The sequence below is a fragment of the Peromyscus eremicus genome, chromosome 7, assembly GCF_949786415.1.
Source record: "Peromyscus eremicus chromosome 7, PerEre_H2_v1, whole genome shotgun sequence".
Lineage (NCBI taxonomy): Eukaryota > Metazoa > Chordata > Mammalia > Rodentia > Cricetidae > Peromyscus > Peromyscus eremicus.
The window spans coordinates 32105416-32370603 of NC_081422.1; the positions used below are offsets into that span (position 1 = coordinate 32105416).

Here is a 265188-nt window from a genome sequence, read left to right on the forward strand (position 1 = left end):
ACAACAGCACAGCGTGAGTTTGCTGGGGGATATTGGAGCTGGTAATTGCTATTCTAAAACTGGCCTTGTAAGCTTGAAGAAATGTTTTGAGGGGGGAAAAGAGCCAATTTAAGAGCTTTATAAAGCCATAAATGGCTTCTGAACAAACCAAATGTAATCTATCTAGAGAGACAGGCCATCCCTCAAACCCAATGGCAGACCCCACAATGCTGCACGGCAGAGTGGAGATGCCCTAAAGGTTCCACCTCAGCCAGGGGTTTGTTCACCTGCATGGAGGCAGGAAGCTGGCCCACAGGCCTTGGGACTGTCATCAGGTGACCTGAGGCAATCTGCCCGTCACAGCCCTTGGTCCAATGACAGTTCACAGTGAGTTCTCTGCCAGTACCTGCTCTTCTTTCCCCCAAGCAAGTGAGACCACACCCCGTCAAGCTGGCTGGCTTTGGCCTCCTCTGGCCTTCCCAGTTACCCTTCTCTCCCCATGACCCTTGGAGACAGAGAGGCTGAAGCCTCAGTGAACAAGGCAGGGAGTCCCTCTGTTGGCCTCTGTCCCCCATCTAGAAAATGGGCCAGCATTTGCCTTCCCAGGCTGCGGTAAGTCTCGAGGGAGAAAACACATGCGAAGCACCTGCCACTCAGAACTCAGTAAAGGGAGCTTGTATTCTTTTATTGTTGTTAGTACTTCAAGGAACAAAGAGCCCTAAGCTCACTCTGGTGAGCCTCCACCTTCCCCAGACCTGACTCCTACCAGGATCCCCAGCCCAGCATCAGAGTCAAACATCATTTATGTTCTCCCAAGCCTCCCACCCTCCAACAGCTCACAAGATGGACGCAAGCCCAGCTTTTCCTGGGAAATGATCCCAGCGCCTGTTTCCTGACTGAACTGGTCCTTATCTCCCCAAGGTACCATCAGACACATATTTCAGCCACTGTACCCGCAACTGAGCACACAGCTCTGCCTCCCCGGCACCACTGTGCCAGGACCTGAGTCCTCAGCCAACCCCATTCTCACCGAGGGCCTCTTCATGTCAGTGAGATGTGTGAATTTCTCCAGGTTCCTGATAGAAAAATCCCGAATAAGACAGACTGGTCGGCCACCATCTGCCTTCATCCACCCACACCTTAGGCTCCCCCCTGAGTCTCCTCACAGTGCCCTCCAGTGCCACAGTAATCCCGCTCTCTTTTCCGATGTCGATATTTCATAACAGAAAACAAAAGCCATATAATGCGCAATTACCCACTCTCCATTGTGTTTTAACAGCTCTATTGACAGCGCAGAGCACCACACAGGAGCAGTAGAAAGGGATTCCAGATCAAGCTTCCAGTGAAATGTGGTTTTGGTTAGATGTATTTTTGTAGTTTCTGCAACACCTTATTAAAGTTGAAAGCTATATATAACAGCGTTACCGGTGACGCTTTTCAATACCATGGGGTTGGGTTTCGGTGCAGCCCAAAGCACATGTGATCAGCTGCCTGAAAATAGGCATTCCCACGCCCTCTCCTGGACCTCCTGAGTGGCCCACCAGCATCCCACTCCCCCCGAAATACACCCATCCCACCACAACTTCAGAACCAGAGAGTCAGAGATGGGTCTTGCCTCTCAGGTGCTGGCAGGAGGCACCTCTAGTACCCGAAACCCAAATCCTGGCATTCTCTTCCTTGGCCTGTCCCTCCCCCTACACCTCTCTCACCTTTTTAATTTTTAAATTGCTTGCTTTGTTTTCATTTTGAAACTAGCATACAAAATACTGAGTTTCATTATGGTCTCTTCACACAAGTATATCATGTGCCTAGCTCATATCCACCTCCATTGCCTTCTTTAGTGTACCTTAGGCCCCCCCACTAATTCCCTTCCTCCTCTAAAATAACCCCCCATCTATCTTCTTGTCCCACACATACAGGATGTGTGTGTGTGTGTATGTGCGTGTTTAAACTCTAGACAATAGGAATTATCTTGTATTCATTGCTCCTGTCCCCCAACTTCTACCAAACAACTTTCTAGCATTAGGATTCTGTTGATGCCTGCCTCACCCCTGGTTTGTTCACCTTTCTTTTCCTCTACTTTCTAAATTCCTACTCATCCTTAAATTCTAAAAACAAAATGAACACAGAGCCTGGTGACCAGAAAGTACCCTGGTCTGCTCAAAAATCTGCATTCGAAGCCTGGCACTCCCGTTTGAATTCGCTAGACCTCTGAGTAATTCTCTTGAGTTTCTTTTCCTTTCTCCATTCTTCCTTTGCTCATCTACAAAATCGAGTCTAAACTATGGGATGAGAAGGGCCTTTCCCAGATGAGACTCCTGAATGAATATGTTTTTATTGTTTCTTTTACACTTAGTAGGCACTTGATGTTGCCATGGGAACAAAAGGATGGAGAGGAGGCAGGTCCTGTCCTCAAGGAACCTGCAATTTTACGGAGGACAACAGCAATGTAAACTCACAGCAAAGCCTTCGAGCCCTGGTTCAAGACAGCAATCTGTGAAAAGCCATGAGGCAGTACGTGATTAGATGCCAAATGGATTGTGCAGGCAATAATTGCTCCAGGTCAAGGGATTCAGAGGAGGAGAGTCCTGAGGGATAGGCTAGTCAAAAGCACGGCACTCGGGGCTAAAGAGATGGATGGTTCAGCGGTCAAGAGCACTGACTGCTCTTCCAGAGGACCCTGGTTCAATTCCCAGCATCCACATGGCAGCTCACAATGGTCTGTAACTCCAGTTCCTGGAGACTCAACACCCATGGCAAAACACCAAAGTACATGAAATAAAAATAAATACATTTTAAAAAAAAGCACGGCACTCACAAGGTTGCAATTGATGCTGGCCTTAAAGCATGAAGCCCCTGGTTCGAGTCTGTGGGGATGGCCCAGGCAAGGGGACCTTAGTGAACAAGTATTCCCAGGTGACTCTCTCACCAGGCAGGAGCAGGGCGCTGAACAGTGACTGAGATCCCATCCTGAGAAGAGAGAAAAAGCAACACGCCCACCAGAGCAGAAGCCAGGCTGTAAGCAAGGGTTCTCTCAGTGCCAGGCTACCATGTTTGAACAGTCTCTTATAAGCAGCAAGGATCCAGTGAACTGCGAAAGCGCTGTATTTTGAGAGAATTAATCAGGCAGTGATTTGCAGAGAGGATTAGAAGAGCAACGCACGCACAAATAAGGACACCAGAGAGAGAGCAGCTGAAGTAGTCTGGCAAGAGGTGAGAGTGTGGGAACCAGGGTGGTGGCCGTGGGAATGCAGTGACATGCCAGACACGGACAGAGGGCAGCCTCGGCCTCCAGTAGGTTAAAGTCTGGCTGACCATTTAATTTACTGTCTGAACTTGGACACTTCTCAGAGTGGAAAGAGAGCTATTAACAACCGCACTGGGACAAGAGACTTAAACCAGGACCCTCCTGGGCAAATGAGAGGGACTGTGACCGTCCTAAGAGAAAGAGGGACAGAGAGCGAAGAGTCTCTAGGATCCCAAGCCTGGAGGGCAGAAGAAAATACACAGTTTGGCAAGGATGTTCAGGTAGAGGGTTGAGGAGAGAAGTGGAGCCGAGCACAGAAGGGGAGAGGCTGAGGGGAGCTTGCTCCCCTGAGTTCCAAACAGATTCTGGTTTCCTGGAAGAGAGCTGGGTCTCATCGAAATTACTGCACAGATATTTGTTAAGCTGAATCGAGACGACAAAGACCTGCTGAGTATAATCTAAATAGACTGTTGGGAGAGTTGCCTACCCCCAGTCCCGCCCCCTTTTGTTTGTTCACAGGTGTCTGCTTGGAATTTCAATGACCGCCCCTCTTCCTAGAACTGACAGGTGGCCCTCTGCAGCCTAGGGAACCTTTGCAAGGACTTGACCAGTCTAAGGCAAAAACAAGAACAAAACAAGGACATGGCAGCACACACTTTTAATCCCAGCATTCAGGAGGCAGAAGCAGGCAGATCTCCGAGTTCAAGGCCAGCCTGGACTACAGAGTTCCAGGATGTCCAGGGCTGCACAGAGAAACCCTGTCTAAAAACAAACAAACAAACAAAAAACAAACAAACAAACAAAAACAATTGTTTAAATAATAAAGAACTAAAAACTAAAAAGAACATGGCACCAAAATGGTCAATGAGACCAAACAGCTCAGCAAAGCCTGCTCTGAGCAGGGGCAGGGATTCAATGCACCTGCCTCCCTTCATAAGACTACAGTGCAGAGGAGGAGGAGGTGGCCGAAGTAAGGAAAGTCAACCTTTACAAGGAAGTCACACACGCAGAAACACTGCCTTCCCCTGCCCAGATCCAAACTTTTATGTACAGACATCTTCCAACCAGACCACCCACAGTAACATCTGCTGAGGGTGAGCATCCAGCCCCAGGACTCAGAAGACTTCAGGACAGTTGTACAGGCTGCCAACCCTGGGGACTCCAACCGGGACTCTGTCCCAGGTTTGAGCTCACACTTCAAAAAAAACAAAAACCCAGAAAGGACATACAGTCCACTGGTCAACTGTGGTGACACTGTCAGAATAGGATCTTACACAGCTGTCTTGACCCAGAAATTTGAGGCAGAAACGAGCCGTTGGCTATGAATTATCCAGGCACCTGCAGCTGCAGTTACTTGATAAAGCTGATTCCACGGGGAGTGTAGATTACCCCTGAGTTAACGGTACAGGGGCTTGGGGTGAGGACAAAGTTGCCAGGCCCAGCAGCTTCTCCTTACACTGAAAAGCATTCCTTTCCCATCCCCCACAGGAACTCCCTGGAACCTTTCTGAGAGCATCCACTCCCCAAGACTCCAGCTCAGCTGGCCTCAGCAACAGCGAGGAATAAAAATGAGCTGTGGTTGACAATGATTGTCACCCTTTACGCCATTGCAGACCCAGGCCACAGGGAGCTCTTGTCAGTCATGGCTCACAGTGATGATTCTCTTATGGTGTGTGTGTGCGGGGGGTGGGGGTGGGTGGGTGGGGTGGGGGGGGATGGATCCAGACATGATCGGGTCTACCAGAATGGGCTGAGGAATAGCAGGGTATTTGAGAATGCCTCTCCAGTCCTGCAACCCCGGGGACATTCTGATGCATCCCACAAAGTAAAGCTGTCCAAAGTAAAGAATTAGTGAACAAAGACCATATCAACCTAGAAATCAGGAGAGTTGGCAATTACATTGGCCTGAGGAACACTCACTAACTGTGCATGTCACCTCATTTCTTAGCATGCATTTCCTCGTCTCTCAAGTGGGGGGGGGGCAATAATGAGTCTGTTTCCAAGGACTATTTGTTGGAGCCAACGAGGTAATAAAAGTGCCCGCAATATAGTAGGAGCTTAACAAATGTTTAGGTTTCAGTTCAGCTGACATTTTAATAATGTGGTTAGTGCCACCATGAAAGGGATATTTTCTAATTAACAAGCATTTTCTCTGAGCAGGACTCCAAATATGATCCTCTGTCAGAAGAAACCTATGTGTTGAGTAACAAAAGCATAGAGCACACCCAGCCCCAGGAGTGGCAATCCTCGGCTACAGACAGCAAACAGCAGCCTCAATGATGAGAGACTGAAAGTGTTCCCCCCAAAACAAGGAATCAAACAAGATGGCCACTGTCACCTCTGGTAGTCAACACTGGCTTCGAGTTCTGGCCAGAGCAATTAGGCAAGAAAAAGAAATAAAAAGAATCAAAAATAGATAGAAAAAAAGGGGGAGATATTTCTATTTTTAGATGCTATGGTTCCATATAGAGAAAATCCCAAAGAATTCACAAGAAAGCTACTAGAATTAATAAAGAGAGTCAGCAAGGTCACATGGCCTAAGATCATACACAGGAATTATTAAGACACCAAGGAAAGACTCTAGAAGACTGCCTATGTTCATGGATCAGTAGAATTAATAGTGTGAGAGGGGGCATATTACCCAAAGGAATTACAGATTCAGTTCAGCCTCCATCCAAATCCCAATACATTTTCTCCATAAATAGAAGAAGCAACCCTAAAATGCACACAAAAACACAAAAGACTCCGAACAGTCAAAGCAATGCTGAGCAAAATGGGCAACGCTGGAGGCTTCACAGCCTTGACTTGAAATTAGGCTGGGTAACCATAATGGCACAAACAGTGTGGTAGTGGCATAAAAGCAGACACACAGAGCAATGGAGTAGGACAGAGGGCCAACAAATGAAATCACACACTTCCAGCTAACTGATTACTGACAAAGGTGCAAACTGAAAATAAAAATAGTGAAAAGCAAACATATGCTAGAGAAAAGGCAGCCTCTTCAACAAACGGTTCTGGGAAAACTGGATATCCCCGTGGAGAAGATTGAAACTAGATCCCTATCTCTCACCCTTTACAAAAATCAATTCAAAAATAGATCAGAAACTTCAAGGACAGAGCTGAAGCTTTAGATCTATTAGGGAAAGCATTTCAGGATATAGGTATAGACAGCAGTTTCTGAAGAGGGCTCCAGCAGATCTGCAATGGCAAGAACTGACAAATGGTATTCTGTGAAATTAAAAGGTGTTTGCACAATAACAACAAAACCATTACCAGGGTGAAGAGAGAGCCTACACAGTGAGAGAAAATCTTTTCCAACTAGTCCTCTAACAGGGATTAATACCCACCATCTACAAAGAACTCATAAATTAACAAATTATTCAATTAATAAATGGGTATATAAATTGGACAATTTTCAAAAGAAGACTGTGTGAAAAAATGCAAAAGCCTTATCTGTCAAGGAAATGCAAATCAAAATAATATTGAAAGTCCATCTCACCTCAGCGGGAATGACTGTTGTCCAGAACAAAGGTGGCTAGTGAAGATGGGAGAGGGGGGCGTGGAGAAGGCAGGATGCTTAAACACAATGGCTGAGAATTTACGTTAGTCCAGCCACATAGGGATTAAGAGTAGAAGATCCTCAAAACACTACAGAGTGACTATGATCCAGACACACAGGCCTGGATACATGCCTGAAGAAATCAGTGTCAGAATGCAATAGAGACACTTGCATATCCATGCTATTGGGGCACTATTCACAACAGCTAAGTTGCAAAATCAGCCTCTGTGCCTATCAACAGGTAAACAGATGAAGACAAGGTGGTATATATACTTAGCAAAATTTAATTCAGCCATGAAGAAAAATGAAATCCTGTCATTTGCAAGCAAATGGATGGAACTGAAGATCTTCGTATTAAGTCACAGCTTCAGAAAGACAAATGTTGCATGTTTTCTCTCATATGCAGAATCTAGATCTTTTTTAAAAGACACAAAACTAGAAGGACTGTCTTGGAAAGGGAGGGGAAACAATGGGAGGTGAGGGGCTGGTGAGTGGAGGATGGGTTTGGTCAAAGTGTGTTACACACATGTATGAAAACGTCATGACATGCTTGGCGTATGCTTTGAATCCCAGCACTCAGGAGGCAGAAACAGGTGGATCTTTGTGAGTTGAATGCCAGCCTGGTCTACAGAGCAAGTTTCAGGACATCCAGGACTACACAGAGAAACTCTGTCTCAAAAAATAAAATAAAAAAAGAAAGAAAAAGAAAAGAGAAAATGTCATAACACTTATTTTTGTACAGGCAATATATACTAATAAAAAAGTTTCTAATATCACATACAAATTGGTTGTGTTTTTTATGTGCTAGCAGTGAACAACCTAAAAAGAAAATTAAGAAAGCAATTTCATTTAAAATAGAACCTAAAAGAAGGAACTACCTAGAAGTAAATTTGAAGAAGGAAGTGAAAGACTTGTATACTAAATGCTATAAACCACTGCTGAAATACAAAAGATGTAAATACATGGGAAGATATCCCACATTCATGGATATGAAGCCTTAATGTTGTTAAGATGCCAATGCCACCCTAAGGTGAATCTACAAATGGAAATCCCTGTCCAAATTTCAATAGTAGGGGTTGGAGGGATGTCTTGATGGTAACAAACATGAGGACCTGACTTTGGATTCCCAGCACTGACATAAGCTAGGCATAGTGGTACATACCTGTAAACCCAGCACTGTGGAAGACTGAGACAGTAGATCCCTGCAGTTCACTAGTCAGCCAGTCTAGCCAACTGGAAAGTGCCAGTTCAGTGAGAGATCCTGCCTCAAGTTTTAGAGGAAGATACTCTATGTCAACTCTGGACTCCACATGCACACATGTATGCACATTACACAACACACACACACACACACACACACACACACACACACACACCCCTTTTTGTTGTTGTTTACAAAAAAACAAAAAAACTTCAACAGCAATTGCTTCTCAGCCTTTTGGCAAAGATCAAGTGTAAACTTCCAACAGGCTTTTTCTCAGAAATGCAAAGCCCATTCCTCAAATTCAAATGAAATTGCAAAAGGCCCCTAAGAGCCAAAACAGTCCAAAAAAGGAAGAACAAATTTGGAAATCTTCTACTTCCAAACTTCAGATTTTACCGCTAATCTACAGTAGTCCAAACAGTATGCTGTTGACATATGGATGGACACGCAGGCTAGCGGAGCAGAAGCCAGGCTTCAAAAAGAATCCCAGAATCCATGGCCAATTGGTGTTTTGCAGCAGCGCCAAGCCCATTCGACAGAGTAGTCTCTTCAGTACACAGAGCCGAAGCAGTTGGATGTCCATGGCCAAAGAATGAAGTTGGATCCTACTTCATACCACCCTCCACACACACACAAATTAACTCAAAATGCACCAATAACCTAAATTTAAGAGTTAAAGCCATAAAACTTTTAGGACTTAGATTTGGCAACAATTCTCAGATCAAATCTAAAAGTAACTAAAATCAAAAGGAAAATATATAAATCAGTCCTCATCAAATTTAAATTTTTCTGCGTATCAAATGATATTATCAAGAAAATGAAAAGACAGCCTACCGAATGGGAGGAAAGAGTCACAAACCATATATCTGGTAAGGACTTAATATCCACTATATATAAAGAATGCCTGCAGATTGACCACAAAATGCCAAACTACCCAAGTCTGAAATGGGCGAAGACTTGAACAGACATTTCTCCAAGAATATAATCAAATGGCCAATAAGCACCCAGAAAAGCACTCAGCATTCACCGGGGGCGGGAAGGGGGGGAGGGGGCAGGGCGCATGACTCAATCAGCCACAGTGAGACACTACTATACCTACTGGAGGAACTTACAGTCACAGGTATTGGCAAGGATGTGGAAAGATGAGAACCCTCACGCAGTGCAAGCGGGCACCTCAAGCGGTGCAGCTACTGTGGGGAATGTTTTGCTGTTTTGTTTCCTAAAAAGTTAAACCCAGAAATGCCTTAAATATGGCCCAGCAACCTCACTCCTAAATATAGACCTGAAAGAAGTGAAAACGGAGACTTAAACAGAAACATGTACCCCAGTGTCCATTACAGCCTTATTCACAAAAGGTAAAAGCAACCCGAGTGTCTACAAACAGACAAATGGATAAAGGAAAGATGGTTTATACACACAATGGAATATAAGTCATCCATAAAAAAGCACTGAAGTCAGGACACACAACACAGCACAGATGAACAAAAACATCATGCCGAGTGAAATGCTAGACGCAAAAGGAAAAACACATTGTGATTCCACTTATGTGAAGCTGTCTAGAGCAGTCAAATTCATAGAGACAGGAATCAGATTAGAAGTTACCAGAAGTTAGGGGCAGACATGGAACTCAGTAGATAGAAGTCACACAAACGGAGTGACCAGGGGCTGAGGAAGGGCAGGATGTGAAGTCACTGTTGTAATGCATACAGAGTATCTGGCATTGTAAATATAGTTAATGTCACTGTATTGCACTATTAAAATTATTAAAGTGGAAATGTTTATGTTATAAATTGCCATTTTATATATATATTTAAAGTATATATTTTACCACAAGAAAGGAAATATGGAAAAGGCTAATAATTTAATTTCCCACGAGACAAACTGAACCCAGAAAATCAAGTCAAATAACAGAACTCTTTCCAGTTCAAACTGGTAGGTAAAGGGGTGTGGCCTTTGCAACACTACGGCAGTGGTCCTCAACCTTCCTAACACTGTGACCTTTGAATGCAGTTCCTCATGTTGTGCTCACCCCCAACCATAAAATTATTTCATTGTTATTTCATCACTGTAATTTCGCTACTGTTATGAATGGTAACGCAAATATCTATGTTTTCCAATGGTTTTAGGCGACCCCTGTGAAAGGCGACCCACAGGTTGTGAACCACTGCAGACATTGTTCTAAATGCAGAGGCCAGAGAAATGAACTAACCCCTCCAAAAGAAAGCCCAGAGATGGCTGCAGCGTGGTGGCATGTGCCTTTAATCGTGGCACTCAGCAGGCATAGGCAGGCAGCTTTCTATGAGTTCCAAGCCATCCCGAGATACCCTTTCTAAACAAAAACAAAAACAAAAACAAAAAACAAGAATTGGTGTGGAGGAGAGACCAGGAGGGAGGGAAGAAGCCGGAACCAATGTCCCTTGAGCACAGCTCACCTTCTACTGGGGAGAGGTGACCCACAAATAGGCCAGTATGGCAGAGGTGGCAGGCTGTGGATTTAACATAGATCACCAGTGACATCTGAGAGTCTTCTGTCAAGAAACTGCTTGGTGGCACACACAGCCACCATGAGCGGCATTCCTTGGAATCTGAAGGACCTCCCCAGACCGTGAGCCTAGTAGCTAGGAGGTCCTGAGTGATGGCTGCCATTGAAGCCTTAGCTGAGCTGGGTCCTCCCCAGGCCTCAAGTCCTCACCCCGGAAACCTAGCTGAGATTAAAGGGCCCCTCCCTCACTGCCCCCACCTATCTCAGTGGATTCCAAACAGCAAGGAATCTTTCTGTCTTCCAGAAAGCCAAAGGGAAAAACCTCACTTAAGGCCTCAGGAGTCCCTCTGGCAGGGGCAATAACACCTACTTTGATCTCTCCCTCCCTCCACAAGAATTCTAAGTGTTCTTCCCTAGCTACTCCCCTTCGGTCAGGCCAGGTCACAGCCAGGAAGCAGGACAAAGGCCTCTAAAGAAGCTAGAGGCTGCATCCTCACTCTAACCCCTGACAATGAGGGTGTCACTTCTGCCTGCCTCGCCGCCGCCACATTGTGAATCAAAGCAACATTCCAGTGGTTCACACTGTAACATTTACCAGGTACCAGGCACTCACCTCGGACTTGTGTAGTCCTAAACAGCACCATGGTACAGTTATCCCAGCCCCCATTCGTACAGTGAGGACCCGAAGACATGAGTTAAGGCACTTGGCCAAAGTCAAGCTGACCACATACCTAGGCAGGGACTCTGATCTATTTTCTTCCACTGACTTCGGCGGTCACCAGGAGGGTGAAATCTGAGAAGGGGGCAATGGACCCCGAGTGCCATGACATCACTCCATCCTGACTGACTTATCAGGTGACCAACCAGCTTTGGCCAAGGATGCACAAGGCAGACGGTGTCATCATTCCCTGGGAACTGATGGGAGCCACTGACGGTTCATTCATTTTACTTCCTGGTACTGGGGAGCTAAGCATGTCTGCGTGTTTGGCAACAGCAGCCTTTCCCGACATTACCAAAGATGGCTTCCAAATGTCTCACGGGAAATACAAGCAGCGGCACCAGAGCCCTTGGAATGAAGCAACAGCCAGTCAGGCAGTGAGACAAAGTGACTGAGGAGTAGAAATCAAGGAAGCCAGCCCGGCAGAGCAGACCCTCATTCCCAGGGAGCTGTATCACAGCAAAGGCAAAGCATTATGAGGAGAGTCCTGCAGCAAATTCTGGGAGCCTTGTACTTGTGAGTTCTGTGCTGTGTGGCCTCTCACAAGCTCTTTGTCCTCTCTGGACCTCACTTTGCTCAGCTGTTAAATGGGAGAGTTGCTCAAAACTAGATAGAGACTTAGTGCCTTCCAGTTCAGATAGTTCATGAGTTCATTCCAGAGTGTGAGTTTGAGAAAACAAAAATAAAAACCTTTGGACCCTAGCACAACAACCAGCTCCATTCATTCATTCATCTACTCACTCACTCATTCACAAGCATTGCTTGAAATTTTACTATAGCTATATACTCTATGAACTCTTCTGGATTCCAGCAGAGGAGAAAAAGAGAGAGAGAAAGAGAGAGAGAGAGAGAGAGAGAGAGAGAGAGAGAGAGAGAGAGAGAGAGAGAGCTGCTAAGTGCTGTGAAGAAAAACAAAGCTGTAGGGCTGAGGTGCAGCCCAGAGGCTAGAGTCACAGCATTGCACGGATATGGCCCTGGGTTTGTTCCCTAGCGTTACAGAAACTAGGCATGGTGATATTGTTCCTGAACTCCAGCTCTGTGGAGATGCATAGAGATCAGAAGTGGGTTCAAGCTCATTCTCAACTAGATACTGGGTTGGGGGGTTAGGGGAATGCCAGGGATGGAAGAAAGAGATTCCTGTTTGGCTAGAGCCTTTTGGAAGGATCGCACTACAGGATGGCATGTGGGTGTAAGCCAAGCAAAAGCATAGTGTCGACCATACAGGTATATAGGGGAAGGGTGTTCAAGCTGCTGGAACAGCATGCACCAAGGCCCTGAGGCAGGAGCATGTGTGACTTGATTCAGTTACTACAGAGAGACCTGGGAGGTTAGAGTAGATGAGATAGAGGCAGAGGCAGTGACACGGATGTGCTGGAGGGAGGGGAGACCAGGGCATGACACAGAAGTAAAGTCTTTGCCTTTCATTCAGTTACGAACTCGAACCCTCTAAGTTTTAACATAAATGACACTGCTTGTATGTGTGAAGGCCAAATACTCGGCGCACCTGTTCACTGTGAACCCCCTCTTTCCATTGTGGACGAACAAGCCAACTGTAGATTTCACTGTCTGGATTCCATTTGGAAAGACAAGACCAGGTAGTAGATACCACCTTCCCCACCCAGGCTGGTGCCAGGGCTGAACCTGGTCACTACATCCAACTATCAGACTGGACTCTGCCACCTCTCCTGAAGCTGCAGTGGCCAGACTAGGTTTCTGCCCAAGGTCTCTGCCCCCCACCCCGCACCCCACTTCACCCCTGCCCCTTTGGTCCTCCTGACTTGTCTCTCTCCCCAGCCCCCAGCTGCTGCCCAGCCCATCCTCCTCCCCAGGGCCTTTACCATCCATCTTTACCACCATATCCCACCTCCCTGTGGGTCTCCATGCCTTATAGTGTCTTCCTGGTCACTGATCCCATCCTTCAGGGGCTCCAAAAACTCTAGCTATACTTAGAGTCTTGTGTCTGCGCGGGGGGTGGTGGTGGGGTGGTGGTGTTTGTTTTGTCTGGTTGGATGGTTTTGGCTTTTTGTTGTTTTAAGACAATGGCTCCTGTAACCCAGGCTGACCTTGAACTCCTGAGTCTTCATCTCCCAAGCACTGAGATTACAGGACTGAGCTGCCAATCCCCAGTTCGTTCTCTCTCTCTCTCTCTCTCTCTCTCTCTCTCTCTCTCTCTCTCTCTCTCTGTGTGTGTGTGTGTGTGTGTGTGTGTGTGTGTTTCTATGTGGTAGTGCCCATGTGTGTGTATGCACATGTGGAAGCCAGAGGTCTTCCTTTGTCACTTCTCCATCTTCTGTTCTGAGCCAGGGTCTCTCACTGTTTAGCTGGTCTGGTTGGCCGGTAAGCCCCAAAGAGCTGCCTGTCTCTGCTCCCGCAGTGATGAAGTTACAGACGTGCCACCACATCTGGCGTGATGGTTTGAATTAGCATGGCCCCCATAGGCTCATATATTTGAATACTTTACTTGGTAGTTGGTGGAACTGTTGGGGAAGGATTAGGAGGTGTGTCACTGGGAGCAGACTTTGAGGTTTCAAAAGACTCACACTGTTCCAAGTGGCTCTCTCTGCCTCCAACTTGTGTCTCAAGATGTGAGCTCTCAGTCACTGCTCTATTTGACACTATTCCTGCCTGTCTATTGCCATGTTCCCTGCCATGCTGGTCGTGGATTCTAACCCTCTGGAACCTCAACCCCAAATTAAACCTTCTTTTCTATAAGTTGCCATGGTCGTGGCGTCTTATCACAGCAATAGAAAAGTCACTAAAACACCTGGCGTTTTAACATCAGGACACAGGCTAATCTCTTGATGCTCACCTCTCTAGCCCAGGCACTAAAAGACCCCTGGGGAGACACTCTAGCCACCCCAAAATATCCGGAGAGTAATTATATGAAAGCATGAAAGAATGAAGGTATGCCCAGGGACAGTGGGAACAGAAGAGGGACAAAATTGGGGTGCTATGGGTATGACAAAAACTGAGAGGGATGCAGGGATGGGCTAGCGAACCCCTGCCTTGTGCCATTTCATGATCATGGATGCCACCTGAGTTGAGAATTACTGTCACATCTCACTGGCCAGAGATCTGAGACTCCGGGGGGTGAGCAGGGCTCCCCAGCTGCATGGCCTGTGTCTGCGGTCAGACCTGCTCTCCCTGGTTCCAAGTTCTGCAGGCAGCCGAAAGAGCCAGCACAGCCCCTCAGTGGCTGGTGTGGAGAGGGGTGGGCTGGGTCACTGTTGCCGCCTCACGGCGGCTGTCCACGAAATCAGACTGGATCTAAGCGTGACCACTCTGGGTACCCAGTGTGCTCAGGATCCAACTGAGACAGCAACAAGGTGGGGGAGGGGTGGTGCCTGCGTTGTGCAAAGGCAGCTCCTGAAAGCTGCTTCCTGGAGGGGCTGATGCCTCAGGGAGTCAGGCATCGGCGGGAGCAGAGGCCTCAGCACACTTCTGGCACAGGCTGGCTACCTCTCACTTTGTATTTGTCTTCCTCTGGGAGGGCAAAAGAGCCACAGCAAGAGCCGGGCGGTGGTGGCTCAGCACGCCTTTAATCCCAGCACTCGGGCTAGCCTGGTCTACAGAGCGAGCTCCAGGACAGGCACCAAAACTACACAGAGAAACCCTGTCTCGAAAAACTAAAAAAGAAAAGAAAAGAAAAGAAAAGAAAAGAAAAAGAAAAGAAGAGAAAAGAAAAAAAGAGCCACAGGAGGAAGGCCCAGTGAGAGAGACCTCAGCAGAGAGATGAACTAACCTAGGCCGGGACCAGAGAATCTAGGAATCTGTCCCGCAGCCTCCCCTAGCTCTCTGCAGCTCCTCCCTCATGCCTAGGCTCTACCCTGGAAGGCCCTCAGAGTAGGCTGAGCTTTGCCTGTGTTCCCTCAGCTTCCTGGACTTCTGTGACTCTCTTCATGGTTTCGATTTTTCCTACAGAGCCTAAATGTCTTCCTCTCCACAAAGCCTTGTGAACGGGAAGCTCTAGTTCATGGCTATGTCCCCCATACCTGAACAAGGTGCTCAGTAAAATTCTACCGAATAAACGATGCGGGCCGGGAAGAAACTGAAGCCCGCTTCGGGCTGACGGACCTGGCGGACTACATGGAACGTGCTAAAGGAGAGTGTGTAGGCACATAGTAGGCATGCAGTTCTGCCCGGGTGACTCTAAGCTGAAGTCTGAAAAACTGCCAGGCAGTCGAGAATCCCGGAGGGGACCATTCATGCCCCAGTAGTGGGGCAGCCGTGAAAAGCCATCCTGCCAGCTTTCAATCACGTTAACACGGTTGTCATCACTTTTCAAGCCAGCACGAGGGGGAGAGTGTACTTACGTGTGTGTGTGTGTGCGCGCTCTGTTTTACACTAATAAGAAACATACAGTCCGTGCCAACCGGTTTTTCCCTCTCCCCATATTATATGGGAGGCACTGTGTAGGCGCTGTTACTTATGTTTATACAGCATGTATAACACATCCACATACGTTAACTTTCGTGATCTTCCCCGCAGCCTGGTGGGAAAGTATCATCAACCACTAGTTGACTGACAAGGAAAACGAAGCCCGCTTTCACGGTCACACAGTGAGCACATGGCTGGGCCAACAGCCTCAGCCTGGCTTGTTGGCTCCTTCACCATCTGCGTCCATCACCTTCCTGTCGCCCTTAGCCTATCACAGCCAGAGCTCTAGAACTCACTCGGCATTGTGCATGAGGATCCTGTGAGCATGCCATCCTGGGTACTCTAGACCTCACTGTTGGGTATGCAAGTGAGCGTACTGCCCCTAGGTGCCCTCTGCCTCACCCTACGTGTGTGTGAGGACCCTGGGAGCATGCCATCCTGGGTGGGAAAGGACATAGAGGAACCCAGCTACTTCCCCACCACTCCTTGCCACAAGCAGCAAAACTGACTGGGCCCAGACACCAGACACGAATCATGTACAATCTGCTGAGTCTTGGAAAAATTCTCCAGTCCTCTCTAAGTTTCACATTCCTTCTTGGGTCTCTAATGATAGCTCGGTGAAAGGGAAGAGTACTCCCAGGCAGGGGCTGGGCAATCACAACACTGGGAGCAAACTCCACTGATCTGAGGAAGCTGTCCTCTCCCAACACTGAGAGGGGCAAAGCCAGAAGTATCCCTTCACACTGCTTGGGACCACGGGGACAGAAGCCTCCAGCTCCCACATCACCTAGCTCTCATACCTGGCTTTGGTACCTAGGTCTTCCCCAAGGCTGGAGAGCACAGCATGACCTTCCACAGGTGCTCTCCCAACCCCCCATATCCAAATAAGTGTATGCCTTCCCATCTTCTACCTAACTGAAAGTAGCCAGACCCACAAACTGAATGTCCCTGGGCAGCTCTCAATCATCAACAAAAAACGTGGTACTTGGTGGGCCAGTGTACACACGGCAGCCTGGGTAATTAACAGCATCCTCATCCTCATTTCATAGCAGACCCAGAAAAACCTGGAAGGACATCCATTTAACTTCCTTTTCTACAAAATGATCGTGCTTCCACTCAGTGAGTCTAAGAGACTGTGAATTCATCCTTGCTCCCAGTTAGTGTGTCCATCTGGTTAAGGAAGTGAGGCCCACACAGCTCACTGCTGTGTATCCATGTGGATAGTGGGCCCAGGCCACATCTGCTGACTGACCAGTGGCACTTCAGGGAGGACACAGGAGTGAGAATAAGCCATTATCATGCATCCTTAAGCCCACAGCATGATGCTCCGGCTTTGTCTCTCTCTACTCTTGGGCTTGGAGCTACAATCAGAATGTGGAGGAAGCAGGAGCAGCTTCCGGAGGGGAGGAAGCCTGCGGACCTCAGACCTGGGCAGAAAGAGCCATGCTCAGCAGCACCAGAGAAAGCTTGGGGACAGCTCTCTGTCCTGTGTTATACAGACTGGACCAGCGTGGAAAGGAGAGAGCCTACGCCTAGTAAGGAATTAGACCCCAGTAAGAGTGGGCTAGCTGCCTTTGACTTCTCTCAGGACTGATGTCTGTCAGGCAGGTCACCTGAGGATCTGGTACTGAGGCCCCAAGGGCTTCTTCTACACACGTGTGCACATACACACGCGCGCGCGCGCGCACACACACACACACACACACACACACACACACGCACGCACGCACACACGCCAGCCAGCTTCACACAATCAACCTCTCATTGCCTCGTCCATCCCTCTCTACCCCTATATTTACCACTACCTATTTTTGCTGGTTAGCCTAACCCTGCCTGGCCTGGGGGCTTATGGGAGTTTTTTAAAAAAATTATATCTTCTAGGTTTGGGCTTCCATGACAGCCAGTAGTTCTCCTCAGTATTTGTCAGACAAAAGGCTGGTGATGGGGGAGGTGAATTGAGCTGGTTTTCTGTTTAAAAAAAAATTCTCAGGAGAGACACAGGTAAAGCCTGGCAAAGCAAAGCAGCTGCAGGAACTCGCTCAGCAAGGGGCTGAGTCTCCACAAAGGGAAAGGACAGTGGCAGTCAGAGAGACCTGGGCCATCTTAAAGGATGTGCCCGTCACAGACAGGCTACTCTGACTCAGTTTCTCCTGTTTATAAAATGACTTCATGATATCCTTTTGGCCCGCTTCAGATTGATTAGAGAATCAAATGAGAATGTGTATATTCTCTCTCTCTCTCTCTCTCTCTCTCTCTCTCTCTCTCTCTCTCTCTCTCTCTCTCTCTCCCTCTCCCCCTCTCTCCTTATTTTATGTGCATTCATGTTTTGCCTGCATGTATGTCTATGTGAGGGTATCAGATCTTGGAGTTACAGTCGGGATCTACCACGTGGGTGCTGGGAATTGAACCCGGGTCCTCTAGAAGACCAGTCAATGCTCTCGACCTCTGAACCACCTGTCCGGCCCAGGGGATGTATTTCCTTAAGAGGCAAAACTGCCAGTGGCAGCGAGCTATGTGTGTGCCACGGCTGCACATCTTTCCTAGAGTTTTCTCAGTCCTCCAATGCCTGGCAGTCCTGTTATCATCTTTACCCTATGCTAAGAACACCGAGGCTCAGAGGAGTTAAAGGATGTGCCCAAGGACACACAGCTTAGGGGCAGGAGAGTCAGGGTCCCACTCCAGAGGCAGACATCAAAGTCAGCGGCTCCTCCCAGCATCCTACTGTTGTCTGGGCAGAAGAAGGAAATTTGGCTTTTAATGATGGTGCTTCACATTGAAAATGCTACTCCCATGGGTCCCAGGAAGGCCATTGGGAGCATCAGATCTAACCCTCTGTGCACACGGCCCTTAGTTCCCCAGGGGCTGTGCTTCTGTGGTTGTTGTGTATCCTTAGGACTCTTCGCTTGCATTTGTGCTGTGGTTGGTCGCTGTTTCAGTGATTTCCCGTTCATGAAGTGATCCACTTGGGAGGAAACATAGAGCCAAGGAGCTCGCTCGGAGCTGAAGGAGACGTCTAGGAGCAAGCCAAGGCTCCTGACAGCACTACCATTCAGAGAGGGAAAGCTACCTGTCAAATGTCACACAGCTAGTCAGTGGCCAAGTCTGAAGTGGAGCACACTGTCTGTGGCCCCTGGACCCGCTCTCTGTTCTCTCAGCCACCATCCCAACACATTGACTGCTCTGCTTCATGGTCCAAAGCATGGAAAGGGCCAGGGTTGGACCAGAGTCTCTACTTTTTCTGCTTGGGTTGTAAGGAGGGTGTGGACTTTATGCACTAACTCATTAAGCTTCACTGCACCCGCTGAGATGCCAGCACCAAAAAGTCTCTCAGAATCCACCGTGTACAGAAGGGAACAGACACTTTTGGCCACCTGGGACAGACAGAGGGACTGAGTAATTCTTTCTAATCCAGGCTGTCCCCACCCCACCCCACCCCCAGTCACCCTGACAGTCTAGTTGAGAGCCCAGAGCACAGTGACCTGGGGAGTGTCAGGTTTCGCCCCTCCCCCTCCAGCCCTCCCCACTCAGCTCCTTCGCAGAGAAAGCCTCCTCAGGGAAGGAGCTGGTTGAGGCCACTCTTCCAGGCCCACTCTTCTCCTGCCTCCTCTGGTTAACCACTGTTAGGCACCTATCCTCTCCCATGTCTGTGTATTCTCTCCCTCCTGGGCTTGTGTCCCCCAGAATCCCAGCTACCCTGGGGCTTACACATCTATTTCCCCGCCCCAGCCTCCCACCAACCTGCTGAGTGCTCCGTGCTGGTCCATGGGCCAGTAACCTGCAAAGGGGCCCATGCTTTGTCTCAGAGAAGCAAAGAAAGAAAGGAAAAAAGAAAGAAAAAAGGAGGAAGCTGGAAGAGCCACCTATTGATTCTTATTCCAAAAATAAAAAATAAATAAATCGGGAGCGGAGAGAGAGCCAGAATTGAACCACTCTTCTGTGCCTGGCATAGTCCTAGGCAATACACACACTCTCTCCTCCACCTCCCCAGTTATACTCCATTATCCCCCAGGTTAGAGATGAGGAAACAGAATCAAAGATCTTAAGCAAGTGTCTAAAACCACACAAGTAAATACAGAAGCTCTAAAGCTTTTGTCTGTGCTGAGGCCCCATGTCCTTGCCTATGCAAGCCCCTCAGGCCAGGCTCCAGTGGTTTGGTTTGTCTTCAATGCCTAGGACTATGCCAGAAACACCAACGGCGCTATAAGTTCTCTCCAGGAAGGTGGGCCAAGGGTTCGTGACCCCTGATATCTGGACTCTACAGGAATCTCAGACAGCGATCTGTTCTCTCTGTCTACCCAAATCAGACCAAGCACATGAAGGTTCCTCCAAAGGCCAAGTTGAGAGTAGTTGGATTTCCAGTCCTGAGAGCGGGAGCATGTACTGAACACAATAACTAGTTCTTAATGAAGTGGGGGGTTGAAAGGCTGGCTGGGTGCTCTGTGACTTATACCTCCTGTGGCCCCTTCCTGGCCCATCTGCATCTGCCCCTCTCCCAGCCCAGCACAACCTCCCCCTTTGTTCCCCTAAAATGAGCTGCACAGAAACTGGCCACAGTCCTCCTAGGCAGAGAACAGTTACACCACCCCCTCATACACCTCCTGCAACACTGTCTGAAGCCCCGGAGTCTGCCCTGGGCCCCAGGGCCAGCTGTTTTTCTCCACATTCCAGCCAAAAATAATACGAGAACCAGGCTGTTTGGTGGACACTTAATCTAATCTTCATTGCTTCAGTTTTAAAATATCCTGCCTGGTTTAGGGTTTCTTCTTACACATGGGGATGTGTTTTTAGTGAGATAGGTCTTAACAGCAACAGTCCTTCTTGTAATTAGAGACCCAGGCAGTCAAGGAAGACCTAGGGATAGGTGTCCAAGCCAAACATATCCCCCATTTGCATCAAGCTCTTTTCCAGTTCCATGGAGCACGATGAACTGCGCTGTTCCAGGGCTTGGTGTTCCCTCATGCCTGGGGGTTCCACAGGAGTTCTGGGAGAAGGACTCAGCTCTCCGACTATCCCAGCTTCTGCCTCTGTCTTCAGTCTCACCCCCTCCCACTCCCAATCAAAATGGAGACCAAAATGTGACCTGCAACCTGCCCAGCTGAAAGGGGTATGGGGAGGAAAGACTTTACCCCTAAGGACTCCCCAGCAGAAAAATATTAAAGAGAAATATCCATTCTACTGGAGCCACGTCTGCAGTATCAGTGCTTGCTCGATTTTAAACTCATGCATTGGAACTGAGGAGTCTACAGCAAGCCCAAGCTTTTGAAAAAGTGGCGGTGTCTTACTTCTTGGGCTTTCTCACCTAGAGTCTGCTTTGATCTGCCAGAATGGAGACTGTTAAGTGAAGCTGTGGCTCATTCCAGATCAGCACCCATCCCTTCCTCACACCCCAGCAGGACCAGATGTCACAAACCACTCAGGACTGGGCCCCTATTCCCCTGTAGCATAAACAAGCAGAGACTATATTTCTGATAAATCAGATTCTCTGTTCATTGGAGACATAAAGGGTATTCCAGGGGGGAGCATTGGAGGAGTGCCAGGCCGATTTCCCCAGCCCAGCCATGACAATCCCTCTTGGCAACGTGGATGGTATATGAAATCACAGCAGGATTATCTGATTCTAAGATGTAAAGCAAGGCAGAAGTTGTGCCCTTTCCCAAAAGTCCAGAAACTCCTTCACAAAAGTCAAGGCACACTGTGAGGACAGGCTCTGGAGCCAGGCAAGTGATCGCAGAAGAACATGGCCTTGCTGTCAGGAAGCCTCAGTCCCTGTTTTCTCTGTTCTTTACTCTGAGCCCACTTTACATTCTCTATTCTTTACTTGCCTCGTGCCCACCCGTCACTTCTTGCAGCCTAATAAGGGATAGCATGTGCTACATTCCACTCAACAGATGAAGAAACCAAAGCCTGGCAGCTGGGGGACCCGCTGGAGCCACAGAGCCAGGCCCTCAAATTCCAGCCCGAATAGGAGCTCAGCATGCTGACCTGCCAGCCTTGATATCATCCACAGCTTCCTTCGCTTCTTCTTCCCTCCCCACCAGGTATTAGATTTAATTAAATTATCAGGGCCCCATCGCAACCATCCTGGCCATGCTGCCCGGATAGAACCCAGTGATGGCAGCTCCTCCCTCTAAATTCTGCTTCTCAATATAATTTAATTTTCAATGTCATGGGTTCCCTATGAAGTGTCTCATGCAAGGCGTGGTGTATTGGTTAGATTCAAGGTTCATGGAGGCTCATGATGGTTTCATCTTCCCTACCACTTCTGCCTTCCCTTGGTGGCCCCCTTTTCACCTTCTCCATCCTGGGATCTACAGTTTATTTGATCCAGACACTTGCCTCACATGCCGTCACCTCCAGTAATTTCATCACACATTTATATGTGTGTGTGTGTGTGTGTGTGTGTGTGTGTGTGTTTACAGTGTGGCAGTTCCAGCACTACACAGCAGAGGATGAAGGAAAACTCATAACAGCACCACTTACTCGCTTCCAATTAATTTTTAAAATGTGCTCCATATTAAGTAAATCAGGAACAAAAGTCCAAAATTGGAGGTTGCGTTTCTGAAAAGGTGGGGTGGGGATGTAAATAAACACCAGGGAATTTTTGCAACATGTTGGAAGCCTATAAATTTTATTGGTTGTTTCTTTAATAAAAAACAATTTCAATTGCTAACAACACGGTATTATTAAGCTTCTAACATTTAAAAATCTAATTTGTCCCTGCTCTGTGGCAGTTTATATTGCCTGATGAGTTCAGGAAGGGCAAGGTAATCAGGTTGATCGCTCGCTCTGGTTCAGTTCCTAAATGGAGCTAATAGAGACCCTTTTAAAATCCAGCCTTCTGCTTTCTAGGCATGCCTTGGTCTCTAATGAGTTACAGCCCAGGGCTGAGGATGGACATGGCACAGAGAAATTTAACACACACTCCTGTGCACCTATAAACTTGAAGGCCAAGAGAGGGGAAGTATGTTTCCAGTTAAGTTAGAACTCCGTGAATTCGGGATTCTCCACTCACAAGACAGTAATTCTCCTCATTTCATCACTAACTTACTTCAAATGTGTTTATGCAATTTATTGCTACTGAACTTCCAGGCAACTGGTGTAGAGTTAATGAAACCCAGCTTGGAGACGCTATGAGCTTCTAACAACTAACCACAGTTTAAATGGTTATGACATGCGGTCAAAGCCACAGGCAGGCTCCACTGCAGTTTCTGTGTTAGTCAAAATCCTTGTCATCTCACCTTTTGTGCCAAATAGAATGAAAGGAAGCAAAAAAAAAAAAAAAAAAACAACCCGCTGAAAAACAGCCTCTCTTGTTCTTCCTCCGGCTCCCAGCCCTTTAAACCCATCTATCTTACTGAATGCAAGGCAAGGCCCCTCCCCCAGGGCCCGAGTAAATGTTTTAGTAACAGTCTGAACTGGTAACCGTGTTGAAATCCTGAATCCCAGTTTGGGTCGAATGGAGCAGGGTCAGGCTTTACATAAGGCACTGAGGGAGGGGGCGACCAGGGAGGCAGCGAACAACCTTTAAGGGTAGCCTCTGTAGGATGGCCGACCGAGAAGTTAACTCATCTTTCTGGATTACATGGACACTGACTTTTATTAATCCTCGTTGTCACATGGTGTCCTCCCCCGAGCTCCGTTCATGTGGGAACCCCAGCAAGCTCCCTCTTCCTAATGGGCCCGTTTTGGAAGAGTAAAGGGGAGGTACTAGATTTGTTGCTGCCGCACAATAAAAAGGCCCTTTTGAAAGCAGCACTTTCATTAACTTAAAGTAATCTATGGACTTGAAAGCACAGAGCAGTAAACTCCTAGAAAGGATCATAAAACAGCCAGTCTTGAGTTGGGTACACTTCGCTGCGATTTGCACGAGGCATTTTACTGTGGTCGTTGCTAGGCCCATCTCCAGTAACCCCCTGGCCCTCATTCCCTGAAGCTCCTCTTTCTCTAGGCTTTCATGCCTTTCGCTCTCACAAAAGGGAGGCGGTGACCGGGGAGTCTCTGTGGGGTCAGGGCTCCCTCCCCCCGCTCAGCTCTCGGCTGGAGAAGAGCGCGCAGGAATTCCAAGTCTGGAAAACAACAGCTCGGCGGTGGTAGCAGTCGCCGCGCCCCGGGCCGCGGTGGCCATTCATGGGTCCTGCGGCTTCAGGGCCCCAAAAGGCTGGCTGGCTTTTTCAATTCAGGGTGCAAGCGTGCACGGAGGAAATCAGCCCCCCGACACACACACACACACACACACACACACACACACACACACACACCCTCTGTCCCTCAACGCACTCTTTTATCTAAATGACCAGAGTGTAACCCCTACAATCCTCCCCCCCATCAGCTCTTTCCCTCTTCAGAACCTCTCCACACTCCACTCACTGTTGAGCTAGGCCGAGCCTTGAGGACGCAGTTTGAGTGTGAGATATGATCCCGCAAACGAGAAACACCCCGACACACACACACACACACACACACACACACACACACACACATTTGCACTAAGGTCCTGGGGCCTCGGGAAGGTCAGAAGGCAGAGTGAGAGGGCAAAGGGGCTGGAGCTTGGGATAACACTGTGTTTCTTTTGAACACCATCATTTCTCAGATTTGGGTGTGTGTGTGTTGGGAGGGGGGGTTGTCGTTTAAATCTGCTTAAGCTTGTTAACTTGGATTTTTACCAGGTGAAGAGCATTTGAATTCCAAAAAGCCAACATCCTGGAGAAGTCCCAAGAAAACATGTGTGAGGGTAAGGAACCCCGAACTTCTTCCTCCCTCTAGGGCAGAACCTCGCTCGCACTGAAGGGCCGGCCTGTGCGCTCTCCGACATTGCGGGGGATGAAGCAAGCACCGCTTGCGGACGAACAGGCGGCAGATCCGACCAGGGCTCCCGAGTTCGGAAGTGTCTTTCCCTTGGCGTCAGCCACGACTCCACAAGCCCCAGCGGCACCTCGCTACTAGCCGCCCCCTGGCCCACGTCGCCGGCCGCTGTCCCGGCGGGCCACCAGCAACCACCTCGCCACGCTGAGGCCGCAGAACCCAAGTGGCTCCCGGAGCCTGCTGAGTCTGCAGGGTCAGGTCCTCAGATCCACTCCGAGTCGGGTGAGGCTACCTGGTCACACCGCACGGAATTTCCCTAGATTTGTCGGCTTTCCAGAATCCTTCTCCTAGGGCTCAGCCCTGTGCACCCCAAATCCTCTCCTCCTCAAGACTGGCTTTGGGAGGAGAAGCAGCAGACATTCGGGGCTCGCTCACCACGGCTGGGATCAACTACTTTCCTTGCCTACGTTTAAGCTTTTCCTCCCGCACGCTGTCAGGACCCGTACGCATAATTCTCCCCAGATTCCAATAGCCTGAACCCCAATAACGAGTTGTGATCCTGTGTCTCGGTCCTAAAAAACGTCACCCACTCGGGAATCAAGCCTCGGATGTAACCGGGACCCCGGCGCCTACCTCCAGCCCTCTCTCTCTCTCTCTCTCTCTCTCTCTCTCTCTCTCTCTCTCTCTCTCTCTCTCTCTCTCTCTCTCTCTCTCTCTCTCGCCGGCGTGTAAACTACATAGCGGCCCTTCCGTCCCAATTCTGAAAACAGCCTGGATCCTACAACCCAAACTCTAGCCTGCTCCAAAGCCCAGCCCTCCCTCCTTTCGGGCCTGATCCGCATCCCCCTCCCACTCCCAACCCGGGTCTCCCGCCCGCGCGGGAACCCTGGCTGCCCTGTGAAGGACTCTCCAGAAAGCTCGGCCCACTGCGCCGGTTTCTTCTTCGGCTTGGGAGCCCAGGAGATCCCCCTCGCCTAACCGGAAAGAAACAGAAACTTCATGCGGCACATTCAGGACCCTGCCCCATCCCCTTCGGCTTTCTGCTCTAGGGCGATTTCCGCGCCCACCCCCCTTTTACGAATTCATCTCCTAGTTCTTCGCAAGGGCCCCTAATCCTCCCCTCCCCGCCCCAAAGACCCAACAATACGCAGAAAGCCGGTGACCCTACAAATTCTCCCCCTACTCCCGGTTAGAGTCCCTGAGCGTCGCCCCTCGGGTCTTGGTTTCTCTGAACCCCCACGCATGTCCCCCGGTCCCCCACACTGATCCTCCTGTAAACCTCCACTCTCCCTGCCTCCCCGGGCCCCGCAGGACGCGGCCGCCGCTGCTTGACTCCAGCCACCCGGCCCCAGGCTAGGGCTGCTCCTGCTTTCCAGCCACTCGAAGGCAGCTCCGGGCTGGTGACACCGAGTAAGCGCCAGCCACAGGACTCCTAGAGCCCGGGAAAGGAGAACCCGAAACCCGCCCGCAGTTTCCCAGCCTCGCCCCGCCGAGCGCCCAGCCAGGAGCCGCCCGCGCCGGGGACTCGGGCCGACGCGCTCGTCCCTGGGCTCGAGTCCCGGGAAGCTCCGGGCGCACGGCTCCCAGCCCGCCCGTTACGGGCTCTCGGGCCACTGCGCTCGAGTCCGCTGCCCGGCTGCTCGCAACCGCAGACAATGCGCGCCCGGCCCCGGGCCCGAGCGGAGCGGGGCGAGGCGGCGGCCGCCGAGCTGCGCACCGGCCGGGTCCGGGAGCGGGTGGGCCCCGCGCTGCTCGCCGCCTGCTCGCCCGGCCTCGCCTCCCCTCGCGCGGCTTCGCTCCGCGCTCTCCCGGCGCTTCCCCAGCTTCTCTCTGCACGCTCCCGCCGTCCCTCTCTGCTCTCTGCCTCCCTCCTCCCTGCTGCCTCCCTCTCTCTCCTCCCTGCTGCCTCCCTCTCTCCCTCTCTCCTCCTTGCCCTGTCGCAATGAATAATACTCTGGCTTGGGGACTGGAATAAAACACACGCGCTCTGAGGCAGCCGCCCGCAGCAGCAGCCGCCGCCGCTGCGCCGCCGCCGCCGCCGCCGCCTGCAAAAGCGTCTCTGACATGGAAATGAATGACAGCTTACCTGATGCCAATCTTCATCAGACTGACACCGGCGTGACAACACAGCCTATACTTCCCAGCACTGCTCGGGACGTCAGCGGCACAGGGACCCGCCCCCCGGACTCCCCCCCCCTCGTCCCCGCGCGCGCACACCTCCCCTCTCCCCACTCCCCCTTTCTCCCCACCCCCCCATCGCCCCCACCCACTCCCGGCACCGGCCGTTTCCCAGGCGAGGAGCTGCTAGAGTGTCTCCCTCTACTGGAGGCTCGGCTCAGACAGCGGATGCGGGCCTGCTTGCTGCTGGCGGGAGGCGGCACTCACTGAGGAAGAAGCCTCCAGATCGGAGGTTGCCTGGCGGAAGCCGCGCAGTGGACCCCCAGAAATTCAGGCGCAACCCTACCCCATGTCCTCCTTAGAGACCCAACTGGTTCAGAGTTCCAAGACAGCAGGGCTCTGAAGAGATTGAGATGAGGTGAAATTTTCTTTGGACCTCGAAGAGAACCCCTAGGAATCTTCAAACTGGCGAGAAATGTTCCCTCCATCACACCCCCACCCCATTCCTGCCTGGCTGGCCTCATTTTTATGATTGCATTTGAATAATTCTCATTACCCTGGCCCCAGCAAAGGTGCTCAGATGGTTAGTTATCCCTGGTCTCAAGAGCTTTTTCTTTTTTCTGCTATGGGGCGCTTGGTTCATCCAGGGGGTGACAGTATGATGGGGTGGTGCAGGGGGAGCGATAACAAGGGGAGAGGCTTTATCAGAAGCTTATCCCTGGGCAAATGTCAGGCAAGCGCTTGGAAACCACTGCTGTTTCATTCTTAAAAGTGCTTAGCCAGCCAGTGTACCCTGGGGGCTGGGGCACTGTAAGGTTAGGGGCCGCTCTGTCTCAGCTTGGGTCTGCTGGGGTGGCCTAATCTGTTCACCTAAGTCACTTCTACAATGGAGGACCAAAGCAAGCTGGTTACAGCCATGCATGTCTCCATTCAGTCAACAAAGACGGGTGCCCTACTAAGTGCCAAGTGTAGGCTCAGCCACCCAGGATACAGACTGGCTCAGCTCCCACAGAGGGGACAAGAGCATCCCTTCTGCCCCTATAGAAGAGCTGTTTCAGCCACAGGCAATTGTCCTGTGACCCTCACACCAGGCAGGAAGCCTGGATGAAGCCAAGACAAAGTCACTAAAGGGGAAACCTGACAGTCAGGAAGCTGAAAGAGAAACCTGACAGTCGGGTTTTCAGAAAAGATCTAACCCAAGAAGTTGGAGCCTGCCCTTTGCTCCATTTCAAGCCTCTGGGTCACTCCTCCCCTGCCTCAGACACTGGCAAGACTAAGAGCTGTGAGAGCCTAGGCTCAAAGGAGACTGCATCACATCCTGATGTGCTCTTTATCAGGGTCCTGCCAGCGACTCCACCTTCACCTTTAATGTTCCTGTGGGGGGGGGGAGGAAAAAAAAGTTCACCTGTAGATCCACAGCTACAGATGCGATCCAATCCTCTCATCTTCCGTAGATGCCCCAAAGACTTTCACTAGGTGGATTTATGACACCCCAGCCTCTGATCTGTGGCCCAAAACTATGGCTGCTGACAGCATAATCGCTAGTATATATTACACATTGTATAATAAAATAATAATAATGAATCCACTTGCCCTTTTTATGTAGTACAGAAACGCCAGACTCGCTAACCCAGACACTGGAGGTCAGCCTGCCATAAAGTCTCAGAGGGAAACCTGCCCTGTAGGCGGGGAGAGGAGTTATCCCCTTGGCCCTGCCCAAGACTTCTGGGAGAAGGGGTTGCTTTCTTTTGGAGGAGGGTTGCTGGTGAGTTGTGAGAACCAGTAGAGTCAGAGGGAGAACCAGGCTGTAGGTAAATACTTAGTCAATGAGCACACTGTAGACAAAAGCCACATGCCATCCAGTCACACTTATCAAAATCCTCATTTTCTAAAACCCAGTTCTGGTGCCCAGCTCATTCCTAAGACAGCAGACCCATAGGCATCAACTACTGACTTGCAAAGTCTTTTCAGATAATACGATTGCCACTAATGCCCTTTTCATACCTTAACATGCACACTGCAACTTTTCGTCACTACAGCTTGCTTTGACAGTTCTTGTAGCTTGCAAAGGCTTAAAAAAAAATCTAACATGTAGCCATTCTCTCTATAATTGTTGAAAAATGTTTGGCCTATGCCCACTAGTGGTAAGGGTAGCTTCAAGGCAGAGGCCCACATTACAGCTCCCTTCCTCAAGCCACTTTTACTCTTGTAGAAGGAGATAAACTTAATATATAAGGTAGTAAAAATGCCATCCAAGATTCCAGCTAGTAAATAATTAATGAATATTTATCAGTATGTCAAATTTCTAGGTTCTGCATCTAAATCCTGGATCTGTCCATGAAGAAATAGAATGGAAATTAAGTTTGTAGAATTTGTTCCAGATTTACAATGTATAAGTTACAATTTCTTCCCCATCATCCATACATGAACTGTCATATAATTCAATGGCGCATTGGCATAAGGAAGCAGGTTTCTACAGATCCCATCCGTCACACACACCTACAAGCTGGGGTCCTTAAGATCATCCAGGTCATCTTTTCCTTCCACCTGTTTTCATTTGTCCTTCAGATGAGTCATCCACACCAGGTAGTTCCTCTACGCTCCAGATGTGTTCAGACAATGGCCCAGCTGAATCCTGCCTGTATCATCCTATGAATTAAAATTGAGGGCCTGGGGGGCTGGAGAGATGGCTCAGAGGTTAAGAGCATTGACTGCTCTTCCAGAGGTCCTGAGTTCAATTCCCAGCAACCACATGGTGGCTCACAACCATCTGTAATGAGATCTGGTGCCCTCTTCTGGCCTGCAGGGACACATGCTGTATACCTAATAAATAAATAAATCTTTCATTTAAAAAAAAAAAAAATTGAGGGCCTGTCTGTATTCATCTGCCTAGGCTGCCATAACAAAATACCACAAGCTAGATGGTTCCAACAATAGACACTTATTTCCTCACAGTTTGGGAAGCTGAAAGTCCAAATTCAAGAGTTCTTTGCTTTCTGGGGAGGCTTTTCTTTCTGGCTCTCAGATGCCACCTCCTCTCTGTGTCCTCATATGGCCTTTCCCCTGGGCATACAACAGAAAGAGACAACTCCAGTGCCTCCTTCCTTCTAAGAGGCCCCATTCCAATTGGATTCCAGCCCCAACTTTATGACTTCATTTAACCTTAATTACCTTATTAAAGGACCCGTCTCCAAACACAGTCATATTGTGAGTTAGGGCTTCAACGTATAAGTGGGTCAAAGGGGTAGACAAGTCAGTCCATAACACTGCCCATCTACCAACCCTTTCCCTTCTTAGCTTAATTGTTTTTAATGAACCTTGATAGAATGTGATGGGAGACAATATCTTACATTGTCTTAGCATCCCTAAAGCCTGGCACTGTGCCCAGTCTAGAAAACATATTAAAGAAATGCTTATTGAACGGAATGGAATGGAATGGAATGGAACTTATTTCTCCGTCATGGCTCCAGTTGTAGGTGGACTTCTCCCAGTCACCTGGGGTATTTTTTTTCCCCTAAATGGTCTAAAGACCTCCAGTTCTTACCCCTACAGTCAGAATATTCTTCCTAAAACAAAAGTTGCATCAAGGGGCTGGAGAGATGGCTCAGAGGTTAAGAGCACTGAGTGCTCTTCCAGAGGCCCTGGGTTCAATTCCCAGGAACCACATGCTGGCTCACAAACATCTGTAATGGGATCTGATGCCCTCTTCTGGCATGTAGGCATACATGCAGACAAAGCATTCATACCTAAATAAATAAATAAATAAATAATTTTTTTTTGTTGTTTTTTGTTTTTTGTTTTTGTTTTTGTTTTTCGAGACAGGGTTTCTCTGTGTAGCTTTGCGCCTTTCCTGGAACTCACTTGGTAGTCCAGGCTGGCCTCGAACTCACAGAGATCCGCCTGGCTCTGCCTCCCGAGTGCTGGGATTAAAGGCGTGCGCCACCACCGCCCGGCCAAATAAATAAATTTTTAAAAGGTTGGATCACATTTTGGTTTCTCCCCAAGGTCAAGTGGTTTTTCCATTACCTAAGTGACTCAGCCTAAAGGTTGGTTGAACTTTTCAATAAAAAAATAAAAAATATTTGCATATATACATATACACAATGGAATATTATTCAACCACAAAAAATGAAATGCTATCAGTCATGGTATTATGGATAGAACTGAAGGACATCACATTAAGTAAAATAAGCCAGCTGTAGAAAAACACATGCTAGTGTTCTTATTTATATGTGGAAGCTAAAAAAGTTGGTGTCAAATAGGTCCTGAGTGATTATGTGGTACACACTGGTAATATTGAAATATCACACCATGATTCATGAATACATACAGTCACTATATGTCAATTATACATAGGAAGTTTTTTTTTTTTTTTTTTTTTGCAAGTTGAGCTAAGGGCTAAGGATATAACTTGGTTGGTAAAGTACTTGCTGAGCATGCAGGAGGCCCTGTATTTGATTCTTGGTACCGCATAAGCCAGGCACTATAAAGCAAGTTTAAGACCAGCACAGGGTATAGGAGACTCTGTTTCAAAACTAATGAAACAATAACAAATCCCCCACAAAGCTTGTTGGACTATGTAATAAAAAGGAGGGCCCTTGCCGCTGTGTTACCAAGAGTGGATTTCAAATTCCTCCTCCTCGTCCTCCTCCTCCTCTCTTCTTGTACTTCCTTTTCCTCTTCCTCCACTTCTTTCTTCCCCTCTTCCTTTCTTCCTCCTCTCTGATCTCCCTCATAATCTTCTACTTATTTTCTCTCCCTTCCCATTCCACCATCCACTGGATCACAGTGTGGATTGCCTGCATCAGAACCTCTGGATGTCTGGATTCAGGGTTACAGGTCCAATTCTAGAGAAAACAGTTCTGGAAAGGGCTCTGGAATCTATATTTTAGGAACCACTGTGATGGGGAAATTTGGGGACAGCCATTTCTGATGCTGCTAGGCACTCACTCAGGTCCCCAAACAAACCCTGCAGCCTTGCCCTCCTGCACTGGCTCTAGCTATTTCTCCAGCCAAGTCCTCAGTGTCATTTCATTACCAAATTCTGTCCCTAACACTTAGCCAAAACATCACCTCTTTTTTTCTTTTGGTTTTTTAAGACAGAGTTGTTTTCTCTGTGAAACAACCCTGGCTGTCCTGGAACTCACTCTGTAGACCAGGCTGGCCTCAAACTCACAGAGATCCATCTGCCTCTGCCTCCCGAGTGCCGGGATTAAAGGCGTGCACCACTATTGCCCAGCTAACATCGCCTCTTTTTAACATGATCTTGGGTCTCACACCAACTTTGGGGTCACCAGGACCTGGCTCAGATCTCCAGACTGTCACAAAGTAACCGGCCATCTGGGATGCGGCTGGTGCTCTCCCGGTCTTTGTTTCTGCATTTATGGGAGGAAGGTGGCAATAGAAGCCAACTCATGGGACCATGGGGACTAAGTGGAATCGTCAATGTAAAGAGCTTAGCACAGTCCCTGGCACATGAGAGCCTCTTCAATAAGTGGCAGCCATTAGGTTTAATAGCTCTTTACTCGGGGCTGCCACAGCACTTTGCCTGGGCCTTTATTAGAGTGCTTATTTAATTGGCCTGAGGAAGAGAGACACTATATACTAAGAATGCTGTGACAGGCCCTCAGGGCCATAACACAGATAGCAGAGGTAAAAGAAGGGGGATCTTGGCTGCCAAGGCCTCCTTCCAGACCCCGGCCCCAAGTGGGGCTGCGGTGCTTGAGGGACCAGGGCCAAGTGAGAAAGTTTCGCTCCTTTCCTGAGAAAGCATGACAGGACTCAGTGTAAAAATCCAGGTCATAGTAAGTCTCCTGAAAGGTGGGGCCACTGAATTCTAACTGGAATCCCAGTCCCCAGCCCCAGCTTGGATTCCTCACTCTTCCCTTCTCTCCCCTCCCTTTATTTCCTCTCATCTTCTTCCTTCTGACCCTGGGAAAGCATCTTGCTGATCCTACCTCTACCTCTGAAGCAAGAGGACAAAAATCTGGCCTCTGGGTACATAATAGGCAATATAATCCACAAGCAGTGATGGCCTACACTTTGTGTCTACTTCTCTGTACCTCTCCCTCTCCAACTACACATACAGGTGCATGTACATGCCTCTCTCTCTCTCTCCTCTCTCTCTCTCTCTCTCTCTCTCTCTCTCTCTCTCTCTCCTCCCTCCCTTCCTCTCAAGTGTGCTTGCTTGCCCAACCCTCAGCTCCAGATGAGAGGCAATGGTTCTTAACCTTCCTAATGCTGTAACTCTTTAACAAGTTCCTCATGCTGTAGTGATTCCCAACCAAAAATTATATCATTATATCATTGCTACTTCATAACTGTAATTTTGCTACTGTTACGAATTGTAATGTAAAGGAATCTCGATCCACAGGTTGAGAACCACTGCTCTAAGGGTTTTGAGTGATTTTTCAGGGTCTAATGAAATGACGGAACTAGCCCTGTCGATTTGAAAGAATTGAGAAAGAGTGAGGTTGGGACAAAATATTTCAGCTCTAGGAAGAAAAAAAAGAATATGTCATGATGATTTTAAAACTGAACCATTTTGGGGAAACGGTACCCCGAGAGTGTGGCCACAGAAACTTGAGGAAGGATAACATGGACTTGTGCTGTCCAATAAAGAAGGCCCAGCCTCTTGCAGCACCTGAGACTTCAAACCTTGGCGGTTGAAACTGAGGGGGGCTGCAGCTGAGCACACAGGGTAGTTTTAGCAGACCCAGGATGCAGAGTGTAAAATGTTTTGTTAAGAATTACTTTAGGGGGCCTGGAGAGGTGGCTCAGAGGTTAAGAGCACTGGCTGCTCTTCCAGAGGTCCTGAGATCAATTCCCAGCAACCACATGGTGGCTCACAACCACCTGTAATGAGATCTGGTGCCCTCTTCTGGCCTGCAGGCAGAACACTGTATCTTTAAAAAATGAATGCTTTTAGAGTCAGGCACGGTGGTGAGGGAGGAAGACTATGACTCCACAGCAGGCCCAGGGCTACACAGCAAGACCTTATCCTTTGTCTCAAAAACCAGACTCGGTGGCCATAGCTCCATAAGAGAGTGCTTTCCTCGCATGGGGAGACCTTAGGCCTGATCTCCAGGAAAACACACCACACACACACACACACACACACACACACACACACACACACACACCCCACGAATTATTCTAGGGCTGGTGGGTAGTTCCATAGTAGAAGGCTTGCCTGGTATGAGTGGGGCCCTGAGTCCAATCCCAGGTAGTGTAATACTTTAAATACACAGAGCTTAGAAAAAAAACATTTCATCTGTTCCTTTTACTTTTTAAACGTGGCTACTAGAGATTTTAAATTACCACGTGGCTGCCATTCGATGTTTATTGAAAACTCTTATTGGAGTTCTTGTTTTGCCTAGTGTCAGCTGTCTTTCTATGCTGACGCCTTTGTCATTTATCACTGTGACATGTCACCCTGGCTTCAACAGCTTTCCAATCTCTTTTGCTTCCCCAAACCCTGCCTGATGGCAGCAGGGGATGAGGAACACCACTGAGATGTCCATTGCCTTCCTCAAACTCAAGAGGGAAAAATTCCATCTCTCCCCAAACATAGACTCCTCTAGTCTGTCCTGAAGGACCCACCACCCTCGTCATCATCCCCAGTGTCGGCCTGCTGTCACCATGTCTCCTTAGCCCTGCCTGTCTCCATCCTTACCACCCTCGGCATCCTCATCCTCAGAGGACCGACCACCCTGCTCCCTTCGGCTCCTCTCTGCCCCTAGGGATAAACTGTCCGCCACAGCTGTTGCCTCTGATGATGCTTCCCACCGTAAACCCTTCCGAGCTGAGCATCGTGCATGGCTGGCTTTGACCTTGTTCTGACAGCCAGAACCTACGGCTACCAGACTGGTGAGAAGCTCCCAACAGCTCTGGGAAGGGTGCAAGTCACATTTCCCCCAGGACCTGGGTCTGCCTTTTGTGCTGGAAAGGAAAGTCTACAAGGAGTGACCAAATGAAGGAGCATGGTCGTCACAGCTCACCTAGCACTGGGAACAGGGTTCGCTTAGCAAGGAAGAACAAAGCAGTGTGGCAACAGTAATGACAGTTAGTGCCCATTGGCTATTTCCCAGCTCCCAGACCCTAATTGCTCATCACCTCTCCACAGTGCTCCAGTGAGCCGCTACTTGCCACCACATATGAACTCAGAAGCCACCTTAGACGATCACCATTCTATATTGCCTGTACTTTTCTCCTTATCAGCCCACTCTTTGACTGACTCCCTCATTCAGCTCACACATGTGGATAGCCCCTATGCAATTTAGCAACACTTCGGTTTCCACTCAGCATCCAGGCTGACCAAGCAGGGAGTAGACTCTGGGACGAGGGAAAGGCCAAACTTTGTCTTCGGATCACATTTATATGTCCCAGCAGAGAGACTAAGGCCCAGTGAGAAAGACAAAAGGAAGAATTTCAAGTCAGCTGAGATTCCTAACCCAAGTCAGGATTTATTCTTGCGGCCTACCTATCCAGGAGACTTTGCAAATATTCTGTGGCATGCTTGCCTGGATGGTACCTACCTCAGATCAGCTTCTTCTGCTCCATCACTATTGGTTACTGTCACTATGGCAATGGCAATGCTCATACCCAAACCAACACTCATCCCTTCTAAGAGCTCTACCTAGTTGCCAATACCCGGATCCAAGGTTCTTCTGAGTTCAAGTTCTCACCAGAACACGATGCTCCTGCAGCTTGCTTTGTTCCTGTTCCACAAGTTCAAGTATATATATGCCTTGGCTCCCAACCCAAATACATCTAGAACTTCATAAAGAAAGGGACTAAACATTTCTTTCCTATCTTCCCTACTCTTTCCCATTTTTCAGCATTTGGCAAAAATCTCAGCCTATGTAAACCGATGAGTAAATGCTAATGGCTTGACCTGTTGTGAGTGTGTACACCTATCTGTCTACCTAGGTAGTGTCGTGCCCTAGTATTTATGGCAAGAGTGTTTCTGTGTACAAGGTCCAGAGCAAGCATGTGGACATGGCTGTGTGGCTGCATTCTCCAGCTAGTATGGTCATGGAAGCTTAGCCGCACATCAGCACAGTCTGTCAATTTCCAGACATAGCTCATAATAATTTTCTGCCAAATCTTTGGAGTTGCAACGAAGAAAGTAGATAATTTGAAACATTTTCCTCTGCATGTTGGAATGGATTATAATCCTAATTTGATAAAGGCTCTTTTTTTTTTTTTAAAGATTTATTTATTTATTATGTCTATAGTGTTCTGTCTGCACATATCCCTGCAAGCCAGAAGAGGGCACCAGATCTCATTACAGATGGTTGTGAGCCACCATGTGGTTGCTGGAAATTGAACTCAGGACCTCTGGAAGAACAGCCAGTGCTCTTAACCTCTGAGCCATCTCCCCAGCCCTTGATAAAGGCTCTTAATGACTCATTAGTCGCCCTTGGCTTCACCTTGGGTCAACCAGCTTCCCAGAGCTGCAGAACTTACGGCTGGCAGCAAGAAGGTGATGCTCCAGTCATCACATGCTCCCACGTCAGCAGCCCTAAAACAAAAGACACAACGAAGCCTCAAATGTGCAGCAGCCCTGGAGTTCTCTCTTCCTCAGCTCCTGACTTTGAATAAAGCCTCTTATTTCCTGATAACCAAAATGTCCAGTCAGGGTCTCTGGACTCTATGAGAAGATACAAGTCTCCCCTGCTCAGGTAACAGAGTAGTGGTTCTGTCACCACTGCAACTGTTTCCTAGGGCCTGCCACCCCTTCCCAAATCCAAAGTGTGGCTTCCTGGCAGGTGTGGCAGTTTCATGTTACTTGCTCACAAAAGCCACATACTAGACCCCACTCTGTTTCAGACCACCAGGGCTCCAAAAGCACAGAAGGAGGTTGGAGGTACCCATTCCCTAGTCTCTTGGGAAAGCAGTACTTCCTACAGTCCTGGACTTCGATGATAAGATGGTCACAGAAGCCAAAGCCACAATTTCCCTCAGGTCACCTACTAGAGACTATAAGACTTGCCCCTTGAGGGCTGGAGAGATGACTCAGAGGTTAAGAGTATTACCTGCTCTTCCAGAGGTCCTAAGTTTAATTCCCAGCAACCACATGGTGGCTCACAACCATCTGTAACAAGATCTGGTGCCCTTTTCTGGCCTGCAAGGAGAAGTGCAGACAGAACACAGTATGCACAATAAACAAATAAAAATTGAAAAAAAAAAAAAAAAAGAATTGCCCCCCTGCAGAAGAGGGGGAGGAAGGACTGTAGGAGTCAGAGGGGTCAAGGACATCAGGAGAACACAGAATCAACTAAGCAGGGCTCACTGGGGCTCACAGAGACTGAAGTAGCAATCATGGGGCCTGCATGGGTCTGTAATAGATTCTCTGCATATATGCTGTGGTTGTTTAGCTTAGGATGTTTGTGGGACTCCTAACAGTGGGAGAGGGGGTATCTCTGACTCTTTTGCCTGTTCTTAGGTTCCTTTTCTTCTGACTAGATTGCCTCATACAGCTTGATATGGGGGTTTGTGCCTAGTCTTATTGCATTTTGTGCTGTGTCCCGCTGATATCCCTGGGAGATCTGCTCTTTTCTGAAGGGAAACAGAGGAGCAGCGAGTCTGGGGGAGAGGGGAGGTGGTACTGGGGACTGGGAGGAGGAGAGGGATGTATTGTATGAGAGAGGAATAAATTTTTTAAAAAATGAAAAAGAACTCTGCCATTCGTTTATTTATTTATTTATTTATTTATTTATTTATTTATTTGTTTGTTTGTTTATTTATTATACAGAAGAGGGCGCCAGATCTTATTACAGGTGGTTGTGAGCCACCATGTGGTTGCTGGAAATTGAACTCAGGACCTCTGGAAGAGCAGCTGGCTCTCTTAACCTCTGAGCCATCTCTCCAGCCCAGAACTCTGCCATTCTTGAAGCCCTGAAATGTTATATGGATTCATATGGCATGTGGGAAGTTTCAAACCATATAGGATATACTCCTCATAGCTGGCCATGGAGAATACATAGACATGGTAACAAATACATAGTCAGTCACACCAATACATGGACATGCAAAGCTTCACATAAACACACAGAGTCTCAGAGACACACCGACATACTCATTGTCATGATGATGCACAAAACACAGGCAAACACACACAGATAGTACACAGACACATGGTTACATTGTAATGACATGTAGAAAATACATGCAAACAGATATATACAGTCACATACACATAGATAGATCAACCACAGAATCCTAAATATACCTGGTCAGACACACGCAATCCCACTGTCACATAGTCTAATAAACACAACCACACAGACTGCCAAAGATTTGCAATCACAAAGCCACACCGTGATGATCCCATGGGTACATGAACACATAATCACGTGGACACACAGCTCCACAGTCACGTGGCCACAAGGACACAGCCATGAGATCATACGAAGATATACATAGATAAAGATCACATAGATAAACAGACACATTGCCACAGATGTAGGTAGGGTGATGGAACCTGTTAGGGCCTCTCTGACCAGGTTGGAACTTGATGTCAGGGGGGCGAGGAAGGAGGAAGGGAGCTCATGAGTGGGTGAGAAAACAGCTGTCTTTGCTACATGTCTGCTATGTGGTGGTTTGGTTCTGGGTGCTCTGGTATCATGATGCAAAACCAGGATGGGTGAGTTGGTGGTGACTCTCTATAGCTGGACCAGTGTTACGGAATTCTGCATCGAAGCAGTCTAGTGGAGGGTGGTGCACCTTCCTGAGTCAGAACCAAACTCTTTACTGAAATCCCATTCCTGCCCTACCCTGCCCTAGGCTCAGTATCTCATGTCACAAGGCAAGCTTGGGCGGGATGAAAATCCTCCCCCATGTTAATGCCTATCCTATATATTTGATTAATGTGACAGATGCAGGACCCCTGAGGCTGTCTTCTCTGCCACCACCTTTTGCTTCTGGTGAGTCCAGGAATACCTGGATAGGAGAGCGATGGACAGTCCTGAAAGCCAACAGAGGCAGAGAGAGCTTTCTAAGTCAGGGCCAATGAGGGTCCCACTCTTCACAAATCCACAAGAGAAATGGAAGGTAAGAAGCCATAAAGGTGGCCATAGACCACACTGCTTCATTTTGGGTAGGAGCCAGAGAGACAAAAAATGTTTGGTTCTGGGGAGACAGACTCTTTTAAATAGGGCTGTTACAAGGAGTAAATGATAAGCTACAAAGAAAAAAAACATTTCAAAAACATTTTATTTAAAAAAAACCCTGTAATCATAAGCCACAAATAAGTTACAATGGAAAATGAAATTTTTAATTCCAGAAAGCCTCTAGGGGCCCAGGTTCAATCATCAGTGCTAAAACTAAAGATAAATTTTAAAAATTGAAATTAATAATATAGCTAAATTTATTTTTCAAAAATAAACATGGGGCCGGCAAGAGGACTCAACTAGTAAAATTGCACCACACCTGTGTCCTCACTCATATACAAAATAAATAAATGTAAAGGTTTTCTTTAAAATTAAATATAAATTTTTGAAAATAAAGTTGAGGAAATCTTCCAAAGGATGAAATAAAAAGAAAAAGAGATGGATAAATGGATACTAGGGGATAAAATACTCTGATTACCTCAGCAAAAAGAATGAAGAAACACAACAATGCTCACAACCATTATCATTTTTAAAACATGAGATAAAAAAAGTTTCTAAAACTTTCTAAAAAGAAAAAAAAACAACAGGTTAAAGAAACAAACATAAGAAGAACATCAAAGTTTTAAAAAAAGCAACATCAGAAGTTAAAAGACAGCCCTGGAATATCATCTCAGTTCTGAAAGAAAATGTTTTAATCTAAAATTCTGTATTTCAATAAGTTATCAGCCGCATTTCAAGGGGGTGTAGAGAGATTTGTAAATATTCAATGGCTCTAGAAACTCACCTCCTAGGAAGTGAGTTTTCTCACTTCTTCTTAGGAAGTTATTGGAGGGGGGACCATAGAGTTAGGTGATAGCCCCATGTGGAAGTTATTGGGAGGAGGACCATAGAGTTAGGTGATAGCCCCGGGTGGAAGTTATTGGAGGGAAACAGAGTTAGGTGATAGCCCCGGGTGGAAGTTATTGGAGGGAAACAGAGTTAGGTGATAGCCCCGGGTGGAAGTTATTGGGGGGAGAAACAGAGTTAGGTGATAGCCCCATGTGGAAGTTATTGGGAGGAGGAACATAGAGTTAGGTGATAGCCCCATGTGGAAGTTATTGGAAGGAGACATAGAGTTAGGTGATAGCTCCAGGTGGAAGTTATTCGAGGGAGGAACATAGAGTTAGGTGATAGCCCCGTGTGCAATGCATGGTATTAGGACAATAAGGTATGTGACACAAGAAGACAGAAAAGGAAGCATCCAAAAGGCAGTAAACTGAAACCTCCAGCTCACAGTCTTAGAGTCCTAGAGTGGCCCAGCCATGGGTATGCAGAAGGCAGGAAGTTCTTACAAGGGTAGCTATAGAACATAGGGTGGAAGTGAAACCAGTGAGCTTGAGTGCATGGGAAATAGTTATTGGCAGGTAAGCAGCAGGACCATTTATATATTTTAAAGACTATGTACTTAAAAGTATGTTTAGATGGGGCTGGAGAGATGGCTCAGAGCTTAAGAGCACTAACTGCTCTTCCAGAGAACCTGGGTTCAATTCACAGTGCCCACATGGCAGCTCACAACCGCCTATAACTCCAGTTGCTATGGATTTGCCACCCTCACACAGACATACATGCAGGCAAAACACCAATGCACATAAAATAATAAATAAATCATTAAAAAGTACATAAAAAGAAATGTGTATAATATATGTACATAAGTATATACATATGAATGGCAGAAATGAGCTGTGTTGATGTGACGGCCTTTGGTAACTTTAAAGGGTCAAGGAAGACAACGACTAATTTCCAAACTCTGTATTTATAGTCTCTGATTTATATCAAACTTCTTTTCAAAGTCAATCTGCCTCATATATGATCCACCTAGCTCCTGAAGATACAGAATCAGATGATGATTTAAGATCAAACCTTAACCGTAATAATGTACATTTATTTGACCTCCTGGGGGACCTGACTCAGACTGGGCCATGGAGATGGCTCAGTGAATAAAGGTGCTTGCCACACAATCCTGACAACCTCCACAAAGGTGGATTTGTGGTGGTTTGAATGTAATTAGTCCTTGTAGCTCATGGGAGTGACACTATTAGGTGTGGCCTTGTTGGAGTAGGTGTGGCTTTGTTGGAGAAAGTGTGTCTCAGTTCACTTCCTGCTGTCTGTAGATCAAGATGGAGAACTCTCAGCTCCTCTCCAGCACCATGTCTGCCTGTGTGTGGCCATGCTTTCTCTCCATGACAGTAATGGACTAAACCTCTGAAACTGTAAGCCAGCCCCAATTAAATGTTTTCCTTTATAAGAGCTGTGGTGGTCATGGTGTCTCTTCACAGCAATAAAACCCTAAGTAAGACAAAATAGAAATCTGGATCCACAAAGTTCTCCTTTGACCTCCACATGCATACACAAATACATCATCATCATCATCATCATCATCATCATCATCATCATCATTATCACAGTAGTAATAAACAAAACCAAAGGAAAAAGTTTTAAAGATTAAGAAGCCTGATTTTAAATCAGGCTTGGTGGCTCACACTTGTAATTCCAGCACTTGGGAGACTGAGATAGGAGGGTAATGAGCTCAAAGCCAGCCTGGGCTCTACAACAAGACCCTGTCTTAAAAAGATGTGAAGGAAGAGTGTATTGGGTGTGTGACTCAGTGGTCAAATACTTGCACAGGGCCTTAGGTTTGATTCCCAGAAGTAAAGAGGAAAACACAGTGGAGGAGGAGGAAGAGGAAAAGCAGGAGGAGGAAGCTGTAGCTGCTGCCACTACCATGTGATTTCGTGCCCAGTGTGGGCATACCAAGCAATTCTCAAACCATTCAAAAATTATGATGTTAAGATGGTTGGTTTTAATGTCAACTTGCCACATATTAGGACCACCTGAGAAAGACCTTCAGCTGATGAACTACCTTAACTGATGTGGAGAGACCCAACTCAAGTGTGGATGGCATCGTCTGATAGCAGCCCAGACAGAAGGGGCATGGCAGAAGGAGGATGGTGCCCCTTTTGATGACGTGGCTTCCCTTTTGCTGCTGAGTTGATTGACCCTCGCTGCTGCTGCTGCTGCTGCTGCTGCTGCTGCTGCTGCTGCTGCTGCTACAGCTTCCCTCACTGCTACAGCTTCCCTCACTGCTAGCAGAGCCAGGGTTTCCATCCTTCACTGAGGACCAGCGGCTCTCCAAGAACCCACCAGATTTACAGAGCCAGCTTAGGACTACTGAGGCACCTAGATTCATGGACTGAGCAACTCCTGGGTTCTCAGCTTCTCTGGTATGAGACAACTTGTTACTATTTTAATACAGCTGATTTAATAAATTATATGTGTGTATATTCATGAATATAGATAGATAGATAGATAGATAGATAGATAGATAGATAGATAGATAGATAGATAGATAGATATTCATGAATGCATTTGCCTCAGTAAATAAACATCCCAATCTGCCTACTTGGTGAACTTCTATCCAACCTCTAATGCTCAGCCATTGCCTCCTCTTTAAAGCCTTCCCAGATGCCTCCTCCCCAAAGTTCTTGCTCCCAATTTGGTCTGATCTTGTCCTGCACCCATGTTTCAGCTGTCGGTGAATGGTCTCTCCAACTGCTTTTTGACCCTTCATGAAAGTTATGCTACAGGCTAAAAAGCCACAAAGTTTCAGTGGCTTGCTGCACAGCTGCTTAGCTCCTTTTCTGCTTTCTGCTACCATGCTTTCCCGTTGTGGGAACTTGCTGGAAAGCTGGTCCTGCTCTGGATATGCCCCCCTCTCCTGAGAAAGAAAAGAGAAAATGGAGGCAGAACCATGAAATGTCCCCGGCGGCGGCATCTAGTCAGAAGTGACACAGCATTGCTCCTGCAATTTCATTGGCCAAAGCAAGTCCACAAAATGCTGGATATTTATATTTACACCCACAGATTAGCGTGGTGGGCAGTGGTAGGTGCTCAGCCCTAAATGGGATATCTATATCAACCCCACCCCCAAGACCGAGGGAACTTTGTAGGTGGGAGGATGGGGCGGTGTACTATGAAGTGGTTATTGTACTCATAAGCTCACTGCAGCTCTGGTTACCTGCACATGATCAAGCCAACAAGATCGGTCAATATTCTAGCAGGCACCACTAATTGGACTCAGTGGGTTATTAAAAAAAAATGGAGAGGACATGAAGCTGGGAGGGGGTGTGTTGGGAAACTGGAAGGGGAACATGATCAATGTATACACGTACGAAATTATCAAAGAATAATTAAAAGCCGAAAATATCCAACATGGATGGAGGAGGCTCATGAGACGCACCCGCAGCTGAGGAGCTGTTGGCTATTGACGGCTGCTGAGGAGGGGGAGTCGTTTTCTTTGGTGTGTGACTACTGGTAGGTGGCTCACGCTCCAGTGGATGCCCCACACCCATACACATCTGACAGCAGGAATTGGGCCCCGTGGATTCTAAAGAAACAAGGAAGAGAGAAGCTGGAAGAAGAACATGTTGGGGGTGGTCTAGTTGAAGAGGGTTTGGATTGGATATGATCAAAATACATTGTATACGTGAGTGAAATTCTCAAAGAATGAATAAAATTATTATTGTATAATACACAGAGGGAGGGGAGAGAGAGAGAATAAAGGCTAAGGAACAGTGAGATATCTCAGTGAGTAAAAGCACTTGCCACCAAGCCTAATGACCCAAGGTTGAACCCTGGGACGCACGCAGTCAGCAGAGAGAACTGAGGGACACAAATTGTTCCATGTCCTCCACAGCCATGCACAGCTTCCCTACCAAGTGAACTAATAAGTAAATAAACAAACGTAACTTAAAAATAAGGTGGAGAAGGAGTGAGGAAGACGCCTGACACAGACCTTTGGCCTCCACGTGTGCATGAGCACGGGCATGCACAGATGCACAGACTCAAAGGACCAAGTACATACATACCACACAAGCACACAAAGAAGTTCAAGGCCATTGCAGCTACATGACAGGGCCAGTGTGGGCTAATGAGATCCTGTCTCAAAGAGAGAGAGAGAGAGAGAGAGAGAGAGAGAGAGAGAGAGAGAGAGAGAGAGATTTAGGAAGGGATAGGACCTACTTCAGAGTGCATCAGCACTCAGCTCACAGCATGAGGAAAATCACCAAGTACCAATGAGGACACCAGAGTGCAGGGAGCCAGGTGAGCCCCTGAAGTCATCCCCTCTCTCTGAGTACAACCCAACTGAGTGTGAAAACACACTTGCAAGGAGTACATTCTGTTATCCTACAGCACTCTAAGGGTGTGTGTGTACATGCAGGTGAGTGCCCTCAGAGGCTAGAAGCCGGTGTTAGATCCACTGGAGCTGGAATTATAGACAGTTGTGAGCCATCTAATGTGAGTGCTGGGAATGGAACTCAGGTCCTCTGTAAGGTCAGTGTTTACTCTTAATCACTGAGCCGTCTCTCCATCCCCAAGCGCATATATTTTTGAATGGCTTAAAAGAGAGGAATTCAAAGGCTCCAAGCATAAAACAACAGTAAGAAGGAAATGTAAATTAGCCAGATTTGATCAGTGCATATTGTATACACATACTGAGATGTCATACTGTACCTCATAAATATGTACAATTATTATGTGTTAATCAAAAAATTAAAAATCTTTAAGGAGATGGAAATGTTTGTTAGACTGATTTGATCATCCCACACTGTATACATGTATTAAATTATCACACTGCACTCCATAAATTTGTATTACAATTAAAATAATAATTAGTGTGTGTGTGTGTGTGTGTGTGTGTGTTACTCACTTGTTTATGTGGGTGTGGAGACCAGAAGTCAAGATCCAATTTCCTCCTCAATTACTCTCCATCTTTTTATTTTATTTTTTTGTTTTTTTAAAGGCGGGTCTCGGCCCCAGTGGCCTGAACTGACCAGCTCAGCTACCACCCAAGCCCACAGCCGGGCCTTGGCTTGTCCCACCCTAACATCTACCCCATCTAGGACCTGCTGGAGCTTGTGAAGGGACTGATCCTGTGGAGTGATACCTGCAAGATCTGCAAGACTGGGGGTGGCTGCGGGATATCCCAGAGGAGTTCCGGTGAGGATCCCATGTCCCAGAAACCAGAGGCCTTGAACCAGACCAGTGACTCACTGCAACGAACATTTCCTAGTAAAGCTGATTGGACAAAAGGGTGTACCGTGTGACACACCGAAGCTCCCAGTGCCTCCAGGACGAATGAAGAAGTGTTGGAGAGGCGGGAAAGACGGAGAAGCAAAGAGGGGTTTGTTTTGTTTTTGTTTTGAGTTTGTTTGTTAGCTTGCTTGCTTTGTTTTATTTCACCTTGACTTTTTTAAATTTTCTTTTGTTGGGGGTCACTGCAGGGGTGAGGGGAGGATATGGGGGGCAGGAGGTGAATAGGGTTGGGGTGCATGATGTGAAACTCCCAAAGAATCGATAAAGAAGTTAAACTTTTAAACAATAAATAAATAAACAAAGGCAGGGTCTCTCACTGAACCCAGCTCACTGACTGAGCGAGGCCTGAGGCTTGATGCTGTGCTTCAGGCATCTTCCTGTGTGACTCCGCCCTCAGCCCAGCTGTGCGGTTATAGACACATCTGCATCTGCCTTTTAATACCGGTGCTGGGGATCCAGACTCAGGTTCTCACATTTGCATGGCAGACTTCACTGACTAAGCTGTCTCCCCAGCCAACGATAACTTTTGTTTATTTATTATTGTTATTTTTTATTTTATTTTATTTTATTTATTTATTTTATGGTTTTTCGAGACAGGGTTTCTCTGTGTAGTTTTGTGCCTTTCCTGGAACTCACTCTATAGACCAGGCTGGCCTCAAACTCACAGAGATCCGCCTGCCTCTGGCTCCCGAGTGCTGGGATTAAAGGCGTGCGCCACCACCGCCCGGCTATTGTTATTATTTTTATACAAGGTCTTACTATGCAGCCCCAGCTGGCCTGGAACTTGGTATGCAGACCAAGCTGGCCTTTAACTCATAGAAGTCCTCCTGCCTCTTCCTCCCAAGTGCTGAGATTAAAGGTATGTGTCACCATAACCAGCCACGAGTTACTTTTTAAAACCCAGGGTATGAACTCCCTGATCTCTCGGGTTCCTTCCAGCTGTAACCTCTGAGGAGTTATTATGGGACCCCCTAGCCTGCAGTCATTAGTACTTACTTGCCTGTCTGCCAGCTTCTCTTAGGCAGAGCATCCAGGTCTACAATACAACTTGGGAGAAAAATCAGTTTCTGTAGTCATGTCACGTGCTAAATGAATATCTAGAGGGTAAAAATCCACCCATGTCAGTAAAATAAAGGGAAACTATTTCAAACACGACTAAGTTCTCAACAAAAATGTTAAATGGCAAATGCATTTTCAAATGAGCCATTTCTGTTTTAAACACATTATTCCAGTCCCAGGGAATCTGCAGTTGCACAAAAGCTCCTTGTCACGTGACATCCAGAGGGGTGATGGCAGGTCTGAATGTATTAACCCCGAGTTCGGGTTCACAGCCTTCTTGAGAGCTTCTGCACCCCCCCCACTACCATTGTTCAGAGGGGGGCGTTTGTTTTAGGAAGGTCTCTTGTTTGCTCTTTTGGGGATTGAAAGTATCACTTCCGATCAACGTGCATTTACCTGTCCCCACCCTTCCACATCTGTACCTGGGCTTTAGTTTTTAAAGCTTGGGCCGGGGCGGCTAAACTAAAAGGGGTTGAGAAATCACGTGGCTGATGGACCAATGTACTCAGAGAATGCTGGGTGCGGAGCCCCATGCTCTCATGGCTAGAGGACAAGTGCTGAGGCAATCCCATGTGCTCTTAAGTTCCACCCATGAACCATGGACACCAGCTGCGGTGTCCACTCTATCGCGTGACAACACTGTTTCTATGCCATAGTCTTTATATAAGCTACCCTGTAACTACCATAGCAACTCTAGAAATCAGTGTTTCTACCATCTCCACTTTAGTGATGAGACAAGCAATTACAGGTGGCTAATTGACCTGCCCAAGGTCACATATCAAGTAGCAGGAGCTGGCTTTGAACCCAGGCAGTCTGGTTCCAGAATCTATCCTAACCGTCCCCTGTACATTATGCTGTCTGAGAAGTAGCATGCTACCTGGTGACTTGGGTTTGTTCCTGAATACCCACCACTCACTTGTGGTTAAAGACCTTTCTCATCCTGCACCCACACCAGCCTGGGAGATGATGGTGTCCACCCTCTAACTGTGGGTACCACAAACAAGATAAATGGGGCTTTGACACCAGGAAGGCTGAATTCCACTGTCTATCTCCATCCAGGTTCTGACTGGATGCCATCCTGCCTGGTGAGGCAGGGGAGGGGGTGTAGGGACAATGGGGTCCTGCTTCTCATGGTCACTCCATCCCTAAGCAAGGCTCTTTCCCGTAACGACCAATCAATACTGCCCCCATCCCACATCCCCACCCTTTCCTGCATCTCTGTCTATAACTGCTATCGATTACAGCTGAGCAGGGAAGCAAATGCCAAAATACATCCATCAGTCACCAAGGTGGCGAAGAGACTTATTAAGGCCACTGCACCTCCTTCTGCTTTCCTGCTTGCCCTAGCTTCCTCCACCCAGGGGCCATTTCTTTTGGAAGGCCTCCAAGAACTTTGCAGACATGATCTGACGGCTGGTGGAATTTCCTCTATTTGGGGAAAATTTAAACCCAGAGAAGGAGCAAGAACAAGTCCCGCAGTGAGAAGATGAAAACCAGGTGTGTGAAAATGTGAAAATGTGCTGTGTCTGTGTGCTCTGTGTGTGTGTATGTGTGTGTGTGTGTAAATGTGCAAGGACCTGTTTGTTTAAAGAAAAACCCTAGGACTTAGTCACATCCCAGAAACATTTGGTAATTATCGCTGAAATTTTTACAAATCAATTCCTTCTGGTCGCTTAATGTCCTTCACTAAGTGGCTTAATTGTAAAATTTCACTTTATAATTGGGTTCATTTTAATGCAGAAAGAGGTGGATTTGCATACGCAAATGACAAACAGTTAACAAAACCCATTAACAGAGAAACAAGATTCCGAGGAGGAGCCGCACACCTGGGTTGTCGGCATGGACTCAAAACCTGTGCAGAGTCCCAGCCCAAGCTATCCCCACATCCCTGACCCTGACTAAGGCGAGGAGTTAAAAGATTGCTGGGCCGGGAGGTATTCCAACAAGGTAAAGTGAGCAAAACAAGGAAGGATTTTGGCTTGCTAATGAAAACCCGGAGATGTTTTCTTTGCAAGGAAACTTAGACTGGCTTCAGCATGCTCACTACGTCGTTAACCCTAACCATCAAGGACCGCCATGCCTCAGTTTCCTCCGCTATAAAGTGAGGCAGCTAAACTAGATCACATCTGAATAGCTGTTTCAAAACTCTTACTGTATTTTTCATTCACTCACCTACAAACTGTCCCTTTTATTGAGCCCTGGCTATGAGCAGTTGTTACAGAAATGACGGAATCAAATGGGGTCAGGGTGAGGTGTAAGTTCTGGGACACACACACATAAGCAATGACAGAGCTCTTCCCTTAGGGAACCTGTTTTCTGCTGGGGTGCTATGGTCTGAAGTGCACCTTGACCCTTGACCTTTAAGTTGTCTGTAGGTGGAGACAGGACCTTAAAGGAGGTTATAAGGGTGGAGCTCTGATCCAATAAGACTTGTGTATTTAAAAAAGATGAATTGGGCGGTCATAGTGATGAATGATTAATCCCAGCACCCAGGAAGCAGAGGCAGGCAGATCTGAGTTCAAGGCCAGCCTTGCCTATATAGTGAGTTCCAGGGTAGTCAGAGCTACATAGTGAGACCCTGTCTTGGAGGAAAACACACACACACACACACACACACACACACACACACACACACACACAGAGAGAGAAAAGATGGCTGTTTCTTCCCTGCTCTTGTAAAAACAGCCAAAGAAAGGAGTCATCTACAGGCCAGAAAATGGGCCTCAGCAGAAACTAACCTAGCTGGCACTTTAATTTTGAACTTCCAGCCCCCAGAACCATTCAAATATTAATTCCTGTTGTTGGGGTTTTGTTGGGTGGCATACGCTAACATGGGAGGGAGACAGGAAGGGCACTGTGTTATGGGAACACAGGTTAGGGGCACTGCCCAGGCCTTAGTGGAGAAAGTGTCCCACAGGTCCTGCTGTCTGAAGGACCAGGATTCACAGATGAGGAGGGGAGAACACTGGACTGGACGCCTACGTAGCGAAGATGCCGAGGTGGGAGCTTTGGGTGCATTGGGAAGCACGGAGAGCAGATTCTCTGAGAGCAGCCAGAGGGTCAGAGGAAGAGGTGCCGGCATGAAAGCGAGGGGGCGGGGCTACAAGCAAACGTGCCCCGGAAGATCTCCAGCAAGCGGCTAGCACTTTCGATGCTTGAGATTCATCCCATGATGCTTCTGATTCTGCTGAACAAATGCCAAGGTGGGTTCCGCAGGTGGAGAGAGACGGACAGCCGCGCTCGCCCCCTGGTTGGCATGTCCCTCATGGGCAGGCTCTGCTCGTTCATACAAAGACTTCCTTCTTACCTTTCAGCACATCTTCTAGGACAGCCTGTCCTTCAGGTACACACCTTCCATTTGACAAAAATCCCCTTGTTTTTATTAATAACCTCTAGCGTTTATTGCGTTAGTTAATGCCAACCAAGCGTGAGGCGTTGTTTTAGGGGCTTTATGTGAATTAGATCTTTTAATCCGCACATCAACACTATGAAGTAGATTCTATTAACTCCAGTTTATGGATGAGGGACTTGGAGCACCAGAGATTAAGTCACCTGCTCAGAGCTACTCAACTGACAAGAGAAGCCAGGATTAAAACCCTGGGCAGTCTGGCAGCCTGACTTGGTGTCTATATGCTCTGTAGTAAGAAAAGAGAGGGAAGGAGGCAAGATGGCAGGGAGGGAGAGAAGGAGAGAGAAAGGGAGGGAGAGAGGAAGGGAGGGAAGGAGACAGAGAGAGACAGAGACAGACAGACAGACAGACAGACAGAGAAAAACCGAGGCTGAGACTGGACCTTGACTCGGCTCCCTCAGCTAGTCTGAGTGCTGTAGCCAGGATGAGAACTGTGCTCCTTCTGATTCCAGACTCTGGGCTCCTACCCACAGGAAGTGCTGCCTCCTGAGGGACTGGTGAAGAGGCAGATGGCTTTGCTGGCTCCTCGGGAAGTAGATTAGCTAGGCCTGTCCTGAGGTGGCTGAAGAGTCGAGGAAATCAAGGAGGGCAGCCAAGTAGACTGTGCAGCCAAGTCTTCGTCACCTTGCACCACGTGCCCCCTTACACACTCATTCTTCCCTCATCCATCAAAAGTCTGTTCTGCGCCTGCTGTGTCTCGGGCGTGGGCTTGAGAAAAGCGAGCAGAGGGAAAGTAGTAAATGCTGAGAATGACCAGGACATTCACCAGCCTTCTAGATGGTAGGCTTGATAAATAAATAAACAGAACAAATTATTGCAATGTGATTACATCTGTAGATCGATACGTATCTCTTCATCTACCGGTAAGATTTTATAAGGGAGGTAGCCTAGCCCTGCCTGCAGAAATCACCGGAACCATCACTCCAAAGATGATGCTGATTGAGCCAGGCGGAAAGGATGGCAGGAGGGAGCATCCTGGGAGAGTAGGTGAGGTCCTCAGAGCTTCCCAGAAAGTACGCAATGGGTGCCTGCACTCCTGGACCACAGAGCCACAGCATGAGAGCTGTTAGCCCTGGAAGAAGACCTACAACAGATGAGGAAACTGAGCAGGCCCGGGCACAGGCTGCTCCAGGAAGTATCACATCTCAAGGCCACAAACATGCTGAGCTGTTGCAACCTCAGCTCGCTGTCTATGGCATGGCTCACCCCAGGTTTACACAGGCAGCAGCTGGCTGATACTCTGCAGCCAATAGAGCAAGAATCAGTACAGCCTCCACACCAGCCTCCTGGCCTTTGTGAATATGGCTGTGGAATACAATGCAGAAGGAACAGGAAAGAGGAATAAGAGGAGCCATGGAGTTTGTCATGGAGTTTGTCATGGTCTCTGGCTGGTACACCTGGAAAAGATAATTCTAAATCTCCGTGATTACCTCCCTTCAACCCACTTCCTAGCCACAAGGCTTATGTTTAGAAATACATACTGCTTCCCACAGCACCCCTCTGTATTCTTTGTTGCCTAATTTGCCAACTCCACACCTTTTCAACATCTATTTCACATTTTTTTTTTTTTTTTTTTTTTTTTTTGGTTTTTCGAGACAGGGTTTCTCTGTGTAGCTTTGCGCCTTTCCTGGAACTCACTTGGTAGCCCAGGCTGGCCTCGAACTCACAGAGATCCGCCTGGCTCTGCCTCCCGAGTGCTGGGATTAAAGGCGTGCGCCACCACCGCCCGGCTTCAACATCTATTTCATCTGCAGATTCTTTTTTCAGCCGGTTTGGGATAAGCCCTGCAAAGTCCACCTCCAAGATCAAAGGGTTGCAGTTCTACTACCAGCCAGCAGGGGGCAGTCATGCTTCGACTCTCTGTCCTGCCCAGCCAGCCCCAGCCCCAGTCCCAGCCCCCCAGCCCAGTCACAACTCCTTAGAGATGCAAATTGAGAGGCAGCCTTCCTAACCAGAGAGGGCTGCTAATTCTCTGACGAGTATGCAGATTTCCATCTTGCCTTTGCCTGGGTTTATTTGTTTTACTTTGCAATAAATTTAATACAGACTCCCTGAAGCAGAGAGGCAGATGGACTATAAACTCTGCATTTTGAGCAGCCTTTCTTACTAGGTTAGTGTGGGTTTTGATCCCTGCTTAAATTATATCTATGAAATTTGACATGGATTTGGGTCTGGGGTTTGCTGGCTTGTTGGGACTCTGGAGCTGTTCTTAGGGAATTTACAAGGGCGGATTTGATTATTGGGGCTTTAATTTCTCACAGAGGCTAACAGGGAGTCCGAGGAGACGGGCTGGTGTACAACAGGAAGATGGAAAAGCGAGAGAGTTGGGTTTCTGTGGACCCACAGTGATGACGTTATCAGTATTGTTTTCACACGCCTCTTGCAAGGTCTGAAGCCAGACGTCATGGACCTGTGTGGGACCCTTCGGCCTTCCTCGAGGGAGGAACTCCTAGGGAACTCAGAGCCTAAGGGAAGAAAACTCAGATATACATAAGAGGCAGATATCACTAAATACCAAGGAGAACAGTGCAAATTAACATTTCATGTAAGTGTAAGACACGCAACAACCCTCTCGGGTGAGCACTCTTGCCCCACGCCAGGGTGTGCACCTCCTCCTGTCTGCATCCTCCCACAGGTCACTGAAGAAAGACAGTGGCAGGAACCAGGAACAGTACAACCTGAATTCTTGGCTCAGCTTCACCAATTCCTTCTTTGTCCAAATATTTGGGCAACGTGTATTTAAGCTCTCCCAGCTTTGGTTTCTCTGTCCGAACAACTGAAATCACCTGACTACCACGAGGAGCAGGGAAGATAACTTTGATAGGGATGGACAGGACAGGACTGTTGAAAGTGTGTCGTGGACAGCCGCCGCCGTACTGTGCAGTCACCACAATGAGCGCAGGAAGGCCTCAGCCAGAGGAGCATTGTGAGTGGAATTCCAGGCCCTGTCGGGGAAATGGACATTCCCCAGGGGAGTTGGCTTCCATGGTCAAGCAAGGTGTGGCAGGCGGCCAGCTGTCTTTCTAGGCTCACCTGTTTGCAAAACCTGCCTGACAGCCAGAGGGAGAGGGTGGTCATCTGGGAAGCTTCTAGAAACGTCAGATTCCAGGGATTGCTCCACAGAACTCTAAGGAGAGCTTGGATCGATGTGGCTGAAGGAAACAGTCCTGTAGGCTTGGACACCTCCCCACGCCCCAACCACAGAGCCCAGGCAGAGCCACACTGAGGGGAAGGGGGAGAGGGAAGGACCCCTGGCTTCTGCCCCTATCCTCTGCACCTGTATCTCTTTCAGGCCGTAGGCAACAGGGAAAGAAGAGCCCCGGAGGAGGAACGCATTTGAAGAGTGAAAAAGCAAAGAGAAGCAAAGGTCTGGGAGCAGCCTGAGAAAGGAGGCACAGAGGAGAGGGTGGATAGGGGACACGGGGAAGGGACAGTGACATGCTGACACTTGTTAAACTTTGGAGAGAATCAGCCACTGGAAGGGACGGGAGAGAAAGGAAACAGGAACGCTTCACATAAAGGAGGGGGTGGGCACCCGGGCGGGGGAGGCTGGGATAAATGGAAATGAGAGGCTTGGTCACCATGGAGAGAGGAGCCCGGAGCTTTGGCAGCAGGGTCTGTTAGCAGGCAAGGCGGGGATCAAAGAAGCTGCAGTGTGGCTGTGCACACAACCAACCGGCTTGGAAAAGGACTAGCTGAATCCAGCCCAGAGCCGGGGGCTGGGGGAGGGGGACGACTAACTGGTTGAATTCCTACTGAAACAATTGTTTGCTCTCTCCATCCCCCCCCCCCCCCCCCCCGCCCACCGCACCCCACTCCAGGCTGCGGCCCCAATAAAGGCACGAAACTAAAACTGTTCATTCTGAAGATTTTGTTCAATTACATTTGGTGGCTTTTACCCCACCCACAGCAGAATTGTCTTGGGTTTGGGGAACCCAGGTCCTGCAGCAGGGAGATGAAGGAGATGGCAGCTGAGGCTGAGGAGAGAGAAGAGTCGAATGCCATGGCAAGGATAACATAACCAGTGTCTTGGTTTTCACAGGCCCTGTTGAGGAGGGGAAGATGGCCACCAAGTAGAGGCTTCAGGGCCAAGGGAATTACCGCACGTGTTTTCTAGAATTGTGGCAGGGCCATAGCACCCCTGCTTGCCTCCATCAGGCCTCCCCCTAGTCCTCTTTCGGGAAGGGGAGAATTAAAACAGGGTTTCTGCTGTAGAGCCCAGGCTGGCCTTGAACCTGTGATTGTCCTGTCTCTGGCTTTCACATTGCTGGGATTTCAGGCAAGTGTCACCACACCTGACTCTAGATCTTTAAAGAGCCCACATTAGCTCTCTTTCAGAGCACTTCTCCCTTAGAGGCAAGGGACACTGAGAGAGCCCTGCTCTCTCTTCTACACCAGGCTCCAGGTACCCAGGCTGGTAAGGGATGGCTATTTAGTTAAGAGTGGACTCAAGGAGTCACGCCCCAGCAGGGGTTACAGACAGATCTAGGACCGAGGGCCACAAGGTTCCTTGGAAGGCAAAACCATGCTTCAGACAGGAATTAGAACGGAGGGTTCTAAGCTAGGGCCTCCACTGGTACCCTTGCACTGGCCTGCATGTGGAACCCCCGAGGGGACAGTCCAACTCAGGGCAGTGAGCAGTGGAGAGGAACAGGCTTACAGTTTACCTTCAGCACTATTAGGAACACAGTAGTTTAAAAACTCATTCGCTGTTCACAGATTCACATCTGGTTGCCTAGCCTCCATTCCCGGGCACCTCCATCCCTAGGCTTAAGATCTAAGAGGACTAAAACATCCTGAGAAGCCTTAACTGCATTAGGACCAGACTGATCATGTCCAGCTATAGACGGGGCTTGTAAAAATGATGTGATTTTTAAAGGTTCTGGGCCACGTGGGGAGTGTGACCATGGCCATCTCTGCCAGTGGCTGTGAGAGGGGGCCAGAATCTCCAGAGGATCAGAACAACTTCTCCAGGGGGAAAACATTCCTTACCAGCAGCCACGCAAGCCACTGAAACTCCAGGGACAAAGGTCTAAACTGATGAGAAAGAATTTCTCTTTCCTGGGAGGCCATCTTGCTTCAGTCCTTCATGATGATGGAAGCGGGGAGGCGGAAAGGAGAGAGAGAGGGAGAGTAACACTTGATTTTCTGAAGTACGGTGGAATCCCTTATCCAAGAAAAAAGTTCCAAGACACCGCCCCCATCTCCTTCATGTCACTCTTGTCCCTTGGGGCCAATTTATATATAATAAGGGCTACTTGAAGAGGAATGCTGAGGTGCACAGCAGTCTGACAGGTGCTGGGCGATAGATAACAAGGGGGCAGCTGGGCAGCCAGGATGTACTGGACGCAGGGACGGAGGAGGACATGAGATCTCACCACACTGGTCAGAGCGCTGTGCTGTCCAAAACTCACGAGTCCGTCACCTCAGAATTCTGCCTTTGGTGTTTTCAGACTACCACTTAGGTAACCAAAACCATGAAAAGCAAGAGTGTGGACGGGAGACCTGCATGTTTCACAGGCAACTGCCGTTCCTCCCTCACCTAAAACTCCTGGACTGCTGCTGAGGCTCTTCAAATTGCTTTCAGGATCCAGCTTCTAAAATGCTGCATTCCGGGAAGAAAGTAAATACACACATACATACATACATACATACATAAGTCAGTAATCATCCTACATTAATTCTAACTCAGTTATAAGCACGGAAGCGGGAAAATAAAAAGCAGTGATTGCCAAATGAAAACAGTCAGAAAGGAGGACTTTTTAATCCAGAAAACTTTTACAGTGTTATGACAAACAATAGAGAATAAAATAAAATTAAAACAATAAAAAAAAGAAAGAATACCCAGCAGTGTCCTGTTAAATAATTGGATGAGATTCATCAGGGTAGCAACTGGCGCTGAGCGTTTTTTAATTTTCTCCCTGCTGGATATTCTCTTCTCACAGTATCAACAAATAGATTAACTGCCTTGTCAGAGACGAGGCTCTCGCAGAGCAAAATTGAATTCTTTAGTATTTATTTTCCCTTTATGTCCTCTCCTCAAAGAGGAACATCTGATTTTTTTCCCCCTTCTTTTGACAGGACCTCATGCTGTCACTTTGTAGCCCAAACTAGCTCAGAACTCACTGCATAGCCCAGGCTGGCCTCAGATTCATGGCAATCCTCCTGCCTCAGCCTCCTGCGTGATAGGATGCCCGACATGAATCATCATGCCTGGCTGAGTACTTTTTTAAAAAAACCCCAATCTAGAAATGATTCATTCTGCTCTCAAGGACTGCTTAATTGCATCGTGCAAACAGCTCATTCCACGATAGCTCAGTCCCTAACTGTCTTTCCCGTTGAAGGCAATGAACTTCCAAAAGGCAAGAGGCAGAGGCAGACCTGGTGCTTGCATTGAGTGTTTGTGGCAAATAAAGACGAACAATGCCATGGTGCTTTGAACAAACACGAATATTGCAGAAGTTCAAATTCTAGGAATGGTCGCGGCAGCAGGAGCACGGCGCGCCATGTAACGATGCCGAACCACGACGGACCGTGTGTTGTCCACAGTCGTGACAGTTTTAGGAGACCATGATAATTCAAATGTCACCCTTAAGTTTTTTAATCATTTATTTTTTGAGACAAGGTCTTATGTATACTAGGCTGGCTTCAATCTACTTCTTGGGTGTTGGGAATACAAGCATGTACCACCATGCCGGATTTATATGGTACTGGGGCTTGAACCCAGGGCTTTGTACATGAGAAGCCTGAACTCAAGAAACTTGGCTATATTCCCAGCCCCATGTCCCTTTTTTTTTTTTTTTTTAAGAATTTTGTCGAGCGTTTATTTATTTTAAAAAAGCTATAATCATTTGGGAAGTTATACAGTTTCTTTGAGCTTTTAAGTTATATAGTGATGTAAATGCTATAGGTCAATATTAGATATCTAGGAGAATGTTTGTCCTCATTATAAAAAGGGCTGTAGCTGGGTGCATAGTTCAATGGTGAAGTACTTACGTAATGTGCTTAAAGCCCCTGATTCAGACTCTAGGGACCCTGAACATTAATTGGCTGTGAAAAAAAAATGATAGAATGGAAGCATTTGAACTAGGAAATCAGAGCGTTTGGAGGTCTAACCCTGACTGGCAACCTGTGCCAGCCAGCGGCTCAGCCTGAAGCCCAAGGAGAAGGCATGGGTGTGCCTCTTGTTCTCTTTCAGAAGGGCTCAGGACCCAACGTGATGAGGAGCTAATTTTAATAATGAATATGGGACAAGTGTGCAAAACATTGAGTGTTTCCATAGCTTTTTGTTGTTGTTGTTTGAGACAGGGTTTGGATTTCACTCTGTAGACCAGGCTGGCCTCAAACACAGATAGATCCACCTGCCTCTGCCTCCCAAGTGCCAGGATAAAAGGAATGTGCTGCTACCACTGCCTGGCTGAACGTTTTTTATTTGTTTGTTTGTTTATGGTTTTTTGAGACAGGGCTTCTCTATATAATAACCAGCTGTCCTGGAACTTGCTGGGTAGACCAGGCTACCTCAAACTCACAGAAATCCACTTGCCTCTGCCTCTCGAGTGCTGGGATTAAAGGTTGTGGCACCACACTCAACTAAGCACTAATCACTTCATGAGAGGCAGGTTGTTCTTGTCTTTGCATGCTCAGAGTCACTGAGATTGAAGAACTGCCGCCTTCATTCTGGAAAAATATGGAGACTTGGTCGTGGCACACAAGGAAAGACTATAGTAAGAAGTGGATACAGCCTGCTGACCTGACTCAGCTGTCTGTCCCCCCACACTCCACTGAGGGCGATGCACCCTGCAGCTCTGCCCAGGCCCAGTTCTGCATTCTTTATTCTTTAGCTCCCAAGATCCCCTTCTCATTAAGTCTGGGAAGTGAGACAGAAACAGCATCACTTAATGGTGTCTGGGAAAGACAGTTGTCAGTTTTTCTGTCCTGGCCCTGGCCCAACTTTCCAATCAACAGAATTGCACTCAAGGTTGGACCCACCTAAGGGAAGCAAGGGGCAGATCCAGTTCAATCAGCCATTTCAGGGGCTGAGTTCTCAGAGTGGAGGGAAACAAGAGACAGGATGTAGACTGGTGCTGAGTAAGTGGTTTTTGAAAATAATACCAAATATAAATCGGTGAAGGTCTTTTTCCCATGCTGAGGTTCAAACTCAGGACCTTGCACATCAGCTAGGAAAGTACTCTACCACTGAGCTACATCACCAGTCCTGAATTTATGACATTTTAGTAGATACCTTTAGTCTTCCCAGGTCACAGCAGCAACTTCAGAGCAGTTATTTGGGACCAAAAGGCAGGGGGCTGCTCAGCTACTGAGTTCCTTTAGTGCTTCACCCCCGTCATATTTGATATGAATCTAACTCACCAAAAGAAAATAAGATACAAACCCTTCTTAAAAGTAAAAGACAGGTTTTAAAGCCAATGTAAAAATAGGATCTCATTTACAATAGCAAAAAAATAAAACAAACTGTAAGACCCTGGGGAATTAAGAACTTGTATGCAAGACTTTTTGTAGAAAAAGTTTCTAACCCCTGTTAAAGGACATCTGAGAGAACCTGGATAAAGGGGTGATCCTCTCATACTTGTGAAAGGGATGACTTCCCTAGACTAACTGTAAATTTCATTTATTGCAGTCAAAATCCCAGTAGACTTGGATGTGGGGGTGAGGGCCCAGAGGCCCAGAGAGACCCTACAATTCGGGAGGAAGAATAAAGATCCACTAACGGGCTGGAGAGATGGCTCAGAGGTTAAGAGCACTGACTGCTCTTCCAGAGGTCCTGAGTTCAATTCCCAGCAACCACATGGTGGCTCACAACCATCTGTAATGAGATCTGGTGCCCTCTTCTGGCCTGCAGGGATACATGCTGTATACATAATAAATAAATAAATCTTTAAAAAAAAAAAAAAAAAAAAAGATCCACTAACACTGAAATGGGTTAAAAATGGAAGAGCCCAATCCAGGAAGACATGACATCAGACGCTGAGAGACGTCACAAAGACCCAACTCCTAACCCAGTATAGCACTGACACAGGACAGAAAAGCATGCTGAGGACACTGGGGCATGGGTCCAGAAGCACATGAAATGGTACATGAAACCCTGGCACATGATACATCTGGCATCCTAAGTCAAACAGTATAAAATATGAACTATTTCATAAATGCTGAATAAGTTCAGATCTCCGTCTCATTTCTGAATGGGAAAATAAACTCTGCAGAGATTTCAGTCCTAAACACTAAAGGTAAAACTACAAATTAATTAATAGACAATCCATGATGACATATTGTGACCTTAAGATAGGGAAAGAATTTTTAAAACAAGATTCGAAAGCAAAACCAGAAAGAGGAGGATGGGTGGATTTTCACATCCAAATTAAAGATTTCTGTCCAATGAAGCAGTCCATCAGCAGAGTCAGCAGATGGGTAATGCCTAGAAAAGACATTAGCAACCAACAATTGCTCGGGGAATCCCAACAGATTAGTTAGAAAGACAGGATCAATAGAAAAATGGGCGAATTATGAATAGGTAGTTCATAGAAAGTGAAACCTTGGCTAACAAGTGTTTGAAGTAACGCCTAATTCCAGGAATGAAAAAAAAAAAACAAAAAACAAAAAACAAACAAAGATCCTACTTTCTATGTAATAAATTAATATGATTCAAAGCTTGATAATGTCAAGAACTGGCTAAGAACGTGGGAAACAAGGAACAGCTAATAAGTATAGAAACTGAACAGCCATGTGAGGGACAATTTGTTAGCACCGATAAAAGGAAGACTGCATATGGCCTGTGCCCCAGCCTTGCCGCTCTGGAGATAACTGCACCCTGGAGAAATCGGCACACAAGAGTATCCATCACCTGCTAACGACAGTAGCAAAGAACTGGTGGCAGCCTGAGAGTCTGCTCGTGGGGATACAAGGGGACCTGTGGAAAATGCAGGTAATAAAAACAGTGGGGTGGCCCGCCCGCGGTATGCCACAGTTCTACTCACAGCACTTTGGTGGGTAACTTATGAGATGCGGATTAGCAGGACATACATTACAGCAGATACGATGGTGTGGGACTGTCACTCCTTTTCTGGTCCCATCCACCCAACTCTCCAGCTGCGGGGCATATTTGTGACAAGGCTCAAGCTGTCTCTCAGGAGACTTGCCCTGACGAGTGACAGGGGATTTCCTCACCGAAGGTTATGCCCCTCCGAGGGGAAGGCCGGCAGCCACTGATCGATGGGTTGATGTTCTGACACTTCTGCTTCAGTTTGGGAAATTTGGAGTGTCCAGAGCGTGTGTGAGCTGTGCTCAGTTAGTAGCTGCCTCACCTTCCCTCCATCCAAACTCCCTCCCTTCCTTCCCGTGTGTCACCTTGTGGACAAACCTGTCTGCTACACTCATCTCAGAATCTGTTTCTGGGAAGCTCTGCCCAAGAAACACATCAAATAATCACGAGTGAGAGATGTCTGTGAGGGAAACAAAGATGAAAGCAAGAATTTAGGAAATCATCAACAATGAAGACAGCACGCCCTCAAAAAGGAGTAGGATTGCCTCAGCCACGCCACCCAAAGACTAAGGAACATGTGAAACATGTAGCATCTCTAGGTGGCGATGTGCAAACCTGTCCCTCCTGTTCACTGTAATGCAGCACCATTTAATCTTCTGCCTAGAGAACAGTGATGAGCAAGGAACCAACTCCCCCCAAAAAGTGGGGTGAGATCAGCGAGCAGGGACTCCTGTTTTTGTCTCCTCAAGAAACATCCTCAAGAACCATATTGTAGACTAGTGGTCACCCAAGTCTGTCCTGTCTGCTGCAAACAGCTGAGAGAGATGGCAACATCCTGTCCAGCATGTGTGTGTGTGTGTGTGTGTGTGTGTGTGTGTGTGTGTGTGTGAGAGAGAGAGAGAGAGAGAGAGAGAGAGAACATGGAACCACCTCAGGCAGTGAACAAACCAAAATCCAGCAAGTGACAGATTTTGCACCACAGAAACAAGAGACCTTTATGGCACTTGAGGGAGCTAGTCCTTACACTCAGGAGCAGCCTTGCCAACCTCCGAGCTGGATTCTGCGTAAAGCTGAATGTCTCGCCCTCCCTGTCCCCCCTCCCCCCTCCCCCCGCATCCATCTCTTCCCAACATTCACCATCTTGTGAAATTCTTCAGCAATACAAAGGGGTTTACTTCCACACCCCATGACCCAGCCTGTCACCTCTCTATCCCCCCACCTCATCTCCAGAGCCCGCTGTCCTCCTTGAAGTCTCCGTAGGTGTCTGGGTTGGTACCACACACCTGGACACTGAAATGGAGGAGGCGAAGGAGAGAGAGAAGCAGTGACCCCACAGTCTACAAGCCCTGTAGCCAGAGGTGGCAGCTCCTAGTGCCCTCCTTCCCTGTGGACAGAGGACTGTGCTCAAATGCACACACGTAAAGGGTAATATGTCTTTCCCTCCTCATCTTCTCGGTAAGAATTGTATTGTTTTCCTACTCTCCAGATCCTAACAAGTAGGAAACAGCCCTTGGTCCTTAGGAAATTACAGTTGCCGGGAAGGGAAGTCTTGAAGACAAAAAGTGATGATATAAATTATAAGAAAGTTACTGGGTACTCTGTATGTTCAGAGTAAGAAAGCTCACGTCACAGGGAAGAACCACGGGGTTCGCATGACCACCTAGCTTTTGAGAAGCATTGCCATTGATAGAACTTGTTGTTATGTCCAAAATTAATTTTAATGTATTTGAAAAGTAAATTGAATCATATAAAAATAGAGGATCACTAACAGCTCTTTGGCTTTAAAAACGGTAGTAGCCTGGCAGTGGTGGCGCACGCCTTTAATCCCAGCACTTAGGAGGCAGAGGCAGGCAGATCTCTGTGAGTTCGAGGCCAGCCTGGTCTACAAAGTGAGTTCCAGGACAGCCAGGGCTACACAGAGAAACCCTGTCCAAAAAAAAAACAAAAACAAAAACAACCCCCCCCACAAACAAACAAAAGACAACAACAAAAAACCCTGAATAGTAAAAAGCAAGGCACATTCCCTTTTAACCATTTTATTCTATCCCTCACAAGTAAATTTAAGAGTTGGTGTGTTCAGAGGAAATGATTCCTTTTTCATCATTTGGGGGTGAGTGAGATGGGGTCTTGCTGTGCAGCCAATGTGTCTTCCATCTCACACCCCTCCTGCCTTGGTCTCCAGAGTGCTCTGTGAAGTCTATTCTAATGCTAGCTTTATATAGTAAAATGGAAATGGAAGGATTTCTAACCGAAGAGTTATGTCATCATAGCAATGTTTCAGAAAAAGAAATCTGGCAGACATGTATAGCTTGGATCAAAGTGGGGAAAAAAAGAAAAAGAAAAAACAGCTTGAGAAGAGATGAGCATGAGGAGGATGGGATGGCTCGATTCCAAGCAATGATGACACCTGTCAGGCATGGTAGACTAGATATCATAATCAAAGAGCGCATCTGTGCTCCCTGATAAGAACCTGCTGAAATAACCTAAGTGGAAGAAAGGGCCGTGAACTCTCAACGGCAGAGCTGCGGCACAGTTTTAAGCCAAAGTAGATGGGATCTTCAAACTCTCTCTTGTGGCTGCCCCAGGTGTCTGCCAAGGCCAGACAACCACCCCTCCTGTGCCCAATCCCCAGAAGACTGCAGGACATCCGGGAAGGACTGACTGACAGAGAGGCTAGCCACAGCTGAACGTGGAGGCAAGGCATCACTCAGAAACCAGGAGACCAAATGGATCCCCAAGTTCCCTTTCTGACTAGGTTTTGGCAGCCAGGCCTGTGTTTGCCTCCGCAGAGGATACGAGAATTCCTTTATTGGAAATTTACCAGCTCTAGAACAATGGTTAACTAACACAGAACTTTCAGCCCTCCAGCCTGGAGACCAGATCCTTGTTCAATCCTTTTAAGGCCATCTAGTCACCCAGACCAAGCTCTAAACACACACACACACACACACACACACACACACACACACACACACACACAGAGCTCCCTAGGACATCATTTTAAAATACTGATAAGTAATAATTAATAAAAACTGAGAGAAATTTCTAACATGAAAGACGAACATTAAACTGATAGAACTTTGAGTAAGCAGACAATTCAGAAAATAAACAGCAACTTCAAAAATAGAATAACTTCAGTATGAATTCCCCCCCCCCCACCCCTGACACCCCCACCCCCCGCTGCTGCCGCCACAAAGAAGAGGATGATATGTAAAGGAACAGAGAAGAAGAAAGAACTTTTTCATATGAAAATAAAATATTAAAGAGGAGAGTCAGTTGGAAACAACTTGAGACATTCTCCTAGGAAACAGAACAGCAAAAGAAAATCAATGAAAAAAAAATAGAAGAAAAGGGAATAACATTTGAGAATGAATCTACCCAGCAGTCCTCAGTCCAACTGGGAGGGATTTCAGAAAGAGGAGAGAGAATTGTTAGGGAAGGGGAGCAAAGATACAGCATGTATACTAACACTTCCTTAGCAAAAGGCCACAGTAGACCTGGAGAGATAGCTCGGTGGTTGTGCTGATTTGAATGAGATTTGAATGCTCAGTCACCTGGGAGTGGAACTGTTTGGGAAGGGTTAGGAGGTGTGGCCTTGTTGGAGTAAGTGTGCCACTGGGGGGGCTTTGAGGTTTCAGAAACCCATGCCAGGCCCAGTGTCTTTCTCTCTATTTCTGCCTGCGGATCAGTTTGTAAAGCTCTCAGCAACTGCTCCAGTGCCATGCTTGTCTGCTTCCTGACATAAATATCAGGGACTAACCCTGTAAAGCTGTAAACGAGTCCCCAGGTAAATGTTTTCTTGTATAAAAGTTGCCTTTGTCATGGTGTCTTGTCAGAGTCATAGAACAATGACTAAAACAAGTGGATGAAGAGATTGTTGTACAAACATGAGGAACCGAATTCAGATCCTCAGAACCCATGTAAAAAGCCTGGCAGTCTTGGTTGCTACCTGTAATCCATGGAATCCCAGCACTTGGGAGGCAAAACAGAGGGTCCCTAGGACAAGCTGGCAAGCTAGGCAAGGTAGGACATCCCAGCTCTCAGATGTGGAGCAAACATCAAAACAAAAGTGGAAAGGGATCAGCTTTGGCCTCCATACACATGTTCACATCCACCCACCTATACGCATGTGCCCACATGCACTAAATCATGCATACATGCATACACGCACACTCCATTTGCACACTATAAAAAGAAAAGAGGGCATAATGCCCCAACACTGAGCATCTATCTGGTGCCAGCACAAATAAATGAAAGTGACACTAAGGAATGTCACTGCACGTTTTCAGGCAGCCAGGGATAAAAAGAAAATTCTAAGCATGGGTGCATTATTCATAATAGTCAACATGTGGAAACAAGCCAGATGTCCATCAACTTATTAATGGCTAAGCAAACATGGTCTCTTTGTATAATGGAACGTTATTCAGCCTTAACAAGGAGCGTGCAATGACATCAGTGAATCTTGAAATGTTATACTGAGTGAAAGAAGCCACTCACAAAAGACCACATGTATACAGTCTTGTTTACCTGAAACTTCCAGTGTAGACTGATCCACATGAGCAGGGTGGAGATTTGTGTTGTTTGGTGCTGAGAAGAGGTTGATGTTGAGGGGAAACGGAGATCGATTGTTTGGTATGAGGTGAATCTCTTTACAGGACGGTGAGGTGCTCTAAGATTGGTTATGGTAATTGTACAACTTAGCAAATATACTAAAACTCACTTGGATATTTTATATGGGCAACAGGTGAGGTCTCTGGATTATATCTCAGTAAGGTAGATGTGTTAAAGAAAAAGAAAGTGGCAGGAATGAGAAGGGAGGAAATGTCTTAAAAACTTCCGAAGAGGAAAATGTTCCATGCAAAGGAATAAGAAACCTAAAGTCAAGCCAGATATGGTGGCACACACCTTTAATCCCAGCAGAGGCATGTAGCTGGAGTTTTCCTGCCTTGCCCACAGTCAGGACAAATCTCTCTCACCCGCCAGTCCCACAGCCGCTCAGACCCAACCAAGTAAACACAGAGACTTACATTGGTTACAAACTGTATGGCCATGGCAGGCTTCTTGCTAACTGTTCTTATATCTTAAACTAATCCATTTCTATAAACCTGTACCTTGCCACTTGGCTCTTGGCTTACCGGCGTCTTCACATGCTGCTTGTCATGGCGGTAGCTGTCAGTCTCTCCCTTTCCCTTCCTATTCCCTTAATTCTCCTCTCTGTTAGTCCCGCCTATACTTCCTGCCTGGCCACTGGCCAATCAGTGTTTTATTTATTGACCAATCAGAGCAACAGATTTGACATACAGACCATCCCACAGCAGAGGCAGGCAAATCTGTGAGTTTGAGGCCAGCCTCGTCTAAAAAGCAAGTTCCAGGACAGCCAGAGCTACACAGAGAAATCCTGCCTTGAATACACACACACACACACACACACACACACACACACACACACACAGAGTAAAAAGAAAAAAGAGTATGTCCAGGCTAGGGACTGCAACTCAAGGGCAGAGTATGCACTTAGCATGCACCTAGGCCCTGGGTTCACCCCTCAATACTGAAGAAAAAAAAAATCACAAAGGCATTAGATTTCTTGAAATATAGGTCAAGATACAAAAATAATGATGGAACAAGATTTTTTAAAATATGAGGCAAAATGACCTTTAAGTAATATTTCTATATCTTGACAAATTATGAGTCAAGTTATAAAGTTCAACACAGTCATTTTCAAAAGTGCAAGTACTAAAAAATATTTATCTCTCATAAATCATAGATTTGCTTCTCAAAGTCACACACACACACACACACACACACACACACACACACACACACACGGTAGGGGGAGCAAGAGAAGGGGGAGAAGGAGAGGGAGGGAGAGGTAGACAGGGAAGGGAAGGAGGAGAAGCAGGATGGGAGATTGAGAGCCCAGGAATCAGAGGCTCCATTAAGAGAGGCACGGAAGGAATTCCCCCATACTGCACTCAGATGACTAGTTTCACTGTAGCAGAAGAAGACAGCAGCAGAGCCCCACGCTGAACTAAACTGATGGGGAACTGATAAAGTCCCCAGTGACCATGGCCAAATGGAGGCACTTTACAGTTCTTTTAGATGTTTTGGAGCACACAGGGATGGGTATATATAAAGCTAAGGACAATTTAAAAGTACTGTGGTGTTATTTGTGTGTGTGTGTGTGTGTGTGTGTGTGTGTGTGTGTGTGTGTGTGTGCGCTCTAACAAATAAAGCTTGCCTGGAGATCAGAGTGCAGAGCTAGTCACTAGAGGCCAGGCAGTGGTGGCACACACCTTTAATCCCAGCTCTTGGGATCTCATGCCTTTAATCCTAGTACTTGGGAGGCATAGGTCTTTAATCCCAGCACTTGGGAGGCACAGGCCTTTAATCCCAGCACTTGGGAGGCACAGGCCTTTAATCCCAGCACTTGGGAGGAGGAAACAGGAAGTGAAAAAGCTGGGCAGAGAGAGGAAATGATCAGGCAGGGTGGAGACAGGAGCTCTGCCCTTTCAGCCTGAGGATTCCTAGAAGTAAGAAGTCTTTCTAGTGGCTGCTGCTCTGCTTCTCTGATCTTTCAGTTTTCATCCTGATAGCTGACTCTGGGTTTTTATCATCAAGACCAATTAGAATTCCTGCTACAAAGCACAATGTTAACTTTTTAAAAAAGCAGTATATACTATACACATCTGCGTGTGATGAGTATTAGATTTTTTTATTCCCCAGAGGAGGAAAGCTATGATACTGTCAAAGACTGGGCAGGGGAGGTTTCAAGCGCTGGAACTCTAATGTTGCTAAGAAAACAGCTGAATTTAAATTAACTTTAAAAACTAATGAGAGTCAGGTATGGGAGTGCACACCTTTAATTCCAGCACTCTGGAGGCAGAGGGAGGCAAATCTGAGTTCATGGCCAGTCTGGCCTACACAACAAGTTCCAGGCCAATCAGGACTACACAGTGAGACCTTGTCTCAAAAAAAAAAAAAAAAAAAAAGTTAAGGAGGAGGCCTGAGTTAGAACAGTGGCTGTAGGGAGGAAAATAAGAACTATTTGTAAGATGCTGTGTGAAAGCCAGGTTTGGGATCTATGTAGACAGTAGAAGAATTGGAAGCAGAAAGCACACCAAACAGCCGACAGACGGAATCAGTCCGGCTTCACATACGAGTGTGCATAGTGAAGGTGCTTAGGAAAGGCATTGTAGATAAAAGCTGAGTTCGTGTAACCAACGCGGCTGCTGTGAGTGGGGTTAGGGGTGGGGGTGCAGGTTCCTGCCACCCATTCCTGTCTCCCTGTCAGTTCTGAAGGTTCTCTATTCTGACAGCAGCTGGCTGAGAGGATTTGAAATGGGAGAGGTTCCAGCACCGAAGGAGGCCTTAGAAATCACTCCCATCAGTCCTTCCAACTCATTGAAGCTGAAATTTAAGGAAGGAGACAGTTTCAATATTAGAGACAGATTAACTGCATCTAGAGCTGGGAACGGCAAAGGACTGGGGGAGGCACAGTGGGCCTAGCGTGCAGGAAAATATGGATCCATTCCCAGTACCACATAAACCTTGAGCTGGTGGCATCCTCCATGTTCAAAGCCAGCCTGGGATACATGAGGCCTGTGCAAAAAAAAAAAAAAAAAAAAGAACAGAAGTCCAAAAAGGACCACTGGTTTGAGAAAAGTAAATACAATGGAGATGTGGGGTGGGGAGGGGCAGGGCAGGGGAGCCGGAATGCACAGTGTCAAATACTGAGTGAAGAATGGATCTATCTGACTCTGCCTTGCACACAGTAAATGCTCACAAGGATCACTGGGTATGGATATTTATTTTTCCTAGAAACACAATGGTGAAAAAACAAATTTTAGAAAAGGCTAGTAGCTTTGTGGGAGTAACTCAAGTACTAATCAGTGTTAAGAAACGAAACAGCGGACCCTGTGTGTAGACAGCAGTAAAGGCCTTGGCAAAGAGAGATAAGAGACAGCAGCAGTGTGGCAGTGAGGAGCAGGGTGGTACAGCTGGGCTTTAACCAAGGGTACCGCAGTGACTAGTCCAGGAGGCGAGTCCAGACTAAAGGGGGAGAGCGAGGGCCCATGCCCAACTGAGCCCTCCTCTTTTCCTCCCTACCCCATCTTTCTTTCTTTCTTTCTGAGACAAGGTCTTATTATGTAGCACAGGTTGGCCTCAAACTTGTAGTCCTCCTGCCTCAGTTTCCAGAGTGCTAGGATGACAGGTATGCTCCAACACATCTGGCTTTCAGGATGAATTTCTTTTGAGATTTTATTTATGTTTATTTTCTGTGTCTAGATACTGTGCCTGCATGGATGTCTGTGTACCACATGTGTACGGTGCCAAAGGGGGCCAGAAGAATCTAGCACTGGATTCCATGGGACTAGAGTTACAGGCAGTTGTGAGCTGCCATGTGGGTGCTGGGAACTGAACCAAAATCCTCTCGAAGAGCAGCATCTTAGTTACTGTTCTATTGCTGTGGACAATCCACCAGGACAAAGGTAACTTATGTTTTTGTTGTTGTTGTTGTTGTTTGTTTTTTCCGAGACAGGGTTTTTCTGTGTAGTTTTGGTGCCTGTCCTGGCTCTCCCTCTGCAGACCAGGCTGGCCTTGAACTCACAGAGATCCTCCTGGCTCTGCCTCCTGAGTGCTAGGATTAAAGGTGTGTGCCACCACTGCCCGGCCAAAGGCAACTTATGAAAGAAAGCATTTAATTTGGGGCCCGCAGTTCCAGAAGGTAGTAGAGTCCATGAGCACCATGGCTGGGAGCATGGCAGCAGGCAGGCAGGCATGGTGCTGGAGAGTAGCTGAGAGCTCATATATCGAGACTGTAAACATGCAGCAGTGGGAGGGGGAACTAACTGGGAATGGCTTGGGCTTTTTAAACCTCAAAGCCTGCTCCCAGTGACACGCCTTCTTCAACAAGGCCACACCTCCTAATCCTTCCCAAAGAGTTCCAGTTAGAGAACAAACATTCAAATAAGGCTCATGAGAGCTATTCTATTTCAAACAACAAGAATTAGTCTGTGCTCTTACCTGCTGAGCCATCTCCCCAGACCCTCAAGATGAATTTTGATTAACAAGAAGGAAGTCTTTAAAAAAAAGTTTTGGGGGTCTTGTGAAGCCCAAAGTGGCCTCTGATGTGACTTGTAGTGGAAGGTGACCTTAAACGGCTGATCTTCTGCCTACATCTCCCCAGTGATGAGATTGCTCCAATTGCCACCACCAGTTTCAGATTCTCTCTTCCTCAAGAACACAGGATAAGCAGTTGCCTACAGGAAGTTTCTATCCAAACTTCAGGTAGCTGGACAAGTTTAGAATGGTGAATTTTGCCCTCTACATACAGGAAATAATTATGGTTATCACAGTCACTACAGATTTCTACTGATAGGTACCAAAATTTCTGCTAAACAACCCACTACATAGAGGGCGGCCCCCACAAAAAAAGAAGTATCCTGCTTAAAATGTTAATAGCGGCAAGATTGAGAAGTCCTGCTTTGGGGTGACTGCTAGGGGAATTCCCCTAAGTAAGTAACCAGAAGTGGTGAAGAGGATGGCCCACAGGTCCATCCAAGCCCAACTCTTAGCTACAGTGACTTTTTTCCCCTAAGTTTTACAATAAGCAGAGGGAGTCCATGTTATTAAAATGTCCCCCTTTGAAAGGTTTTTGCGGGAGCTGGAGAGATGGCTCAGAGGTTAAGAGCACTGACTGCTCTTCCAGAAGTCCTGAGTTCAATTCCCAGCAACCACACGGTGGCTCACAACCATCTGTAACAAGATCTGGTGCCCTCTTCTGGCCTGTAGGCATACATGCTGTATATATAATAAATAAATAAATCTAAAAAAAAAAAAGAAAGAAAGGTTTTTGCAAATGTTTGTCATGGGTCAGTCACTTTCTAGGGTTTCTGTCTTTCTTTCCTTTTCTTTTCTTTTCTTTTTTTTTTTTTTAACAAACAGAGCTTTGGGTAGTTACCATTTTCCTAGTTTTCCAGATGAGGAAACCAAGACACAGAAACTAGGAAACACGCCCAAAGTTGTATAGTCAGGAAGGGGGAGAAGCAGGATTAGACCTATCAGTTCACATGAGTGCCTGTCCGCTTACCTTAAGGGTAAGGGACACTGCACTCCCCTTAAGAAAAGCTCTTTCTACTTTTCACTTTGGCACTCTGCAAATGACCCTCCCATTCTGAAATGCGAGGGTCCCAATAGGAGCCTTCTGGACTGTCCTTGACTCTACAGTCACCGCCCCTTAGTACACAGGTGGAGTGGTGATTGCAGTCATCCATCCCGGCGATGCTGGACATGGTTAAGGTTTCTGGAGAAAAAGTAAACTCGGTCCCTACCTCTGGGATAAGGATTCTAAGAAGCAAGTTAACCCTTTCACAGATGGCTCACCAGATTTATGAATCATCACGTTCCCTACATCTTCTTCTGACAGTGCAAAGGGGTTGAATGCCTCTCAATGTTATTCCTTTTGCTTGTGAAGGGTGTTTGGACTGTGGACCCCTGGTCATGTGCTCCACTCAGCCTAGGTTTGGAATTAGCCACCTCTTAAGGTCCGGTCATCAGGACTTGACAGAGGTGCTGCTAAGATGTACCTAATATGTACATCACTGGAAGGAGAACCCCGGGGGACCTAAGCATGGCCTGTGGTTAACGCTATTAGGAGAAGTGCTCCAGAAAAAAATGGGAGTTAAACTCTTTGAGTCAACCTTGCTCCATGCTCAGAAGTCGCTTGCCTTCCCACACAATCTGGTGCCTGTCAGCAGAGCCCTGTAGGCCTGAGACCTCTTGCTGGTGGGCACAAGGCTTCTGAAGGGGGAAGCAGAGAAATGAAGAGCTGAGCTAGAGGACACTGAGAGAAGCAGCCGGGAGGGTGTAGATGGGCCAGGATCCCCAGCTCAGGTCCTGTAGATGTCTTCCAGTTCCATCATGCCTGCTCCAGTGCTGCCAGCTCTGCCTCTTGGTTCAGAGGCTCACAGAGGCCCCAAAGTTTCCATCTGCCAGCTCCCTCCTTTCTCTCTGGTCCTTCTGTCCCTCTGGCTCCGTGTGTTTCCGACTTCCTTCCGGGTGGCCACATGCTGCCCTCCCCTTTACATATTCTCAACATCTTTCAACCCACTTCTTCTTGTCCCCTGCCCTCCTTCAGTGTGTGTTCCAGAAAGGTGACTAACATGTAGGGAAGACAAGACCAGAGTTGAAGAAACATTTTTTTATTTCTTTTCTTTCTTTTTAAAGATTTATTTATTTATTTTATGTATGAGTATTTTATCTGCATGCATGCCTTTATGCCAGAAGAGAGCATCAGATCCACGATGGATGGTTGTAAGCCACCGTGGTGTGGTTGCTGGGAATTGAACTCAGGACCTCTGGAAAAACAGCCAGTGCTCTGAGCCATCTCTCCAACCCGAAATTTTACATTTCTGTTTTCCTTCTCTCCTTATTTATTTACTTACATTGAACCAGGGTCTTATGTAGCCCAAGCCGGCCTCCATCTCTCTGTGTGGTGAGAGGGAGCTTTAACTCCTCACCCTCACGCCGCCACCTCTCAAGTGCTGAATTACAGGTGTACGTCACCAAACCTGGATTTATTTCGAGTTTTAATTACTAAAATCATTTGGTTTGACTTTTTTCCTCATCGTGATTCTAGTTCTTGCTTACGTACTTAATGGATACAGCTTATTCATCAAATGCTATTTTGTATTTCTTTTTTTTCTTCTTTTCTTTCTTTCTTTCTTTCTTTCTTTTTTTTTTTTTTTTTTGAGACAGGCTTTCTCTGTGTAGCCCTGGCTGTCCTGGAACTCAATTTGTAGACCAGGCTGCCCTCGAACTCACAGAGATCTGCCTGCCTCTGCCTCCTCAGTTCTTGGGATTAAAGGCGTGCGCCACCACCACCCGGCTCCAATTTGTATTTCTTAAACAGTTCACACATCATGATCCCCATTATCCTACCTACAAGAAAATTGTCAAGGTTTTAAGGGCTGGGACTTAAGCAGACCCTCACTGAGATTTTGAGAGTTGGACAGGCTTGGGGATTTTATATTATCCAGGGTAAATGGCCCCTGGACTTGTCTTATAAATGCAAGGTGCCGCAGTGCTCCGTGTACCTGGAGAAAGACGACTGTACCACGGCTACCTCTGGTGAGTCCCACTGCCCTTGGAGGCTGCCATCACTTCATGTCTTGTGTGTTGTAAGCAGCACGGGTGGACAATCAAGTTCACCAGTTCTGACGGACGAAGACGCTGATGTCAGTGCAGGAGGAAGGGCTACATTTGAGTCACGGACCTTAGAGAAAGGGCCGTGAGTAGAGGCTGTATGCTCCACTTCCCAGCCACATGTCCTCTTTTGCTTCTCCCAGCCCTGAGCCTCCTTGCTGGTCTTTGGGCTACGGCCAAGTGTCATTCAGTTTCTCCAATCCCCTCCACCAGAACCTCCATCCACCACATTAGTGCTGCCGGCTGTTTCTCTCTCTGATTCTAATTCCCTGCTATCAACCCTGACTGGATCCCTCTCTCAACCAAGAAGAAACCTGTTTCAATTCCAAACCTCGTGAGGAGGAGGCGGTAGCTCATAGCTGAAGCTGCCATATAGTCTGTGAGGATGACTGGGCCCCTCTGGGACGGAAGAGTCTCCAGAATCCACCACACTCTCCCTTTAGATAATTAGCCCAGGGAAGGCCTGTAGATGCCCTTTGTTCCTTTGTAAGCTCACGAAGGAGAAAGACCATGTGAGTCAATGTAACACCTTCCAGCAATATAGGGTAGAGCTGCCACCTTCCTGGCCCAACTATCACACTGAGCTTGGGACACCCGGACTCAAAAGAGGATGTAGAACAATGGTTGCTCATGGTAGATGTCCAGTAAATATTGTTAAATGAATTTAAAAAAAAGCTGTTTTAGTATTCTGAAATATCTGCAGGGTTTAGAAAGCTCTCATGAAAAGAAATAGGTACCGAAGCTACATGAGTTTGGCACTGAGACAGAGTGAAGTGTGTCTAAACATGAAATGGAAGCCATGGCTTCTCAGAGCACCTGGTCTCTCCATGTGCAGTGACATTCGAGCTAATGTTGGCAGAGGGAAGAGCATGGTTACTTCTTTCCAAGACCCTCAGATCAGTGGCACAGCTCTGTCTCCATGAATCAAGGGACATCTAGGCCTACTTCTGATCAAAGGAAATAGGAATTCCTGCTCCAGAAACTCAGATTTTTGCAGAGCTGAGGAGCTTACTGTCTCACAGCTTTAAGCTAAACAACTCTAGCTTGATTATCAAATATTAGAATTGGAAGAAACAGGCACTGATGCAAGTAAAAGAATATTCTGCTGCTGATTTAAAGACAAGTGAATCGCTAAATATTTTTATTAGCAGCAAATTTGCTGCTTGCTGGAACTAATTTCACGCCCTGTAGATATGGTGCTTAAGTTGGAAATGGCGTTAAATTGCTCTCTCCTTGAGGCGGGTAAGGCTTCTGGTGGTAACCACTAGATGGCACAGACAAGGTAGTCCTTGTAAGACAGGCAGCTTTGGAGCCAATGATAGGCAACTCCACAGGAAGTTCCACTTTCACTCCCCTTTCTCATTTCAAGGAAGTGTCTGTGGCCCCCTATATGCAAATCTTGCTTTAAAAAAAAAAAAAAAAAGTATTTGCCCAGAAAGAGACATTCCTCCTAACACTCTTGAGTTTCCCATTTAATCCTGTCTCCAAACTCAGAACACTTAGCACATTCAAGTGACCGATCAACTGTAAATAATATAGTAGTATATAATGAGTTAGTGCTCTCTCTTCAACTACACTCCAGAAAGGAGAGATTGAAAATGATTACCAGAATTGGAGTTAAAGTGAACAGCCAGATTCAGAAGGTCCCAGAGCCAGAACAAAAGAACTGAGGCGAAGAATGTAGTACAAGGAGTAAGGAGGTCATGTGAGATTCCTGGCAAGGCAGAAAAGCCAGAGAGGTCACGGCAGCACTGGGCATCTGAAGTCAGATGAGACATTCAAAGCGGAGGCAAGTCCACAGCTGAGGTTCAGGGGACGGCTGTTGTTCGTTACCAGAGTTGGAGGACACACTAAATAGTGAAGGTCAGAGTGAGCTGCAGCACAGTTATTGATTCCAGTGGGAGGAAACACCAAACATCGTGTCTTGATTTTAGGAGAAGAGTTCATAAATCTTCAAGGATTTCAACACACTATTTAATAAATCTTCAATATTATAAATAATGCTGTAAAATGGGTCATTAGGTAATATTGAAGCTGCCTGAACAGTCACCAGGACTGGAGAGGATCTCCAGTGCAACCGAGTTCTAGGCCATATTTTTAGGAACTTGGATTAAAACATTCAGATAACATTTATCAAAGGTGAAAGGAGACCCACTAAATCTCAGAGGAAAGAGAATCAAGACTTTCCAAATGAGTCTATCAGGCTGGAAAGCTAAGCTCAAACCAGCAAGATACAATTCAAATAAGCATTAATTTCTACATTGAGATTTCAAAAGTAAATTGCACAGCCCAAGGATGGTGGGGATTCATGGCAATCAAGGGGCTGAAAGGACCATCCCACTTCAGTTAGTCAGAAGGTCAAGTGATGAAATGTGAGGTATCAAGCTTAGGACCCCGGAATCACTGTTGAGCGAGCGTATGGTTTCCAGCTCAAAGGCAGCTGTAAGAGCATCAACACGGTCTACGCCTGTTAGAGCTTTTGAGACCAGACTCCAAAAGACATACTGACAGGCCCATCTCTCCAGATCTCTGAGACTGGAGTCAAGAAACAATGAAATACACTCAGAGTGCAGGAGCTCTGTGCGAAGTTGGAAAAGGAAAACTAAGAGAAAGATTGACAGGTACCTTCATGTATTTTTAAAATGGCCTTCTGTGTGTTGCTACAAATGGCAAAATGAGACACAAATGAGCAGGAATCTTGAGGAGGCAGAATTTGGCTCAGTGTAAGAGACAGCTTTCTAAGATAGGCAGCTTTGGGGGACTGAGAGTGTCCCAACCCTGAATACGTTCAGGCTGAAGTCAGATGGTCTAATAAGAGACTTGTGGAAAACATGTTCAGATTAAATACCTGCCCTTGTAATACCTTATCTTTCAGCCAGAGGCTCACTGGCATCTGTGAGATAATGTCCACATTCTTCATGCCACACAAACTGCCCTCAGACTCGCAGGGAGACCCCTATGCCTGCTCTCCCACCTCCCTCAATTTCAGCCCCAGAAAACTCTATGCTACAAACATGCCTAGCTTCTGTCCGTCAACTGCTTTGCCGTGTTCAGTCACATCACCACGTGTGGACAAGTGTTCCTGCAGGCTGTCTAATCTGCAACCGTCCAGAAGGGCCATGCCCCTGCTCCTCCAGTTTCCTCCTTTGTACCCCCAAACACCCTAGATTTGCCATGGAGGTAGATTTGTTTTGTGGTTGGTGTTGCTTTCCTGTACAGTAGAATGTGAACGATGTGGAAATGTGCCGGAGCTCCAACTCCCCAATTTCTACCACAGTGCCATAAAGCTGCTCGGCGTGTGAAGGGCATTTCACCATGCCTGTGTTCCTTAGGTCCAAACACAGCCACGGAGTCAGGCAGTATGTGAAGCTTGCTAACAGAGGGTCCTGGAAGTCTTGACTCACTCAGAGAATAGCCCTCCCTCTCAGCCCTCCCTGTATCACCTAGGATTTCACACTGTACTTCTTTGTCTTCGGGGAACACGACTTCAGTCTCTTCAATGCCCCTGTTCCCTGCCCTCCATCATTCACCAATGTTCTCTGGGTTTACTATTACACAGTCACTGACTCCTTCTTTAACTGTTTTAGCCAGGCACATGTTTAGCAATCAGTGGTTCTGTTTATCATCATTTATTGATTAGATTAAATTTACATCCCATCTACTGCCTTCAGGCCTCTGAGTTTGTGTAGCAAACTCGTGGTAACACTTTCTATGGAGACCACTTTGGTGTGATGTCCCAACGGGGTAGCTCAGATGGAAGTCATCAAGGCTTCTTCTCCTCACAGTTGCTCTCCCTGTTCAAAGTAAATGAACAAAAGTGCAGTATTTGTGAGACTACTCTCTGGCTTAAGCCATCCTTGCTCATGGGAGGCTAAGAGAATTGCTTTCTTCTGAACCAGTGAGAAGGCTCAGGGGGTAAAGGGGCTTGCTGCCAAGGTGGGCAGTCTGAGTTCAGTCCCTCGGACTGACGTGTGGAAAGAGAGACCTGACACATGAACGCTGTCCTCAGATATCTACGAGTGTGCCCCACCCCAACAAATAAATAGTTGTAAGAAAAAAAATTTTTGAGACAGCGTCTCACTAAACAGCCCTGGCTGGTCTTGAACTCATTATGTAGATTCTGCCTCTCAAATTCTAGGATTAAAGGCATGTGCCACTATCCCCGACTCAAATAATTTTTTTAAAGATTTATTTATTTATTTATTTGTTTATTATGTATACAGTGCTCTGCCTGCATGTATGCTTACAGGCCAGAGGAGGGCACCAGATCTCATTACAAATGGTTGTGAGCCACCATGTGGTTGCTGGGAATTGAATTTAGGACCTCTGGAAGAGCAGCCACTGCTCTTAACCTCTGAGCCATCTCTCCAGCCCGACTCAAGTAATTTTTAAAGAGAACCACGTTGTTTTGTTTTTGCCGCGGGGTATCAATCTGAAGCCTATTCTGGCCTTGAACTTGTGGCCAATCCTCTTGCTTTCGTCTCCCACATCCTGGGGTTCCAGGCATGAGATACCCAAACCTGGTCAGAATTACATCCTTGACCCTCGTTTAGCTTTGGATCTCCAGTCTAAGTGTTTGTCCTTTCAACCCTGGGACACACGGCCGATCCGTGAAGTCTTTCCATTTGACTGCCGCAAGCCCCAGTAAACTCTCTCCCTGCATTTGAAGGACCTCAAGAAAGATGGAGCCATCACTGGAGCTTCAGTGTGAACCTTTCTGAAGGTCCCTGATAGAACAGACAGCATGTGGTCACTGATGTGACACCAGCTGGACCAGATAATTTTCAGCTGCTTCTCAAGTCTGTGAGGAACAGTGGGGCCCAGACCGGTCATGGGCCAGAACCATGTCAAGACATCTGGGGGTCTGGAATCTCCATGGTTCTTCCAGTACTCTTACTCTTTCCCATAAAGCTTTTTGAATTGCCTTCCCCACACCCACCAAATGTTCCTCTGCGGTCTCGGACTGGGTTTTCTGCACGTCCTTTGATTCTGTGTCTTTCCTTCAGCCCTCCACACGTGTGCCTCCCAGGAGTTAAGGATATCAGAACTCACGGAGTCCTCCTCTGGCCAGCCAGTTAATGTCTGTTCCTCAGACAGGATACCTGGACGGCAAACCCAGCTGTGGAGAGGGCTGGGGCTGGCAGAGTCATATTCTTTCGCTTGCTGTCTGCTTTTTTAAAAAGAGTTTTATTTTTTAATTTGTGGGGATGTGTATGAGCCTGTGTCTCTGTGTGCGTGCCAGTGGAGGCCAGAAGACAGAACCAATCGCTTGGAGTCAGTCACAGGCGTGAGCCTCCCCAGACAGTCAATATGTGTACTGGGATCAGAACTCCAGAGGAGCAGCAAGAGCAGAGTCATCTTTCCAGGTCCACCTGTGGATTTATGTTCTCTTGCTAATTTTTAGAGCAAAGAGATATTAACCTCCACTTAATCATAACCCCACAAAGAAACTCCGCCTGCCTCACAGATGAGATGTGAGATGAGACTTCTCACTCAATCCAGGAGGAACCACCAAAGCCTAGCTCGTGGCTTGGTGTTCTAGGAAGCAGCCCTTCCTAGCAGGGTCTGCAGTAAGCCCGAGTCGTACTGGATGTTGTGTGTGACTGCCAGATCGTGTCATCTGCCTGCTCAAAACTGCTCCAGTCTCCCATTCCATTCAGAAAAATGTTTAGGCTTCCTGGTGGCTGTAAGTCCCACAATGAGGAGCCCCCATCACCTCCCCGCTACGGGCCTCTCATGCTTGCTTGCTTAGAGGTTATTACTCCATCAGAGGAGTCTTCCTTGGCCGCCATCTATACAACAGCGTTTCCCGTCCACCATGAGCCTTCGTCAGTCATCGTCCCTTGCCTCTGTGTAACTTCATGTCCCTTAAAGTCGTCAGCTGTGTGTTTATTTGTTGACCACCCAGCTCTGCCTACTAAAATTAGAGTTCTGTGACTTTGTTCACTCTTGGCTCTCACTTTCCAAACAGTCCAAAGTACGCAGTAACAATAAGTGAACGCCACAGGGATGAACGATTGTGCTTAGGCAGCCAACTGACGCACGCGCTATGACTTGCCCTGAGAGGCACGTAGGCAGGACCTGCCAAGAAACGTAGCCACAGCTCTCTGTTGGGTTGTCTAGAAGGCAGAGGCTAAAAGCTGCACCTAAGATTCCTGTCCATGCACTACGCCCCTCTTCATCAGAATGCCGGTTTCTCAAACGGAGACGAACATCGTCAGAGTTCAACTTCCTTTCCTGACCACTGCCTTTTCTACTCTTTGGTGTTAAGAAGTAAACCTTGGAGCTCCCTCCAAGTATGAAAGGCCTTCCCAGATATCAGATAAGACACGTGAACTAGATATGAGAGCTTTGTGTCCTAAAATATTTAATTTGGTGCTTCCTCATGTTAAGGCTGGCCAAGCTCTCTTTTGTCTGGGTAAAAACAACCCTTTCAGAGAAGAGACAAAGTATCTGCTACCCAGTTGTTGAGCCAACAGGTTGAATTTTCTCTGAAAGCCATCCCAATGTGTAAGGACTAGCAAATAATTCCTAAATCAAAAGCATGTCACTTGTCTCATCCATTTCTGAGCTCTGGAAAGAGAGAATCCTCCTCCTTCTCCAACACTGGTGGGTGAGTGAGGCAGGGGCCAAGGCTTTTCACAAAACACAATGCTGAAATAACACTGAAGGAAGGGATCCAGGTCTGCTTTCTGTTCTATTGTCTTATTCTGTCAGCTCCCACATCTCCCCAAACCCAAGCTTAATAATTTACAGCGGAAAGACATTTAATAAATACGTGGCGGGACTGGAGCTGTCGGCTCCACACAATGGGGCTGTTTGCATTTTCCTGCCTGGTGTTAGCACCAGCTCTCTCGGCTCGCTTCAACGGAAACAATCCCATTTGCTATTTTCATAAAATTAGTTCCTCTGCAGTTTCTATTAATCAGGACATTCTTTGGAGAGAATTATACTGGGATTTTATCACCATCTGAGTTCAACCATTCTGCGAGTCTGATGAATTTTTATCACCTCTGAGTGGCAGAGAGGGTAAAACCTGAGTGGGCTGATGTGAGCAGGCATGGAGCCCTCACTTGAAGCCAGCAAGGCCTGACAGATTGGGGGATCTGGGTCGGTCTCCCCCCACAAGCATCTAGAATTTTAAATATTCTTCGGGTCATGGATTTCCTTTCAAATTGTATAAAAGCTACAGCTATTCCACATCTGCATCACCAAGCCACACAATTCTAGTGTGTTTGTGGACGCCTGTTCTGTCTTCCATACCCACAGCCATCTATGGACTCCAGAGTTAAAACTGTGTGTTCCGAGCTCTCCCAGTCATCCTTACCTCCCTTAACAATCTTTAGGGGGACTAGTCCTGAACCTCTAAATTCCTTGGTTAAAAGAGGAAGGAACTGGGATGTTTTTAGAAGGGAAAATGTGAGGATAAAATTTCTCATGATGGCTGCTATGGTTTAGACAATTGTCCCTTAAAGGCCCATATGGTCCTCAACCCATGGTGCTGTTGGGAGGATGTAGAACCTTTAGGGCACAGGGCTGAGGAGAGGGAAGTTAGGTCACTGTGGGGTGTGGGGGTATGCCCTTGAAGAGGCTACGGGGCCCAGCTCCTTCTTCTTTCCCTGTTTCCTGGCAACAGCCCAGTAAGCAGTTTTGCTCTCATACGATTCCCACCAGGATGTGTTGCCACAGGCTGCCAAACCACGGGACCAACCAAAGATAGACCCACCTTGGAAGCTGTGAGCCAAAAGACCTTTCGTCATTTGAAGTTATCTCGCTCTTTTATCTCAGTCTTAGAAAGGTGATTAACCACACGATTTTTGAAAAGTGAGGGGGAAATGGAAAAGAGAGGGCAGCTCAAAAGTGCTGAAATAAAGTGTAAAGGTCTGACATATTGATAGTCACTGCACGGTATTAATGTGAGTGAGAGAGAACTGGGATAAAAATTATGAAAGTTTTGATGAACCTCTTCTATGCTGCCAGCTTACAGAACACCAGCCTCATCCTAAGTAAACTCTGCCTGAGAAAGGAAATGATACAGATGGGAGAAATGCTGTACTGATGGGACAGATTTCTAGAACTTTCTCTGTCCACTGAACGTGTGGTTTTAGGAGAGAAGTAACTTAATCTCTACCAATCTGAGATAAAACAATAATGCGTGACTTTTAAAGTCTGTTCAGTTCTAATAACCAGTTGGACCTGATTTATTATCAGCATCATTTTTATATTGTTTTATTGAGGTAGAGTCTCAAATAAGGTCCTGGCTGGTCTCACACTTGCCATGCAACTCAGGCTGCTCTCAAACTTGAGATTCTTCTGCCTCAGCTCCCTTAGTATTTATATGATAGGCATCTCAGGTGGCCTTTCTGGAGACGTCTAAGGTAGAAGAATCAGCTTTTCCCTCCAGTTCCCAGAAGGAAGTATTTTAAGCTATGAACTCCGTCATCTGTGATTACGGCCCAGCTCTTGTTATTCCAGGGAAACGAGGCACCATCAACATAAAAACAAACAAATGAGCACACGGTGTGGCAATCACACTTCACTTACGGGCACAGAAGCTTGAATTCCATGTGACAAAGTACTTTTCTTTTGAGAAAATGTGTACAAAAAGTTCATGGATTTTTTTTTTTTTTTGGTATCAAAAGGAAAAGGGTTTGTTTTGGTTTGTTTGATGTTGTTGTTTTCTGTTTGTTTTGAGACAGGATTTCTTCTCTGTGCAGCACTGGCTGTCCTTGGCCTCCATCAACAGCAGAACAAATGATTCACACTTGAGAGTGAGTTTGTTCCAGGACAGCTAGAGCTACGTAGAGAGACTGCAGGGGCGGGGAGGGTGTGGGTGGGTGACTGAATACTCTACATCCGATTCAGACCGAATAGTTTGCTTCCCAGTGTCTCCATATTTTGTCTAAGGACACAGGTTCAAGGACCGCAGTTTGCAAATCATGTATTGCTTTTGGTTGTTGTTTGTTTTCCCTTCCTGCTTCCACAGTGGAGGATGCAGACTTCGCCCTGTTTCCTTTCACTGGCCTGGTCTTTTGATCAAAGGCTATAGGCTGGGCACAAAATCTTTACAAATTCTGGGTAGCAGTTAGGGAAGACACTCCTCTGTAAGTGTGGGCCAGCTTCCTGGATAGCGTGGCAGTGATGAAAAAGGCCTATTTGACCTCGGGCCTCTTCCCCAGTCTGTCTCTTGGTTTCACTGATCCTTGCTTTGGTACATGTCAAAAGCTAAGGGAAGAATAATGACCAATAAAATAAGGCTGGGTAAGGATGATAGAACGTGGTGTTATTTCAACTAGTGATCTGGACTCAGTTCAGGAGGAATGTTAGGGACTCTGAACGGTAGAACCGATGTGACTTGCCCCCACAGGCCTGGGCCCCTCCCGCGGATTGGGGACTGAGTGGTCATCAGATGGCCGGACAGAAGCTGGTGTCTAGACCGCGGAACAGCTCTCCGCACCTGCAGGAGGATTGGCCCGGCCGCTCCGCCGCGGGGCTGCGCAATCTCAACCCTGACAGCCAGAAGGGATTAAACGGTCCTGTGGTTGTTGTCCGAGGGTTTGGTGGCTAAGGAGATGTGATTGACAAGCACGGCCATCCAATCGAAACTGAGGAGAGTACATGTCCGACCAATCGGAGGGCGTAAAGGAGACCGACGTGCTCACCACCCACCACGCTTTGCGTTGCCCGGAGCCACAGCAAACGTAAGATACCGAGGAGGAAGCCAAGTGCTGAAAGAGCAACTTTGATTCGTCCATCATAAATCTCCTAAATGAAACCCTACTTGTGATTCGTCCAAAGTAGACCAAAGCCCCGGTGAGCTGGATGGAGTGCGAGGTGTGAGTCCGGGTAAGGAACCTGAGAGCCAGGTGAGGACCCGAGGCTCGGACGCGGAGGCGGGGAAGGCCAGGGCGGGAGGCGCGCGGACCCCCGCAGGCCACCCTGACGGCAGGCCTGGGATTGCTGCTCAGATCCCAGGGCTCCCAGCTGCGCTGCTGGGAGCCGCTGTGTGGTGCAGCCAGCCGACTGAAGCGTTGCCTGCCCTGGCAAAGGGCAGGACCAGGGACAGTGGAGCACTCTCGCTCTGTCGTCAGGTGTCACCTTGGTGGTCTTTAGGCGGCCTGGCAGTTGGTTTTCCCCAGCCTTTGCATGTGACTTGACCAACATGGTGGAGGCACGAGCCTAATGCTTTAAAACCCAAAGGAGGTCGAAGTTTTTAAAGTAGAAAAGAAGTGTCAGCAATCCGTCCTTCAATTTGTTTGTTTGTTTTTTTTGTGGTTTTTTTGTTTTGGTTTTTTGGTTTTGTTTTGTTTGTTTGTTTGTTTGTTTTTTGGTTTTTTGGTTTGGTTTGGTTTTGAGATGGGTCTTGGTGTATATCCCAGGCTGGCCTCAAACTCATGATCCTCCTGTCCCAGCCTTTTGAATGCTAGGATGACAGGTGTGTACCACTTCACCTGGCCATTCGAACTACTTTTGAAGGTTTGGAGTAAGTAATCAAGAAAATTTAAAAAGGAGCCGGGTGTAGTGGTGCACACCTTTAGTCTCAGTGCTCTGGAGTCAGGGGCAGGCGGGTCTCTGTGAATTCAAGGTCAGCCAGGTCTACAAATCGAGTTCCAGAACAGCCAGGGCTGTCACAAAAAGAAACCCTATCTCAAAACATCAACAACAACAAAACGTAACCTATCATTTTCTATTGTTTTCAAGGACTTGGTTCTGAACATTGGGGTGTGGATGTCTCCCACCAGCAGCCTTAAGCCACACTACCGTCTCTGGATTCTCCATCTGCCCTGGACAGGAAGTTGGCCTGTGATAGATCTTAGTTTTCTCCCTTAAGATCTTCAGCCTGATAGTGAGCACTGTAGATTTTATCCAATGAGCCCTGGATGCAGGACTTTCAGTTTTTCCTGGGAACTGGGTAAAAGGGCATGTAGAACCAACCTTAGATGAAGGAAGACTGCAGGACACACACACACACACACACACACACACACATATATGCAGGGTCTGGAGAAACTTAACAATGAAAAACCTCACACTTCCATCACAGGGGGAAAAAAACAACAAAACACTTGACCTTGACTTGTTTAAATGTACTGTTTTTCCTACTCTAAGTTACCCGGTTCAAACGAATTTACTCCTAAGATTGTGTTGGCTAAGCCATCAGCTCTCAACGAGTATTTGAATAGTATTCTGAATCTTGAGTAAATAAACACTTTTCATTTTAATAAAATCTCACTAACAAATAATTTGGCCATTCCAGAGGCTTGGGGATGTAGCTCAGAAGGTACAGTCTCACCTAGCAGATACGAGGCCCTGGGTTCTGTTCTCAGCATCTCATGAGCAGAGTGATCCACACACCTGTGGTCTCAGCACTGGGGAGATGGATGCAGGAGGATCAGAAGGTCACTGGGGAGATGGATGCAGGAGGGTCAGAAGGTCACTGGGGAGATGGATGTAGGAGGGTCAGAAGGTCACGGGGGAGATGGATGCAGGAGGGTCAGAAGGTCACGGGGGAGATGGATGCAGGAGGGTCAGAAGGTCACTGGGGCTGAAGAGATGATTCAGCTTCTAAGAGCACTTACTGCTCTTCTGGAGAGCAGAGTCCAATTCCCAGGCTTAAAACCACCTGTAACTCCAGTTTCAGGGCATCTGATGCCCTCTTCAGCCCCCATAGACGCCTGTACAAACATCTCTCTGTCTCTCTGTCTGTCTCTCTCTGTCTCTGTCTCTGTCTCTCTCTGTCTCTGTCTCTCTCTCTCTCTCTCTCTCTCACACACACACACACACACACAAGCATGCATGAGACCCTGGGTTCACACCTGCACAAATATCACACACAAACACAAACACATCAATAAAAAAAACATCTAAACAAACCCCAAGAGAACTATAATTTGGTTATGAACTAATGACCCTCATTTTAGAAGGGCTTGAAGCTGTCTATCCCATCACTTAAAAGTCAATACCATAAGTTAACTCGATGTCACCTGAGCTTGTCAGCGTTTGTGGGGAGAGAAGGTCAGTGTTTCCGATGTTACCCGCTTCCAACTGTCATTTATCCTGCCTTCTAGGTGATGAGTTTGTTCACGTCTCCCAGGTTATCGTATGGTGTCCAGAACATCACAGCTAATCCTGAATACACGTTTCCTTCAAGGCAGTCCCATTAGCTCAGTCAGTCACACTAGTCATTTCTGATATCCCTTTTGACCCCTTTCCATTTCCACAGCTAAGACAAGTGTTCTTTTGTTTTGTTTTGTTTTGTCTTTTCAAGACAGAGTTTCTCTGTGTAGCCCTGGCTGTCCTGGAACTCACTCTGTAGACCAGGCTGGCCTCGAACTCACAGAGATCCGCCTGGCTCTGCCTCCCGAGTGCTGGGGTTAAAGGCGTGCGTGTTCTCATCTGGACATGTCCACCCTGATATGGTGGAGATTGGTCCTAAGAGCTCTGCCGCTGGGTAATTCTCTAACCCCTCCTCCTTCTTCTTTTCTTTTCTTTTCCCCCCTTTTTGGGTAACTTTGTTTTCAAACAGTCCTACAAGTTGCCCAGGTGGGCCTTGAACTGGAAATTCTTATGCCTCAGCCACTCAGGTAGCTGGGATTATAGGCCTGAAGCCACTAGACCAAGCTACCGGTTACCTTTTACAAATTAAGAAGTCTTTTCTTAATTTCTTAGGGCTGGACAGATGGCTCAGTGGTTGTGTGCACTGACTGCTCTTCCAGAGGACCCGGGTTCAATTCCTAGCACGCACATGGCAGCTCACAACTGTCTGTAACTCCAGTTCCAGGGGATCCGAATTTTCACACAGACATATATTTAGGCAAAACACCAACGCACATAAAATAATAAAATAAACATTAAAAAGTAAAAAAAAAAAAGGACTCTCCCAAATATTTAAAAATTAGGGACTCTTGAAATCTCTGGTTTGGGTAACATAATAAAAAAAGTTGTGCCTACCAGCCGGATTAGTAAATATTAGCACTCTGGCATTCTGCTTATGGTTTTTATTGTAAAGAAACGAAGCATCACAAACAGTTAAAAATCCCTTCTATTCTCTTTGCTGGTCCTTCTGCTTCCCTCCTCCCTCCCAGAGACACCAGAATTGCTGTGTCTAATTTGTACTCACTTTTGTTTGTGGTTGTTTTTTACCATGTGTGTTTGGGGCTGGTGCACTTGCATGTGTGCCCCTGTGGGAGCTGGAGAATAACCTCAGGAACTGTCCTCAAGAACGCTGTCATTGCAGGGCGGTAGTGGTGCACGCCTTTAATCCCAGCACTCGAGAGGCAGAGCCAGGTGGATCTCTGTGAGTTCGAGGCCAGCCTGGTCTACAGAGCAAGATCCAGAACAGGCACCAAAACTACACAGAGAAACCCTGTCTCGAAAAACCAAAAAAGAAAAAAAAAAGAACTCTGTCATTTGAGACCATGTCTCTTATTGGCCTAGAGTTTAACTAGGCTAGCCTGGCTGGCCAGCAGACTCTGCCGTCTCTGCCTTCCCAGCGCTGGAATCACAAGCGTTTTTCACATGGTTCAGTGATCTAACTCAACTCCTCCAGCTTCCCGGGCAAGCACTTTACTGACTGAACCATCTCCCCAGCCCAGTACCCACACTGCTATACTTTTAATATCTATGCCTCTGCCTCACAAGTGCTGGGATTAAAGGCATGCACTACCACGCCCGGCTGAAGATTATTCTTTTATGTTTAAAATATAAACTGTATGCTTTGGATTTCAGTTTACAGCTTACGTTTATTTATTTACTTTTTTCCCTGAGAGCTTCGGACTCTGTGTTTATGCCTTCAACACTTTTACAACCATTTTCTGCTCCTCAGTAAGGAAGCACACTTGATCTTGTCAGGGACACGCTTGGCACACCTGGAACCGCCATAGACCCAGCTGACATGCTTCCTTGTTTTAGACGATCTCGTATGGGCTTGAGCTCTCACAGCAGGAACCCCCTCACACCACATTCGGAGGTAGTGCTTTCCCAACCTTCTCCGTGTAAAGGTGAACAATCCTGTTGCCAGGGGTTCGAAACAGCCTAGTTTTGTTAGAGGCTGTATCGTGGGAAAGCCTATGGTGGTATGTCAAATGCTGGACCATTCTGAGCACTGTTCCCGGGAGAGGAAAAAGAAAGAACTTACTTATGTATTTGCATGTGTGCATTTGTGTCTGGGTTTGTTGTAGATAGGGCCTCACTGGCCTGGATCCTTCTGCCTCAGTTCCCCCAAGTGCTGGTATCACAGACACAGGCCACTATTCCTGGGTTGTAACTTGCTTTTTGTCGCTCGGCACTGCTTTTGAGATACATTCATGTCAGTGTATATAGATCAAGTACTTTCATTTGAAGTGTTCATTGTGAGAATATAATAAACCCATCTGACAGGGGTGTGGCTTTTCCCCTCCTATTTTGCTATTGAAATTACATGGAATGTCCTCATATGTGTCTCCTTATATGAGAGTTTCTAAAATTTTGTTTGAACTTTTCAAGGGAGGTGCATGTCTCTGAAGAACATTTGAGAATTTGTGAGGCCATATTTAGTTATTATTATGGTTGGAATAGACCAGAAAGCTGAGAATGTTGGGTGTGCAGTGTTGGGACAGTCCTCAGATAAAGAATTGTCCTGCATCTTGTGCAACTTTCCAGTGTTCTCATTTAATAATTATCTGGGTCTAGAACCTAACTATATTTTTTTTGTGTTCACATACATTTCTGGCACAGTTTAATGAAGTGTAATTTCCAGGAATGTAAATCAAGGGAAACTTACACTGATCTGGGGTTTGGAACTTGAACAAGCCAGGGTCCTCCGTCTAGAAAACTCATGTAACTGAAGGGCAGCACAGCTCGTGGTATTTGAGTTGCCAGCACAGCACACCTGCATAGTCTGCATGTGGCGCTTCCGCACGCACGCACGCACACACGCCAATGCTAAGTTTAGGTGCAAGCATCTGGCTACTGTACTTCATTATGTATTCTCGTGTAGTCAGCCTGCACACTCATATATTTAAACATATGCTCTTTCATGATGAATTACTTCCACTAAAAATCGACTTCTGTACGTGCTACAGAGTAGAGGTCGAGTTTTATTGTTGTCTGGTTAGATAATCGTTTGTGTCACCACCACTGGGGAGCCCTTGACGCACTGGGCCACGAAGCCATCTTCTTCCTAGGGAGGATGAGGTCCTCACAAATGCACAGATCTGTATCTGGGCTTCCAGTTTCATGCTAGTGGTCCATGTGTCTTTGTCTCGCTGTTTTAACTACCTTGGTTTCATAATGCGTCTGTGGCAGTTGGTGACAAGAAGGGCGTGTTGCCATCCCTAGTTCTCAGAGTGCTGGTGGCTATTCTTGGCTCTTTACTCTCCTGTGTGAATTCAGGATTCATTTTCCAGTTCCTTAAAAAAGAAGTATTTTTGGATTTTGGTTAGAATTGCACTGAATTTTTACATTAAGAAAAATAGAGATTTTTTTAAAATTAAGCCAACTCATCTAAAGGCATAAGTTACTTCTCCATACAGCCTGCTCTATCCCACTGTCCAGGTACTTTTAAAGGGCCTTTTCATGAAGTTGCATAATTTTAGCAACAAAGATCTTAACAAATATTTGTTGCATTTAATTATACTTACACACATGTGCATATGCATACATGTTTTTACTGTGCAAGTTTGAACTCCATTCAGATCTTTAGAAAACTGTGAAGCTAACATCTACTCATCTGTCACCCAGCTTCAAGAGCTAGCTCATGACCAGTCTGTTTCACATCAGCTCCTCATCCCCACCCCCACTCCCCAAATACCATGAAATGCCCAGGTACAATGTTCACTGTCTGTAATGTGTTGTGTGTGTCTATGTAGATTCGTGTGTCGTAAAGAATCTATACCTTTTTTTTTTTTTTTTTTTTTTTTTTTTTACTTTAAAGGGAATCTACACCTTTAAAAAAGTATTTTACGCCAGGCGGTGATGGCGCATGCCTTTAATCCCAGCACGCGGGAGGCAGAGCCAGGCGGATCTCTGTGAGTTCCAGGAAAGGCGCAAAGCTACACAGAGAAACCCTGTCTTGAAAAACCAAAAAAAAAAAAAAAAAGTATTTTACATAAAAAATTAAAAAGGTAACACTCTTGATTTCATTAACTATCCAATGACTGTTGAGTCATTTCACAAAAGGCTTGTGTAGTTAAGTGTAACACAATAGAAAATAGCAGAAACCTCAAGTATCTGTAGCTAGATACTGATTACCAAAGTCACAAAGCCAGGTAACCAACACCCAGATCAAAAACCAATTTTATTATCCATGCCCCATCCAATCAGTCAGGGTACTCTGGAGCAGTTGGACCTGTTTTTGAACATCATATAATTGGAATCTACAATGAACTTTTTACTCTGTCCTTCACTTAATGCTTATGAAACTCACCTATGTTGTTGGATGTGATTGTAATTTATTCATTTGTATTGCTTTATGTTATCATTTGTATGATCGATTGTGTGCATGTGCTTTATGTCTTTATAGACTGCCATTGACCTTTTGACTGTCTGGTAGATATACAGAGATACTTCATTTGATTTTTATCTGCATTTTTCCAGTGGCTAGTGAGGTAAGGACCTTTACATTTATTAACCATTCAGCTATCCTCTGTATGAAGTTTATTCTCATTTTTTCTCTAATTTATTTCTGAAATAATAGTAAAATCCATTAATTTGGGTTTGCCATTTGTTATGACGCTTTTGTCTATTTTGACTGTACGTTTTGAGGCTTTGTGTTAGGTTCATATTTCCTTCAGGTTACATCTTTTGGCTAAGTTATTCTTTTCAAAACTGTTCTTACTGATGTTTTCATATATTTTACATATATTTTCTTGTTGCTAACTTGCATTTTATTACATTACTTATTGCTCCACTAACTTCTATTTTATTTTGTTTTACCCACTTGTGGCAAGCCACACAAGATGAAGTTGCCCATCCTAACCATTTGAAGCGTGCAGTTCGGTAGTGCTCAGTGTTTACATTACTGTGAGGCAGATCTCCAGAACTTTCATCCTGCAAGGCTAGAACTCTGTGTTTATTGTCATTGCCCCCATTTCCTCCTTTTCCCGTATCTGCTTTGCTAGTTTCTGCCTCATATGCCTTTTTCAAAGTTAAGTTTTCATCTTCTCATTTGCGTTTTCTGTCATTTTTGTACAGAGCTGCTTTTATTTTTTTTAAATCCAGAATGAGAATATTTCAACAGTCAAGTCTGGGGTGCTTACATTTACTGTGAGTCCGTGATTATTGCTGCATAATAAATAAAAATGTTATATTCCGTGTGGTACAGAGGGCTGCACCCAGGGCCTCGTTTGTGATAGGTGTGTGCTCTACCATTGATCTGCATCCCCCAGCCTATTTCATATTCATTTCTTCTTTCAAAGCTTTGTGTGCTGTTTGGGTGTATGTTTGTGTGGGTGTGTGCAGGTCTATATGCAAGTGTGTGGTAGAAGCCAGAGGTCAATGCCATGCATCTTCTTTGATTGCTTCCCCACCTTACTTTTCAGACAGGATTTCCCACTGAACCTGGAGTCCACCAACTGGCTAGATTGGCTAGCCAGTGAGCTCCAAGGCCCTCCTTTCCCCACATCCTAGTGCTGGGATCACATGTGGACACCCCTGCCTTTATGTGAGTGCTGGAGATCGGAACTTGGGGCCTCATGCTTGTTCAGCAGGCCCCTTGCCAACTTAACCATTTCCCCAGCTCCCTCACAGTTACTCTCGAAGGAGCCTTGCATGCGTGCTGAGTGGTGTCCCCAACAGCGACTTTAGTCTGTTGGGGATCCTGTAGGTTTCTCAGTTTATTGTAGTTATTTATTTTTTGTAGTTGTTTGTTGTAGCTATTTATTTAGTTCTTGTATTATTGTATTTTCTTTGGGTTGCCAGCTAACAAAAAACGACATGGAGGCATATACTAATTATGAAGGCTCGGGCTTAGCTTAGGCTTGTTTCTAACTAACTCTTATAACTTAACCCATTAATTTACTTTCTGTCTCATGGCTTTATTACCTCATCTCCGTACTGCCTGTCCTGCTTGCTCTTTGTCTCCTGGCATCTTCGCCTTCTTCCCAGCATCCTCGCTGTCCAGAAATCCTGCCTAGCTATTGGCCATTCAGCTTTTTATTCAACCAGTCAGAGTGACACATCTTCACAGTGTACAAAAAGGTGATTCCACAACAGTTCATTGTAGTTAATCTTTCTATTAGGAATCCCATACAGCCTGATAGTGGGACCCTAACTCTGTGCTTGTAGGTAATGCAGGCTTAGGATTCAGATTTCTCTCCAGTTGGCCTTTTTTTTCTTATTTTTTTTGCCATAGCCTGAGTCATTGGCCTGCTTTTTTCACCTTAGTTCTTAGTAGATTTTTCAGAGTCTATTCAAACACTGCTGGGCCCTCAAAGGGCCCAACGTTATACCCTGTCCTCTCCTTGGTTCTAATTCTATGTACCATAGGCTGGAGTCTCACTGGAGGAGCCCTCCTAGGCCTCCATCTCCAGTCAGGGCCACTGTGGACTTTGAGCCCAGTTCCTCCTTACCCATCAGGCTTTGGGTGTACATTAGATTCAGAGCCCTTTAGAATGTTACATATTTACGTTTTAAAATTTCCATTTCGCTAATCGGTTCCCCTGTTCTGTGAGGCGCTCCTCTTGTTAGCGGTCTGCAGAGTATTAACCAGCAGTCTCCATCATCTTTCTACACCTTGCTGTGACCTTATCACCCCTTCACTTGCATTTTGCGGACTGGCCAGCCTGGCTTCACTTATTCATCAGCAAATATTTGTTGCACACAATCTTCATGCTGAGAACTGGGGATAGCAGGGTGGGGAAAACAGTTTCTGTCCTCGGGGGGTTATTATCTTAATAAGAGAGACAAAGTGAACTTGTAAACAAAAGAATACAAGTGTTAACCATGGAGGCCGAGGCGATAGCTTAGTAGAACAGCATTTGCCTGGCCTGCAGGAGCCTGGGTCTTTACCTACCGTTAGGGAAGAGTGCTCCGAAGAATGCTCCGAAAGAACTAGCCGGAGAGAGACTAACTCTTTTGGAGAGTTACTGTAGCTTTTGCTAGGATATGTATCTTTTTTCCTTTGTCATCCTGACTAGGAGCACAGTGTTTTCCATGTGGGTGCAGCACAGTGTTGATTGAATAAACTTTTTTTCTTTTTTTTTTCCACTTCATGCTTAGAGTCTCTTTTCCAGTAAGCTTACAATGGAACACCTCAATCTATTTCCATTGTATTTAAATCATAAGGTAAAGAAGTCCAGAAACCTAAGGCCGAATCTGTTTTCTGAAGATGGGTCTCTGATACTGAAAGGGAAACTTGGGGAGGTGCTCCAGAACGGTGTTACCTCATTAGTGGAGTGAATAGTGTCCGCCAAAAGATGTCCACACCTAACTTCCAGCATCCATAAATGTGATTTTATTTGGGCAGAAGGATTTTTGCATGTGTGATTGAGGGCCTTGTCTAGTGATAATAGGCAGACAGAAGACAGAGGGGACGTGTCATGTGGAGTTGATGGCAGTTACAGGAACCTTGTAGCCAGGGAAATCCTGGAGCCACCAGAAACTGGAAGACCCAAGAAAGCATCTTGTTTTAGATCCTGAGTGTTGCCCCATGGACACCTCTGTTATAGACTTATGGTCTCAAGAACTGAGAACGAATTCCTCTTGTTGTGAGCCTCAGTTAGGAAACCGACACTAACTTGCCTCTTGTGTAACTCAGATGTAATAGTACGTTTCTGATTGCCGTGACTAAACATGCCAGGTCTAGTAAAGCACTTAGCATATTGTAAGTGCCCCAAAGGGTGGCATCTTCGTTTAGGGACTGGGAGTTTTCTTCCTTCTGTGAACAAGAACTTGACGACAGAGTGGAAATTTCTGCCTTGTGATGGCCTGCTGAGATCAAGTTCATACCTCAGATGTAACTAAAGTTTCGGCTTCTGCGTTGGCTCTGCAGTCATCTGAGAGCCCTTGGTTAGGATGTGTGGACAGAGAGAGCTCAGATTTCTAATGTGAGCTCAGGTGGAAGTCAAAGCAGAGCCGAAGACCAAATTGAAACGACAACGTGAGACCAGAAAGCAGCTTCATCCCAGCCTCCAGCCCCCCCACCCCTATTCCTACACAAAGCAAACTCTGGGTTCAACATCCTCAGTTTTCATTAAGGGACTCTGGGGCTGGACATTCCTGAAAATTAAAGACCCATCATGAGTGAGCCTCCAGACATACTGGTCATCAGGATTGCTCATATTGAGTTCAGGCTTTCTATGCTGTCTGAATACTAGGCGCACACGACGGCGGGGGAGGGGTGGTCCAGCCAGAGGTTAATGCTGCTCTCTGTCCCCTAGGATGGCTGGCATGGTGCTGGGAGTGGGTGCTGGCGTGTTCCTCCTCGCTCTGATCTGGGTGTTGGTGCTGCTGCTGTGTGTGCTGTTATCCCGAGCCTCTGGGATAGCTAGGTAAGGCGTGCTTTCCAGCCTGGAGTCCCAGGTAAAAGCAATTAGAGGCAAAAATCGCTGATGCTCATTAAACATTTAGAATTCAGAAGATCATTTTTGTAATTACTGGCAGTTTGAATGAGTTGCATTTTAACCTCTTATCATAAGCACTAACTGTGTTATTTATGCTCAGGCAGAGGTGGGAAGAGAGCGGAAGTGCGTCTCAGCTCTCACTGTGGAGGGATGAGGGAGACCAGAGATGACAAGCAAATCTGCTTTGGCTGCTGTTGTGTTCCTTGGGAGTTGTAGGTGGAAGTTTTGTCTAATTGTTCAGATTTATGACACGTGCTTGGTCCGGTCCCTAAGGCTCTATCTAGCCCAGGCCCACAGACACTGAAGTTATAGTGAGTTAGCCTGGCCCTCTGTATCAGGCTATAACCTAGCCCCAGAGACACACTCTCTGGGAGGGCTGTGTCAGTAATACATGGAGAGCTACAGTATTTACTGAAGTGTTCTGGTCTGAAAAGAGCGAAAGTATGTGGGGATGGGGGAGGGGTGTGTGTGTGTGTGTGTGTGTGTGTGTGTTCTCATAAACACACTTTGTGCAGAAAACTCTGAATTCCCATTGTTAGGAATTGGGAATTACCTGGAATAAATAGGAATGTACTCAGCTGGTACCTGTCTTAGGAAGCAAAGCTTTGGGGTGGAGGACTTTGTGGACCTCAACGTAAATGCTGACCCCAGGGAGGAGCCCGCCCAGGCCCCGCTGATTAGAAGTAGATGGTCAGCAGTGCCTTTGATACTCAGTCTCTTTGCTTCCAGGTTCTCCATTGTCTTTGTCTTCCTTGGTGCTCTGATAATCACTACAATTCTACTGCTTTTCCCTCGAGCCAGTGAATTCCCAGCCCCAGAGATGGAAACGAAGGTAAACCTACTGGGTTTCATTCTTGGCCCAATATCAGCTTCCTCCATCCTGCCCTGTGACCTGTCCAATCAATATGGTGCTCCAGGAGAGTTGCAAGGCCTGTGTCCCTTTCCCCTGGGGAAGGGTCTGTGAATCCCACCTGCAGCAGCACCAGGCAGTCATTTACCTGGTGTGCTATCATCTGCTGCCTGCGTCAAGTTGAATGGCAGTGTGGAAAACCACTCCTCACTGTGGAGACAGAAAGACAAAAGAGTCAGGAACTAGGAACCGGCATAGGCCTTAAGTGTGGTGTTCCCCATTCCTGGTAGCCTTGGTTCAGAATCTCAGGCCCTGGGTCAGAATTGATGTAGTGTTCTCAGGGTGCTGAGTGACATGATTTTCCATCCTCTGAGGTTGACTTTTTCCACTTGTGGTGTCAAAAGAATCATTTCTGTCAACAAGAGTAGTGGGTAAGAGGAGCCTTTCCAGGAGAAGCCGAAGGGGACGTTGCGGAGAGTTCTGTACCAATGACTCTGTTATCCTTACTCCTTAGACCACACCAGCCAGCCCTACTTCTGTAAGTCGGTGTGTGTCCCCTCTCTCATTGTCCCATTTCAGCAGACCTCACCTCTTCCGGTTCATTCCTGATGTGGGGCTCAGGTTCTGTCATGTGTGGCTGGTCTCAAACCCCTAGGCTCTCGATAAGGGTGCTGACCTCTTCTGTCCCATTACATCTTCTTGTGGTGTTCTGTTTCCTCTCACTAGCTACTTTAATTTTGAAGGCAAAACAATGATGTGGCTAACATTTCTTAGAAGACTACTGTATACCAAGTCCTGTGCTCGACACCTTGTTTACATTGTCTCATTGAAACCACACAACACTGCGTGTCGTGTGAAGTAGGCCCTGTTGTTTTTCTAGGTAAGAGGTTCAGGTGACCTGCTTGAGTTGACACTGTCCAGGAAGAAGCAGAGCAAGGATTTAAGCTGAGCTCTGTCCTCAAAGTCTTCAAACTTGTCGGAACTTAACAGAATATCTCAACAGAACTCAACAGAATATTCTCCAGATCTGACAGATTGTCAATTTGATATGGCCCACAAAATTACATAATTTTTGACATAAAATGAGCACATATTTCTAGCGCTACTTAGGGCTAATGATGGTAAGAGGAAGAAAAACAGTTCTGGAAACTCTAAGGGAAATTGTGCTTACCACACAGATTCCAGGCGTTATTCCCTTGTGACAGGCTCTCTCTATATCTGGCCCACCCCAGTGTCTTTGTTTTTGGGAGAAACGAGTGATGTGTGCTGCCATATTTTTAATTACTGCAAATGTGACTGCTACAAAGGCACAGAACAAGCACCACTCCTAAATCAATCCTTCTAGTCTGTCATAGAAGTTTCGGACTCGGGAGACAACAGGGATTGAGCAAAATATGTTTGTCAGCATGGCCAGCAGAATCAGAGTTCTCATTTTCAGGTTCTGAGAGCTGGCCCCTGCAGCAGCCTGGCTCAATACTGTATCAATAATACATGGCCTGGGCCTTCTGCACCCAAGGCCTGCTAATTGGCTAATTAAAAAGTGAAACAGTCGAGCGAGCAAACATGTAGTCCGCAAGAGACTTGTTCGGTACCAGAGCCAAGGTCAACGTTACGTTAAAGCTGTTTTATCAAACTGACCTTGATTGTAAGTTGACTGTTGGGGTAGTCTCGGGAGCAGCTGGGGTGGCTGCAGCCTTCTTCTTGGTGTCTTTGGATCTCACTCATACCAGTGCTTAGATTGTTCAGGAACTTTGTGCATCAACATTGTATTAGCTTTCTGTTGCTGCTGTAACAAATTCCTGCCATACATTTATTATCTACAGTTGCGTGGGTTAGAAGTCCATCATCAATCTCCCTGAGTTAAAATCAAGGGTGAGCAGGGCCATGCATCTTTCCAGTGGTTCTGAAGGAATGCCCATTTCCTGACCTCTTCTAGCTCTAGAGGATGCTCCTAGTGCCTGGCCCACGGCCTCCGTCTATGGCCATCCTCAGAGCCGGCAGTGGGTTACATCCCTGACTGCATCCATCTCACATTGCTTTTCCCAAACCTGTTTTCTGCCTCTTCTTTCATTTTGTTTTGTTTCTTGAGACAAGATCTCACTATGTAGCCTTGGCTGGTCTGGAACTCATTGGAGATATGCCCACCTCTGCCTCCAAAGTGTCTTTAGTTTGTAAGGACTCTGTTTACGTTGGGCCTGCCTGGATTGGATAATCCAAGCTAATCTCCCTTCTTTCAGGTCACAACCTTAACTCCATTCTGTCATGAGTCAGTGTGTTTCTAGGGACCAGAAATCTCTGGGCCATTATTTAGGCCGTGACAGTTACTGTCAGCTATTTGGGAACCTCTCCCGGAAATGAGTTCTCAGGGCTTCTGTGAAGTTAGGCACTCATTTGGATTATGATACCTGCTTTCCCCACCCACTTAAGTACCACTGCTTCACTCTGGGGTAAAGAATAGGGCTCTGTTCTTGGAAATGGACAGCAGGCAGCTGGGGAGAGGCAGTACCAGATACAGGTTTTTGTCATCAAAGACCAGTAGAGTTAGAGCTTCACGTAAGACTGGTTACCAAGCAACCATCTGTATGCTGGGGCAAGTTATGTACCTTTTAGTGTTTTAATATCGTAGATAAGTGGCCACTTTCCTCACTCCCTTGCAATTAGGGCTCAGAACTCTTCTGATGAGAGCTGGTCTCCTCATTCTGAAAGCCACCCTTTCTTCTAAATTGAGCCATTTGTTTCCTGTGCCTTAGTATTATTATTATTAGTTGTTGTTGTTGCCCCCTCCCCACCCCCTTCTTCAAAAACCCTGTATCTTCTACTCGGGTGCTGAAAGTTTTCTTACTCGTCTGCAGAGGGAACCCAGGGCAGGATGCTGCTGGGAGTTACCAAGAAGCCTTGGGCACTGCCATCAGATCTCAGAGGACCACAGGTAGGGTGCTGGAGTGGCGGTGATTCCACTTTGGTATTTTCTCTCTCCAGATTGTGGATGCCTTTTTCATCGGCCGCTATGTCCTGCTGGCTTTCCTCAGTGCAGTCTTTCTTGGAGGCCTCTTCTTGCTTCTTACTCATCATGTGCTGGAACCAATCTATGCCAAACCACTGCGGTCCTGCTGAGGATGGTAACGGAAACATGGGACATTTTGATGCCATGGATGAGCACAAAGGCACTCTCTGGAGCCTTGATGACGGCCTTCATGTCTTCAGACCAGAGGCATGACTGCTTATCACTAAGACAAACCTCTTGAGCCCTGGCTTTCAGAACTCAGCAGCAAAACCGACTCTGGGTGTAGATTGTCACCACCTGAAGACGGATCTGACTGTCTTCTCGGTACCCATACTCCAGGACTTCTGTCTGTTTTGAATGGGAAGTAGTGACAGTGATCTGCTTGGGGCAGATGTTCAGTCAAGCCATCAGTAGTGGATTTGGGGAGAAGGCGGCTCTGTAGACCAACAGAAGAACCTGGTCCTTTTGTTTGGAAGAGAAAGGCATTCAGACACGAAAGGCTGCTTTATTGTGATAGCTTAGAGGTTGTATTCGGCAGCAGTTAGTGACCACGCCTTATGTAATTCCACAGAGCTCTAGAAAGTGAGTGGCACTTGCCTGCGTTCTAATAAAGCAATAAACAGCTACCAAAGGGCTTTCTCTTCAAACTCCTGCCTACAGCTTTTATAAATTTACGTTTTAGGTTTGCTTAGAGATTAGAAGAGAGGTATGGAAATGTTAGATGTCTTCCTACCGTGTATCTTGGGTCTTCTCCCAGGGTTTGGTGGCCTCTGGATGCCTTATTTAAGTATTTAGTGTCATGTAGGAGTCCTCTTTGGGCTTTGGCCCTTTTTCGTTTTACTTTGGTAGTATTGGGGATTGAACCTAGGGCTTCACACATGATAGGTAAGTATTCTACCATCCTATCCCTCTATTTTTTTTGTTTTTTTGTTTTTCAAGACAAGGTTTCTCTGTGTAACATTCCTGGCTATCCTGGAACTCACTCTGTATACCAGGCTGTCCTCAAACTCACTTGAGATCCATCTGCTTCTGCCTCCTGAGTGCTGGGATTAAAGATGTGCACCACCACTGCCCGGCTTCTCTGTTTACTTTTTTTTTTTTTTTTTTTTCCTCTGGTTTTTCGAGACAGGGTTTCTCTTTGTAGCTTTGCGCCTTTCCTGGAACTCACTTGGTAGCCCAGGCTGGCCTCGAACTCACAGAGATCCGCCTGGCTCTGCCTCCCAAGTGCTGGGATTAAAGGCGTGCGCCACCACCGCCCGGCTCTCTGTTTACTTTTTATCTTGAAGAAAATTGCACTAAGTTACCCAGGCTGGCCTTGAACTTCCTCTGTATCCCAGACAGGCTTTGAACTTGCCATCCTGCCCTAGTTTCCCAAGTAGCTCGGATTTTAGACCTGAACCATCAGGCCTGACTCTTTTTATACTTTGTCAATTGTTTAGTTGGCTAATTCATTTAAGACAGGGTCTCACTAGGGATCATGGGCTGGCTTGAACTCTTGATCTTTTTGACTCAGTCATCTTGAGTACTAGGATTACTAGTACCCCGACATGCCTGCCTGTCTGTTTTCATCGTGGAAATTCTTTCTCCAAAGTTAGTAAGGCATGCATATTCTCAGCATTATTATAACTTTACATTTGTCTAATTTCCCAGATCAATAAAATTTGTCACAAATGGGGTGGAGGGTCTGATCTAGTTCTGCTTTGGAAGTGCCATCCTGCCTGTCTAGAGCAGAGTGGAGAGGAGTCTTCTATTCTGAGAGCCAGAGAACAAGCTGGAAAGGCGAGTCAGTGCCCGCTAGGTGCCTGGGCTGTAGCCATTCCTTTGGGACTTCAGATTTACAACAGTCTATTTATTATGACCGCTCTTATTTTTAAATAGAAAAGTCCTGAGGTTTAAGGTGATGAACTCACTTAGGCTTTACACAGCAGCCAGTTGGCAATCCTAGATGTGGCAGAATCCAGTCTCTCTCACAATAGAAGAAAACCCTCTTTGGATGAGAACTTGAGAGAGGAGGGCCACTTCTTTTTCCTATCTCTCCTTGGTACTGTTTGTTGTCAGGCTATAGGAAAACCCGGTCCTACGGCCTCATGGGAGCTCAGCCTCAAATGACCAGAGGCCAGAACCAGTGACTGTTGGGAGTCAGGGTTGGTGAGGACCAGGTACAATACCTCTACTTGAACTGACTCCTTTGGGGAAACTTCCCAGATGAGGTTTTATTCAGAAACCTTCAAATGAAACTGATTCTTAGTCTGACTTCGGGCCCATGAGGAAGAGATGGAAGACATTGCTCTGGGAATGGAGGGGAGAGGGGGACATGTGGGAACTGTGAAGGCGGTAGACAGTCTGGAGCTCAGGATCCTTCACAGTGCACAGAAGCTTCCAGGTGCCTGTGAGCCTCCCTGTAGGGTGCCTTAACCGACCCAGGTGGAGCACCAACCTTGACTATCACAGACTGCCTCGTGCCTCCTCCTGAGCAGCTTGCTGCCAAGGCGACTCTGGAAGGAAGGGCCTAGAAAGGTTCCTGAAAATGGAGCTTTTTATTCTTCTGCGAAGGTGTTCAACTAGAAGCCAAAGATATCAGAAGTGTTTGGGGGTTCTGATCCCTGATCTAGTTCATAAATGATTTAGGGTTACGGCTTCAGAGGGAGCAGTGTTAGAGAAGCAACCAAGGCCCATGGAGGGTAAACTTCTGGTCAAGAGGGTGAAATCTCTGGCCTGAGTAGAGACCTAACAGCCCAGCTGGGCTGGGTCAGTCACCTGGCCAAGGGATCAGCCTGAGGACAGCAGGTTCACTTTACCCATACTAAAGAGATAGCTGGGATAATGATCCTTTCAGCGAGATACTATGCTTAGTTAGGTCCCCTTACTTTTCTAAGTACTAACTCAGAAAGAGGCAACTTTTTCTTCTTCCTCTTCCTTTCAGATGTTGGTCAGAACCTAAGTCCACTTTTTCTGATAGTTTGGGCTTCTCTACTCTTTCTATTCAGCTGTTGCCCTCCCCGCCACGTGGTGCCAGCTGCCTGTCCTGCACCAATGCTGGTATCGCCGAGATTTTGTCTTCCGCATGTTCCTCCTCCAGGCAGCTGCTGAGATCAACAGCTTACCTAGCCTGGGGTTTTGTCTTTTAAATTCTAATAAAATTGTCCTCGAGCTCAAAAATAAAAATCTATAAAACTGGGGCTGGAGACATGGCTCGGTGGTTAAGAGTACTGGCTGCTCTTCCAGAGGTCCTGGGTTCAATTCCCAGCAACCACATGGTGGCTCACAACCATCTGTAATGAGATCTGGCGCCCTCTTCTGGTGTGCATGAAGACAGAGCATCCATGTACATAAAATACATGAATAATTAAATCTTTAAAAAACCCTACAAAAACAAAACAACAATAATAAAAGGTATCTATAAAGCCAGTAGATAATAGCTATGAGATTTTAGTTATCTACATAGGAACTTGGTAAAGGTGAAAAAAACCTAAATTCCTTCCCAAATATCATTGCCGTACATTTTTTTTAATTGGTGTAGATGAGAGGCTTATATATTAAGAGCTGGCTTTATACAATGTAGACACAAAAACGTGTGCACACATACACCATATAAAGCATTTAAACTCAGCTTGCTTTCTACAGTTCTTATCTGTAATAACTAGTATGGTGAGATCAAATGATTACTTTCATTTCAAGGTAATTCTGTCCAACCTTAAAAAACAAGTAACAACAAAAACCCAGAAGTGGGAGGCTGAATGAAACAATGAATTTCAGAGATGTCAACATGGGACACCCCTACAGTGACGTCTGCTGCATCTCTCCTCATGTCGGGGCCTGCCTGGAGACAGACAGGCTTGCGTAGGGTTATCCCCCAAATACCAATCCAAATCATCCCAGTGTCCGTTAGCCATTCTCTCTAGAGGGCATGTCGTGGTCGTGCTGTTGGTTCGCTGTCCAGAAAGACTGGTGATTCCCCACTGTTTGGAAAGTGAAAAGGAGAGGAAGTCTAGGAGAGAACAAACCATTCCATAGCCTTCCAGGATGGTATCCTGACGAGCTAAAGTAGCAGGACCTCCCAGCTCCATTACAGCGGAATGTTTGTCCAGTCAGTTAAGCGATACTGTGTAATAGTTTAGAAATGTCTCAAACCAGCAAAGCATACTGAGTAATGTTTTGAGAAGCAACTTAAATTTCTCACTAGTAAAAGGGAAGAAAAACTAGACTCCTTTCTGATCCAGGGTTTCAGACAGTGAATGTAAAAATCCATTAGAGGAATTGTATCAGTGCTCAGGCACTGGGCACACAGCGTTTCTTCGTCCATAGAACACACTCTGCACTTCAACACTGATGAGTGCTGATGGAGTGAGGCAATGGAAGGAGCAGGATGGAGGAGTCCAAGGTACTTCAAATGCTTTTACTCTAATACATTAATCAATTTCCTGTTCTGCTCTTCAAGACCTCAACTTTTCTATCAACTCAACTTCATTGCTGCTGAAGCTAAGTATTTCTATCTGACCCTGATGTGTAAAGAAATGTGCTGTTATTTCTCAAATGAGAAACAGGCAGAGATGAGGACAGGTTTGAAAGTTCTCAGCTGGTAGTAGTGACCCTCAAGGCACTGGCACCAACTCCCCATGCATCCCTTGCATTTCATATCTCTGTTTCAAGATCAACTTTGGCTTTCAGGTAACTCCTGAGTTTTACACTGGTTAGCTGTTTGCACCCACCTTCCCTAACTTGTATCTATGAGGGTAAAGTTCCTTTGAAGTACTAACATTGATAAAAACAAATGACAACCATGTCAGTGCAGCCTGTGGCTTAGCCAGGTGTGACAATCAGATACAGAATAATCTGGAAATGTGCTGATTATCCTGAATGGGATGTGACAATTTAGGACTGGAGAGGACATTTTATAGTTGATAGAGTGGAACCTTTTAATCTGTAGGTGCACCCCGATCTCAAACTTGGGAATAAGTGCATGTCATTCGTGCAGACATGACAGTTTTTATTCCGTGTAGCGAAGACACCAAGTATTTTTCAAGGTGCACTGTACGCATTTATACTGTCATGTTTCAGATCTATAAAATAGGTCGTTAGTGCCCCTACTCCACATAACAGGCACAGACTTGGGGGAGTCACTCAGCAAAGGGTGGGCAGGAGTCAAGATTCAAGTGAAGCAGGTTGACTCAGTGTTTAAGCCCCTGACACCTTTATATTAGCCTACGTGTCCATAACGTACAAACAGGATAAAAGGGACCAGATTCAGACAACACAGATCCACTTGAAACACACAGAAGCAGCAGCTAATTGTGGCGAGGAAATCCAAAGTCTGGAATTGGGCAGGAGTGTGGGGCAAGTAGTTAAAATGTACTTAAAGATGTCATGGATGAGCTCTGACTGGGCAGGTCTGTGCTGTTTGCTTGGGGACACTAAACGGTAAAGCAGCCAGTAGAGGGAGCAGTGTTTGCTAAAAGGATGGCTGCTGCTGTACTAGATACTATGTGGCCATCCCCTGTAGCTGTGTTAACCTGGGGATTTTACACACTTACACACACACACACACACACACACACACACACACACGTGTGGTGCATATGTTTGCATGTGAAGGCCAGAAGTTAACCTCAGGAGTCGTTCCTCAGGTGCCACCCACTTTGGTTTTTGCTTGTTGGAGATAAATTCTCACCAGCCTGGAGCTTGCTACGTAAGCTCTGCTGGTCGGCTAACAAGCCCCGAGGATCTGCCTGTCTCTGCCTCTCAAGTGCTGGCTTATAACTTGTCACCATACGTGGCTTTGTTGCATAGGTTCTGGGGATCAAACACGGGTCCTCATGCTTGCACGGCCAACACTTTACCCACCGAGCCACGTCCCAGCACTGGGGATTTCTTGTGCTGTCCGATGCGTCTGTCTGCAAGTTGGTCATGCCCCGTTTTACACCAGTGATGCGTATTAGTTTCCTACTGCTGCTGTAACACATACACACTTCAAGTGGCATAGAGCAATGCACACGTATTACCTTACCATCCCTCAGGGCTGAGGGCGATACTTTAGAGAGATTCTGGAGGAGGATCTATTTGCTTTTTCCAGCTTCTAGAAGTCACCCACATTCCAGGGCTGGGTTCTTTCTGTCTTCAAAGCCAGCGGTGTAACATCTTCCATTCTCTTCGTCCCTGCTTCACTGACATTCACAGGGAGCCACTTGACAAACCAGGCCAAGGTCCCTTATCTACAGTCTTGGGTTCTAAGAGTTAGGGTGTAGACATTCTGGGTGGGAGGCATTATACCTACTACAGAATATAGGGCCTCATTTCATGGCTGTAAGGATGGCCTCCTTCCACAGCCACAACCTCCCTTACTCCCACTGCCTCATGGACAAGGTCCGTTGCTTTATCTCAGGGCTCCCTGCATCGACCCTCCCCACCCTCAGTCTGGTTTAGTTCCCTCCTCACACCTTCAGTGGGGCCTCCAAGTGCTCATCTCTACAAGAGGCCCTTTCCCCCCACACCCCTCCTCTCACACACTAGCCCAGCCTCCCAATGGATCTCTAAAGGAGAAACACAAAGAGTTATTGCCTTTTAATTACACGTGCTATTGTAGCATCTATAAGGAAGAACATTTTAAGCTTAATTGAGACCAAATGTGAAGTTAAATTAAATGAATAACTAATTAGCGTAATGTTCCTGCATTAGCCCCATGTGAGTGCAGAGGCCTGAGAGAAGACAGGTACTGGGCCTCTGGTGAACAGACTGTGCCCAGAACTGGGGGGGTAAAGGGGGGTGCAGACAACCTGGCCTGGTGAGTACAAAAGGGTACATTTGCAATTTCCCCCAACCTTCTTCATACACCTGCAGCCTAAGCCCTCACTTCTGAAGCCCTGCTCTGGGCTCCCACAAATCTTTTGAAGCTTTCTAATGTCTCTCTTGCCTGCCTGGAGTGCATGTTTGTTCATGCTCTGGTCCTTATGCCTCACACAGGAAGGCTTGACGAGATTCCTATTAGCTCCTCCTGTCTTCCCTGTCTCCCTGCCTTGTCATACAAAGCCTGTGAACTCTGCCTTCAGAAGCTGTCCCATCTGAAGCCACCAGGGTCACCCCTACCGGCCCTGTCCCATCAGGTCTGGACTTGATGGACAGTGTAGCCCTCAACTGAGGTCACTACTTATCCCCATTCCCTCTTTGACTTGTATTCTTTGTAGTCTCATGTTACGTTTCATCTGCTAAGGAGACATGGGCAGCGAGTGTGATCTGCACTTATCTCCCTCACATCAATGCCATGGTACAAGGAACAATATTCTCGTTCTAGATGAGGAAACAGGAAGAACATAGTCAGTAATGAGGCTGGGAGGGAGAAGACTTCCAAGAATCACTCCTTCAACACTGACCTTCAAGGGATGGTGGGGAGGAGTCTGCAAGTCAGGAAAGCGCGCAGGTTTCCTTCTCTAAAACAGAATGGCAACACCTGCCCACCCTGGACTCTATCACGGGATGGTATCACCATCTAGTGGTCTTCAAAAGTAACACAGCTTCGCCTTAAGTTTGCCCCTTCCATATAACACTAGTTAAAAATCCTTTCTGGTCTAGAAAGTTTATGAACACTGAGCAAAATACGTCTAGAAAGTTTATGAACACTGAGCAAAATACCATGTGTCAGACCCTGTCTCCTACCAAGTCCTGAATATAAGAGGCGACTGACTGACTGCTTCCTGCAGAATCAAAGTGAGGATCAGGCATACGAGCTTTATATTTTACTGCTGAGGCCAATGTGTCTAGCGAACACACTGACCAACACAGCATCCTAGCACATGCAATGATTGTATCTTATATGGGGGTCTAGGCTTCTGCTGTATTGCATGTGTTATCAATGTCATGAGTATGTCCTCTGGGAATGCAGCTGTCACAGCTCCAGAACACTAATCTCTTTGGTCCAGTGACACTTCTTCACTGCCCTCATGAGCCCCACAGCTGCTGCTATGCCAGGCCCCACCAAGGATAAGCACAGGCCACCGTTGGCAAAACAAATCTGTATTGGTGCTGATGGGCAGCTTAAAAGTCAGGCGGAAATGCCAGGAGTCAGCCTGGCATGTCATGGTCTAGGACTCAGAGTGGAAGGAGCATGTGCATCAGAACACCAGGTAAGAGGGGGACTGCAAGACGGCTCCAAGCAACTGCCGTGGAGCAGTTACTTGGATGAATCAAGTGGTACACTCGCTTCTTGCTGAACTTGACATCTATGCTCAGTGTGAAGTCATTTCGGATCCATTTCCTGCTCATTCCTGCAGGAGGGCTGCCACGCAGGGAGCACCCAGTGCTTAACACACCGGCATTTTCAGTTGTGCCCGACACCCCTAGTCTTCACAGCACCGACCGCAGTGTCTTCATCCCCTGAGGCAGCTTCAGGGTAAGGTGAGGGGGTGCTGGACTCTGAGGATGGGGATGCTCAGGAGCCAAGAGTGAGTCCCCTCCATCCAGCACTCACGGCAGCTCCCTTGCTCCACTTTAGCCTCGGCTCTGCAAGAGCAGTGCTAATGCTTCAAAGTGGCTGAGTTCTAACAGGATCAATGGAGGGCACGTACGAGGGTCCTACTTGGGGAAATACATAAAGACCAGTTCATGGGCAAAGGGACAGAGAGAGGCCCAGCACCTTTGAAGCAAGGTGAGATGCCCCCATAGGTACAGGCCACATACAGCGATTATCTATAATTTAACGTGGGAAGGAGATAGGCACCTTTTCCAGGCCTTGGTCCTTGCTTGGAATCCAAATAAGCAAGAGTCTGAACATATCTTCCCTTCTGGTTTCAGCCCCATCCCTTCTGATTGCGGCTCCCCAAGCTCCAGGCCTTGAAATCTTCCATTTTCCCAGGCCTGGTGCTAGGCAGTCCCTTCCCATGGTCTTCTGTGCCCTTAGTGGCAGGGTGGGTTTGGGCTGAACTGGTTGGATCAGGAGGCTTTGCCTCACCTTGTGATGGAAGTTTCCAGTCTCTTGCTCATAGGAGAGCACTTTGGGTACCCAGCAGAGACCCTCGGTGCTGCTCTTCCAATTGAGGCCTCATATTTGTTTGTATCTGCATGAACAGGAGAGAAGAGATGAAAGAGAAAGTAAGCCACAACTTAATAAGCTTCTGCCTTTCATGTATGCGGTCCATCATTAGGGTTCCTTTTACTTCTTGGGCAGGCACTAACAAGCCAGAACAATATGGAAAACAAAGTGTTTCTGCCACATGTGGCCACTTTACAAAGCATCAAACCACGTAAGCCACCTTCTCAGAGAACCTCAGACCAACCCTACCAGGTGTTTGAGGGAAACATCCCCATTATGTTCAATAATGCAGAGACCTTGAGGAGTTTGCCAAGGTATTAGAGGTCAGTGTGCAGAGAAACCAAGAATGTCCAGGGACTTGAGGTTCTCAGCCTAGAGCACTCCCTGTTCCAGGAAATCACTGTCCATTTCTTAATGGGCCTTCCAGAAAAGTAGCCTGGGAGAGCTGCAGCGCCCAAAAAGGCCAGCTATCCCCACAAACCTGGGTTCAGTCTTCAGTCCTGTCAGGCCCGGCTCCTCACTTCAGATGAGAACACCTGCCTCAAGGTGGCTGAGAGACGCCACAGTGACCAAGGCCGGCCTCCACTCCAGCTCACTGCATACTTTTTCCCTCCCTTTCTGCTTTTCTTCCTCTTCCAGGCTCCCCTCAAGCCTAGCCCAAAGAATGTGGGTGAAAGGAGATCAGTCACACTGTCCAGCCCTGTTCCCCTCCTCCAGGGCAGGACACAGGACAGACCCTGTGAACGTCTCCACTTCCTGTACTGCTTCCTGCTTTCAACTTTGCTCCTTGTATGAGGCCTTCTTAAAGTGGAAATACTTCCCCAGATACTGTATAGGTTCTCAGATCCCCAGAGGGGGGTTCTTCACTTTACCATCCAGCCCAGGTCCAGGCTTGGCCAGCTCCTTCTTAGTAAAATAATTCTGCTAGAAGGACCACCAGAAAGGCCCCAGGGACAGTCAACCAATCACCAGCACCTCAGCCTCTGGCCAGCGCCGACTCAGTCACTGACCTATGCACTTTCCATACCCACCACCACTGGACACCAGGCAGAAACCACACCGGACTAGCCACTTTGATTGCAATTTGTTCCAGAGGCTTTGATTTCATAGTTGCCTTTTTCCACACACCCCAGGCAGAGGGGGCAGGTGGCTTTGATTTCTGATGTTTAGGAGGCACCTGCAGCTCAGCCTCGGTTCAGAGAAGAAAGGATTCTGTATCTCTGCCCCCTTTGCCCTACGGGTGTGTCCAAAGCCCTCTGTAGCATCTCAGGTCCCCTGAGAAACACTTCCCAAGCACCATGTTCTGACTAGCTTGAATCTCCAGGTATGGCTCCCAAGGAAACAGAAAAAGCTGGTTGGGGTTGGGGGGAAATCATACACAGGAGTGGAGAGGATTCACATGCAGCCCACATTCTGATGGCGTATTAGTCAGACTTGAAGAAAATACTCACAAACTCACGGGACTTGAGGAAAATACTATCGCGGGTGGGTTAGGGCCAGACTAGAGCTATGGAGACACACGGGGACAAGAGGGGAAAGGTTAGCAGGTCTGGGGTGGGATGGGGGTCCAATGGTACATCAAGGACCAGGAGCTGCTTCGGTGTTTCTGAGGCCCAGGATGGACCAGCACAGACAGAGGACAGAGTAACTGAGCATTGGGTAGAGTCCCAGAAGTGATGTTAGGGGCAGGGCTTCCTCTGTTCCTGAGGCCCAGGATGGACCAGCACAGACAGAGGACAGAGTAACTGAGCATTGGGTAGAGTCCCAGAAGTGATGTTAGGTGCAGGGCTTCCACTGCTAGGGAACTCACCCGCTGCTTCTGCTCCGGGACATCTTCCAGGCCAGGATCTCTTTGTACACCAACCTGCAGAGGAGCTGTGGGGAGTTCAAGGCAGAGAGGTAAGGGAAGACACTGTGATCTTCCAGGCTCAGCTGATCCATGGGCCAGATGGCTGAGAAAAACAGCATTCCCCACAGGAAGACATTCTGAGCAAAAGGCAGCTACCCTTGACTCACCATCCCAGAAGCCCTAATATTTTATGCCAGAGTTCCAGTCTGGAGACATTCACCAATAGCCATCCATGTACCCCAAGAACTCTTACCAAGCAAGCCAGGACATCGGCAGAGATGAGCATGTAGAAGACGTTATTCCAGCCTGTGGGGGAAATCAGCCCAGCCAGCAGGGGCCCCAGAGCCGCACCTGTACACAACAGTTTCATGAAAGCAGGATACATACCTTCCCTGACCACCTTGGGCAGTGCACCTAGGGGTCCACCCAAGACAAGGCTGGGGTTCAGCTGCCAGGAGCCCAAACCAGTAACAAACCTATGGAGCCAGTGCCGTCGATGATGGCCGTGACAGTGGAAAGGGCCTTGGCGTTACCCTTCAGGCTCTCATGTGTGCCCTGGGGAGAGAGAGTAGGGTGGGACAGCCCAAGCTGAGCAAAACCACTGGGTAAAAGCAGCGTTGGGAGAAAGCTAACTTGAGGAGGGTGGTGATGGGGTCCTGGGGTTGAAAGGAAAGAGCCCATGGAGGGTCTACAGGACAACAGAGCCCCTGACCAAGTCCTCAGACTGGCCTGATACCCAGGAGTGGCCCACTCACCAGGTCAGCAGAGACCGCCGTAGTGATCAGTGCATATGGGCCATTGACCAGGATCCCACAGATAATTAACATCACTGGGAAGACAGCAGAGACGGTATTCTTAGAGATGAGGGGCTGGGTGCAGCCCCACGACCAGAGCCTTGACCTCACACCCACTTCATGGAGCTCCCCAGGCAGAGCCTCTCTAGTGATTCACACCACTCCTCACCTATGGAGCTGGCTATTCCATTCTGGCCAACGTAGTTGTACAGGAACATCTGAGAGAGGAAGGAGACAGTCGAAGCTGGTTTCCTCTTGCTGGGCTAGACCAGAGTCTGGAATAGCCACCTGCTCTGGAATGCCACACATCACTTCCCTCCTTGTACATCCAGACTTCTCAAGTCTTTGTCCCAGAAATGGATGGTCGAACCATGTAATCTCTACTTTCCCTTTTTTGTTGTTGTTGGGTTGTTTTTTTTTTTTTTTTTTTTTTGTTGTTGTTGTTGTTTTGAGATGAGTGTCATGCAACATAGTCTGTCCTGAAACTCACTCTGTCACAGGCTGTCCTGAAACTCACTCTGTAGCTGAGGAAGGCCTTGAACTCCTGATTCTCCCTGCCTCTACCTCCCAAACATTGGGATTACAGGCATGTACCATCAGGTATGGCTCTATAATTTCCCCTTCCCCAAAAAAGTCTTCTCTTGTGTCTATCCTCAACCTCTTTATTATTCCTTGGTCAAAACATGGAGCAGCTGGTGTCCCTTTTTTCACAGGGCCTGGTCCTCTGCTGACTCTCACTTCTCTTTCTCCACATGTGCCCAGGAATACATGTGCACATATGTACAGAGAGACAGCTATGTATGCACATGTAGAGATGGATGCACAGGTATGAGGTGCAGACACCTGATCACAGCGTATGCACTCTGAGATTATAACGTACCATGGGAGCAGCCAGAATCAGCATGATGCAGCAAGTGGTCGCCCTGCCGTTGGTGTAGTCACTGATGAGCCCTGCCATGATGCCACCTGGAACACACGTTCACTCACACGCTGTTCCTGACACAACCATCCTGTTCCTCATCTACTGCCCAGTTCTGTCCCATCGGCCTGCCCAGTGCTGGCCTGGCCTTAGGAAAGACCATCTCTCTGTAGCCTTCCCCTGCACCCATCACTCCAGGAAACCGAAGCACAAAGATCACCTTTCTTTATTAGGCCCACCCAGCCTTGCAGGAGCACAAGTGAGAACATGCCAAGAGCCTTTCTTCTCTGGGGCCACTGCCCAGATCATGGCCTGCTGTCCCTTCTTTCTACACCTCTGCAAAGAAGCGAGCAGGAAAGACAGCCTGCCAGGACAAAAGGACAGGGGCTCACCTATGATGCCACCAACATCGAAGAGTGTGGATAGGTCCCCAGCCTCCTTGGCACTGAAGTGAGCTATGGAAAACACACACACACACACAAAAACATGATCAGACACATAGGGAGGCTGGGGCAAAGGTTCTGAATGCCACAGCTGGAAGGGTCCCCATGGGACATTGGTCCAGACCAAGGAAGAAGCTGAGGGCCCATGGCCAAGTGATTGGCCAGGGCCACAGGGTGCGTTTGCAGTAGCTTGGGATATACTCCTTCAGGCTCCAACTCCTAAAATTCCCTCTTTCCCTGAAGGATGGCCTAGACCTTTCAGAGCAAGGTCTCTCCTACAATCCCGGTGCGCCTCTAGCTCTTTCTCCTGGAGTGTAAAGTTCTGACTGAGCTTCGGCCCAACCACCCATTTCTGATCTAGAAGCAACCTCTACAAGGGCTCTTCCTAGGCAGGCCACCTTAGGTCTGTGCTAATGCCCACAGCCACAGGAGACCTGCAGGAAGACAGGGACCCTGGGTTTAGAAAAGGGGAAGACCCAGAAGCTTGACTTGTAACTCCACCCTCAAGGCTGATTCATACCCTGAAGTCAGCATCAAAGCCACAAAACAAAAGGTCACAACGCCTACGAAAGTGCCCTAGTACTCCACCAGTATCAGAGAGAGGGGCCCCTCATTTAGAGCTATGGGGCAAGCTACAGTTTGAGATCTGGTGACTAATCCCCATAGTTTCCTGGTCTCCCATTCAGAGTTAATGTGGGGTGTGGGGCAGGAGAGCCATTGTTCCTTTCCAGAGTTGAGAAAGAGTGAAACAGCCCTGGGTGAAAGGTCCTGAATAAGGGATGGGGCTCTCGGAATCCTGGGGGTCAGGAAAGCAGAACATGGTGCTTTTTTGGTGTGTTACCCATCAATGGCAAAACAGAGACTCTGAGCAGGTAGAACTCAAACAGTGAGTTCTTTCATCTTTACATCCTTGGGTAGGGGCAGTGGAGAGCAGCCATTGCATGAGGCTGTATCCCAGAAGACCCTAGTACAAAGACATCACTCTCATGATGGTGCTTGAAAGAAGAGCCTCGGAGTCTGGAGTAAGAAAGCTCACACAGCCTGTTCCTTGAGTTGGAGGTGTTCAAGGCAGACTTCTGCCCACCTTTGGGCCAAGCAGCCCACACACAGACTGGATTGCAGGACACAGCTTTATGCTCCTAAGGCCCAACTCAGCTCCAAGGGGGCAAGTGGCTGTAGACAGTGCATGGGGCTCAGCATCCTACTTAATGAAGTAACCAAGCAAATCTCCCAACCTGCCGGGCAGTGGCTCACGCCTTTATTACCAGCACCCGGGAGGCAGAGCCAGGTAGATCTCTGTGAGTTCGAGGCCAGCCTGGTCTGCAGGGCGAGATCCAGGACAGGCACCAAAACTACACAGAGAAACCCTGTCTTGAACCCCCAACCCCCCCAAAAAAAGATCCCAACCTGAGAGAGGCTCAGCCTTTCTTAGTTTGTGTACCAGAATCAAACCCAGGTCTGGTGTCCTCCCTGCAGCAGCAGAGACCCTTTTTCTCTGCTCTTCTTCCCCTTGGACTGACTCACCCACATTGGAGATATACAAAGGCAGCCAGTAGAGGAAGGTGTAGCTGACCAGCTTGGCAAAGAGCAGACATAACGAGAACTCGATCACACCCTGGGCAGTACAAGAGAGGGCACAATGGAAAGGTGCTCAAGAGACCCCCGATCCAGTGGGGGTCCCACAGATAGGATAGCTCTCCCCCATGACTATGATCACGTCCATACAAAGCGACCTCAAATAGACAGCCAATCCTAATGGCAGCAATGTGCCTAACGCTTCATGTCATGTCAAGACAGTCCTCCTGTACTGCTCTTCCCAAGCAGCCATCCTACAATCTGGACAGAAATTCTTGGAACCACCTGCCACCCACATCCCATCCTCTAATGTCTGATGGAGAACTCGAGAGAGATTCTCTTCCCTTCGTTCCACAAATGTCTCACCGGAATTTTGAGTGCCCCCAGAAAACTGATTGCTTCAGGCTCAGAGCCCTGCTCCTTGGAGGAGCTGACTGCAATGTCCGCATTGGACTCCCTGTGGGAATAGGGACCATTCGCAGGATCCTCGGGGTTGTCTCGTTCCTTCTCCAGGTCATCCTGAGCAAAAGAGAAGATCCCTCTTTGTGGGCAGGGCCACTTACCAACCTTCTCTAATGGGAAGGGTGGCCCAGGTAAGAGGTAGGGGCACCCATCCTGGAGGTGGTGGTGTATGTTGCTCTCTTTGGGCTGGCAGGCCCATCTGGTTGTGGGGCAGTTAACCCAAGAGCCCAATACGGTCTGTGAAGTCACTAGTTGGTCCCTCCTTCAACACTTGCCCTCCCGTGGCCAATTCGTGCGAGGCAGTCAGGGCCAGGGCTGGGATGATATACTCACATGGTGCTGAGGAGGGGTGCAATCCACATCTTCTGGATCTGGGGGAAAACAAATTCCTTTCTGAGAAGCTTGCCAATAGGTCAGCCCCTCACTTTACAGTGGGTCTCAGGGTCCAAACTAGTGCAGAGTTAACCCTACACGTCCCGTGTGGCCCCCAGCATTAAGGGAGCAGGCTTCCTAGAGCAGCCTGCCTCTTCTTGGAACTAGGTCATGACTGCTCTTGGATGAGCAGCGATTCACCTGGCCTTGCCAACTCAGGGCTGTCAGAGAATGGGGAAAAAACAGTATCCGTCGGAATGTAAGAGGCACAGCCCTTCAGCAGAGCACCCACTGTAGACACAATATTTAAACTACATCGTCCCTCTTACACCTTCAGAAGTCCTTGGGAACAAGTACTACTGTCATTTTATAGATGAAACAGTTTCAGGGTCACAGAGCTAGTCGTTCAATATCCTGAACAGCAATGCTCACCGAATATTTTCTAGCTGCTTCCTCCCATAAGCATCCCTTAGAGCACGCGGGTGGGAAGGGACCACTCACATTCAATAAGAAAGAGGAAGGTGACGATGCCCATGATAGCGGTGATAATGCCAGGCACGATAAACGACAGGCCCCACTGCTGGTTCACCCAGACTCCAGCAATCAGGGAGCCCAGAATGTTGCCCACAGAAGTGTGGGAATTCCAGACGCCCATGATGAATCCCCGCCTGAAGAAAAGGGAAGGGAAAGGGATACAATAGAAAAAAATCCCCCACCCAGCCAAGCTCAAAAGGCTGGCTACCTCTAGCCTCCGGCTGTGCACACAACTGAGATTTTCAGAGACCCCAAAGACAGTGCAGAAAAAGCCTTGGGCTGCTGGTAAGCAGCAGGGCACAGCACTGCTTGGAGGTCCCCCTGGGCAAGCACAGATGGGAACTCGGACCACGGGGAAACCATGAACCTTCCATTCTTCTCTTCTGACCCCCATCAATATCACTCTAAAACAGTAGTCTTCAACTGGGCATGATTCTGCCCCTGAGGGGACATCTGGAAACATCTGGAGATTTTCAGTGGCCATGACTTGAGTTTTGTTACTGGCATCTAGTGGGGAGATGCCATGCACACTGTAAAAACGGCGTGTGGGGCAGCCCCCGTAACAAAGAGCTGAACAGTCAGACCAACAGTGCTGAAGTGAGAAACTGAGGCAACCTCATACAAAAGCCAGTCCAAGAAAAGAGCATTGTGGAACCTTTTACCTTCAATCAAAAATTATAATACACCTGTTATGGGAAGCATGTCTGCTCTATGGGTTCAATCCTAAAGATGAGAAAAACGGCACTCCCCGTTAGCCCCAGAGATGTTTCTTCTCAGTGGGTGAGACCCAGCAAGAAGACACATTTTCCAACCTGATCTCCTGAAAGTACTCTGGACACCACCCCCTCCCCTCGCTGGGTCCTTCCCACCTCCTTATCACACTCACTTTCCCTTTCCAAACCAGTTGCCAACGCAGGTCACCACAGATGGCCAGCCTGTAGTCTGAACAAGTCCGTTGCAGATCTGTAGGAGAGGGTGGGAAGGTGAGAGTGAGTTCCCCCACCCTGGGTAGAAGAGGTTCAGTGTCACGGCTGAGGAGCCCTCCACACCCTACATTTCCCTCCTTTGCACATCCACACACAATGTCATGAACTGGCTTCTAGCTCAAGATCATGTGAGCAGAGCCCAGCCTTCTCGTGCATCTGAAGCAGCTTCAGTGCACTATCCGAGGCAGGCTTACTGAGCCAGTCAGGCGTGACTTTTCCCTGAGTGGAGTGACAGAAGGAGTCTGGGACTGGAGCAAGGAGACCAAGTTCCTGTCTACTCTGACCTGGGGGTGGCCAGGGACCTCTCTTTGAGGGGAACAAAGACCCAAGTGCAAGACAGACTCATACCTGGATAAGCACAAAGTACCAGAGCATGTGGATATTCCAGAAGTACCCCAGGCCAAAGAGGGAGGTGAACAGGCCACTGAGCACCAGTCCAGCTGAAAGGTAGTAACGGAGGGGCAGCCGCTCCCCAAAGATTCCACTGGAGAAAAGGACAGGAGTGAACTCCAGGTTAATGCCATGTCCACTCTACCACCTCCCTCTCCCATCCCATGTTGCTGAAGCCACTGTGGCTATGGTTACCAGTGATGACCTATGTCCTTCTGCATTCCAAGACTGACTCCAGTCCTCACTTCCAAGGCTCCTCTGCTTTATCTGACACTATTCTGACATTCTGCTGCCTATGTCCATCCCTGCTGGCTGACCATTCTCACTTTTTTTCCTTTCAGCACATCCCTATGTGTCCCTTTATGCTCCAGGGTCATATTCAGACTGCCTTTTGGGTACCATTACTTGGCTGTCCCTAAAGCAAGGGAAACTCAACACTATAAATTCTAAATTCTCCCTCCTCCTTTCATCACGGAAGCCTCTGAAACGCCAGCTGTCCCCAAGTTCAGCAGCTTAGGCAGCTGTCACCCTGGCTTATAACCTTGCTATAACCTGTCTTGTCCACTTCAAGCCTACCTCAGCTTCTCCCTCACACCTAGCTAAACTCCTCCCATGGTTCTCCCTTCCACAGCCTGGAGCAGGCCCTCTGCAAATGACCTTATCCTTCAGCCCTGTCTCCTGCTGTCACTTCCCTCAAAGCTCCCCCCTGGTAACCCTGTGAAGGTTCACCGGCACTCCAAGCTGTTCCCTACTTGCCTGTGTTCACTGGCGCCCCCCACCTGGGTGTCCTTCCCCACTGCCATGCCCATGGTTCTTCACATTTCAGGGCTCATCTGGAATGCCTTCCTTAACTCCTTGTCTTCAATCCCAGCTTGCACTGCATGATCACCCAACATGTCAATAATTTTCAGTGAGCTGCTAAGATAAGGAAGGGTCTTTCTCCTAGGTTGTGAGCTCCTGGAAGGTCACACCCTGCCTTGTCCATCTGTGATTCCTGGCAGCAAGCTCGGTGCTGGCTAGGTGAGACCCACACTGGCTGTATAATTTAGACAGCACTGTGTAGGCTCTCCTTTGGAATCTACATGTCCGGGGCTTAGAGGACCCTGGTCTATACCCACCAATGCTTCCTGTCTACCAGGCAGAGGAACAGGGTGGTGACCACAGTGAAGAAAGGAGGCTGGCCATGGGCTAGTGACCTGGGTGGGGCCTCGGCCTCACACCCACACCTAGGTACTATCAGCTTTCTTGCCTTAGCCTGCAGCCCCAGGTCAATCAGGAGAAGCAGCAGTTATGAAGCATCTACCCCACCCCCACCCCCAATGGGCATAGGCTCTGCCTTTCTCTTACCTAATAAACATGCCAATGGCATAAGCCACTAGGAAGGCATTGTCCACAGCTCCCAGTAACTCCTTGTAGTCATCTTTGTCTGAAAGCAGATGGGAAAGACAAAAAAAGTTGGCTGGGTGACTATCCCCACAGGGAGGGGGAGTAGAGAAGAGTGATGCACCCTGTTCTTACCAAATGGACTCCAGCTGCACCAGGTGGTATCATTGGGATCGTGGGTGTCATTGCCGGGTCTGACCAGCTCTGAGCAGTTCTGGTGCAGGCGGCTCTGGAAGGCAAAGGAACACATGGGCCAAGGGTCATATCATCCCCTGGAGCCCACTCAGCCCAGAGAGAAGCAAGCAACCTGCTACTCAATCACAAGCACCACTGCTTCCCACCACAATCCATGCTCCCTCCTGCCAGCACTCCCTCCAACAGGGGTAGGTGGCCATAAGACGTTCAGGAATGGAATCCACAGAGCCTGAAGCCTCTGCCTTCCTAGCTCACCCGAACCAAACAACAGTGCTGTCTGGAAGGTAAACTTAAAGAGCACATGTAGGAAAACATTGCAGAAGGGTTGCAGGAAAGAGTCACCAACAATGGGTATCTGCCAGGTGGAAGGAGCAGTTCCGGTGACCAGGGTAAAGGAATTTGGAAGGCGATTGTCCAACATGTCCTGCAGTCTCCCTTTCCAACCAGCCTCACCTTTACAATGCTGATGGGCTTTCTGGACATGTGATAACAGGCATAAACGAGGAAGGTGAGCAGCAGGATGAAGCCACGGAACCTGGAGGAGAGAGGAGCAGCCAAGTCTCCTGAGGCCCAGCCATAGTATCCTCCAGACCTCAGCACCAACGTTTTCCCTCCAGGCTCTCTTCTAGACTCAAGTTCCCAGGGCACAGGTCAAGAGTGTCTAGGAGCTAAGGATCTCTGTTGGAAGCACCTCCCCTGTTCCCGCCACCTTCTTTCCAACCCTTAGCCCTTCTGGGGTCTTACTGAGGCAAGGCTGTCTCTGTGTCTGGATATGTGGAACAGCTATGGCCACAGAGAGTTGGAATCATTTTCTAAATGTCAGAAATGATGGGCATGGGATGGAATTAAAGGAGAGGGTCTGTCTGTAGAGTGAGGTCCAGATTCCCCTTGTGCTTAGAGGTCTGGACTATAGGAAGAGATGACTGAGCTGGGACAGCTGATGACAAAACCTGAGTCCTCTCCCTCATGGTCCCTGGTTCGTCAGTTCCCCTACACAGAAAGATTATTTCCTCTGTGGCTCACATGTCCCATGTGCCCTCCTCTGCCCTACTTCTTAATAGATGTGCTGGCCAGATGGAAAGAACCGTCTAATCAGAAGTCTCCCCAAGTTTCCACTGTACCATACCCACTTCACCTCACCTAAGGGTCTAGGGAGGATCCTGCAGTGCCCTCCTGAGTCACCGTTTCCCCAGCAAGGCATCAGCTGAGCTGAATCAGCAACCAGGAACCAGGAGGTATATGGAAATAGATCTCAGAATGGGGCTGAGTGTACAGCTCAGCAGTAGGACACATGATTAGTATGCTTGAGGCCCTGAGTTTCAACCCACCAACCAACCAACCAACCTGGAAGAAAATGTCAGACATTGGAAGAGGACTCAGTGTCTCGGCTCATTAAAGAGAAGGGTGGGGGAAAAGAGTGAGCAGGCCCTGGATCCCTCATCTCTCTTGGCTCCAGGAACCTAAGGCAGATACTGGATGCTCACCCTGCCCTATCTGGTAATCTATCTACCTCCAAACTCTAAACTCACTTCCCCCAAGCATGTAATTAAGCAACGCAGGCCACCTCTTGTGAAACAAAAGGTGTTTCTGCAAAGCCTTAATTGAACTGAGCTACCAAATCCTGTCTCACTTTGCCCTGAATTTTAGTTTCCTACCTGGACATCAGTTTCTATTCTCTCCACGGCCCTGTATTTTTTCTTCTAAACCTTGGATGGTGGTGCATACCTGTTGTCCCAGCACTCAGGAGGCTGAGGCAGGAGGATTGGGAATCTGAGGCCAGCCTGGGCTACATAATGAGACCCAATCTCAAAGCGTCTCCTTGGCTACTTGTTCCCAAGGCACCTGTGTCAATTGCACAGGTCTTCTAGGGACTTCAAGGGAGCCAAGGCTACCCCCAGGTGCCTGCCTGTCCCAGTGATTGACATCAAAAAGCTTGACACCAAAGTTTTCCAGGTCTACCCATTGACATATGGCTGATTCCTAGTTCAGGATTTCTAGAATTCTGTTAGAGGACCCAGCTAGCCCAGGCAAAGAGCAATGGATGGGGAGGAACTGCAACCGTGTAGTTAACTGGGCTGTTGCCTCATCCAGGGAAAAGCAGAAGTTTTGAGGGACACCTTCCACTCACTCACCAGGTAAGCCTCCTGCCTCTGGCTTCTTCAATTGTACGTGGATGATAGCATCAGCCCTACCTATGTCACTCTCGTCCTGGTCCCCGGGTACCTGTGGTATCACCTTTAAGTGCCACACAGCTCAGTTTCTGTGACCACTATCTTGGCTGACCACGTAGAGGGGCCAGGGTCCTTGGCAGGATGTGTGGCCACAGTCACAACCTATCAGACCCTACCTGGTTCTGAAAGCTCTTTAGGAGCTCAGGTCCCACTGTGTCCCCTGAGAGCCCAGCCGTGCTGAGTGGTCAATAACAGACCCTAGTGTCACCTGGGAAGTCAGGCTGCACCTCAGCAGACACTCCAGATGCCTCCAGGAACCGACAGAACCAGCTGTCCATTCCCTTCCTCTCAACTCCCAAACTTCCACACTACTCTATTCCCACACACCAGGAGCTTCCAGAGAGGAAAGTCCAGCCATCTTTCCCTGGCTTTCTCCCATCTGAGTTCCCAGATGTTCATCCTTATCTGCTCCATGCCCCTTTCATCCAGAGTTCCATCCCTCCCAACCATGGGCAGGAAAAGCCATTGTAGAGAACAGGCATATTCGTGTCCAAATCTAACACCCTGATATTCTTGGAAAAAACAAGACTGCTTTTGCATCCACGCATGTGCCTACCATGTCACAGGCACCATACTAGGGATGTCACAATCGCAAGAGAAATGGGAAGGAAGATTTGGAGCTCACAGGTCAGTGGGGGTAACAAATATGGAGAATTGGGCGACTGTGCCATAAAAGCAGGAAGCCCCGTGCGACAAGGAAGCACAGGGGGGACACCAAACCCAGTGGGATGTAAGCGGTGTCCGAAACGGGAGATGTCGTTTCAAAATCAAGCAGGAGATGGCTAAGTCAACCAGGGCTGGGGGTGGGGGATGTGCCAGGCGACAAGCATGAGCGAAGGCAGAGAGGCGTGAAATAACAGTGCCAGTTTGGGAAAACTGCTTGCCCTAGGATATCTGGAAGGGGAGACTGAGCCAAGCACAGGAGGAAAAGTGGCTGGATGAGGTAGGGCCCTGTGTGCCAAGAAGTAGAGTTTGGACTATCTCCTGAGGAGGACTAGAAGCTGTCAGAAGGGCTGGGCTTTCCCAGGTGAGGGTGCTGTGGATAAGAGCCAGGTGAAACCAGGGAGAAGCCCCATGTGGGCTTCCTCACCACAAGGTAGTGCCAGTCCCTGTGCCTTTCCATTCTGTCAGCCACTTCGGGGTGCATGGCAGCCTCACAGGATGCCCTAGGTTTCAAGTTCATGTCTATAAGGGCAAAGAGTAAGGACTTAGAATTAGGCAAAACATGGTTTTATTCCCCAAACCTGTTTACTCCTCTGAGAAGTACTTTTTCCAGCTTGTTTACAGAACTCCTGACAGACGTTTGTTACAGATCTTACAGCATTCCTAACACCCAGGACACTTACAAAGGGCTGGTTCTGTTTCAGATTAGCACATGAAGAAGATCCGGAAGGACTAGAGGCAGCTCTTGCTGCTAATACAAGGAGGAGTTTGGGCCTTTATTCACCTGGCAGAACTTAGGAGGCCATCAGCCCCTCCTCCTTACCTCTCCAGGATGCTTGAGTCTCCTAGGACACAAAGTCCTGGGGTTGTTTAGGATGGGTGGGAGGGAATCTGGAACCATACAGCAAAGTAATTTTGGGTAGCTGAGGTCTTCCTGGGGCAGACAGGAGGATTAGCCAGTCCATACTGGCATTCCAACCTGTGGTTTTTTTTTTTTGTTTTTTTGTTTTTTTTTTTCTTTCAGACCTGCAGGGGCCTGCCCAACCTAGATTCCAACCTCCAACAAAAAACCTGACCCCTAAGTCAGCAGGAAGGACAGGACCTTTGAGAGCCAGGGTTCCTTGGCTGTGCTGCCTGGTGTTTGCCTGACACTCGGCTCCTCTGGGGCTTCCTGCCTGGCCTCTAAAGGGTGGAAGGTTAAGCTCCAAGTCACAGCTCCAGCTGGGCCCCAGCCTCCTTGGAGCCAGGCCTCCTACTAGCCAGGCTCTTTTCAGGTGTTCATGGAAAGGGCCCCAGGTGCTGTCATTCAAAGGGGCCCAGGAACAGGGGGGTAGGTTAAGGGTGGGGCTAGACTGAGGCCGCAGATCTGAAGCTCACTCACAGGCCTGACAGCTGAGGACTCTGGGCAGGGCAGGACCTGTAGGTTTCACTTCTCATAAGCCCTTCCCTCAGGACCCAGAAGCAGGGAGAAGACTTGCAGAGGCATGAGGCTAGAGATGGCCGTCCTGGTGCAGAGCTGGGCAGGGCAAGCAGTCCAGGGCCAAGGAACATGTGGGGGAAGGCCCTCAGAACACTCCACGTGGGGCTAGCTGCCCCATGACCCTCTGAAGCTTTTTAAGCAAGGGGTGGCACTTCTTAGAGTCCCACCTCCTCCACTAGATGGTGGTTACTGAATAACCAAGTCAGATAGAGGGGGACCAGCTATCTCTTAACAACTATTAGCTGACAACCCAGCTCATTCTTTCCCAGCACCTAGATAATAGCTTTATCAACTTCATTAAGACTTTGCACTAAGAATGATTCTGGGCTAGGAACAGGGAGCAATCTGTCACAAATTAGCAGTAGATAATGAACAAACACCACCCTTAAGTACCCTGCTCACCACCACCACCACCACCACCACCACCACCACCACCACCAGCAGCAGCAGCTAACAGGACCCCAAGAGCAGCCTTTGATCTCTGGAGGGGTGGAAACAGACCCCTCCTCAGTCACCCCTGCTCCCTGCCTCCTCCTCCTTTGCTCTACAGACAGGCTTTTCTCTGACAGCCCTGACCATGACGTAGAGATGATGGGGTTTAAATTCGGTCATTAATCGCCGCCCCTGCTTCAACCTGGGACAGCCTCGAAGACCAACTTCAGGATGTGGCTGCAGGTGACCTTGGCACTTCCCCCGAGGAAATGAACCTGGTGATCTGTTCTTGGGTGTGCCTGTTCTGGGGTCAGCAGTTCTGAAAAGGATAGAGGGCTGGGTACAGTAACAACCAGACCAGGGTCAATGCGGACTTGCCACCACCCTCACCCTCTACCAAGCCCTCCACCAACACTGGGAGATAGCCTAATGGGGAAGGGCCAGCCAAGAACAGACACCCAAGGGCAGAGTCCTGGGTCATGCCTGCAGTGTACAAGAGTGAGCAGGGCCAGGCCAGGCTGGGAAGGCCTCTGAGGAGAAAGCTTTCTTGGGGCAGGGATCAGGCCCATGGAACCCCATACCTCTTGTCCTCCTCCTCTAGCTGGTACTGCTCTGAGAGACGGAGATGATGTAGGGCTCAGCACGCTAACAGGTGAAAGCTCCACTCTTCTGAACAAAGGCTGCATGTGCAGCAGGGATGGGGGTGTGCTGATGGCCACAGAGCTGTTGTCCTGCCCAGGGAAATAGGATGATGGCCTTCCCTCCAGGGCCCTCAGGAGGCCTGGCCCCAGCCTCACCCTCACTGTCTCCTGAGCATGCAGAACTCAAGGCCCAAAGCCTAAGCTAGAGGTTATGGAAGCGGTGATATCGCCCCCCCCCACCGCTTACTGACAATCAGATGGGGGTGGGGGTGGGGGTGGGGGGTGGGGTGTGTCTGGCTTCAGGACTCTACTGGCCAGCTCTTCTAAAGCCTACACACTTGCTCCCTTCACAACTATCCTGTTTGCCTAAGTGACTCCTTGTGCTGCAGCTTACGGTCCTGTCCATTCACTCTAAGTACTCAGGGCTTCCCTAGTTGGCTTTCTTCTCAAATATATATTCCTTTTTCCTGAAAAAAGATCATCACCTTAACCATACATTTCATCTAGAATGTTCTGAGTTCCCGTGGCTACTAGACAGTGGTTTCTTCTCTGGGAAGGATCTTGGGGCCCAGCCTTATGTCCACTGGATCCCCCTGATCCAACACTCAATCCCAGCCTGAATGGGACGGACGAGAAGCACGGGGTTCATGGGCCTGTTCGCTGACCTAAGGTAGCTTTGGTGCTTTGTGCTGGTGTTTCTTTGGGACTGCCTGACTCTGACCTCAGTGAGCACTGGGTACAGCGTGACTGAGAAAGGTCTCCACCAAACTACACAGACAACTCCAAGCCATTTGCTGCCTCCTAGACCAGTCGGCACAGCTTGGGCAGACAGCACCACTCAATTCGGTGGGGGCTGGGGGTGTCACGCAGGTCTGTCCTTTAAGGAGGGAAAGAGGAAACATCAGGGAGAAAAGGGGAAGCCCAGAAAGCAGCTGCTGTGAGCTGTAATAATCAAGACGTGGGGGATGGGCCTCAGGGTCACATGCTGGGTGACAGGAAGATGGGTTAGACTCCTGCATCCCTGGAATCACTCCTTTTCAGGGCAAGACAGCCCTGGCCTTCCCAGCTCTCCCTGAGCAGTTCTTTCTGCTGCCCCCATCGAGCGAGCACCTCTGCAGGAACCAGGAAAATAAGATGAGAGACAGGAACCAACTGAGACTCAGATCTGATTCCGGCCCTCTGGCTGCAGAATAGGGAAAAAGGACATCAGGACTTCAGCCAAAAGAAGCTGAGTCTTCATTTCCGGTTCTGCTAACTAACTGTCACTGAGCAACTTGTTTAACCTCCCAAGTCTCAGGTTTATTTTTAAAATAAAGGAGTAAACACCACACAAGATTGTCACAAGGACTAAAAAGTACAATGGGTGCACAAGTATCTGACATGGGCAGCATCTCTGGGTGTGTGTTTGGATATTTTTCTGCTCGCTCTTCCTCACCACCTCCACAGCACAGAACCATCTGTCAGCCCTTTCGTTGTCCAGCATCCATGGGAAGATTAAGGTATGGGGAAAACACAAACAGTGTGGGAGTCCTCAGCTCCTGCTCCTCCTGTGAAAGCTATCTCCCTCCACACCCATTCCTGCTCAGCCAGCTGCAGCGTCACCCTGCTCCCTCCTCCAGGTCCTGAGTTTCTCCTCCTTACAAGGCCCCAGGAGATTCACCCAGCTCTGTAAGCAGCAGCCACAGTCATCTCTCTGGAAAGATGCCCATGTTGTCCACTGCCCCCAGGCATGCCCATGCAGATATGGACACAGAAGGCAAGGAACCAGGCAGGCCCAGGGCTAAGGACCCCCTGGGTGTTCGGTGGCTCAGAAATGCCATGGACAGGCTGTCTACTCAGTCCTGACAGGGGCTAGAGTAACTAACACCTACTGGGTGGAAACTCCACAGACTCTGATGACCTCCACAGACCTGGTGCCACCTGCTCACAGTCCTTGCATGATGCTTCCACTGGCTGGAGTACCCTATAACCAGTCCACAGACAAAGACTGCCAGAGTCACTGAGCCAAAGGTGATCTCCTCCCAAGGGGTGAATCCCATCTACAACAGAAATTCCAGCTGCCTAGCAAATCCCAACTATACTAGCCCAAGTGCTTTCAAAAGCTTTCTATTTACACACCTATCACAAAGATAAAGAGGCTATCAACTTGAGAGTGGGGGGCATAGGAGGGGCTGGAGGGAAGGTAGCTGGGAAAGTGATACTTATTTCAATTACATTTTCTGGTTTTGTTTTGTTTTTCGAGACAGGGTTTATCTGTGTAACAGCCCCGGCTGTCCTGGAACTTGATTTGTGGACCAGGCTGTCCTGGAACTCACAGAGATCCATCTGCCTCTGCTGGGATCAAAGATGTGCACCATCATGCCCGGCCAAAAAAAAAAAAAAAAAAAGTTTTTAAAAAAGAACTAAGTAAGTGTAAAAATCAAGTCTCTCATTTAATATCAATACCCTGAGATATAAGTATTGCCATTTTCCTTGTCTAGTTAAGGAAATGTAACCTCACAGAGATTAAGTGATTTATCTAAAGCCAAATGACAGTGTGATTTTTATTTTCCACTCACATGATCATCAGGAGTACAAGGGGAAGACCAAGGGCTAGGAGTCAGCCCGGATCCAACTCCAGGGCAGCCTTTGCCAGCAATACAGTGCTGGACAAGCTACATCCTTTGCTGTATCTTATTTTACCAGTGTGTCCCATGGAGGAACTAAACTAAACTAAACTTTCGTTAAAAAACAAAACAAAACAAAAAAACCAGACAAACCTGGTACAACGGAGTATGGAAAGCTTACAGAATGACAGTTAGTAGTGAAGCTGCTTCTGGGCTGAAGGCAAGCCTGGCACCCTTCCGAAGACTCCATTTAAACCTTGCAGCAATCTGATGAGTAGGGATTGCTGTCATCCTTAGTTCACAGGTGAAGAGTTCAAGACTACCTGTTATCTTCAGTCTATTTTGATGCTCTCCTCAGGCCCGTGTGAAAGCAACGTGTGACAAGAGTTCATTTCCATTTTCTTTCACACTATACGGCCTTACTGTGCTGTCTCCACCTCAGCTTATATTCTGTTTAGCACAGGAAGTGTGCATAGGGTTAACATCGTCTGTAATGATCACCAGTGACAATGACAGAGCTACCATTACTGCATGCTGCTTTTTTTTTTTTTCCAAGACAGGGTTTCTCTGTGTAGCTTTGTGCCTTTTCTGGATCTCACTCTGTAGACCAGGCTGGTCTCAAACTCACAAAGATCCATCTGCCTCTGCCTCCCGAGTGCTGGGATTAAAGGCGTGCACCACCACCACTTGGCACATGCTGGTTTTTTTTTTTTTAGACAGGGTTTCTTGGTGTAGTTTTGGTGCCTGTCCTGGATCTCGCTCTGTAGACCAGGCTGGCCTTGAACTCACAGAGATCTGCCTGGAGTGCTGTGATTAAAGGCGTGCGCCACCATTGCCTGGCTTAAGAATGTATTTTTATTTTACGTGTGTGAGTGTTTGCCTGCATGTATGTCTGTGCACCACATGCGTGCCTGTTTCCCATGGAGGCCAGAAGGTATCAGATCCCCTGGAAGTGGAGTGAGAGATGGTTGTGAGCTGCCATGTGGGTGCTGGGAATAGATCCTGGGTCCTCTGGAAGAATAACCAGTGCTCTTAATGGATGAGGCATCTCTCTAGCCCATCTCAGAATTTTTGTATGTGGTATTTCTCAATGTTTTTCCTCTCTAAAAAAATGTGTTTGTTCATTTTTATAAGTTGACCACTTACTCTTCTGGGAGTCTCATTTGGACAACTTTATACAGTAGAGGACGGTTAGAAGACTTCTGTCTAGAGAAGCTGAGTTCCAGGGATTGCTAAACCGAGATGTGGAGGACCAGCATTAATCAATCGCACAGGAGTAAGTAAACTGCCAGTGACAGTCACTTATGCTTGAAATGTTATTATAGCACTCCATTTTCAGGATGCCTGTATAAGGAAGACCTTTTTCTTTCCTCTTAAGTGATCCATAACCCATAGCAATTTCAAAGGCATTGTATTTTTTGTAAGCCAAAATGCAGAAACTCTGAGTCTTCTTGTTTTACAGGGTGATGTGGTTATTTGTGAAGCTTCTATAAGAATCTCTTCTTTCTTTTTAACAAGAACAGATTTAGAAGAGCCGGTTGTGTAACCAAGGCCTTAGTTGGATATTGTACTTGACAAGGATAGCTATTTAGTAATAACTATATCAGCCCCTTAGAAGGAACTAGGGCTCACTGTATGGCATCAATACTAAAGAGCACTCCCAAGGAAAGTGGTTTTCTGAGTTCCTTGTCTTACAGGTAGAAGAAAGTCACTCAGTTTTTTGGGTCTGAAAGTCTTAGGATATTTAGGGGACCTAATGAAAGAGGGATCTGCCCAAATCTACAGATACAGCAGGTAAAATCTGGTAAAGACAGTTTCTCAACATCTTATCTCAAGGCAATAAATAGTAAAATGACTATAAAAAAGCAACAAAGCAAGACTACCTATGAAATACTGGAGCAGTGGCTCAGCCAGCAAAGCGCTCACTGCAAAGCTGAGCATCATCCTCAGCACCCACATGAAGGGCCTGGCACAGTGGCGGCGGCGCCGGCGGCGGCAGCGGCGGCGGCATCTGCGCTCCCAGGGCCGGGAAGGCAGAGACAGGCTAGAGCTACCAAAGCTGCTCCGTGGAGCTGAGTGGTAAGTTCTGGGTCTCAGCAAGAAACCCTGTCTCAAAAAATAAGGTGGGATGGCTCCTGAAGGACACCTGAGGTTGACCTCTGGCCTCCACAGGGACACACATGCATCACCCACCAAAGGAAAAAAACTATACATACCTACACACACACACACACACCTTAAACACAAATTTTGCATGACCTACTTGGTTAATTAATGCTTTTGCTGTACATAGGCAATGAGATTAAATCTAAGGAGACCCACTTTATTGTGTGATCAAAAGTTTTTCTTAGATATTAAAAAAGTCGAAATGGAGTCTATAGAGAAAACAACGATGTATTGAAGAAAGGACACTCTCCAGGTTATCTGAATCTGGTTTGTCGTGTATCCTGACTTTAGTTTTTCTTGACATTGAGCTATTTTATTCTCTGAAGTGGTAGCTAACAGGTAAGTCTTGTAAAATATGTCCGTCAGTGAGATAGCTTCAAGAGTCTTAATGTATAAATGAGTTTATTTGTGTTATGCTTTTAAAAATTGTGGTAAATATACATAGCATTAAAAAGTCATTTCAATCACCTTTAAATATAAAGTCAGGAGCAGCAAGCATATTCCCATTGTGCAGCTATGGCTGGCAGCCATGTACAGTAAACAGTAACTCCCCACTCCCCTCTCTGAATTCTCTTTCCCCCCAATTATCACATCTTCTAGCTCCTTCATTATGAGGGAGATATACTCTCTAACACATGCTCGTGTTAATGTCCTTATCAGAGTCATTTTATATCTTTCTGAAAACACAAAACTGTTTAATAGTTCCAAAATTTAAAAGGACCAGATAAACCATCTAAAGGATATTGTATGTGATGACTAGCCTGATTGAGAGGGCTGGAAACCAAACACTTTAAAAACAGGCCAAATGGATCACACTCTAAGTTAATCTGCCCAATCTAAAGGTGACCCTTAGTTTAATTTGAGAATTTAGGTTTGGCAATGCTATGTCATCTGTTTTTCAAAAGAAGCCAGAAACTGACTATTTCGTTAAGTTTTATAGTTTATAAATGATGGCAACTAACAAAGTATTTTTAACTCCCAGGTCTCCCCCCAATCCCATCCCCCAACCCACCCCGCACCCCATCCATCAGAGCAAATCAAACACTTTGCTCTGATGGAGAGTGGCTGAAACCTTTCCTCCCAGCAGATGGGTGACTTTGTGGTCATGAGGACAGCTGCTGTGAAAGCCAGCTCACGATTTTAAGGGTGACCACCCAGTCTTGGGAGAGCTCTGCTCCCAGAGACCTACCCTAGCTAGGTATCCCTGAGACTGGAACGGTGCCCCCAGGCAGGCTCCCAGAACCAGTGATTTCTGGCTTCTGTTACCTAATCCGATCAATAAAATAAACTAAAACGGGGCCTAAGCTCCCTGGCCACCTTTATATTGTACCACTCCCTAGCTTCGGTTTCCCACGGGCAAGTTTAGATCCCCTAAGTGCTCCAGTAAGAGTTGGAGGTGCCTGTGTTTGCAGACACGGGTGATAAACCGGAAAGGATGAAGACTCACCAGGGCCATACATTAGTCTGGGCTAATGTGGAATTAATAGATCTGTGCTATTAACCTTCCACGCCTGCGCCACTGAAGGAGCCGGTGCCAGAAAGAGCTAGAACCCCTTCCCCCACCCCAGGGACAAGCAGAGACATCAGCCATCCCAGTGCGAGTGCGTCTCTGAGCGTCCCAGCAGCCTCCCTCCCCAGCCCTGCTTACCAGCTGTCCCTAGAGAAGGCACGGAGGAACCAGACACCCGGAGCCAGGGAAGACCGCATCTTGCGTGGCTGGTACCTGGAGCTGGGACGACGGAGGGTACGGAGCCCGCACGAGTCCCCGACACTGGCGACTGTGGTTTAAATGCCCCGCCGGCTGGCCCGCCCCGGCCAGGCCCATGGCCAGAGCCCCCGCCCCTTGCACCTGACCTCCCTGCCCTCTGGGTCACAGTGAGCGCAAACCCCGGCCATCTCTCTGCATTCGCTAGCAGTTGTTTGCTGTGTACTACCACTTGTTTTCTCAAACTTTCTCTCCGCGTCAGAGACCGATAGTCCGAGTTTCCTGGGGCTCCTCTTTCTGGTCTGTGCTTTTCCGTTTTACTACTCACGGAGGATGGGGAACTGAAAACAGCAGCAATCTTACAAGTCATCAACTCTGTGTGACATCCTGTCTCTGCAGTGCTACCTGTCTTGAGTGGTGCTGTGCCCTGACACTATGCGAATCAGGCGCTCTGTGCGAGCTGGCGCAGTGGGACCTGTGATCTGAGTATGGCGCTCTTCTGGAGCCCTGGAAGTGTCTCAGGGAGGAAAGTATTTAGCCCCAAACCCATCTCTCAGGTTCTGGTCCTGCCTGCTCAGATTCCAAACTGCTTACTAAGGCAGAGGGAGCCTTCCCGAATCTCCACTAGACACCCAGTCCTGCCGGCAGTAACGACGTAGCCAGCACTCCACTCTCCCCTTTAGAGGCAAGCAGCCAGGTGGCAGTGAAGAGCTACAAGGAAGGGTCTTCGGTGCTCATAAACATGACTGCCTCTAGCCTGAAGATACCAGGGTGTATTTCCACCTATAAAAAGAAGCTATGGTAAGATTCTTGTATAGGAAACCAAGGGCGAAATACCGAGAAGGGAAGGAGGGTGGAAAGGGAAGTATTCGCCTGAAAAGTAAACTTGTTAATAGAACATAAAATAGGAATGCGTCTGTGCAAATGGGTTTCAGCCCTAACCCCACCCACCCCTAACTCCTAGGAGTGCCCAGTCCTCAGAGCAAGGTCAGGGAGGTGCAGCAACAGCTCCACCAAACAGGGGAGGACTCGGGATAATGGGCTTGGCTAGGCAGCCCTGGTATCGAGCAAAAAGAGGGTAAGCAGAGCTGTAAAGCCCTCAGATACTACCAGCAGTTGGGAGTGTGGGTCTAGTGCCAGAAAGGAAGGCAACAAGTCAAGGTCAGGGGTAAAGGGCTAGAGAAAGAAGAGAGGCAATAGACAGGAGGCACAAATCCCAGGTCCTGTAAAATGCTGGAACACCTAGAGTATCTATCACATGGAGTGACTCAGTCAAATCCTTAAGTACACACCACACAGGGTCTAGGGAGATGGCTCAGAAGTGCACCAGCTCTGCAAACCTGAGGACCTGAGTTTGAATCTCCATCACCCACATAAAACGCCAGGCATGGCTTCCGGTGCCTATAACCTCAGCACTAGGGTATGAAGACAGGCAGATCCTGAGAGCCTCACTGGCCAGCCAGTCAGCCTACCCAAAACCAAGTATTTGTAATGGAGAACAATAGAGGAAGACACTCATGGTCCTACTCTGGCCACCGTATGTGCATGCAGAGGCAAATGCACAACACATTTCAACACACACACACTGCAATAAATAAATAATAAACACATAAGTCATCCCTTTCTTACCATTCAGTGAGGTGGTAATTATCAAAATGGGTAGCATGATTTAAAGCTCTCATTTGCCTGGGGCACTTCAATCCCAGGTGGTTAGCACCCCTATTTAAACAGAAGATACACCAGAGGAGTGATATGTCCTCCTCAGAATGATAGCTACTGGTTCCTAGGGGACTAAAGGAAGGATCACGTTAGAATACAAAAGAACCAAGGAAGCTGCTGGTTGGTCATCTGGGGTCACTCAGGAAGTGGATTTCAGTGAAGGAATGGAAGATACAATTTCCAGAGCTTCTGTGTGCTATCCAGAGTTCTGCAGGGCAGGACAGCTGTCTTTCCATCTCCAAGAGGAGTCAAGGGAGGAGGCTCACTGCTGTGTGTTCTGCGTGCTCTTTAGAGGTGTGCCGGTGTCTTTCCAGCCATATTTGCTGGGTGCTGGAACTCTTGGAAGCTGGGTGACTATGGCCCCACTGTGTGCCAACAAGTACCTGGGAGCAGAGCCAGTCCTCCAACAGTCTTTGCCTTGTCTAACCACTGCCTATGGATTCGGGCCATGTATCCCTGTCCAGGGGCCAGGATGGCAACTGGGACAGGCCTGCCATCACTGGAACCCATTCACACTTGCTCCTGTAGGTGACCTAGATGCTCTCTGCTGCCTGCTGCTTAAGAGTGACCGAGGGATATTACAACTCGGGTGTCCCTGTTCTCACTAACAGCACCTCTCCACTTCTGCCTCTCCTTCCTGTTGTTGTCTGGCACCCCCACACAGCACCTTCTCAAACCCTGTGGGACATGACTGGTGTTTGAAGAAAAGAGGAAGGGACAAGCCACTCAGTCAGCCACTGAAGGAAAAGATCCTAGTTCCTGATTGGCAGCCCTCTAATTACTATGGCTCAGCATCAGGCACTTGTGAGGAAGAAGCTCAATGTTAATGGCCTTTTTACCCATCAAGCATCAGTTCCAACTGCTACTGAGTTTCATTGATCACCCATGACTTTCTGGACAGCTAATGAACTGTTTAGACCCTTTAAGATATAGTAATGAGTGCTTCCTTGATTTTATCAAAGGGATTTATAAAAGGCCTTGAATGCTCCTGAGTATTAGAGACCAAATACCAAATTACTAGGCAAAAGAATGCAAGTGTCAGTACATACACAAACATTTAAAAATGCATTTCCCTCCTCCCATTTCTATCTTATAAAACAGACAATAGAACCATGTCTCAGAGATGTGACTGAATGGATAGGATGTCAAGATATTGGGAGAAATGTAATACTAGGATTTTTCATTGAGAGACAGATTGGTATACTAAAAAATTAAAACACTGCTTGGAGTCAGGGACAATTCTGGCCATATACAACTCAACTTCAGTTACCATGTCTACAAAGCATGGATAATAACACCTATACTACAAGGTGGCTGTAATAACTAGAAATTACTTATATAAAAAATATAATAGTTCCTGACATGTTCAGTAGGTCTTGTAAGTGGAGAGATTATGATAAGACATTGAGTCAGATTTCTTACAAAGAGGTGATGTGTATGGTGGCACAGGCTTGTCTTGCAAAAACTCCTTAGCAGTGTGTTTGTATATACGTTCAGCTTAGCTCACTGATTATAGTAAGCACTGTGATAGCTCATGTTGAATAACTTGGGTGCTGACAAGGATGTATGTGGGGTTAAATAAAATATAGAAAAGTGAAAATGCTATTATCTTAAATGTCAGATACTGAACTCTCACCACAAAATTACTGTTACAATCCTCACAGTCAAAGACAAGATGATCATATTGAAGAGGATTACATTTCTCTGTAAAAGCTGCAGTTCTGAAATGCCTGTCAAAGAAAACCTCCACCTTGATAAAACTAGTTCCAAACAGGCTTCATCTTCCTGAGAACTGGACTCAGGGTTAGTAACGGTCTCAAGAACTGGCTTTAGAAACCGTATCTGCTGGCTCTCCTATAGTCAGCCTCCACAGGACACTAGTGGAGAAGCAGATAAGGAACAACACAACCTGAAAGGTATTACAGAAGGGAGAACAGAAATGCTAATTATTATATTTTTTTCAAAGCTGCTGTTCTTAAGGGAAAACTGAGAAGAAATAAATGGCAATGGTAAAAATGAGTTTGTCTCAGTAGCCTAGTCTTACAAGTTGCAGACAGTCTCTGGGTGAAGTAATGATTCATTCATTTACTGATTTAATAAACATTTGTTCAGTGTCAGTTCTGTACTGGGCTAAGGGACAGACTGATGAATAAAAGAGACATATTGCCTTACATAAAAGAATTAACAGTTAAATAGGTCAGAGATGTATAGCAAAATCCCACTGCAAGGGTAAGGTGGAAAATCAATGCAAACAAGAAACAGGCTACAGAGCATGTTCCTACTGCTAGGGGAGCCCTGAGATGGGATCAAATGCCTCTGAATCTTAGAAGAAGGCTTCACTATAACGTATAGACATACCACGGGTATGTCTAGATTTGAGGAATGGCTAGCTGCATACCAAGTAGAAAAGATGAGAAGGTGGGACCCACAGAGTACATTTGCAAAACAACACGCCATAAAAAAGCATGCTATTGAAGAAATGGTAACAGGAAATTCTGTAGAGCTGGCAAGCACATGTGCATGGTGGAAACTTCAGAAGAGATGACTGTTAATTGTAGTGAGGCACTGAAGAGCAGCGAGTGGCCATGGTAACAGCTCAGACTTTATCCTTTGGACAGCAGGTTGTTATGATAACAGGGTTCCATGTTTGAAGCCCCAGCACTTGGGGGACAGAGGCAGGGGCATGAATTCTAGGTTAGCCTGGGCTATATAGACAGTGCCAGAAGAGAGGGAGGGAAGCACTCAGAAAAGTTAACCCTGTTCAGTCAAAGGACTGAGCAAAGAACAGCCCTGCTAATAACTAGCCCACTCCAACCAAGCACCAGACAGAACACTGCAGCCCTCCACTTGTTAGCCAGGACATGGGGAACCCAGACTTCTGCTTACACATGTCTATGACAGATCCTCTTGCCCTGAGGTGCCATCTGAGAACTTCAAATCCGAATCGACTTTTACCTCCTTCCAATGGTAATAATGAGCATTCCACCCCAGCCACCAAAGTACCATTGCATCCTGAGGGGAACAGTTAGAGGGTCCATTCTCCCTCCCATGTGACTGCCAACAGAAGCCTAGTCAGAATTCTCACCCATCCTAACAGTAATGAGGTACTACTGTCCTACAAGGGTGACAGTGAGGACCAAGTAGGAAACCTACACTTTTACCCCTTAGCACCTAGCAAAGTAAGTAAAAAACAAAACACCCAGAACATACTGTCACTTTCCTAGAAAATGTAAGCTTTGAGTTGTTCAAATGGCTTAGCAGATAAGATGCTCGCTGCCAATCGTGACTACTGGAGTCAGTCCCTGGAACCCACATGATGGAAAGAAAAACCTGACTTCGAAAAGTTTTCTTCTGACCTCCACATGTGCATCATGGCACATGAATGCATGCACGTAGACAGTCATTTTTTTTTTTAAGTTTAAAATACACTTACAATATACTTAAGTTTCATTCTTGGGCATGTATACTGATTAAGCGAACATTTCTATCCACACAAAAAACAGTATGTAAATGTCCACAGCAGCTCATCTAAATAGCAAAAAATTACAAATGTCCCTCAATACGTAAATGGTTACAAGGTAGGCAGTAGTGGTGCACACCTTTAATCCCAGCATTCGGGAAACAGAGGTAGGCGAATCTCTGAGTTCGGGACTAGCCTCGTCCAGGGCGGTCAGGGCTACACAGATAAATTCTGTCTTGAAAAAACAAAATAAATGGTTATATCAAAAAGCCACACAGTACATGATTTCATTTATATATTCTGTAGTGAGAAAATAAATTATGAAGAGGAAAAAGATAGTAAAGATGACCTTGTGTTAGGGATGGTGGTGGTGGTGAAGGATGAGTTTACTTTTATAGGGTAACACAAGGGAACTTTGTTACAAGGGAGTCATTTCTTATCTAGATCATGTGGTGCTTATATGGATCAAAACATGATATATTGACACAGAGAACTATGCATACACATTGGCCAAACTTGGTGTAAATTACATAACGGGAAGGCTGCAAGGCTTGGGGATTAAGTGTGGGATTGACTAAATTCCCTGGTTTGAGACCTACATTGTCACAAGTTCTTATTCTCAGGCCCTAATCATTTTTCTAAGCACTTTGACTAAATCTTTCCCCCTAAATCCTAGTAATGAATTGGAATAAGTTCTTCCCAGTTTATAACAACTGGGCTCAAACTATAGAGAGATGGATAGGCATCATCAGAAAAACCAGAAATATGATAGGGCTTCCAAGTTCTTACCAAATCCTTATGTTACACAGAATGAGGGTTTTACAGCAATGTCCTCTGCCACTGACTGTAAAGGGCAAGGGAGCTCCTTTTGCAATGGCTACTGATGACTGCAGACTCACAGCTGAGAATGTCAGACATAGAAGGCTTCTGTGACAATCCCTCTTCTCCCTCCCCCGCAAAAAGAACAGTCTAGACAGGAAGCCATTGAAGAGAACTCTTAAAAATTGTGATAGGGCTGGAGAGATGGCTCAGAGGTTAAGAGCACTGGCTGTTCTTCCAGAGGTCCTGAGTTCAATTCCCAGCAACCACATGGTGGCTCACAACCATCTAGTATGAGATCTGGCTCCCTCTTCTGGCCTGCAGGGATAACATGCAGGCAGAACATTGTATACCTAGTAAATAAATAAATAAATCTTTAAAAAAAAAAAAAAAAAAAATTGTGATAAGGGTCCTAAAGTGCAGCTCATCACAACTGAGGGCTTTTGGCAGGGGTGGGGGTGGGAAGGACTCAGTTACCTTTAAGGGACTGGCCACTGGGAGTTTGACCATGCTCCAATGAGTATATGGGCAACACAAATTGGACTTGGTATTTTTTCTTTCTTCTCTTTTTCTTTTCTTTGAGGGAGGTCACAGGGACAGGGAGGTGGACCTGGGAAGACTGGGAAGTGAGTGTGATCAGGGTGCATTATGTGAAACTTCCAAATAATCAATAAAAGTATTATGTTGGAAAAAAATTAAAACAAAAACATTCAATCCTGGAGCTGGAGAGATGGCTCAATGCTTAAGAGTATACTGCTTTTTTAGAGAATCCAGGTTTGGTTCCCAGTACCCAAATGGGCTCACAATCATCTGTACCTCCAGTTTCAGGCAATCCAACGCCCTCTTCTGGCTTGTGGGAGTACCATGCATGAAAGTGGTATAGACATACATAAAGGCAAAACACTTATCCAAATAAAATAAAAACAAATAAATCTTAAAAACCATTTATAAACAATTATCAAGTAGGGTAGAATGTCCATGTGCTAAGTAGTTAGAATTAGCTGTACTGTGTTGGGAACTTTCTAACTACAAGAGATCAGGTAAGTTTTCACAGAGCACTTTGCCTCAAAGGAAGTAAGTGTTTAAGGCTGAAAAATTCAAAGGGCATTTCACTCAAACAGAGGCCAGTTAATCCTAAGGAACACTCCTGCCAACTGACAAATGCTATTAGAGCGCTCCCAGCTCCCTAACGTCCCAAGGAGAGGCTATCAACCCCATGAGATTTACAAAGGGGCAATACCCAACTTAAACTCATCTTAGTAAGATTTCTAGTCCTATCTACAAAGATAAGGGCTCCTGGCAAACACAGACACATAAAGGAACCTCACAGTTCATTTCCTGCATGTCAAATAAACAGAACTATACCATCTATTATACAATAGCCTGAAAATATTCCCTACCCCTGCTGCCTCAGTGGGCCAGTCTACAGAAATGAAGGGCCCACTGTACTATGCTTCTGGAGCCAAACTAATTCATGAACTATATATAGATGAGCTATTCATCTCTATGTCTCCATTTTGCCAGTGGTCAAGAGGAGGAGGTAGTAGATAAGGGTTTAGAAAATGGGAAACAGAAAATACAGATTTACTGAGCACCAGCTGTCTCCAGCTATCAGCATTAGTCTGTGTCAGAGCACATTCCTTAAACAATGGATTTTCCAGCCCGAGCCATGATGTCAATCTACAAAGGTAATAATAAACACCGTCAGGAACTCCTAACCAGCTCAACTGCTCCTTCCTGTTGTGTTAGCTCTGCTCCGTCATCGTCGTCCCACTCTCCTGACTCCCTTTGCTCTCTGCTGTCAGTCCCTCAGTTCTGCTCCTTGATTGTCTATGTAATCCTCTCCCTGTCTCCGCTGTCTGGTCCCAATGCATCTACGATTCCTGACCCCAGCAGATGGGTGAGAACAACCAGTTATAGCTGCATGGAAAGACTACCTGGCCTCACTCCCTAAAAGACAAGAGCTGTATCAGTCTTTTTTCTTTTACTTTAAAACTTTTTAGGTTTATGTGAATAAATGTTTTGCTGGCATGTATGCATGTGCATGATGTGCGTTCCTGGTGCCTGCAGCAGTCAAGAGAACATTGGAGCCTGGAACAGGAGTTAGAGATGGTTGAGCCACCATGGGCAGCCAGTGCTCTAAACCACTGAGCCATCTCCCCAGCGCCCCCTCTTCCTTTTAAAAGCTGCCTTTTCTTCCAGCCAAAGTCAATTCTTTTAATGTATACAAGGTCCCACTGTATGACAGAAAAAGATGTTCTCATACCTTTATGGCAAAATGTTTTTAATTCCTTAGATAAAACACTGTGCCCACCTGGGAACACAGGGTAGGCTTGGCCACCTTAGGCTGAACCACAACTCAATCTCAGCAATTCAATAAGGTGGGTGGATCTCAGTAGATGAGGGTACCTACAGTGCTGAACCAGGAAGGATTTACAAACAGGCGTCAACTCACCCTCTGATTGAGCAAGAAAGGGCAGGCTGATTTGCAATTTAATTGACACACCCACTAATTTGGCAAACTCTCTTCCCTTAATCTTCCACCTTCAAAAAACTTGGTTTTTGTGCTAAGTAGATTCAGTATAGGATGGAGCAATGAATGAAATTATCAAATGCTTTATCATCATAACCTAGGGACATACAAAATGTCTTCACTTAGGCAGCAATATAAAGGCCATACTGGATGTACTTGTATTCCTATGCTCCATTAGCTCAGTTCCAGTTAAGATATTCAGAAACAGCAAGGGATCAACGTGCTTGCAATGTAGGGAAGAAGGCCTTACCTCTTGAACTGTTAAGGAACAATACCTCCAATGGTTGTGTATGAATATTCACAGATGTATGACAGAGGGTATACGATGGTATTGAGAATGATACTGGAGATAGTAATTCTGCTGTTGGTATAAAATATTTATTTACTGTACTTATCGTGTGCTAGGCACCAAGCTAGCCACTGTACATACGTTATCGTGTTGAAGTCTCAGAATTCTATGAAGTTCTGTTTTTCTCACCTAAAGCTCAGATAGCTTCAATACGTGACTTAAGGTCACTTGGTGGACATATGGTAGGACCAAGATTTGAGACAGGATCACAATCTTAACCACTCCACAAACTATCCCACAGGAGCAGAAACTCTGAAGACAAAGCAAGGAGCTTTAATATCAAAAGACAATTCTGACATGGAGGGAGAAAGGCCTTGAGTATCAATCTACAGTAAACAGAAACAAATCATACCAGAAGGAGGCAGAAAACTCAAACCTGGGTCATTTTATGGGAATACTGGTCCCATTTCTAAAGCAAGCTAGTGGCTTACATTTTAAAAATGAGGAGGTGTTTCTAGATTAAAACATTTAGAGATTTACATGCCCTTTGACACCAAAGGACAGATTTTCATTTTCTAGCGATTCTATTCAGATTGAAGATAGTAAATAATTTTTAACATCTTTGAATTGAATGGCATGAACATTTTATCCCCACTTAACCCAAAGATTTCAAAGCTGCTTTTACTTTAACTACCATTTTGTCCTTTCTATCATTTCTACCCTAATGTTCTCTATGGTTTTTCATCCTTGATTTCTCAATTTTTATAGGGCTGGGAATACAGATATAGTTCATAAACCAGGCGACAAGGTGCCTCTCTGATTACTCATTGTGTGAGCTATTTTAGGAAGCCTTCATACTGACCCAGTCACTAGCCTGAACCTAATTTCTATTTAGTCTGTGACCTCTGGGTTCTAGTAACCATTTCAAAATGCCTGTGTCAGAAGTTCCAAAACTGTGGGATAGCACTTTCTCCCTCAAGTCTCTATAGATGAGAGAAGGGGTAAAGAGAAACTTATATTAACCATTTCAGGCTTAAGACTTCAAAAAAAACCTCAAACACAAAATAAAGTGGAGAGCAATGTTTCTCACAAACCTGCCACCAGGACCCAATATTATCAAGCTTTGTTAACACTTACTGAATCATTGTTTTTATCCTATTTTGTTGAATTAGGATGAATCTCAAGACATAATTTCATTTCACTTGTATCGACCTCAGTATCCATGTCCATATAGATCTTTTCTTTTGGGGTTTGTGGTACTGAGGACTGAACCCAGGGCCTTGGGCATGCTTAGGCAGTTACTCAGGACCTATCACCACCTCTCACAAAATGAGTAACTAAGACTCTACAAGTTCTTAAATGCTTCCAACTTACCTTTTTCAGAGTTTCTCCCCTCAGTATCCAAACAAAGTTCCCATGTTCTATTTGGTGGTCATCTTTATAAATCTTTAAATCCAGGATGTAAGGCATTAGCTTGCTTTTCCTAGAGAATGACCTAGGTTCTTGGTATCTACTTCTTCGTGGTGCAGCTTGTTCCTATTTACTTGAGTACTCAAGGCTTTTCTTTTTACACAATATTAGCATCCAGATCAGAAAATGACAAGTGACCATATCTCACACATAAGTAAGTACTGTTCTGAAGTAAAAGTCTATTATATACACAGCATCTGTTGTGTGCAATAAATTAACTTTTTTGAGACAAGGTCTCACTCTGTAGACCAGGCTTGTCTTGAACTCAGGGATCTGTCTGCCTGTGCCTTCTGTGCTGTGATTAAAGGTGTAATGTAGCTTTTCCTCATCTAGAATGAGTCTTAGTTAGATGCCATCCTTGAGTTTTCCGCCAGAACCTGGATTTTAAAAAAAGACTTAAAGACTGATACAACCTTTTCCTTTTTTTTTTTGTTTTTTTGTTTTTGTTTTTTTGTTTTTTTGTTTTTTCCAAGACAGGGTTTCTCTGTGTAACAGCTCTGGCTGTCCCAGAACTCGCTTTGTAGACCAGGCTGGTCTCAAACTCACAGAGATCCGCCTGCCTCTGCCTCCCAAGTGCTGGGATTACAGGCATGCACCACCACCACCCAGCTTTCCTTTTTCTTTTTGCAAAAATATTTTATGGAAGGCATTGTTCTGTTTCAGTTTGCTTCTCATTTTGTGATGCTAGAAGGGTTAGAGGATTCAGAAAATGGATGACCTTGTCCAATAGGTTGGTCCACAAGTGAGTGTTACAGATATTGGAGCCTGCAGGGAGACATATGGCCAAAATTTCAGGGCCATGAAGTGATAACTCCTATTGCAACACCAAGTGCCTTAATTTTTAGAATCAATTTGGTGTGTTTGATGTAGTATATCCCTTTAAGAGCAATACTTAAGAGCAAGATAAGATGGATCATTCATTTCTAAAGCAACAAATTTAAATTTTTCACCCAAAAGAAAGAACCAGATACATTTTTTTTTTTTTTTTTTTTTTTTTGGTTTTTTTGAGACAGGGTTTCTCTGTGTAGCTTTGTGCCTTTCCTGGAACTCACTTGGTAGCTTAGGCTGGCCTCGAACTCACAGAGATCCGCCTGGCTCTGCCTCCCAAGTGCTAGGATTAAAGGCGTGCGCCACCACCGCCCGGCTTATATTCCCAAATCTCTTAACCTCTCAAGTATTTGTCTGAGAAACCTGAAAATACCTAAAATTAGACACAAAGTGATCACTGCATGTGAACGATAAACTAGAAGAAATAGTTTGCTTCTAAAAATGGAATATAAATAAGCAAATACAGAAAAGTAACACCTGCTGTCTCCTTTTTGCTAACTTGAGTGGTTAAAAGACAGAAGCAGTTTCTAGTCTCTGCTTGCAGTGGGTGGTCAATAAAGTTGTTCACAATCCTATTCCTGCTCACCATAAAAGGTCTAAAAAGGTAAGGGTGAGGCCTGGATAATTAAGTAATAACTGCAGCAATACAAGGGAAAGAACATAGACATTTCCTAAACCGAAGCATCTGGAACAAGCTCACTCAGGTTGGACTGGCTAGGAAAATGTGTCACACATACTTTTGACGGTTGTTATCACAAGCAAACAGGTACAGACATCCCCTGTTAGCACACAATCCTAAACTTGCCTCTACCAGAGTTCCAGCTCTTGGCATGGTTGCTGGCAGATAATGAAGGCCATCTCTGGGTCCGAGCTGAAGCTAAGCTCTCACAGCTTGTGCCCCTCTGGCTGAATTCATGCCTTTACCCTAAGAGCTTCTATTCTGCCTTCCTGATCCACTCGGATACAATCAGTGGGCAGCACAGAGACCTTGTTGCACCCTTATCTTTGACAAGTCAGACCTACCAGTAGTCTACACTCAGTAAGAAGAGCAAATGAACTACAAAATGTAAGAGTTCGGTCAAAAGTAAAAACATAACACATGCATACTGTATTAGAGCTACGCTGGAATCATGTTGTATACTCCTCTTATTTTGTTGAGAATAACTGTCCAGAAAGATTAATTTATTTACCCTAAATTACAGCAGTAACAAGGGAATGTGAAGCAAGGCACAATGAGTCCTAATGACTTTTCTGAGGAAATAGTACATTAGGTAAAACTATTAATCATGAAGAATTATCTTTAATAAATTCCAACTGTCTTTGTTCTGGTCAGACTATGTCTACAGAGAGAGGACAGGGAAAGCCATAGAAAAGGCCTCACTATGATCACATTCAACTATGGAAACCCCAATGTACTGACTACTGGGCAAGGGGATTATATTATCCTTAAGGGTCCAGAGGTAGGCAGCTCTGCTATGCAGACCCAGAGTCCAGATGCTTGTAGGACCTGAGCTGTGTTTAAATCGTTACTTAAAACACTTATACTTAAGTATTAGCTCCATTTATGCACAGCTGAACGTTTGCAATTATTCTGTGTTGAGCATTCTACTGAAAACAATGAAACTGAACAAAGAAACAAAAGGGACAAGTTGTTCAGTTATTTAATAAATATTGACAGAACTCCCATTAAGTATCAGGCACAGCTATAACATTGGAGATATATAATAGAGCTTAACAAATACAAACAGCTGGGTGGTGGTGGTGCATGCCTTTAACCCTAGCACTCAGGAGGCAGAGGTAGGCGGATCTGTGAGGCCAGCCTGGTCTACAAAGTGAGTTCCAGGACAGCTAGGACTGTTATACAGAAAAACCCTGTCTCAAAACACCAAAAAACAAACAACAAAAACAAAACAAACAAGACCCTCACTAACAACAAAACAAAAAACAAACAAAAGTTCCTTTAAGAAGTATATAATCTGATGGAAAGATAAAAATAAATAGTATGTCACACAGCTCTAAGTACCATGAAAGAAACATTTAAAAAAAGAATATGGAGCACTTGTGCAATGGGTGGGTGAGAGGGAGGGCACTTTAAACAGCTCATTAGGGAGGCTTTGTGATAAACTACATTTCAACAAAGATGAAGGTGGAAAGCCGAATATTATCAAATGAAGAAGGTCCGGGGCAGCAGATCAAAAGGCCTTGAAGCAAAAGTATCCTTGGAATGCCCAAGAAAGAACAAAGTCAGTGTGGCTGAGCAGAGAGAGTGAAAGCAGGGAGAAAAGAGGCAGAAGTCTCAGATATAACTGGGATCACATTCTGTAGGTCTTGCATGACACTGTAAGGACTCCAAGTCTTTTCTGAGTAAAATCAGTAGACAAAGGAGTGGCATGAGTAACCTTGCTAATTTTGAATGGCCTGCTCTGTCTATTGGGTTAGGAACACTGTATGAGCTGCATACATACAGAAGCAAGAAAACCAAGGAGGAGGAGACTGTAGTAACTCAGGTGAAACACAATGATGACTTGGACCAGCATTACTATAATGGGACAAGCACTGCAAAACAGTTGTACTCTGAGTATATTTTAAGGGTAAAACCAATAAAGACCATATATAGCTTACATAAGAAAGAGTGGACAGTGTCTCCATAATTTTTGATGAAAATAAATTAGACAGAGATGGCATTTACTGAGATGGGTAAGAGTGCAGTAAGGAACATTTATTGTTAATTTGCTTAAAATGGATTGGTGTGTGCGTGTGTGTGTGTGTGTGTGTGTGTGTGTGTGTGTGTGTGTGTCTTTTAGGAGGTGGAGGGAAAGAATGGCTTTAGATGTGCTACATTTAGAGCTAAGTGTAGTAGTGCACACCTGTAATGCTAGCACTTGAGAGGTGGAGGCAGGAAGATCAGAAATTCAAGGTCATTCTTGGCTAGAGAGTTTAAGGCCAGCATATATTACAAAATACCTGTCTCCAAGAAAACAAAATAGGGAGCACACTTAGAAAAGTAACAACTAATCCACAAGAAAGAAAGTTTGGAACACATCAAGCAGTGGAAATAAGGAGAACTACAGATAAATTCTGAAGGTATCAGAGTTTGGCATCATTTATTAATGGAGGGATAAAGGATGAGAGAAAGGAGAGAGGAGTCAACTATTTTTACAAGGTTTGGGGCAGAACTGTCACTAACTGATAGTGGGTAGAGTATAAAAAGAACAAATCTTTGGGAAACCAGCCATATAGAAATGTCACTGTGCAGCCAAATTTATAAATCTGGAGTTTAGAAATGAGGTCAGGAGCCAGGGAAATAAACTTCAAGTTCTCCATATGTAGATGACATTTAAAGTCACAGGACTAGAAGAAAGCTCAAAGGAGCAAGAGGAAGCAAAGATAAGAAAGAAGGCAAGGACTGAATCCTGGGATGCCCCAATATAAACACGGGAGGAGATGGATGTAAAAATGAAAGACACTAAGACCCAACAGCCAGTTGAAAAGGCGCTTAAAAAAAAAGATGGATCAATTCTATTAAATTCAGTTGATACTTAGGATGAAGTTTGAAAATGACCATTGGATTTAGCAATGTAGAAGCCACTGGTGACTTTGAAAAGAATTTCTTTTTGGAGACAGCCTTGCTAGGTAGCCCAGGCTGGCCTGGAACACACGGTCCACCTGCCAGAGCCTCCCTAGTGCTTGGATAACAAGCATGCACCACCACACCCATTTGAAGAAAATTTTCACTAGAGTGGTAAAGGCAAATTACTAACGTGTAAGCAAGCCAGAGCATGAGAAGGAGAGTAGGCACAGGGAACTCAGCATTTGTTTGAAATGGAAGCAAACAAGTTCAGTAGTAACTGAAGGAGTATGTCAGGTAAGCCAAGTTGTCTTTTAGGTGGCTGGTTGTTTTGTTTTTTTAAGACAGGGTTTATTAAAAGTGTGTGCTACTGCCAGCCAGCAAATTGAATGGTTTTTAATATGGAACAAATTATAGCAGGTTTGTGTACCAATATTTTAATGGTTAGAAAAATTTCTTTGTTTTGTTTTTTGAGACAGGGTTTCTCTGTGTAGCCCTGGCTGTCCTGGAACTCATTCTGTAGACCAGGCTGGCCTCAAACTCTTGAGATCCACCTGCCTCTGCCTCTCGAGTACTGGGATTAATGGTGGATGCCACCTCAAGAGAAGTACTAAGGCAACCTGTCTTTGAGGAGACAGGAGGGGACACACTTTAGCCATAGAATGTGACAGGAGAAGATGGGAAGACAGACAGTCCCTCCACAGTAGCAGGATTAAATAGGTACAAGCAGGTGTGCAGATATGATGGGAGCTTGTCAAGTTTCCCTTTGGTCTATCTTTTCAGGATACAGAAAGCCTTGTCATCAAATAATAGTGATGACGAAATACCTACCCAAGCAGTACTCATTCTCTTACTTAAAAAAAAAAATCATTTTTATTTTTATGTACATGGGTGTTTCATCTGCGTTTATGTTTGTGCAGCATGTGCATGTAGTGCCTGGGCCTGAAAAGGGCATGAGATCACTGGTCCTGGAGACAGATGATTATGAGCTGCCATGTGGGTGCTAGGAATTTAACCCAGCCCCTTTGGAAAACCAGCCAGTGTTCTTAATCACTGAGCCATCTCTTCAGTTCCCAGTGTTCATTCTTAGTCCTTTTTTCCAATTTAAATACTTGCCATCTACCCTACTTATATCCATTTACTTACTCACTCATTCTGTACTGTGATTAAACTCCCAGTCTTAAATACGCTAAGCAAACCTCTGAGGTACATTACCCAGCCACACCCTAACTTTAAATTCTGGGCCCAAATTTAGTTTGGTTTTCCTCACCCTAAAGCCCTATTCCTGCTCCACAAACCAAAATCCATCTCTTTATGATCATTTTTAAACTTTCAGCCTCTTCTTCTTTAAAGATCTCTGCTATCTAGAAAGGTAATTAAAATTTGCCCTGTAAATTCCGATTTAACAATTGTCTTGATGGGCAGTGGTGGTGCACGCCTTTAATCCCAGCACTCGGGAGGCAGAGGCAGGCGGATCTTTGTGAGTTCGAGGCCAGCCTGGTCTACAGAGTGAGATCCAGGAAAGGCGCAAAGCTACACAGAGAAACCCTGCCTCAAAAAAAAAAAAAAAGTGATACAGGAGGACACTTCATACCCTGTTCTAGCCTCTGCACACACACAGGTACACACATGTGCATATACACTCTTACACACACATACAAATAGATAATAAATGAATCCTTCAAAAAATACTTATTTCTAAAAAAAAAAAAATTGTTTTAGTTAGGGTTTCTATTGCAGTGATGAAACACCATGACCAAAAGCAAGGAAGGAAAGGGTTTATTTGGATTACACTTCCACATCACAGTTTATCATCAAAGGAAGTGAGGACAGGAACTCAGGCAGTGCATGAACCTGGAGGCAGGAGCTGATGCAGAGGCCATGGATGAGTAGTGTTTACTGGGTTGCTCCTCATGGCTTGCTCAGTCTGCTTTCTTTTTTTTTTTTTTTTTTTTTTGGTTTTTCGAGACAGGGTTTCTCTGTGTAGCTTTGCGCCTTTCCTGGAACTCGCTTTGGAGACCAGGCTGGCCTCGAACTCACAGAGATCCGCCTGGCTCTGCCTCCCGAGTGCTGGGATTAAAGGCGTGCGCCACCACCGCCCGGCTTCAGTCTGCTTTCTTATAGAATTCAGGACCACCAGTACAGGGATGGCCCTATCCACAATGGGCTGGGCCCTCCTCTATCAATCACTAATTAAGAAAATGTCCCACAGGTTTGCCTACAGCCAGATCTTATGAAGACATTTTCTCGACTGAAGCTCCCTGCTCTTTGGCAACTCCAGCTTGTATCAAGTTGACACAAAACTAGCCAGAACAACAGTCCTGCAAAATTTGGAACAAAACAAGAACCTTAGATTCCATATTTTCCCCCAAAGCACATTTATCACTTCAAATAGAATTCACCACACTGTCACCATGTGTGACAGGTTAGAGACTCGGGCTTCTTTGATACATTCTACTTCTCTCAGAGTTCTGTAACTCCACAAAGATAAAGCCATTGGCCACTTTTAACATATGACCAAATTGCAATGCAAGAACATTCACATTAATGGCAGTTTGAATGAGAATGGCCCCCATAGGCTCATAGAGTTGAATGCTTGGTCACCAGGGAGTGGCACTATTAGGAGGTATGGCCTTGTTGGAAATAAGTGTGGCCTTATTGGAAGAAGTGTGCCACTGGGGTTGGGCTTTCAAATACTAAAGCCAGGCCCAGTGGCTCTCTCTTCCTGCTGCCTGAGAATCCAGATGTAGAACTCTCAGCTACCACTCCAGCATCATGTCTGCCTGTGTGCCACCATGTTCCGCACCGAGACAATAACGGACTAAATCTCTGAAGCTATAAGCCAGCCCCAATTAAATGTTTTCCTTTATAAGAGCTGCTGTAGTCATGGTGTCTTCACAGCAATAGAACACTGACTAAGACATCAATCTTGAAACTATAATGATCTCCAATGCCCAATTTTATCATCATTCTACTAACTTGAGGTCAGACAAACCAAGTCACCTGTTTCAGAAAACTAAACTTAAACAAAAATTTTGTGTGAGGACCAAAGAAACAGAAGTCAATACAACTTCTCATAGGAAAACAAAGTTGTGTTAACACAAGAAAATCAATTAAAAAAAATTTTAAGGCAAGAGCATAAGTTTGAAGCCAATGTAGGCCACATGGCAAGGCCTTGGCCCAAAATACCAAAAAGAAGAAGAGAAACAAAAAACAAAAAACAAACAACATATAATAATCACAGATGCAGAAAAAGCAGCAGGGAAAACCCAACAATTCCAGGCTAACAACACTCAATAAGCTAGTAATAAAAGAGAACTTCATCAAACCTGATAAACATCATAAAGACTAAAAACTCTTTGTTCTTAAAGTAAGAAACAAGACAAGGATGTCTACTTTGCCATTTCTGCACAATTTTGTGCAGGATGTTCTAACCATTTCAATTAGACAAGAAAAAGAAACAAATGGCTGAATTGGAAAGAAGTAAGATTCTATTTCACCATGCCAAGATCCAACATATAAAACATTCTGGGCTAGGACTGGAGAGATAGCTTAGATTATAAAAGTGCTTGGAGAACTAGCCTAACAATCTGAGTTATATCCTTGGATCGTCACTCTCTCTCTTAAACACACTCCACAAACTGGGCTGGGGATGTAGCACAGTTGCTAGTGCTTGCTCAGCACTTGAACAGCCCTGGGTTCGATCCCCAGCACTTCACAACCTGGGTGTGGCGGTACATGCCTACATTTTCAGCACCTGGAATAGAGATAGGAGAGGACCACAGGAGTTCAAGGTCATTTCTGATTACACACCAGGTTTGAGACCAGCCTGAGTTCCACAAGACCCTGTCTCAAAGGGGGGAAAGGAAAGACAAGGCAATTTCATTTACAATAACATCAAATTTAAATCTATGTACAGTAAATGTAAATGTAAAGCACAGCCAAGCAAACAAACATAGAAAGACACACATATGAGATCTCATCCCATATTCTGCGGGTCAGATGGCAATAGTTCTCAAATTAACCAACAATCTAGTATGTTCCCTATCAGAATTCAGCTGCTCTTTTGTGTTTCCTGTTTTGTTTTTTGGTAGGAAAGTGACCTTAAAAACTCATATGAAAGTTCGTGGACTCAGAAGAGTAAATTATCTCTAAAAAGAACAAAGATGAAAGACTCACACTTGACAACTTCAAAGCTTATCACAAAGTTACAGTATCCCAGAAACATTGTATGTAAGGACAGACACATAGATGAATGGAACAGAGCTGAGATTTCACAAGTAAAATGACATTTCCAGTCAATTCTACACATCAAATGGTAGTCTTTAACGAGTGGTAGTCGGTGACTAGTATCCACATGTAAAAGAATGAAGTTTGACACACATCAGCTCAAACTGGATAGTAACTCTAAATAAAAAACCAACATTTTAAGACTCATAACATATAAGATAAATACTTGTGGCCTTCGATTAGATAATGGCTTTTCAGACTATAGCAAAAGCACAAACCACAAAAGTATATAAATATTAGATTTCACCAAATTTAAGTCTATGCTTCAAGCTTCAGAAATTGTTAAGAAAGTGAAAAGAAGCAAGGCATGGTGGTACATGCCTTTAATCCCAGCACTTGGGAGGCAGAGGCAGGCAGATTGAATTCAAGGCCACTCTGGACTACAGAGTTGAGTTCCAGAACAGTCAGGGCTACATAGTAACAACTGTCTCAAAAATCTCTCTCTCTTCTCTCTCTCTCTCTCTCTCTCTCTCTCTCTCTCTCTCTCTCTCTCTCTCTCTCTCTCTCTCTCTCTCACACACACACACACACACACACACACACACACACACAAAGAGAAAAGATAATTCCCAGAATGGGAAAAAATACAAATGATACAGCTGATAAAGCACCCACCATGTAGGATACATTAGAAGCTCTTCTAATTCTGTAATAAAAAGACAACTCAATTATGAAGCTGGCAAAATATCCTACAAACATCTTCATAAGACAGACCCAAATGGCTAACAGGCACATGAAAAGAATGACCAATATCAACTGCTATGAGGAAATTAAAACCACAGGGAAATACCACATCGCAGCCACCCATTGAAGAGACAGTGTTGGTGAAGAACACTGAACCTTTACACATTTTGGGGACGAAAATTAGTACAGCTACTTTGGAAAACAATTTGTAGTTTCTCAAAAGGTTAAGCACAAAGCTACCATGTGACTAAGGAATTTTACTCCTAGGTATACACCAAAAGAAATGAAAACATATACCTACAGAATCCTAAGAACAATTGCTCATAGCAGAAAAAAAGTCTATCAGTTGATGAATGAATAAATATGGTTTTATTATTACTATTACTATCAATACTATTCAACAATAAAAAGTAGCAAAGTGTTAATGAAGCTAACAACTCAGGTGAGTCTTGCCATCAAGCTAGCTGAAAAGGTTCAGTCATGAAAGAGTTCATATTATATATTCCATTTATAAGAGAAGTGACAGGCTAATTTACAGATAGAATAGATTAATGGTTACCTAGGTTGGAAAGGGATTTTTGGAGTGGGAAGACTCGAGAGTGACTGCCATTATGCATCCCTTGTATTTTACTGTTAACATTTTTAATTAGTAACCATCATGTAGAGTTGGCTGTCATAGAAGCAGTTAGTGCGAGACCAGGAAGCCTTGAATTATGCTCTGTCCTTCCTAGAGAGCAATATATCAGGATGGCTAAAGGTGACCCCAAGAGACCAAAGGACTTATGTCTGCTTATGCCCTCTTTGTGTAGACAGGCAGAGAAGACCACAGAAGAAAAGCCAGATGTCCTTCTCAGTATTGCAAGATTTCCTAAGTACTCTGAGAAATGGAGACAATGCTGGGCAGGGAAATTTAAAACTGATAAAATGGCAAAGTTGGACAAAACATGCTACATTTGGGAAATGAAGGACTGTGGGCCAGCTTGCAGGAGGCCTGAAGAAAAGGGCACTACTGCTGTCCACAGACCACTGTCTGCATTCTTCTTGTTTTGTTCAGAATTCTGACCCAAGATCAAATCTAAAAATCCTGGAATCTCCATTGTAGATGTTGTTAAGAAACAAAACAAAGTAACAGTTGAGTGAGATGTTGAACAGCTTAAGTAGCAGAGAAAAGCTGCCGAGCATCAGTAAGGTGGTGAAGCAGAGGGACAAATATGAGAAGGATGTCATAAGCACAAGTCAAAGGGAAGGAAAGTCTCATGGTAAAAAGGGTCTCACTGAATTTTTTCACAAAAAGGTGGAAGAAGATGAGGAGCAGCAGCAGAAGGAAGGAGGAAAAACTACTTTATTTGGCTTTTTTTGAGACAGTTTCATGTAGCCCAGTTGGCCTCAAACTCCTGATCCCCCTGCATCAGCCTCCCAACAGTACTGGGATTACAGGCATGTACCACCATTCTCAGCTAAAAGTGTTTATGTGTCTCCTTACAAATACCATGGAGAGGGGAGTGCTATGATCCACACATCGTATCTGAGCTGTATCTACTCTCCTCATCGGGTTTAATTTACATCTGACCACAGTCACCCCACAGCTTCTCAAAGCCTCTGGTTTACTTGAAGTGGACACATGTATCTGGAGCTCCTGTAACTGTACAAAATTGTACATGTTTCCAAACATTTTAAAATGAAAAGGTACTCTTGTGTTCTCCTTACTCTGCAATTTGCTTTTGGTATGATAGGGCATTTGAAGATGTTTCTGACATTTTGTTTTCAGTTTGTGAGGTGATATTAGCATGGTTATTGGCTGAAAACCCTGAGTTGAAAACTGTACATATCTGTAATCTGTAAAGTAAATAAAAACAAACTCTTGATGCTCCTTGCTTGGCATGGGGAAGATGCCTTTTGGAAGGGCTGTAGTTCAACGTATGCACTGTGAGGCTAGGACATTGTGATGGCTCCCAACAGCTTCAGGTCGTCTTGTGGTTTTCTATGTGCCATAGCATTCTGTTGACATTCTTTAGCTGTAAACGAGAGAAGCTAGCATGAGAAGTGTTTGGGTTTTTAAGTTATGTGCAATAGATATACATTAGTTTTTAGACAAACTACAGAATTCTTCATTGTCAGCAAAAAACCCCACCAAATTAATGCAAGTGCAAGAGCCCTCTGTACCCAAGCACAATGTTTGTATGTTTAGAACACTGCAGTGTTTTTGAAGCTAAAAAAAAATTACATATTAAAAACGTCAAATCAACTAGGGGCTGGAGAAATGGCTCAGTGGTTGAGAACATACTGTTCTTGCAGAGCACCTGAGTTCAATTACCAGTACCCACAACAGACAGCTCACAACTGCCTGTAACTCCAGCTCCAAGTGATTTGATACCCCTCTGACCTACCTCCTGACAAGTAATAATTATAATAAAAAAATAATAAAATGGTTTTAAAAAGATTTTTAAGAACTCACATAAACTTTAGCATTGTAAATATTTTAAGCATATAGTTCAGCAGTTAAGTATATTCAGACTTTGTGAAAGAGATTTCTAGGGCATTTTCATCCAGCAAAACTAAAACTCTGTACCATTAAATGACAATGCCTCATGTCCTCTCAACTCCAGCTTCCAGAAGGTACTATTTTACTCTTTCTGAAAATCTGACTACTTTCTGGAGCACACATGAACAGCATTGTAATACTTGTCTTTGGTGACTGCTTTACTTTATTTAGAATAGTGTCACCACATGTGACAGGAATCCTTTTTGAAGCCTGAAAGCCCTCTGCTACAAGTGTACATACACTTTTAATTGCTTCATTCATCCATGGACACACAGGCTGTTCTGAGTAATGTTGTTACAGATAAAGTGTGCAAGCCTCCGTTTCAGATCTTCCTTCTAATTCTTTCACATATAAACCCAGAAGCAGAACTGCTAGATCATGGAGTCTTGTTTAGTAAGGGTTGTGAATGTACTAAAAGCCGCTGAATGTGTATTTTAAACACAGGCAAATCATATCTAAATAGAACTGTTAAAATATACTTCTTTAAGACTAAATAAAATATATACTTACTTCAAGGACTCTGACTGAGCTGGATAATTAACCAATGTAGTTAAATAACTTGTCAATCTTCTCATTCATGTACTTGGATTCTTTTTCAACAGCCTGGCTAGAAGTGTAGGCCTTTATTTTGTTTTGTGACATAGCCTAAGTGCTGGGTTTTTTTTTAAATTAATTTATTTATTTTTAATTCATGTGCATTGGTGTTTTGCTGCATGTAGGTCTGTGTGAAAGTGTTAGATTCCCTGGAATATGAGTTACAGACAGTTGTGAGCTGCCATGTGGGTGCTGGGAATTGAACCTGGGTCCTCTGGAAGGGCAGCCAATGTTTTTAACCACTGAGCCATCTCTCCAGCCTACTAAGGGCTGTTTTTAATCATTTAAAATTTTTCATCAAGAAACAATGTGAAGAAAATAACAAATTCATAATAACTATGGCAATATTTATTTCATTTGTTCCAGGTATGTCATTCAGCAGATTTTTTTTTTTTTTTAAAGATAGAAAAATGAAGCAGAACTTTATTCCTTTGACCTCATATATACCTTTTGAAATTTATTCATCAGCACTCAGGGGGCAGAGGCAGAAGGATCTCTGAGTTCAAGAACAGCCTGGTCTACAGAGGGAGTTCCAGGATAGCAAGGGCTCTCTATACAAAGAAACCTTGTCTCAAAAAAGAAAAAAAAAAAAAAAAAAAAAAAAAGAAAGAAAGAAAGAAAAAAGAAAAGAAAGAAAGAAAAAGAAAACAGAATTTAATCATAAATATTTCACATAAAAGATATTGAAAAGTTACAGTTTGACTTTTTGGCATTTGTAAATATTATAGAATAATAATAGTCAAGGCTAGAGAGATGGCTCAGCAGGTACAAACATGAGCTGTTCTTCCACAGGACCCAAGTCCAATATTCCCTGCACCCACATGGTACTCACAGCCATCTCTAACTCCAGTCTCTGGGGGATCTGATGCTTTTTCTGGTCTCCAAGGGCAATGTACACACACGGTGCACAGACATACATTCAGGCAAACGCTCATATTCATAAAATAAAAAAAAAAACTCAAAACAATTTAGAATAAAAATAAAATTAAAAAATCCTATCTCCAATGTCACTGACCAAGAAAAGAGGCAATAATTTAAAAAGTAAAAGAAACAGGAGGAAAAGGAAATGTTAAGGACACCAAATGAAAATTCTTCTCATCTCTAATTATTACACAAAACTAGAAGAGCCGATGGCAATCCAGATGATGGCCATTAGTGCTCAGCAGCCCATTCCTTTTCTGCTTCATCCAGACACTTTGAATACTGTCAAGATTCAAAAGCATGATTTTAGGATGATAGTAAGATAACCTAAAGAGTTCCTCTAATTAGACAAAGAAAGAGAAAGCTAAAAGGACACGTTTTTAAAAGCCAGAAGGAATTGAAGAAACTTTACTTTTCTAACCACTTTTAAAATAACAGGTTCCACGTGGTACATACTAAACAAGAGACAAGTTTGGTATTCAACTTTCTGTGTTGGTCCCAAGGCAGCTATCTAGTTAAAGACAGTTATTATGTGGGACTGTTTTCCTTTCAGATAATTCACCTTACATACTTTAACAGCTTTCCTAAATCATTTTTTTGTGGTTGATTTTAAAGGAAGATGGAAATACTACCAGTCATTGGCACTGATTTCAGACTCTCATTGGAGACTTTTTTTTGAAGTCCGTCTATGTACAGAAGCAAAATTACGAATGGCGTTTCGAAGAGTTGCATTGCCCTCGGAGATATCAGAAGAGTTGATGACTGAATGTAACGCCCGGTTATATGCTGCAAATGAAGGTTTGCACAATCATGAACAAAGTCAGATCTATACAACTTCCCCACTTCTTTTTCCTATCAGTACTGCTTCTTTACCCAAAGTGCCACAGGTATTCAGTTTAGCCACTGAATGAATATTTACTGAGTACTTATAATAGAGCAAGAACTCTGGAAGGAAATTAAAGAGAATACAGAAAATGGTAGCAAAGGTAAAGGTGCAGTGAAGTACTTCCACACCACAGGTATATACAAATTGTCACTATAATATAAAGAAGGATATGAGTGAACAGCTAAGGAACACTGGAAAGATTTGAAAAGCTGTACCATTTAAAGTGGGCTTTGGGGACTGATAGGAGGAAAGAAAAAAAGGCACTACAGGTAGAGAAATAAGTGTATGAGATGCAAACGTGTAAGAGGAAGTGTGGTGAGGCTGCAGTGTGGCCTGAGACCAGAGAGAAGTATATAAAATATATCATGCACTTCATACTGTTTTTGAGGAGAAGTTTTAGAGTAAAGGAATGATAAGATTCATAGGACAGGTAAATTCATATCAGAGATGAAGCCCATCAAAAACATAAATACTGGTAACATTTTCAGTGTTTATGTGAGGCTGATGGAGTCCCTATGTTCTATAAGTCAATATTTAGTGATGGACAAGAAACATTAGCAACCTTAGGAAGGATTCCATTCTCTCTACTTGGGACTTTTTTGTTTTGTTTTCAAGACAGGGTTTATCTGTGTTAACAGTCCTGGAACTAATTTTGTAGACCCGACTGGCCTCGAACTTACAGAGATCTGCATGCCTCTGCCTCCCAAGTGTTAGGATTAAAGGTGTGCATCACCACTGCCTGGCTACTTGGGACTCTTGATAGAGCTCCTCATCTTTCTTGGGGTCACCAGTAGAATAGACAGTCTAATATGGATATATGCTTGCAAGTCTGTATTAGACACCATTAAAGTATGTGGATAACAGACTCCTAATTTAGCCATAAAGAACAAACTCTTAATAGTATTCAATTAAGGGAAGAGCTGGAACCCAAGTCCTCTTATATATAATATAATGAGCTGGAAATGCTTCTCCACCATAAAGAGGACTAACAGAAATCAAACTATAACAATTTTCATTGCCTTACATAGCTGTTTTATAAAGGTATATATAAAATTCTCTTATATATATATAGTAAGTTCTCAAATTCTACAGAACCACAATCACTACGATATGTGTGTGTGTGTGTGTGTGTGTGTGTGTGTGTGTGTGTGTGTGTATGAATGCTATTAGAACTCAACTATTCCTTAAGAAACTTACCTCTGTAGTTTTTATAGAAAATGCAATTGTTGGCACAGGTATCAGGATGAGCATCCCAGAAATCAGGACCACAACAGCATAATGGAGGTAAAGTGATATTATAAAGCTTCATTTTCTCCTGGACCTGGGCTCGTAAAGCTTCTACATATCTATAAAAGTACAGTGTGGTCAGATAAATCAACTACTAGGAGAAAAAACATAAATCCTGATTTTTATACCCAGCTTCCACTGCTCTGTCCCTTGAGTCTTCCTATGCAGTGGGAAATAGCACTAGGAAAATGTAGTGCTGGTCCCAAGAGGTACTAGCCAACCAGAACAGGAGTGGAGTATGCACCCTAGATGAGGAAAAGTACGAGAAGACAGACCAAGTCTCTCTCTTTGGTTTTTCAAGACAGGGTTTCTCTGCGTAGCCCTGGCTGTCCTGGAGCTCGCTCTGTTGATCAGGCTGGCCTCAAACTCAGAGATCTGCCTGCTTCTGCCTTCCAAGTGTTGAGATTAAAGGTGTGGGCCACTACCGCCCAGCTAAACCAAGACTCTTAAGGAATATGACCCAGAACTTCATGCAGGATATTTAAAATCAGTCACCTTACATATTCTTTTTCTCTCCGGTGCTGTTTTTCTCTGGCTCCTTTTATTTCTTCAAGTTGTAACTGGGCTAAAACATCACTTATCTTCTCTTCTGAATAAGGTTCTTCACGACAGTGCATTCTTAGGAGTCTCTGCTCTTCAGCATAGCGCTGCTGTTCTTTCCTTTTCTTAATTCTGAAAATAAAACAAAACTTACTTAGGAATTTTCTAAAATGGTTATTTAAAATTAGCTTCCTGATCCAAATAACTCAAGAAATTCCCTCAAAAAAGGGAATCAGAAAATCAGCAATCCAAGAGCTTTTTTGTTTGTTTGTTTGTTTGTTTGTTTTTTGAGACCGAGTTTCTCTGTGTAGCTCTGGCTGTCCTGGAACTCAAGAGATCTGCCTGCCTCTGCCTCCCAAGTGCTGGGATTAAAGGTGTGGCCAACTCCCCTCTCCCTCCCAAGAACATTTAAAAAAGTGTTTGTGTTGGCTGACCTGAGTTTATCTTCTTCTTTTTTTTTTTTAAATGTACATTGAGGTTTTGCCTGCACGTTGGTCTGTGTGAAAATGCCACATCCCCTGGAACTGGAGTTACAGACAGTTGTGAACTGCCATGTGGGTGCTGGGAACTGAACCCGGATCCTTTGGAAGAGTGGCCATAGTGGTCAGTGCACTTAACCACTGAGCCATCTCTCCAGCCCCTGAGTTTGTCTTCTAATCTATATAAATCGACTCTCAAAGGGAAATGACAAATGGCCAGTAAAATATTTTCTGTAAGAATTCCAGCACAAGAACAGGCTCAGGTTAAAGCTACCCGTAGGGAGGACATTTGCTACTATCAAAATGGTATAACAGAGACCAGATTTGTCCTCACACCAAAGAAACTTAAAAAGCAAATATGATAAAATACAAGAAGTAACACCAAAAACTATGCAGAGAAACCCTGTCTTGAAAAACCAAAGAGAGAGAGACTTGATTTGTCTTCTCGTACTTTTCCTCATCTAGAGTGCATACTCCACTCCTGTTCTGGTTGGCTACTACCTCTTGGGACCAGCACTACATTTTCCTAGTGCTATTTCCCACTGCATAGGAAGACTCAAGGGACAGAGCAGTGGAAGCTGGCCTGGAACTCACAATATAGACCAGACTGGCCTTGAATTTATACAGTTCCACCTGCCTCTGTTTCCCAAGTACTAGGATTAAAGCTGTTGGTATTATACTCCACACTTGGTCTATATCCCAAACATTTTAAAACCTCAAAGTAGACATTAAAATGTATGTAGGATTTAGGATATAGCTCAGTGGTAGAGGGTTTGCTTAGCATACATGAGACCTTGGGGTAAATCCACAGTACCACACACAAAAAATTATTTTTGGGTTCGGAGAAGTGGCTCAGCAGTTAAGAGCACTGGCTGCTTTCTAGAGGACCCAAATTTAATTCCCAGCACCCTCACATTTGTTCACAAACATCTTTAACTCCAGTTCCAGGGGATCTAACACTATCTTCTGACCTCCTCGGTCACCAAACATGTGGTACATATATGCAGGCAGAACACTTATACATATAAAATATTTTTAAATTATATCTTTATTTTGTATATATTTTATATATCAAAAATATGTATGAATATGCACACATATATAAAGTAATAACTGACAGAAATATAAGGAAATATTAAAAAACTGAAATATATGTAAAAATTTCAATGTCCCTTTCTCAATTACTGACAGTAAGTAGACAGAATAATGGAAATGATACAGTTAAGCTCTAGGAACCAACCTGACCTAGTTGACATTGATAGAATAAGATTTTAAGAATAATATATATTTTCCTACTACAAAGCTCTTGAACTTAAAAATTTTGCAAAGACAGACAACATGCTAGACCAGTGGTTCTCAACCTGTGGGTCATGACCCCTTTGGGGACTGAAAGACCCTTTTACAGGAGTCACCTAAGACCATTGGAAAACACAGATATTTACATTACGATTCATAGCAGTACCAAATTTACAGTTATGAAGTAGCAATGAAAATAACTTTATGGTTGGGGTGACCACAACATGAGGTCACAGCATTAGGAAGGTTGAGAACCACTGCCCTAGACTATAAAACCAATGTTAATAAATTCAAAAGGATTAAGTAATGCACAGCATATAATCTCTGACCATAATACAATTAAATTAGAAATTAATAACAAACTCTTAGAAAACCCAATATATTTGAGAACTATATGCTATACCTCTAAATAATTTATTATATAAAAAGAAATGGAAATTAGAAGGAATTATTTTTGTTTTTTTTGAGACAGAGTTTCTCCGTGTAGCTTTGGAGCCTGTCCTGGAACTCACTCTGTAGAGCAGGCTGGCCTCGAACTCACAAAAATCTGCCTGCCTCTGGCTCCTGAGTGCTAAGATCAAAGGTATGCGCCACCACTGCCCAAAAAGAATTTTTAGCTGAGTAACATGATTTACTAGATACAGCTAAAGAATATTTAGTAAGGCTGGAGCGATGGCTCAGGGGATAAGAGCACTGGCTACTCTTCCAGAGGACCCATTTGGGTTTCCAGCACCACATGGCAGCTCACAACTGTTTGTAACTCCAGTTCCAAGGGATCTGATGCCCCTTTCTGGCCTCGGCAGAAACCAGGAACATACATGGTACATAGACATACATGCAGCAAAATATCCATACACATAAAATACACTTAAAAAAGAAAGCATGTAGTAGACAATTTCTAGCATTAAGTGCCTATATTAGAAAAATAAAATAAAAAGGGCCTTAGATCAAAGGCCTTAGCTTCTACTTTAAGAAATTAAAAAGAGGAAAATCAAGCTCAAGATAAGTACAAGAAAAGAAATAATAAAGGAAATAATAGAGAGCTGAAACAAATTGGCAAAAAGAAAAATAATAAATACTGAAATGAAAAGTTAGCTCTTTGATAACTGTTAAGTCAGTCTGTGAGGGCAAAAGATACAAATTACTAATATAAAAGTAAAATGCTATCATTACAGATTCTACTGTAATATAGAAGGCTCAAGATAATTTTATGCCAATAAATTTTCCAACTTGGATGAAGTTACAATGTGAAAGAAACATGTTACTTACTGTCCTATTATTAGCAACAATGAAACTGCAGTTAGAGATTTTTCACAATGAGAAGTACAGAACCACATGGGATTACAGGTAAATTCTACCAAATGCTTAAGGAAGAAATAAAGCCAGCTGTCACTCATCCAACAAGACTGAAGAGGAAAAACTGCCTCCCAACTATTCTCTAACACTAGCATTACCCTTAAGCCCAAAGAAATAAAACTACCAAATCAGAAAAAACAAAAGCACAAGTTAGTATCTCTCATCATACATATAACAAAGTAATAATTTTGTCTATTTCTTTTCTGGAGTTGAGGGCTGAACCCAGGGCTCTGTGCTTACTAGGTAAACACTCTACTACTGAACTAAATCCCCAATCCCTATCCTGTCTATTTTTGGTCTATTATGATATTGTATTGAAATTTCCATTTATGGTTGTTGACAGCATACAGGAATGCACATTTATTTTAGCTTTAGACATCAATAATGTGCCCTGCAACCTTACTAAACTTGCTTTCAACTTCCAGTGGAGTTTTACAAAGTGATGTCATTTTCAAATAAAGGCAGCTTTACTTCTTTGTTAAATTGTCTTATTTCTTTTTCTTGTCAGATTGTACTGACTAGAACTTGCAGTATGACTTGAGAATGGGAAGCTTCAGATTTGGAAAGAAAGCATTTAGTCTTTCATATGAAGTACACTAGTTGTAAGTTTTTCAACAGATGTTTTTTTTATCAAAGTAAATAAATCCCTTTCTCTTTCCAATTTGTTGAAAAGCTTTTTAAAATTTTCTAACCAGGTATTGAATTTTACATTGTGGTCATGTAGCCTCACTCCCTCTCGAACTCCATTCCTTCTTTTGAAAGTTAAATCAATTCTGTCCCTGGGGTACAACCCACTTGGTAATATTATGTTGCCCTCTTAATATGCTGTTTGATTCTCTTTGCTCAGAATGCTGATAGAGGTGTGGGTAGTAAAAACTGTGTTCATAATGTCTCAGGCGGAAATAACAACTCTATTGGGAACCCAACAGAGAAAATTCATATTATATTCTTGCAAACAATTTGTCTCTATTTTGTTCATGTCCTGAGACTTTGTGCAAGGCTAAATTTAAAAGACACCTCTTCTAGATTGGATCTACTTCTGATCTGTGGCTTTCCTTTGCATGTAGTAATATTGGTACAATCACTTTGAAAAGCAGTTTAACGGCTTCTTTTAAGACTGAAATACACACCTCTTATTTGGCAGGTACTTAGCCAAGAGAAAAGAAAATATATGCCCAATACTAATGCTTGAATACAATTTTCACTGGAAATTTATTTCAGACCAAGTCAATGCCTGTCTACAAAGCTTCAAAGGATGAGATGACTTTTAGGGGCTGAAGCTCCTTTAAGTTAGAGCCAATGTTCATTTCCCAATCTGAAAACCCTTACAGACTTAAGGACTGTACTAAGTCTACTTTGCTTGTATCCTAATACAAAGCCTAAATGACAAAGCACCCATTTAAAATGTTTACTGGAAAGAAATTTTGTGACAGGTCCCATGTGTTCCAGGCTGGCCTGGAATTCCTCATGTAGCCAAGTGTTCTAGTTTCCTTTCTGTTGCTGTGATAAAGCATTCTGATCCCTTCTGAAGGGAAGAAATACTTTATTTCATCTTATACTTCCAGGTCACAGTCCACCATAAAGGGAAGTCAAGGGCAGGAGGTCAACTAGGATCCTAATGTCAGAACCGTGGAGGAATGTGGCTTGCTGGCTTGCTCTCTGGGTCACTCCCCGGCTCATGTTTAGCTTGCTTTTTATACAGCTTAGTACAACATGCCTGACGAACAGTGCCACTCACAATGGGTTGGGCCTTCTTACATCAATTAATAATCAAGACAATTCTTCATAAACACACCCACATACCAACCTGATCCAGGCAAATCTTCAACTGAAGCTTCTCCTCTCAAAGAACTGCAGGCTGTGTCAAGATGACTAATTAAGGCTAAATGGAACATCAAGGATGACTTCTGGTCCTGTCTCTTCATGAGTGCTGGGATCACAGGTGTGGACCATCACACAGTTTCTGTGGTGCTACAGATCAGCCCAGGGATGTATGTATGCTGGGCAAGCAGTCTACCAAGTGAGCTACATCCCCAGCCTATTAACTAAGCAGTTTAAGCCTACTGTCAAGAAATACTTCTTAGGGAAAACAAGAAACAACAGAAAGCTCTTCCGGAAAAAAAAAAAATTACTCATTGTTGATAATGAACTTGGATCTCCAAGAGCTCTGATGGGGATATATGAAGAGATCAAAGTTATTTCCATACTTCCTACGGATAAACAGATCAAATGGATCTGGGCAAAGTAACTGTAAGTGTTCTGGGAAGATTACTGTGGGCAAATGCTATCAAGTAGTACCATGTGCCAAAAGTATATCTTTCATGAAAAGAAGAGTCAGTTAATGGTACCGTTATCTGATTGCAAGAAACTGTACTGTTAGCCAAGTACAGTAACTTGGGTATCTCAGAAGATCAAGGCTTGTCTGGGCTATAGAAAGTTCTACTCCAGGCTAGACTACAAAATGAATGAGAGACCCTGTCTCAAAATAAAAATAAATTTAAAGAAGAAAAACTGCTGCTATAGCCACTCCAACATTCAGTAACCATTCACTCTGATAAGTAAGCAGCCATCAACACAAGGACAAGACTTTCCACTAACAAAAAGATTACAATTTGTCAAAGGCTCAGATGATTGTCAACATTTCTTTCTAATAAGGAATTTATTTGAGGCAGGTTCTAACTATGTCACCCTAGTTGGCCTAGAACTTGCGCTGTAGACCAGGCTGGCTTCCAATCACAGAGATCTTCCTGACTCTGCCTCCCTAGTGTTGGGCTTAAAGTCGTGCAACACCACACCATCTAGTAAAGTTTTTTGTTTGTTTGTTTGTTTGTTTTGTTTTTTCGAGACAGGGTTTCTCTGTGTAGTTTTGGTGCCTGTCTTGGATCTCACTCTGTAGACCAGGCTGGCCTCAAACTCACAGAGATCCGCCTGGCTCTGCCTCTTAAGTGCTGGGATTAAAGGCATGCGCCACCACCACTTGACCTAAATAAAGTATTTTTACTGAAAGTGTATATATTATATATTTTTAGATACAATGTTATTACACATTTAATAGGCTATGCTATAGTATAAAGATAACTTTTATATGCACTGGGAATACAATTCATGTGACTATCTTTTGTGATATTTACTTTATTGCAGTGGTTGGGAACCAAACCCATAATATCTCCAAAGTATGTTTGAATGTAAGTCTAAAATATGCAACCAGTCCACTCAGAAAGCAAACCAGTGTTGCCTGGGTTAGAGGCAGAGGGTGCAGAAGGCTGCCAAGGGACATGACAAAAGTCCTGGGGATGACAGGTGCCCTAGTTAGGATTACTATCGCTACAACCTTGACCAAAAACAAGTTGGAGAGATAGGAGTTTATTAGGATTACACTTCCACAGCACAGTCTAAGAATGAAGGAAGTTAGGACAGGAAGTACAGTAGGGCTGGAATCTAGAGGCAGGAGCTGATGCAGAGGCCACAGAGGTTGCTGCTTACTTGCTTACTCAGCCTCTTTCTTATAGAACCCAAGACTACCAAGCCCAGGGATGGCATCACCTACAATGGGCCGGGCCCTCCCCCATCAATCATTAATTAAGAAAATGCCCTACAGCTTGATCTTATGAAGGCATTTTCTCAATTGTGATTCCCTCCTTTCAGATGATTCTAGCTTGTGTAAAGTTGACATAAAACTAGCCAACACAACAGGTATGTTTACCATCATGACACTGGTGGTGGTTTCATGTGTTACACATGTCAAAACATACCAACTTCTGGTGCTAGGGAGATGGCTCTGTCAGTAAAGTGTCTGCCATACCAGCATGAAGGTCTGAGTTTGGATTCTCAGCACCCATGAAAAAGCCAAGTGCAGTGGCATGTGTCTGTAACCCCAGTACTAGCAAATACTTTTTCGAAGACTTATTTATTCTATTTTATGTGTCTGAGTGTTTTGTCTACATGTGCATATGTGCATAGGTATCAGATACCATGGAACTGGAGTGGTTGTGAGCCATCATATGGGTGCTGGGAACCAAATCCAGGTCCTCTGCAAGAGCAGATAGTGCTCTTAACTAATGAACCATCCCTCAGCCCCCAGACTCATACTTCTTGAATAAAGTAAAACCTCTGCTAAAAATTCTAGGCCTCTATTTGTGGCAGACTATAAGCTCTGGGGGGAATTAAAGTCTCCATTTTGTTAGATTAAATTTAAGGTCTAGACACCATACTACAAAACTAAAAGATCAGGCACTAGAATAATAGGCATGGATGTTGTCAGTGTGGAGCTAATTCATCCGTATTCTGAGAGCTAACTACTAGCCACTCCCAGGAGAGAGAGACATGGCCACATTAAACAAGGATTTTCTCACAACTGCCTTCCCACATTTGCTAGTATTTTCTGAGCTCCCCCTATAAACCTCAGTTGAGTATTTCTCAAAGCGCATAAAAACCGTTTTTATGGTATGCCTGAACCTGCAGCACAACTGAAAGGTGTAACAGGGCAGAGGTGAGATATCTCATTATTGCAATCTGGGCACAGGGAATCTCTTTACACCGGGGAAGATCAAGATTTAAAGGCATGTGAGGCAATGAACTTGGGAATGTGAGCTAGGTGATATGGAAAAACCCAGCACAGGCACATACAGAGACGGCACTGACTTTAACCTATGCTGCTCTCAACCTAAGTTAGAGAATGAAAGGAAAAGACTGAAAGTGCAAACTTAAAAGGTAAGCCTAAGATCACAGGTGTTTGGCTAGGATCTGTAAATGTAAAGAACTTTTTTTTCTTTGGTTTTGTTTTGTTGAGACAGGGTTAATTTTTGTAGCCCTGGCTGTTTTGAAACTTGTTCTGTACACCAGGCTGGCCTAGAATTCAGAGATCTGCCAGCCTCTGCCTCCCAAGTGCAGGGATTAAAGGCATGCATCACCTTCCTTGCTTGCTTGCTTGCTTTTTCTTCCTTTTCTTTTTTTTTCCACTTTAAAGAACTAGATTTTATTTATTTTGATTTTATGTGTATGGATGTTTAGTCTGCATGTCTGTCTGTGCACCACATGCACGTGGTGCACACCAAGGTCAGAAGATGGCATTAGATCCCCTGCAACTGGAGTTTCAGATGGCTGTTAGCCATGCTGGTGCTGGGAATCAAACTGAACTACTTACCTAACTACTTAACTATCTAACTACTGATCCACCTCTCCAGCCCTGCTCACTACTTCTTAATTATTTTATTATGAACTATGCTATGGTGACCTGGGCTTTGAGGGTGGTTACAACCGCAACATCATGGTGGCCATCAAGCATCCCTCCTCAACTCTGCTCTGTAATAGTTCATCTTGATCAACCTGACTGGACTGAGAACATTTAGGGGGACTGGTAAAACATTCTTTTGGTGTGCCTATGGTGAGTTTCCAGAGACCACTGACCAAAGAACTTTTCAAAAGGGAGTTAGATAAGAAGCATACTTCAAGGACATTCATATTTGTTACCATCAGTAACTCCTGACTTTGTCATAAACGCAAATCTGAAGAAGCAGAGGGAGGTTTTTCAATGATGAAATATAAACAGAGCCAAGTGAGTGACAACAGAAAAGATCAGCATCAAATTCAAACCATGTGTTAGTTTGGACACTACAAGCAGCAGCATAAACCATATGAAATTCCTTCTTACTAGGATGATTCTCTTTATTTGAGCTGACATCTTAGGTACCACTGATAGAACAGAATTGATGGCGTTAACTCCCTGCCTCCACTTAGATGTCCTTCTCCTCAGTCAGTTACCTCAACTTTCTGCCTCCAGTTCTACACTTCTTCACCCCCTCTGAAACAGCTTACAGATCGAGAACTCAAGTAAAAAACAGCTCTTTAAGGTCATTCTCTGCATAGGCAATGCTGTCCCAAAGGGACAAAGGATTAAATATTACAATAGTTTGTGATCCTCCAAAAGAGGAACAGTACATAAACAAAAATGCATTCTATCTGTGGACTAAAATTTTAGAGTGTGTTGGGGAAATATCTAAAAAGGCTTTTTGAGAACATTGGAAAAAAAGCTGAGGAACTGTGGGAGCATTTTCCTGACTTTACTGACTTGCTAACTACTCCTTCCTTCTGAAAACTTTTCTTTCTCGGCCTCTCAATGCATTGCTTCTGCTGGGTCTCCTCATACACCTTTCTGGACCTATCCTTCTCTGTCTGCTTTGCAAGCATATTTCCTTAAAGCTCCAGTAGGTGTTTTCCTTTTCTCATGATATTCTTTCATCCCATGTGACTTAATCTCTGGCTTCTGCTTCAGTTACCACCCACAGCCACCTGTAACTCACAAAGCCACAGCACTGTCATAGATTATGTCCCTGAGATTCAAGTCTACCTGTCAATTTGACATCTCCATTGGATACCTCACAGGTATTTTCTCAGGGAAAGAATCCATAGCTTTGGTCAGAATCCTCAGATAAGAATAACCATCACAGAGCACTTTCAGAAAGGAGCATAAAATCCAAAATGATAGCGCTACAAAGGTTGATAAGTAATCTGCTCTACATACAAGCTTCTATTTTTCTAATGTCTTCAAAGCTTCTTATGCAAACATACCTTTACTGATACACAATAGAAACTAGAGGAGGTCAGGACAATGGTGTGACTACTATTACAACATTTCTCTGGTAATAATGAAAGGTATTCTGAAACCAATGTCAAATTTTCAATAAAAGAGGTAAGAATCCAAGAGCCTGCAAGTTGGTCTATAAATTCAATATACTGGGCATTTCACAACTCAACAAGTAGATACTAATATTTAAACTTCTGAAGTATACTATAAAAAACAGACATCATTATGAAACTGTATGTAAAATAATACAAAAATAATAATCTAATTTAGCAAACAACTCAAAAACTTTGTGGTATTTTTGTTTTATTTGAGACAGAGACTCACTAGGTAGCTTTGGCTGGCTTGAAACTTGATAGACTAGTCTGGCCTTAAACTCACAGAGATCCGCCTGCCTCTGCCTCCCTAGTACTGGGATTAAAGGTGTGTAGTATCTTGTTCTACAAAAATTCTCAGTCCTCTTCTATATGGTAAGGCCATACACATCACTAATCCTTTACAAAGTGAAACTAAAATAAAAACATACAACTAAAAATAGGGGTTATCTTTTGACTCCCTGAACCTTCTTCCTGTGCAATTACAGAAATTTGCCAACACTAATAACATGCTCGAATAAAAGGAATTCTTCTAAGATGGAGAAACAGGTTTATTTGTAAGTGAAAGAGGTGCTCTGCTAGAAAAATAACTTCTCAAGGAGATTAAGTCTTCCTCTTTGCCCCACAGGACTAAAACCTAAAGCTTAATCTAGCACAGTCTCAATCTCTGTCCATACTATTTTCCTGTCAACACTTTCCATGACTTCTATTCCCTGATTCTGGAAGTAGTATTGCTTAGCAATTAACTTAACAAAGGCTGGGGATATAGCTCAGTTAGTAGGATGCTTGCATGGCATAAACCCTGGGCTGGACACTCGGCAGGGCACTGGACACTGGCTCACACCTGGAATCCCAGCACTCAGGAGGGAAAAGCAGGAAGTCCAGAAGTTCAGGGTCATCCTTGGTTACAGAGACTTCTAGACCAAGCTGAACTACACAAGATCCCATCTCTAATGATAATGATAACAATGGGAAGAAGAATTTAACATTTCCTACTGGGATCTCTACTGGATATTTTTTCACATACCTAAAGCCCATATGCCCCGGTCTAAATGTATCCTCTACTCATACCTCCTTCCTGGGAGATGTATTTAACAGTACTTCATTCACTTGGTAGCACGAGCCACAGATTTCCTTAAATCCCCTCTTCAAACTGCCCTCTACTCTTTACCATCTTGGCCTTGTCACATGTGACAGGCCATGTTAAAGATTTCTAAAAATTAGGAGATGGAGCCACCAAATCTGGGATAAAGGCCCAGTTTTGCCACTGGTTAAATGTAATCTTATAGCTGGGCGGTGGTGGCGCATGCCTTTAATCCCAGCACTCGGGAGGCAGAGGTAGGTGGATCTCTGTGAGTTCGAGGCCAGCTTGGTCTCTAAAGCAAGTTCCAGGAAAGGTGCAAAGCTACACAGAGAAACCCTGTCTCAAAAAAACAAAAACAAAAACAAACAAACAAACAAATGTAATCTTATGTTAGGCAGATCACTTAACCTTTCTAGGGCTCATTTTCTCATCTTTAAAAACAAAAAGGATAAAATTTACCTATCAAGTCATTGAAATGAGCAAATGAGCCAACACCTCTAAAGCATTCGATGTCCCACCTAACACAGTATAAACATTCAACGACTGGCAGTTACACTACTGTGAAGAATGGCTGAATCAACTGAACCCAGTCATTTGTGTAATGCAACTGACTCACAGGGGTTTCATACATACTTTTAAATTAATTTCACTCTCTTCTTGTCTTATTTCAAAAACCTCCTAGTAGTTTGCCTTATCTATTCCCACAACACCTCTAATTGGGCTCCTAAGTGTTCTCAGTATAAAGTCCAGCTTCCTCCTGACACACTAAGCTCTTTATGATCTTGTCTTTATGTCTTAAGGCTTACATCTTGCCATTTATTTAGCTCTGATCACATCAGAAACGTCATATTGTCTCACAAATCCCCACTTTTGTAATGCCAGTCCTTTAGGCTACAATTCCCGTCTCCTCCTTCCCCATTCAAATTCCATCTTTATCTCATGCCAATCCTAGTAATTCTTCCATACCTAGGTTTAGGAAGTCTTCCCTTTCTGCCACCCAGGCTATCAATTTTGGTTTAAAAACAGTTTCTGTGCTCCCACATATTCTTTTGACTAACACCTATTGAAAATGCACCATGTTTCACATTCTATGTCCAATTCATTTAGATAAGATACTACCTTATTTTAATCAACACAGAGCCTTTACAAAGATACATAATATTGTCCTCATTTTATATGGAGGTAGGAAGAAGAGCGGGGAGTGGATGCCTTGTAACTCTTAATACAAAGCATGATGGTGACCTACTTATTTATCTGTTCCCTATTTCTCAGCCAAATCTTGAAGACTCTATTGCGTTTATCATTTCTCATACCTCAAATCTAACACATCTAACAGTAAGTAGTAGCACAATAAGCAGTTGCTAAATTAATGGAAACCATATCATTTAATTCTTATAAGCGGGTAAAGAGAAGCAGTTATCAATTCATGCTTATAAAACCGATCCATGATTACTTTAGAAAGTGTTTTTTGCATTCAAGTTAAAACACACAACCTCCATCAAAGAACAAATATTTAATTTCTTCAACAAACAAAAAGCAAAAAAAAATTTTTTTTAAAACTATTTGTCAACAACATCATTTTAAGTCTTCTGATGCCACCTGCAAAACAATCAGTAACTTTCAAATTATTTTCTAAGGTCAAGAGTATAAATCTAGAACAATAAGAAGATTATCCAGTAGAAAACAGTGATAAAAGCCTTAAGCAGATGTTTTTAAGGTCAGTAGTCTTGCTAAATAAACATTCTCTACTGATTATGCCATGTGTCATAAGATTTAGGTTAGACATCAAGCCTACAGGGAGACGTATTGGTTTCAGTTAAATGAATTTATTTAACTGAAAAATGAAGATATTCAGAAGGAAATTACTCCTAAAGTCAACTAATGAAAAAGAAGAGAAAGGGAGAGATGGGGGGAGAGGGGAGATACAGGGTCTGTCAAAGTAACATGGTTCAAGTCTATGATTCTAGCACTTAGGAGGTTGAGAAATTCAAGTCCATCTTTGGCTACTCAGGGATTTTGAGGATACCCTGGGCTACATAAGATTCTATATCTTGAAAAACAAAATAGGATGGAGAGATGGGTCAGTGTTAAGAGCAGGTATTACTCTTGTAGAAGACCAGAGTCCAGTTCCCAGCACCCACCCACATCAGGCAACTCACAACTGCCTGTAACTCCAGCTTCAGGTACTCTAATACCCCGTTGTGACTCTGAGAGCACCTGCACTTGGGTGCACAGGCTCACACACAGACACAAAGGCTCAAATACAGACACACAGGATCACACACAGGCACACATGCACATACATACTTAAAAATAAATCTCTAAAACAAAAAGCAATGAGGAAAAGGTAGTAAAGAACTATCACAAGGAGGAGGAAGGAGGTAAAGGAGAGAGGAGGGAAGGGAGGGAAGAGGAGAAGAAATAACATAGGGGTTGGGAATGTAGCTCAGTAGTCAAGTGCTTCACCAGCAGGTGCAAGACTAGGCTCTAGGCCTGATCTACGGTATAGCAAAAATAATAATTAAGTTGGGCATGATAGCTCAGAACTGTACTTACTGCACTTAGGCAGGTGGAATCTGAGAGCAGTCGAGTGTACAGTGAGATTCCATCTCAAAAAGGCAAGGGCTAGGTGACCCCAGTGGAGCCCTCTGATTATGTGGTGCCTGAGCTGTCATCAGAATTGCCCCATTTGCTAAGCCCCTTGGTGTCCCTGGCCAAAACTCACTATTACTATGTCCAGCTCCGTGTGCTCCCAAAATATCTCCATTCATCAGAAACGGGACGGATGACAGTCTTCTTTAGGGTGGTTAATTTAGTAGTCATGGTCCTCCAGCTCCCAATTATTTAAACTATATGCCACACTTTCATCCAAAATTATACAACTTAATAGAGGGGTCATAAAAAATTGGCAACAGTGAAAGGTTTCTAAATACCTAATGATAAAAATTCAAAATTACAACATGACTTCCCCACAGCCTTGAATTTAGTGCCATTGAATGAAGTGCTTCAGCAGAGATTTGAGAATACTGTTTCGTTGCAAAACTGCAATGTTTTTCATAGAGTTTCCTGTTCTTAAAACAAAGACTTTCTGTATGTTCCTATATCATTCCTCAGGGTCTAATTATATCTTAAGACTGTATCACCTAGTAAGTTCCAAATTAGTAAATCTTTAGGCTGTATTGTGTTACAATATTTTATTTTTAAAAACTGTTGTTAGATTTGCTAACTTGAGTTTCATTTTAAAACTATTAAATATAGGGGCTAGAGAGATGGCTCAGCAGTTAAGAGCACTGGTTGCTCTTCCAGAGGACCTGGGTTCAATTCCCAGCACCCACATGGCAGCTCACACCTGTGTATAACTGCAGTTCCAGAGCCTGACACCCTCACACAGACACACATGCAGGCAAAACACCAGTGACCATAACAACAACAACAGAAAACTATGAAATACATTTTGTCTTGGGATTAGCCAAAAATTTCTGGTAACATCTAACAAGGCCCTGGACACACTTCAGCCATTTTGTAGCATGTATTTATTTGAAATGCATTTTCAGCATTAATGATTATCAAGTCAAAGTATCAACTCTGAAAAATGTTGAAAATCTTCTATGTCCTGAAGGTCAAATATTCAGGTCAATGCTTAATTATTTATGTAAAACTAAATAAGCACATCCATTTTATTAGTACGAAAATTTCCTCTTGTCTTTAATATGTGGCAAAAATTTACACCTAAGAAAATAAACATATTCTACTTATAAAACTGTGTACCCAGAGTTGCATAAAAATGGTTACTGAGAATAAAAAGTCTTGCCCAAGATGATTCCTGCTTCACTCCCAGCAATATAATTAACTTTTCGTCTTCTTTCTCCATCTGCCCTCTACTTATTAAACATTGTGGTAGCGAGAGACTCCTTACTGTAATTTTTATTAAGTGCCAGACAAAATACTAAGTCTCATATATATTTCTCCATTTCATTCAATCCTCACACTAGAAGATAGGTATTATACCCATTTCAGAGGGCTGGGCAGATAGCTTGGTGCACAGAGTGCCTTCAAGCATTAGGACCTGTGTAAAAGTCAAGTGTGGTAACTCCCAGCACTGGGAAATTGGAACATGAAGATCCAAGGGGCTAGCCTAGTCAAAACATCAAACTCTAGGTTCAGTGAGGGACTCTGTCTCAAAAATAAGGTGGAGAGTAAGAGAGGTAGATATTTGACATCACCCACCTCTGACCTCTATATGCCCTACCCACCCCCCACAAAAAATTTACAACTAAGATCATACTTAATGGTGAGAAACTGTAAGCTTCCTTTCTAAGATCAGAAACAACCAAGAATGGTCCTTCAACTATTTTCTCTCAACATTGCATCAGGAGTCTTGGCAAATGCAATCAGACAAGAAAAGGAAATAAAGGTTAGAGGCTAGGAAGGAAAGGTCTTTGTTCAAAGATGATATATTCATGTACACAGAAATTCTGAAAGAATCACCAAAACCACTCTTGGAACTAATAATAACAGCAGGATTATATAAAAAGTCATTTTCCTATATGTCAATAAGGAACAAGGAAAAAGCAGAGCGTAAAAAATTATATTTATGTTAGTAACAGAGAGAGAGAGAGAGAGAGAGAGAGAGAGAGAGAGAGAGAGAGAGAGAGAGAGAGAGACAGAGGGAGAGAAAGAGAGAGAGAGAGAGCGAGAGAGAGAGAGAGCTGGAGAGAAGGCTCAGCAGTCAAAAGCATTGGTCACTCTTCCAGAGGACCCTGCTTTGATTCCCAGCACTCACATCGTGGCTCACAACTGTCTGTAACTCCAGTTCCAGGGGACATGACTCCCACTTTTGGCCTATGTAGGCAACAGTCATGCATGCATGTGGTACAGAGACATACATGTAAACAAAACACTCACACACAAAATAAATAAATCAATTTTAAAAATCATGAAAAATTATAAAGCTAAGTACTACAGACATGCTAGTTCTCCCAGCCTTGTCTACAGAGCATGGAATTCCAGTATAATTTAGCAAGTGATCCTATGGACACAGATACACTAATTCTAAAGTTTGTGAAGAGATAAAAAGACACTTCTTGTAGGTACCTATTGTAAAGTTACAATATAAGAGGAGAAAAATGAAGGAGGGCTGAAGACACAGAAGTATATAAATACAATCAACTGACCTTTCAAGAAGGAGCAAAGGCAACATAATGAAGAAAAGATAGTCTTTTCAATAATGGTGCTGGGGAAATCTGAGTATCTTCATCCAAAAAAAAAATACTTTAAACAAAGACCTTGTATTTCTTATAAAAATTTAACTCAAAATATGCAGCCAGCCATGATAGCATTTATCTATAATCCCAGAGCTTCAGTGGCTAAAACAGAAAGACTAATGAGTTCAAGAGCAATCTGGACTATACTGCAAGATCCTATGTTCAAAACCACAAACAAACAACAACAACAACAACAACCACCTCTAAACCAGGCATGGTGGGATCAAGAACTGTAACCTGAGCACTGAGAGGGGCAGGGAGGAGGGACAGCAGGCTGGGATCATTCTCAGATACACTGAGTCCCAGGCCAGCCTGGGCTTTGTCTTAAAAAGCAAAAACAAAAATCTCTTACAGTGGCTTATAGAACCAAACATAAAAACCACATAGCTCCTAGAAGATACTAGAACAGACAAAGCTATATGATTTAGATATGGCAAAATTAATCCATGAAAAAGCTAGATCATTAAAATCTCCTGCTCTGGAAAAGGCATTGTCAAAAGAATAAAAAGACATGACAGAGACTGAAAGAAAGTATTTAAAACGATTTTACAAAGACCTGGTACTCAACATATACATAAAAACTCTTAAAGTCAAAACAAGGAAACAATGTCATTGAAAATGGAGAAACAGAGCTGGTACTTCACCTCCCTTGACTTGCACATGGCACTGGAAGGCACTAGGCATGCTACTAGAAGAGGAAAGTACACAACATCACCCAGCTACAAACTTTCTTGTCCACAACAGAGGCCTGCTCACAAGCTACACCGATGCCACAGTGGCACAGCTGGGATGGGAGTAACTGACCACCTTTTGATTGGTTTCAAGGCCCACTCCACAAGAGAGAACCCATACCCGACTCTGCTAAAGTGGCCAAGAACCTGAGGCTAGACAGGTCATGAGCCTGGAGGAAAACCTAGTACTACTATCCTGCTAAAGGAACAAAGCAATAAAATGATTCCTAATGACATATTGTTACACCTATAGACAGACATCACTCAGCCCTCATCAGAGAAGACTCTTCCTGTAATAGATGAGAATTAACATGGAGATCCAAAACAATGTGCAGAGAGTGAGAGACTTTGGAACAGTCAGCCCTAAACAGGATGTCTTTACCAAACCCTTCCCCTCAAGGCTCAGAAGTCTATGTGAAGAAGAGGCAGAAAGATTCTAAGAGACAGCCAGAGGTGGGGGATGACCGTAAGGAAAAAGCATTTTCCAGCCTCAAGACTGATACACACAGGAACTCAAAGACTATGAAAGCATGCACAGGATCTGCACAGGTTCAAACCAGAAAATCCCATAACCAAGCAGGGGACACTGACACAAAGTCCCACCCCCAACTAAGAAGCTATTTGCAACTGATACCTGATAGGAAAGGAAAAACAAGTTTTTTCAAATGGAGTCTCACTGGGTGTATCAACCATACTCAAGGGCAGGCCTCACACTCGGGAGTAGTTGACCAACACAAAACAGACTCCATGGATTTTTGTACACTTTGTTTTGTTTTGTGTATATGTGTTTTATTAGTTTTGTTTTTTAGTTTGTTTTGATTTTTTAAGTTTGTTTGTTTTGAGAGAGAAAAGAACATAAAGTTGGGTGGATAGGGAGGTGGGAAGAATCTGAGGGGAGTTAAAGAGAGGAAAAAATATGATCAAAACATATTGTATGAAAGAAGTTAATAAAACTATAAAAGTCAATAGAAACAAATGACCAAATTACAAAATAGGCAACAGATCTGAATAAACATAGCACCAAAGAAGATATCCACACGGCAAGTGAGCATATGAGGAGATACTACGTGCACAGAGAGAGCATCAGGAAACTGAAAGTCAGAACAGTGAGATACCACTGTTCCAACACAAACTGATTAGAATGACCAGACCACAAACACTGACAACACCAAATGCTGACTTTGCCTATGATCCGGAAATCACACTCCTTCATATTTACCCAAATGAACCAGTAATTTAAGTCCTCAGAAAAATTCACACAGTAGTTAGAGTACCTTTATTCAAAACTGCCAAATCTTATGAGCAACAAAGATGTCCTTCAGCAGGTCAAAGGATAACTTAAAACAGAGATACATCAAGAGGGAAGATTATTATTTGATTTTTTTTATTATATATATATATTTAAAACAGCTATTTAAATGGCCAACAAGTTGGCTCAGCCAGTAAAGGTGTTTGCTACCAAGCTTGACAATCTGAGTTTGATCCTTAGGATGCAAGAAAAATGACTCTCAGAAATTGTCTTTCTGACCTCTACATGCATGAGTGCCCTACACACACACACACACACACACACACACACACACACACACACATCCCATTTTAAAAAGAAACAGCTATCTACCCACGAAAAGGCAATGAAAGAACCTTAAGTATATATCAATAGTTATAAGAAACTAACCTGAAAAGTTTACACACGCATTGGAGAAGGAGAAAACACAGAGCCAGAGGAGAGGTAAGCTGTTGCCAGGGGTGAGGGGCTTGAATACATTTCATTACTATATACTTGAATATACAACACCAAGAATGAATCTTAAAGCATGTCATGAACTCTGGGTAATAGTGTGCTGATGTAGGCTCATCAACTGTAACAAAATGAACTAGTGGGAAAGCTGTGCATGTCTGGAGGCAGGAGGTATATGGGACCTCTATTGCTCAATTTTGCTATGAACTAAAAACTAGTCTAAAAAAATTAAGTCTATAAAAAAAAATCAAACCAGGAAGACATGGTAGTGCACCTACAAGCCTAGCACTTGGGAGACAGATGCAGGGAAATGCCTACAAGTTTGACGTTAACTTGGTCTCTATAGTGAGTTCCTACAAAGTGAGATTCTGTCTTTAAAAAAAAAGAGAGAAAGAAAAACATTATATACACATATATGAAATATATATATATAACTTACTTACATCTTTAATTCTTTATCTAGATCAAAAGTGACTATTTCCAAGCTCAGAAGGCAAAACCACAAAATTATTGCCTGATTATTCCTCATCCTCTCCTTTTTTTTTTCTTTTGGGGTACTGAGTGGCGTGGTAGCTGGAGATTGAACCTAGAGTACCAGGAACACTAAGGATGTGTTTACCACTGAGCTATACCCCAAGCCCAAACCTGATGATTTCTAGCCCTTAGTCCTAGCAAGCATTGCATTAGCTTAACTGTCATTTAAGAATGAGAATCAAAGAACTTACTTTTCAATTCTTTTCTTTTGTTCCCTTTGTCTGTTTTGTTCTTTCACTTGTTCTCTCTCAATATCCATGAAAAGCCTCCTGTGTCTCAGGTATTGCTTTTGACGCTAAAGGAAAGAAGTTAAAATTATCTAGCCTGTTCACAGACAACTTTGTAAAGAAGGACAAATTCTTATTCTAAAGAGAAGAAAACTATCAGATAATGAGGTTACATGTGGTAAAGTCATTAACTTCCTCTGTATCAACAACTGTACACACAGTAAGAAAATTAAGTTTTCAAGTACATAGCTACTTTGTTAATAGACAAACCAGTGAAAGTGCAAATTTAGTTTACCCTTAGTAAAAGCTGAAACAGTTAACACCATCTGAAGAAAAAACAGTGTATTAGTTTGCCCTTAGTGTAGTCCACTTGTCAATAGTACCTAGGAAATTGTTATATTTGACACAATAAGGTACATACTATATTTACTCTGTGTTCTCAAGCAGTATCATAAAAGCAGGGCCGCAGAGAAAAAAAGGGAGGCATTTTATAATAGAACAATACTCCATTTAACTTGTAAAGACTAAAATCACATCACAAAGCCTAGCCACATATGATGATGAGAAGTGCAGAAGGGATGAAGTATATCAGGGTATCATGCTCATAAACAGAATGAGCATAATAAAAGCAAGTGCTACTATACTGTGCATGATCTGTTTACTTCTGGCTTTACATATTCTCTTTCAAGGACACAAGCTACTCAAAAGGGATAACTTATCTCTACATACACTAGGTCAGTATATGACTTGTCTGGTAAAAGAACCTTAATCTGAAGAATGACTCTCATTGAAGATGCATCAAAAATGTTTCTTTTCTCATCTGACACCGGCACATGGCCAGGATTTAAAACTGTTAGAGTACTTTTTAATTGAAGGGGAAGGGAAGCCATACATTTAAAGTATTCCTTTAAGTAAGTTAGAGTGGCAAATATATACAGCTAGAGAAATTCACTTGGATCAAATCTTTGACTTCACACAAGTGCACCTTAAGTCCTAGGAGTTTAAAAGAGAAGTTAAGCATATTATAATGTCTTAACATCTTTGGAATTTGTGGGGTTTTTTTTCTGTTCTTTCCTTTTTTTTAATATTTATTTTTATGTGTATGGATGTTTTGCCTGCCTGTATAACTGTGCACCATGTATGTGCAGTGTCCACAGAGGAGTCAGATCCTCTAGGACTGGAGTTACAGATGGTTGTGAGTCACCATGTGGGTGCTGGGAATTGAAACCAGGTCCTCTGGAAGAGCAGTCAGTGCTCTGAACCACTGAGCCATCTTTCCAGCTCCCTAATTTTTTCTTTTAATATTTATTTTTATTTTATTTAACACATGTATTTTCACTGTAAGGTACATAATAGCCTTCCCCTCCTTCTACAACTTGTGCTAGGAGTTGAATCCACACTACAACCTTTCTATGCTTAGGGGAGAGAGTATATTAGCAGGATAGTTGAGGGGGTATCTTAACCAGAGAAATCACCAACTTTTTAGAAAGCACAAAAAATGCATCAAATACGGCATCAAGTAGGTTGCAAAAAGCTGCTTGTTTGTGATATGAGAGCTGAAACAGTCCAGCTGTCAGAATGCATTTTGGGCTACTCAAATCTTTCATGTCTCTTGTGCCTGTTAGCAAAGTATTTGGCCTGTAATGTAGGCCTGTGTACCATCTGCATACAGTGCCTGCAGAGGCCAGAAGGTATCAGATCCCCTGGGACTGAAAATATAGATGGTTGTGAGTACCCATTTAGTGGCTGGGAACTGAACTTAGTTCTCTCAAAGGGCAGCACATACTGGCTGAGTCATCTCTCCAGCCCTAGAATTTCTGTTGTTTTAATGAGTTAAACTAGTGAACTGCTTCCAACTTCACACAGAATTCAGAAGCAGCACCACTGCATACCTCTTTCTTGTCTTCTTCTTGATCCACTCCAGACTGAAATGCCAGTAGAGCGTGGTATTCAGTGCTCAGTCCTGATCGATACTCCTCAAACACCTGCTACAAAGTCCAATTTACAACAAGTGACAAAACTGCTCAAGTTCTGTGAACTCCTCTTGGTGTGTCTGTCCACTGACTCTTCCTTAACTGGGATGGCATGGCAGAAACTGGGCTCATTACCTACTGTATCTTCTAGAAAAATTAATGTTGGTTGGAACGCGTACCTGGACATTTTATGTCAAGTAATAATTTCTACTTTTAAAAAGTTATTTATCTTTAGTACTAGAAGCAGGACTAATGAACTAGACTGCTCCTGGCAAAAGGATTTTTTGGAGGTGATGAAAATGTTCTTATATTGACTGTGGTAAGGTTTGCCCACCCTGTGAACACTCAAAAATTACTGAATTGTACATTAACTAATCTTTAGTATTTGTACTCACCATCATATTTACAAACTTGCCTACTTGTTCACATCTATATGTAACCCCAACACTCACAGTGCTTATGTAGTCCTTGACAGACATGCAAAGATATGAAAGATTTGAGTAACAAAAAAAATGCATGCTGCCAGCTGTATTCTCTTTGTTTCCACTCTCATACCATAAACAAGCATCCTTTCTACAATCTACTTGGTGACAAACTTGAGGTGTTTTTGTGCTTTTTGTTGGTGATGTCTCTGTTTAAGATGACCTCCTCCCCACAGCACATTGCTGATATATTATCCTTCCCAAGCATAGAAAAGTTATGGTGTGGATTCAATTCCTAGCACAAGACATATGTGTGTGCACATGGGGGTGGGGTGTTGTTGTTGTGATATGCCTTACAGAGAAAATACATGTTAGATAAATTTTATTTAGGTTTGAGTTATGATGATGCTGGCTGAGATCAATATTAAGGGATCAACCACATATATTTTCTTTTTGTGGTGCTAGGGTTAAAACCTGGGGGCTTGTGCATGTGAAGCAAACACTCTACTGCTGCTGATGAGTTATATCCCCAACCCAAACCTTATAAATTAAATCAGGACCTTTAAATGGAAATATCTAGAACAAATATAATACATATATTAACTAAATGACTATAAATAAGCCCTGGTTCATATGGCCAAATACTCTAAAAAAGGAAACCAAGACCATTCACTGGGGAAAAGATAGTCTCTTCAACAAATAGTATTGGGGAAATGGATATTCACATGCAAAAAAAAAAAAAATGAATGTCAGCCCTTAGCATAAACCATCTACAAAAGTTAACTCAAAATGAATCAGATCAAGAGACGTATACAAGCCGGGCGGTGGTGGCGCACGCCTTTAATCCCAGCACTCGGGAGGCAGAGCCAGGCGGATCTCTGTGAGTTCGAGGCCAGCCTGGGCTACCAAGTGAGTTCCAGGAAAGGCGCAAAGCTACACAGAGAAACCCTGTCTCGAAAAACCAAAAAAAAAAAAAAAAAAAAGGAGACGTATACATAAAAAAGTAAACTATAGAATGCCTAGATGAGGGGAAAGCTATTTAACACCAGATCTGGCAATTTCTTGAACATGATACTAAAAATATAGGTAACATTAGAAAAAATGAATTGGACTACATTAATACTTGCATACGAATGGACACTCTCAGAGTAAAAAGGTAACAAAGGAAATGGGAGAAATCTTCAAATCTGATATGCTTAGAATATGAACTATGCCCCCCATATGTTCATATACTGGTCCCAGCTGTTGGTGCTATTTGGGTAGGCTTTGGGAAGTTTATGAGGGCCTACTTGGAGGAAGTAGCCCATTGGGAGTGTGACTTTCAAGGTTATACTGGGTCTCCAGTCCCTTTTTCTCTTTCCATCTACCATGACTTGAACACCCCTTTCTTCCACATATTTCTGCCACAGTGATGTTCTTTCTGTTCAAGAACTTGGAACCAAGCAACCATAGAGTGACCCATTCAAAATCATGAACCAAAATAAATCTTTCCCCTTTTAAGTTATTACCCCAGATACCAGAAGTACTATAGACACAAAACTGACAGATCAATTGAGTCACTCATACACTGAAGTCTGTTAACTGAAACTGAATGGGTTAACTCATATCCTAACAGTAGAGCAGATAGATTTTTCACTGTTTCTGTTTTGCCTTGCTCTTTTATGACCCATTTCCCCAAATAATTAACACTGAAGTCAGCCCTGCCTAAAAAGAAAAATAAGGGAAAATATCCAAGAAAGCCGCTAGCAGGATGACTTCCTATTCATTAGCAGCATTCTGTTTACAGGAACGAGGAATGCCTGGTATTCCTGGTGACCTATGGAAAGCATCAAAATCACGTCAACACAATTACAAGAATTAATTGTCAAGCTAGGGGTAGAGCCCCACGGTAGAATACTTGCCTAGCATGCATGAGGCCCTAGGTTTCCCAGCACAAACACACAAAAGCATTAATCACCAGTCCAGTGCTCACCTGACTGTAGCTAAAGTCAGACTCCCAGAAGCACCATGTAAGCTTTCTAACCTGTGACCTCTGACAAGATGGAACTTGGGTGTGAAAGTTCCACCTCACACTTGCTAGCTTGTTACCAATAAAGCCTTCTCCCATCACTGTCTCTCTAGTTATTGCCTTCAGCAGCACAGACACTTCACTGTTAAATACTCTTGTTCATGACAGCATTAAGCAGGAAACAAACCAAGTGTCCATCAATGGATGAATGAATAAACAGAATGCAGCACACACACACATATTATTAAAGACTTTAAAGTGAAAATACTGTACTATGCTATAGCATTATGCTAAGTGAAGCAGGACAGTCACAAGAGGACAAATACTGTAGGAAGCCACACCATGAGGTACTTAAAGTCATCAGACTCAGAGACTGGAAGTAGGACGGCGAAGGAGGAGGGAGTGAGAGGCTTTTATTTAATTGGTATAGAGTTCCGGATTTAGTTTCAGATTTGTAAAGTTAGAAAAAGTTCTAGAGACAGACGATGACAGGCTGTATAACAACATGAAGGTACTTATGCCACTAGAGGGTATATTTGAAAATGTTTAAAATGACCTGAGTGGTGACCAAGTATTATAATCCTAATACTTGGAGACTAAGGCAAGATTTCATATTCAAGACCAATCTGGGCTATATATGGAGATTCTGTTTCAAAATTTAAAAAATATATTTATATTGTAAATAAAATGATTTAAATAGTACATTTTGTATTTACCACAATTTAAAAATATTTAAACAATCATTTATTATGAGAGAGGGGTTAGACTAGCATGCCACAGAACATGTGTGGAAGTCAGAGGACAACATTCAGGAGTTAGTTCTCTCCTTCCACCGTGTAAGTACCCAAGATCCAACTCAGGGGGAATCACAGGCTTGATAGCAAAATGTCCTTAACTTCTGAGCCATCTCACCAAGCCTTTACCACAGGTTTTTAAATGCACCTACATCCAGATGTACATAAATGCTTTATAAGATGACTACAAAACACATACATTAACATGATTAATACTGGAGAGAGAATTAGAATTTTAGAATTAGGATTTCAAGAAGGCCTTAATAGGGGACTTTTCCTACTTCTTCTGATTCCTTATTTTTGTGGGGTCTAAGGGAGGGTTAGTTCCATGGATCCAAGCTGGCCTCAAATGTGCTATATATGTGGCAGAGGAAGAGCCTACAGATCGGTCCTCCTACCTCCAGCTTGCCAGTGTTGGAGCTGCCTGCAACACCTTGCCCAGTTTGTGCAGAGCTGGGGATCAAACCACGGGCTTTTACGTGGACTAATCAATCAAGCACTCTACTAACATCCTCAGCCTTTCTGTATATTTCTAGTGCTGAAATGTTCTACAAGAATTTATCTATGGATTACATTTGTATATCCCAACATTTTGTTTTAAAAGTTCTACAAGGTTTTCATCATACATTACAAGAAGCACAGAATTACTTCTTTATATTTCATTTTTTCTTCCCCATATTCATTTTTAAAGATTTTTTTTCATTTTAAAACCAGTCTATGGATAAAATTACCTTCTAGGAACTTTTGACATTGCCTACAGAACTTCTGTTTGTTATAGTCTGGGGCAGGGGGTGGGTTTAGAGCAGCGTCACTGGCTTCCACTGGGTAAATGCAATAGAAGTCAGAGACACAGGAGCTAGAAATACCTCCAAGAGGGTATAAATATACCTAAATATTTGCATTTCTTCACTACTCATAAAAATCAATTTATTATCACAGTTTAATATATGAAGTTTAAGAAGTCAGCTGCAGAACAATCAATATAATATCACAATGTCATTATATAAAAATAATGTGACATACAATCCAGTCAGAATTGATTTGTATGTAAGCAAGCACATATGCATGTGTGTAGATATTAGGTGATCTAGACTGATGAACTTTAAACTGTTGATAGTAGATATGTCTGGAGAAAAGGAAAGGCTGAGGGAATAGAAAATGGAAAGGTGACTGATCTTTATGCTATCAATACTTTCTGCATTTAAAACTTTGCATTGAAAATTTATTAAAATGAATTCTCCTAACTGATCAATTTGGGGGCACTAAAAATTAAACTGGCATCTGTAAATAACAGGTTCTGTCTAATTGTATTGTAAAGATAAATTGAAATGAAACAGAAAAGTCAAAGCCAGGAAGTCAGTTTTCTAGATCAGACGAAGTGGAGGTAGACCCTGGAAGTTGACTAAAAGACCAATTAAGAAATGGCAAAGGTCTGAGCTAAAATAATGGCAACAAGAATACAAAGAGAAAAGTTGAATGTGAAACTGCCCCAATCTGCCTTATCAAGAGGATCTAAGAGGGCAAGACAACCTAGTAGGTAAAGGTGTTTGCTGCACAAGCCTGGAGACCTGAGTTTGATTCCTGGAACTCAAGGAACTGTGGACGGATACAGTCCATTACTCTAGTTTGGTTCTCCACTGCCATGATAAACATTGACCAAAAGCAACTTAGGGAAGGAAGAATTTGTCTTACAGCTTATGGTCTATCACTGAGGGAAGCTAAGGCAGGCACCTAAAAGCAGAAGCTGAAGCAGAGACCATGGAGGAATGCTGCTTACTGGCCTGCCTCCCCTGGCATGCTCATCTACCTACCTTATACAGCCCAGGCCCATCCGCCCATGGATAGCATCACCCACAGTGGGCTGAACCCTCCTACATCAATTAGCAATAAGAAAATTCCCCTCAGACATGCCACAGGACTTTCTGATGGAGGCAATTCCTCAACTGAGGTCCCTCTTCTCAGGTGGGTCAAGGTGACAAGTGAAGCTAATGGTGACATTGACTCCACAAAACTGTCTCTGACTGCCACACACACTCCATGGAATGTGTACTCATATTTACATCGTGCCATAAACACACAGTAATAATAAATTTTTTTAATTGAAAAAGGATCTAAGATGAAGGAACAGAGGGGATACAAAAATAATCCCTAGGATTACAGCTTGCACAATAACATGGGTAAAGGAACTGTTCCAGAGTGAACACTCAGAACATCTTCAATTTGAGGCACCTGTAGAATATGAGTTCAGATGGTCACTGGGTATTCCAAGACAGATTTCAAAGTAATCTGGTAGCTGAAGTCACAGAAGTAATGGGGGGGGGGGGGGGGGCGGAGGAAGGGAGGGTGGTGGCTGTTGAATAATTTAAAAAAATACAACACACTAACAGGAAACAAATTCAGTAAGCAGGAAGGCTCAGAAAAAGTGACCAGAATTTTAGCAGTGAATCTGGAAACTGACTATGCACAGAGAAAAGGTTTCAGAAACAAGCAGTTTACTATTTCAAATGTTGCAGAAAATCAGCAGCATATAAGAAGTCAAGTATCCATTGATTTATTAACAAGAATGGACCCGGGACCTTCTAAGCAGTATTTAAGTTCAAGGGTATTAGTGAGGACAGTAATCCAAATATAGGCAACTGAGAAACTGCCAATATGTCTAAGTTAGTGGAAGATAAAAAGGAACTAGTTATTACTGATTATTCTTTTTAAATAACTGACTATGATAACCATGTAAAATCATTTGCAGATCACAATTAGGTTAAAAAAAATAGGAGTATCATGAAGAATCATGTATCTTCTAAACCACTGTCTACAGAACTCAAGAGGAGTCTTTTTTTCATTTTGTTTTTGTGGTGCTGGGGAAGGAAGCCAGGGCCCCTTGTGAATGCTAGGCAAGCTCTTAACCAATCATCTGTATCTCTCAGGTCCAAAGGAGTTCTGGGTTTTTTGTTTGTTTGTTTAAACGGAAAACACTTGAAAACATCCATACAAGGGAAGTATTTTTGAAACATTTGTAATATAGAATAATTAATGGCACAAGAGTCTACAGGAAAAAATGAGGGAATGTAGAATATACCCCAAAAAGAAACTACTCTTCCTCGAATATAGTAAGAATAGGTAATATAATGAATTAATATCTATAACTAGTAATAGCAGTGACAGTGTGAAAGCTTTGATTTTCTATCCCCCCCTCATCCTCTTTTCTCTCCCCCACACTCTTTCTTTTTTGAGACAGAGTATTACCATGTAGACCAAGCTGGCTTCAAACTCTCAGAGATTCACCTGCCCCTGCCTCAATTGCTGTGATTAAAGATGTATGACCAGCTTTTGATTTTCTTTACAAAAGTGTGAGAGTTTGAGATCAGAGAGATGATAGCTCATCAGTTAATAGTTCTTGCCACAAAAGCCCAGTGGCCCCAATTCATTCCCCACATTTACAAGGAGAAAACCATTTCTACCAAGTTGTTCTCTGACTTCCACACACCCAGACAGAAAGACAGATAGCAAACACAGACACAGACACACAAATAATATATAAAACTTGAGAAATAAGGAATTATAAGAGTATGGTGTTGCTGCCGGGCAGTGGTGGCTCACGCCTTTAATCCCAGCACTCAGGAGGCAGAGACAGGCAGTTCTCTGTGAGTTCGAGGCCAGCCTGGTCTACAGAACGAGTTCCAGGACAGGCACCAAAATTACACGGAGAAACCCTGTCTCGAAAAACCAAAAGGAAAAAGAGAGAGAGAGAGAGAGAGAGAGAGAGAGAGAGAGAGAGAGAGAGAGAGAGAGAGAGAGAGAGAATGGTGTTGCAACAAGAAAAATGCTAGGTTTCAATGCTTAGAAACCCTAAGTATGAATTAGTATTCATCAGCACTACTAATGTGTTTTCTCCAATAGGCTGGACTAGAAATGCAAGAAGAGAAATATTGTTCTAAGGTTGAGGATTCTCAGGCCCTGTGTGATGGTAGGATGAAAAGAAGAAATTCACATCACAAAACTTTACCCTGACTTGGACAGTCAGAGGTGCCTCTCTTCTAGGCTTTGTGAATGCCCTCTACCACGAATTATATTGCTCAATAACCATCTGATTACATACCAGTCTCCTTTTAAGACTGTCTGAATATCTGAGTGCCAGGTCATGTTGGCAGCTGTATCTGACTGTACTTAAATAATGGCTAATGTTGGCAGGTACTGAACAAATGTTTGACTAGATGCTGTGGAATAATCCTTTTCTACACTGTGAAGATTTGTCACTTGGATTGGTTTAATAAAAAGCTGATTGGCCGGTAGCCAGACGTGAATTATAGGCAGGACAACCAAACTAGGAGAATGATGGGAAGAAGAGGGGCGGAGTCAGGGGAGATGCCAGCCAGTCGCCAAAATATTAAGTGTGTTTATTTGGGAGTTGCTGGCAAGACAGAAACTTCCGCCTACAAGTAGGAGGATAAGGATTCAAAGTCATTCTCAATTACATACCAAGTTGGAGCCCAGCCTGGACTATGAGACTTTACCTTAAATAAACAAACAAACAAATAAATAAATAAGTAAATAAATAAATGGAACATGTGTAAGTAAATAAACAATTGCAAATTGTTTTATACTCAGAAGGAAACAAACAATACAAGGATAGATTAAAATACATACACACACACACACACACACACACACACACACACACACACACACACGGGATGGGAGATCCGTAATTTTGATAAGGTAGCCAGGGAAATCTTTTCCAATCACCATTTAAGCTAAAATATGAAGAGTGATGAGTTAAGCCAGGTTTTTCATCATAGCAACAAAATGCCTGAGAAACTAAACTAAGGAAGGCTTTAAATATTTGTTTTGGCAGGCTGGGTGGTGGTGGCATATACCTTTAATCTCAGCACTCAAGAGGCAGAGGCAGACAGATCTCTGTGAATTTGAAGCCAGCCTGGTCTACACAGTGAGTACAAGGACAGCCAGGGCTACAGAGAGAAACCCTGTCTCAAAAAACAAACAAACAAACAAATAAACAAAAACCCACTTGTTTTGGCTTAGTTTCAGAGGTGTCAGCCTACCCATACCTGTGTTGTTTCGGGGACCATGTATTTGTAAGACAGATCATCATGGTAGAAGCATGCAGTAGAGCAAAATGATGCATTTCACAGTAGATAGGAAAAACTGGTGTAAGACAAGCAGAGGCTGGGAACAAGGCACACACCTAGTGATGTTCTTCTACAAGAGTCCCCACCTCCTAAAGAGCCCATTTAGGAGGCCAATATCTTCATGATCAGTCACTCTGCAATAGCACCACCATAGGGCCAAGCCTTCTAATGAGCCTTGGGGACATTTTACACCTAAATCATAACAGAGAAAAGAATCAATGAAGGAAAAGGGGAAGACTCTCCAGGCCAAGGAAAAAACACATGCAAAAGACCCAACTCAGAAAAGGGCCTCACCCTTCAGACTATCAATGCCAGTGCTGAAGAAGCCACGGCAGTACTCCTTAAGCCAACCTTGCAGGCCAAGCGAAAAGCCCCAGAGAGCCACAACTCAGTCCTGAAGCCTCGGTCACATCCTACTTTCTGCCTTTTCCTTCATATCATTCTGACTCCTTTAACAAGGACATGAGGAAACTTCTTGATCTCTTTCAGGCACCCTAACACTACTAGCTACCTAGAGCCTTTGATTCTAAAATACATAAAACCACAAAGAGAAATCATTGGAGAATAGAATTTTAGAGGAAATACATAAGACTTCAGATGAGCCATTAAGAAATCTTAATAGACCAAAGCCTTGTGACATTTCTTGAAAAACTAGAGATCTTAATTCAATATCCCCAAAATTCAACACCACCCTAACAAGTTCCAGCACAAGCTCTGAAATAAAACAATCTTCACAGCAATGTGGGGTGTTTTTTTTTTTGTTGTTGTTAGTTTGTTTATGTTTTTTTAAGACACGGTTTCTCTGTGTAGCCCTGGCTGTCCTAGCACTCACTATGTAGACCAGGCTGGCCCTGAACTCACAGAGACCCACCTGCCTCTGCCTATTGAGTGCTGGGATTAAAGGTATGCCCCACCACCACCTGGCTGCGACATGGTTTTTGATCAGCCTCCCCACTTTCAGGCTAAAGCTATCTGTAATAGCACACATACCTGTCGCCTGCTGCATGTGTCTCTCTGGTGTCTGGGTGGAAGATTATGACCACCAAGATGTAAATCCTCTTGCCACTTTTCAGATGTATTAACAGATGGCTGCTGCCTAAAATGTAAGCTCTAAAATACACATCAATTTGTGTAAATGATGACATAATAGTGAAAATACTACAGGCTTAAGTAATAGCCCCAAGTAATCTAAATAAGCCAGTGTTCTGATCTGTTATATCATAAAAGTAGAAATATTTCTTGTTACTATCAATCTTTATACCATCTGCAAAACAATCTTAAATTTTACCTATAAAACAAGGATCATATCAGTATCTATCTCCAAGGTTATTGTGAGAATTCAGTAAGAATTTAGAATGCAGACAAGCTTCTAAAAACATTTTGGCTATTGCTAATACTTCATGAAGGTAAGCTATCATTTTTAAAATGTTAGTGTTAATAAAGATAATAACATTAACGTCTTTGTTAGTAACATAACTCTTAAAAAGCCCAGCTTACACCTTACTAAACTCTGCTCTACCTGCTTGCTGGCAGAGCCTGGATCCTGGATTTCATGTAAACCACATCCATAGCACTCTGGATATAACTCCTTTCTCCATCTTTCATCTGTCATATCACATGATGCCTGCTCATAGCTCCTATACTAAAAAAACAACATAAATATCAATATAAATTGTCCAAACAGGAGGATAACACCTATAGCAGCAGCTTATGTTGAAGCTTACAATGAAGATTGAAGTAGTTTTCAATCAGAATGGCAAACGGAACAAAAAGACAGTTTGCTTCAGTTCTTTCCCATTACTATTGGCCTTAACACTACATGTCTGAAGCGATTACTGTACTGCCTGTCAAGTCTCAGGCCCAAATCTAAGCAATTCGTTCTTTGCAGCACATTCTTCACTACATTAATCTCTACTTATTCTCCAGGACAGGCGAGGTCTCAAATACTGTGTTAAGCATGTGTACAGTCCTCCAAAGCAATTCCTCTTCCAATCTTCCATTTTTCCCAAGATGAAGTCCTTCTGATATACTTGATCAAAAGGAACTACAAAACTGTCTCAACAGAAATGATGGGCTCATTATAATATAGGAGAAAATCCTAGAGTCACAACAGAACAGAGGTGTGTGTGTGTGTGTGTGTGTGTGTGTGTGTGTGTGTGTGTTAAAAAAATTCCAAACATACAATGAAGTAGGAACAAAACAGTATAGAATCCTTTATGGTCCCCTTACTAGCAACATTTATTTTTTCATCTACGTCTTCTCCAACTTTTTATTTATTTATTTATTTATCTATTTATCTATCTATTTATCTATCTATCTATCTATCTATCTATCTATCTATCTATTTATTTATTTATTTATTTTTTTCGAGACAGGGTTTCTCTATGTAGCTTTGTGCCTTTCCTGGAACTCACTCGGTAGCCCAGGCTGGCCTCAAACTCACAGAGATCCACCTGCCTCTGCCTCCCGAGTGCCGGGATCAAAGGCGTGCTCCACCACCACGCGGCTGTCTTCTCCAACTTTTTACTTTATATGTGTAAGTGTTTTGCATGTGTGTTTGACTGAGCACTGCATGCGTGCCTGGTACCTGCAGAAGTCAGAAGGGGACACTGGATCTCCTGGAACTAAACTGGAACTATAGAAGGTTGTGAGCCACAGTGTGGGTGCTGGAAATTGAACCTGGTTCCTCTGGAAGACAGCCAGTGCTCTTAACCCCTGAGCCATCTCTCCAGCACCTTCTCTAACTTTATTCAGGAGTATTTTACAGTAAATCACAGATTATTTTAGTACATCTCAAAATACCTAGACATTTTACTCTTAGTTCTAAGTTTATGTATTTCACATACAAGCTAGCTTAATAAACGGTCTTTTTTTCTTTTTCAGGAGCTATATGGCCCTCATTCTATAGATGCTCTCTACCTGTTCTCTAAGGAAGACTTGGTCCTGGATCTGAGGTGGAGCATACTGATGACACTCCAGAGGTAACTCCTCATCCTCTCTCTCTTCTTTCATCAAAGTTGAGGGGTGCTTGAGAAACATGTCCTAAAAGATAACAAAAACAGTAATAATGGCAGTAATAATATGATAATGATTAATTAGCTAGGGTAATAAGCTAGTCAGAATCTTGCAGGCTTCAAGGAGAACTCTATGGAAATCTTGATGCTCTGGAACCAGTGACAATGCTACATTTTTAATCCAACTCTATAGATTTCAAGAACATGGAAACAACCTAGATGCCCTTTAACTGAAGAATGGATAAACAAAATGTGGTACATATACACAATGGAATACTACTCAGCTGAGAAAAACAATGACATCATGAGGTTTGCAGACAAATGGATGGATCTAGAAAAAATCATCCTGAGTGAGGTAACCCAGACTCAGAAAGACAAACATGGTATGTACTCACTCACAGGAGGATACTAGATGTGGAACAAGGATGACTGGACTGCTACTCACATCACCAGGGAGGCTACCTGGAAAACAGGGCCCCAAGAAAGACACGGGGATCGCCCAATGACAGAGATATGGAATGAGATCTACATGAACAGCCTGGACATGAGTGGGGGTAGTGAAGGGCGAGGGTCGAGGGAAAGAGAGCTTGGGGGAGCGGGAGATCCCAGCTGGATCAACAACAGAGAGGGAGAACAAGGAATAGGAGACCATTGTAAATGAAGACCACATGAGAATAGGAAGAAGCAAAGTGCTAGAGAGGCCCACAGAAATCCACAAAGATACCCCCACAACAGACTGCTGGCAATGGTCGAGACACAGCCCGAACTGACCTACTCTGGTGATGGGATGGCCAAACACCCTAATTGTCGTGCTAGAAACCTCATCCAACTACTGAGGGATCTGGATGCAGAGATCCATGGCTAGGCCTCGGGTGGATCTCTGGGAGTCCAATTAGGGAGAATGAGGAGGGTTTATATGAGCGAGAATTGTTGAGACCAAGGTTGGATAAAGCACAGGGACAAATAGCCAAATGAACGGAAACACATGAACTATGAACCAATGGCTGAGGGGTCACCAACTCGATCAGGCCCTCTGAATGGGTGAGACAGTTGATTGGCTTGATCTATTTGGGAGGCATCCTGGCAGTGGGACCGGGTCCTGTGCTCATTGCATGAGTCGGCTGTTTGAAACCTGAGGCCTATGCAGGATCGCTTGGCTCGGCCTGGGAGGAGGGGACTGGACCTACCTGGACTGAGTCTACCAGGTTGATCTCAGTCCGTGGGGAAGGCTTTGCCCTGGAGGAGGTGGGAATGGGGGGTGGGCTGGGGGGAAGGTGAGGAGGGCGGGAGGGGGGAGAACAAGGGAATCCGTGGCTGATACGTAGAACTGAATTATATTGCAAAATAAAAAAAAAAAAAAAAAATCAATTCTTAATCCTAAACCACACACAAGAGAGTCTAACAAACTCACCAGACCTTAAATAGCTTAAGGTCTACTACTATTTCTTATTCTTCATGTTGAGGCAATAAGTTTGTGATAATGTGGTAGGATTCAGCAATACAGAATAATCCTGGTAAATTAAAACAGTCTAACTGCCTTTTGAGTGGGAGAATTTAATTGACTAACAGTTTACTAAAACAGGGTCATTTGTACCACTAGGTACAAGATAGAACAGAAAAAGACAAGAGCAAGAATTGAACTGTTAAGGGTTTACACATCCTTCTTAACATGGAGTGCCATTCTAACAGGACTTAGAATAGGTTCCACTAATACCATCTGCCCTGTCTGGTCTCTGATAAAATCTCGGCACTTGTGGTTTGGGAGGTAGACACTGATAACTTGCCAGAGCAAAGATTTCTCTCCCTTGCCCATCTGTCATGTCAGAGAATGGCTCCTTAAAGTTTACTTCTTAAAAGAGAAAAAAAATTATGCAGCAGGAATAGAATGATAGAAATAATAGTTAAGACTTTGCTGAGAACCACAGGGAGTAATATGAAACATAATGGCAGGAAGTCATGCTTTGTCAGTTCTCAAGTTTAGCTGAGAATCTTTGCAAAATCCAAACTAAACCCCAAAGAGTTAAGTTTCTGCTAATCTCCGTCCTTTCTCTGCTCTACCTTGCTCCTGACAGAGACCTGATGGTGCCCACAGAGATCTTGATGGACATCAGAGGAAGTGCCTCTCTCCTGGTCTACCTTTCAGAACTGATTCTGGCTTCACCATATTTGCTTTAAAAAGAACAAACACAATGCACTAATTGCTTAGTTAACAACAACAGACTGGCTTAGACTGTCAGCTTGGGCGAGAATTTGACCAACTTCAGCCATATGTACTGTTCTCTCCACACAGCCCCTTCTTCCTCTGGCCCTAAATGGTCTCTAGCAGAAAACTGGCCTGGAACCTGTGTTGAGAGACACAGTTGGGTACTTGTGGGCCATGCCTCTTTGTAACTTCCAGCTGCCAAAACAGTTGATGGCTGCCAGAAATATTTATCCTAATACAGAATTATTTTTTTACATACAAATCTCACAGATATATATACTGCTGACATTACTTTAACATTTTGTTGACATTACTTTAACATTTTGTAGGAAGCCTGGAGTTTTGAAAATTAGTCAGGAAACTGCCATTTCCAGCTAGGAATCTCCAAATCAACTGGAGAAGAATCTCTGCTGATCCTATTGCAAACCAAAAGTCACTTATGTCTTATTGTTCCCCATTCCTGCTGTTTTACCTGGTTTTGGAGTGGAAGATCCTGCTCCTGGCATTTGTGCAGATTATTCTGGTCTTGGGAAAGAACATTATGGTCCTGACATTTTGGAAGAACATGCGGACCTCTTCTGTCCTGATATATAGGTAAAATATACTGGTGTCTGGGCAGGAAATTCTGTTCTTTAGGTGGGAGATCCTGGTTCTGATATTTGAGTGGATGACTCTGTTCTTCAGGTAAACCAAGCTGGTTTCTAGGTAGAAATTCCTGGTCTACTGGTAGAAAATGCTGGTCCTGACATTTAGGTAGAACATTCCAGTATTTAGGGAGATCATGGTGGTCTTTGTGTAAAGAGTCCTGGTCTTGACATTTGGGCAGAAAATCCTGGTCTTTGGATAGAAAGGCCTGATTTGGGGGTAGAAAATCCTGGACTTCCAACTCAGTATTCCCATCTAGCTCAACAGTCTGGGCTTCAAGAATGTCCCCAGGTTCTGTCCTGAGAGCCTGGCTTTCCGGCTGGGTGGTCTTCAACTTGGTTCCAGTGGCCTGGGTGTTTGGCTCAGTGCCTGGAACTTCAGGCTCAACACTTGAAGCTTTGGACTCAACACTAAAGACATCAATCACATCACTCTGGGATCCTGGACAATTGTCTTGAACTTCTATAAGATAATCCTGGGCTTCTGGAAGAACAGCCTGAAGGCTGTGAAGATGTAATTGCTTTTGTTCATCTTCCTTTATCACAACAAATAATGGATTTTTGAATTTTACTTTCTAAAAGGAAATATAGATAATAAACACAGAGTGTTAGGTGGTAGCAAAAATCCGCATTTTTCCATAAGAGTCCTAAAATAATCTTAAATATCATAATCAAACAAAACTAGAAAGGTGAAACCTTAGTATTTGTCCAATGTTAAAATAACCTGAGTCAACAATTCTAAATACACCATAAATCCCTAATTGAAGTCACAGGTTTTGTTTTTTTGTTTTTTGTTTTTTTTAAAAAACCAACACTTTTTTTTGCATTACTGGTGACTAAACCAGGGCTTCATACATGCTAGACAAACACTCTACCATTGGACTACATAATCAATTCTCTTTTTATTTTGGGATAAGTTCTCATAAAATTGCTCAGGTTGGTCTTGAACTCACATTGTATCCAAGACTGACTTTGAACTTGTAATCTTTCTGCTTCAGTCTTCCAAGTAGCTAACATTATAGATCTGTGCCCCAAGACCATAAGTTTACTTTTATTGCTTTACCTGAACTTTGCTGAGAGTCTTTTCTTTGTTTTCAGAAAAAAGATCCTGCTGGTAACCCACAAACAAATCTTCTCTCTCCTCATCTGTCACAACAGATGAAAGTTCCCCACAGCCAAGGTCCTAAAGAAAAAGTAAACATTAAAACAACAACAACAAAAAACTGCAAAGTCCCACTAAACGTAGCTATTACCAGTAGAAATCATATATGTACAATAAAACTTTAGAACAATAAGACTTTAGATTCTACAAACAAGTCTAACAGAGCAATGTATTCAAATTTAATTGAATGTTTATACAGTACAAAACTGTGCACTTAAAACTATAAAACATGGGGGCTGGAGAGATGGCTCAGGGGTTAAGAGCACTGACTGCTCTTCCAGAGGTCCCGAGTTCAATTCCCAGCAACCACATGGTGGCTCACAACCATCTGTAATGACATCTGGTGCCCTCCTCTGGCCTGCAGGGATACATGCAGGCAGAACACTGTATATGTAATAAATAAATCTTTAAAAAAAAAAAAAACTATAAAACATTATTCAAAGAAATGAAAGACCTAAATACATGAAAAGATATCCCATGTTCAGACTGGGAGACAATGTTGTTCTCTGACAATACTGCTGGATTTGATGGGCCATCTGTAGTCCCAGAACTTTGAAGGTATAAACGAAAGCCCACAAGTTGAGACCAGCTTGGGCAGTATACTGAAATCTTATTGAACACACACACACACACACACACACACACACACATGCGCTCACACAAACTTACAACACACACTAGGCACATTTCCAACACTGTATGTAGCTCACAAGTGGATCAACAGACTCAAGAATCACTATTAAAATGCCAGCTGGTTTAAAAACAAACAAATGAATTCACAAGTAAATCATACAGACATACAGAATATTAGAAAGATGAGGAGTAAGAAATGAACCCTCACATTTACAATGAACTGACATCTGACAAGGGGGCCCAGGACAATTCAATGGGAAAAGAATCATTCTTTAACAAATGGTATTAAGATAACTGAAGTGGACCCCTTCTTCAATTCTCTCATGAAAATCAACTGAAGATGAATCCAGACCTCAAAGTAAGAGCTAAAATTATAATATACTTAGAAGACCTAGGACTAAAACTTCAGGACCCCATGTAATCAAGGGCTAGGAGATACGATACCAAAAGTGAGACAACAATAAATTAGACTACTCCAAAACTAAAATCTGGGGCCTATAAATGATGCTACTAATAAAGTGAAATGATAGTCTACAGAATGGGAGAAGTTCACATATGTCTACTGTCTAATAAGGGAAATACATTAACAACATAGAAGGAACATTTAAACCCTTACAATAAAAAGATGATCCAATTAAAATTTTTCAATAGACATTTTCTTCACAAGAGATACAAATGGGCAATAAGCATCTATATCTCCATTTCCCTACCTGATTTTCCATAAAGTTCTGGTAATGCACTGTAGTTAAAGGGCCTTCATGGATCTTACTGGGCGGTTCCTCTCTTGTTTCTTTATTTATTTTGATGCATGCTGGTTTCCTAAGAAGTGCTTTCTAGGGAGGTAAAACAAGCCAATCCATATATAAATAGTCTAAGGAAAGCAATGTCTTCAGTATTTTTACTTCAACCATACAAATAAATCACATGTCAACATGTGGAATAAAATACACTGGAAGAATATATAGACTGTTAGAAATGACAACCTGCAGTTATTCTAGCCACTAACGACTGGTTACAGAAGACTTTTAATTTCAGTCTTGGCAATCTGACAAGGGTCAAACAAGAACATGCTGTACTTGTATCTCAAATTTTGAGTGACCGTACAATTAGATAGGGTATAATGCCACTAAAATCTAGTAAGAAAATGAAGGCAGAAGTTAACTGGGTTACAATATAATACTTTCTGACTGGTAGTTTCCACTTCCCACATATGTGAAGGTAGAACACAGGTCAGATATAAGTAAAAGTGTAAGAAAAGTTCCACTAATTTCATAGATCTTTCCCAGGTATATGGAGTGGATCTATTTCTATTCTTCTATCTGGAAAAAGGACATGGCATTCTCTGGAAACATGCAGGAGGTTTGAACTCATTATCATTATAATAATAATAAATTACACTCATATGGCACCTCTGACGTATGAAACTGGTTTGTACAAGGATGTTATCTCAGGATTATTTCTCTCTTCTACAGGATTAATTATTTCAGTCAAGTCAGTGAACAGTACTTTCTCTGGAAAAACAACAACTGAAAGGCCTGAGTATATTCCAAACAATGTAAAATATCAGTCTCTAGGAACTAACAACACTTCTTCTCTAGCTTATTAAAAGTGTCCAGTCCTTTTTCTAATAGTACCCGCCAGTGACTCCAATAGTTGGCAGGTTTGAGAATATGAAAGAAAAGGTATTTCAGAAGTCACAACAGGATACTAGGAAAAGGCAACCATATGATTATATCTAGGACAGAACCCTATTTGCTTTTTAAACTTAATTTATAAATTTTTAATACTGAAGAGGGAAACAATCATAGTTTAGTATCCAGCCAATACCAACATAGAGACAGCTGTCTTTGATGGCTGTGTTGAGGAAAAAACCCACCTATGTGGTGCTAGTCCCATAAGACTGTGACCTAATGAATGATGCTGTAGTCTTTAGTTTGTATAAGTATGCACTATGATTTTACACAATAAGGAAACCAACACAGTCCCGGGATGTACTGCTATAGTTACGCAGCACACATGTGTATGTCACACAGGCACTGAAACAGGGAAAGAACTGAGAGACAGTTGATGGTGGAAACATACCACAAAGCCTAAGTAAGGGTCGATTTTACTAGATGTTCTCACGAAAACTTGGAAGTTAATGCCAAAATTGAGCAAACACATGAAAACACAAGAATTGAGCTACTAAAATCTGAAATAAGTAGGATATCTAAACAATGACATTTTACAAGTATAGGCTTAACACTTTTAAACCTCGATCCACACTTAGTTTCTAATACTTCATTCTAAACTTAAGTTTAGAATTAAATGAATTCCTTTACTAAAAATAGTACTCAGCCGGGTGGTGGTGGCACACGCCTTTAATCTCAGCCTTTAGGAGGCAGAGGCAGGTGGATCTCTGTGAGTTTGAGGCTAGCTGGTTTAGAGTGAGTTCCAGGAGAGCCCAGGGCTACAGAGAGAGACCCTGTCTCAAAAATGCCAAAACCCCAAAACAAACAAAACCAAAGCCCAATGTTAATGTGTTGGTGAAAATCATGAGAGATCCCTCAGGGGGCTGGTGCTAGTGGGGAAGTGTATAGTAACACGTACACAACGAGAATCTGAAATGAGAAGTGTGATAAAGAAAAAAGAGACAGACAAACACAGGCATAGATAACGGTCTCCTTTCCTTCCGTGCACTTGCTGGGAATCAAATCCAGGGCCTCAGTTTTGTGTAATATTATAGATAACTTTTATTTCCTTGTCTTCATTTTTAAAATTTTGTAATATATGTTTTACATTCTAATAAGGAAATAGTGAATACTATTTTTTGTTTGTTTTTTTGAGACAGTGTTTCCCTGTGTAGTCCTGGTTGTCCTGGAACTCACTCTGTAGAACAGGCTGGCCTCGAACTTAGAGATCTGTCTGATCTGCCTTGTGGATGCTGGGATTAAAGGCATGCACCACCACGGCCTGGTGTTAACATGTGTTAAATAAATACATATATTTTTTTAAATTAAGATTATAGTATATGTAATTTTATATTCTATTTTTTTCAGTTAAAAGTTTTCCCTGGTCTTCAAATATTATTTGAAAATACGATTTTTTAAAAGAATGGCTATATTTAGATATATCTTAATTCATTCAAGCATTCCCTATTAAAGGGATATTGAAGACTACTTCAATTATTTTGCATTTCTAAGTTATGTTGATATAAAAATAAATTCCTAGTTATATTTTCACATACTTTTGAAAACAGCATATTGGAAATTAATATACCTCTTGGGTAGGAGAGCTTTTCCTTCTACCATTTAGAAACACTGAAGTCTTTTTTTCACTCACAGTTTTAAAGGATGCCAGCTGGTGACGTGCCTGTTTCATAGTCTGACTAAGCTGCCAGGAAAGGTGGAAAAAGAAAACAAAAACAGGTTAAAGTCTTAATACCAAACGCACCGACTGTTCCAGCAAGAAAACAGGTCTCTATTATAAAAGATGCCAGACTCGGGACAAGAGGATTACTTGCAAAGGAGACTTTAGTCTGCGGACAGTGCTTTACAATATTACTGTCATTATTCTAAGATAAAACTGGGTAACCTCATGACTTGATTTAAGTTCTATTAAGCAAATCTATTTAAAATGATACATACCTTTTACACATAAAATGTCAGAAAATAATACTTAAATATAGGTAGAAATTATTATAGGTAGGAAATTACATTCCTTATCTTCTATTCATCTTGCATAAATGTTTTTATTACTCTTTGCTATAAGACTCCACACTTAGTTCCCCTAGAACTCTTATTTTCTTATTTACGTGAATCTTTTCCCTATCTACCTCATTTGAAAACTAGCACGAGCCTTTTCTCAGATCCCCTTTCCTCCAGGAAGCCTTCCTAACTGTCCTAGTTTCATTCCTGTTGCTGATAAAAATAAAAATACCCTGACAAAGGCAACTCAGGGGTTAGGGGAGAGTGGTTTATTACAGCTTACAATTCCAGGTTACAGTCCATCATTGTAGGGAAGTCGAGGCAGGAAATCCAAAGAGCTAATCACATTTAACCCAATCAGCAATAGAAAGAAATGAATGCTCACTTGATTCCTTGCTTGTACTAGCTTAATTTCTCCATTCTTGTTATAATTCAGGACCTCTTGCTAGAGAATGGCACTGCCCCCAGTGGGCTGGGTCTTCCCAATTAATGAACTTAATAGAAACAACCATCCACAGACATGCCCACAGGCCAACCTGAAGCAGACCATCCCTCAGTGAAACTCTTTCCAGGTGAGTCTAGATTGTGTAAAATGGACAATGAAAGCTGACTATCACATTAAGTTAATGTAGAATGCAAATACTATATATAGAACCAATTTGTTTCAATTAGCTAAGAAACAACTGATACATGACCATCATATGACTTTATATTCACTCCTTATTCTAGTGATTTTAGTATATAACTATTTTCCTTTTCCAGTAGCACAATCTATTTTATCTCTCTCAAATTTCAAAAAATGTCCACTTAGGAGGAAAAAAAACTATGTATCTTTTTATTTTAGGATAAGCAAAGCAACAGGAAAAGGACAAACATCTCCATACTAATTAAAGAAATTACAGCAAGGCTAGGAATACTTCTAACCCACCATTAAAATGCTAACGGTATCAAGTCTTCCTTGAGGAAAACTATGACTTATTGATATCATAATCATGACTATATAATTTTTACTAATAATGAGCTAATGATTAAAACACACACATACACATACACACACACACACACACACACACACACACACACACACACACACAGTCCTACTACCAGCCCAATGTTCTAGTGTATCTTCTCTCCTTATTCCTTGCTTCTAGAGGTCTACATCTCTAACCAGGTACACCAGTTTGAAACTTTACTCTTTGTTCCACCAAAAGGAAGACTTCTGAATCAGGTGCAGAGTGGCTACAGAAATCAAGACAGTTATTAACAATGCAAAAAGACATTCGGTGCAGTTGGAGTTAAACAATGTATAGCTTTCTTCATTGTCAAGTAGAATAGGTTCCAATGACCCATACCATAAGGCCAAAGAGTCCAAAGGTCTTTTGTAGTCTGTCGTAACACATCTAAAAACAGGTATCAGAATCTTCATTTCCCATCAATTACTAATTTCGATTAGAGTCCGAGTCATAAGCAGGTTTTTCAATGGTCCAGCAGCCAGAAGCAGCATTGTGTTCTAGTTCTCTTTCATTATCCTCTTTGCCAAGCCTCAACCTTGTGAAAGCCTTTTCAATGACAAATTCTATATAACAGTCTGAGTATTGGCCAACCAAAAATACTAGATCCTAATCCCTGGAAATCTACATGACATTTTATAAGGCAAAAGGGCCCCTGTTGATGTGGTTAAGAGTACTAATATATAGAAATAATCTCAGATTATCCAAATGGGACACCACAGGTGTCCTTGTAAGACAACAGTAGAGGGAGGGTCAGCAGAGGAGATGATGTGGAGATGCAGACAAAGGCTCAGAAGCTACAAGAAAAGGAATGTCAGTAGAGAAACACCAACCGCTGGAAAAGTCAAGGAACATATTTTCTTCTAAAATCTGTAGGAAGGTAGCCGTGCTGAACCTTGATTAGGAGTCATGAAACTCAGTTTAAATGTCTAGCCTCTAAACCCTCAGCAAATACATTTCTGATACTTCAGCCATTTAAATTGGATAATCTGGGTCTTTTGGCACATATCTATTATAATCACAGAACTTGGGATTCTAAGGCAGGAACATGAGTACAAGGTCAGCCTAGGCTACACAGTGAGTTTAAAACTGTTCTGGGCTACTGAGTGCAAAACTAGACACACAACTTAATCTTTTACAGCTATTAGTTATTATTAACAGACTACCACTGAATGATTAGCCAACTTAAGCTTTTTTGATGGAGCTGGTTGTAATGGCTCATGCCTGTAATCCCAACACTTAGGAGACTCGGGCAGGAGAATTATTGCAATTTCAAGGCCAGTCTCAGCTAATAATAAATTCCAGGAAATCCTCAGCTAAGTAATAAGTTCCAGGACAGCCTCAGTTAAGTAGTAAGTTCCAGGAGAGCCTCAGTTAAGGAGTAAGACTGCCTCAAAACAAACAAATGAGCTGTAAAATGGCTCGGCTACTAGGAACACATATTGTTTTTCCAAAAGACCTGTGTTCAGTCCCAGCACTCATGTTGGGGGACTCACAACTGCCTTAACTTTATCTCCAAAGGATTTAATGCCCTCTTCTTGCTTCCATGAGCCCTACCCCTCAACACAAACATCAGTATAAATAAAAACAATAATTTAAAAAACAAATAATTCCCTAGTGGAGATGAAAAACTCATAACTGTACAGAAAACCCAGCAAATAAAAAAGAATCAATATAACCTCAGATCAAAAACTGAAGTTACCACCTGGCTCAGCTGTGATTAATATTAATGGCAATGACAATAAAAATGCTGAATCTCAACTAAGGAAATTTTAGTATAGTAACATTATAAAGAGAGGGTAAGGGATGGAAAAGTATGTGTGCAGTGGCAAGAGGGAAAGAAAACCGAGCCAAATCCTCATCTTTCCTAACGGGACATCATTAAGATTCTCTACCATACACTTATGTTGTATAACAGTTTCCTCTGAGACTGAAACATTCCATCCCCCAGGGAACTCCTTTTTTTGTTTTTATTTTTTTTTTAATTTTTTTAAAATTCATTTTACATACCAACCACAGATCCCCCTCTCATCCCTCCTCCTGCTCCTCCCACCTCCCCTACCCCTCATCCCCTCCTCCAAAAGGGTAAGTTCTCCCATGGGGGAACAGCTAAACCTGGTACCTTCAGTTGAGGCAGGACCTAGCCCCTCCCCACTTCATCAGGGCTGAGCAAGGTATCTGACCATAGGTAATGGGTTCCAAAAAGCCAGCTCATTCACCAGGGGTAGATCCTGATCCCACTGCCAGGGGCCCCTCAAACAGACCCAGCTACACAACTGCCTCCTGTATGCAGAGGGTCTAGTCCGGTCCCATGCAGGTTTCACAGTTGTCAGTCTAAAGTTCATGAGTTTGAGCTTGGTTCATTTGTCACTGTAGATTTCCCCATCATGATCTTGACTTTCCTTGCTCATATAATGCCTCTTCCACCTCTTCAACTGGACTCCCAGAATTCGGCCTGGTATTTGGTTGTGGATCTCTGCATCTGCTTCCATCAGTTACTGGATAAAGGCTCTATGATGACAGTTAGGGTATTCACCAATCTGATTACCAGGGTAGGCCAGTTCAGGCACTCTCCACTATTGCCATTAGTCTAATCTGGGGTCATCCATGTGGATTCCTGGGAATTTCCCTAGCACCAGGTTTCTCACTTACCCCATAATGCCTCCCTCTATCTAGATATTTCTTTCATGGCTCTCCCACTCCATCCCTCCCCCAGCTCGACCATCTCGCTTCCTCATGTTCTCATTCCCAAGTCCCTTTCTCTCTTTTGCCCCGCCCCCATCCCCAGTTTACTCATGGAGATCTTCTCTGTTTCCCTTTTCCAAGGCAATCCATGCATCCCTCTTAGGGTCCTCCTTGTTTCCTAGCTTCTCTAGAGCTGTGGGTTATAGTCTAATTATCCTCTGCTTTACATCTAGTATCCACTTATGAGTGAGTACATACCATGTTTGTCTTTCTGAGTCTGGGTTAACTCAAGATATTTTCTAGTTGTATCCATTTTTCTGCTAATTTCATGATGTCATTTTTACAGCTGAGTACTACTCCCTTGTACATATGTACCACATTTTCTTTATCCATTCTTCAGTCGAGGGACATCTAGGTTGCTTCCAGGTTCTGGCTATTACAAATAATGCTGCTATGAACACAATTGAGCAAGTGTCCTTGTTGCATCCCTTGGATATATGCCCAAAAGTGGTATAGCTGGGTCTTCAGGTAAATTGATTCCGAATTTTCTGAGAAACCGCCATACTGATTTCCAAAGTGGCTGTACAAGCTTGCATTCCCACCAACAGTGGAGGAGTTTCCTCTTGCTCCACATCCTCTCCAACATAAGCTGTCATCAATGTTTTTGATCTTAGCCATTCTGACAGTATAAGACGGTATCTCAGAGTCATTTTGATTTGCATTTCCCTGATGACTAAAGATGTTGAGTAATTCCTTAAATGTCTTTCAGCCATTTGGGATTCTTCTATTGAGAATTCTCTGTTTAGCTCTATAGTCCATTTTTTAATTGGATTGTTGGCATTTTGATATCTAGTTTCTTGAATTCTTTACATATTTTGGAGATCAGCCTTCTGTCAGATGAGGGGTTGGCAAAGATCTTTTCCCATTCTGTAGGCTGTTGTTTTGTCTTATTTACTGTGTCCTTTGCCTTACAAAAGCTTCTCATTTTCAGGAGGTCCCATTTATTAATTGTTGTTCTCAGTGTCTGTGCTACTGATGTTATATTTAGGAAGTGGTCTCCTGTGCCAATGCATTCTAGCTACTTCCTACTTTCTCCTCTATCAGGTTCAGTGTAGCTGGATCTATGTTGTGGTTTTTGATCCATTTGGATCTGAGTTTTGTGCATGATGATAGATATGGATCTATTTTAAATCATCTACATGTTGATATCCAGTTATGCCAGCATCATTTGTTGAAGATGCTTTCTTTTTTCTATTGTACAGATTTGGCTTGTCAAAAATCAGGCATTCAGCTGGGCAGTGGTGGCACGCGCCTTTAATCCCAGCACTTGGGAGGCAGAGCTAGGCGGATCTCTGTGAGTTTAAGGCCAGCCTGGTCTACAAAGCTAGTTCCAGGAAAGAAGCAAAGCTACACAGAGAAACCCTGCTGTGGGATGGTCTGTATGTCAAATTGCTCTGATTGGTCAATAAATAAAACACTGATCGGCCAGTGGATAGGCAGGAAGTATAGGCAGGACTAACAGAGAGGAGAAAAGAAAGAACAGAAAGGCAGAAAGAGTCACTGCCAGCCGCCGCCATGACAAGCAGCATGTGAAGATGCCGGTAAGCCACAAGCCACGTGGCAAGGTATAGATTTATGGAAATGGATTAATTTAAGCTATAAGAACAGTTAGCAAGAAGCCTGCCATGGCCATACGTTTTTTTAAGCAATATAAGTCTCTGTGTTTACTTGGTTGGGTCTGAGCAGTGGGGTTGGTGGGTGACAAAGATTTGTCCTGACTGTGGGCAAGGCAGGAAAACTCTAGCTACAAAACCGTCTCGAAAAACCAAAACTCAGGTGTTCAGCCAGGTGGTGGTGGCTCACACCTTTAATCCTAGCACTCAGGAGGCAGAGGCAGGTGGATCTCTGTAAGTTTGAGGACAGCCTGGTCTACAGAGAGAGATCCAGGACAGGCACCAAAACTACACAGAGAAACCCTGTCTTGAAAAAAAAACCAAAAAAAATTAAATAAAAAATAAAAAATCAGGTGTTCATAGGTGTGTGGATTAATGTCAGGGTCTTCAATTTGATTCCATTGGTCCACATGTCCGTTTTTATGCCAATACCAAGCTGTTTTTATTACTATAGCTCTATAGTAGAGCTTGAAGTCAGGAATGGTGATGCCTCCAGAAGTTGCTTTACTGTAAAGGATTGTTTTAGATATCCTAGCTTTTCTATTTTTCCATATGAAGTTGAGTATTGTTCTTTCGAGGTCTGTGAAGAATTAGGTTGGGATTTTGATGGTGATTGCACTGAATCTGTATATTACTTTTGGTAATATTGCCATTTTTATTATGTTGGTTCTACCTATCCATGAGCATGGGAGATCTTTCCATTTTCTGATATCTTCTTCAATTTCTTTCTTCAAGGACTTAAAAGTTCTTATCGTATAGGTCTTTCACTTGTTTGGTTAGTTATACCCTAAGATATTTTATGTTATTTGTGGCTATTGTAAAGGGTGATGTTTTTCTGCTTTCTTTCTCGGTCTGTTTATCATCTGTGTATGATAGGGCTACTGATTTTTTTTTTTAGTTAATCTTGTATCCTGCCACATTACTGAAGGTGTTTATCAGCTGTAGGAGTTCCCAGGGAACTCTTTAAATATGAAGGTAAACAACCCAAAATAGCCTCAGGAAGTCCCTAAAACTGACTATATTCATTAGGCCCCTCCCTGCCAGAGTAAGCAATCAAATCTGAGAGTCCACCTCAGACACTGAGCTGCACAGAAGACTGAGACAGTAGAGCTGCAAAGAAAACTCTCACACTTGGCGATGACGGCGCATGCCTTTAATCCCAGCACTCGGGAGGCAGAGGCAGGTGGATCTCTGTGCGTTTGAGGCTACCCTGGTCTACAGAGTGAGTTCCAGGACAGGCTCCAAAACTACAGAGAAACCCTGTCTTGGGGGGTTGGGGGTTAAGACTCTCGGAGGAGAAAACCTACAAAGAAGACTCAGACCAGACCAGCTGCCTGGAAGAGGTTGAGATCAACTGAGGCACCTAGGAAGGACACTCTCCAACCTGTGGAGCTGCTTGTAAGCTGTGCAGTGTGCTCCAGGTCACCCATGCTGGGGTGAGCCTTGGTGATGCAGCTGTCTTTGAATCTTTCTGCTTCTGTAAGTAACTCCTTACCCATGCTCCTGTAACTACCCCAATAAACGCACTGGTTCATCAAATTGAACTTTGGTGGTGTATCTGTACTTTGATCTGTTGTGTGCTGCATCTCCCCAGCTAAAGTTCTGTCATAAAACAGCTTATTACTTAGAAATATGAATGTTATTACCAAAACATAAAACTTAAAAACAACAACAAAAAACCAAATAGTAGCTTTTGAGGGAGAAATGCGGAAAATGGCAAAGTTCTTCTGTTTTTAAAATATCCATATTATATATACCTTATTCTTTATTTGTTTACACAATTACACACATACTATTTCAGACCTTACGTAGAGAACATCTTCTATCCAGTAGAAACACCAGTCAACAGAAGTTCACTCACTCTGACTCTTTAAGAGACAGTAAGTATCCTATATATGAAAAGCAGCCATTTCTAGTGCCTTCTGAGGAAAACAGGCATCTCACAAGCTCTACTAAAGGCTGACAGCCTCCTCCCCAGCTTTAGCTGCTTGGAACAGTGGCTAATAGCTAAGTAATACAGGTCTGCACATAGTGTCTTCTACATGGAACAACAACAGAAAGAGATGTGTCATGTTCAGAAACAGTTTTAATCATTAGCAAAGAGAGTTTTGCCTGATGAAACAAAAATTATAGTATATAAACAAATGTTAAGATTTAAACATCAAAGGGGCTGGAGAGATGACTCAGTGGTTAAGAGCACTGCTTGCTCTTCTAGAGGTCCTGAGTTCAAATCCCAGCAGCCACATGGTGGCTCACAACCATCTGTAATGAGATCTGTTACCCTCTTTTGGCCTGTAGGTATATATGCAGACAGAACATTGTATATTAAAAAAAAAAAAAGATTTAAACATCAAAATATATCATATATGATAAAACAAATTTAAAACATTTAGCTGGTATACAGGGTAAAATTTAACAAATATATATATTTGTTAGCTCTTTTAATTTGTTCATGTAATTTACATTGGAAGGACAGAATTTGTATGTAACCAAACTAAAACTATTAATACCACATAGGTCATAGGAAAAATAGGGCTTAATATTTATAGAATGCTACCTACTTTGTGCTATGGAACTTATCAATTTAAAATATGTACAATGCCATAGCAGCTATCCAAAGTTGATTTTATTTAAATATACTCCAGTATATTTATAAATGATCCTGATTTTGTAGTGGGGAGTGAGTTTTAAATAAGGTTTCATGTAGTCTAGGCTGGCCTCATACTATGTAGGACCAGTGTGCTCTTAACCAGTGTGCAATCTCTGCAGCACCAACTGTGTGTACTCTTGATACTACAAGCTTTTCTCTTGTGTGGGTTGGCCTGAATTACCTGAATAGTATCTATGGTGGTTTGAATGAAAGATGGTCCCACAGGCTCATATATTTGAATACTTGGTCCCCGGTGGATGGAATTGTTTGAGAAGGGTTAGGAGGTGTGGTCTTACTGGAGGAGGCATGTCATTTGGGTTGGACTTTGACGTTTAGAAAGCCCACACCATTCCTAGTTACCCTCTCTTCTCTCCGACTCCCTACTGCTCCAGTACCATGCTTGCCAGCCTGCTGCCATGCTCCCAATCATGACTGTCATGGATTCACCCTCTGAAACTGTAAGCCGCAATAAACTGTTTTTCCTATAAGTTGCCTTGGTCATAGTATCTTAGTACATCAACAGAAAAGTAAAACAACACCTTACAGATAATTTAACAATTATTTCACATCATTTAAGTACTTACTTAAAGGGCTTGAGAAATGGCTGCATGCTTAAGAGTGTTTGCTTCTCTTCCAGAGGACCTGAGTTCAGTTCCCAGCACTCACATCAGGTGGCTGGCTCACAACTGCCTTTAACTCCAGCTCCAGAGGATCTGATGCCCTTTTCTAGCCTCCTTGAACCCATACACAGATATACAGACACACACAAAAAATAAAAATAAAAAACAAATAAATCTTAACTACAGAAAGCAATTATTTCCAGGATAGAAAAATGCTAGAAATCTGGTAGTATAATAAGAGAATAAAAACAATATAGCATGTAAAAGAATGAAATTAAATCCATATGACACTCCTGACCCAAAAAAAAAAAAAATCAAAATGAATAAAATACAGGATCTTTGTATGAGACCTGAAACTCGACTGTTAGAAGGAAACACCTCAAGATTTTTAAGGAATTTCTAAAAGCACTCCAACAGCACAGAAAATTGTTCTAAGAATTAACTGACAAATGGGATTGCAGGAGATTAAAAAAAACTTCTGCACAGCAAAAGAAACAATCAGCAGAGTGATGAACCTTTCAGAATAAGAGAAAATCATTACTAACCACACATCTGACTGAAGATTAATACCTAGAATCTGTAAAGAACTAAAAAACTTAGACACTAAAAAAGAGGAATCACCCAGTCAATAAATAGACTGCAGACAATTCTCAAAAGAAAAAATATAAATGGCCAAGAAATAGTTTTCCAAATGCTCAAAAGCCTTAGCTATGAGGGAAATGCGTATTTAAAAACTGCTTTGAGATTATATCTAAACCCGGTCAGAACACTGGCATGGATGTGAGGGGAAAGGACCATTATATATTATTGGTGGGAACACAGCCACTATATAGAAATCAGTTGAAAGCATCTCAAAAACTAAAAATATGACTATCATGTGATCCAGCTCTAGCATTCCTGTATAGATACCCAAAGGAGTCTAAGTCAGCATATCACAGAAATAGTTGCACATCCATTTTATTGCTACACAATATTTACAATAACCAAGATAGGACACTTGCACAAATGTTTATCAATGAAGAATGAAGAAAACATACAATAGATATACACAATTGGAACTGTAGTCATCCATGAAGAGAAATGAAATAATGTCATTTGCTCGTTGGCTGGAACTGGAGACCATCATGTTAAATGAAATAAGCCAGACTCAGACAAAAGCATTGCGTTTTCTCTTATACTATACAGTTTTCTCTTATGTACAGCATGTACAATATGAAAGTCAAAGGGGGCTAATGAAGAAGAAAAGGTCTAAAAGAGAAAGAGGAACAAGGAGGTAATGAGGAAAGGAACAAAATAGCATGTTTCCTCTTATAAAGAACACCGGGCCGGGCAGTGGTGGCAACACGCACTTAATCCCAGCACTCGGGAGGCAGAGGCAGGCAGACCTCGTGAGTTCGAGGCCAGCCTGGTCTACAGAGTGAGTTCCAGGACAGCCAGGGCTACACAGAGAAACCCGGTCTTAACAAACAAAAAAACCCTAGGTTTTAGAGAGAGCAAAAGTGGGGAGAAAAAGAGAGGAACGCAGGCTAGCAAAAGGGGGAAGGATAGGAAATGGGAAATAGTAGTGAGAGAGGGCAACTAAGAGCAAGGTATAATGATATACATAAAAATCTCATAAAATTAATTATTTTGTATGCTAACTAAAAAGTTATTTTTAAAAAAAATCAAGATAGGGCTGGAGAGATGGCTCAGAGGTAAAGAGCACTGCTTGCTCTTCCAAAGGTCCTGAGTTCAATTTCCAGCAACCACATGGTGGCTCACAACCATCTGTAATGAGATCTGGCGCCCTCTTCTGGCCTGCAGGAATACCTGCAGGCAGAATATTGTATACATAATAAATAAATAAATCTTCAAAAAAAATCAAGATAGTAAAATATTCAGTGAGAAACAGAAAGCTGAAATAACCATGCTGGTCTTGAAAGAACAGTGATAAACTGCATGGTCTAAAGATAAAGGTGTTATACAGTGAAAATAAATATATGGTAAGATGTTAAGATGAAGTCTAAGTGAAATAAACATGAGAAACCGCAGAAAACAAATCCTTAACGATGAGTATTAGTACTAACAAAAGGGGTTGTGGCCACTTGAAACTTCTTCCCACTCTATGGCTCTAGTTCCTTAGTTTAGGTTCCTAATCATATTTGGCCTTTCAGCAGGTAGGGACTATCAAGTGTTAGTAGGTAGGAGGCGGGGTAGAGACACAAAGAGAAAAACTAGTCAAATCACATTTTTTATTTAACTACAGTTAATTTATTTAGTGCGCACACACGTGTGTACACGTACGTGTGCATGTTTGTGTGCATGCATGGAGGACTGAGGACAACTTGTGGGACCTGGTTCTTTTTCCACCATGTGGGTCCCATGCTGTGGAATGTTCTGTATGGCAAATGTGTTGCTAATTAGTCAATAAATAAAACACTGATTGGCCATTGGCTAGGCAGGAAGTGTAGGTGGGACAAGGAGGAGAATAAAGCTGGGAAGTGGAAGGCTGAGTCAGAGAGACACTGCGAGCCGCCACCATGACAAGCCGCATGTGAAGATCCCGGTAAGCCACGAGCCACGTGGCAAGGTATAGATTTATAAAAATGGATTAATTTAAGATATAAGAACAGTTATCAAGAAGCCTGCCACGGCCATACAGTTTGTAAGCAATATAAGTCTCTGTGTTTATTTGGTTGGGTCTCAGTGGCTGTGGGACTGGCGGGTGAGAGAGATTTGTCCTGACTGTGGGCCAGGCAGGAAAACTCAAGCTACAGTCCCAGATTTCAAACTGGAGTCTTCAGGCTTGGTGGCAAGCACCTTCACCTGTTGAAACCACACAACAGTGTCCCAAATCACAGTTGAAATACAGAGGCCAGAAGACAATCTGCACAAGTTGCTTTCCTCCTTTCAGTATGTAGGTCCTTGAGACTGAACTCACATCATCAGGCTTGGCAGCAAGTGTAGCCGGAGGCTTCAAGTGCCTTCCCTCACCAAACCACTGGCCCCTAATAATGTTAATTAACTTCATCTTAAAAAATTTTTTAAGAATTATTTCATGTGTTTATGGTTTTTTTTGTTTTTGTTTTTTTTAATTTATTCATTTTAATTTTATGTGTATGAGCATTTTACCTACATGTATGTTAACCATGTGAGTGCAGTGCCTGCAGAGGGCAGAAGAGGGCATCAGATCCCCTGGAACTGGAGTCACAGACAGTTGTGAGCCACCATGTGGATGCTGGGATTTGAATCTAGGTCCTCCCCGGTGCTCTTAATCTATGAACCATCTCTCCTGCCTACTCCTTTTTTTTTTTTTAAGGGATGTGTAATTAAGTACCTAAAATTCAAGCATATAACCCAGACTTAGCATTCACTGCTGGACAAAGTTAAATTACCTATAACTCTCTACATCCCATGGTTTGAATGTCAAATGCCCCCCACAGGCTCACATGTTTGAATACCTGATCCCTACCTGAAAATGCTGTTTGAGAAAGTTGTGGAACCTTTAGGATACAGAGGAAGCATAGGATAGAGGAAGCAGGTCACTAGGGCTGAGCCGTGCAGCTTTACAGCAGCACAGCTGCCCTTCTGCTTTTCATATGCAGACACAATGTGAACAGCCAGCCTCCTGTTCCTGCCACCATGCCTTCCCAGCCACAATGGACTGCATGCCCCTGCAACTCTAAGCCAAAATAAGCCCTTTCTCCCTCAAGTTGCCTTTGTCAAGGTATTTTTTCATGGCAACAGTAAAGTAATTAAGACACTAGCTGATCCTTATATTATTAAGTATATCCCAGATGTCAAATTATTTCATCCTTAAATATTTCAATGTCAGATGAGCTTTAAAACTCAATGCCAGCCAGGTGTGGTTGGCACGTGCCTTTAATCCCAGGACTCAGGAGGCAGAGGCAGGTGGATCTCTGTAACAGCCAGGGCTGTTTTACAGAAAAGCCTTGCCTTGAGAAAAAAACAAAACGAAACAAAAATCAAACACTGTCAGGGGCTGGAGAGACAGCTTGGTGGTTAAGAGCACTGACTGCTCTTCTAGAGAACACCAGTTCAAGCCTGAGCACCCACAATAGCTCACAACCCTCTGTAACCCCAGTTGCAGGGATTCCAATGCCCTCTTCTGGCTTCTGTAGACACTGCACACACAATGCACAGACATATAATATACATACAGAAATACTCAATCACATAAAATAATAAAATAAAAAGTTAGGAAAAAAAAACCTTAAAATCTCAACCCCAGTATTCTATTTTCCTACAGTTTAAAGAAACAAAAACTGAAAAGTTCACTAATGTTCAGAAACTAAATTATGATGCCATTATCTAATCAGGTCTACACATAAAGGAGTTAATGCTTTAACAATTTCATTATGTGGTTTCATAATGACATCTAGTGGATTAAAAGTGCAACAGAAGTGGTAAGAATAAAAACAACCATTGTCATAGGGCTGTGTGGGCAAAACTTCACAGGACCAAATCAATAAGTCACCAAACATCCTTAACAACGTCATCTGTTTTCAAGGAGAAAGAATGAAGGTGTATACAAACTTTTAAACTTTCATAATACAAAGGCTTTTTATAACCTGATTTCCTGCCTCATCTCATTTCTGTTATTTTCCTTTATAAACTACCAACTAGAAAGAGTTCATCACTTACTCTAGAACATACCAAACCAAGCACATTACAGATCCTATACTTTTCACTGCTCCTATTTCAAAAAGTCTCTTGAATTTATCAATTCAGCTCAGCATACCAATTCAAAATAAAAAGTTCAATTCCATGTCTTGCATGAATTCTCTCTGTACTATTTCCTTAGAATTTTAAAATTTGGAATTCCCATGGCATAACTTTTTTGGTCAAGTACATCAAATATGTCTATATTACTTACGAGATTTGGTATATAAGAGACTATAGTAATGGAAATATAAGCCCATAGAGGGTCCTAGTTGACATATTAGTACTACAATGCTTAACAAATATAATGTGTTCACTTACATGCTGACTGATGTGTTCTAGCCATGCACTGTGTTCTAAAAAAAAAAAATCCATATTACAATGAGATTTATAGTTATAATCATGATGGTCAGGATTGGATCTGTCCTTCACTCTTCTATCTCTTATAATGTAACCAGTGTTCAGTTTGATAAATTCTTCCTTTCTTCCTTTTTATTAAGGCAAAGTCCAAGCGGCACCAAAATTTCTGTTTTCCTGACCTGCCTCCTGAAGGCTAAGATTATAAGTATGCATCACTATATCTGGCTCCTATTTATAAACTTCAAAAAGGAAATTAAAATAATTATAAAATTGATTACTACAAACCACACAATGCCTCCAAACAAAGAAAAAAGTTTGAGGCAAAAGAAATCTCGGAATAAAATTTGAAGATGATAACATGTGCCTTATAAAGCTCTCTCTACTTATACATACAGCCCAATTCGATTATGACCAAGTACTGTGGAAGTGAGTAAAATCCTGAGTGAATGTGTGTTGTTGACATGGACACAACCATATCAAGGACCCCAATGCCTTGAAGTGGCAAAGCCTTCCCTGGTTGAGGTTCAGAGGACTGGCAAATCCTTTCTCTGCTCTATGTGCAGATGTTTATAACATGTGCCGAAAATGTTCAACATAGCTTTTCCCCCCACCCCCAGGTATTTACGGTCCAAAGACTATTCCCTATAGAGATGGCTCCTGAGATTAGCTAAACATGCCTCCTTGATCCAGCTGTATACCATAAGCCCTGCTTCCTTGATTCAGCTGTATGCAATAGCCTGCCTCACTGTTCAATTCTACGTAATAAACATGCTAAGCTCCCAGAATGCTGCAGCTTCTCCATCAGAGAGCCGAGTCCACTTGATCCCAGCTTTTCTGTACAGGTGTCCCTATACATCTGTCTTGTTGCCCCAGTTAGGTCAGTCCCTGAAGCTATGTAAGGACTCAGAAAAGCACATTAACTCAGGAGATAAGATAGCTTTTGTTTTCATGTGGTCATGGTTTACATTTTTTTCTTGTCACTATCCCTAAATATGTGTTTTCAAATAGAATGAAGAACAATTCTTAAAGTAGAGGTAAGCAACACATCAACAAAAGCTCAGGTAACCAAGAAAGGAACTGACTGAATGGGGAGTATGCTGCCACTTACAGTGCTTTAAATTTTAAGCATTAGATACATTTAAAAGGTCACTAAAATTTTTCCAAGTATTCTGATACGTTAAGAATTTACTATATTATTACCTGATATACAGTAGATAATTTTATTGTGATTAGTTTAAAAGAGAAAAGTAAAAGAAACAAAAAATAATAAATGAAATACTCTTTAACTGTATTGAATCCCTTAGCATCAAAGGTTAAAATAATTTCTATCTGTAGCTACGAGCTGGCAATAACATATAAAAAAACATAATTTAAGTATAATTGGGAAATTCGATGTTCTTTGACTTAAGACTTTTTCTAATAAATTTTGAATTCTAAAATTTAATACATTTCTTTAGATAGTTCTACAATGTCTTATCAAAAACAAATGAATGTAAAAAAAGATATTTATAAATAAGGGAGGTTATGGTGGTTCGTGTGTATAACTCCAGCACTTAGGGGACAGAAGAAAGAGGACTATGGGTCTCAGGTCAGCCTGCGCTACAGAGCAAAACATTACCAGCCAACCAGCCAATCAATCCATAAATAAACAATTTTTGAAAAATGAAAATAAGCACTTCATACTAGTCCCTGAAAAGAGAGTGTCGATAAAGAAATGAAGTTGGGGCTGGGAAGACAGCTCAGCAGGTGAAGAGCCTCCTGGGCAACTGTGAAGACCAGAGTTCAGAGTCCCAGAACCCACGTAAAATCCAGGTGGGCTGGTGGTACATGTATAAATCCCAGCATATGAGAGGCAGAGACAAGGAACAGGGCACCAGGTTCAGTGAGAGACCCTGCCTCAATATAGAAGATGGAGAGTGACTGAGAAAGACAACTGATGTTAACCTCAAGCCTACACATGCACACACACACATGCCCATACATATACACCACACATACACACAAGGAAAAAGTGAAATTCAGTATGTAAACTCTTAATCTCTATTTTCTACCCTAAGTATATCATCTTTAGGTTAGAGGACTGAGGGGAAACATCACAAATATAAAATGAAATGTACCTGTACTTACAGCTTGAGCTTGTTGTTGAAACAACTGATTCTGATTCTCTCCATCTTCTGTTGCATCCCCAAGCACCTGGGAAGCGGGTAACCTACAACTTCCAACAGCAGTGTTCAAATTGCTGGGGAAAACACTTGTCCTTTTAGGAGTTAAATGTGCTGAATCTGAACATCGCATGGCTATAGAGCCTTCCTTTTCTGCCTAAACAAAGGAAAAAGGAGAGATAATGAGACTCAATTCCCTTCCAGCACAAATAATCCCCTTGCAGCCATAAGATTTTCACCGAGAACAACAGAGCAGGGGGCAGGAAGCCTTTGCTGACAGAGGAACTAACATTTACCAGGCACCTACCCTGTGTTAACAATTTAACTAGACTATCCCACCTAATTCTTCTACAATCCTCTAAGATTAAGTATCATATCATATTGTGATGGTTAATTGTGGCTGTAAACTTGACTACATCTGGAATCAATGAAAACCCAAGCAGCTGGGCACACCTATGAGGGACTTCCTTGATTGGATGATTTGAGGTGGGAAGACCCACCCTAAATCTAGGCCACCTTCTGGTGGCAGCTCATATAAAAAGATAGGAACAAGGAAGCTTTGGGGTTTTTTTTGTTTTGTTTTGTTTTGTTTTGTCTGCTTGTTCTCATTCTCATTGGCAAGTTCATCCATCCTGTTGCTGAGGCATTCCTGCACTAACTAGTATTAAAAGCTACTTCTTTGGGAGTCTGAAACAGACTAGAGAGTAGCAGCTCTCTAAGAATTCTCTAGGACTCTAACATCAGATTAGGACTGCTGAGACACTCAGTCTTGTGGATTGAATGGCTACAGATTCTTGTTTTCCATCCGAGACAGCCTTTGCTGGACTACTTGGACCATAGCCTGTAAGCCATTCTAATAAATCCCCTATCCATTCTGTTCCTTTATAGAACACTAATACACATATCATATTTACATAACACATACCATACAGATATACATAAATCATATATATTTGTTTCTTTGAGACAGGGTCTCATTATGTAGTCCAGGTCTGGAACTCATGGCAATCCTCCGGCTTCAGCCTCCCAAGTGCTGAGATTATAGGTATGAGCCACCATACTCAACATTTGTCTGTTTTATTGATAAGGAAACTATTATGCAACTAGAAAAGTTAAGTAATTAACTCAAGGTCACATAGCTAAAAGGGGGCAAAGAATCTCAAATCTGCACCCAAAATCCTGACATTCTTTTTTAAGTATTTAAAGAAAGGAAAAAAAGCAAGTCAGAACAATACTGAAATAAAAATCAGTTTCTCTATATGAAACTTGACAGTGCTCAGCACAAAACTGGATTTCACCAACCCAGAATCAAAAGAGAAGAGCTCCTGACACCACCTCACAGCTATCTCCCAGCACACAAGCTTTCCATTCAGGCTACCTCACTTAGGAACTTACTGCTTTGTAAGACTTCTGAAGCTGGTGCTTTTTCCTCAGCTTAACTTGATGATTTACCCGGCGTTTGACTTGCCTCTGAAAATGTTTCAAAGCTTCTTGTTTTCTTCGTTGTCGTTCCTTTATTTCCTCTTCAATCATGTATGCTGAAGTCTTTACAGAGAAAAAAAAAAAAGAAAATGAACTTAAATGTCATCGATTTTGCCCATGAGGAACGTCCTGAATGCAGAAAGTCTAGTACATAATTGTCAAGAACAAAATCTCAGGTCTATAATCTGGTCTCCAGGAGAACAAGGAAATCACAGTTCAAAACCACCAATCTAAGTATAAGTATAGTTAGTGAGTCCCAGGAACTCAAAGCAAGTCAGAAGCTTAAAAAAAAATGGAATTTGTGAATACTCATATCAAATCTTAATGTTTTATTCAACTAAAACCAAAGATGTCTTCATTAATTCTTAATGAACTGATCTTGACCCATTCGTGTTATGGCTTCTAATATTAGTAAACAGTAGATATACCATATTGCTCACCATTCAGCAGACATGTTCCCAATGTACAGTGCCTTCATACTTAGAATTTGCCATGCCCTTTTCGGGTGGAGGGGAGTATGTCACTATTACAGCCCCAGCTAGTCTGCAGCCCACTACATAGTTGATGCTGACCTCAACCTCCTGTCTGTCTCCCAAGTGTCTTTCACTCCATTTCTAATGGAGCCTTCCTTTCACCCATCTAGTAAGGCCTTCTTAGTCTTCAAGACTATCCAGTACTTCCCTCTGCACTCTTAATGCTATAGCACATTTCATTTGACTATGAATAAAATATAGCACTTACTAACTCTCTAGTACATTATGAATTCTGAGGGCAGGAAATGTTTAATGCACCTTTCTTAAGATAATTTACATATGACAAAAATGATGTTTAAATTCTATAGAAATTACTCTTCAAAAATGATATATCTTAATCTAAATAAATCAAGTCTCTTGGTATTGATGCTATTATGTAGCCTTCTCCCACACTGAATTTTATCTATGTATAAACACCAGAATGAGACAGAAGAAATGTTGGGTCTATGACTTCTCCAACAAGGTCATTAAGCAACTTCTGCTGAAGCTCTGGAATGCTCAGTAGTAAGCTATTCTCTTCAATCAAGTCAAAGAATTCTGACTACTCTGAGACTCCCATGTTAGAGAGAACCACAGCTTGCCAAACTAGTCATATGGCATGGAAAGATATCCAGCCAGCCCCAGGTGTTCTAGTCATGCTAGCCCAAATGCCACACACATGAAAAAGCCTTACTGGAATGGACATGAGAGCCTACAAAGAACCAAGAACTTTAACAGCCAGAACCCATCAAGCTGTCCTAAATACACTGAAGCAGATAAAAGACATGACACTTCACTCTGTGTAAACTCCTGACACACAGTATTACCTGCTTTATGCCACTATGTTCTGATATGGTTTGTTATATAACAAGACAATGGGAGGGGGGTGTTAATATGTAAGAGGGATCATAGATAAGACCACAGTGACTTTTCATAATAATTAGCAAAGAGAAATGAAGCTCTGAAGCTTCATGAGGCTTTTATGAACCCTGAAGACCCCTTGGAATTTTAAGTTCTTTAGAATAGGTATGTCCTTAGAGTAGACAAGTAACTATTTACCATTGTGGTGATATTTTGTTTGTACTCTAACAAATAAAATTTGCCTGAAGATCAGAGGACAGAGCCAGCCACTAGATTAAACATAGAGTCAGGCAGTGGTGGCACACACCTTTAATCCTAGCACTCAGGAGTCAGAGATCCATCTAGATCTCTGTGATTTCAAGGCCACCCTAGACTACATGAGATTAATCAGTCTAAAAGAGAAACAGAGCCACGCAGTGGTGGCACACACTTTTAATCCCAGCACTTGGGATCTCATGCCTTTGCTTCTAGTATTTGGGAAACACACACACACCATTAATCCCAGCACTAGGAAAGTTGAGACAGGAAAGCGGAGAAAGGCATATAAGGCAGGAGGAGACAGGTACTCAGCCCTTTTGGCTGAGGACTCAGGGGCACTCAGTCTGGGGATTCAGAGAAATAGGATCTTCCCCTTTCAGCTGAGGAGTTGATGAGGTGAGAAATGGCTGTGGCTTGTTTCCTCTATCTTTTAGCATTTACACCTGATATCTGACTCTGGGTTTTTATGGTAAGACCAATTAGGATTTGTGCTACATACCATATCTTTGAATTGACAGGACAGTGCCTGTTAATAAGGATGGATTCCCAGATTAAATATGCTAAAGTAATAAAAGAGTCCTACCAGATGCTTGATCAAACTCCTTTGACTGGAACTGATTACAGGATTATTTAAAAAGAGGAAAGGATACAATTTGTACATCTCTCAAGAGTTTAATATTCTGAATGTGTGAGAACTTAAAATTAAACTATTTTAAACAACCAAAGAGGTGTTATGGTAACAGATTTTGAGCAGTCTGACACTACTGACATTATAAAGGTATCTTAGTAATTAAAAAGCTGTACTGGGCCAGTGAGATAGCTCAGCAGGTAAAGGCTCTGATGAGCTGAGTTCCATCACCAAGACCCACACGGTGGGAGGAGAGAAGCAACTTCCGCAAGTCTTCTGACCTCCACACCACACACATACACAAATAAATAGATGGAATTAAAGTTTCTTAAAGAGTACTGACTTCAGTAATAAAGGAACTTTGTACCAGTTTTTATTTATTAATTTCCATTTCACTCACCTTTTTCAGGGCTTTCCCTCCTTCATTCCCTATTACTAAAGAAATTTTGATGATATGCTTCATGTCTAAATTGTTTTAATTTGTTCTGATTTGTTTCCCTAAATCTAATCTCTCCCTAACCCTTAAAACTTAGAGGCAATTAATCTAATCAAAACAGTTTGATCATGGAACATATCTATAAATATTAAAGTGAATAAATCAGTATTTCCCAAGACTTTCTTTTTTTTTTTTTTTTTTTTTTTTTTTTTTTGGTTTTTCGAGACAGGGTTTCTCTGTGTGGAACTCACTTGGTAGCCCAAGCTGGCCTCGAACTCACAGAGATCCACCTGGCTCTGCCTCCCGAGTGCTGGGATTAAAGGCGTGCGCCACCACCGCCCGGCTTCCCAAGACTTTCTATAGTTTGTCACTCTCCTTATTTTCAAATCCTGTCAGCTACTAAGCCTTCCCTTCCAATTAATCTAACCCACCCTTGTAAACCTAAACACTGCCTGCTTGCTTCCTACTGTCCTCAAGCCCCATAATAGGAGAATCATCTCATCTCTACTTATCCAGATACTTTTAAACTTTCCTGGGTTCATACCAACTCAGGCATATTTCTTCTTTGATTAAGCGAGATATTCTTAACACTTAATCACATGTAGTCCAACTCTTAAATTCCTTCCTGAAAGGTGGCACAGTAGGCAGAAATCAATGAATATGTAACTATATTTTCAATGAACATAAATAAAATTAACTTACCATATTGTTATTAACATTTATAACTGGAGGGAGCTGATGTTTCAGGTTTTTGTTTTTTGAGACAGGGTCTTACTATGTCTGACCTGGAACTCCCAAGCTAGCCTCAAATTCAGAGATCCACCTCCTGCTGCCTCCCAAGTGCTGGGAATAAAGGCGTGTGCTGCCACATCTAGCCATTACTAATTTTTTAATATTTGTATCTTTTATGTGTATGGGTGTTTTGCCTATGTGTGTGTCTGTGCACCACAAGCTGGCAGTGCCTCAGGGACCAGCAGGTTTAGATTCTCTGGGGTGTAGTTAAAAACATCGTTAGCTGCCTTCCGGGTGCTGGGAACTCTGGATGGGCAACCACTGAAGTGCTCTTAACTGCTGAGCCATTTCTCCAGCCCCACACTTACAATTTTTAAAATTTATTCTGTGTGTTTGTGTGTGTGTGCACACATGTGCACACCACGGTATGAGCTCATGTGTGATCAGAAGTTGGCTCTCACTCTTCCCCTGGTTTTAAGGCAGGGTCTCTCTTGTCTCTGTTACTGCGCTCCAGGCTAGCTGGCCCACAAGCTTCTAGAAGATTCTGTCTCTGCCTCCCATCTCAATACAGGAGTGTGGAGATTACAGATGTACACCACCCCATCCAGCTTGTGCCTGGATTCCAGGACTAGAACCTCAGCTCATCAGGCTTGTACAACAAGTACTACTACCTGCTAGCCATCTCCCAAACCCTTATGTAATGTTTAAATGTGTTGTTTCTCCTCTAAAATCAAGAGCACTAAGAATATATTTTTTTTACCCATGTTTAGTATTTTGTCTATACTAAGAACATTGCTGATTTCCTGCATTCCATAAATACTTTCTGGGTATCTACATATACTAGGCAATATTTATTCAATATTATTTAATTAATTATTTAATAAAAACAGGGGGTGTAGAATATGATTTGTTCCCTATGCACAATAAAATGTGAACAAAGAGCTAAGGAACAGTTTGTTGAAAGACTAAGCAAAACTAAACAAAAACCTTGCAAAACTGCTCTCATGTGTTAGAATGAGAAATCATTCACACATTTCCATGTGCAAACTTTCAAAAGGGCATCCCTTCATCTGAAATGCTTCTTCCTATCTGCAGTTACTGCATTTCTATTCCTTCAGGGCCAAGAAAGACCATATTTCCTCGTTCAGTCATCAAATATGTCCTAAAAGGCCCACTTTACACCAGAAGAAGAATGAACAGGACGTTTCCCTGTCCTCGTGGACTTTACAGCTTTTTCAGAGTTTCTGTCAGGATTAAGCCCCTTCTATTTGTCTTACTTCATTCTGCCTTGATCTTCATTTAGAAACATAAACTTTGAGCAACTAATTAACATTTATAGTGTGATCAGCTGTCTTTCCTACCATGTTACAGAGTGTCTGGAAGATGTACACAGTACCTATGTCTTACACAGCAAACAAGTTTGTGAAACAAACTAGTGTATTTGCTGGTCCACGAATTATGTCCTGTATAGTAAGTGAATAATAAATATTTAAATAATATTTGATTATGCCAACAAAAGATGAGGCAAGTTCTGGAAAACACATCATTACTGTATAATTTCTACACAAAAATATAACCTGTAACAGAATGGATACAGCATCCTTCAGCTGTTCATCTCTAAGCACCAAAAATTAGAGAAGGCTAATAAAAAAAAAAGGCGGGCAGGGAATCACTGTATTTGGGTCAACTGACACTCACATGTGCTGGGATTTCCGAGCAATTTGGTGAGGCAGGTTCCACCCATGCCCCAATTGGTACTATGGCCTGGTTCCTCTCGGCCAGCACTGCCAAAACGTCCTTGCTCTTCGTAGGGTTTAAGGCCAGGGGCAATTTGGTGGGATTCCGGGGTTTCTTGAGGGGCGCCATACCTCCTGGCATCTGACTTCTGGTTGGGAGAAAGGAAAAGAGAGGGGGTAAGAAATAAAGACGTAGGGAAAGGGTTTAAAAGTTACTTTCTGGAAGGACTGGGGATGAAGGGGAGCAGAACTGAGGCCGGTTTGGGAGATGGAAGACTGCCCACAGGCGGGCGGTTGGGTCTGAGAGACGACCTGCGGCGGCGAGAAGCGCGGCCCCGGCGGTGCAGGAGGGCGGGGAACCTGTGAAGCTCGGGCAGGTGGACACGGGAACCTGGGAACAGGCCTGGGGCCCGCCGCGCCGCGGACCTCCTCACACTCAAACTCCGCGGGCTACTACGGAGAGCCAGGCCAGCAAACCGCCACTCCGCGTCCGACGCCCGCCCTGCCCCTTCCGGGTTCGCGTCATCCCTCCGGACTGGGAGGGTGAGAGGGGCGGGGTTCCGGGCGCCGGGGCTGCGTCACTTCCGCTTCCTACCCTTTGGACCGGAGGGCCTGAGCCGGTTGGGGAAACTTCCCCTGCCTCTACCAGTCCGTGGGCCCTGGCGCTGTAGTCATCTCTCTTTTTTTTTTTTCCCCCTTTTATTTTCTTTTCTTTCCTTTCTTTCTTTCTTTCTTTTTTTTTTTTTTAGTTAATTAATTTATTTGTTTGGTTCTTTGGAGACAGGTTTTCTCTGGAACTCACTTTGCCGACCAGGCTGGTTCGAAATCAAGAGACCCCCCTTGCCTCTGCCTCCCCAGTGCTGGGATTAAAAGTGTGCCCATCACCGCCTGGCTTGGCATCCCAAATCTCTAAGCGTGGTGTGCCAGCGGGCAAGGGTTCCCAGTTGAAGAAAGCACCTGAAAAGCTAACAGTGTTTCTCAACCTGTGGGTCACGACCCCATTAGATCGCATATCAAATATCCTACATATCAGATATTTACAATGTATAACAGTAGCAAAATTACAGTTATCAAGTGGCAGTGAAATAATTTTATGGTTGAAGGGTCACCACAACATGAGAAGTATTAAAGGGTTGCAGTATTAGGGGGTTTGAGAACCATTGGGCTAGAACCTTCTGATAGGGCATCCTCAAAATACAAATTAAGCAAACAGTAAACCAGACTGCTCCTTTATGCCACTCATAAGGTTTACAACGCAATTTCATGATTATTGTGTTCTTGTGTGTGACCATCTCAACGTAGTGAGTGGCCTCCATCTCTACTCCAGACACTGCTTTGGGACATTTCATTAAACCTAAGGGATACAAACTCATTTGTTCAACGTGTTTATGTGTGTGTGCTGGGAGTTAAATCTAGGGCCTCCAGTATGCTAGGCAAGTGCTGCAGCAAAATCCCCAGCCCCCTTAACATTTTTGCTTTTGAGTTAGGGTCTCACTGATGTACCCATGCTGGACTCAAACTCACTGGGTAGCCCAGGCCATGAACTTGCCATATCCTCCTGCCTTAGTCTTCCCAGTGACTGATGGTACAGACATGTGTCACTAGGCTCCACCTCAACATATATCCTTGTTTGGGGAATTTACAGTACAGTGAAGGGACATAGGCAGGGCACTTCATTTTTTTTTAAATAAAGCACTTGCAAGCAAAGACTATATGAGATTATGGAACAAGCCATAATAAGCTTCAAGGAAGAGTTTTAGGTATTTAGTTGGTTGATATGTTTTATGGGAGCTCCTAGGTAGTTCAGGCTCCGTCTGTCTCAGCATCCCAAGTGCTGTAATAACCAGCATACAACATCATTGAATCAGGTATAGGAGCTGGAGAGATGGATGGCTCAGTGGTTAAGAGTGCTTCCTGCTCTTCCAGAGGACCAAAGTTCAGATCCCAGCACCTACATGCTCATAACCTCCTATAACTCCAGCTTCAGGGATCCAATGTCCTCTTCTGGCCTCCCTAGACAGACATAGACAGACAGACAGACAGACACACACACACACACACACACACACACACACACACACACACACGAGAATGTTCCAGGTAGAGAGTGAGCATTCATGTAGGAGCACTGACTGGTGGAGAAAAGCAAAGGAGGCTAGTATGCCTAGAACAGGATGAAAGGAGAAGAACTGAGACAGGCGTGACAATTCTCATAGAGCATGTTGAGCACCAGGACAGGATTGTGAGCTAATGAGTGCCAACTTGTCTTGAATTTTTAAAAAATCATTCTGTATGCCATATTGAGAATTAGCCAGGAGTGAATTAGTTAGGAGGCTACTGCAATAGCTCTATTAGGGATTTATAATATCTTTGCCCATGGATGTGGTGGTGGAAATGGTGAGGAAAGTAGTGGGATTCTGAATATATTTGGGAAGTAAGGTTTTCAGGACCTGTTGAATGTTCAGCTATAAATTTGGTGTCGTGGATGTGACAGGGTGAGCAGTCAAGGAAAACTAGGGTTTCCTCTTGAGTCTACAGGATGGGATTGCTTTTCACTGAGGTGGTGAAGGTAGTGAAGGAGTAGGGTTGAGATGAGAGAAGATCAGGAATTGAGAACAAAGTTTCATTTAAGTGGTCAACATCCAAGAACATAATAGGATGAAAGTGCCTGGAGGAGAGTTCTGAACTAAAAGGGTAAACCTCAGAGTTATTAGCCTAGAGATTCAAATCCATGACTCACCAGTCAATGAGTATAGACAGGCTGTAATTGTCATGCCTGGAAAGGATGAGGATATTCTAAAGAGACATTTGTGTCCTTAACTAGGGCTATCTGGACTGTTGAAACAAAGTAGACCCAGGGAATTGGGCTTTCCCCAAAGTCTCATGATCGGAGAAGGGAAAAGGATGAAGTCTGGTGCCAGCCATCAGGGAACTTGATTCCCAGAAATCAGAAAGAGATTTCACAGAGTGCCAATAACTTGTCAGAACCACCTTGCAGGAGACAGGACCTGAAACGATTATGGGTCAACGACAATACCTTGACCAAGTTTGCTTAATTATACCTTCTGTTTAACCCTTTTCCTCATTTTGGGCCCCTGGAAGATGGACCTCTTTGTCTCTCTTCCCAATGTGATCACATTGAATAAATCATTTTCAGCTTTTCTTTTCTTTCTTTCTTTTTTTGTTTGTTTGTTGGTTTTTTTTTTTGGGTGGGGGTGAGACAAGATTTCTCTGTGTAGTCTTGGCTGTCCTGAAACTAGCTCCTGTAGATCAGGCTGGCCTCGAACTCACAGAGCCTCTGCCTCCTGAAGACTTGGATTAAAGGTATGCACCACCGCCGCCCAGCCATTTTCTGCTTTTCATTTTTAATGTGGCTCTTTTAATTGGCTAATCAAGGACATGTGGCCAAGACCAGCTTGTTAGAGCAGCCAAGGCATAGTCTCTGATCCCTAACTCTTGATCTTCAGGTTATCTGACACCCTCTTCTCACCTCTGTGTGCACCAGGCACATACATAGTGGACAAATATGCATGCAGGCAAAACAACCATATGCATTAAATGAAATGAAATGGAAAATGAGAACATTGGACAAATTATCCAGGAGAAGACTGAAATCACTGAAAAATATGACGAAATACAGGTTGGCCATTGTCAGGGACACCAATCTTTGAGGCATTTCAGAAAAATATCTACAGATTGGTAGGTAGATATAAGTTGGAAAGCAGTAAATAGTATAGTCAGATGATGCAAGATTTAAAATTAGAGATGAGATTAAGAAAAAGCAAGAGATTGGTTAGAAATGGCGCTGAATAGCAAGAAAGAATCCATCCTGCCTACACCTGGCTGGATCATGAACAGAACATAGTCACTTTTTTACACAGGCATACACACACACACACACACACACACACACACACACACACACACACACTAAATATTTGGAGATGGTGTTGTTAGATATTTCCTTGTCCTCTCCAAACCTTTACTTCAAATTCTTTATTTTCCATTAAAAGCTAGGTTAGAGGTTTTCTAAGAACCCATACTCATTAATCCAGAGAATTCCCATCAGAGATCCGGCTCATTTTCTGACCTCTTCTGCAAAGCTTATATTCACCTGACTTGGACTGGTTCCTCAGCAAGGGAACTGCTGATTTAGAGAAGTCCATCTTCAGAAGTTTAAAATACCAAGTGTTGCTTGCAACAGAGTGTGGAGTCCCAGCTGCGGAGCAGCACTCAGCAGAGTTGGATAATCCTTTTCTGCGGCTGGGAATCCCTGATCATGTCTGCACAAAGCCCCAAGTCTCTGTGTTCTTGGCAGCAGTCCACCCAACACAGAACCAATTGTTTGTTGAATACCGGGGAGGAGTTTGCTATTTGGTCACTACTCTCCTGTTTCGTGGCTAGCTGAACCACACTTGTAACAATATAGAAAACTTTGTCACCATATGTCCTCAGAGCCTACCCTGAGGAGAAACTCTGTAACAGTAATTAACGTCCCAGAAGAACAAAGTGTTAGGAACCCAGCCCCAAGCAGCTGAGTCATACCCACTTTGATCTCCGCCCCCCCAAGCTTGTGCAGGGTTTCCCATAGCTGGCCAATGTTCTGACCAGTGTCCTGAAAGCAGACCATAGTGCTATCCATCTATGTTCTTCCCCCCTCACCGTCTCAAAGGGAATCCTTCTAACTAGAAGATGTAGAAGGGTCTTTCTACTTGCTGGGCAGACCGGGATTTTGCTGTAGCATTTCAGTGTAAACGGCACCACAAATGAGACCTGGTTTTTCTCAACAGCATCTGCTACGGTGCATTTTGCAAATTTTATCAAGGATACAGAAATCGTTTTATCCTTCTTCTTGGTATGTGATTTAAAAAAAAGAAGAAGAAGAGCATAGGGGTCTCAGTGTCTCTCCACATTTCCAAATATGTATCTAAGACAGACAAGAAATGAAAGGCCCAGATCCTTGTCCAGGAAATACTTGTCACATTTTGGGAATGTTGTAATCCCTTCAACTGTTTGATCCTCAACCTCTCCCCCTGATGATGGGAGATGTGGAACCTCTAATAAGATTAGCTCTCAAGGCTATCCCAATGCTAAACTTTCTAAGTAGAAGGGGGAAAAAAGAATAATTTATTAATAATACAAATAGTATTCATTTTTATGCTGGGCAGTGGTGGTGCACACCTTTAATCCCAGCAGAGTCAGAGGCAGGAGGATCTGTGAGAGTTCGAGGGCAGCCTGGTCTCCAGAGCAAGGTCCAGGATAGGCTCCAAAGCTACACAGAGAAACCCTGTCTCGAAAAAAAAATTCATTTTTTATTATTTGTAACATAAAAAAAAAACTCTTACTTGAGTGAGTGGTACATAGAGGACCATGAAGGAGACAAGCAGAAAGAATAAAAGTTACCTACAAAACCCAGTTTCAAGAATTTCTGCAGCCAGTGTAATTGCACAGGCCTTTAATACTATCACTCAGAAGGCTGAGCTCTATGAGTTCAAGGCCAGACTGGTCTACATAGTGAGTTCCAGGACACCCAGGCCTACATAGTGAGGTCCTGTCTTGGGGAATAGGTAACCCATAAGAATGGCTGCAGTATTTGGGTTCTCTAATGACAGATCCTGGTCTGTATTCATACAGCATTCCTGTCCTGTAGTGGGAACTCCACTGGGATATCTGAAATTATTTTTTTGAGGCAGGGTCTCTCTACATAGCCCTGGCTGTCCTGGAACTCACAATAGGGACTATACTGGCCTTAAACTCACAGATACCTGCCTGCTTCTGCCTCCTGAGTGCTGGGATTAAAGATGTATGCCACCATGCCTGGCAGGGATATCTGATCTTTAAAGCCAAAGAAGGTTGACTGAGATAGGAACTTTGTATTTAAAATAAAACTAGTTTTGGTTAAAATTATTTTTATCTAGCCTGGGACTCATTTACTATACTTCAGATACCTTTTTTAATTAAATGATTTTTTTTTTACCTTCTTACTGCAGTATCCCCTCCCTCCTCTCTTCCCAGTCCTTCCACCATCTCCCCTCTTCCCCCATTCACTCTTCCTCCATTTCTATTCAGAAAAGGGCAGGCCTTCCATGGATATCAACCAAACATGGTATACCAAGTTGAAAGCTAGACAAGGCAACCCAGTATGAGGAATAGGGTTCCAAAAGCAGACAGCAGATGAAAAGGCCTAATTTAACATAAATTGTACCCTGCGGGAGACCAGTCAAAATTGAGACAAACAAGTACTAAATGCTCTAGAACATGAGATAGCTTACATCACTTGTATATAAATTGCCAATTTCCTTACAGCAACACCAGTACCTGTTTGACAAGACTTGTGTTAGTTCACTCCTGCCCAATCAGGAGCTAAACTCCCATCTGAATCTGGAATTTTCCTACCTCCATTCTTTACTCCTTAAAAACACTGCCTCAACTGAGTTTGATGCTCTCCCTGGTCGAACTGCTGTGTCTGAACGGTCGGAGAGCCCAAGCTCAAGCTTACAATAAAGACTCTATGCTTTTGCATACGAACTCGGACTCCTGGTGGTCTTTGGAGGGCTCATGACTTGGGTATAACACAGAGTCAGAGACAGCCCCTGCTCGCACTGTGAGGAGTCCCACAAGAAGACCAAGTTACACAACTGTAACATATATACAGAGGGCCTAGATCATTCCATGCAGGTTCTCTGGTTGTCAGTTCAGACTCTGTGAGCCCCTATAAGCCCAGGTTAGTTGATTCTGTAGGTTTTCTTATGGTGTCCTTGACCCCTCTGGCTCCTACAATCCTTTCTCTCACTCTCTCTCAGGATTTCCTCAAGCTCCACCTAATGTTTGGCTGTGGGTAGCTCTACTTCTGTTTCCATCAGCTGCCTTCAGACCCCTTTTAAAGTCTTTTGTTTGTTTGTTTTTGTTTGAGACAGTCTCATGTTGCTCCAACTAGTCTCAAACTTGCTGTGTATACAAGGGTGATTTTGAATTCCTGATCCTCCTGTTTCCATATCCTAAGTGCAAGCATTATAGGTGTACACTGTCACACCTGGCCAAAAAAAAAATTACTTTTAAAGTATAAATTTCAATCATTGAAGACACTTTAAAAAGTATTTTTTGGCCGGGCGGTGGTGGCGCACGCCTTTCATCCCAGCACTTGGGAGGCAGAGGCAGGCGGATCTCCGTGAGTTCGAGGCCAGCCTGGTCTTCAAAGCGAGTTCTAGGAAAAGCACAAAGCAACACAGAGAAACCTTGTCTCGAAAAACCAAATATATATATATAAATTTCATACTCTAAAAGCAATGGCAGAAGAATGGGAGAATGAGTAAGACAGGGTCTCAAGAGGTCCAGCCTAGTATCAAGTTCACTGTATAGCTGAAGAAGACCTCAAAATCCTGATTCTCCTCATTCTATCCCTGGAGTTCTGGGGATATGGGTATGCTTCATCATGTCCAGCTCAAAGGAGGAATTTTTAAATTGTAGAATAGGGACTGAGCAGATGGGTTAGAGGTCAAAACTTTTGTCCCCAAATCAAGAAGACCAGTCAAGCTTGCAGACCTCACATGAATGCCTGGTGAGCATGGTGGCTTACCTGCAATTCCAGCTTTGGATGGCAGAGAGGGAATCCCCCAGAGAAAGCTAGCTAGCAAGACTAGCCACATAGGTGAGCTCTGGGTTCAACTGAGCAACCCTGTCTCAAAGGAATAATATGGAAGAGGGATTGAGGAAGATTCCCAATATGATCCTAGAGCTCACAAATGCACACACTACATACACATGAGAAAGAAGGGGGAAATGCAGAATAAGTAGCAAGGCATCACAGATAGCTATTTTAAGAAAGCCAAGCCGTTTGCGTTTGTCTATTGTTATTATAATTATCCTTGTTTAATATTGACATTCCAAATCCAAAATCTCTAAAGGTAGTACATTATAATGGAGAAAACAAAGACTTTGAAGAAACTTTGGATTTATATTAATGGTTTTATTACCACCGGTAGTCAAATCATGTTACCCGAATCTTTATTTCCAGATCTCTAGATGTAGAAGGCTAAAAATTAACCTTTCACAGCTGGTTTGGCTGTTGTAAGAGTTATGGCACATAGACAAGATGAACAATACATAACAGATTTTCTTTTAAAATTTTTTTCATTTTATTTTCAATACATTTTTACTATCTTTCCCCCTCAAATCCTCCCTATCTCCCTACTCACCCAACTTTATATTCTTTTTTTCTGCCCTTACTCTTTCAAAAAAAAGCAAACAAAAATCAAAACAAACAAACCAACAGCAACAACAACAACAAAAACCCATAAAAGACAACGACAAAAAGTAACTAAAGCCCACAAAAAAAAAAAACAAAAACAAAAAAACATGGTGTTCATTTTGTGTTGGTCAACTACTCTTGACTATCAAGCCTCCACTGGAGTGTGGTTGACATGCTCAGTGACACTTCACTGTCGAAAACTGAATCTCCCTTTGTCAGAGGGTATCAGTTGCAAATAGCTTCTTGATCAGAGGTGGGACCCCATGTCTACTCCCCCCTCACTGCCGGGATCCCATCTGGCTGGAACTTGGGCAGGTCTTACTGTGCTGCTGGAGTCCCTCGAGTTGATGTGTGCATCAGTTCTGTTTTGTCTCAAAGACACTGTTTCCTTAGAGCCATCCCCACTTCAGTCTCTCACAATCTGTATACATCTTCCACATAGATTCCTGAGCTTTGAGGGGAGGGTTTAGGTGAAGACATCTCATTTAGGACTGAGGACTTCAAAGTCTCTCACTCTTTGCACATTGTGCAGTTGCGGATCTCTGTGCTCATTACCATCTACTGCACGAAGAAGCTTCTCCGATGAGGCACTGCTCTATGCGTACAGCAATATGTCATTAGGAGTCATTTTATTGTCATGTTCCTTTAGAAGAAGAACAGTTATTAGGGTTTCTCCTAGGCCCATACCTATCTAAGTTCTAGGTCCTTAGCAAATTTAACAGTATCAGGTATGGGTTCCATCTCATGCAGTGGGCTTTAAATCTAATTTTTAATAAGTGGTTGAAGCTGGATGTGGGCACACACACCTTTAATCCCAGCACCTTGGAGGCAGAAATAAAGGAATCTTATGAGTTTAAGGCCACCCTGGTCTAGTAGTGAGCTCCAGGACAGCCAAGACTATGTTGTGAGACCCTGTCTCAAGCAAACAAACAAACAAACCAAAAATTGGTTGGTTACTCCATTCCATTTGTACCATTACTGCACCAGTACAGCTCACGGGCGGGTTGCTGTTGTAGGTCTCAGGGTTTCTAGCTATGTGATACAGATGTTTCCCTTTCTCCTCTGCTAGTGTGCAGAGTACCTTCTAGCACCATGAACACTAGTCAGTAACGGTGAAGCTTCTAGTTAGGCACCAGCTCAACTTCTCCATGTTCAATAGCATACGTTGTCTTCAGCAATAAGGCCTTACCATCAGGTTGTGGAGCACATCCAGTAGCCTTGGCAATAAATAGCCTGTGATATTTTGGGGTTCTGTGGGACCCCTTTAGCCAATGACTCAATAAGATGTAGCCCATTCCTGGCAGTGGAGGTTTTACTTGGTGGCACAAGATGTCTACTTGGGGCATTGTCTCCCCCCGTTATGTGGTGACTCCACTTAGATTTCCTTTCATATATGTATACATTTTTAGGAAGCTTCTACAAAAGTAAGTTTCCATATGGTCTTTCCAAAGGCCTTTAGTGTAAGTTGTTCCACCTCATCTTCCCTCCTTCACTCTTCTCTCCCATCCCTCTCCCCACTTACCCCTCTTATTCTCGTGTACCCTTTACCTCTTTATATAATAGATTTCCAATAAATATTTAGTAGTTATTTTTATCAAGAAAGATAGAGGTCATAAAATCTTAGATTTCACTTTCCTGTCACTCTTCCTTTTTCCCATTTCTTCTTACAATGTGCCCACCTATGGCTGAGTTAGGCACATGGCCCAACTTGGGTTAGCTCTCTGTTCTAGCCATAGAGCTTGATGCAGAGTGGTGTCTCTCATCAAAACTAGGCCAACCACAGTCTTTGGACAGGGTTTTGTTTGGGTGGTAAGTTATAATTGTTTGTTTGTTTTCCTTTTTTCTTCTTTTTCTTTCCTTTTTTTGTTTTTTGTTTGTTTGTTTGTTTTGGTTTTTCAAAACAGAGTTTCTCTATGTAGCCCTGGCTGTCCTAGAACTCACTCTGTAGATCAGTCTGGCCTCAAACTCAAAGATCTGCCTGCCTCTGCCTCCTGAGTTCTGGGATTAATGGTGTGTACCACCATCACATGACTATTTGTTTGTTTTCTAGCTCTGCAAAGAGACTTTTCTCTGGATAAGTGCTGTACTGTCCCAGGTGCTAACCACTAGCAACACGTGGCTACCTAAATGTAGATTTATTTCTATTTTCGTATCCGTGTGTCTATGTGTATGTATGCCACATGTGTGCGGATGCCTGTGGAAGCCGGAAGACTTCAGATTAGAGCTGGAGTTACCAGAAATTATACAACACCGCATACAAGTGCTGGAAACTGAATTCAAGTCCTTTGGAGGAGCAGTACGGACTCTTAGCCACTGAGCCTTCTCTTCAGCCCCCATCCATCTAAATTTAAATGAATTAAAATTAAAGCCCATGTGATGGTGTATACCTGTAATCCCAGCACTCAGAAAGCTGAAGCAGGAAAAGCACCTTAAGCTTGAAACCAGCCCAAGATACATAGTGAGTTCAAGGCCAGCTTAAGCTATATAGCAAGACCCTGTCTCAAAAACGTAAATGAATTAGTTAAATGAAATTTATCATTTGTTTTCTCAGCCCTACTAGCCACATAGCACTAACCTCTCCCATACTTGACACTGTCAGCCCAGAACCTCCCCATTAGTTCAGGACGTTATAGTGAATTGTATTGGTGTTGTGGAGCATCTAGCAACTATGGCCCCACCAAAAAAAAAGATTAAGAAAGCTTGAGGAATGAAGCTGACACCAATAGCAAACGATTGTCAGGATGGCACTTGAGCACCTGTTTTCCTGCCTCCACTCTAATCTTGTTATATAGCACGAGAAATCACCTCCCACAGCCTTCTTTTCCCTGCTGGTTGTTCAATATGAACTTCTATCATTGATGGCCAAAGGACCTTTTATTCTTGTTTTTGTTTTTGTTTTTTTGAGACAGGGTCTAAAATTATGTAGCTCTGGGTGTTCTTGAACTCACTACATAGACCAGGCTGGCCTTGAACTCAGAGCTCTTCCTGCCTCTGCCTCTCAGTGCTGGGATTAAAGGTATGCCCAACCAAGCAAAGGTTCTTGACCAGTCACATTCCTTAACTTCCAGATAGTCCAGCCTGACTGTGGCAAGGAATCCTTTAAGGGTTGCCACAAGGGGTGAAAATTTGGGACTGTCTGTGAAACCACCTCTCCTACCAGTTTAGTAGGGATCTACCTTCTTTTTCTATCCTTTGGCCCTGTATAACAACAAATCCCTTAGTGTCCCAAGCCCCACCTTTAGGGGTGGTTTGTTATTTGTGGGGGGGTTAAGTTTTCTTTGTCAGGGTCCTATTACCTATCTTTTCTTTCTTCCTCCACATCCTGTCTCAGAGTCCGTCTTCTTTTCATCTTTTTGTTTTGAGGTTTTAAAAAATTTACGAGTCTCTCTCTGTGTGTGTGTGTGTGTGTGTGTGTGTGTGTGTGTGTGTGTGTGTGTGTAAATCAGAAGCAGGGGTTGAATCACCTGGAACTGGAGTTACAGGAGGTTGTAAGCAGGCCAGTATGGATGCTGGGAACCAAATTCATGTCCTCTGGAATCATGGGACGTGTTCTTAACTGCTGAGCCATCCTTGTACTCCCTAAAAGCCCTCTTTCTTTTTATCCACTGTTTACTTAGGGACCTGACTGAGGACTGTTGCTACAATGCTTGCCTTAGCATGCATGAAGTCCTAGGTTTGATCCCCAGCCTCACATAAAACCAGAAGACCGCCATAATCCTAGCTTTCAGAAGGTGGAGGCAGGGAGATCAAGAAGTTGAAGATTTTTCTCAGAGTAAGTTTGAGGCCAAACTTACTAAAGGAGATCCTATTCTTAAAAAAAAAAAAAAAATACTTACAAGTACTTTGTAAAGGGCAATTCAAATGTACTCCCAATAATCTAATACCCACTAGAGGGTTAGATGCAGCTCCCTCAACTGTATTTAAACTCCTAAGAAGGGATAGTGCCAACTATTTCTTATTTTGTTTTTTGGTGCTGGGACTAATCCCAGGGCCTTGTGCATGCTAAGCACATGCTCTACCACTGAGCTCCAGCCTCAGGCCAGCTATTGCTTTTGAATGTGCCCCAATCCCCATGGTCCACCATTCTTGATGTTTAGGACATAGAGTTCTCTTCACACAGTAGGCAATTACTGGATGCTGGCCAGCTGATTTTCATTTCTGTGCCTCCCTCCTTTGGGAGGCGGGTGAGAAGGGGGGTGAGAATGAATCCTTGCCTGGGATGCTGCTGGTGGGTGGACACCATCTGAGGACCTCAGAGAAGGGAAACAAAGGTGCTTTTGAAGAGAGGGGCATCATCTGTGGCTTCCCTATGATTTCCCAGCCTGTTTATAGCCAACACCAACGCCTTACAAGAGCAGAGCTCCAAAGATGCTCCCTAGAATGTCCTCACATCTTAAGTAGGTCAGCAAAAGCTGACTGGCTCTCTCCAACTCTTTAAGGCCAATTAATTTCTTCCCTTTGTCCCTCTGGAGAGCTGCTGAATAGGGCACGTTTAGCAACCATAGCCGCAAGCCTGAGTTCCTCCGGGTTTCTGAGGGGGTGAGAATTCTATTCAGAAGTCAAATATTTACTCTCAGCACAAAAGGCTTTGATGTGTTTTCAGCTCCCAGGACAGAAATGGGAGCACCTCCTCTCAGCCTCTCAACATTTACCAAGGATCCCTCGGCACCCCCAGGACCATATCCTTCTCCTAACAAACCCTGCAACTTTTGGAGATACCCAGAAACCCTTTTCTCTGAGTATCTCATCCTATCGAGAGAAATAGCCAGGCAGCAAAGCCACTGTTCAGGGTGAAGGGCCTAGGAAGGAGTGGCGGTACCCTCTGACTCCTTCTCCATTTTCTGTTTGATGTTTCTCAGAAGCCACTCAGAGTAAGGCCACCGAAGAAAACTTTAGAAAGGAAAGGCAGAGGGGGGGAAATGTCCTTGGAGAGGGCCATTCCTCACTGTCCAAGCTTCAAAAAGCTTGTTGTGCACCGAGGGAGCTAGTTAATCTGCCTCTTGTTCAGAAGTTGCCGGCCAGGTCCAGCCCTGCGTCCTCGAAACAAAGCTGCACACAAATTCCTCGTTTCCCAGGCAACGCTTCACAGCTCTTCAAATCTGCTGGCGGCTGTTGGCCCTGTAGCCTCTCTCCATCACATCGAACTGAACTGGGGAGGCAGCCGCTGCAGCAGTGTTTGGGCACAGGCTTACAAATCAAAACCAAAAAATACCTTTGGCCATCGTGGGGAGGGGCCCAAGGAATGGGCAGAGAGGGCCACCTCCCATCCTGAGCTTAGTCAAAGGGGCTGGTGGCGAAAGGCAGGGCCAAAGCTGAGACTCAAGTCCACGGGGAGGAGGGCTTCCTGAAAAGGTTGGGGCATCAGTGAGCAGAAACCAGCCCCGCCCTCACACCACACAAACACAGGGAGTTACAGGAAAGAAGGTTCGGTGAGATGCTTCCATAGGAAGGCCAGAAGTCTGGGAAACTAACCCTCCTCTTACCCTCGGCTGCAGCCCTTAGTCAGCTCTAGCTGTCCACGATGGAAGTCTGCTTGAGAGGCTGTCTTTTTATTTACTTTACTCCTTTACTTCTGTGTCTCATTCTCCAACACGTGACAACCCGTCATTTGCTCTGCTCCTAGCTGGAGTTCAGACTCCTCTTCCAAGCTCATAGGTTCCCGTGGGTGTAGGACTGAGGTCTCTGCTCCTTTGCTGGCTGGTGATGGCTCTCGGCTCCTAAAGGTGGCATTGTGCCTGACGATGGGACCCTCACCACCAAGCTGTGTACTTCTGTAAAATCAGCAAGACAGCCTTTCTTTCCCTCTCTCTCTCTCTCTCTCTCTCTCTCTCTCTCTCTCTCTCTCTCTCTCTCTCTCTGGTTTGCATTAGTGTGACTTAATCAAGTGACGGACTTGTTACTGTGGCGGACCTATTCTGTTGTTGAGAGAGGAAGGAAGACGGCTGGGAATCAAACCCAAGGCCTTGTGCGTGCTGCACACATAAAATGTAAACGCAGTATGGATGGATCTGATAGGAGTTAAAGGGGGAGCTGGGCGAATATGACCAAGAGACATTGTATGAAATTCTCAAAGAACTGGTAAAAGTATATTTTTAAAAGAATGTGAGTGGGATCAATTTTAAGAATGTGAGTGGGATCAATTTTTCTGAAGGTTTCAAAGAAGGCAGGTGGGGGATGGGTGAGGCCTTAACTACACCCCAATCTGTTCTCACAGCTGTTGCTCTCTTATCTCCTCTCCCTGGCTCCATTTCTTTCCTTTCTACTCTTTCCACCCCAAATTCATGTTTTTAAAAAAACATTTTAAATTATTTATTTATTTGCTTGTTTATTTATTTTATTTATTTATTCCTATTTTATGTGCACTGGTGTTTTGCCTGCATGTATGTCTGTGTGAGGGTGTCAGATCCCCTGGAACTGGAGTTACAGATAGCTGTGAGCTGCCATGTGGTTGCTGGGAATTAAACCTGGATCCTCTGGAAGAGCAGCCAGTGCTCTCAATCATCTCTCCAGCCCCTCATGTTTATTTCTAACGCAAAGTAGTTTGTCTTTTTATTCCTTAACTATACTCAAGGCCTTACTTAGCCCCCCTCCTCAATGTGGAATTTAGATATATTTATTGCTAAATAAAATTCCTTTCCACGGGACAATTTTGGTGGCATTTGTGGAAGAGTTGCTTTTTGTTTTTTTTTTGTTTTTTCCACTCTACTTCCAAAGAGCATTTACAGTCTGGTGAAGGAGACAGATATGATTCAAATAATAGCAGGAAGTGAATAAAGAGGAGGAAGGGGGGAGGGCTAAATATAAAACCACCAGCCATGCAATATTGTCACTAAGGGCAACTAGAAACCTCTGGCTGTGTTCTCACCTTGCCCAGAGCCCAGAGACCAGGAAGAGGCCATTGGATGAGGATGCTGGGAAATCTAAGGCTAGAATTGTTTTTAAAAATAGGTATATTTTTGAGCACATAGGTGCCTTATCTTCCTTTGACTTTTACGTTTACGTTAGCTTGTGACGTTTTTATAATGAATATACGTAACTTATTTTCATCGTATTCATTCTCATACACTCTTTTGTCCGTTCCCACAACACCCTCCGTCTTCCCAACCAGCCCTTCTTCTCTCCCTCTGTAGGCCTGGCTGGCCTGGACCTCACTATGCGGCCCAAGCTGGCCTTGAACTCATGGAAATCCTCCTGCCTCCACCTCCTAGGTGCTGGGATTGCAGGTACACACCCAGCAAACTCTGCCTTTTATGGTGTATTTTACTGTGGTTGTTTTGCAGTGCCAGGAACTGAGGCCGGGGCCGGCACTCAGGCTAGCTGAGTGCTGTCGCACCGAGCTGCATCTCAAACCCTTTTCTTTTACTGATTTTGTTTGTTTGTGGTAGCTCAAGAGTCTTGGTCCACCAATCCATAGCACTCTAACTCTGGACAAATTAGTGAGTCCCTCTGCCGCTTGGTGTCCTTCCCTGGGAAGTAAAGAGGTGGAGCAAAGGCCTATCTTGCTGCAGCGGGGAGTCCACTGTTCTGGGTATGCCCTGCCAGTCCTGGAAGACCTCCAGCACTTGGGAGACAGAACATGCCTTTCCAGTTCCCCATCCTGCTCTCCAGTCTGTTTGCTTTCTCCAGTTCATGACGAGGCTAACTCAGTTAAAACCACTAGCTTCCCCCTCCCCTTGTTCCAGAACACACACTCCAGAGATTCTGCCGGTGCATAAGCGTACAGTGGGTGGATGGGATGGGGGAGCTCTGCTCTGAGCCGCAGGACCTCTGTTGGAGCCAACTGCAAAACTGTGAGGACAGCAGGTCTGGGCTGTTCAGGGTGCAGAGGAGGAGAGTCAGAATCCACCCGCCCCAGAAAAGCCATTAGATGAACACACCCAGAGGGAGGACCCAAAGTATACATATGGAAGGATGACAAGGTAAACAAGGACAGAAGACATAAACACAGTCCTTTAATTAAAGAGCCTTTATTGATTAGAAGAGAAAGGCACGTAAGCGGGCGACTGTAAGCTTCTACAAGTCTGCTTTCCTCAAAACCACCCAAAACAGGATTGCAAAAGTATGAGTTGTTCACTGAGACGGATGAAAGCAAGGCACTGCCTGTGCGTGTTTGTAGTCGCTGTGATCTTCCGCTGAGCCTCTGCCTTTCAGGGTAACAGGAAACTCACTGTCCTCCTCAGCTCTGCTGCTTAAGGCCCTCAAGTAGTTCAGTCATTCGGACACTGAGGCTGTCTTCCTCCTTTCCTCCGTCAACCCCAGATCCTCTCTAGGAAGGATTAGAATGAGTAGAATAAGTGTAGGTGGTCTGGCTGGGGTGACATAGCAAGAGGTAGACCATACTGGTGTCTCCACGTGCTATTCTGAGACCCCCTCGCTGGTCTCCAGAGCTACTTTCTGGCTTCTACCCCGGCAGTTGATCTGTCCCATCTCCTCAGGCAGCAGAATTCCTATACACAGGGGCACCTGTGCACCCTCTTCGGCCTTCTGCCGGCTCTCTACCTGTTAGCATCTCTGAGTCTTCCACGGGCTTCCACTCTGGGGCACTTGCAAATTCTGTACAGGGTCAGGACCCTAAGCCTCACTGCCAGAGTGGGGGAAAAAACAGGGTGTTGAGTATTTAAATCCCTTTTAGCTCCTCCTCTGTCAGTTTATTTTCCACAGTACTTCAGACTAAAAAGACCAGACATCAGGCTTTCTATTTCCTTTTTTTTTTTTTTTTTTTTTTTTTTTTGGTTTTTCGAGACAGGGTTTCTCTGTGTAGCTTTGCACCTTTCCTGGAACTCACTTGGTAGCCCAGGCTGGCCTCGAACTCACAGAGATCCGCCTGGCTCTGCCTCCCAAGTGCTGGGATTAAAGGTGTGCGCCACCACCGCCCGGCCGGCTTTCTATTTCCTAAACATCATATTCCCTTTTTCCCACTCAGGAAATATTAAACCATCACAAACAAAAGTGACTATTAAGAAATAGTAATAACTGTGATCTGGTCTACAGGCTGCTCTATGATATGTCAGAGGGACAGATAAAAGAAATTATAATGCTCTTTTGTCCTTTACATAGACTAGCTATTAAGCTTTTCAGCTTCTTACTGACTTTAAAATGCAATTTTAAATGCAAGAGCTAAAAGCTGACTTTCCCTTCTGCTCTGCATGTCTGCTAGAACAATAGCTTCCCAGAAGCAGACAGGTGCCTTGGGTTGTTTACACAAAAGTCACAGACACAGAGATAAAAAAGGAGAAAAAAAAACCTTACTGATTTCAGAACATTATCTGGAGTTCCGCCAGCACGCCCTCCTTGGCTCAGATTTTCAATCGTAGAAAATTGGCCAAGCTGGGCTTGGTCGGTTTGTAAAATAGCGTAGGTAGAGACAGTTGCTGTATTTACAAAACTAAGACCAGGCATAAAAGTGACCGATGGGGAGTTGTGAAGCTGGGTGTGGCAATACACGCCTGAAATCCTAGCATTGGGGAGATGGAGGGAGAAGAATCAGGAGTTCAAGGCTAAAATGAGACCTTCTTTCCAAAAAAATAAATAAAAAAAGAACAGGAGGAAGTTGAGAACTTTGGTCTTACCAAGATAAAACGATCCCTGCGTGAATGAAAAAAGGAAGAAAAGGCAGCTCCCGAAAGGACGGAGGCTATGGGGACTACTGAGACAGCTCCGTGAGCAGAGGAACCCGTCACCAAACCCGATGACCATGTGGTGGAAGGAGAGAATCAGCTCCCCCAAGCTGTCTTATACACACACAGATAAACACATTGTAACTTTTGCTTTGTTTTGTTTTTCCAGACAGGGTTTCTCTGTGTAGCCCTGGCTGTCCTGGAACTCATTCTGAAGAACAGACTGGCCTTGAACTCACAGAGATCCAACTGCCCCTGCCTCCTGAGTGCTGGGACTAAAAGCGAGGGCCACCACTGCCTGGAGACAAACCGTAATTTTTTTTAATGTAAAAGGTTATGGGAGAAGTGAGTTCCCACCTCTGCCTAAAGAGTTAGACAGTTAGGGGCTGGAGAGATGGCTCAGAGGTTAAGAGCACTGACTGTTCTTCCAGAGGTCCTGAGTTCAATTCCCAGCAACCACATGGTGGCTCACAACCATCTGTAATGAGATCTGGTGCCCTCTTCTGGCCTGCAGTCATATATGCTGTATATGTAATAAATAAATCTTAAAAAAAAAAAAAAAAAAGAGTTAGACAGTTAATGTTGCCGAGGAGAGGGTCATCTTCTTTAGCGGTGTAACCACTGGGAGGTTACCCATGCTCCAGTAAGAAACCCTCCACCTATACTCATGCAAGCACCCCGAGTTTAACTTATTGGGTCCCCAAAACAGAACAAAACAGGGCAAAAAATAAATGAATAAAAGAGTAACGTATTTAATTTATTTTCCAGCCCCTCCCAGCTTCAGAGAGCTGTTTCTTTTGTCTTCAATAAGCTTTGCTTCCTTGCTTGCCCATCCATGACACCCCCAATAAAAAACATGAAATTAGCAAGAGGCCTTATTGGGAAGGTGTTCCCAACAGAACTAGGGAGAAATAAGAGAGGGTAATGTGAGGTGGCAAGTGAACAAAATATACTATATATGTATTTGAAATAGTCAAAACATCTTTAAATTTTTAATTTGTTTTTTAAAAGGGAGAGGGTTGATAAAACTGGGCATAGTGCTGCCCACCCGGGATTCCAGCAGTGGACACAGGCAGCAGGAAGATCAGGAGCCCATGGCCACCCTCAACTCTATAGAAAGTTGGAAGCCAACCTTGGATACCGACCCTGTCTCAAAAACAAAGACAAACAAAAATGTGGGAAGGGCCTTCCAGTGCCACCTGGGAATTGCTAGTGAGAATATAAATGATTTAGGTTCTTTGGAAAACAGTTTGGGAGTTTCATAAAAACTTAGCAATTGTTGTGATGGGCATGGTGTCATCTATACAGCTTATCCATGATGGGCAAATCCACATAGACAGAAAGTAGACCAGTAGTTCATGGGGCGGGAGAGGAGTATAGTGAGTGACAGCTAAGAGTATGAGTCTTATTTGGAGAGAGGTAACTGCAATTGGGTATTTATGATAGTCTCAGAACCTGGTGAAAATACTAAAGCCACTGAACTGCACATACTAAAGGTGAATTTCCTGATATTTGAATTATATATATATAAGGTTTTTTGAGACAGGGTTTCTCTGCTTGTGCCTTTCCTGGATCTCACTCTGTAGACCAGGCTGGCCTCGAACTCACAGAGATCTGCCTGCCTCTGCCTCCCGAGTGCTGGGATTAAAGGTGTGCACCACCACCGCCTGGCATGAATTATATCTTAATTTAAACATTTTAAACATAAAAAGAAAGGGGAAAAGCAAGACTGGGTTGGGTGGCACTCAAAGTTTAAGTTTATCAACATAGACTAGTTTTGACTTTAAGATTAAATACTTTAAGTTTTGACTTTAAGATTAAAATAAAATATAAATGAAATATCTTTTTTTTTTGGTGTTTTGTTTTGTTTCATTGGTTGATTTGGGTTTTTGTTTCATTCTGTTTCGTTTTGTTTTTTTTTTTGAGATAAGGTCTCACATTGTAGCCCAGCCCAGCCTGGAACTCATGATGTAGCCCACACTCACCTCAAACTCACAGCAGTCATCCGAATGCTCAATCCTCCAAGTGCTGGGATCACAAGCATGCATCACTATACCTGTTTTTGTTTTTTGAAACAGGTTGGTCTTGAACTCACAATCTTCCTGCTTCTGCCTCCTTAGTGCTGGGGTTACAGGCAGACCCTACCACACTCAGCCTTAAGTGCTTTCTCCCTAACAAAGCACTTGCTGAACATTCTATACCATAATCTTCACCAATCTTCCCAACCATTCCTCCAATAGCCATTTTACAGAGATAAAATCAAGGGTTCAAAGATACTGAGTCTGTCCCGTTACCACAGAGTAACCAAGCGTTTGATGAGAAGGCACGGCCATGAGGGAGTGAGTGTACAGACGAGAAACAGGAGGGCACACTAGGCTGTTACACTGAGAGCAGAACCCCGGGGTGCTGGATTGTGGAGCATTACCCTCCTCTGTGCTCTAACATGTTCCAGAACACTGGCTGAACGTAGGGGAATGACAGCGTGACCTCTGGAAAGACGCTCCTCAACATCTCTCTGAACCTGTGATAGGAGAAAATCCCAACTGGAACACTGTGCAAGTAACAGAATTCAAGCCCTTTCCCGATCTTCTTCCCTTTGGGTAAAACAGGTTTTCCACTTCTTCAGCAATTCTTTCAGGTCTCTCATTTCCCGAGATATCCAAAAGCGCACCCCCCTTCCCCCTGCCCCCACACCGCGACCTTTTCTCCCTTATTAGAAGTCTGTCCTGACGTGGAAGGAGGAGTGTGAGGTGGAGCCATGTAGGTTGGGACACTGAGCCTGGATCTGCACGGCCTTGGGAGTGGGCCTTATTGCAGAAGAGCCAAGAACCGCTGGACCACCAGAGCCCAGTATGATGGAATATGCAGTGGAGATTATCATGCCGTGGAGATACCCCTGTCCAAACTAAGGGGGCGAAGGGCTTGCAAACTAGAAAATGCTAGATCTGAGCAAAGCGAGAGGAGAGAACAAGGCCGGCAACACACAGAGCTCTGTGTATTCAGAGGGAAGTTGGCAGGGTTGTGCCCGGGCAGAGAAACTCCGAGTGGTACAAAGGGACGTGCCCGGAGTGGAGAAATCATGCTAATTGTCTGCACCAGAGCTGGAGAACGCCACCCAAAATGAAGAGAGAAAGAGGAGCCTTGTCCAGAGCCTCCAGGGCCCTGCGCCTCGCTCCTTTTGTCTACCTGCTTCTCATCCATCCAGGTAGGAGACCAGAGGGGTCTAGAGAAAAGAACTTGGGGCTTTTGACGAAGAGGGAGGGGGAGAGCAGAGCCTGAATACCTTCAGGGCTGGAGGAGGGGAGAGAGCTCAGTGGCCGTGGGAAGCATCTCAGTGAATTAAGGAATCAGTGTTGAATATATCTCTTCATTCCCCGTGCTTCCTGCCCGGTCCCTGGCTCCTGGCCCCCTCCCCCAAAGACTGCATGACTTTGGAGCGCCCACGGCATTCAGTACATTAGATGGAAGGCATCGTGCCACTTTTTATGGGATGACATGTTGGCGTGGGCTTGTCCAGCATTCTTTTTAAGGGATTATGTGAACTCTTGGTGAGAGGAGGAGGGGAAATCTTGGGTTTGAGCCTCCCAAACCTCCACCCTGGCTTCTCTGAGTGTCAAACAGTTTGAAAGATAAAAGAAGCTTTGTAGCTAATGAGACTCCCGGTTTAGGATAGTAATCCATCCTATTCATAATTCATTCCAAGTCATAGACACCTACCTCTTGTGATGCCCCCTATCAACTCTATGGAAAACTGATCTTATTTTAAATACTGTAGATGTGTTTATGTGTACATATACACAATTACAGGGAGCCCAGAAACGCACATTTCAGTGTGGCAAGCAGATACATAGATCATTTTAACAAAAAGCAGGAATCAGCCTCCATCCAGGAAGTTGTTGCTGGTGGGGCAGGATGCAGGTGGGCGAGAACCAGGGAATGTTTCCTTGTAGAAAGAACGTTTGCACTGAATCTTAGAGGATGAGAAAAATAGGTAGGGGCATGAGTGAGATTATTGCTGGGAAGTGGACAAAGGTCAGGAGCTTGAAATAGCCTCCTGTGTTTAGGCGGAGCCCAGAAGTTCAGCATTGCTGAGAGAAAAGTATGAACTGAATTCAGCAGAAGCCTTGTAAACCTTTTTCAGAGGATGGGAGATAGTCTATATAAGTGGTAGGAGGGGAAAATTGAGTGATCTTTACTGGCAGGATCAGATAGACTTCGGATCTCTTAGTCTGCCATGACGCATTGAAGGGACAACAAGGACGTAGAATAGAATGGAAACCTATTTAATTCTTCTGAGTTGATGAAACAAAATGACACAGAGTAGGTGGGTTAGGTAGCAGAAAGTCGTTGTCTTGCGTTTCTGAAAGGCAGACGCTAGAGATCAAGGTATTGATGGTGCCACACTTCCCTCTGAAAGCACCAAGGACAGATCTGTCACAGGCCTCCTTGGCTTGTGGCAGCAAAATTCCAGCCTTCAGGTGGTGTTTTCCTGTTTGCGTGTCTGTGTTCAAATGTCCCCATTTTACAAGGACGTGTGCGGAAGGGGATCCACCCTGCTCCAGTATGACCTCATCTTAACTCCTTGGCTCCGCAAAAAACCCATTGCCAAAAGAAGTTCAACTGTGAGATGTGGGGCTTGGGGATGAGGGTTAAGAGGACTTCAGTATGTGAGTTTGAGATGTACTTCAGCCTACAGCAAAGCTATTTTCTAATTATGAATTATGTTAATAAGATATTAGTTATGAACCAGGCATGGTGGTGCACGCCTATAATCTCAGCACTTGAGAGATAGAAGAAGGAGGAACAGGAGTTATCTTTGCTACATAGTGAGTTCAAGTACAGCCTGGGCTACTTGAGATCCCTGTCACAAACAAACAAATATTAGTTATAAGCTAAATGTTGAGCTATTGTACTGCTATTGCAACAAGCAATAAATGTGCAGATTCTGTAATAAGTCTCTGCCATCTTTGCTGTATTATTAGGAAAACGTCAGCTTCTGTAGTAGGTACATTTCAGCTTTTAAGTCCTTGGCATTACATGTCAGTGTAATGAAGTAGTAGACTAGGCCTGGGAGAGGAAGGACGATATTGCATAGAGTTCTCAAGGAACACGCTAAGCTGATGGGACTCTGTCGACTTCAATGTGTGGATCGCTATGGGGTTTGTCTCTATTTAGTCCAAGTACAGCATTTATTTGTTTGTTTGAGACAGGGTCTTCTTACCCTGTAGCCCTGGCTGGCCTGGAACTTGCTATGTAAACCAGACTGGCCTCAAACTCACAGAGAGCTATCGTCTCTGCCTCCTGAGAGAAGAAATTAAAGGCCTTGGTCGTCATGCCTGGCCAAAGAGAAAATTAAAAAACAAAAAACAAAAGAACTTAACAAAAACAATGATGAGACATATAAGGGAGGGTTTTCCAAAACTAGCTTCTGAATGGTATGTATCACCTCCCCCCTAGTTCTATTGGCTAGAACTTGTCACGTGGCCATGCCTGACCGCAATGGAAGCTGGGAAATAGAGGATTAAGATTGGCATGGAGAGGACTGGAGAGGCTGCCGGCTGCTCTTGTAGAGAACTTAGAGTCCCAGCACCCACAGGGTGGCTCCCAACCATCCGCAGTTCCAGTTTCAGGGGATACAATGGCTCCTTCGGATGTCTGCAGCCACTGCACACATGTTATGCATATATGTGCATGCAGGCAAAACACTCATACACATAACATAAAATCCAGGCTCTGGTGTTGACGAATCGGGCTTCCTCTGACGCAGCGTGCCCCTTCTTTGTTTTCATATTTGTTTGCTTATTTTGTGGGAGTTGGGGCACATAACTATAGAGGTCAGAAGACAAGTCCCAGGAGTCAATCCTCTCTTTCCATTTTGTGGGTCTCAGGTATCAGGTTTGCGACAAGCACCCTTACCCACTAAACAATCTGGCTGGCCCTAAATCAGGCCAAATTCAGCCTTCTTAAACTCACCATAGCACAATTCACAGAATATTCAGATAAGACTTATCCAGAGGTTAAGGTGTTGACAGAAATAAACATTAAAAGACATAACTCCAAACTTTGAAGGTTTTGTTCTCTGGACTTTTCTTCTTCTCTGTCTGGTTTCTGTGCTGAATTTGGAGGAGCAGGTGGATATTAGAACAGTCTGATACTGTAGTCCATGTCAACCTCCTGAAACCTGGGATTAGAGGTATGAGCCGTCACACCCAATATGTTTATAGCTTCAATTCACTATCATGTTGCAGTGGTGATCCTTTTGGGTTTAAAAAATAGTGTAGTTGAAAAGTCTCATAGAGGAAAATGCAGTTAGTATAAGGTTATAGTCTGATATGCCCTTAACAAGTGAACAAGCCCATATAATCATCCCTTAGATAAAGAAACAGATATGGCTAGGTTGGTGGCATACACCTTTAATCTCAGCACTTGAGATGCAGAGGCAGGAGAATCTCTGTGAGTTTGAGGCCAGCCTAGTCTACATAGCAAATTCCAGGTCAGCCAGAGCTACAGAGTGAAACCTTGTCTCAAAAAAAAGAAAGAAAGAAAGGAAGGAAGGAAGGAAGGAAGGAAGGAAGAAAGAAAGAAAGAAAGAAAGAAATCATGCTGTTTCCCCAGAATCACCCAAGTATTTCAGCTGCTGTTAGCCACTGAGGCAGACCCCCTTATTAACGTACCTTCAAAGAGCCTTCACTTTCAACATAAACTTTATGATACAAGCTGATGCCCAGAGGCCTTCCTGTCATCACTTTAATCTTCTAAACATATACTCCATATCATATTGAGCATGCCCAGGAGTATACTCCTTAAGTGATAAAGCTTGGGGTTGGGCCAACCTCTATATGAGTACTCTTCCTTTGTTCAAGGAGGGCATTGCTTTGGAAATAAATCCTATGTTTTGCTTCCCTGTTTCAGGTAATAAATCTTTCTCCACTCCACTTTTATGTCTTGGCTATGTTTATTTTGGCTTTGCACTCACCAAGATATGAACCCAAGTAGCTTGTGTTGCCTGTTACTACAGAAGCCGGTGAGCGGAGGCAGGAAGTGAATCTTGAAACGACGCTTTATTCAGAGAGCCAGCAATCTAGGAGGCCAGAGTATTATCATTCTCAAATCTGCCTTACTCAGACCATCGCCAACTAGCCCATTTTATAGGGAACAAGAACAAAAGCAGTTAATCATTCCAAACTTCAGTCTGGTCCCTCCGGTCAGGTGGTCAAGCCTTATCTTTGTAATTCATGGTGTTGGTACTTTTCTTCTTATTTCTCCCTGTACTTTTTCCTTATCTTCATCCTCTCTCTCTCTCTCTCTCTCTCTCTCTCTCTCTCTCTCTCTCTCTCTCTCTCTCTCTCTCTCTGTGTGTGTGTGTGGGGGGGGATTCACAAAGGCCTAAGGCCACTGAGTTTCACATTCCTCCTGCATGACTATCTGAGTTAGAGAGTGTACGTGCAGAATCCTATGGACAATATAGACACTGCAAGTCTATTATAATATAGAAAGTGCCCTTACCTGTCCCTTATCACACAGTCACTTGGCTCCACTGCTTCTGGGCCTGTGCTTGATGTGATAGACCATCACAGTGTTAGGGAACATGTGAGAGAGGCAGACAGAAAGTAGAGACAGACAGAAAGGGGCCTGGCCGGACATGCCCCCAGCCACTTACTCCTCTAGCCAGGCCCTACCTTTTAATAGCTCTCTTAGAACCAACCATTGATGAATGAACCCATTGAAGTTAGAACCTTCATAAGACAATCATCTCCCAGTCTTCCTATCCTAATTAGTATGAAATGGAATCAAATTATAGTTTAAACTTACATTCCATGATAATCAAGTTGAGCTTTTCCTATATCTTTATCAGCCAATTGGATATATTTTTTATGAAGTACCTGTTCCAACTCCTTTTTTAAAAAGATTTGTTTTTTTTTTCAAGTGTGTGTGTGTGTATGTGTGTGTGTGTGTGTGTGTGTGTGTGTGTGTGTGTGTTTTGAGTATTACATGACGGAGTTACAGGTGGTTATGAGTCACCCAATATAGGTGCCAGGAATCAGACTCTGGTCCTCTGGAAGAACAGTATGTGCTCGAAACTGCTGAACCATCTCTCAAGCCCTTGTTCCAAATCGTTGGCAAAGCTTTTTTTTTTTTTTAGTGGACTGGATGGTTTTCCTTGTTGTTTTCTTTTTTCCTTCTGTCTTTGTTTTTATATTTTTCAAACAGACTCTCAATCTGCAGCTGAGGCTAGCCTGGAACTCACTATGGCAGTTCAGGCTGGCCTCAAACTCACAGCAATCCTTCTGCCTCATCCTAAGTACTGGGGTTATTGGCCTAGACCGCCTTACCTGGCTGGTTACCGATTTTGTTGTTGTTATTTTCTAAGAACTCTGTATCTGTTCCCAAACCAAGCAGACATTGTGGTATTCTGTTTAAAATGTTTCTCCTTTCATACTTAGATCTCCAGTCTATCTTTTTTTTTTTTAAGATTTATTTATTATGTTTACAGTGTTCTGCCTGCACATATGCCTGCACACCAGAAGAGGGCACCAGATCTCATTACAGATGGTTGTGAGCCACCATGTAGTTGCTGGGAATTGAACTCAAGACCTGTGGAAGAGCAACCAGTGCTCTTAACCTCTGAGCCATCTCTCCAGCCCCCCCCCCCAGTCTATCTTAAACTGATACTTGTCCAACATGTTATATAGGGAAAAGATTCATTTTTTACTTCTACATGTCCAAGCACTGTTTATTATAATGATTGTTACTGGAAGAAGTCCAGGAAAGCTGCCACTTAGTGGTCAGTACTTGGGAACCCAGAGTTGGTGGGAAGGACCCTGTTTATTCAAGAGTTGGCTCTAAGGAACTTACTTTCCTTAAAGCTCCATGCTGGAGCCTGAGGAAATGGCTCAGTAGATAAGAATACTTGTTGCATAAGCACGAAGACCTGAGTTCGTGAAGACCAAAGTACACATGAAAAGACTGGTGTGGTCAAGTTCATGCCTGTTAGACCCAGTACAGGGAGTCAGGGAGGAGACAGGAGGATTGTGGGGACTTTCTGACTGCCAGCCTAGCTGCATGTTCAGTGAGTGACTGTCTCAGGGAGTACGGCAGAGTAGTAAAGCAGGACAGCCAATGTTCCCTTCTCGTCTCTGCATCAGTGAACACACATCCAAGCGCATGCGCATACACACCTTAGTGGGGAAGAACACAAACATTTTGTGGGGGTAGAGCGTAAGCCAGGACGGTTAAATGTTGAGTAAGGATCTTTCTCATCCGGGCCATGTATCTCCTTCTTTCTTCTCTGGAACATCGCAGTGAACCTCAACCTCCTGGGACTGACTAGCTCCTGCCGGTCTCTTTAGATAGATGTTATTTTTTTTTCAAGTTACACTTCACATTAATGTATAAATTTTATGTTGGTCAGTGCACAGAACTAAAGAATAAAGGGAGAGTTGTAAAGGTCACCAGAGATGTTCGGAGACCTATCATTTTAAGAGTTAGCAGGATTTAACCATTAAATGATGTTACCAGAACTGTAAGAGCCAGAGACTTGGTTCTGGCAACTCTCACATGCTAGGCTCAGGCACTTATCCTCAACAGGCCAATTAAAAAGACAAGGAAGGGACTGCCATAATGACTCAGTGGGTAGACACTGGTTTCCAAGTCTCACACTCTAAGGGGACAACACAGTGGAAGGAGAGAACTCAAGTACCCCGTGTCATAGAGCACATAACATGTCCTCCACAAACTAACAACCAACCAAACCAACAACAGATAAATGTTTTTAAAAAGACAAATAACATGGGGCTGGAGAGATGGATCAGTGGTTCGGGGTACTTACTGCTTTCGCAGAGGTGCGGGGTTCGATTCCCGGCACCAATACCAGGTGCACACATATATATATATGCATAAATAAAAATGGATTTTAAAGTATTTAAAAAATAAAAATAAAAATAAAAAAAATAAAAAAATAAAAAATAAAAGACAAATAACAATAAAAAGCAGAGAAAGGATAATTGAGTGTAGCCACATTGGGAAGAGGAGGACCCATCCTCTACAAGTCTATCTTTGGGGTACAAACATGAAGTTTAGGTTTATACAGAGAGCAAGAAGTATATGTAGGGCTGGAGAGATGGCTCAGAGGTTAAGAGCATTGACTGCTCTTCCAGAGGTCCTGAGTTCAATTCCCAGCAACCACATGGTGGCTCACAGCCATCTGTAATGAGATGTGGTGCCCTCTTCTGGCCTGCAGTCATACATGCTGTATATATAATAAATAAATAAATCTTTAAAAAAAAAAAAAAAGAAGAAGAAGTATATGTAACTAAACAGTCCTGGTCACAATGTGGTCCTGCCTATCATTGACCCATCATTGTTTGAGCAAGGTGGTCTGACAAGTCAGAACTACATGAATTTTTTTCCCGAGAAGACAAGTTCTTTCTCTGGCTAGCCTGAGGCTTCAGCTCTTCCTTCTCCTATCAGAAGACTTCTGAGGAATTCCAGTTCCTCGGAGACCACTGTTTCAGTGGTGTGACAGCCAAAGGGGAGCACACGTGTCTCTAGATGTCCTCATTCCTAGCAGGGCAGTTGCACCAGGCCTCCTCGTTCAGGATTTCCAGTGCGAGACAAATAAGAGGAACATGATAGTTTTAAAAGTGATAGAAAGGGACACCTTAGAGAATGGCTGAGGGGGGTGGTGTGCTAAAGCAGTTTTGCCAAGTGCAATTCTAAAGCAGTAGTCCTGTCATATAAGGACAACAAACCCTGTCCTTGCCATACTGTGGTCAGTTTTGCCGTAAATTGACACATCATATGCAAGTCTGCTTTAGTTTACTCTGTTGATCTATCTTAATGACAAGAAAGGAAGCCTCCTAAGATTTGAATAGTAGTGTATTAAATTATAGGTCAACTTATAGGTCAAATATTTGGTCTGAGAGAATGGAGAAGTTAACAATAGTGATAATTTCAATCCACAAACATGATAATTTTCATGTTGTCTTAATATATAGTTAAATTATTCCTGGACATCTATGTTCCTCACAGAGTAGATGAAAAGCCCGACTCTTCTTGCCTGAATCTCTCAAGGGACTTCTTCACAGTTTCTGTTTCTTAATATGCCCCTCCCCCCATTGTCCCTGAATGATTGACATTTCAAATGATTTTACAGTCATGGTCCAGGCCTCAGCAGGACAGCAATAATCCCAACCATTTCACAACAAATGATGCTCTTACATAGTAAAAGTGATGAGGATGGGTCATTTTCTCAGACTGTCGCCAGTGATGAATTCGACAGAGGTCTCAGAGATAGTGACAGCAGATTGTGGAGAGTGCCAATCCGATGTTTCCAGGTTTTGATAACCACCAAATAAAGAATTCAGAGATGAGACAAAGCAAAGAGCTGGGAGGAAGTTAGTTTCAGAGTGAAAGTGCACCCAGAGGGAGCAGGCTTCTCCACTATCACTCAGGATTTGGGAGAGCATCATATGAGCAAACCTGAGGTAAGTACAGAAATGGTAAGGAACTTCAGGAAGGGAGAGGGCTTCTCAGAGCAAGGTTTGCTCTGTGCCTGTTGTTCTTATTGTTCTTTTTGTTCTTTGTCTTTGGATGGCATCAGATACATGATGGGAGCAGGGAATTCTGTAAGGCCAGTGATATAGACATATCATTGTGCTGAATTTAAAGACAGACAGTAGTTATTTCTGTTGGTCTTGTTGGCCCCAGGTGATTTTAGGTGGTCCTGGGTAAAGTTGACTTTTACTAACTGAGCAGTCCCGTGATGCCTTCTGTAATGTGACTCTATGGTTACATCACCATTGGCCACCATGTAGTTTATCTCTTTTCCCCCTATGCACACTTACCTTGCCTTCTTCCGGATCATCACTAAATAGGAAGAGTATTAAAAACCCAAAGCAGAAAACAAAATGTTCTTCCTTTCAGAGAAAAAAAGTTCTCACTGCCCTTGGATTATTGTGTGTGGGTCTTGTCACCATACTTCAGAAAGGGAATCATGCAATTGGGAAAGGCCAGGGAAGGGCATCTAGGATGCTCAGAGACCCAAGCAAATGAACCTGCTTCAGAGAGAAAGGATTACAAGTGTGGTTACTGGTGCTAGAGAATGAGTAAGGTGCAGGGAGCCCACAACGTGAGTTCAGCATCGTCCCCCTGATGCTTTTGAAAGGTGACTTTAAGACAAAATGAAAACTTTGCCCTGTAAAGGTGTGAAAACTAGAGGATGGTGATTCCTTTAAGGGATGAAACCAGAAAAGGATCACAACTCTGTGCAGACACATTCTTGAAGTTTGTCTCTCTTCCATATCACAGGAGGTTCAATCCCCCTTGAGTAAAAGCTTCTGACCTTTATAAACATCAGGGCATTGTTTAGTTAGACAGATCTGGCAGAGATGGTAATTTCCTTTTTTTTTTTTTTTTCTGCCTATGGTGGAAACAGAGACTTTCTATATAACGATGCCTCAGAAACAATGATTAAGTTAACTGCTTCTCCAGGTGGAATAATGCTTCTCCCTTTTATTGCCACTCTGGACCTGAGGTGTTAGCCATTTCCTCATTTCTGTGTTCTGCTTTGGCTCCTGTCCCAGTTCTCTGTGTCACCTGAAACCCAAACTCAGATTCTTTCCAGTCTCTAGGCAACTGTTCATGCTTAGCAAAAATGTTCTGGTCATCAGCATCCAAGAAAGATGGCGCCATCCTCTTACAATGAGTGTGCATGTATCCCTTCTGCTTTCAGGCATACCCATGTTTACAAGCATAAGGAAGGCCACCACCTGCGCTAGGGTAAATTAGGAGGCAGTAAAAAACTGTATCTTCTCCATCGTTTTTATCCACAATGTAATCTAAATTGATTTAAAAAAAAAAGCATAATTACAGGGGGAAACATCACAAAAAAGGCTACTGGAAACTTGGAATGGAACAGGAGACAATATAATCCAGAGAAGAGAGAGAGAGAGAGAGAGAGAGAGAGAGAGAGACAGAGAGACAGAGAGACAGAGAGAGACAGAGACAGAGAGAGACAGAGAGACAGAGAGAGAGAGCAGAAATTATAGAAGAGAGAAAGGTATTAATACCTTCTACTTGTCTGAGGTCTAGGATTATCACTGGTAGAAGGAAATAAGAGGCCTTAAAGTCTGGTGCTTGGGATTTGTATTAGTTAGTTTTCCATTTCTATAATGAAATATCTGTGTCTGGACAGTTTATGAAGAAAGGAAGTTTGTTTAGCTCATAGTTTTGGAGGTAGAAGGTCCAAACATAACCCCAGCTCTGGAGAAGACCCTCAACTATGTCCTATCGTGGTACAGTTGATGGCATCAAAGAACGTATGTGAGAAGAGGGATCACATAGTAAAACAGGAAGCGGTGGGGGATGCTTAGGCTCCTTCTTTTATAACAACTTAATTCCTGGAAAATTAACACAAAGTCCCACAGTAACTATCTTAGTTCCTTCTAGGGACAGTACTCCCAAGAAGCTACCCACTCTACACTTAGAGGTTTCATTCTCTCCTATTATCACCAGCTTGGAGAAAAGGCTTACATCACTCAAACTCTTGAGGGACAAACCACATCCAAACCATAGTAGGGCTGCTTTTCAAAAATTTTACTTTTTTATTTTTTTTAATGATTTATTTATTTTTATTTTATGTGCATTGATTGGTGTTTTGCCCACTTGTATGTCTGTGTAAGGGTTGTCAGATCCCCTGGAACTGGAGTTACAGAGAGTTGTAAGCTGTCATGTGGATGCTGGGAATCGAACCTAGGGCCTCTGGAAGCGCAACCAACGCTATTAACTGCTAAACCATCTCTCCAGTTCCTCAAACTTCTTAAATATTCATTTTATTTTTATTTATGTGTACATGTGTTTATATGTATAAGACATCAGATCCCCTGGAACGGGCGTTACAGATGGCTGTAAACCACCCGATATGGGTGCTGGGACCTAAACTTGGGTCCTCTGCAAGAGCAGAATGTGATTTTAACCACTGCCCCATCTCTCTGGCCCCTCTTTACTCAGATTTGCTAACCTCTGAGGTTCCACACATATAACTGGTATGTGCTTGTCCTACAGTTTCAGACTGGGTCCTGAGAAGTTGAGTAGATGTCCCCTCTCTATTTGAGCATCACCATGGTGCCCTTTAAGCATTCTCCATGATTTTTTCCCAGAACCACCTCAGCTCATACATACCAAAGCCCCTTTGCTCACTTAGGGAAATTTGAAAGCTTGCTTTTCTAAATCTAGCCAAGAATGGGACCTACTAGTTGTTAGACAGGAAAACCCATTTAAGTCATCACATAAACTGAAAATTGAAATAAACTATACAGATCACGTGGTCAATTGGATTTCAGTCTGATACACAGGGCCACCGGAATTCCTAGTAGCTCTTTGTGTTATTGGGGAGGAGGACTGAGTCCCCATCATCTCTTCTGCTAAAACTAATAAGATAGATGGGACCATATTTCATTTATTTCCATTTTTATGTAAGATATTTAGGAAAACAAAAACATTTTTGTTTTAAAAAAATGTTTAAGATTAGGTCAAGAATGATGTCAAATTCATTTCATCACAGCACTTGGGAGGCAGAGGCAGGTGGATCTCTGTGAATGCAAGGTCAGCCTGGTCTATATAGCAAGTTCCAGGCCAGCCAGGATTACACAGTGGGATCCTGTCTCAAAAAAAAAAAAAAAAAAATTGTTTGGGGAGAAGCACTACAGAGATAGCTCAGTAGTTAAGAGCACTTCTTGATCTCCCCAAAGACCCGAGTTCAGTTTCCAACACTCGAGCCAAGTGGTTCACAACAGCCTATAACTTCAGCTCCAGGGGATCTGATGTCTTCTTCTGGCCTCTACAGGCACCCAGACCTGTATAATATACGATCACATAGACACACACATACATACAGATAAATAAAAAACAAAAATAAACAAATCTTTAAGGCTGGAGAGGTAGCTCAGCAGTTAAGAGCACTTGTTCTTGCAGAGGACCCAGGTTCGATTCCCAGCACCTACATGATAGGTCACACTATCTGTAACTCTAGTTCCAGAGGACCTGACACCTTCTTCTGGTCTCCCTAGGCACCAGACATGCATGTGGTACATATACAGATATTTAGGCAAAACCCTCATATACATAAAATAAAAATAAATCTTTAAAAACTACGTTTGAGGGGCTGCAATGTAGCTCAGTTGACAAGTGCTTGTCTAGTGTACATGAAGCCCTAGGATCCTCCTAAACACTGCATAAAACTGGGTGTGGCAACACATGCCAACAATCTCGACTCGGGAGATGGAGGCAGGAAGATCAGGATTTCAAGATCATTCTTGCCGATAGAGCAAGTTTGAGACCAGCCTTGGATACATGAGATGTTACCTTGAAAAATTAATATAAAAATAGTTATGAGATGAGTGTTTTGGCACAATTCTGCCATCCCAGTACTCTGGAGGTTGAGGCAAGACGATTGTGAGGTAGAAGTCATCCTGGACAACACAGAAATCCTTTCTCTCAGGACAAGACAAAAGAAAGTTTGCAAATAGCTTTCTTTGTCTGTTTTAACTTCCTTAACTTACGACTTCCCTCCAATAAGCAAATGGTATTCAGATATTCACACCTACAGAGGCTTTTTCTGCAGCCTCATCTCTTGAGGTTTGAGTGGTACCGGCTGATGGTGGATAGAATGTGAGAGTTGGAAATTGCTTAGAGATCATCTGGTCTCACTAACTACTTCACTGCACCAAGGAAGAAACTGAGGCCCAGAAAGGTGAAAAAGTAGTCAACTCGCTTTTCCTTGACCTTTTACAGAAAGGAGGAGCTCGTACTTGATACAGCACCTACTCTTAAAACAAATGGAATGTGTTTAGCAAATAAAATTTGCTTTAATTACCATAACCAAGCTTTTACTTCACTTATCTTGTGATCTGATCTAAACAATCTAGTACAGAGAAGGAATGGAAAAGCACAGCCCTGCATCCCTAGCTCTCTCTATATACATATAAATTTTTTTAATTTTAATTTTTTTTTGAGATAAGGTCTTTTATCCTTGGCTGGCCTCCTACTTCAACTCACTGTGTAGTCAAGAATGATCTTGAGCTTCTGATCCCCCTGTCTCTACCTCCAAAGAGCTGGGATTACAGGCTGGTGCCTGGTCCATAGTCACTATTTTTCTTTATAAACGAGAGGGATGGGGCTTAGAAAGATTGTTTATCCAAATGCACACAGCCAGCAAGTGGTAGAGCCCAGTCTTGCAAAGCCTTGAGCTTCCAAACTCCTTATTCTACTCATTCAAACGCTTCCTCTGTGGAGAGTACAAATGGGGCTGGAATTTAGGTGAATTCCCCAAACTTCCACCGAGCTGCCCAGCTGTTTCATATTGAGCCCTCTGGGTAAGATACAGTTAGTTATACCTGGGGAAAGGATTTAGGATTCTTGGTGTGACTGGGAAGTACCTGTGTGGTCTTCAGGTCCTAAGGGTCCTCTTCCTGAGCATTGTCTCAGCATACATTCCTCCTTCTCTGAGATCGTGCTTTCTCTATTTCCTGCCATCCTGATTCCGTATCAGATTTGACACGTAGGATGTTCAATCAATATTTCTATGAAAGCAATGTAGAATGGAGGATAGGTATAATCTCCAGCAACAGGTAGATGGTGGGGAAAACGTCAGAGCGACAAAGCCACAGAAGACCTGGGATGGCTAGGAGGAAAGACACAGGAGAGGAAGCAAAGGACTTCTGTTGGAGAGAGAGGAGATGGCGCTGGTGGGTAAGAAGCCAGGACTGGCAGGAAGTTGAGGGTCTGAAGGTATGAGGACGATCAGAGGGCTTGAAGGTGGAAGCGGGCTATGGAGCTAAGGGGCTGACACTGCCCTCTTCCCCAATGGGCCTCTGTTTGCAGTCCCCCTGGAGGGGGTGAACATCACCAGCCCAGTACGTCTGATCCACGGCACGGTGGGGAAGTCCGCCCTGCTCTCTGTGCAGTACAGTAGCACCAGCAGCGACAAGCCTGTGGTGAAGTGGCAGCTGAAACGTGACAAGCCAGTGACTGTGGTGCAGTCTATAGGCACAGAGGTCATCGGCACTCTGCGGCCGGACTACCGAGACCGTATCCGGCTCTTTGAAAATGGCTCCTTGCTTCTCAGCGATCTGCAGCTGGCGGATGAGGGAACCTATGAAGTGGAGATCTCCATCACTGACGATACCTTCACAGGGGAGAAGACCATCAATCTCACCGTAGATGGTAAAACACTCAGCAGGGAAGGAGGCAGGAAAAGACTGGGACTGAGGCTAGAAAACACAAAAGGCTGAGCAGGCGTTAGAAGATAGTGCCTAACATGAATAGAGTATTTGCATGGACCAGCCTGCTTAACATTTGCAATAATCGAGGGCTAGATAATGTCACTCTCTCCGTTTTGAAGACATGGAAAATGAGTTACAGAGAGTAAGTTGCCCAAGCTCATATGACTGACAGAGCCTATAGTGTTAAACCTAGAGAGCTGGACCTAGATGTCCCCCAACTAAAATGTCTTCTAGGCTTGACCAGTTTAAGTAAAGCTCAGCGGTTTTAGAATCATATTTAGGAAGAAGGGAATGAATGCACTCATCATGGCTGTGTTGTTTAGTCTAGAAGATGCTTGATTAAGAATGAGCAGATGAAGGATGGATGGATGGATGGATGGATGGATGGGAAAGAACTAAGCTAAGGATCTCTGGAGGGACTTCTCAGGCTACAGTCTGAACTGTTATATTTTGAAAGACGGGAGAATAAAGAAGGGGGAGAAATCATGTTGTAGACTTTGACTCACAGGCATTTCCACTCTCCTATTTCTGGGGCTCAGTGCCCATTTCAAAGCCACATGTGTTAGTGGCTTCAACCACTGTGCTGGAGCTCAGTGAGGCCTTCACCCTCAACTGCTCCCACGAGAATGGCACCAAGCCCAGCTACACCTGGCTGAAGGACGGCAAACCCCTCCTCAACGACTCCCGAATGCTCCTGTCCCCTGACCAAAAGGTGCTCACCATCACCCGAGTGCTCATGGAGGATGACGACCTGTACAGCTGTGTGGTGGAGAACCCTATCAGCCAGGTCCGAAGCTTGCCTGTCAAGATCACCGTGTATAGTAAGTCTCCCTGCCTGCCCAAGATGTGAGTGTCCACTGGGACTAAGGACATTCCAGAGAGTGACTGTCTAGAACAGTGGTCCTCAACCTTCCTAAGGCTGCAACCTTTAATATAGTTCCTCTTGTTGTGGTGACCCCAGCCATGAAATTGTTTTCATTGCTACTTCATAACTGTAATTTTGCTACCGTTATGAATCGTAATATAGATTTTCCAATGCTCTTAGGCGACCCCTGCGAAAGGATCATTTGACCCCTAATGGGGTTGTGACCCACAGGTTGAGAACCACTGGTTTAGAGGGAGTAAGACAGGTTAGAGATGGGCTGACTGTCCCTGGAGGAGCCACCAGTGAGAGGGAGGCTCCTGGGAAGCTCTGCCATTGCCTATCCATGCTACTGGGGCCCTTTTCTAGTCCCTCAGTTCTACTGTTTTACTCACCACACCTGCTTCCTTTCTCAAATTGTCCCTACCTCTCTGCCTCTTTTTGCTTAGGAAGAAGCTCCCTCTATATCATCTTGTCTACAGGAGGCATCTTCCTCCTTGTGACCTTGGTGACAGTCTGTGCCTGCTGGAAACCCTCTAAAAAGTCTAGGTAACATCAGCTTTCATCCTTCAGCCTATTTCAGTCCCATGTTTAATATTGATTGATTGACTGTGTTATTAGTATTAAATCTGGGGTCATGTACATACCAGGCAAGCACTCTACTACTAAGCTACATCCCCATTTCTCGAGCTCTATTCTGTGTGTGTGTGTGTGTGTGTGTGTGTGTGTGTGTGTGTGTGCGCTCACGCACATGCTTGTATGGGTGGAAGTATGGATATGCATTGGTGTTGGTGCAGGTGTATGTAGATGCCCACGTGTGTGGATGCCAGAGATAAACCTCCAGTGTTGTCCTTCAGGAACCATCCGTTCTGGTTTGTTGTTGTCGTTTTGTTTTTGTGAGGCATGGTCTTTCATTAGCCTGGATCACATGAATTAGATTAAACTGGCTGGACACTGAGCCTCAGGGATCTGCCTGTCTTTCCCCAGCGCTGGGATTACAATTGTGTGCTACCACACCCGTCTGTTTCATGTGGATTCTTGGAACTGAACTCAGATCCTCACGTTTATAAGGCAATCGCTTTACCAACCGAGCTATCCCTCAATCCCAGCTCCCAAGTTCTATGTTCATCTCTGAGTTTTCTTCCTCCTAGGATGCACCTCTTTTCAGATGTATTTTTCCACTGTATACGGAACTGCATCTGTGCTCGGTTACCTCTGACCACCCCAGCACTGTTGATGGTGGCTTCCCCTTTGGGTTATTCAGTCTAGCTGGGTTAGTGTGCTGTTCACATTGGATAAATGGCCTATCCACAGTCACAATGCTAGCAGCTATCTTAGCATGCAAACCTAGATGAGATTCATTCCTAAGTTCCTGGGCTACCATCATTCTCAACCCATCTTCCCATCATAAGGCTTCTTCTGTGGTCATTAGAACCCTTCCTGTCCATCCTTTAGGTTTTCTGTTCACATTCAATAGCTCTGTTCTTGGTGGGGGTCGGATTGATTTGCAGGAAGAAGAGGAAGTTGGAGAAGCAAAACTCCTTGGAATACATGGATCAGAACGATGACCGCCTAAAGTCAGAAGGTGAGCGCTCAGCCACCCACTGGCCCAGCCCATCAGCACTCAGATCAGAGAGGAAAAGGAAGAAGTGGGTCATGAGAAAGTCAGAAGAGCAAAGCAGGGTACGAGCCAAGCACGTAGGTGCTGGGTGGTGTATAGGCTTTGTCCCTGGACCAGACACTCCCTTCTTTCCCTATGCAGCAGACACCCTACCCCGAAGTGGAGAACAGGAGCGGAAGAACCCAATGGCACTCTATATCCTGAAGGACAAAGTGAGTTGCCCTGTCAAGGAGTCCCCATGGAACGCTAGGGAGCTGATGCTGTGGCCATCCCTTTGCAGTATTTGCAGAAATCTTTGTGTCATCCCCACTTTAGAGATTAAAAAATGAGACAGGGAGAGAGACAAACAAACAAACAAATTTGTGAATGGCTAAATGAGTAAGTAATGAGTGGCAGACCTTACTTTCACAATTATAGGCAACAGTACACAAACCTGACTCAATGCATTCCAAATCTCAGGGACTACCCCAGCTTCCACCGCGTGCAGGATATCTCCTGTCACAAGACTATCTGTGGGCTTCAGAGCCCTTCCTCTGTTCTCTGCTCACATGCAATGCCAATAGCCCCCTTTGCCTTGACCTGTTCTGAAAGAGGATTAAGAGACAAGACACGACACCGATTTATGTTAACATTTACTGAGTACTTGTCGTGTGCCTGGGCCATACTAAGTGTCGTGTATTCCTAGACTTGTGTCTGCCACCTAGTTGTACGTGGGGGTGGGGGTGAAAACTCGGAGGGACCCCAGCCTCTGTAGTCCGGGTACCTAAAACAAAAACGCGCTCCCAGATTGGGTCAGGGGAACGCTGACCCCTGCAGGGCTTGCGTTTGCAGGACTCCCCGGAGCCGGATGAGAACCCTGCAACAGAGCCTCGGAGCACGACAGAGCCTGGACCACCTGGCTACTCCGTGTCACCGCCCGTGCCGGGCCGCTCTCCGGGGCTGCCCATCCGCTCAGCCCGCCGCTACCCACGCTCCCCAGCGCGCTCCCCCGCCACCGGCCGGACGCACACGTCACCGCCACGGGCCCCGAGCTCTCCCGGCCGCTCGCGCAGCGCCTCGCACACACTGCGGACTGCGGGCGTGCACAGAATCCGCGAGCAGGACGAGACTGGGCAGGTGGAGATCAGTGCCTGAGCTGCCTTGGGAGCCTGCTCCGGTTGCCCACGGTCTGCTGTCCGCAGCACGGGGGAGGTTGAGAAGTCCGGATGCCGCTGGCCTAGGGCAAGGGCAGATCGTGGTCTGATCCCCGTTTAGGGTGCACACGTGTGTGAACTTGCACAAATGGGTGAAACGCTGATCTCGGTGTTAAACCCCGTTGCATGTGTGCTGGGTTTACTGACTGTGTTCTCTGGCTGTGTTCTCAGTGGGTTTGAGCTGTGCCCTCTTAGGACTACATAGATTATTAAAAGTCCAGGCCAATCCCCTAAAGGGTTTTCTGGAAACTAACATCTGTAATTTTACCCAGTGAGACCATCCTATGAGCCCCCGGGGGAGAATTTATGCTTCCCATGCACCTCCCAGCTCCCCATGCCTCCATCCCTAATGTCTGAGGTACCTGCCACCCCGCCCCAGCCCAAATTAGAGGCCATTTACCCACAAACACAAGCTGTCCTTAACTAAAGACAAGTCTGATGCTGGTTCCTGGGTGTAACAGAGGCCATTCTGAGCACAAAGGAGTCATTGTCTTAGAGTACCTTTTCTGGACACCCGGTTTCCCATCCCTCCAAATGGTGAGGGTGAATCCCATGTGCATTCTTCCTAGAACCTTGGGAATCTGGGACCATACAAAGACAAAATATCAGGTCTCCAGTGCTTGGTGGCCTCCAATGGCTTCCTCAGAAGCTTAACATATTGATCTTTCTTCCTGTCTTTGTTCATGAGAATGTGGGTGGGCTTGTGCCTATACAGCAGTGGTTCTCAACCTGAGGGTCGCAACCCCTCTAGGGGTCACATATCAGGTATTTACATTGCAATTCATAACAGTAGCAAAATTACAGTTATGATGCAGCAATGAAATAATTTTATGGTTGGGGATCACCACAACATGAGGAACTGTATTAAAGGGTCGCAGCATTAGGAAGGTTGAAAACCACTGCTACAGAGATTTACATGCCCACTCACTGCTGACCCAGAAAGCTGCATCTGGCAAGGACCTGATTTTAACCATTCATATTCTTCTTCCTTGCTTTCTTATGAAACAAGCATTTCAATCATCCCCCAGGAAGGTTGAGGGGCTTCCTGGAGCTGTAAGGAAATAAGATTCTGCTCTCCAGAGAAACACAGAGAGAAGAAGCTTAGCTCTCCCCAGCATGTCAGGCAGCCATGGCCCACCACCCTAGCCTCCTGCTTTCCACTGCCTTGCTCCTAGATGCTCAGAACCCAGTGGACAGAGCCAGCTCCATAATCTGTACCATCAGAAGACCAAGGGCCTGGGCCACGCGCGGGCCACCGCTCTTTAGGCATTTTGGAAGAAAGGAAATAACCTACTGTGTGAGGACAGAAAGCACACCAACAGCTGAAAGACAAGAAGGTCCTGAATGTTCTGCCCTCACTTACCTGATGCCCCCAAGGGACCTCGTGTCTCTTGTCCCTCCTCAACTCCTAAACTTCAAGTCTGCCTCTGCATCATCCCATGAACAACTCCCAAGGCCCCATATCCATCACCTCTGCACCAGAACACACTTTGCCCCAGCCATGCAGGCACCAAGATATCCAGCTTGCCTGCATCCCCTCACCTCACCAGCGTGTCTCTTAGTTCTCCATTCTGATGGTCTTCTCCTGCCCATGTGGCAGGCTGGTCTGCAGCTCTCCTTGCTTAGCCAGAACCCACAACCCACTAACCTTCCCAGCTGCCTCATCCACCAGAAAATAGTGTACCTAGGTGATAGTGCAGGCAGGTTAGGAGATGTAAGACCCGGAGAAGGGACTACCTTGGTCAGCCTTGAGACACAGGGGTGAGGGGTAGGGTGAGATGAGAGCATGCCACACCCTGGTGCTGTATCCTGACAGGGCTGGCTTCCCAGACTCAAGCCAAATTTGCCTTAAATCGGGGGTAAGTAAGGAAGTTTTTGTTTGTTCGTTTGTTTTTATTTTTGTTTTGCTTTGTTTTGATCTTCATCTTTGTATTACTGGCATCTGGCAGAGTGTGTAGCACACCCTGGATGCTCAATAAACTTTTGATGAAATGAAATAACTTTATCTCCTTGTATGCAAACTGAACAAATGAACAACCTAAATGTACAAGTTATTTCCTTTTTCTCTTACCTTCTTTCACTTTCTTTCCAAATTGCAAATCATCCATTCCAAAGCCATTAGTCTCATTCATTCACTCATTCATTCATACATTCATTCATACATTCATGTGTTCTCTTAGTTACTAAACAAATATCCATTTGTGTACTGTTGACTATATCCCAGACACGTGATAAAGGTATAATTTTGCCATGACTTCTATCCAGAAAACAATCTCACAGAGGAAGACAATAAGTGAACAGATTATTATAATACAGTGAGTAAGAGAAATAACAGAAATAGATACAATATAAGGCACTTAGGGAACATTCATCAAAGGTTACGAGGGATAGGAGGACACATTCCAAGTGGAAGGAAAAGCATGTACAAAAGTCTTGGCAGGCAATACACATAGAGAATTCAGGATACTGAGCTACTGAAGTGGATGACATTATTTTAGGAGATTGTGTAGAGTAGAAAGTAAAGAAAGCTGAAGATGGGCCCCTGGGACCTCAGGGATTGTATTTTGTGAAGTCTGATGGAAAGGATCTCACAAAGAAGTCTGAAAAGGCATATCAAGAAAGATAAGGAGAAATACAAGCAAAGAGGCCATCACATACACGGGGCTTTCAAGAGTGATAGAACAGGTGTGATGGTGCATGCCTAGAACCTCAGCTCTTGGAAAGCTGAAACAGGAGGACCTCAAGGTCAAGACTAGCTGAGGCACATAGCGATGCCCTGCCTCAAAGAAACCAAAGGGGTGGGCTGGGGTGAAAGAACAGCCAGGACTTCAGAGGGCTTCATGTATAAAAAGGAATTCAAAATAAGATTAGGGATTGACGTGTACCTTTGTGATAGGGTACTTGCCTAGCATGAATGAGTCCCTAGGTTTGATCCCCAGGAAAGAAGAAAAAACAATCACAAAAGAAAAAAAGACACATTAAATTTGGCAACAAGGGGCCATTGATGAGCTTGGCATAAGGAGTTTCAGTCATGAGCAGGAGTTAAAGCCAAACTGCAGTAGGTGAGTCATGACTGACACAGTTGAGACTGAATACTTGAGACTGGGTATTTGAAACGTCTTCCTGTTTCACAACAGCTTGATCCTCCCTGCGTACACTATATTTAGTTTATATTACCAGGAGAAATCTCCAGGGAACCAGAAACAAATACAATTTAAAAGTATGACAAAAACCAGAGAGAGTGCTTTACTACTAATGAAATATAGAAATACCCTGCATATTTTGCATTAGAATTGTATCGGAAAACTGTGCTCACCCATTGGTGAGGTAGGAAGAGTTAAACTTGCGACTCTTAGATGAAATTGATGTCCTAGAAAAGGAATCCTTGGGCTGGAGAGATGGCTCAGAGGTTAAGAGCACTGTTTGTTCTTCCAAAGGTCCTGAGTTCAATTCCCAGCAACCACATGGTGGCTCACAACCATCTGTAATGAGATCTGGCACCCTCTTCTGGCCTGCAGGGATATGTGCAGACAGAACACTGTATACATAATAAATAAATAAATCTTTAAAAAAAAAAAAAAAAAAAAAAAAAGAAAAGGAATCCTTGCTGAGAGCACTCCTGACACTGGCAGAGGAAACCACTCATCTCCTAAGGAGAAAAGCACTTTACATTTTCTGATTTAGAACCAGTCAAAGATGAGTTAACAGATGTGGTGACACATGCCGGTAATCTCGGCACCTGGGATGTTAATGAGGCTAGCTTAGGCTACACAGTGAAGCCCTATCTCAGGCAGCAGGAAGAATTAACAAAAACAGCCAGGCGGTGGTGGCGCACGCCTTTAGTCCCAGCACTCGGGAGGCAGAGGCAGGCAGATCTCTGTGAGTTCGAGGCCAGCCTGGGCTACCAAGTGAGTCCCAGGAAAGGCGCAAAGCTACACAGAGAAACCCTGTCTCAAAAAACCAAAAAAAAACAAACAAACAAAAAAAAGAATTAACAAAAACAACAACAGCAAAAAAAAGGGTCAATAAGTATACAAGGAAACAAATCACCGTGGATGAGAGTCAGACAATTTAAGATGCAATAGGTTTAAACCCTCAAAGCCTCAAGATATTGGAATTGTCAGATGCAAAATAATGATGGGTTGCTTAAAGGAGCAGAAGACAACAAGCAACTATAAAGACTGGAATAGCGATCAAACTGGAAAAGGAACAAAAATAAACTCTGTAAATAAAAACGGGACTGGCGAGATGGCTAGCAGGTCAAGACACTTGACATCAAGGCTGACAACCTGAGTTGGATCTCCTTAACGTACATGGTGGAAGGAGGAATTGACTCCTACATTTAGTCCCCTGACCTACACACACACACACACACACACACTGAATAAATGTAATGTATACAAAATGTATTGAAATAAAACTGTTAAGCGTAGCTCATACCTATAGTCCTGCTGTGCAGGAGATGAAGGCAGGAGGATCAGGAGTTCAAGATCAGCCTGGGTTACATGAGAACATGTCTCAATAAATAAACAAACAAACAAATAAAGCAAAACAACAACAAAAGGTAATAAAAAAGTTAAATGGCACATTAAGTAAGTCTGAAGAGATGGATAGCTAATTTGAATATATGTCTGATACTACTCAGACACAAAGACACGAAGATGAAAAGATGAAAGAGATTAAGGGATATGCATATAGAATGAAAATGTGGCATATTTTATCTAGATGTCAATAGAGAGAATGGAAGGGAAACCACTATTCTTTTTAAAGATATGTTTTATTTTTCATTATATGTATGTGTGGATATGTGCATGTAAGTGCAGGTGCCCTTGGAGGCCAGAGGTGTCACATCCCCTGGAGTTGGCGTTATAGGTGGCTGTAAGCTGCCTGACAAGTCCTGGGAACCCAGCTTGGGTCCTCTGCAAGTCTAGTGTGCACTCTTAACTGCTGAGCCGTCTCATCAGCTCCAGGAAGCACTTTTTTTTCTTTTCAGAGACAGGGTCTCACTATGTTGCCCTGGCTGACCTGAAATTCTCTGTTTCAGACCAGGCTGGCCTCAAACTCAAAAAGATCTGCCTGCTTCTGCCTCCTGAGTGCTAAGATTAAATGCTTGGCGTACCACAGCCAATCTGGAAATCCATTATTTTAAAAGTCAGTGACTAGATATTTTCCTTTTTTTTTTTTAATGTTTTCCTTTATTTTATGTGTATGGATGTTTTGTCTGTTTGTGTATCTATACACCACACACATACAATCCCCTCAGAGGTCGGAAAAGGACATCTGATCCCCTGAATTGGAGGTATAGATGGTTGTGAGCTGCCACATAGGTGTAAGGATTCGAACTCAGGTCCTTTGGAAGAGCAGCCAATGCTCTTAACCACTGAGCCATCTCTCCAACCCTAGATGTTTTCTAAAACTGGTAAATACACAAAAAGATTAACAAATAAGAAATAGAAAAAGATGACCACATGTGCATAATCGGTAGTAAAAATAGAGTACGTCAAAGATAAAGTGAAACCTGAAAGGCAGAGAGAGAAAAATGAACCTCCGACAATTTTAGAAGACAGTAGTGGTGGAAATCATTGGGAAGTAGAGTAATCCCTTTCAAGAGGGCAGCAAAAACAAGTACCAACTAAGAGTATTTTGCCTAGTAAAACAGACTTTCTTTCTTTTTTTTTGTTTTGTTTTTTGAGATAGAGTTTCTCTGTGTAGCCCTGGCTGTCCTGGAACTTACTCTGTAGACCAGGCTGGCCTCAAACTCACAGAGACCCGCCTGGCTCTGCCTCTCAAGTGCTGGGATTAAAGGCGTGCACCACCATCTGTAATAAAACAGACTTTCATACTTGAGAATAAAATAAAGATATCAAACAAAACAAGACCTGGGATTCCCCATGAATGGAAAAGGAACTTCTCACAGAAAATGAATCCAAAAGAAAGGTTTGAGAAACAAGGATAAGCCAATAAATTAATAAGAAAATCTGAATAATGCCTTATAAAATGATAGTGTTCAGTCTGCAGTCCCCAAAACCTTAGAAGCACAAGACAGGAAAATTCTAGGGCTTAAGTTGGGAGAATTTATCAGAATCAAACTATTTCAACACACTTGAAGGGAAGGAAGAAGTGGTTCAAATAGTAACTTCAGATTTTAGTAAGTATTCATGGAGAAGATAAGAATTACCACTAAAAGATCAGAAGTTCAAGGTCAAATTTCCAGCAGCTTGAACTGCATGAGAAACTATATCAAATTACACTTTTACTCTCTCTCTCTCTCTCTCTCTCTCTATATATATATATATATATATGTGTGTGTGTGTGTGTGTGTGTGTGTGTGTATGTATATATATAGTATGTCTACCATTATATAGTTGTATACTTTCATTATATATTTTTATATATTACATATATATTTAATTCACCAATAAAGAAGGAAACATATTAAGGATATAAACACAAATTCAAACCATTCTTAAACTTCCAAGAAAAGTGAAAAAGAGGGTAAAGAAAATGTGTAGAAAGTAAAAAGTTAAATGATAGGGGAAAAAGCTAAATTGTAAATGACCAAAATTGTCCAGTTCAAATACAGAGATATGTCATATTGCATTTTTAAAAATCTTGCCATATGCCACTTAATTGAAATATATTGAAAACAATGGTTTGGAAGAGTTGAAAGTAAAGTTACAGGAAAAGGCGTATCAAGCAAACACTTAGTGAAAGGAAGCTAGGTAGCTGTTTACATAAAACAAATGAACTATAGGATGAGCATGGTGGCACACACCTGTCATCCTAGCTACTCGTGTGTTGGGCAGGAAGGTCAAAAGGTCAAAGTCTGTCTTGACTACATTGTGAATGTAAAGCCAGTCCGGGCAACTGAGCAAGACATTGTCTCAAAATAAATTAAAAAGGGCGAGGAGAGGGACTAGGGTAACTCAATGGTAGAGCACCCATCTAGCAAGGCAAGGCCCTGGGTTCAATTCTCCAGTACTGCAAGAAGACAGTAAAAACAAAGGGGAAGGCTAGAAAAGTGCATGACTTATTGCATAGCCTCACTTCTTGCTTGCCTGAGACAGCCTTAGCTACGTCTGTCAATACTAGCATGCCTTTCTTACTGATCCAGTTTTCATCACCGAAACGAAGCACCTGGAGCAGGTAAACCTTAAAACAAAAAGAGATTTTTTTTTTTGATTCACAGTTCTAGAGGTTCAAAGAGATGTCAGTGACTGACGACAATCACAAGAGCATTCGTGGGAACGAGAGATCGCCACTGAACAGGAAGCCACAGAGTAATTCAGGGGTCAGGCTCAGACTTTTATGATAATTTGCTCTTAGGAGAACTCCAGATCATCATTCCCATGGAAAAGCATCACCTTTCATAAATATCACCAGCCTCATTAACAGATTAATGGAGGCAAATCATCTCAATACATTGCAAAATAAATATCTGTAAAATTTGATGTTTATTCTTTTTTTTTTTTTTTTTTTTTTTTTTTTTTTTGGTTTTTTGAGACAGGGTTTCTCTGTGTAGCTTTGCACCTTTCCTGGAACTCACTCTGTAGTCCAGGCTGGCCTCGAACTCACAGAGATCCGCCTGCCTCTGCCTCCCGAGTGCTGGGATTAAAGGCGTGCGCCACCAACGCCCGGCTTGATGTTTATTCTTGATTAAAAGTTTTTGGTGAAGTAGAAAAGAAAGAAATTAGAGGAAACTTTAAAGTCTGATAAATAACATCTACCAAAAAACAATACTTCACATTATTAACAGTTATATATCAGAAATAATCCTTTTAAAAATAAAGAAGTATGGATGCTTACAGCCATGCCCATATCCAATATTGTACTGATAAAGCAAGAAGACTAACAATAAAGGTTGAAAACAAAACCAAAATTGTCACTTTATTTAAATCAGACAATTTTTCTCTGTAGCAAACATAACCATCCACCCCACAACTAAGTGACTCAAAACAATAACAGTTTTATTTGCTTGTAGTTCCTCCTATTAACAGTTAGGGCTGGACTCAAAGAGGCAGTTCACTGGCTCCGGCTTCCTGGGGTCATTTACACGATTGTGTCATCCAACAGCTTGCAGTGGAGCTGGGTGACTGAATCACTTCACATGTCCAGTGACAAACGCCCAAGCAGGTTTGGGACTCCCGAAGTATGAGAATTCATCTTTGTTCTCTGTGTCTACACCAAGCTAGTAGTCCCAAAGTCATGGGTTGAGAGTCAAATGCAAAATTTGCAAGGCTTCTTAAGGCTTGGTCCTCCTGGAAATTCTTAAAGCACAGTTTTTGCTGTATTCTGTTGGTCAAAGCAAATCACAAAGCCAGCCCATCTGCAAGGAGTTGAGAAAGTGGTTTATTTTCTTTAAATAAAATAAAATAAGCCAGGCAGTGGTGGTGCATGCTTTTGACTCAGGAGGCAGAGGCAGGCAGATCCCTGAGTTCAAGGCCAGCCTAGTCTACAGAGTGAGTTCCAGGACAGCCAGCACTACACAGAGAAACCCTGTCTCAAAAACCAAAAATAAAACAAAATTGTTATCTATTGTTATTGATGGTGGGTGTATATGTGTATATGTACAGTGTGTGTGTGTGTGTGTGTGTGTGTGTGTGTGTGTGTGTGTGAAAGAGCAAGTGCATACATGTTATGCTATGTGTAGCGATCAGAGGACAGTTTGGGGGTCAGTTTTCTCCTCCCATCATGGGCTCAGGGGATCAAACTCAGGTAGTCAGGCTTGAGGGACAAGTGCTTTTAACTGGCTCCATTTTGCTGGGTCCAGTTTCCTTCTTGATGAGAAGAAGTAGACACTACAAAGGAACAAGGGTAAGGCGTGATGGGGATCACTGCAGCTACTTTTGCAAATAATCTGCAGTACAAGAACTAACACATTAGCTAAAATACAACTAATGTGTAAGATTTACAGGGAGCAAATCATAAAACTTGAAATAAGCCTATTCATAAATAAGAAGACTAGGTTGTAGAATATTAGTTCTTTCTATATGTTCAATCTACTTGAATAAAAATTTCCACAAGATTTTTCAAGGAACTTGACAAGCAAAAATAGCAGAGACACTTCTGAGAAAGAAGTGAGGGAAGTAGGGTGAAACCTCAAAGCCCTCCCCCAATGACACACCTCCTCCAACAAGGCCACACCTCCTAGTCCATCCCAAACAGTTCTACCAACTGAGAGCCAAGTATTTAAACATATGAGCCTATGGAGGTCATTCTCATTCAAACTATCACACGAGGTATGGCCGTGGGTCTTCTGATAATCCCAGCGCTTGGGAGGCTGATAACTGAGGATGGTGAGTTCAACTCCAGCCTGGATTACACAATAAGACCCTTGTAAATAACTAAGTAAATAAAATTTAAACTCATCAGTTGTTCTGAGGATTCAGTGTTTAAGGAAAACAACAACAACAAACTTATTCTGAGACAAAAATGTGAATATCACCTTAGGTTGAATAGGTACACATCCCAAGGCCCTGACATTCTTCTGGGCATGTGCTCTAGGGAAACTTATTTTATTATTTTATTGTGGAGTTTTTGTTGTTCTGTTTTGAGACAATCTCATGGAATCCAGGCTATTCTCAAACTTGCTATGTAGCCAAGGATGGCATTGAACTCCTGATCCTCCTGCCTCCTCTGTCAAGTTTTGGAGTTCCGAATGTGTACCACCTCCATTCAGCTTGCTCGAGAGTAACCATTAAACCCCTAAGGTCAGACTGGGAGTATATTCGTGCATTTGTGTTGCTGTAA

At 44.2% G+C, this 265188-nt stretch overlaps 4 protein-coding genes and 3 long non-coding RNA genes across 16 annotated transcripts; 4 read left to right on the top strand and 3 right to left on the bottom strand.

Annotated features, from left to right (window-relative positions):
• Window positions 1–79619: 79619 nt before the first annotated feature.
• LOC131914867 (uncharacterized) lies at window positions 79620–81213 on the bottom strand. The gene is made up of 2 exons (XR_009380198.1): window positions 80864–81213; window positions 79620–80631 (listed from the first exon to the last, which is right to left on the bottom strand). It is a non-coding gene; the product is annotated as an uncharacterized LOC131914867 (long non-coding RNA).
• On the top strand, window positions 81064–96447 carry Tmem218 (transmembrane protein 218). Of its 8 annotated transcripts, XM_059267627.1 has the most exons (8): window positions 81064–81272; window positions 85232–85375; window positions 87908–87992; window positions 88926–89047; window positions 90604–90669; window positions 91764–91874; window positions 92676–92778; window positions 95776–96447. In XM_059267627.1, exons 6-8 carry the CDS (start codon window positions 91765–91767, stop codon window positions 95908–95910), a joined length of 348 nt encoding a protein of 115 aa, XP_059123610.1. In that variant the 5' UTR covers window positions 81064–81272; window positions 85232–85375; window positions 87908–87992; window positions 88926–89047; window positions 90604–90669; window position 91764; the 3' UTR covers window positions 95911–96447. The 8 variants fall into 8 exon arrangements, with proteins under 8 accessions (XP_059123610.1, XP_059123613.1, XP_059123614.1 ...); XM_059267630.1 differs by lacking the exon at window positions 88926–89047; XM_059267631.1 differs by lacking the exon at window positions 85232–85375.
• A 9349-nt stretch (window positions 96448–105796) lies between these two features.
• Window positions 105797–128192, bottom strand: Slc37a2 (solute carrier family 37 member 2). Its single transcript, XM_059267636.1, has 17 exons — window positions 126589–128192; window positions 115175–115256; window positions 114662–114755; window positions 114491–114569; window positions 113102–113237; window positions 112654–112730; window positions 111735–111901; window positions 111195–111232; window positions 110766–110918; window positions 110349–110439; window positions 108774–108836; window positions 108343–108428; window positions 107632–107680; window positions 107424–107497; window positions 107145–107223; window positions 106922–107019; window positions 105797–106694 (listed from the first exon to the last, which is right to left on the bottom strand). The coding sequence occupies exons 1-17, from the start codon at window positions 126645–126647 to the stop codon at window positions 106626–106628; spliced, it is 1494 nt and encodes a 497-aa protein (XP_059123619.1). The 5' UTR covers window positions 126648–128192; the 3' UTR covers window positions 105797–106625.
• LOC131914869 (uncharacterized) lies at window positions 117588–122095 on the top strand. The gene is made up of 4 exons (XR_009380199.1): window positions 117588–117682; window positions 118640–118752; window positions 119650–119770; window positions 121210–122095. It is a non-coding gene; the product is annotated as an uncharacterized LOC131914869 (long non-coding RNA).
• Window positions 128193–146651: 18459 nt separating the features above from the next.
• On the bottom strand, window positions 146652–217151 carry Ccdc15 (coiled-coil domain containing 15). Of its 3 annotated transcripts, none has more exons than XM_059267638.1 (17): window positions 217042–217151; window positions 216578–216764; window positions 211366–211515; window positions 209936–210127; window positions 193721–193834; window positions 191173–191295; window positions 189731–189850; window positions 188496–189242; window positions 185726–185848; window positions 184326–184448; window positions 183797–183916; window positions 174355–174450; window positions 172427–172530; window positions 153031–153207; window positions 152446–152594; window positions 150995–151148; window positions 146652–148320 (listed from the first exon to the last, which is right to left on the bottom strand). In XM_059267638.1, exons 2-16 carry the CDS (start codon window positions 216755–216757, stop codon window positions 151021–151023), a joined length of 2646 nt encoding a protein of 881 aa, XP_059123621.1. In that variant the 5' UTR covers window positions 216758–216764; window positions 217042–217151; the 3' UTR covers window positions 146652–148320; window positions 150995–151020. The 3 variants fall into 3 exon arrangements, with proteins under 3 accessions (XP_059123621.1, XP_059123620.1, XP_059123622.1); XM_059267637.1 differs by having other exon boundaries at window positions 216928–217151; XM_059267639.1 differs by lacking the exon at window positions 174355–174450 and having other exon boundaries at window positions 216928–217151.
• LOC131914871 (uncharacterized) lies at window positions 184025–188255 on the top strand. The gene is made up of 4 exons (XR_009380200.1): window positions 184025–184212; window positions 185690–185787; window positions 186014–186203; window positions 187893–188255. It is a non-coding gene; the product is annotated as an uncharacterized LOC131914871 (long non-coding RNA).
• Window positions 217152–237220: 20069 nt separating the features above from the next.
• On the top strand, window positions 237221–256011 carry Hepacam (hepatic and glial cell adhesion molecule). The gene is made up of 7 exons (XM_059266756.1): window positions 237221–237685; window positions 251362–251703; window positions 252302–252583; window positions 253074–253173; window positions 254136–254209; window positions 254387–254457; window positions 255077–256011. Exons 1-7 carry the CDS (start codon window positions 237601–237603, stop codon window positions 255377–255379), a joined length of 1257 nt encoding a protein of 418 aa, XP_059122739.1. The 5' UTR covers window positions 237221–237600; the 3' UTR covers window positions 255380–256011.
• The last annotated feature ends 9177 nt before the right edge of the window (window positions 256012–265188 follow it).

Excerpts from the sequence above, each read along its gene's own strand:
- Ccdc15 (XM_059267638.1), bottom strand. The coding sequence starts at position 216,757 with ATGCCAGGAGGTATGGCGCCCCTCAAGAAACCCCGGAATCCCACCAAA. Across the intron at positions 174,451-183,796 it reads ACACATGCAGCAGGCGACAG|CAGGTGTTTGAGGAGTATCG; the intron begins GTATGTGTGCTA and ends TGGACTTTGTAG. Across the intron at positions 153,208-172,426 it reads CAAAAGAAAAGAATTGAAAA|AATTAAGAAAAGGAAAGAAC; the intron begins GTAAGTTCTTTG and ends TTTTATTTTCAG.
- Hepacam (XM_059266756.1), top strand. The coding sequence starts at position 237,601 with ATGAAGAGAGAAAGAGGAGCCTTGTCCAGAGCCTCCAGGGCCCTGCGC. Across the intron at positions 253,174-254,135 it reads AAACCCTCTAAAAAGTCTAG|GAAGAAGAGGAAGTTGGAGA; the intron begins GTAACATCAGCT and ends ATTGATTTGCAG. Across the intron at positions 254,458-255,076 it reads TCTATATCCTGAAGGACAAA|GACTCCCCGGAGCCGGATGA; the intron begins GTGAGTTGCCCT and ends TTGCGTTTGCAG.
- Tmem218 (XM_059267627.1), top strand. The coding sequence starts at position 91,765 with ATGGCTGGCATGGTGCTGGGAGTGGGTGCTGGCGTGTTCCTCCTCGCT. Across the intron at positions 91,875-92,675 it reads CGAGCCTCTGGGATAGCTAG|GTTCTCCATTGTCTTTGTCT; the intron begins GTAAGGCGTGCT and ends CTTTGCTTCCAG. Across the intron at positions 92,779-95,775 it reads CCCCAGAGATGGAAACGAAG|ATTGTGGATGCCTTTTTCAT; the intron begins GTAAACCTACTG and ends TTCTCTCTCCAG.
- Slc37a2 (XM_059267636.1), bottom strand. The coding sequence starts at position 126,647 with ATGCGGTCTTCCCTGGCTCCGGGTGTCTGGTTCCTCCGTGCCTTCTCT. Across the intron at positions 114,570-114,661 it reads GTGCAGCTGGAGTCCATTTG|ACAAAGATGACTACAAGGAG; the intron begins GTAAGAACAGGG and ends ATCTGCTTTCAG. Across the intron at positions 107,224-107,423 it reads CGGCGGTCTCTGCTGACCTG|GGCACACATGAGAGCCTGAA; the intron begins GTGAGTGGGCCA and ends CTCTCTCCCCAG.